The sequence below is a fragment of the Trematomus bernacchii genome, unplaced genomic scaffold (assembly GCF_902827165.1).
Source record: "Trematomus bernacchii unplaced genomic scaffold, fTreBer1.1, whole genome shotgun sequence".
In the NCBI taxonomy this organism is placed as follows: domain Eukaryota; kingdom Metazoa; phylum Chordata; class Actinopteri; order Perciformes; family Nototheniidae; genus Trematomus; species Trematomus bernacchii.
The window spans coordinates 12,790,244-13,073,334 of NW_022987689.1; the positions used below are offsets into that span (position 1 = coordinate 12,790,244).

At 41.4% G+C, this 283,091-nt stretch overlaps 23 protein-coding genes across 38 annotated transcripts; 11 read left to right on the plus strand and 12 right to left on the minus strand.

The window, feature by feature from the left end:
- The first annotated feature begins 3,195 nt into the window (after window positions 1–3,195).
- Window positions 3,196–9,024, plus strand: si:rp71-1g18.1 (uncharacterized protein LOC559922 homolog). The gene is made up of 4 exons (XM_034138181.1): window positions 3,196–3,562; window positions 3,843–3,982; window positions 4,213–4,306; window positions 6,788–9,024. The coding sequence occupies exons 1-4, from the start codon at window positions 3,319–3,321 to the stop codon at window positions 7,747–7,749; spliced, it is 1,440 nt and encodes a 479-aa protein (XP_033994072.1). The 5' UTR covers window positions 3,196–3,318; the 3' UTR covers window positions 7,750–9,024.
- A 516-nt stretch (window positions 9,025–9,540) lies between these two features.
- On the plus strand, window positions 9,541–13,789 carry LOC117488762 (E3 ubiquitin/ISG15 ligase TRIM25-like). 8 transcript variants are annotated; one of them, XM_034137842.1, is made up of 7 exons: window positions 9,541–9,772; window positions 10,540–10,806; window positions 10,890–11,210; window positions 11,939–12,022; window positions 12,105–12,189; window positions 12,274–12,363; window positions 12,923–13,789. In XM_034137842.1, the coding sequence occupies exons 2-7, from the start codon at window positions 10,549–10,551 to the stop codon at window positions 13,021–13,023; spliced, it is 939 nt and encodes a 312-aa protein (XP_033993733.1). In that variant the 5' UTR covers window positions 9,541–9,772; window positions 10,540–10,548; the 3' UTR covers window positions 13,024–13,789. The 8 variants fall into 8 exon arrangements, with proteins under 8 accessions (XP_033993733.1, XP_033993735.1, XP_033993731.1 ...); XM_034137844.1 differs by having other exon boundaries at window positions 10,893–11,210; XM_034137840.1 differs by having other exon boundaries at window positions 9,551–9,763.
- Window positions 13,436–20,589, minus strand: tox4a (TOX high mobility group box family member 4 a). Of its 2 annotated transcripts, XM_034137837.1 has the most exons (9): window positions 20,082–20,589; window positions 19,914–19,979; window positions 19,487–19,786; window positions 19,147–19,392; window positions 18,705–19,025; window positions 18,343–18,423; window positions 17,320–18,030; window positions 16,438–16,580; window positions 13,436–14,115 (listed from the first exon to the last, which is right to left on the minus strand). In XM_034137837.1, the coding sequence occupies exons 1-9, from the start codon at window positions 20,178–20,180 to the stop codon at window positions 14,064–14,066; spliced, it is 2,019 nt and encodes a 672-aa protein (XP_033993728.1). In that variant the 5' UTR covers window positions 20,181–20,589; the 3' UTR covers window positions 13,436–14,063. The 2 variants fall into 2 exon arrangements, with proteins under 2 accessions (XP_033993728.1, XP_033993730.1); XM_034137839.1 differs by lacking the exon at window positions 20,082–20,589 and having other exon boundaries at window positions 19,910–19,964.
- Window positions 20,590–21,625: 1,036 nt separating this feature from the next.
- On the minus strand, window positions 21,626–49,188 carry chd8 (chromodomain helicase DNA binding protein 8). Its single transcript, XM_034137388.1, has 38 exons — window positions 48,995–49,188; window positions 46,970–47,931; window positions 46,598–46,867; window positions 45,176–45,289; window positions 44,207–44,706; window positions 43,961–44,072; window positions 42,730–42,933; window positions 42,406–42,474; window positions 42,260–42,315; window positions 42,058–42,175; window positions 41,880–41,963; window positions 41,621–41,758; window positions 41,315–41,436; window positions 39,873–40,116; window positions 39,326–39,502; window positions 38,865–39,008; window positions 38,669–38,767; window positions 38,424–38,583; window positions 37,727–37,937; window positions 37,425–37,620; window positions 36,680–36,850; window positions 36,250–36,543; window positions 33,312–33,529; window positions 33,019–33,221; window positions 32,683–32,839; window positions 32,507–32,596; window positions 32,298–32,401; window positions 31,508–31,631; window positions 31,175–31,250; window positions 30,784–31,055; window positions 30,281–30,534; window positions 28,468–29,115; window positions 28,279–28,385; window positions 27,869–28,090; window positions 27,160–27,255; window positions 25,808–25,909; window positions 25,613–25,717; window positions 21,626–22,752 (listed from the first exon to the last, which is right to left on the minus strand). The coding sequence occupies exons 2-38, from the start codon at window positions 47,828–47,830 to the stop codon at window positions 22,387–22,389; spliced, it is 7,488 nt and encodes a 2,495-aa protein (XP_033993279.1). The 5' UTR covers window positions 47,831–47,931; window positions 48,995–49,188; the 3' UTR covers window positions 21,626–22,386.
- A 2,191-nt stretch (window positions 49,189–51,379) lies between these two features.
- cbln12 (cerebellin 12) lies at window positions 51,380–55,059 on the minus strand. The gene is made up of 4 exons (XM_034137160.1): window positions 54,914–55,059; window positions 53,478–54,213; window positions 52,164–52,283; window positions 51,380–52,078 (listed from the first exon to the last, which is right to left on the minus strand). Exons 2-4 carry the CDS (start codon window positions 53,757–53,759, stop codon window positions 51,881–51,883), a joined length of 600 nt encoding a protein of 199 aa, XP_033993051.1. The 5' UTR covers window positions 53,760–54,213; window positions 54,914–55,059; the 3' UTR covers window positions 51,380–51,880.
- Window positions 55,060–55,973: 914 nt separating this feature from the next.
- On the minus strand, window positions 55,974–60,397 carry trim110 (tripartite motif containing 110). Its single transcript, XM_034137159.1, has 7 exons — window positions 59,906–60,397; window positions 59,727–59,822; window positions 59,407–59,640; window positions 58,116–58,138; window positions 57,791–57,936; window positions 56,941–57,212; window positions 55,974–56,271 (listed from the first exon to the last, which is right to left on the minus strand). The coding sequence occupies exons 1-7, from the start codon at window positions 60,395–60,397 to the stop codon at window positions 56,002–56,004; spliced, it is 1,533 nt and encodes a 510-aa protein (XP_033993050.1). The 3' UTR covers window positions 55,974–56,001.
- A 4,472-nt stretch (window positions 60,398–64,869) lies between these two features.
- sall2 (spalt-like transcription factor 2) lies at window positions 64,870–74,133 on the plus strand. Of its 2 annotated transcripts, XM_034137467.1 has the most exons (4): window positions 64,870–65,271; window positions 66,925–67,071; window positions 69,112–72,956; window positions 73,109–74,133. In XM_034137467.1, the coding sequence occupies exons 2-4, from the start codon at window positions 66,996–66,998 to the stop codon at window positions 73,418–73,420; spliced, it is 4,233 nt and encodes a 1,410-aa protein (XP_033993358.1). In that variant the 5' UTR covers window positions 64,870–65,271; window positions 66,925–66,995; the 3' UTR covers window positions 73,421–74,133. The 2 variants fall into 2 exon arrangements, with proteins under 2 accessions (XP_033993358.1, XP_033993359.1); XM_034137468.1 differs by lacking the exon at window positions 66,925–67,071.
- Window positions 74,134–76,520: 2,387 nt separating this feature from the next.
- Window positions 76,521–88,921, plus strand: mmp14b (matrix metallopeptidase 14b (membrane-inserted)). Its single transcript, XM_034137469.1, is given in 11 exon segments — window positions 76,521–77,181; window positions 83,864–84,012; window positions 84,118–84,240; window positions 84,405–84,712; window positions 85,210–85,371; window positions 85,647–85,668; window positions 85,670–85,808; window positions 85,890–86,028; window positions 86,142–86,292; window positions 87,319–87,434; window positions 87,545–88,921. Coding segments are annotated over 11 exon segments (1,884 nt in total). The 5' UTR covers window positions 76,521–77,082; the 3' UTR covers window positions 88,021–88,921.
- Window positions 88,922–97,476: 8,555 nt separating this feature from the next.
- On the minus strand, window positions 97,477–114,033 carry acin1a (apoptotic chromatin condensation inducer 1a). Of its 2 annotated transcripts, XM_034137471.1 has the most exons (19): window positions 113,834–114,033; window positions 112,492–112,557; window positions 112,208–112,319; window positions 112,042–112,097; window positions 110,097–111,676; window positions 108,794–110,024; window positions 107,614–107,739; window positions 107,309–107,394; window positions 105,147–105,204; window positions 103,117–103,156; window positions 101,635–101,777; window positions 100,974–101,117; window positions 100,705–100,888; window positions 100,416–100,561; window positions 99,805–99,912; window positions 99,609–99,716; window positions 99,236–99,521; window positions 98,872–98,972; window positions 97,477–98,761 (listed from the first exon to the last, which is right to left on the minus strand). In XM_034137471.1, exons 1-19 carry the CDS (start codon window positions 113,969–113,971, stop codon window positions 98,435–98,437), a joined length of 5,040 nt encoding a protein of 1,679 aa, XP_033993362.1. In that variant the 5' UTR covers window positions 113,972–114,033; the 3' UTR covers window positions 97,477–98,434. The 2 variants fall into 2 exon arrangements, with proteins under 2 accessions (XP_033993362.1, XP_033993361.1); XM_034137470.1 differs by having other exon boundaries at window positions 108,794–111,676.
- A 179-nt stretch (window positions 114,034–114,212) lies between these two features.
- cunh14orf119 (chromosome unknown C14orf119 homolog) lies at window positions 114,213–116,653 on the plus strand. The gene is made up of 2 exons (XM_034137472.1): window positions 114,213–114,961; window positions 115,690–116,653. Exons 1-2 carry the CDS (start codon window positions 114,542–114,544, stop codon window positions 115,861–115,863), a joined length of 594 nt encoding a protein of 197 aa, XP_033993363.1. The 5' UTR covers window positions 114,213–114,541; the 3' UTR covers window positions 115,864–116,653.
- A 124-nt stretch (window positions 116,654–116,777) lies between these two features.
- Window positions 116,778–141,714, minus strand: si:ch211-14a17.10 (intracellular protein transport protein USO1). The gene is given in 31 exon segments (XM_034137626.1): window positions 116,778–116,859; window positions 116,861–117,332; window positions 117,484–117,531; window positions 117,621–117,662; window positions 117,776–117,922; window positions 118,013–118,078; window positions 122,884–122,946; window positions 123,124–123,198; window positions 123,284–123,362; window positions 123,448–123,548; window positions 123,624–123,713; window positions 130,669–130,758; window positions 130,869–130,891; window positions 130,893–130,932; window positions 131,059–131,142; window positions 131,209–131,286; window positions 132,228–132,303; window positions 133,019–133,095; window positions 133,717–133,773; window positions 133,965–134,054; window positions 134,148–134,237; window positions 134,504–134,508; window positions 136,627–136,666; window positions 136,756–136,815; window positions 137,401–137,481; window positions 138,991–139,053; window positions 139,154–139,210; window positions 139,661–139,750; window positions 140,838–140,862; window positions 140,953–140,997; window positions 141,688–141,714. Coding segments are annotated over 31 exon segments (2,454 nt in total). The 3' UTR covers window positions 116,778–116,786.
- Window positions 141,715–141,950: 236 nt separating this feature from the next.
- LOC117488343 (dehydrogenase/reductase SDR family member 1-like) lies at window positions 141,951–145,847 on the plus strand. Its single transcript, XM_034137172.1, has 9 exons — window positions 141,951–142,129; window positions 142,761–142,909; window positions 143,435–143,578; window positions 144,068–144,147; window positions 144,359–144,491; window positions 144,595–144,738; window positions 144,829–144,898; window positions 145,058–145,138; window positions 145,232–145,847. Exons 2-9 carry the CDS (start codon window positions 142,766–142,768, stop codon window positions 145,366–145,368), a joined length of 933 nt encoding a protein of 310 aa, XP_033993063.1. The 5' UTR covers window positions 141,951–142,129; window positions 142,761–142,765; the 3' UTR covers window positions 145,369–145,847.
- Window positions 145,848–148,414: 2,567 nt separating this feature from the next.
- dhrs1 (dehydrogenase/reductase (SDR family) member 1) lies at window positions 148,415–153,493 on the plus strand. The gene is made up of 9 exons (XM_034138297.1): window positions 148,415–148,614; window positions 149,258–149,406; window positions 150,131–150,274; window positions 150,764–150,843; window positions 151,995–152,127; window positions 152,231–152,374; window positions 152,464–152,533; window positions 152,693–152,773; window positions 152,867–153,493. The coding sequence occupies exons 2-9, from the start codon at window positions 149,263–149,265 to the stop codon at window positions 153,001–153,003; spliced, it is 933 nt and encodes a 310-aa protein (XP_033994188.1). The 5' UTR covers window positions 148,415–148,614; window positions 149,258–149,262; the 3' UTR covers window positions 153,004–153,493.
- Window positions 153,494–154,798: 1,305 nt separating this feature from the next.
- Window positions 154,799–159,776, plus strand: homeza (homeobox and leucine zipper encoding a). Of its 3 annotated transcripts, none has more exons than XM_034137857.1 (3): window positions 154,800–155,258; window positions 156,007–156,109; window positions 156,496–159,776. In XM_034137857.1, exon 3 carries the CDS (start codon window positions 156,523–156,525, stop codon window positions 158,500–158,502), a length of 1,980 nt encoding a protein of 659 aa, XP_033993748.1. In that variant the 5' UTR covers window positions 154,800–155,258; window positions 156,007–156,109; window positions 156,496–156,522; the 3' UTR covers window positions 158,503–159,776. The 3 variants fall into 3 exon arrangements, with proteins under 3 accessions (XP_033993750.1, XP_033993748.1, XP_033993749.1); XM_034137858.1 differs by having other exon boundaries at window positions 156,017–156,109; XM_034137859.1 differs by lacking the exon at window positions 156,007–156,109 and having other exon boundaries at window positions 154,799–155,258.
- A 292-nt stretch (window positions 159,777–160,068) lies between these two features.
- LOC117488773 (RING finger protein 212B-like) lies at window positions 160,069–164,292 on the minus strand. The gene is made up of 12 exons (XM_034137861.1): window positions 164,193–164,292; window positions 163,712–163,764; window positions 163,535–163,609; window positions 163,184–163,290; window positions 163,000–163,102; window positions 162,870–162,898; window positions 162,733–162,773; window positions 162,639–162,663; window positions 162,470–162,536; window positions 160,384–160,435; window positions 160,267–160,303; window positions 160,069–160,159 (listed from the first exon to the last, which is right to left on the minus strand). The coding sequence occupies exons 1-12, from the start codon at window positions 164,290–164,292 to the stop codon at window positions 160,084–160,086; spliced, it is 765 nt and encodes a 254-aa protein (XP_033993752.1). The 3' UTR covers window positions 160,069–160,083.
- A 1,702-nt stretch (window positions 164,293–165,994) lies between these two features.
- LOC117488870 (zona pellucida sperm-binding protein 3-like) lies at window positions 165,995–168,566 on the minus strand. Its single transcript, XM_034138021.1, has 10 exons — window positions 168,433–168,566; window positions 168,185–168,351; window positions 167,991–168,094; window positions 167,267–167,361; window positions 166,997–167,177; window positions 166,821–166,926; window positions 166,628–166,713; window positions 166,338–166,429; window positions 166,203–166,269; window positions 165,995–166,135 (listed from the first exon to the last, which is right to left on the minus strand). Exons 1-9 carry the CDS (start codon window positions 168,527–168,529, stop codon window positions 166,205–166,207), a joined length of 993 nt encoding a protein of 330 aa, XP_033993912.1. The 5' UTR covers window positions 168,530–168,566; the 3' UTR covers window positions 165,995–166,135; window positions 166,203–166,204.
- Window positions 168,567–169,562: 996 nt separating this feature from the next.
- LOC117488519 (zona pellucida sperm-binding protein 3-like) lies at window positions 169,563–171,865 on the minus strand. 2 transcript variants are annotated; one of them, XM_034137484.1, is made up of 10 exons: window positions 171,799–171,865; window positions 171,534–171,718; window positions 171,351–171,454; window positions 171,186–171,277; window positions 170,931–171,111; window positions 170,752–170,857; window positions 170,590–170,678; window positions 169,965–170,056; window positions 169,768–169,876; window positions 169,563–169,679 (listed from the first exon to the last, which is right to left on the minus strand). In XM_034137484.1, coding segments are annotated over exons 1-10 (1,026 nt in total). In that variant the 3' UTR covers window positions 169,563–169,678. The 2 variants fall into 2 exon arrangements, with proteins under 2 accessions (XP_033993375.1, XP_033993374.1); XM_034137483.1 differs by having other exon boundaries at window positions 169,764–169,876.
- Window positions 171,866–172,464: 599 nt separating this feature from the next.
- nedd8l (NEDD8 ubiquitin like modifier, like) lies at window positions 172,465–174,142 on the plus strand. The gene is made up of 4 exons (XM_034137485.1): window positions 172,465–172,641; window positions 173,430–173,477; window positions 173,568–173,650; window positions 173,738–174,142. The coding sequence occupies exons 1-4, from the start codon at window positions 172,624–172,626 to the stop codon at window positions 173,859–173,861; spliced, it is 273 nt and encodes a 90-aa protein (XP_033993376.1). The 5' UTR covers window positions 172,465–172,623; the 3' UTR covers window positions 173,862–174,142.
- A 45-nt stretch (window positions 174,143–174,187) lies between these two features.
- ap1g2 (adaptor related protein complex 1 subunit gamma 2) lies at window positions 174,188–199,671 on the minus strand. The gene is made up of 22 exons (XM_034137481.1): window positions 199,548–199,671; window positions 198,669–198,871; window positions 198,002–198,126; window positions 197,160–197,301; window positions 196,848–196,944; window positions 196,682–196,758; window positions 195,880–195,975; window positions 190,780–190,860; window positions 190,280–190,378; window positions 190,130–190,185; window positions 188,749–188,862; window positions 188,244–188,384; window positions 187,506–187,560; window positions 184,749–184,871; window positions 183,526–183,615; window positions 182,633–182,760; window positions 181,931–182,035; window positions 181,642–181,783; window positions 180,617–180,770; window positions 177,359–177,510; window positions 176,627–176,725; window positions 174,188–175,472 (listed from the first exon to the last, which is right to left on the minus strand). Exons 2-22 carry the CDS (start codon window positions 198,867–198,869, stop codon window positions 175,380–175,382), a joined length of 2,370 nt encoding a protein of 789 aa, XP_033993372.1. The 5' UTR covers window positions 198,870–198,871; window positions 199,548–199,671; the 3' UTR covers window positions 174,188–175,379.
- Window positions 199,672–201,454: 1,783 nt separating this feature from the next.
- Window positions 201,455–218,581, minus strand: slc7a8b (solute carrier family 7 member 8b). 3 transcript variants are annotated; one of them, XM_034137149.1, is made up of 12 exons: window positions 218,480–218,581; window positions 217,830–218,024; window positions 210,401–210,605; window positions 209,818–209,969; window positions 208,491–208,616; window positions 206,796–206,949; window positions 206,264–206,387; window positions 204,525–204,628; window positions 203,390–203,486; window positions 203,153–203,302; window positions 202,185–202,362; window positions 201,455–202,008 (listed from the first exon to the last, which is right to left on the minus strand). In XM_034137149.1, exons 2-12 carry the CDS (start codon window positions 217,981–217,983, stop codon window positions 201,872–201,874), a joined length of 1,581 nt encoding a protein of 526 aa, XP_033993040.1. In that variant the 5' UTR covers window positions 217,984–218,024; window positions 218,480–218,581; the 3' UTR covers window positions 201,455–201,871. The 3 variants fall into 3 exon arrangements, with proteins under 3 accessions (XP_033993040.1, XP_033993039.1, XP_033993041.1); XM_034137148.1 differs by having other exon boundaries at window positions 217,830–218,010; window positions 218,480–218,568; XM_034137150.1 differs by lacking the exon at window positions 218,480–218,581 and adding an exon at window positions 218,129–218,205 and having other exon boundaries at window positions 217,830–218,010.
- Window positions 218,582–222,446: 3,865 nt separating this feature from the next.
- prmt5 (protein arginine methyltransferase 5) lies at window positions 222,447–231,330 on the minus strand. The gene is made up of 16 exons (XM_034138108.1): window positions 231,152–231,330; window positions 230,706–230,824; window positions 229,807–229,892; window positions 229,097–229,231; window positions 228,896–229,008; window positions 228,735–228,784; window positions 228,456–228,619; window positions 228,210–228,371; window positions 228,047–228,124; window positions 227,623–227,681; window positions 224,417–224,539; window positions 224,161–224,336; window positions 223,842–224,045; window positions 223,634–223,744; window positions 223,493–223,557; window positions 222,447–223,079 (listed from the first exon to the last, which is right to left on the minus strand). The coding sequence occupies exons 1-16, from the start codon at window positions 231,247–231,249 to the stop codon at window positions 222,927–222,929; spliced, it is 1,896 nt and encodes a 631-aa protein (XP_033993999.1). The 5' UTR covers window positions 231,250–231,330; the 3' UTR covers window positions 222,447–222,926.
- A 999-nt stretch (window positions 231,331–232,329) lies between these two features.
- psmb11a (proteasome 20S subunit beta 11a) lies at window positions 232,330–233,358 on the plus strand. Its single transcript, XM_034137627.1, has one exon. The coding sequence runs from the start codon at window positions 232,330–232,332 to the stop codon at window positions 233,356–233,358; it is 1,029 nt and encodes a 342-aa protein (XP_033993518.1).
- A 450-nt stretch (window positions 233,359–233,808) lies between these two features.
- psmb5 (proteasome 20S subunit beta 5) lies at window positions 233,809–241,540 on the plus strand. The gene is made up of 4 exons (XM_034137628.1): window positions 233,809–233,826; window positions 234,143–234,478; window positions 236,560–236,866; window positions 240,882–241,540. The coding sequence occupies exons 1-4, from the start codon at window positions 233,809–233,811 to the stop codon at window positions 241,163–241,165; spliced, it is 945 nt and encodes a 314-aa protein (XP_033993519.1). The 3' UTR covers window positions 241,166–241,540.
- The last annotated feature ends 41,551 nt before the right edge of the window (window positions 241,541–283,091 follow it).

Here is a 283,091-nt window from a genome sequence, read left to right on the forward strand (position 1 = left end):
TAACAATATCCAAAGTGGTCTCCGGTGTCTTTTTGGCTTTTGAAAATAGCATTACCTTAGTTTTATCAACATTTAAAAGAAGCTTAAGCTCAGCGAGCTGAGTCTGAATAATATTAAAAACAGCCTGTAATTTAACACCAGCCTCCTTAATGGAGGGACCTGCACAATACATCACGGTATCGTCCGCATAAAAATGTAAAGTTGCTTCATCCACATTTTGACCTAAGCTGTTGATGTAGATGGAGAATAAAGGTGGACCTAAAACAGAACCTTGTGGTACACCATTTGTAATGTTTAACCACTCAGAAGACAGCCCATCAAACTGAACACATTGGGACCTTTCAGAGAGGTAGTTCACAAACCACCCCACTGTATGGCTGGATATGCCAATACTGGCCAGCCTCTGCTTCAAGACATGATGATCGACGGTATCGAAAGCTTTGGAAAGATCAATAAACAGAGCTGCACAACTCTGCTTTTTGTCTAAGATATTAGCAATATCATTCACCACTTTCATTGTCGCAGTGATGGTGCTATGTTGCTTTCTGAAGCCTGACTGATGTTTAGACTGGATGTCATTTTTACATAAAAACTCCTTTACCTGTTCACTCACTAGGCGTTCGAGCACCTTGGCCAGAACTGATCATTTAGAGATGGGCCTATAATTATTTAATGAAGTGGCCTCCCCTCCTTTTAGTAAAGGCAGGACATAAGCTGACTTCCATATTTTTGGAATTGTGTTTGTGCTGAGGGAGAGGTTAAAAAGAGAAGTAAGAGGTGGTGCAATAAAATCGGCAGCTATCTTTAAAAAGAAAGATTCTACGCTGTCTGGACCAGCCGGTTTCTTAGGATCTAACTTGGTTAAGGCTTCATGAACGGCTTCAATAGAAAAAGGAGAAAAACTGAAAGGGTTTTCCATAACACGTTTTTCAGAGTCACAGACTGTGGTGTTCACAACAAGAGTTAGAAACAGAATCAAACAGAGAGCACACAGGACACAAAATGCTCATTAAAACAATTTAACATAGTGGCCCTGTCCGATATAGTGCCAGATGCTGTAATAATGCACGGAGGTAGCTCATTACGGATTTCACCGGTGGATAACGATTTTATGGCTTTCCAACATGTTCTACTGTAGGATTATTCAGGTTCTTTGTGGTAACTGACAGATAATACTTAGACTTAGCACTTTTGATTTGTGATGTGAAGCTATTTCTTAGCTGCCTAAAACGCAGCCATTCTACCTCTGAGCCTGATTTCCTAGCCTTTGCCCAGGCCTTGTTTATCTCATGTAGGAGACTAGACAATTCAGCAGAAAACCAAGGATTGTCTCGTCCCTTCACTCTAAATTTACGCAGGGGTGCATGTCTATCCATAATTTCCATAAAACCAAGACAAAAATAAGACCATGCAGTTTCAACATCATCACACAGGTGCGAGGTTTAACCTTTTGGACCTTTGTGTCCCTAATTGTGGCTACAACACAGTGATCACTCAGATCATTTGCAAATACTCCCACAGATGAGTATTTATGGGGAACATTAGTTAAGATGAGATCAATTAAGGAGGATTTATTTGGGAACTTAATGTTGGGGCGAGTAGGACTGTCAACAATCTGAGTAACAGTTAAGATCGCCAAGTAGCACTATTTCCTTGAAGTCAAGTTGAGATAAAAGATTTGCCAACGAAGACAAGGAGTCCTTGACAGCTGAGGGGGGTCTGTAACAGCCCACCAGCATGACCTGTTGACCCTTTGCCACTTCAATATTTAAGGCTAAAAATTCGAGTTGCTTACTGATTGATTTGGAAACCAATGTGGTTACACTAAACTTAACCTTTATTAGGTCGGTCGGTACGATATACATTATAACCATTTAAGGATATGTCAGAGGCCAAAATAGATTTATTTAGCCACATTTCTGATAAAACAATGACATCAGCATCAGTCGAGTTCGCCCAAATCTGGATAAAGTCTAGTTTAGGTAAAAGACTGCGCACATTCAAGTGAATGAATCTTGAACAGACCTAGCTTTAAAATCACCAGCAAAGTATGTGAAAGTGTGATTAGAGCTCAAGAAGCAGTCCTGAAGAACCATCATAGCAGGCAAACAAAACAGACAAACATATTTTGCCTGATTGGTTCGGCAAAATATGTTTGTCTGGTGGAGAGGAGGACACTGAACAGGCTGTTGTCCATCATGGATAACCCCACCCCCCTCTCCACCTGCAGCTGGACAGTCAACGGAGCTCCTTCTCCAAAAGACTGCTGCAGCTCCGCTGTCACAAGGACAGATACAGAATTAGAATAGAAGAATTGGGAGGGATGAAACCCTCTTTAATGGTGGGTCACACATGCAGAGCACACAGCACACACAGTGAAATTTGGCAGGAAAACATTCCTGCCCACTGCAATAACTCTGTACAACATATTACCTCTGGCTGGAAGAGAACTCACTTCTCCATAGCTTACATTTATATTCCATTGAATATTCCATTCCTTACACACTTAATGTATAATATCCTGCTCTATATTTTGTTTACTGTAAATTTGTATTTCAACATGTATATTTTCTACTTTTGTAATGCTATTTTATTTCTATTTGAGATATTTACATTTTGAATTGTTTATTTCTAGTCTTTTTTTTCTTCTGCAGCATGAGGTCTAAAACCACCAGACTAAGGGACAGTTTCATCCCACAGGCCATAAGAATGTTAAACATCTGCACTTTTGAAAGAACATACATAACATTCATCTGTTTGCAACTCACATCATATATCAATATTCCAATTACTATAGACTATTCTGCACAGTTTCTATCATATTCTGTTTCTATTATATTCTATTTTATTTTATTTACTTGTACTATTTTATCTGTTTTATTGTGTTGCACTGTTGGAGGAGCCTGTGACCTAAGATTTCCATTGTCTTAACTACAATGTAGCTATGCACACATGACAATAAAAGCCTTGAAACTTGAAACTTGAAACTTTTAATTTCTCTAATGTACTACTATGCCTTGTCTTTTTATGCTGCTGCAAAGCAAACATTTCCCAAATTGGGATCAATAAAGTAGGCTACTTCTTATCTTATCTTTGCTCAGCCCCTCTTATCTCGACCATAGACTGTATGACGATAGACTCCAGTCCCCGCTCCCCTCGGTATTGACTGCGCATGCGCCAGTATGAGACACGCCTCTTCTTCTATCTGGAAGCCATGTGGCTGTGGTTGGTAAATAAATAGCTCTAGTAATTGTAGTCTTTGCTTTTATTCTGAATTTCGGAAACAAACCCTGACATTGCAGCGTCGAGGCAGCAAACATGTCTTCCAGCGTGGTGGACCTCGAGGCGCAGGTGGAGTCGGTGCTCGGCGCGCTGGTCAAAGCTGCGACGGTGGAGTTAACGAAGCTGTTCGAGAGCAGATACCGAGCCTCGGCGATGGATGTGGGCCGCGCTGATGACAATAAGCAAAATAAAACACAGGATACTTTATCGACTGGGGGCACGACACGCAGCATTGGAGTGCAAGTGGACGAGGACATTTGTCCGCTGTTTGAACTTACTGGTGCGTATGTTTGGAGCTTTACATGCTTTCACTTCCTGTTTACGTCCATGGCTAGGCTACAGGATTATATTATACATCCATGGGTTATATGCACGAGGAGAATGCACGCTATATCCTTAACATGCAAAGTACAATTAGTAAGATTATATTCAGTTCAGCTTAAAAAACATGTAATGTTTTTATTTAACTGTTGCCCAAAATCCTGCATGGTGTTCCCCATTGCTAACCCCAAGTGTAAAGGAATGTATGGGTCTTAACCCCTCCCCCTTCTTCTCCACAGACCCCCCTCTGCTCTCAAATGGAGATTGTTTGGAGGAGTGTAGCGAGAAGGAGGTGCAGGGGAGCTCCACTGCCTCACAAACCTTCCTGTTTGAAGATAATGGCCAAGTTCACCCAGAGAGGTCGCCTCTGAAGGAACAGGTCAGTGAGAATTTACAGGGGTGTAAATCAGCTGTGGAATGAAGAGGAACAGGCTGAATGAAACTGTAAACAGCTTTGTGATTGATTGGCTCATTATCACACCCTGGCTTGTTGTTTATCATGGCAGTATTAATTTTTTTTTCATGTTGCCTCAAGGATGTTCTTCATTGTTCCCATTCCATCCAATGTACCGCAGACATGCAAATCGTGTTTGTTTCTTCTTCAAACAGGTTGCGGCAGAGACTGTAGATATGGTGGAGGTGAGCGATATTAAAGAGGAGCCTCCAACTGATGGTGATCCTCACACAGAAGTTGTTTTACAAGGTAAGGAACATGAAACACACGCTGGCAAACACAAGAATATTGCAAATGGGGTTTAGCTTGCAGTGGATTGAAACATTTCTTCCTAAATATACTGTACATTATTTGTAATAAGCACATTTTACCAGTGGGAGTTGCAATTGAGAAAGGAGTAGGAAGTGTTCACATAATCCATGTTTGTTAAGAGCAGACTGGGCTCTGGTTTCAGACAGAGGGTGAAAAGAGGTGCCGCAGGATGAGAAACATAGGTTCACTGATGGAAATCATTTGAATTATGATTGTTTAAAGCAGGGGTGTCAAACTCAATTTCATCGCGGGCCACATTAACATTATGGTTGCATTCAAAAGGCCGGTTGTAACTTTAAGACTATATAAAAATACATATATAAATATTTAATATATATAAAATAACGTATTATATTACATTATTGCCTCTGCATTGGATTATTTTCGGATAGGGTAATAACTTCATAATTGCAAGTCTTTTCAGTGAGCATGTCACAAAATGATTTAAAAAGAAAAGCCAAATTCTGGAAAAAAAGGAAGTGACATTTTGAGAAAAAGGCATATTTTGAAGGAAAAAAAGTCAAATTCTGAGAAAAATGTCAAATTTGAGATGCATTGTGGGACATGTAGTTTATGGGCAACGTGCTTCTGTAAATCGGCCTGTAACCGTATAATAAACATATTATATTCTTTGCAAGCTCTTGTGGGGCCACAGAAAAGGAAGCCACGTACCGGATTTGGCCCCCGGGCCTTGAGTTTGACACCCCTGGTTTAAAGCTTTTTACACAATTGTGCTGTTGAAGAATAACTTTAATACCATAAAGTATGGATGATTTAACATGAGATTACACCATCCATATAACAAAATATAGTCTTTGAACTATCAGGCTCTACCAAGGAAATGTATCTGTGACTACAGAGCAGTAACTTGACACCACTCTTATACAGCTGAAAGTGAAACTATAAAATACGGCACATGTCTGAAAGGAAAAACTGCAAAGAAACCCCAAACATCACAAAACAAATATTGTGAACTGAACACACTTTAAAACAAGTATTTATGGTCTCCTGCACAGATTTGTGATGCTTCAATGATAGAATATGAGGCGGCACGTCATATCAGTGCGTCTACCTGACTTTTTGTTAGACATTTCACAAAACAAATATACACAACTCGGCCACAGAGGAATTCAGGAAAGGCCGCTACACCACCCAAGCTTACAGTCAATTGTGTACTTATGTGTTAAACAAATGACAGAGAAGAGAGAAGTGTAACCTTTAGAGATTTACTATTTCTAAAAAACAAGATGGAAAACAGATGGCAAGACAAGTCAAAATTAGATTTTAATTTTAATTTGACCTTTATTTAACCAGGATAGGTCTCATTGAGATTAAAAATCTATTTTTCAAGAGAGTCCTGGCACAAGAATGGTAACAGCACAGTTGTACAACAGTTAGCCAAAGCATTTACAGACACAGCGACCTGCTTCAAGGTCATTTAGAGTTGCTTTGAGTTTGTTTAGAGACACCAGCTCTCTGAGTTTCAGCTCAATTTGCACCTGGTTCCAAGCCACAGGAGCAGCGTAATTGAACACCCTCTTCCCCAGTTCAGTGCAGACTTTTGGTACAGTTAGATGAAACAAGTCCTCGGAGCGAAGCCGATAAGATCCTGTGGATTTCTGGTTTATGTAGATCCTTAGATAGGGAGCACCAAGAATAGCCTTATATATAAGGATGTGCCTGTGTTTCAGTCTACGCGTGGTCAGGGAAGACCATCCAACACGAGCGTATAGGTTGCAGTGGTGCGTCAATGTTTTGAAATTTGTGATGAATCTCAGTGCACCGTGGTAGATGGTATCCAGCGAGTGAAGGCACTGAGAAGATGCATTCATATAAACCACATCTCCATAATCCAGCACAGACAGAAAGGTTGCAGACACTAGTCTCTTTTTGGCCTCGAATGAAAAACAGGACTAAAGAAATTATTATTTTTACATTTTTTCAAAAGTTCCAGAATGTGTGGCTTAAAAGAAAGAGAATTGTCAATTATAATTCCAAGATACTTATACTGCGACACAGATTCAATCTCCGACCCCTGAATATTGCTAAAGTACACTTGCCACACCTAATAATCTTAACCATATACAGCAGATTTTGTTTTGTTCAAACTGAATTTTTATTTTAAATGTCCTAAATCTAAAGAGAGGACATCATGGCAGCGATGCCTTTGGGCAATACCTTTACTTTCCCCTCACCACTAGACAACTGATTTAAGACTTCAGCCCTGTTTGTTATCATTTACCCATGAACCCCTTTACACTAATCTAATGGCAATTAAATATGTTGGTCCCATGTTTGATTAAGCACTCTGGTCACTTTACATTAACAAAAAATGTATGCCGGTGCAGTTGAAGCTCGATGAAATAAATACGGTGGGAATGAAACACATAATTATAGGTGCATCTTAATCTGTTTCAGTCTCTGCAGCGACATGGAAAGAGGAACCAAGACACGAGTCTCCGCACAGCTCCCCAGAAAAAAAGATGCCTCTCATTATCCATCCAGATATCATTTCTGGGAAGAAGGTTACGTTTGTGTGCCCGTTGATTCTCAAGTCTGGGTCTCCAGCCCCCACACCGGACATTCCACAGAAGCCAATCAAAACGGAGCCTCTGCAAGTCTGCGTCAGCACCGCTAACGGCACCGCCTACAGCCCGTCCCCGTCTGATGGAGCTGCCACTCCTGCTCAGGTTGGGGCTTTGGAAAACATCCACACGCCAGAGGAGACGAAGAACAGCCTCCAAATTACACTGAAATTGTCTCCTCCAGACAAAAAGCTGAAGCATGGCTGTGTGGTGCAACTGGTGGACGTGATGAGGGGGCCAGCATCAGAGGCGAAGCTTCAGGATGCTGTGGCCAAAGGTAATGATGATAACCGTAAAAACAATTATCCTCTGCCCAAAGACCTCCGCCGCCACCAAGGTCTTCACACCGGCCGCCGCCTCTGTTGCTTCACCCCCTGTGAAAACGGTATCTGGCGGCTTCAGGAGGTGGTCGCCCGCTCCCGCGATGGATACCCTTGTAGCAACTGTGGGAAGACGTTCAAGCGAAGGAAGATTCTACGGCGGCACGAGCGCTTTCACTCCGGAGAGAAACCCTATGCATGCCTGAAGTGCTCGAAGTCGTTTGCACTGAGGAAGAGCCTCCGGCGCCACTTGAGGTTCCACACTGGGCAAAGGCCACATAATTGTCCGAAGTGCGGCAAAAGCTTCCGTTTGCGAGAAAATCTGAAAGCACATCTGAGGTTTCACACTGGAGAGAAACCGTTTGACTGCGCCATTTGTGGCAAGACGTTCAGGATCGTCAGGAATCTGGAGAAACACAAACGGGGCTGTTGTGAAATCTTTGTACCTTCATTCAGGACAATTGCTGGCCTGTAGCCGTGGAAACAGATGTCAGTGGCTGGTTTTGGTTGTTGTATCACTTTCTACCTCAGACAAAAAACACTATCACTTTTCTAGATGTAATGTTTAGACAAAGAAGTTAAAGCTATGAGAAGAATTGAAACAATAATCCAGTTTCATTCCAGAAAGAATTTAACAACCAACATGAAGAGGTGCATTATGATCTGGCTGTTTTTACATTTGTACCTATACTACTGATTAGTTTTCTTACACAATTTTTCTTTGTTTATTATGCCTTGCCATATTTTGCCTATTGTGATTTTGGACCAATAGTGAGACTTTTCGTTAGATTTCAAATCCCTACCCATCTGGTGCCCCCCCATTGGACCTTATAACCGGAAAATTATATACAGTAGTCAACGGCAAGAGACAAAACATGTTTTGATCCTGTTTACATTTTGTCGTGAAAAACACATTTGATGTTTTTCATGTGAGAACCTACTGGGACAAAACATGGGATCTTTGCTTCATCAGGAGAAAGAAAACTGCGACTTGACTTGCAAAATAACCTTTGCATTGACAAACGTCATGTGTAATTCATGGCCCAATTTTAAATTGATCCAAAACCTTATTTATCTGTCGCCTTTGACTACTGTTGATTTCCCCCAAAAATAAGGTGCCATGCTGTTGCAGTGGAAGGTATTCACTAGACCTTCTGAGAAACACATGGTCATTCCTTTAAAGAATCCCTCCACTTAGCAATTAAAGCAACATTTGTGCCGAAGTGCTCTGCAGCTTTTGGAGGTTGTTGTGTCTTGTTAAATGTTTTGCTTTGACAAGGACGGAAGGAAGGTAGTTGCTTATTGTTTGGTTGGCAAAAAAGATTATCTTTCTGTGCCATGATTATATATGGTTTTTCCACTGATGTTTGTTTTTTTTGTTGTGTATACTGTTTTTGTTTTCATGTGTTTATACTATACTTTTTTTCACTTTATACTCATGTCTCTTACCAAAAAGGTTTAGTTTTATATTTCTGTTATGATGACTGAATGTATGTAGATGTCCTTACCTTCATGACCAAGATGTCAAAGTCTATCCATGCTGACTATAAGAAATCTAGTTCTTATGTTAAAACCGTTTTGAATGACAAAAGTACTAAAGTGTACTTATGGCCAAACAAATTTGATCACATGTTGTCTTTTTTTGTAAAAGAATCTAAAAAGTTGTTATAGTCCTCATTCATGTCAGATTTCTTTTAAACTTCTGATACTAAATAACATTGTGTTTTAATAAAAAAAATGGTGACATGTATTTTGTTGTCTGCACCCTCGAACAGCTCTCTCATAATCACCCAATATAAAAGATTTATATTTTAACTAATGTATTCATTGATCGGTTGATAGACGAATTACTCTAGCATTATAGTTCTCCTATAAAGCCCTTTTAAACGTATGGTTAATTAACTGCATGTCTTAAAATCTAGACTGTGTAATTCTTTGAATAAGACTCATATGCAGTGGTGGGAAATGTAAGTAATGTAATGTAACGTTGTCAGAAGGAAAAAAGGAGTAGGCCTACATGGTGAAGTCATGGTTTAAAGAGGAATATATAGTAAAATATCATGATTTGTGATCTTATTTATGCTTTTTTAACAATCGTAATCTGTTAAGAAACAAGAAATTAAGGCTTCAACATAAATATACTGGAGCAAAATAACAAAACTGTCTTCCAAAATGTAGAAGAGTATCGGTGTAAAGTAGGGTCAAATATATGTTTGAGTTAACACCAGAGTTCCCATCATGCTTTGGGTGATGTAAACAGGAAGTAGTCAGTTAGCTCCGCGCTACGGGAAGCGTAGCTATTTCATGTGCCGCATTTTTCAACCTAATATATACATTTGTGTTAATTAACACCATGAAAAGTAATGCAAAATTAGCATATTTTGTTTAGCTTTCACTGTAAAAATTGTTTTAGTTGCAGACAACAAATAATGTGATTGATATGATTGATCCTGAACGTCATATCTCTGGACATGGGAGAAACGGAGAGGGTACGTTAAGTGAGTAAATACATGTTGTATTTTCAGTGAAGCTCTGACTCGAGAAGATAATATGTTTCAGTTTATTTGGATAGTTGGACTAACCCACAGGAACCAATAACATCACAGCTCTGTGTCATGTAACGTTAGTCGAGCCAAGACGGTCTGGACTTTGAGCACTTTTATTGATTACGTTTATTGCGCTGTTATTCGTGTTAATAGTTGGTCAGAATCATAGACTGTATATATAAAGGTCAGAATACACTTAGTGGTAGAAGGACTGTTCAGTGACTGGACTTCAACAAAACATTTTCAAACTAGCAACAACTCAATTCAGCCCAGAAGAGTTCAGATATTTACTGTGAATTTGTTTTACACTCTGTAATAATGTCAATAAGTAAGCAATTTTATTTCTTATTTTTGTTCACTCTAATAATGACATTTGGGCGATTTTTGTCTGTATTCAACTTTAAAACTGAGTTATTTAGAGACTCTCTTTGCTTAGGCCACGCCCACCAGGAAGTACATTTATAAACATGCAGCAGTGCTTTCGCTTTGAGAAATGTGTGTACGGAAGATTTAACTGACAAGTGTTACTGAGGTTGTGTTACTCAACTTTAACTTTTAAGGTAGGAACCCTTTTGCTGTTTAACTGCCAAGATCATGCGCTAAGGCTCACTGGTTTTTCAAAAACAAACAAGTTTTACAAGGCAGCAGCTGAGTGCTGGACAAACTCTGCAGTTAACTCCTTACTGTCCCCTCTTTTCATGCTCTCTTTGAACAAATAGGGATCAAGTATGGAAGATACAGAGAAATCAAAGCTTGAGGAGATGCTGATGTGCCCGGTGTGTCAGGACACATTCAAGGACCCCCGACAGCTGTCCTGTGGTCACACCATTTGTATGGTCTGTCTGGAAAACATGATGGATCACTCCTCAGACGGCCCTTTCCGCTGCCCAGACTGTAGGGAATCTTTTGGACCCATCGTAGAGGTGCAGAAGAGCTACGCCCTGGCCAATATTGTAGAGCATTTTAGGGTGATCAAGAGGAGGAGGGTATGTGCTATAATGACATGACCGTGACACTGTTGAGAATACACATGGACAAATGTCTCACAAACCTTTCCCTTTTTTCAAAGCAGGAGGAGCAGACAAAAAGTGTGTACTGTGACTGCTGCCCGGAGGAAAAAACCCTGGCCTTCAAAACGTGTCTGAAGTGTGAGGTGTCGCTGTGCAAAGAACATGTCAAGGACCACCTGGAGCTCCCTGTGTTCACCGGACACCCTTTGGTTAGCCCTCTGGGGGACCTCCTGGAGAGGAAATGCCCACATCACGAGGACAAGGTGCTGAGGTACTACTGCAACGCGTCCATGCGCTACATCTGCAACGTGTGCACACTGGAGAGCAAGCAGCACAACCTGGCAACCGAGGCCTCCTCTGTCCTGCGAAGACAGCTGACTGTGAGCTTCAGAAACACACTTTTACACTGTATTACATGAGAAACATCTTGGCATCATTATGTTATTAGGAAAAAAGTTGGATTTACAAAGGAAGTTTGTTGTGTCTACACTCGTTTGTTGAACATTTCTTCTGGGAGTAGCACACGGGTAGGGGATTCCTGTTGATGCATGTTGTGCAGAGAAACAGGATTTTCTGGTTCCTCAGAATCTCAAAGTCTGACTGAAAATCTTTATGCGATCTATGGGACTCATTTAGTTTTTTGTGGGGATCCCATAGAATCCAAAGATGCAAATATGTAGGCTGTACATGTTTTACTCATTGAAACATATTGCTTACATGAAAATATAGAAAAAGCAGATACATAATATGCTGTATATATAACTGTCAGATAGTTTAGAATAAGATGATTTATTTTTCAACTACTTATTCTAAGACACTTCAGGCAAAAACATAATTTTCATGAAAAGATAATTTTTTTTAAATTATTTTCATATAACCTTTACCAAACAAATATGTTTTTTTAAGTCTGGAGAATAACATTTGTGGGCTGGAATATCTCTGCAGCTCCAATGTACTTTATTCAAAATGTTTTTTTCTTAAACACATATTTATCCTTTAATAATTCAGTAGTCCATATTGCGATGTCAATTAATTGTGCGGGCCTAATTTAGACAATTGGATTTTCAGGGGTTTTAAGTAGAACTGTGTTTGTGTATGTATTTAACAGGAGTACATGGACCAACGCTTCGAAATGCTTAAGGCGCAAATTGTAGAATCCAGAGACAATTTGCAAAAAGAAATCCTACGTCAAGTAAGCTTTGTTTTCTTAATATCTGTTATTCTTAAGTTTGTTTTCAACACTTCAGATGTAATATGTATTTCCCTCCTGACAGAAACAGAGAGTGATCCCCGCCGCCTCGCCACTCAACAGTGTCACAGTGGTGCTGCTCTTCCTGTGGTTCATCGTTCTGTATTACGGTAAGAGATGATAAACCCTAGAACTTTTTGTCTTGTGTGTGTGTGTACGTGCACCCACTGATGTCTGTCCTTGTTTCCCACCAGCCTACAACTACTCTGTGGAAAACCAGTTGCTAACAGAGGCGCTGGAAAAACAGCAGAACCGTGTGCATCACGTTTATTCCACCATTGCAGGTAACAAGAGAGGCATGCAGAAAGAAGTTGTAGGTTAACATTACATTATGTTTCAGTTAGCTGACGCTTTTATCCAAAGTGACCTATAATAAGTGTATTCAACCATAAAGAAACAAACTCAAAAAGCAAGAAATGGCTACTGCATTAGCTTTAAAAAAAAAAAAAGAAACCTTACTTTTTGTATTGGCAGTCAACACAGGTTGTTTATCAGTGCACTTACTGCTGTCCTTATATCAATAGGGAGCTTGTTCCACCATTTCCTTATTAACAAAAGCTCATTGTGGATTCAACAACTTTAAAAACAATAACTTGTGGGTTAGACTTAGAGTATATTTCCCTAAATCTCTAAATATTCCTTTATTGGCCTAATAATAGTACATAAAGTGACAACTCCCTATATTAATCTTAGTGCAAAACCTAAATTTGTAAGATACAATTAATTCTGTGACATTTTCTCAGAGTTTGAGCAACTTTCTGTCCGATCTGATGCTCCACCTAAATGGAGACCTCCTTAAGAAGTTAGTTCATTTGTATAATCATTTATTTTTCCTCTTCGTAGAACTCTTGGTAGGACATCCAATGAAAAGACACAAACCTCTGGAGACAGGAGAAGCCACAGGAGACGATCTGATAGAACATTGGAATGGAAATGTCAGTTGAAGAGAACAATTTGTTTGTGTTGGAATACATTTACTATCCTGATGGAGGTGCTATAATCTGTCTATGAAGAAAACCATTGTCTGCCTTAAAGAGAGATAATCAGACAATGATTGTGTTGCATTTTAACATCCTGGTTTTGGCCATATACGTATGGGATATGATGTTAACATGACTATTCTCGTGACTTGTCATGATTCTAAAATGATCCGATTTGAGGCTGGTCTGGATCGTTTCTGTAATGGCTAAGTTGCTTCAATATTTGAAGATTCACTTTTAGATTTCTGGCTGCCTTAATTGTGCCTCGTTTACTACTCTGGCTTTGGCTTGATCAAATCAAATATCCTTTGAGTAAAGTCCTGTTTTAAGTACTAAAGTAACACAGCTTTAAGAAACGAAGTCAAGAGAGAGAACACTGATTTGAGCACACCTGCTGTTTTATTAAGAAAACATTTAAGTCGAGTATTTTTTAACAACAATGAAGAGAATGTTTTACAAAAAAAAGGAAAGGCAGTATCAAACCAAAAAGGCCACTGTTTCAGTCCTAACCAAGGTATACACAGTGGAACATGTTTTTCCTTAGCATGTAGTAAAGACAGAATTGGAATTGTTAGTTCAGAGACATAAAACAACATTTCAGGCATTTCAAATCAGTGAGAACTGTACAATCGCGTCTTAAACTGCTGGAAAAAGGTTGAAATGGTGGTCCAATGTCCAAAGTATAAAATGACTGGTATGGCCTTCATTTGAAATAAAAAAACTAAGAGAATACCAGACTAACTTTGATAATTTATTGTGATGATCTTTTCTTTAGCTGCCTTGACGTCTCTCAACTAAAAGCTGTACACATAACACTACATTATTTCCCTGGCAAAATATTAATATTGAATCCTTGTTTAGTAGCATCTACTTGTAACTGTCAAACTTGTAGTAGAAATCAGAGAAATGCATGTTTCTGTGCTGCATTGGTACTGCAATCGTCTTTCAACTGTTAACACGTCTCCTATTTAAAAGGTGTTTTGATGATGTGCAACAGCTGCTCTCTATTTCACCATGGCCTGATTCCGGAATGAGCACCACGCCCTGAATATGTTTCTGAAAAAGAGAAAATGTACATTTTAGAAAAGGTTTTTCTTTTATACACTTCTGAACAAAATCTTGAGACCGCGGGAAAAATTACAAGAATTCTCTTTTCGCACTGATGGATCGTAACTAGGTTGTAAGTAGAGCTTCAAAATGCAAAAAGAATAGAGACCAAAAATAGAGAGCAGGCAATTTAAACTCAAAAGTTTAAGAACATAAAAAAACAGAACTTAAAGTGTCGAAAATTAACTGAGTAGTGAGGAGCCCCACTGTTGTTGTTGATAACTTCACAAATGTGTTTCGGCATGCATGATGTGAGTGTTTCCTGGAGGCTGGTGGGAACGTTGCTCCATGTGGAGAGGATGGCTTCACAAAGGGCATCCACGGTCTGGAACTGCCTCCGTTTTTATAAACTTCCCTTCCATCCATCCCCAAACGTTCTCAATGGGATTTAGATTAGGGGAACACCAAGGATGGTCCAAAAGAGCAGCGTTATTCTCCTGGAAGAAGTCCATCATCAGGCAGGCGTTGTGAACTGCAGCGCTGTCCTGTTGAAAGACCCAGTCATCACAAACTAGGCCCTCAGTCAAGAGGGACGCCCGCTGCAACCTCTCCACATAGCCAGCTGCCGTTTGACGCCCCTTCACAACCTGAAGCTCCATTGTGCCATTGAAGGAAAAAGCACCCCAGATCATGATGGAGCCTCCACTGTGCCGCGTAGACAACATCTCCAGTGGGATCTCCTTGTCATGCCAGTAACGTTGGAAGCCATCCGGACCATCCAGTTCAGAGAATAAAACGTTCTTCCACCTTTCAATGTCCCATGTTTGGTGCACCCTTGCAAAGTCCAGACGGGCAAGTTTGTGGCGTGGGAAGAGACGTGGCCTTCGAAGACGTTTTTTGTTCTTTAAGCCCTTCTCTCGCAGACGCCATCTCATGCTTATTGGGCTGCAGTCAGCATCCATAATGGCCTTCATTTGGGTCGAGGATTGGCCTGTGTCTTTACAAACAGCCCATAGGATCCTCCGGCTCAGCGCAGGTTAATTTGTTTTGGGTCTATCGCTTGACTTTTTTGTGCCGTAACCCTCTTCTTTTAAGAAATGTAAAATGACCGTCTTACTGCGTCCAGCCTCGGCAGCGACAGCGCATAGGGATGGGTACCGAGCCCCGGTATGAAAGGGGCCCCGGGGATGAATTATTAAAGACAGTGGTACCGTTAAGCTCCAACGTTATCGGTCTTTTTATCGGTACTGGAGACATTTAAAAAATACATGTCATATGTATTATTGCGACACAAACATTATATTGCAGTTTTAGTTTCGCCAACTCCGTTACTAATATGCAAAAAGATTGCAAAATGCGTCTATGATTATTTTTAGTATTTTCGATCTTTCCAATCCAGACGAGAGATCTCTCCCCGCCTGTGTGCGAGGAGGCGGGGCAGTTTACACACACGCAGCTGATACATGCAGCAACACACACACATGGCGGAGATGGCGGATAGAACTAAGCGCTCCAAGGTGTGGTTCAACTTTACCCGTCTCGATGTGGACAATGCTCGTTGCCAAAAGTGCAATGAGAGTTTAGCATGGAAGGGCGGTAACACGAGCAATTTGTCTAAACATTTAGCAAAAGTGCTCCACATTCAGATGGAGAAATGCAACGTTTTCGACTGTCTTTCTAGTAGCTCTGTAGCCCCATCCACGAGTAACGTTTCCACGTCAGGTATGTTATGTATACCCCATCTGTGTTGCTCTGTACCACTGTGTTACTGCAGAAAATACTTGTTTTTTACAGTTCTATAAGTTCACATTATTTACAATTTGTTTAATTAATTTACCTTTTTTAAAAGAACCGATAAGAGTACCGTTAAAGGACCGGATTGATAAGCGGTATCGATAGTAGTACCGTTAAAACCTTAACGATACCCATCCCTAGTTGCGATAGGCCTTGCTTGTGCAGCTCAACAATCCTGCCACGTTCAAAGATAGAAAGTCTTTTTGCCTTTGCCATCAGGAGGTCATGACAGTGTAAAAACCTGATTGAAAATTACATGAGATTTTTCCGCAGATTTTGACTTTTTAAATAAGGCTATGGTCTTAAACTTTTGACGTTTGAGTTTAATTGCAGTTTTCGTTAAATTGCCTAGTCTCTATTTTTGGTCTCTTGTTCCTGTTTCTTCTTTTTGCATTTTGAAGCTCTACTGATAACCTGGTCACGATCCACCAGTGCGAAATGCAAATTCTTGTAATGTCCCCCCCGGTCTTAAGATTTTGTTCAGGAGTGTATGTGCTGAAAGCAAAATGAAAAGCATGTTTATAGACGTGTACAAACCTGCAGTGAGTGGCCACACATTCGTTGCTGCAGTATTCCTTGTCCCAGTCGTCGCTCTCCACCGCGGGGTTGCTGCAGCCCGTCCTCACACACACACCCCCCACAGCCGCCACATCGCTGGACCCATTCACCTCCATGTCCTCCTGGAAAACAGTTGGGAGAGCAGCATCAGTATGGCTACAGTACTGTGTTTCTGTACACTGATTTGGGATCATCACAGTGGGTGATATTTTTCCTGGTGCACTATGGGGAACATTTTAAGAGGTTACATTTCTAACAATTTATTGAGAAAAATGCTGTGCTTTATAAATAATTGAATCTTACATATTGGTTATATATAATGGATATATTCTATGTACTTAGTGGGAAACACTGCTCTGTAAGTATTAACCCTTTTTAGATACTTTTGGAATGTATTTCAATTAAAGAAGGACAATTCACCACATTTATTTTTCATTTGATGTTAAAACAGGTTGTTTTGAAAAAACAAACAAAAGTTATTAATATCCACTCTGATTTAAAACTAACATTATAGTTGCAGCAGAATTGAGAAGGGATCAAATTTAAGGCAGAACATGGCCAACATTTCAACAACTTTGACCCGGTGGAACCTGAATAATATCCAGCACTTCTTAAAAATAAAGATTATGCTGCCACAACAGTGTGGTGCTAAAAAATGTATTATGTGTATTATTGTATTGTATTCCATCATTTGATTATTTCAGTTTTATAAATCTATTTTATTTGTTATTTTATGAATAAAAAATGTTCATGCGGTTTTACTACCATAACTGTTTATTATAGCTTTTTTCTTTTTGGTTTCAAATGATATTATTTTCTTCTTATTTTGTGGCTTTTCAGTCATCTTTGAACTGCACTTACCTCATCTGAGTGCAGCACCTCTGTGACCTCGTCGTCGTCCGCACTGCCCGACGTGTCAGCAGAGATCACCTGCAGCGAGACCACCGCAGCCTGGGCGGAGGTAGTGGGGGTGGAGGACACGGCCATCGTGTTGGGGACCATAATGGGCAGGGTCTCTTTGCCCTGCAAGGACGAGGGAACTATTTTAATCTGGAGTGGAGGGGGAGACATAGCCGCCACGCTCACAGGGAAGCCGGCCGAGGAGTTCCCCCCCTGCGGCTTGGCCTGTAACGGTGGAGGAGCGGGGGCCATTTGCTGTAGCCGGGGCGGGGGCGGCGCGTTCTGCATCTGCTGCAGCGGGGGCGGCTGACGAGAAGCCCCCACCACCACCAGGGAGGGGTGCAGAGAGCGGACCACCCCGGGCAACATGGTCACCACCTGCCCCCCCGCCTGCAGCAGGTGCTTGGGGATGATGATCTTGGTGACAGTCTGGGTGTGGGGGGGTGCAGCCGCTGGAGCCGGGGACTTGTTGGCCCCCGTGCGGGAACGCGTGGCCCTCTCCGGGACGTCCAGGATGATGTTGGAGGCGCAGATGTTGGTGATGGTGTTCTCCTCCAGGCTGGTGGCATTCTGGCGGTTGGCATGGTGACCGGCGTAAGGAAGGGCTGCAGGGGGCGGGTGGGACACGGGGGGAGGAGGAAGAGGGGCGGTGTCCATCTCCTCAGTGGCGGGCTGTGGTGAAGAAAGATACGTGTTGCTATTGTTGTTATTGCTTTAAAGAAGGACATTTTATTTTAGGCATCCGTTTGCACAAACGTCTTTAATGCCGTAGTTGGGGTTAAACTATGGAGCTCATTACCAACTGATTCAAAGAGCTGTACCAACATCTTTAGTTTTAAGAACTGGGAGAGGGATTTCTCTGTTGCTCTTTAAAACATTTCCCCCCCATTAATTGTGGGGTTTCTGTACACACTGTATCACCTCTGAGACAAATGTGTTATATTTGTTATTGGGCTATACAAGTCAAATTTCACATGATCTTACCTGTGTGAGCTGGTTGGCTTTATACGCTGCCAAGGCTTTCAAATACTCCTTCTTGGCTGCATCAGTCTTTCTCTTATACACCTAGTGGAGACAAGTACCACCATTATAAATCATATTTCTCTCCAATTAAACTTATGACATGTTACATGTTAGACGCTTTTATCCAAAGCGACTTACATACTCAATACTGTGGACAATCCCCACAGGAGCAATTTGGGGTGAAGTGTCTTGCCCAGGGATACAACGACATGCTGACTGCAGTGGGGTTTGAACCTGTGACGCCCTGATCCCAACACCAAGGCTCTATCCACTGCGCCACACGCCTCCACTTATGTTGTGTATATAAATATGTGTTCCTATACCTGTTTCTGTTCCTCAGCCAGGCTGTCCCACATGGAGGCCACAATCTTTGACACCTCCCCAAAGGAGGCGTTGGGGTTCTGGCCTTTAATGGCTGCCTGTGTGTCTCTGAAGAACAGGGCGTACGCTGACACAGGCTTCTGTGGTTCATTCGGGTCTTTCTTCTTCCGTCCTTTCTTAGCACCCAGCGCTGCAGACATTGAGGCCGGCTTCCCCCCGCCCCTCCTGCCCGCTGCTGGAGCCACTGAAGACGTGAGAGCAGGGTGGGAGGACATGTGGGCGAGGGAGGAGAGATACAGGGGGGAGTCTACAAGCACACTCCTCTGAGGAAGGATAGGGAAAATGGAAGAGAGGGGAAAGTAGGTATTAGCTGTAGGCTCTTAAACATAAAATCCAAAATGTAAACAAGAAGTAAACATTAACATAGGCAGGTAAAGCCCTCACCTTGAAGTCATCCATGTCCTCATCCTGCAGCGAGCCGGCTGGGGATGGTGTTGCACAGAGCGTCTGGTCCAGTGTGTCTGAATGATGCCCGATGCCATCCCCCCCGAGACCCAGTGCCAGCTCCGCCGGGTTAATGGTGCTCAACTGGCTGCTTACCAAAAGACCATGGCTGATGTCCCCGAGTTGGACATCAATGGTCATGGGGGATGAACTGCTGAAATGTGAACCGCTGGAACTCCCAAGTTCCTGCAGGGGGATGAGAACACAAAAAGATGAAAACATTTGCAAATATAAACCACTTATGGATATCTGTTTGAGGGTCCACGGGTAGAGCGCTCACCAGAGCAGAGGAGCTTAGCAGGGCCCCCCCTCCGCCCTGGCCCATTGCCGCAAGGTTCAGCTGCTCCAGGCCTTGAGACCCGGAGTTCACATAAGTGGAAGCGAAGGAAGGGTCATTGGCTGCCACCACCAGGTTGCTGACAAGGCTCCGGGATCCTGGAGGCCCAACGGTGCCGTCTGACCCATCTGTCATCTCATAGTGGGAAACTCCATCATTGATCCTCAGACGGGGGTCCGGATCCAGGGAGATGGGGGGAATCTCAAACACTTCATCACCGAGACTGGGAGTATGGAATGTTTGCTGTATGTGGGGAAAGACACAGAGCACATATTGAGTTTTCATTAAACTAAAAACAGATGTAAAGATAAACACAGTGAAGATGGTTACACTGCACTAACATGATACTTGAATAAACTCACTCACTCACCTCGGCAGACAAGAAAGGGTGGCCCGCTCCACTGATGGTGAGATAAGTGTCGCCGCCTTCTGGAAACTGAAACAAACCGTTAGCATGAAACTAAGTCATGTACATCTTCGACATGAATACAAGTTATAGCTGTCAATTTGAGATGAATACTTGTTTACATTGGGTTACCTTGTTTTCCTCAGAGTATCCGCCATATGCTTGTGTGTCCAAAAACTCCGAATCATTTTGAGCACAACCATCCGAAAGAGAATAAAAATTCAGGTCCATTTTGAGAGGATTTACTTACATGTAAATAAACTATCGCACACGTTGTATACTTGTTTGACAAACTGTACTTCTTAACTCCCTACTCATTCAAGTCTAATGTTCCAACATGAACTAAAACCGCTAGCTGGAGTTAGCGGCTAGCTAGCTAATCCCTCCCGGTTTGCATAACGTTACGGTGGATGAGATGATGCTAAACTAGCTTAGCTTCGAAGCCCTTGGCAGAACTGGGACACTTCAGTATTTCGAGGCTGTTGGAAGCCAAATAATCCATATAGTAGCAAAATTATACGTTTTAGCCCCCCGGGGAGCAAAGTTTACAGGAGACCCAGCCTGTTTTATACAGTATGGGGGCCCAACACATGCCCATTCATATGCTGGTGTGATGCTACTACCATATCCTAGTAGCTAGTGTCGGGTTCACGGTCTGTGGGAAATATTGCGATTGCCTCATGAAACACTAGTGTTAACCGTAAATTACCTTAATTATTTGCTTTGTGTCGCCTATGTGACTTGTTAAGCCATAGACAACTAGTATTATTAAGCAAAAAGCTTAAACTGTTTTCACAACCGTTTTTCTTATTTTAACGTTTTGTTAACCAGTAGAATACGAAATAATTTCAATTTACATTTGAAGTACACAATGAAACTACGGAGAACCCCAAGGGTCAAATGGCAGGAAAATAAATAGTGATTATTTTCATAAAGTAGTTTTGTTTGCATACAGTAGCCAAGTACAGTACGTGTAAGTATGCATATAAAGACAAGTGACATTTTGTTACTTAAAAGGCCATAACAAAGCTGTAAGGGTCTGTAAAATAGGTATGTAAATATACAATTACAAAACTTTCCTTGAATAATATTAGTTTATTTTATTATTTATATGTTTTTATTTACTTTCCTTACCTTCTGCAGCCATCTAATGGTATGTTTGAATGGGTGAAAGATGCATTGGTTTTTATTGTCAACATGTAATATTGTGATCTACCTGTGAAATATTTCACTTAATCCCTTAACTTCACTCCAATGCTACAATCACATTTGGGTTGGTTTTTGTACATTTGTTGACCTTTAAATAACCTTTATCACATGTATTTAATATATTTACTGTTGGAAAGCAAGTTTAGTAAGGGATTAGTTATATTTTGAATATAGTGGAAGAACTCAATAACATCTCAGCCACCATGTTCCAGGAAAATCAATAGATGTAGAACATGTACTGTATATATTAGTCAACTTTAAGCAGTTCATATCTACTACTATCAGATACTTAATTGGTCTCAAAACATGTTGGTTTTGTGGACATAACTGGCATTCATAAATTGTAGTTCACAATGAATGGAAATCAGTTTAGCTCCTATGCAGTATCCTCTGCTGTGAAAAAGACACAACATATATATTATATTGCTTCGGCTTGATGAAAGTTACAATAAAACACACAAACCTGCTTTCACTGTAGATTGCTGTTATTCATTTCACAGATACACTCAGATCATAAAACAAGAATAGTAACTCATTGCCGTCATCTTTGTACCACAGTACACAACTGATCAGCTCTACATTGTACAATACACCCATCCTCCTAGCACTGCTTCAGTAACTAATACGCCACTTTCCCCCCTCCCCCCCCCCCTCCCACAGAGTGAAAACAATAACAGTACACCCACGCACTGGATCCCCTTTTAGTTCACAGTCTGGTCAGGACAGTAGATATGACCAAACAAGATTGGTGGTGGTTGGGGGGGGGTTGTGGGATCTGGATCCGCGCTTCTGCTCAGTACACGTCCAGTTTCATGTAGCGCTTAGAGGACCAGCATTGAGGTTATTTGATAAGAAAAGGGCATCTGTACAGCAGGGGTCCCCTTTTGGTCATGGCTGGGAATGTCATGGGACAGGAAGAGGAGGAGAATGACGAGTCCTGAAATAAGAAAGCTCAGCTTTTTGCCATTATGTCAGAGGTCAGAGAGGAGGAGCAAGGAGAGAAAGATGGAACACAACTGTGATGACGAAAAAAGAAAACGGATGGGTGCAAACCTGCTCCTTTCATGGAAAAAAAATCTCTATATAAAATAATGAATAAAAGTAGCAACGAAAAAAAACATTCATCTGTAATTTGATACATAATATGGTAAAAATAAACGACGAGGAATAACATGATTCACTGTTGAGAAGGGGACTACGTCCGATGTGTGCGGGAAGGGGGGTTCAGTCAATCCTCTGAGCTCGATGAGGAGTCGGAGTCCTTCTGTGCTATGATGACATCGTCCAATAGCGCCTCTTGATCGGAGCTGTCGTAGTCGCCTTGGGAAAGGCTGTCGCCGCCCTCCATTTTAACGTCAAAGTCTGGACTGGTGAGGAAGTGGTGGGAGGTCTCCAGGTCCTCCTCGTCCATCATGTAGGCTCCGTCTGACACCAGGGTCTCCTCTTCAACCCCGTCCAGGTTGGGGTCTTCGGTGGTGGGCTCTGGAGTGTGGTGAAGGTGGTGGTGATGGTGATGGTGGCGGCGTCGGCTTTTCTTCGGGAGCTCCGAGTGCTCGCTCAGCAGTCGGTGGAAGAAGGTCTCGGGCAGGAAGCCCTGTGGGAAGAATAGATATTGTCAGAAACACCGCAAAGCCTATAATGAAGAAACAGTTAGGAGGGTGGGATTTCATCAGATACCTCGATATGATAAATGATTATTGATAATGTGGATACACTGGCCAAGTGGTTAAAGATGAAAATGTAATCTAAAAAGCCGTAACGTAGCCTTTTGATGCTCATTTTCAGGTTCATATTTTGTGCCTCTACTGTGACATGTTTTCATGCTGTAATGTTCAAAAAGCTCTTTATTTTTCTCATATGCTTTTCACCCTCTGTCTGAAACCAGAGCCTAGTCTTCTCTGATTGGTCAGCCGACCGGCTTTGTTGTGATAAGTCAACCACTTAGAAATGTCCCACCCCTAAGCCTATCACGTACAATGTTTTGGAGTGGTAGCCAATAGAAGCGCGAGTGTTACATATTGATGTCACTTTGTTACAGAAGTAAACAAAGGACTTTACTCAAAGTATTTTGAAGTGAGACCAGGGGCCTCATTTATAAAGGGATATACGCTCAAAAAATGGCGTAAGCCAGTTTCTACGCAATGTTTGCGATTTATAAAATTCTAACTTGACGGGAAAATGTGCGGTCCTCCACGCAAACTCTAACCCATGCGTACGCACTAAGCACACAAACGGGAGAGACGAGAAACTGCGACACCGTTGGCAGAAGGAAGAATGGAGAGAAATATGTGGAAATAAATAAAATGTTACCTCTCATTTATCATATGAAGAATTCATTTTCAAACATCGATTAAAGCCAATCTTAAAATGATTAAACAAACGCCTGTTTGAGACTCCTCGATCAGTGCACACAAAAACTTGGAGAAATAAATAAATACGGATATGTTATTTAAAACCACCTCGAATATGTTGTGTTAATGTTATGAAATGTTTTCTCATAAATGATGCGGTAAGCAGGAGGACAGAATAACGTCTAAACTGACGCCGTTTTACATTTCTATAGGTTGTTGATACGAGCATGGTTTTATATAGGCCTACTATCACGTTTAATCGTGTTTTATGCCGTTTGCCAAGACTTGATAAGTCGCTCGTAAAACACAGGAGGTATGGAAACTAAGAACACCATATGTGGTAAATTGTACAGCTGATATAACACAACCCATTAGTTGTATTTCCTTTAACTGGTGGATTATGGATATATAGTTGCTGATCGACAGCTGGAACACAAACCACCAAATTCAACAAAATAATTCAGATCCAGTCGTCATGACTCCACTCCGGAGGGATTCCCCAATCATTTCTTAGAGTTTCTCATCAAGGGGGTGTCTCCTGTCCCCGGGACAAACACACTGCCTGAGGAAGGCTATGTGTATTTTTTTTGTCATTAACTTTTTTCGGACCACTTACTTATTTATTTTGGTGACGATCCGACCTCCATGCTGCTACTCTGGTTCAAACTGCATCCACCAAACAATATGATTTATCTCGACCTTCCCACAAGAACCTAAATCTGACACGGTGTGAGATGTCTTTTTTAGCTGTTCGGTCGTCATTTCCTGCGATCTTCTTCATGCAGTCAGTCAAAATGAATGAATGAATGGGCGTTTCTTTGACTATTTATAGGCTAATATGGGCGTTACGAGTCGATTGTGATTTATCAAGGGAAACAGGCGTAGGGAGTGCCGTACGCACTTCCCTCGCCGGTACGCAATGTTTTGTGAATCGGAAAATGGCGGAAAATGTATGTACCTATTTTTGTGCTTTGTACTACGTAAGCAACCTTCCTACGTCAATCCTACGCAAGGCGTTATAAATGAGGCCCCTGAACACGTGTCATGAGTGACAGCTGCTTTAGTTTGTCTGCATGGAAACATATTGGGTGTGCAACATTATTTTTAACCACATTTTCATCTAGAGCAGGGGAGATTCCCAGTCGATCACGAGGTGTGTCTGAAAATAGAACAACAATATTCTGTTTTATCGTTAATGTCCTATAACATAGTCTTCCTGTGCCAGAATAATACACTTGAGCGCATCAAAGCTTTGTGATTGGCGTGACCCCATGTGTCGGGGTGTGGCTGGTGGGTAGAGGGCACTAGTTAGCTGACGTTGTCCGTGTCAACAGGAGTGACAGTCCGCAGAAGCAAAAAAGCCCAAAATATATCATTTTCACTCTGAGTGGGAGGATGATTATTTTTTAGTTTATTCCAATTCAAAGTCCATCTGTCTCATCTGCAATGCGAGCGTGGCTTTACCGAAGAAGGGTTATTTTAGAGCGGCATTTCAAAACGGTGCACAAACGCTACGAGACGGAATCCCCTCCTAATTCTGCCCTACGCTCTTCTGTTCGTTGCGTGCATATGTAACGGAGTTAAACATGTGAATACATAATTATAAGTTTGTGAATGTTTAATTCATAATAAGTTGTGAATTTTAAGAGATCAGATTGTTTCATTTAATATTTTAAGTTTTGTTTCCCGTGGGAACACCGTCCCATTGCACGTCTTTTTTTACTTCCGGTATGTATTTTCCACCCTCCGCGGACTGGCCATCTGGAGAATCTGGATAATCACAGAACAGCCGGTCGTCAAGGGCCGGCTCGATTCGCTGACGGCCGTCACCGCCCTTCATTTTTTATGTTTTAAAAAAGGCATCATTGAAGTTGCACCGACAGAGGTCCGCCGTTTCCCCGCAGCGAGGCTCCCCCCTAGTTGACAGTTCACTAGCACCCCAGCCCACCCCACCCCTTCTCTATTTGGACTGGTAGATCTCGGCAGGCTGGCAACTTTAAAAGCAGCTCTTGGTTCAAAAAAGGTTGGGCACCCCTGATCTAGAGGTTCAGTGATTGTAAACACTGCGGAGAAAAGCCTCGTAATAACATCTTTAGTACGTACAGAGCTCCGAACAGTCTCAGACCAGTCGGCTGCTACAGCGTTGTCAGGGTTCTCCTGCAGGTATTCCTTCAGGTCTTGCAGCATCGGACAGAAAGCAGCTCCAACCTACAGAGGAAAAAACATGTTCGTCTGTTAGCAAGAGATAACAAACAGCTAACAAATCAGGGGTATCATACCAATCACTGTATGCCTCACCTTCTTTCCTGTCCGCATGTTAATGACTTTGACCTTCTCACTGCCTGTCAGGGCTTTGTCTGCCCTCCTCCTCCTCTTCCTCTTGCTCCGGTTCTCAAGAAGCTGAGGAAACAAGACACATTATGAAATAGCTGAACAATATTTTAGACATTTGTATCCCAATCCGCCTGAGACCAGGGGCCTAATATTTATTTAACACTTGAACAACTAAGTGAAAATACGGAGGCCTGTTGTAATCGTTACATAATCCCCTGAACGACATGAATTGAGCTCACTGCCATCATTTTGCAAAGTTGTTACAAACAAAAGAAACAAAAGCCTAAGACACAAAGTGGCAACAAATAGAAAGTGCAGGAGAAAAGCATGGAAAGAAAAGCTTGGCTGTCTAAATCTCGCCTCTGTTGGACAGGTTCCTTTCTTTCAGCTCATTATTTCTCTGTATATCTTACTAACGAAGCAAGATGGACACAGAGAAATGTTTGCTAAAAAACTACAGTACAGTTATCAAGTATTATTGTACAGAATCCAAAGTGAGTACCAACTTCATCTCTTGATGCAAAACCAAGGCTCCCCTCTGTCTCCTTACCACAGTTTGGAAGCTGAATGAGGAACCGTCAACAAGGCTTGGGTTTTTTCGTTGCATTTATAAAACACGTTTTCATTTCATACGCTCGGCCCACTCGCCAAGTCTGATCTAATCTAGTTGCAGCTGTGCAATTGGTCGAAACATTGATCCTGCAAATGATATGAAGATGAATTGACACTCCTGTACTGATGATGGCGGCTGTGGCTCAGTGGATAGAGTGCTGGACTTTGAATCAGGGGATAGCAAGTTCGAGTCCCACTGCAGTCAGCATGTCGTTGTGTCCCTGGGCAAGACACTTCACCCCAAATTGCTCCTGTGGGGATTGCCCACAGTACTGAATGTATGCAAGTCACTTTGGATAAAAGCGTCTAACAAATGACATGTAATGTAATGAGTAGCCATAGAAACTAACATGGCTTTAGGCAAAAGCCAAAATGGCTTGTGGCATAAACTGAACAGAGATGGACTATAAAATCGTTGATCGCAACTATATGTATGACAGCTCATCATCAGCTAAAATTCATGCCCTAATTATACCTCCAACATGTCTCCCTCCACCTCATAATCTGGGTTCTCCTTCAACCAGGTGGGGGGGTCCCTGCGCCGAGGAATTTTCTCCAGTGGATCATTGAGTCCATCTGGGTCTGATAACTAAAAGAGAGACAGCCAAAACAAAGTGATCAAACTAAAATCCAGAGCAGTTTTTGTTTTCCCATCCGACTCTTCCTGGACTACAGAGGAGCTCATGCTGATCTGACACACTTACGTCTTGGTCCTTGCGCTTCTTGCGGGCACTGCCCTCTCCCCCTGATCCGTTGGGCATCATGGCGTGCTTAGAGAAAGTCAGCTTCAGCCCCTCCTCCTGACAGGGGACACACAGAGACCTCTAAATTAGCCATAGAGCCCATATCACCCTTCACCCTGTAGCAGGGCTGCATGATTACAGCTAACATTTTAAAGTGCCCCATTATCTCATTTTCAGTTTCATAAATGTATGTGTCTCTTCTGTGACATGTTTACATGCTTTAATGTTGAAAAAGGTAGTTTTCTTTTTCTCGTACTGCAGCACCTCTTTTCACCCTCTGGGTTCTGGAACCAGAACCCAGTGTGCTCTGATTGGCTAGCTGGTCAGCACTGTTGTGATTGATCAACCAATAAGAAATGTCCTGCCCCATAGCTCATATCTCGTCTATCAATGTGTTGGAGCAGAAGCAAATGAAAGCAATGTTATGTAGCCATGTCAGTTTGTTAAGGAAGTAAACAAAGTAGTCTAATCGAGACGTTTCAGGCAGGGGAGTGGGTGAGAGAGAAAGCCCCTCTTGAGGGAACCGTGGGATTTTATGTTTTGCCTACCATTTACATGCACTAAAACCCTACATAACACTACAGAAAAGGAAACCCCCATAACCATAATAGGGCCTCTTTAAGACCTGTCAGATTCACACTGGTGACAGATTGTGGTTGTGTTTTCTCACCTTAAGGAGCTTGACGGTGAACTCCCCATCTTCACCCTCCTCCCCGGGGGCCCCTGGTGTGCCGCCGGGTTTACGGTTCAACCTCGTGAACGCCATCTCGTCTCCCCCCAGCTCTGAGCTCGGGGCGAGCTGAGCCTCAGGCAGGTAGCGCCGCCCCGTGGGCCACTGACCGCTCAGCGTCAGCGTACACAAACTGTCCAGGCGGTTGATCAACACGCGGTCCTGAGGCAAAGAAAGAGCAACGTGTATCAGTCCTTCACAACAATAAAATCATACATTAGATTAGATGTGCTTTACTAATCCTGAATTAGGAAAATAGTTTAAATACATGCAATGGTTTATCCTTCAAGAGAAATGCTTTGAGATTTGAATGAAGTTAAACATACAATAATAAATTGTACATTAACTACCTTGGGCCAATCCACTCTGAGAGGATCGGGGGGAAGAAGGCCGTCCTGAGATGTGCTCATAGAGAGTAAACTGTTTTCTCCATCCACGTCACACATCTTCATGCGTGCTAAGAAGGGAAAAAAGGGGAAATTGTTACATTTGGTTTATTCTTGAAGCATTTATAATTTTTCTGTGAAATGCCAACTTACCTCTTTCTTCATCACTCTCTCCACTCTCATCGCTGCTGCCTGATCGCCCAGAAGACGACGAGCCTGAATCCGAGTCAGAATCTGAATCCGAGCCTCCCTCCCCCTTCCTCTCTCCTGATTTCCCGACCCTCCCCTTGCTCCTCTTGATGTTCCAGCCCTGCCCTCGCTCCTTGCCATCATGATGACTTCTGGGCGTGCTCTGCAGGACGGCACTGATTTCTCCTCCAAGCAGCAGGGAGTCCTCATCAGCCGGCTCCTCTTTCAGAACAGGCATGTCCTCCTCCACCTTTGGCAGGATGATGGGCATGATGGGCATGATGGGCTGAGGCGGAGGTGGAGCAGACTGCTGGGTCAGGACAAACTCATCCCGAGCCTGGTTGAAGGAGAACTGAGGGTCTGGGAAGATGGAGAGCTCAGTGCGGCTGACGCCGTGCAGGGAGGACCCGAGCATCAGCTGATGGTCGTGTTCGGGAATATTCCACCAGGCGGGCAGCTCGGAGGTGTTCGGAGCCAGAGAAAGACGCTCCGCCAGCAGCGGATGCGGCAGGACTCGCTCACGGAGGCGACGCAGCAGGCTGATGCGGTAAAGGGTACGGGAAGCACGCTCCTCAGTGATGGGGGCCACATTCTGGGGATGCTCGACTACATCTGAGGGGGAGAGAAGACATTCTTAATATAATGGGACTCTGCTTTTAACCAGTTAAGCCCTGAGCCCGTTTTTCAGGTCTCAGGCTCGAAAATGACATTCCCAGAACAAATGACTATATCTTCCCTTCTAAAAGGGTTAAATTAATAATCCTTTTTCTCAAAGCAATGATAAACCTGTGAGTTGGATGGAGAAAAGTCAGAATCAATATAGATTTTTTTTATTTTAAAGTAAATTCAGATTGAACATAGTAAAAAAAATGTAAACTAGTTTCCGTCCAATAAAAAACATTACTTATAGTGAAAACCACCCTTGAATGATGGGATAGTAGACTAAAAGCTTTAGGAATCCAAACTCTGACATATAATAAGTACCCTGTATCAAGATTGATGCAAAACAAGTGACATTTGACCTTTTTAAGAGAGATTTAGAAAACAAACAAAAAAAACACTTCTGGGGTCATTTGGGTGGATTTGACCTATCTCTGGCCCCCCTCGGTCGATGTTGGTGATTGACACCTTTTTTGAACCGTTAGAGCCAATAGAATCAAGGGGAAGTTCCTAAATCCACCTACCATTGAGGAGTGAGAGTTATGCGCACGCAGCTTGCCCAAACCGAAAGCTTCCTTTATTTTTTGTTTGCCCTTTGAACTGAAAACGTATTGCCATAAATATGATGATGGATTATCAGTAATAATTTCAAAGTGACACAGAGACATTGGATTAACCCTCGGCAGCGTTTTTATCGTTCTTTAATGTAAGACGAATTTGCCGTTTTGGCTCCGTAAAGCTACGTTGTGTGTTGTCTGGGTTTGCCTTCGCTGCCCTGAGTTCTGGTCGCACAGTGATGATACTTATACCTCTAGAATCTGTGGAATCTCAGCTTTAATCTGATATCTTGTGCAGATCCGATAAGTAATAAAGTATTTCTACCGTGAGTAGAGGGCTAATTCAGAGGCTTGATATTACCCTTGTGTTTCGTTTAGCTAAAAATGGTTCGTATCGTCAGTTAGCTGAGTTTCCTCCCGTTAAGTGGGTATGACACATTCATAGGTTGTTAAATGTTAAGTAGCCCTGAGACACAGTTTCGTGGAAAAAAAAGCCCGCAGCCCCCGAGGTTAACAATCATTTAAAGTTTTGTTTAAAAAGCATTTTTAGTGGTAGTTACCTTCGCGGCCTGTGCGCAGGTGGCAAACTCTCCGGCACATAGCGACAAAAGAGCGGAAATATCGACTGAGGCTCTCGTCTGTTTTCTTGTCCAGACGAGCAAAGGTACGGAAGCGGTTCCAGTCAAACTCAGGCTCTCCTGCCTCAGGAAGTCCTGGCTCCTTTTTAAACTTTTGCACTGCGAAAGTGGAAACCACGCGGTAGAAGTCGCATTCTTCCCTACGCGTCCACCTGGGGGAAACACAGACAGTGGAGCTAAGTGAAGGATGAGAAAGAAAATAATGTATTTTTGAATTGGCAGGTCCCTACAGATTGTATATCTAATGAGACTATCGTAGCATAAAGAATTAATTTTATTCTAGCAATTGTCCATTTAAAACAAAACCGCTTACAGGCACATTTCTTACATCTGTTACCCTCAAGGATAAAAACACTGCAACACTGAAGACATAACTTCTGTTACCATGAGTGCCACATAAAAACCATAATGCAGCCCCAGCGTACCTCTGCTGGCGCTCCTGCCGTGCGATCTCCTTCAGCTTGCTGGCCTGTTCGCAGCGCCTGCGCCTGCGGTCGCCCTTCGCCTCCGCTTCGATCTTCAGCTGCACCTGCCTGTAGCTGCGTTGGTACGCCGTGATCAGCCGCCGCATGCGCGCCGTCAGCGAAGAGCTGGAGGGCCAGTCGCACGCACCGCTCTGGCTGGAAAAGCTCTCCGTGATCACCGGACCCACCTTGTCTTCCACAGTAATCTCATCGTCCACGTTCATGGAGTCAGTCTGCAGCACGAGATGAGAAGAGACTCAATCAATTGTTTATCACTGTTGCTTAGTTACAAAATATTCTTTGGGAATCGACCAGTGCAGACAAGTTTTAATACGAAGGATCAGATTCATACCTCGTCAAACAGATCTTTAGCGTGTCTTGACGCAGGCTTGAACTCCGGGTCCTCTGAGTATTTATCAAAGTCAGCACTGCACAACACAAACAATCAGAAATGGTTATTATTAATACTTTTTTTTTTTAAAAGATAAGAAGTGTCTAGTAAAGGGACACCAAATGTAAAGGTATCGTGTAGTTAACAAGAATTTGACATTTTTAAATGTGGTTATAATAGGGTCTCTAGAACGGACATAAATGAGAAAATGTCTACAATTAAACAATATCCACTTCTACTGGTAATACTGCTATAAATGTATAAACAAATACATTTGTATTCAGCATTACTCACTCATCTCCCAGCTCGGCGTCACCAGTGTGCTGCTCAGCATCGATGGCCTTGTCGTCGGGCCGACCGGCTCTCTCCAGGAAGCTGAGGCAGGGATCAGCACGCATAGTGGTGTACATCTCGTAACCTGGCAACAGAGACAAGTGTGTTAAATGAGAAAATGCTCGACACCTTGTGAAATGACAAGTCTCAGAGGGGTGGCAAACGCAGCAGCTTGACAAATGTTACATAACAACGGTGAACATGATCACCGCGGAGAGAAACTGTTTTGTATTATATCCACAACCTATTCTCATAAATATATTAAGCTTCAATAAGCCCCTTTCACACCTACGACAAGTGATTTATGTCCATATCAGCACTTATTCCAGCTCCCATTGGCCGTGATGAAAAAGGTGAATTGTTTCCATTTGACGCGTGTTGAAGTAAATTCAAAACCAGTCGTTATTAACAACGCAACACGTCAAAATAAATATGTTTTTCTCAAGACCCCAGACTCCACTTAATAATTTGGTAATGTTAGCTTGCTAAACATTATAAAACACACTTAATTCAAACTCCACAGAAAGTAAAAGAAGTCTTTCCACTGTTTCAACATCCATAACTCTGTTTTGAGAGCTTAAAAGAAATACTGAATAATAATTATTATAAAACATAAATTAGTAAGTACTAGGGCATACTTCCACTGGCAATGGGAAAGGAGTTTATCACCTATTTTTTGCAGGTTTTCCCGTGTTTTAATTAACCCACGTGCTTATTTCAGTTATAACATGGTTATAGAGAAAAATCCTACCATGTTTGAATACGCCAACAAGCAGTGAGCGGTCTGCCTCAGTGTCCCACCATCCTGCAGGGAACTCCTGCTGCTCCATCTCAGGCATCCAGATGTCAACATCCCTGGACGAAATTGAATAAAATTAACAACTGCATGGCATACTGTGTTCCGTAATGGAGCCCGTGTGTTCTGCATTTAGCTTAATGTACAAAGGGCAGATTCAGTACCTGATGTCAGCCCCTTTCAGGACGGCGTCTGAATGTTCTCCAATCACCTCCTGTTTCAGGTAGTAGAGCATCCGCACCCTCAGCAGCACCCTGAGATAGGAGAGGAGAGGTTTCAGTGTTTGGACATGGAGGCTAAACAACACACAGTGAGTTACAGCTGATTGGGCTTCACTCACTTGTTGCACTGGTGCTTGAGGTGCTTGCGGTAGCTGTCGTCCAGTAGCAGGGTGTCAGGGTTGAACTTGCGGATCCACTCCACCTTCTGAATATCAAACGTGCTTTGGGCCTTTACCCTCTTACCCTTCCTGCCTCTTGGAACAGGGATAGACAGGCCTAGAAGAAAACAAAACAAAACGTTTATTTTAAAACATTCAACAGATAAGGTACAAGCTTTGGCTACACGAAAATAGGTTGTGGTTTTAGTAGGAGTTTGTACTTTTTCCTTCTCCAAAAAAAGTAATTCATCCCCTTTTTGAGAAAGTTGACAGATATTTTAAACATTGTGTGTGTACCAGAGTGGTTGAGAAGTGTTTGGGGTTCGCGCCCGTTCTCCGGTGGTGTGATGAGCTCCCAGATGAAACTCTTGATGTTCTCATCTCCCCGATAGTGGAGCAGACAGAACACCAGGATGACACGGCAGATCGTCTCCACGTCGCGTTCACTCAGACGCCGCTTACATCTGGCGTGGGACAAGATGTCCTTCCAGCGACCCCAACTGGAGAGGAAGAAAACAGGAAGCAGAGTAAGGAAAAGGGACGAGACCGAAGAGAATACATTCGGAAATTGAGCAGCAAAGTGTACGTACCCATAGACGAGCAAGTGCTTCTCCACCCGGAAACAGTCGGTGCGTCCGTAGCCAGTTCCACTGTGGCGGTCGGAGCGCCGGGAGGCCCGCGACTGTCTGGAGTTGGCAGGCGGATACTCATCGTCGCTGTCATCGGACAGGTCTCCACCTTCACCTCGTAAACTGGAGAACTGGCGGGTCTGCTTGCGGACTCTTGGAGTGTCGATCACGAGGGTGTTCTATTGGGAGTGAAGTAACATTGGTTACTTCGCAATGAATAAGCATTTAATATAAAAGCTAGTGTTCCAGTAGCCTGTAATTACAAGTACAATATCTGAGTACTTCTACTTTTACTCAAGTACAATATCTGAGTACTTCTACTTTTACTCAAGTACAAGACCTGAGTACTTCTACTTTTACTCAAGTACAATATCTGAGTACTTCTACTTTTACTAAAGTACAAGACCTGAGTACTTCTACTTTTACTCAAGTACAAGACCTGAGTACTTCTACTTTTAATCTAGTACAAGATCTATACTTATGCCACCTCTGTTTATAGCCTATGAAAACAACTATTAGAAAACGAAGGCTAAAGCTAACGTTAGCAGATAGTGACAATGTATGCTAGTTAATAATAATAATAATAATAATAATAATAATATTAAATGGAATTTATAAAGCGCCTTTCACAGGACCCAAGGTCGCTGTACATGGTGGACAGACAAAACAAAACAGACAATGAGGAGCGAACAAAACAAAACAAAAATAAATAAATAAAGGAAGCCGGGGGACCAGAGGCCTGTACTACGAAGCCGGATTTTCTCTTAGCCGGCTGACTTCAGGGAAAACTCGGGCTTTCCGGTCCTACGACGCTGGTTCTCTTTTTAGCGGGCTAGATCTCCATGGTAACTTATGCTGAGCGGCTTTGCAGGCTAAGAGATCAACTCAGTGAAAGCACCGCCTGCTGACCAATCAGAGCTCCGTGTGCGGAGTTTAAAGATCAAGTCATATTACAGGATAGAGGAAATACAGAAAAACTGCCGTTGCAGGAAAGACGGCCGGCAAAAATCAACTGACTGTGAACGTGAAAATTAATAGAATATCCCCTCCCATCTTCAGAGCAATCTGACTATTATAATATTAGCGTTAAGAAAGCTTACTTAAATATCTGCCACAACATAAGTAACCGGATCAGAGTAACATTAAGTACAGTCCGCGGCACTGTGAGTGCAGACGTAGATGTGTCCCATTATCATTCATATCATATCACATCATAATGTATCATATATTTCCTTATCTGAGTCAGCTTCTTGAGCCGTATCTGGCCGTGCAACACTCACAGTGTCACATACTGTATGCAGAAGTATTATTTTAAGCAACACATTAAGTTGACGAAACACTCGAGTCAAATGTAATTAAAGTCAGATCCACTCGTGTCTTGGACGGGGCAGTGATTTCATAAACCTGTTAATGTACGCATTCAAACACTTTTTCTTTTACCAGCTGTATTCACCTTGCAGGTGCAGCTATGTGGCTTTTATCCTGGATAAAGTGTTTAACTCATGGATGTTTAAAGTTTAACTTCTTCATATTTGACTAATATTAAAGTTCACTTTTCATTCAGGAAGTATGACGCTGCGCTGTCAGTACGCTTGTCCGTGTTTGAGATTGGTCGAATGCTCCAAATACCACCCCTTTCATGTGAACGCGCACCTAACTAGATAGGACACGGCTGGCTTGAGCGATCCACTTGATAACCAGCGTCGTAGTACAGTTTAGCGAGAGCGCGTATGTTTTGGATTGGGCCAACCGGCTAACTCAAACATATCCAGGTTAGGTTGAACCAGCTTCGTAGTACAGGCCTCTGGAAAGGACTAGGGTCCGTAGTTAGCTAGCTCAACGATTCCTTAAATAATATTGCGACAGAAAAACTTTTCAGTGCACATGCCGCTAACAGCTGTTCACCAGCGGTCCAGTCTGTGCCACAGTGACTCCGGACCGCACACTTACTATTAACGAACGCACCGTAGGTTTGTAGCCTTTATTTAACCAGGTTAAAAAATCCCATTGAGATCAACGATCTCTTTTTCAAGGGAGACCTGCGATACATTAGTTACACATAAAAACAACAGAAAACAAAAGGACATCACAACATAATTACAGGGGTATACATTAGCAACCTATTTACAGTGACAGGTATCCAATAACATTTCATCCAGCCAGGTAATGTAGCTGCTGGAGTTAGACCCTCATCGCGGAGCAGCAGAGTTCAGCCGACAGACAGGAAGACACGAGCACACAGCTCGCGCTTCATTATAATATATATATATAATGCGCGTCATGATGGCACATAACAGCTCGCGGCCGCAGATTACTCCGGGTCCCAGACCCCCCCCCCACCCTTACCCCAAAAATATTTTTAATTCAGATCTACATGAATCACACAAACGACCTATTTTGGATTGAAAACAAGTTTGCATCCCTGAGGAGGATTCTTTCTGCAGAACAGATTTAAAACGGCACTTCATCTTAAGTCGGCAGCAGCACGGCTTAATTAAAACAGCCAGACAGGCCTACATTTGTTTACAAAAAGTATTTATTTTGTTATTGTTGTGAAAGTATGTAGACTTAAAACTGAGGGAAATCCTTTGTTAAGAGTTATGACGTAGGCTTATGTAAAATGCACAAGTCCATGGACTTTATCTTGAGATATTCTCAATGACATCATTCTTTACATAGCCATCCTTTTCAATTGTTTTAAGCTCAATAATAAACACAGATAATATTTTATCAGAATTTCTCCCATTTATCTGGGACATTAGAGGACATATGATGCTCTTTTTCAGGTTTCATATTAGGGACACAAAACATAATAGGGCCCCTTTAAAACCTTCCCAGACACTAGTTAAATCTACAGTATTTCACATGTTGTGGCGATCGTAAGACACCATGCTCGTACCTTTCTGGTCATGGTGTCCATGTCTATGTCGGCTCTCTTGGCCCACTTCTGCCAGAACTCAGGGTCGTCAAGGGCGATGTCGTTCCGGTTCTCAGAGGCCACGAAGCTGGCCTTGGAGAACGTGGAGCCCTTGCCCTCGTTCTCGATGGTGATGGTGGTGGCTCTTCGCTGCAGGATCTGGTCGATGTCCTCCTCGCAGAAGCGATTGCCTTCATCGTTCTCGTCCATGATGGCGGCGTAGGCTCCTTTCCTCAGCAGGTCCTCAATCTCCTTCTTAGAGAACTGCTGCACCGGCTAAAGGCGACGCAGAGAGATATTTACACAAGTGGATTTAGAAAACTATTTTCGAAATAAACTAAGCGTACTGCAACAGCGACTGACCCAAAAATGACTTTGCATCTAGAAATATGACAGATTTTCTTTTTCTCACCCCGTTGTTGTTGCCTTCTTTGTTCCCACTCATGCTCTGCAGGACGGCACGGTCCAGCCCGAGCTTCAGACTAGCTTTATCCAGCATTTCCCTCTCATAGGAGTTCCTAGTGATCAGACGGTACACCTTCACCGCCTTAGACTGGCCAATACGATGACACCGAGCTTGAGCCTGAAATAAGAAATTAAAAGAGGGGTCAAAAGAGCATCATGTGCAGCTGCTGTTCAACGTTTTTAAGCATTAAAGGTGGGGTAGGTAATTTTGGAGAAACCAGCTCGAGTGCGCTAGAATTTGAAAATACACAGCCGGAACAAATCTGCCACTTCTTACAGAGCCCCTCCTCCAACACACACGAACGCGCACATGACCAATGAGGGCACGAGATAAGTTTGTGCACAGATGGAAAGCTGACAGGCAGGTAGGCCATCCAGTTATTTTAGCCGGGCCGGCTAAAATGATTGGTCGTGCTTTTTACAGTATTACGGCTTCCACAGATGACATTTTTTTATGGATTTTTGGTCAAAGCACTTAAGATATTCATTGCTATCGGGATGTTAAGAGCATTCCATGGAATATAACACAAAGTGTATCTCGAGCCGGTTTCTCAAACTTACCTACCCCACCTTTAAATGGGAAAATATACACTTAAAGAACCGAGGGAATAAACGGAAAGACTGTTTGTTGTTGTAGCCCTATTGAACTATCTTTAGGACAGACAGAGCAGATATATATATATATATCGTACCTGCAGGTCATTTTGAGGGTTCCAGTCAGAGTCGAATATCACACAGGTGTCAGCAGCAGTGAGGTTGATACCCAGGCCGCCAGCCCGGGTACACAGCAGGAAGACGAATCGGTCCGAGTCGGGCTTGCTGAAGCGGTCGATGGCAGCTTGTCGTAAATTCCCACGCACTCTGCCATCGATTCGCTCGTAAAGGTATCTGTTAAAGAAATAACATTCCTTACATTAGCACATCTCATAACTCCTCACAATACTTTCATGTTATGACAATCTTTACGCTTTTAGAGCCACCTTGGCCCTCTTACCTCTTGTTGATGAGGTAGTCCTCCAGAATGTCCAAGCAGCGCACCATCTGGGAGAAGATGAGCACCTTGTGGCCGCCGGCCTTGAGGCGAGGCAGCAGCTTGTCCAGTAGCACCAGCTTGCCGGCCGAGCGAATCAGAGCCTGCAAATGAAAGTCGGAGGCCATGGGGTCGTACACCTGCCGCAACTCCGTGACGATCTTCTCCTCCGCGCCTGGACAAGAGAAAAAGACAGAGGCACAGTTATATTATGTTATCGAATTATGCAAATGCAGTTCAGACTGCTTAGTGTGTGAGAAAATGGTTTTATTTAATATAAGACCATTGTCTAAAGTCCCACCGAATAAATAATACAACAATTATTCTAAAATGTTTTTATGAAAAAGTGCAACATTTAGATAGTAGTAAGCACAATATTTGGTAAAGTCAAGATATGTTCATATTTCTGATGCAAAATCAGTCAAAAATAGCACTTAATTACACATTTTTCCCCAAATAATTCAGCCCTTATAAATGCAAACTTAAATTACGTGCTTTTCAAATAAAATATTACTACCCCAAAATGCCCTTCAAATGATTTGGAAAGCAAGCCAATTATTATATGAAACAGTTAATTTTGAGACTGAATAAAACAAACATACATGCAGACAACGAGATGCGTAATATGAAGAGTTAATAAGTTCATATTGTGATGACATACCATTGATGAGGTAGGGGTGGTTGCAGCACTTGCGTAGCTCCATCATAGTGTTGAGCAGGTTGGGGACGTTGCTGTTACTGGTCACACCTAAACTGAGGAAAGTGAAGTTCCTCTCCAGGATGGCCCGGTAATACTTCTTCTGGACATCCGTCAACTCAACCTGAGATCAAATACAGTGAAATAATTAAATTGTTGCCTTATTTGTGTCCTTCAGCTTACATTGCATGTTCATTATTTGCACCTACCTCAATGATGGTTTCCTGTTTGGGCGCCAAATTCTTCTCGACATCCTCTTTGAGTCTTCTTAACATCATGGGTTTCAAGATGGCCTGCAGCTTCTGAACCTATGGGTTAAAGTAAATCATTTTCTTAGTGACAATGTCATGGACGAGTGTGTTAAAATTGAGTGTTTCATTGCCAAAGTGAGTGTATATTCCACACCTGTTCTTCTGTTTTGAGGTCCCCAAAGTCTCTGAGGAATTCAGTCTCAGAGGAAAACTGAGCCGGCTCCAGGAAGTGAAGCAGGCTGAAGAGTTCCTCCACCGTGTTCTGGAGAGGAGTGCCGGTCAACAACACCTTGTGTTCCTGGGAGAAACAACAGATAGCACATTTAGGAGATAGAGAGGGAAAGGGTAGGGCAAACATATGAATCAGGCAGACAGAAGGAGATAAAACACATTTTAAGAAGGGGACAATAGAGAAATTAACAGGAGAAAGAGCCAGGAAAAAGTACATAATCAATAAGTAAAAGCTCAAATTAATTCTTAAAATCATTGAAAACCCATTCAAAGTGAATACCAAATACAAAGGAAGTATTTCAGGGAACAAAGAACTTTCTTAATGTAATTAACTAAACTTTTCTCTGCAAATTTGACCATAAGTTTTGTTTCAAAATGACTCACCAGATCCAACATCTTCAAGCTGTCCAACAGCTTGCAGTTGCGGTTCTTGAGTCGGTGAGCCTCATCGATGATCACGCAGCGCCAGGAGATCTCCCTCAGCTCCGGGCAGTCGGACAGGATCATCTCAAACGTTGTGATGAGGGCGTCAAACTTGTACGCACCAGGGATCAAGTGATCCTGCAGAGAGAAGGGCCATCTTTTATTCAACATGTGTAAGAGACTAAATGCAAACAAGGGTGGAAATAGAAATCTCTCTTTGCAGAGCTTTTACATTTATAAATGTTTGTAATATATTATTTTTGGATCTTTTTTGTTGTTGTCTGAAAGCGTATTTTAGGTTATTTCAGACAAGAACATTTCTTTGATAATTACACAAAATGTGTTGTTTTGTTTGTTTATGTGGATATATTGTGTAAATGTAGATTTGACTGATTGTGAACCGCAGGAAGAATAGCCAGTGCCCATATTTGTGCTAATGGGGAATTTTTAACAAGTTAATTGACAATCTAATAATAGTTAGATAAATAAAATAAAGTAATAACTCCACCTTGTCATCCTTGAAGTACATCTCGTACTGCTGGATCATCTGTCGGCTGGCCAGGCTGCCGTGGTACACGATGGCGTTCATGTCGGTCCATGTGACGAACTCCCTCTCCCAGTTGGTGATGGTGGAGAGTGGAGCGATGATCAGGAAAGGGCCAGTGACGCCGGCATCGTACTCCTCCGACAGCAGCGCGATGGACTGGATGGTCTTCCCCAAACCCATCTCGTCTGCCAGGATACAGTTCTGCCTGAGAGACAAGACACAGGGAGTCATTAGTCATTAGTGAAGTGTTGGGAGAAGCAATTGACAAGCATTATCGCAAACCTGGTTATAGATGACAATGCATTTTTGTTGTGTTATGTTATTGATTATGTGCAGCAAGCCAGTCATTATAGCAAAAGAAAATATAACTTTTTTTTTTTATATATCTGGTTGAACAAAGTTTTCTGGCTCTTAACTGTCAAAGTCTGTTCACACATTCTTTTCCCTTTAACCAGTCTGCCAGAGCCCATACTATGCCCCATTTAGGGTTTAATTCCTGTCTGTCTGTCTTCTTCTCTGACTCTAATGTCTTTCATTCTCTAGCACTGTTTTCTTCATTTTTCTTTGCTTTACTGGGGACAATTTAGCCATCACGAATCCAACATTTGCTGCTCTAAATAACTTAAAATATGAATATTCAAAAAGTATTGAATGGCGGAAAAGCTCATTTTTGTTTTGGCCACAGCTTAAAGTGACGGGACTTCTTTCTGCGTATTGATATGACTGCACATAGTCCCTTGATCAGCGCGTCCTAAGCAACGGTCTGCTATCCTTAGCAGCGGTCTTCTATCGGAAAAAGAGGAGACCACTGAATCTCCAAATTGACCAGTTATAATCAAGTATTCAACTAAGCTGTGTTATAACCTCTTATAAAACGGTCAAGTCAAATCAAGCAATCTGATTGGTTCTTAGCCGTATATCACGGGTAGATTTGTAGTTACTTTTCACAGCAAGTCCGTATCCCTCCGCGTCTGAGAAAAGCTACAACCGTTACATTACGTCCGTTACGAAACTAACTAACTAACTAACAAAGCTTAAGATGGAAACATGAAAGGGATAATGTGCAGCAAGGACTTATTGACCGTTGTTAAGGACGCTCACATCTGCAGAAAGAAGTCCGGTCGATTTAACTGTATACAGTTTGGCTGAAAAGCAAAACAGTTAAGGGGGTTGTCGACCCTCCGCTTCGCGTCGGGCCGAACCACGCCCCTTAACTGTGATATAATGGCCATATACCACGGCCTGTCGTGAGCTATTGCTTAATTATACAATACTTTTCTATAGTTGCTACTACTGTAATTACAGCACCTTTTCTGGTAATCCAATCCGAGTGTGGCATCAAAATGCAACATCCTACAGGTGACTATTGAGTGTAGTGCTTATCTCCTCTGTGTGATAATTACCTGTTGTACCAGTTGAAGAGCAGCCAGTTGACTCCTTCTAGCTGGTACTCTCTGAGTATGTTGGAATTTTTGTACTCTCTGGTTTCCTCCAACTTTTTCCATGCACTGGCAGAGGGCCGTGGCTGAGGAGAGGAATGAAAACAATGAATCAAAGAGTCTATGGGAATGATACTCAACACCAATTGCTCTTGTAGGCATGTTTACAGAATTGAAGTGTATGCAAGTCACTTTGGATAGAAGCGTCAGCCAAATGACATGTAATGTGAAGTACCAAACACTTTCGCTATCTTCCCCCTGAATGCTCACCGTTCTTTTCAGGCGGGGTTGTCGGTTTAGAATTTTGCTGAATTCTTCGACCTTGCCCTCATCCACGTCCTCCTTCAGCTCCCAAGTGGCGTCTTCATAAGGCAGAGAGCACCACTTCACCAAGTAGTAGATAACAGGCTAGAGGGAAAAGCAAGAATTTATCAACCATGATAAAATATCATACTTTATAAAAGAAGGGTCATGCTTCTTAAGGGTTCAGTTCAGTAGCGCGATATCTCAGGGCGAAGCTTGATCTCACCTCGCCATTGTCTTTGTCCACACTGTGGGAGACGTCCAGGATCCTGTCCACCTCCGTATAGTCTGGGTTGAAAGCCTCCTCCTCCTGAACAGAACCACAGGGTCAGTACAAAGTTATAGTTCAAGCTGTAGAACTACATGCTAAAAATAAGAGCTTCCAGGATCTGCTCCCGTCTCACCTCCTGGAAGAGGTGCCTCATCTGTGCCTGCTTGGCCTTGAACCTCTTGATCTTCTGATGGATCCTCTTATCTTTCTCCAGCTGACCCAAACTGGCCCACTCACAGTGCATGTATGAACTGAGAACAAGAGTCAGGATTTACTCATTTAGCTGTCTGCTCATGAAATAAACCAAAGTTACGGATTGAGATATTGAAACTTACTAGTTCTTGTATTTTACAAAGAATTCCTCAACGTTGGTGTACTGGCCCACACAAACCTGGAAAACAAGGAACGATGATGGGTTTTTATGATTCTTAAAAATGAGATTCAATAATGGTATTGGAATGAAATGACACAATGCACATACTTCCTTCTTGGTTAGCCTCAAAGACAGAACTTTGTCTACAATAGCAGCATCTTCTTCACTTGGGTTTTCCTGTAAAAAAACAAACAATTGATACCATTAAAAAAAGGGGCCTTTTTGAGTGACTGGGGGACAAACTACCAGGAGGGAATTTGGGGATTTAAGCCTTTGCAGACCATTTACATGCACACAAAACTATATAACAAACTACAGGGGAAAAGCATAATATGGCCCCTTTAAAAAGGCGTCAATTTTCTTAATATTGTAACATATCATGAATAAAGCAAAAACCCCACCCTATGACAATCCTTTCACTTTGACGCTCACCACAAAGAACTGCATGCTGGGCTGTCCGTCGGCGTCCAGCTCCAGCTCCTGTTTGAGCTGCGCGGCTGACCCGCCGCTGATGGAGGCCACAGCTGCTGCGGTCGTAGTAACGTCTACATCCTCCTGCTCGTCCTCATCGTCCGTTATCTTGATGTCCAGGTCCTCTGTGTACTTCTTCCTTTTCACCACGCGATTGGAGCGCCTCTGCTGGCCGGAAGACAAACGTGTAGTGAGCGCGATTGTAAAAGGTCAAGCAGATGAAGAGATGGGCACACCCCACTTTTCACATCAGAACATATGGGATGAAACGTTCAGCGTCTGTGCCTAACTGTACATTTTACAGCAAATTCCTTCTCTGCAACAAACGCCTACAGCTGATCTGGAGTGTGCATCCATCCGTCGTCTCTCAATCTGTCACTGTTCCACACACACACTACACTACTATTTTAACAACCATCTCAAGTTTTCAAAAAAAGGACACCTGACACAGGAAGAAGACCAATTTAGCAATAAGGAGAATTGATAAAATGAGGCTACATCTGATAAACATTTGATCTAATAGTATTTTTCCAGCGCATAGAACCCTTTTGTGAACCTGGAAATGTTGAGTGGCACCAAAGTTCTGTTAGAAATGTATACTATGGGTCCCCAGCATTTAGAAACTGTGGCATGCTAATGTATTTTGGGCAATTTGCACAATTGGCATAAATTGCTCCAATTAGCATTATAACCTAAAAATGGCTTTGCTGACTTGGACAATATTGGACTGATTTAAGGGGTTATTGAGGATGCTGAAACCAATTCTGAAATTTTAACGATCAAAAATGGCAGTTGGAACCAGAAAGTGGCCATATTTGGCCTCCCAGAGGAACGATTTTGATGAATTTGGAAGTTTTAGATGACGCTGGATCGTTTGTATGTGATCTCTATGCCCATGGGTCGCCGCACGACTCATGCCATGGTCAATCAGTCCATGTGGAATATATCAGGTGTCCTGTTGACTAATTCATGCTAATTAAGGCAAGTTGTGCTAATTGACAGAAGATTATGCAAATTAGCATCCAGCCGAATATAAATGCTTGGGACCAGTATTAAACATTTCATAATTATAATAATAAGATCTAGACTAAAACTAAAATTGTTGCGAAATGAACACTGGTTCCAGCTAGAACAGTTGACAATATCATCCCTAATCTCCCTTTTTGCCATGTGGCCGTGTATGAGTTTGTACCGTAATGAGGTCATCATCCAGCGTAGCAGGTGAGGCAGGACTCAACTCCCCTTCAGAGTGGTCTGAGGACCCAGTCCTCTTCCTTTTCTTTGCTCCCACTAGAGTAATAGTGCTGCGGGAAGGGAAAGGTGGCAGGGAGGAGCAAAGACAAAATGAAGTAGCAAAAAGTAACTAACAGTGTCTTCTTTTCCAAACACATATAACTTGCATCCATGTTATTCTCTCCCTCACAAACATATCACTTACTTTGTCTTAATCTTGCTTTTGCTCTTGTTCCCAGACCCAGGTATCACTGTGCCTCCAGACGCTCCTGTTGCTCCTCCTGGCGTCTTCGCTTTGCCCTTTTTGTCCCCTCCTGAGCTTTTGGGCGTTGCTCCTCCAGCTACAGGACTTTTCTTCTTGCTACCTCCTCCGCCACTCTTTTTCTTTGCAGTAGACACCACGGTGACGGTGCCCCCCAACTCTGGGGAGGTCTGCGTGGCCGGGAGCTCGTCCTGGTTCAGGACTCTGGGAAGGTTCTTCTCGCCGCGCGCCTTCGCCCGGGCTATAGCTTCAGCCACGATGCGGTTTGCTTTCTCCTGCTTGCACAGGATCTCCACTCGCCGCACAGAGGTCGGCTCTCCAGGAGCCTTTGTGATGCGGATGGCCTGGGACGGCGTGATGGTCGTGTTGGAGGGGCCCGCTGCCGACGTGTTGATGACCTTCACCACGGAGACGGTGCCGCCGAGCGAGGTTGTCGCGCTTGTCTGTGTGAAAGAGAATATTTTAGAGGGCAGAACTTTTTTCATTACTTTTTGGGCTTAGGTTAAAATGGCAGCACGATCTGGAAAGAACAGTTAATGCCATTATTTTTGACTGTTATTGGGACTGCGTTAAGATTTGCAATATTTAGGGGACGGATCACATTTGAAATGAATTATTCACCTCATCATTAAAAAATATAAATGATCATGGTGTGATTTCCTAAGAGGTTTTAAAATGTAGATTAATTGTGCAGCCCTATTTGTAAACATGTTAAATTCCTTGTTATCATATGGTTTCTGTTCAGACGTCAGGTATCTCTCGCAAAAGAGTCTGAATCTGAATGAGACTTCTTGATGAAATTAAATAAACTGAACCACTATACGCCACAAATAAATCCTTAAGCCCCCCCTCTTTATAATAGTGTATACGTTTGTGAAATACAGAGAGGTCTATGCACATGTTAAGGTCTACCTGTGGCTGCAGAAGCATTTTCAGCGGCACTGCAACTCTCTGTCCTCCTTGGCCCTGCGTGATCTGCAGCACCTGTGGGCCGCCGGGAGTTCCCGTTCCTGAGACCAGCTGGTACTGTGGGAGAGAAAGAAGAGAGGTGTCAAGACACAGACCCCTTTAAAAAAAAAAGCCTATGTCAAGTTAGATGTCACAAGTAGATAGATACATCTATCATAAGATACAAATATCCAGAACATTTGGCAAGATTGTAAAAAACATATTTGGGAAATCTGCCTGTATGTCTGCTTATAAATAGTGGTTTCAATGTCATCTTTCTAGAAGCAGTATTAGTTGAGGGTGTGTTGAGGCTGGACAGGTATTAAGTAGTGCCTATTCTAACAGGTTTTCTTGACTTCTATACGTTGTGCTAAGATGGGCTACACATAGCATCAATTTGACACTACGGTTAGAAAGAGCCACATTCCAGATGTTTTACCTGAACATGTCACACTTAGAAATCTGTTAAACTTCCAAACGTTTTTTCTTTATCTCCAATTTTGTCTAGAACTTGCAAACAGGTGTAACGAAGTGAAGCATGTAAAACAATATTATTATTATACAGCTTATATATGCGTTACATTTACTGCCAAAGGATTTAAGTAAGCAGAGTCAATGTGGAAAAGTTCAAAATGTGGACTTATGGAACAACACAAAAGTAGCCATTGTTCCTTACGTAACAGCACATGCAACTGTAAGTTTGACCGTGTGAAACAAGCAGAAATGACTACCTTGTGCACACTTTGTTGTTGTGGAAGATGTGGGCATTATGTTGGGCAGCATCATGTCACATTGGGTCAAGTTACATAGTAAACCACTTGAATTCATTTTACTACAGCGCTCAAATCCATCCCGTGGTCCATTTACGGGTGTGTTCCCCTCTTTCTCCACGTCTCTCCAAAAAAGGCACTAGTGGCCAAAAACATATCTTCAATTATATATATATTTTCTCTGGCTGGATAGAAGACTTTCAACACCCCCTTTAAATTGCATCAATGGAAAATAACTAGCAGCTTGCATGAAGACAGCTCTTCACACGATTGTAAAAGACAGCATCAGAGCTCTGAGTATTATGATATCACCGCATTCAAAACCCACCTGTTCAACACTGCGTTCAACACTGCATTCAACCACTGACCCCCCCCCCCCCCCCCCCCCCTATTTTCTGTTTTTGTTTATCTCTTTTTGTATTTTTTCTCTTTGTTTTGTATTCTCCGTCAAAGCGTCTTTGAGTTTCTAGAAAAGCACTATACAAGTCTCATGTATTATTATTATTATTATTATTATCAACAAGAGAACAAAAAACAACAACAAAAATATTGTATGAAAACACTAATTTGATTACACAAGCAGGTACTTCCAAATTCTCTCACACTTGTTCCTCACCTTAATTCCTCCTTGCTGGTTGGGCTGCTGCTGCACCTGCAGCTGAATGGTGAGGACTTTGGGCTGGCCTCCAGCCTGGCCTGCAGCCCGGGCCTGGGTCAGGGCTGCTAGCTGGCTTCCCTGAAGCACCAGTTTGCCCCCGGGGAGCTGCCCCAGCACCAGTCTAGTCCCCCCCTGCTGGACCTGTGTGATCTGCTGCTGGCCTTGACCCGCTGCCATTCCCTGGGATGGCTGCTGGAGAACCAGGGTGATCCTCTTCTGTTCGCCACCCTAGAAACAGATACACGGCATGAGAATCAGGGGGAAAAACTGGCCTACAAAATCCAAGAGTCGCCTGCTGTGGTCAGCATGAGAAGGAGAGGTGGTGCTTACCTGCATTTGGGCCTGCATGGCTGGCTGCAGCTGCACCTGGCCTTGGGAGTTTACTTGGACTGTCTGGCCCTGTGTCTGCTGGGGCATGGTGGTCAGCACCATCTGTTTCACTGGCCCGTTAGGAGACTGCAGCAGCCTCTGCACCCCCGCAGTGCCCACCTTGACTTGAGCCTGTCCCGCCTGATTCAAAACTGTCCCGCCCTGCAGTATGTTCATGCCAGGTTTAAATTGAGTGCCGGACAACACACGGATGACCTTTCCAGTGGTCTGCCCTGTGGCTCCTGAAACAGTCTGCAGCACCTGGGCTTGACCCTGTGGCCCTTTGAGAATGACAATTTTACCGCCGGCCTGCTGTGTGATGGCAGCTAACTGCTGCGGAGTGAGCTGGTGAGTTATCTGCGTGAGCTGCTGCGTGTTGGCAGTGGTGGTGATGACCGGGGAGCTGGAAACAGTCAGAGGTGAGCGCAGCAGGACCGTGCTACTGGTGGCCAGGCTGGTGCTGCTGACAATGGGTATGGTGGTCTGCGTCTGGATCTGAGGTACAGTTTCTACCACGGCAGGAGCAGGGACTACAGTGGGAGCTGCAGATATGGAAATAGTCTGAGCAGTCGCCACCGGCACCGGCTGCTGTGTGAGGACTTGAACGGGGGCGGGGTCCAGGTTGGAAGGAGCTGCTATAGAAACACTGAGGCCCGTGTTGTCCATGAGATCAGCCTCGGTTGGTGGGTCCACTTGGCCCAAAGCCAGCTTAAGAGCCTCCTCTACGGGGTCCGAGGAGCCCTGAGTGAATGAACCGTCCGGCAGGGCATCAAGGTTAAACAGAGGGGTGTCCTCAAAGAGGTCCATGATGGGGTCTGCCATGTTGCCCTCTCCACACAGGGAGACGGGTAGAGCGGGAAAAGACTCCGAAGAAGGAAGATCAATAGTCGCAGTCCAGTTCTTCTCAACTTTTAGGTAAAAAGCTGGGAAAAGAGGAGAAACGCTTGTTAATGCAGCACGAATAAATAACGTTGACATTTGTTAAAGGAATTATGATCATACAACTCAAACCTGCATAGAACAATATATGTTTGGTGGGACTCATTCAATGGATACTTAGTACATACGTGTAGTAAACAAAGATAACAAGCAGACGACGGAGACATTGAAAATTAGGCCTTAGTTGACAAAATACTATCCTTTAACTTCTGATTCTTGTGTCATTTTCAGCTACAACGTGGTTCTTTTTTTGTTGATAATCAACAGCAATCATTTAAGTTTTGAATGCACAGAACGAATGTACAATAAATAAGACAACTTGTATATGAACAGACTTGCAAGTTTACTGTATATGAAATGCCTCAAACATACCACTTTTGTATCCAACAATTCGTAAGTAAAACTTATTTTGGATGACATAACTCCTAAAAAACAAAAGCCTGACTCAAATGTTTTTGAAAATAACACCAAACTCATGATCAACTTGTTCAGAAAACGCTATCAATGGGATATAAGAGGCTTACTAAAACATGTTCAGGCAGTTTTAATGTTAATATAGAAGGCTACACAATGTAGGGGATATTCTGTGAATGAAAATAGTTGGAAGTGAGGTGAGAAGAGGAGGGTACTGATGCTAGAGCGGCAGGATGCTTTCCTCTGGTCGGATTGCAGCCTTTCTCACAAACCCGTCGGTTAGCATTAGCTTGAACCACGACCAAGATGTGGCTATTACAAAAGCGTGTGTGGCACCGAAACGTTTCCAGGGTTATAAACATGATATATTGTATGTTTGGTTCCATCTCCTTGCTTCTCTGTCATTTACTACCAACCATTCAGTCTACCGGACTCCTTCAATCTCATCAACAAACCGGACCAAACCAAAGCAACGTGCCACAATAACCATTGCCCGTCAACGTTCAGACACGGGTTAGGCCGCAATACTGTTTCGGTTGGTCTGCGTCTATTTTTCGGCACAAATACATGACAATAACCATTATATCCACTGCCCCAACTCTCACAGTAATAATTTCGGGGTGCTAAATTTACCTTTGCATCGACACACATGGCTTTCTCCGTCTCACAACACTGTACGATTACAGGAAACGGCCAGGGAAGAGCAGGAACTAACATTCTTGCCAGAGAAAGCGTAGAATGCGTGCCCCTCGTACGCTTCCAGGCGCTGATTGGTCTGTTTTCTCCGGAGCCGGCAGCATACGGCTATTTCATTGGAGGCAGGGGCCATCCGTCATCAGCGCGGCCACTTTTGGGCGGGATGAGAGCCATAGTTAGGTTGAGACAACAATAAATGCGGCCTAGCTGGGATCATTGGCTAAGTGATCTTCAATGTTGGTGTTTTATTGCTGTGGGTGCTCACGTTAGAAAGCGTTAACCATTTAGAGCTGACTGAAGAGAAATACACGGTGTTTTAATCACATTAAATGGTTACTGAAATGTACAACACAGCAGGCCTGTTTCTGAATGACACTGTTGTTTTTTTTCTGATGGTTTTATGACATTTGCTTCAGCTCAGGAATTATCCTCATGGCGGGATATAACCTTAGTACTTTATGAACAAATATACTTCCAGACCTTGCGAGCACCTTGGTGGATTTTTTTCTTTATAATAAAATGTTGAGGTATCAATAATAGCTTTCTGCTAGGTACCAATGGGATGATTGGTGAGCCTCCATCATTGATTCAGGTCTGTATGATCAAGGTTTTGGCGCCCTCAAGTGTTACAGGCTGAAACATGATTTCAGGCTCTTTTAAAGAATGGTCAGATTATCCTAGGAGGCACATGGGAAGACTATTAACCACCCAGCCCGCTCCTTTCTTCCTTTTGTGGGTTATGCATTGGCACAGGCACATCATGTTATTTAATCTGAAGCATGCGCCCCATGTAGGCTAAGTAGGCTACAAAATCATAAGTAGCCTAATAATGAAAGTCTCAAAATTATAAATTGACACCTTGCTTAATGACAGGCCTTCAAAATCAGGCCCACACGTGACGGATCTCATGAGGATATTGATTTGTACACCAGGCTCTTCATTACTTACACCCCTTTTGCCTTCAGAATTTAATTGGAACTGGAAGTAGCCATTAGAAGATAGGTACAGTGTGGTTATAAAGGGAGCTGCATGGTCCTAAACAATGCTGAGGTGGCATTTAAATGAAGCTGAAGCTGTTGTCGTCTAACATCAACAAGGCCATTCCAGAGAACTGCCTCTCACTGGATATTTTCTCTTTTTCTAAACATTCTTCTGAAAACTTCAGCCAGCTATGTGTATAAATTCCAGTACATCAGCAGTTTCTGAAATACTCAAACAAGTCTTTGTGGCACCAATCGCTAGGCATAATTTAAAGTCTTTTAAATCAACTTTTTTTACCAATTCCGATGCTTTGTTTGAACTAGCAAATGGCCTTGACCATGTCTACACGCCTTAATTCATTGAGTGGCTGCCATTTGTTGTGTTAACTAGCAGTTAAAATAGTATACCTAATTAAAGGTGGGGTAGGTAAGTTTGAGAAACCGGCTCGAGATACACTTTTTGTTATATTCCATGGAATGCTCTTAACATCCCGATAGCAATAAATATCTTAAGTGCTTTGACAAAAAATCCATAAAAAAATATCATCTGTGGAAGCCGTAGTACTGTAAAAAGTACGACCAATCATTTTAGCCGGCCCGGCTAAAATAACTGGATGGCCTACCTGCCTGTCAGCCTTCCATCTGTGCACAAACTTATCTCGTGCCCTCATTGGTCATGTGCACGTTTGTGTGTGTTGGAGGAGGGGCTCTGTAAGGAAGTGGCAGATTCTTCTAGGTCTGGGGCTTCCGAGCAAGTCATCAGTTTTGCGCCGTTGAAAATCTGGCATTTAGTTTATTTTTAAATGATACTTAACATTGCTATCCTTCTCAGCTTAAAATGAAATATATGATCTATGACACCAAAAAAAAATGTAAACGATAGCAAGAGGCCTAATCTTTCAGCATTCTAAGGTCAATATTGATTCTGCAATAGGGCCAACAGGCAGAGAAATGGTCATGAACCAGGGAAGCGTAAGTGACTTAATGTGACAGCCCACCACACTTTATCCATGGCAGCCCTGTAGAGAAGAGCCTGCCGGATCGCCAAGGCCTCCATCTGTCTGCGGCACTGCGAGGAGTATCCGCTATCCTCCACACTCACACTCTGCCCCATGCGGGTCTGCTCCATCCACGCCAACGCTGACTCTGCTGGTGGGAGCTATATTTACAAACAGCTGCCGTGGCACACAGTGGGTAGAGTACCATGAGAGGAAGGAGGAATACTGACACACAATTAGTAAATCAGTTATTTCTTTGTGTTCGTCTACAAATGTTTTCGTTGACTCTCGCTAAAAATGTGTGGATAGCAATTTCTGACAATGCACCACATAAAAGCGAAATATTGAGCCAATATTATAGGATTTTATTTCAATATTTTCTCTTTAAAAGAAATATAAATGAACATTTTGCAGGAGACTAACAGGCATATAGAGGAGCATCAGTCATAAAACACAACAGAGCAAAGGGCACATTTGTAAACTAGACAGGATGCCATGTGGAGCACAGCAATGTTGCAAACACTTATACAATAAAATATAATTTTAGCAGAGAAGCACACTTTGCGCATTGGCTATTTTATAATTGAATCTCTTATAACCGAACAAATATGTATACACAGAAACAGTGCAAAATGAATCATGTTTTAACCTCTGATCCTTCTTTTATTTTGGTCTCAAGTGAGAATTATCTTAATTTGCACAATCTTCATCTTGTTTTTGCATAAAACACATCTTTCCGAGAGTTTCAGATTGAAGCCTTCCATTTCTTCAATCAATTTTTTTTTTTTCTGCTTCTTTCTCACAACTGCGACCTCCGATTCCCTTTCCATCACCTTTCTAACACATCACAGGGGGAACACCAGAAACCCGGAGAAAGTGGAGTACTTCCAGCCTCCCATCAGGTTTCCTCTCTCCAATCTGAGGTAAACCTTGTCCCCCTTCTCCATTATCACCAGGCCGGCGTTAGTGGCGGCTTCTCTGGTCACATCCTGGTCTCCGGCGAAAGCTGAAATCATAGGCCAGCCGTTCAACATCAAGCTGACCTAAGAGAGAGAAAACGAAGGGATTATGGAGTGCATGTTGGTTCAATGCAATAAAACAAAAATCATCATGGTTGAGGTTTCCTACCTGAATAGTTTGTCTATTGTAGGCCTTTACAACATGGAAGTTGAAGCTGTACACGCCCCTTCTTGGCGCCAGGAACACACTGCTCTCCTGGTCAAAATGATTGCCCACGTTCACCAAAATCTGATGCAACAGCAAGGGAGGGTGGAAAAAGGGGCACGGCACTTGTGTCATTATTTTCTTCCACGCAGTTAGATGTCAGGCCACACCCAGATACTGAGTCATTTTGTTTTCTACAATTCCATCGCAACAGGAAAGCTCAACATTTACATGAAAATGCTGGCAGGTCTGCACTGTGAGTCTGAACGTTTGTTGTTTACCTCTAACTTATTTTTAACATGGCATTGTAATTATCTTATTTTTTTCCTCCAAAACTACACATGAAAACATTTTCCAAGTACTTAGCAGATGACCAAGTAATTGTTTTGCAAGTCACAAGTAGGTCTTTCCACTCAGTCAAACATCCCTTTTGTGTTTTGAGTGCATGTTTGGAAAACTCTAATTTGTTTTTTGGCTACCACATATTTTTGGAAAGCACATGAAATTGTCTTTGGTTTATTTTTTTCCAACTGTCACTCAGTAATGTTACATTACTTCTTTGTGAACTACTGCAACTTGTTTGGATGCTGTCGGATTGGTTTGAAGAAGAGGATTTAGAGAATTTAGTGTTGACTTACTGAGAATAAATAGCTTTAACATTGGAGCAAAAATGCTTATTTAGCTTGTGTTTATTATTTAATTTATCATTATTTATTTACACCATGTTTATTTGTAATTGGTTATCACTTCCGGCATTTGTCTCATGGTTGATTGTATTTAATGCACCTGTTGTATGTCGGGATTTGTTGAAAGACAGAGGGAAAACTAGGTTCAGACAATTACTCTCCACTGTATGGTCCCACTTTAGTTGTTGTTTGTTGATTTTCTTTACTTTAACTTAGTACAAACATCTATTTGAAAAGGGTCACAGTGAAGAGCCCAGTCTAAGCCTTTGAGTAACTTAATTCATTGGGAATGTTGTCCCTAAACAAGGGCAATTGATTTGTTGGTTAGGGTTAAGGTTAGGGATTTTTTAAATCTTTGGACTTGGGGAAAGTATAAATTCCAAGTTTAAACACAAGTCATTCATACATTTCTTATTCAAAGTTGAGTTGCAGGTCTGTTTTGATTTTGTCGATTTGTGGCTTGAATCTGACTTGAATCTACGTCATGTGACTTGATTCCACACCTCTGGGTAATTTGTCCTCTCATCGTCAATGGGCTTTATTTGACCTGGAAAATAACAAGCATCCTGTTATCTAAATACAAAATACTCACATTATCAAAGTAGATGATCATGGTGCGGTTGCTCATGTCTGTGGGCTCGTGGTTGGTCTGGCGGCTGGCGGAGAAGGCCACCCTCCCGGAGCCGGAGCGCACCGACATGCCCAGGGCGTTCCCGGAGGGCTCGGATGAAGGAGTGGAGTCGCACACCACCAGGCACTTCCCCTCCAGGATGATGGGCTCTGTGTCATTCTGACCCTTGGACTCCATCGGCCCCCACAACAGCAACACCCCCAACAGCATGGAGAGGTCAAAGGTGACCGACCTGCTGTGCATGACTGAACCTGGCGTGTTTACTCCAATATCTCTGATTGATTCTACTGTAGGGATGTGTCACTTTGGACAACTTGGAATGAAAACAAACATGCTACAGTGAAAGAAAAAGTGTGTGGTAAAATGTTCCAAAGTTTAAACTCTTATGTAATTTTGTCTGAAGTACATTAATATGCACCTACGCAGCAGTAGAAGCAGCGGATGTGTCTCACAAAAAAATTATATTCAGGAAAAATATTTAGAATTCCTCCCTGGCCATAGCTGTCAATCACTCCCTTTCTGTCTTGTCTTCTGAGTTTACTTGTTTGCCCAGCCGAAATCCCAATTGTGTTCAGTGTCCTACGTGCTGTGTCAGCAGGGGCCAGAATGACAATCACAACAAAATTCTTGAATCGGTATTTTCAAGTTGATTTCTTTGGCAAAAAGAAAACCTGACAAGAAGGCAGAAGATATGTAGCTGAGAAAAAGGAAAAAAGGTTTGCAAAGTGAGAAAAGATCCAAGTTCAAACTTTAACTGATGGAGATGGAGAGGGAGTGAAGGATGATGGGGGATTGAAAGATGCTGATGATGAGAGGTGAGGCGAGAAAAAAAAACAGATGAGGTAAGATTTTGGAGAGGTGACAAGCAAAGGATGTAGGACCCAGAAGGGAGTGCGAAATAGAGAGGGGTGTGGGGGAACAACTCCACTGAGTGACCATCTGTCTTTTACACGTACCCCCCCCCCCCCTCCTCCATCCGACGCTGCTCAACACAAATTCCCTCACACAACATACATACTCTTGTTCTCGCTTGTGCTTTTGTTTCACACTTACAGACACAAATATAGTAGCTATTCATATACAAAAAAATGGCACTGTTAAGAAATTTTAGCAGCCTTTCTGTTGTTTAACTCGTAGAAATGTGACATTTAATACAGGATAAGTTTAAAACAGTACATTTTTAAATCATTTATCGTTGACTAAGACGTGTGAAAACATCTCCTTCGTAGCTTTAATTAAATTGTTGTCATCGCACACAAATACATACAGTTTCCTGGACTGATAAGATTCACATTATTGCAATATTATAAACTATTCAACTTAAAACAAGTGTTCTAAAATGACCCGGATATTTCTTTATAGTACTATCCCTAAGTGAATAGAAAATAGATGATCACCTGTTTCCTTCCGAATAGTCTTGTATTCCATACCAGGTGAAAAACAGTTGTTATATGGTCAAGAAATCCACGTTCTCTGGCTCCTCTAACATATTATCTCTCAGCACGGCAGTCAGTGTGATCGTAACCAAGCCACAGTATGCTCTGTTCCCTCTCTCTATCTCTCTATCCTTGTCTTTCTCTCAGCCAACCCCCCCCCTTTCCTTCTGCTTCTTTCTCACCCTCCTCTATGTTACATCCACCCACTCACCTTTACAGTGAAATAAAGAAAAATTACAAAATAATTGGGGATGTGAGCTGCTTCAAACAGCCAACTTAGCGAGTCAGTGGCAGTTGTTTTTCTTTTTCAAATAATTGATTCCTTCCTGTTTTTCAATTGGAGTTGGAAGGGTTTAAATGCTCTTTCTTTCACCTGTGCGCCTTCATGGAAAATCTTTACACCTCCTATGCTTCATGTAGCTAGGGAGCATGTATTATGAGACTGGGTTAATGGAACATAGCATACATTTCTCTGTGAGGATATTCCTTTCTTTTACATACAGACATGTAATAGCTGAAAATATTTGTGTCATTTGTTATTTAAAAAAAGGAGCTTTCAGTCAGAACTGAGGAAGATGCTTAAGAATGGATGCAATGCATTTCAAAACATCTTACAACCTTCTTCATACAGTTGTTATAAACCAATCCAACCAGACCAGTCATCTGCAGTTTTGATCGCTGTAGAATGAAAAGCACACAACAATCTTGCAATTTGGTTTCCAAAACCTATTTTAGTCTTTTCAAAGGAGCCTCTTCAGTTGCTTTCCAGTTACGATGCACTTATATCCACTCATTAAATGTTCCATTCTCAAATATCTCTGATATTTCCATATCAATATCACCTGATCTAGGAAATATGGTCTTGTTCTTCATAAAGACGAGCTCAGGCTGAGATGTAAGGGGAGAGAAATATTGGAGAGGCTCAAAGTTCCACTTGGCTTCCAGAAATAAATCAGCAGCGCTTTGTCTTGGCATGGCTTTGTCTAAGTTAAACCAGCATGGTGCCAGTCAGCGTGTTTTCTCCGTCCCCCTTTGCCTTTATTTCCGCCTCAGACTTTGAGGATGGTGATGTGACTGTTGAGCTCAGCTTTGTAGAGTCCAAAGCCCAAGCACACGGGCTCAGTGAACGTGGTGGAGAACGTGTGGAGGTGGGTCAGGTGGTTGGATGGTTCCACCTCGGAGAAGGTGATGGTGCCCGCTCCGTAGTCCACGGTGACGGAAACACGGTTGCCGGTCATTTGGTACGTAAGGCGGGTCTTCCTGCGGTTGTGCCAAGCAGCCAACTTCCTGTCGTGCTGCTGCGTCAAACTCCATGACACCTAGACGTTTAACAACCACATTTTAAATCCAGGAATATGTCCTTTTGGTTCAAACTACAGCTGAAACAATGGATTGTTTTCAGAAAATCAAGTACCAACAATGTTTAGGGTTTGATTCAACAGAAAGTCACCTTTAGAATTTAAGATGCATAATTGTGATGATGTGTGTTAATTGTATGATGTGCTGTATGTTGTCTTATGTGCCGGAGCTAAAGACACATTTCCATTTTATCCAAATGTAATGGATACTAAAGTAATCTGAATCTATTGCTAGAGACTAAAGGTCTTTCTCTGTTGTCTGTGAACGTACCTTTATGTGTAAGACTGTTTGTCAGAGAACACAAGCAATTTGAATTGTACACTGGGAGATTTTTATTGGAATGTTTGTATTATAAATGGTGAATGGACTGCATTTATATAGCGATTTCCACTCTTTGCAACCCTAAAAGAACTTTACATAAGTCAAGGATACATTAACACAATGGTTGTGGGGGCTGGGAATGGAAGCACTGACCTACCAAATGGTAGACAACTACCCTACCATCAGCCAGAGCCATTTCTGATGATATTTTATAGACCAAACCTTCAACACTGAAAATATTATGTGACATGTATCAAATTTGAATGGCTAAATGCTCTAAATTGAGCAAACACCCTTAGCATATGTACCTTATTGTTCCCAAAGGCGTTACCCTCTTTGCCTTTCCGCCGAATACTTCTATAGCTGACGCCAATGTCCCAGAATCCCTCAGCTTCCAGCTCCCAGTAGTGAGTCCCAGAGGCGATGGTCTGGGCGGTGAGGACCTGCGGCCAGTGGTCGAAACGTTCGGGGTGAGCAGGGTGGGGTTGGCGGTTTCGTACCCGTGTCACGGAGCGAAGGTCATCAGAGATGCTCAACAGAGGATGGGCTGTGTAAGTGTCCAGAGTCAAACGACTGGTTACTGTATGAGAGAAGAATAACATACGAAGCAAAGCAAGGAGAGAGTTAGAGGCAGCCGTCATGCTCGGCTACTCTAAAGCCTGTACATTTTTTTAATAAATAAATATGAGGACAAATCTTCAAATCTAGCTCTTGGTAAAAAAGTAATAAAAACAATTTTCCAAAGATATTCAAGAGGCCCTTTTAAACTTTTTGGGGTTTTCCCTTTCCTGTAGTGTGTCATATATGTTGTTTAGCTTGAAAATGGTCTGCAAAAGGCTAAGATTCCAAGTCCCCTTTCTCTTCCACGCACTCCACCCCATCCTGAAACACCTCCATTGGACTCCTTTTTTTACTTCTGTAACTTAATGACATCACTATGGTACACTTGTGCTTCTATCGGCCACACATAGGTGATGGTCCACACTACTACATTTTAAAACCAGCACAGCAATGTCTCTTCCCAAAAAGGACCTGTTCACTTAATATAATCCAGGGAACTTGTTGTAAGAATTTTAATATAGAAACTAGTTCTTTTTACTGTATCACCGTATTATTTCAGATTTAAATTAATTGGGTATGTCACCCATCTGCACTCACAGAGCTCCCTCTTGAGTTCACTGAGGCAGCGGAGGGTGCCGGTTATGAAATCTCGATACTTGCTCTCTATGTCCTCCAAGATGTGTTTCCTGTCCAGACTGACGGCATCAGGGACATAAACTGGGCTGTCCAGGTCTGCTAGTAACCTAGGATATAAGAGAACAACACATGCTGCAGGAGAGGGACTATCTTGTTGATGAGCAACAACATATATATTTTTATATTTAAAAAGATAAAAGGCATGTATAGTGTAATCGTTACAGTGATTCCAACAGACAAAGACTGCATCAACACAACTAATGACACGGTTTTGTTCTGGACTTACTTTGTGTCGTCCGATTGAAAGGCCTAGGAAAGAGTCAAGGACAGCCGAGAAAAACATGACAGAAAAGAATTCATTTAAAAAGAAATTGCAAACATCCCTTACAGTCCAGCAGGATGAGAAAGCAAACAAACAAACACAAAGAGGAAGCTTCGCACAAACATATAACTAACCACATCTGTGGGAATGTATATGTGCCATTTCTTCCTAAGATGTATAAGCTTATGCAACATAAATCATGATGTTTGAACGGCTCTGCTGCATAGCTCAGATTCTTGATAAGCTAAAACGTTTTGATGACAGCATCTTCTGTGTGTTCTTGTCTCTTTTTTTAAAGATGAATTGGCTTTGTGTTAAAACAAATAACAGCTTAAAGGCCCTGAACATCTTTTTGCCTTAATTAGGCAGGACGACTGCCAAAAATCTAGGGGGTAGGGGGGTGACTTAGGCAACGTTTTAAACATAGGCTAAAGTCAGGGGCCCCAGCCTTGAAGATAAAATGTCTCCATAACTGTCAAATTTAGAACCATTTTGGTTATTTCTTGTATTAGTTTAGTGCAGTCTGTTCTCTTTCCACTGGTTTGGGCCAAATTTAAACATTGTGTCATTAAATAAAGCTGTAATCAGGATTTAGCAACATGTGGAGAGCAGCTGTGGTTCAATCCCCTGAGCCTAATATCTGCGTCTGTATAAATGTGTTTAAATGCTGACATGTGTTGTTGTAAATCCCTTTGAATAGTCGCAAAAGCAAGAAAGGCGCTACGCTTCTAAATGCTGTCCATTTACCATTAACACATTTGAAACCAGGCACATTCAGTCAGTTATTCAGCTATGTTAATACCTTATCAAAAGTTACCTCCATTCAGTTTTCACAGCTGAGTTAAGATATGCTAGGTAAACATAGGATACACCAACAAGTTGTGACTATTTAGACAAAACCAGCTCAAACTTAATTGCCGTAAATGTGAAAACTTTGGTTACCAAAATCTTGTCCTGTTCCCTACAGATTCTCCATCCTTGAGCATAAATGTGTTTTGAGAGATAAGAACCAAAGACATGTTTTGAAAGAGCCCTTGAGCCATGCCACTTGCATTGCTAACGGTTAGCTAAAGGACAACTGATTGAGCTCGGTTGAGCACATCAGAAGCTAAATAGTTTTAGGTCTTTTTGCATGACTGACAACACTGTATCATCATTATTCACAGTGGCTACCCTACTTATAATATAATACATCAGAATACATGCATTTGTATGTCAACAGATCAAGTGTGTACATCAGTGTGTCAGTCCTCACCCAGATGAGCAGGAAGGGGTCGGTCTCTGACAGCAGCGAGGCCAAGTAGTACTGGATGCTCAGCGCCTGGCTCATGCCGTCTCTCACCTTGGAGCAGTCTTCATGCATTCGCTCTATCACCTGCTGCCTCTCCCTCTTGGTGATCTCCCTCAGAGCGCCCACCAGCTTCGTCACCTGGATCTGCAGGTCTGAGCCCAGCCGCTCCACCTGGGAGATGTCATCCATCAGGGAGTCCTGAAATCAGTCGGGAGAGATTGGCGCAAGATCAGCGATTAAATATAATTAAAATATCTAATGCATTTGAAAAAATTCCAACTCACAGCCATGGTTGAATCAATACACTCATGCTCTTTGAGGATTCGCTCTCCATCTTTCATCTTCTCCTCTGCTTTGCCTAGTAGGGTTTGGAGAATGACCTGGGGAAGCACACTTATATGAGCCAATGCAGGAACTGTGCACTGAAAAATGTTACAAAACAAACAGATTTTTTCCAGCTGACCTTCAGATCCTCTTCCACCTGTCTCAGCGCCTTCACTTTGTGCTGAGCGTGGCTTCCATCCAGCAGACAGTCTCCACACACGTACTCCCTGTCATCGGCGCAGTAGTATCTCAGTATCTCTTGGTGGGTCTGGCACTTTCGCTGGGAGAGGTCCCCCAGCGGATCCACCAGCAGGTGGGTGCTGAACGCCGGTCTCTCCAGATGGGATTGGAGGTGTAGGGCACACAGCGACACTTCACACCTCAGGCAGGTCTTGACGGCCAATTGTGGCTTTCCTTCATCCGCTTCCTCTGGAGGGCAGCAGTCACACAGCACCTCCCCGTGCTCCTCCTGACACTGGGGGCAGTTGAAGCGACCTTTGACCTCGCCCTGCCCGCTCCAGGCCTCGCGGATGCAGGTGGGGCAGAAGCTGTGACCGCAGGGCAGAGGGTGGGATTTGCTGAAGCAGTCTCGGCACACGGAGCAGGTCAGCTCTTCCTCCATGGACGCCATGGTGGGCGGATCACTGTGTATGTGTCACACAAGGCTACTCACTATACAGTTTGTACACAAGACAGAAACCAGATACACACTGATTTGGATTCCTGTGAGTAATTGTACGTGCTCGGAAAATGTAACCAAGTTGTGGATTTATTCACACAAATTGAAAGACATTATTTACAAATGTACCTGCTATACGTAAGAATGTGAATTATAATGCACAGTTCTTGTTGAGCTGGTGGGAAGTTTACTCCAACTGTGCACGCTGAACAGTAATCCTGTCTCCTGGGCTTTTGCCTATGAATAGAATACTTAACCACCATTACTGGGAAAATGTTCTGAGGTTGGACAAAAATAACACTTCATATCCTAATGGGTTTAAGTGAGCGTTAATGGCGTTTAAAATGTAGACTTGCTGGTTATCACATTAAGGATGAAGGGGTTGCAACAATGAACATGAGCGTTAACTCCACTAAGCACAGTTACAGGGGATCAGGAGATCATCCTTGAGAGATTGTTGGCCGGATTTACTCTCAGCATGTGCTCGGCTTTTACATCTTTAACTACGAACACACATATGCTTGTCTGAACTGAATATAATGTGATTTTTTACAAACAAAATGGTGTTTCTTACCTGGTGGTGCCCTGGTGTTTGCCGACTGTGGCCATCGGTGAGGGTGAGTGTCGCGTGTGGTCAGTGTTATTGACCGAGGAGGCTAATCCCAAAAGATCCACCCACCCTCGGTGTCTGCTTTAGTGGCTTGCACCGGACTCAGAGAGGTCACATGACCCTGGAGGTGGCGAAGGGAAAATTATTAGGTAACTTTGAAGTTAACTTTACATCATCTTTTGGAACTGAAACAGTGACTTAACACGTCATATGACACTGTGAGTGGAAAAAACTCTTAAAGGGACTCTATTATGCTAATTTTCAGCTTCATATTTGTATTTTGTGCCTCTACTGTGACATGTTTTCATGCTTTAATATTCAGAGAACTTTGGGATTTTAGCCTTAGCAGACCATTTACATTTATATTCCATACACATCTGTATTTCTTTCTTAATAGGTAACGTGCATAGCCACTTTAACAAAAATTCTCCCACTTCCTGTTGATCAGAAAAATACTGATCATTATATATCACTGTCAATGGCTTAAACTTCACTTTTTTGCCATCAGTTAAGTCAGTGTTTCTCAAAGTGGGGGGCATGACAGGGGGGGGGGGGCAGAGACCAGGAGGAAAAATTGTTATGACAAACAAAAAAAAAGACGTCGGCATGACCGGCGGAAGTAACACTTAGAAACCTTAGAAACCTATGAGGGCGCTGTAGGACACAGATGTGTAATGTACATTTTGAGGATGGAAGGTCAATAGGCGGCGTCAGGGGGGCGTTAAGGGGTGCTGCAGGTCCCCCTAGGATAGCCATAGCACCCCCTAAGCACCCCCAAGAAATGTATGTCTTTTTTATTTGTATGTGTGAAATTCATAATTTGAAAAATTAATGATTCGAAAATAATATGCTACAGTACAGTGCAAGTATGTCTGGGTCTCTGTGTTTCATTCAAGCTCGGCTCTGTGTGTGTGTGGAACGAGCCATTTTGTGTGCGTGCGCGAGCGAGAGAGAGAGAGAGAGCGCGCACCGGTACTGGCCGGAGATTGTTGTTGTTAGCATCTGGTGCTAGCTAGCTACGCTACCGGATATAAGGAGCTTTTTCAACAACAAGGTGGAGGGAGAACTCTCGCCTGTCAGAATGAGAGGCTCAGATAACTCTCTCAGTGTTTAGATTACCCACAGTACCCCCAAAAGAAATTCTCTGGCGCCGCCACTGAGCCTGCAACCCCCGTGTTGAAGAAATGAGCACACAGACTTATTGAGCATTGTTTTATTATCACTGTTCAAGCAAAGTGATTTTTTTATTTTTTTGAAAGGAATGCTCACGTTCATATTGATGTATTTTAATAAATGTTAACTTGGCCCATTACGTGACTATTTGTGTTGGGGGGGCCCAACTTTTTTTTTTTCTCCAAAGGGGGGCCTGACGGAAAAAGTTTGAGAACCACTGAGTTAAGTTAACCATGACTGCACCTGCACACACAAGAACACTAGTTTCACTTCCCTGAAAATGTAACTGTATTTACATGACCAAGTCATTCAGCTTTCAATATTAAAATAAGCTTGTTTCCCATACATGATGAGGCCAGTATGTTTCCCGTAGCCAAAACAACTGATCCCTAAAGCATAAATGATCAAAGGTAGTAAGCAACAAGGAAGCTTACAGCATCCTCTGCACGTATAAAGAGAGATGGGAAAAAAAAAGAAATTGCACATGTTTCCTTTGCACTTACACACAGGTGATGTATTCTAAAGACTTTGGAGATTAAGCACCCAATTAGTTAGAAATGAAGCTTTGAAATGTAGCCAAAACCCAGGTGGGATTGTCATTAAATTGTGTACACAAATTCATGTTCCCCCCAGGATGTACTGTTACAACTTTGGTGATGATCTGAAATAAGACTATGTCTGTCATTTAAATATGAAGCAGACACTTTACCTTAGTTTAGCATAAAGATCAGGGAGAAACAGCAAAGCTTGGTTCAAAATTCACCTTGCTAGAATAAATCCTGCATAAGTCTACTGGTAAAACCTCAACCTATACAATTTGGAATTTTGCATGGGTAAAAAAAAAGAAGTATGTAACATATTAGTGAGTTTTAAAGGTGCTGGTAGACCTTGTTTAATATATGACACTCTGCTTCTGTCTTTCTATGTCCGGTATGATCAGTATCTAAGCCGATGTTAGCTTTCAGATATAGCTGTGTTACTGACATTACTGGGTCAGTTTACTGACTTTGCTGACTCGTCTCTACACAAGCAACGAAAAGCATCTGGTGTAACATATTGCCTTAATGCACTGAGCTTTATTTGTGTGTACATGGGTACAATACGTGTTGGTGTCTATACTGTATGTGTGTGAATCCATAACTACTGGGGCAAAAATAAGTTGCATGCACCCTTTGGTGCCTTCATGTTCCAAAAAAGCACAGCAAACATGCCCTCTTGATTCCCCCTTTGGTAGATAAAACCTTATAACATGCCCTTTACTCTTCTAGGAGAACACTTGATGTTTGAAGTGTATGAATCATCTGTTTCTCATAGCACATGCTTAACTGCTTGAATATCTGAATTACTTCACAAACCAGAGATGCCCATTTTTAAACCAGGGCCTATTTCACAAAGTAGGAAAAATAAGTAAACTGGAAAACTCAAACCATTCGGATAATGCTGCAAAGGTTTCGAAATAATGTGTATGTACTCCTGGGGTTTATGTTATTATTAAAAATGATCAGGTCGATCATAGCACATTTAAATATGAGCTACTCAAGTTGATTGTAAAACATGTTGTCTTTGAGAGACACCTAGTGGCTTTACTGATGTAAGACCACAGCAAGGTAGTTAAGGCAACACGTTGTATTATAAATATAATAGTAATCAAAATAAATGTGCTATTCTATTTTAAATGTCATCATCAGGGAGGTTGTTAGGATGATTATCCTAAGACTATGGTTTGTATTGCATTTAATGAGATGTAACCGTCTGAAGCACTATGTGTTTTACCTGATCCTGACAGAAGTCTTAGATACTTTGTTCCTTATTTAAGACTATATATTGTCATGCAAGCGGAAAGACTAGAATATAATGTTTGCATCTTGATTCGTCAGAGATTACAAGTGTCAAGGTCATTCTTGAGGCCCTGAATAGATGATTTATCAAGCTAAACTCAACCCCATAAGGTCAAATGTATTTGAATGAAGTAAATCAGCCCTGCACAGTCAGTCCCACTCCATCCTAATCCAATCCAATCCAATCTCAGAACAAGTCAGACTACATTTTAAATCTACACTAAATCTAAAACAATCTTGCTGATCCATATAGAAAGACTTAACAAACCGACATATCTATAGCCACATAGAATGCTACGGCTAGGACTATAAACAACATTCAGACTTATTATGGGCTTTAATAAAACCTATATATTTCCAGTGGACAGGTATTGTCTCCAAATGACTTTGGCTGTAAACAAAGTATGCTTTCAAAGTTCCAAAACAGCTCACTAAAGACTGTACTGAGAACTCAATGCAAACATGGGGATAACACCTGTAGTGCCAATAATCCAACATTTAAAAACTCACTGAGACGAAATGTGATTTTTTTTATTAAAATATGAAAAATATGAAATATGATTTGTTATGATAACCTGGGGGGGCGGGGGTACAATCATGCACACCTGTACCAATCTCTCAGTCAGCCTGATTGAGCCCAGCTGTGTGGCCGGGCCTGTGTGACATGCACACTGAGAGCCAATGTGGAGGTAACCGTGGTCACTGTTTCCCAGAGGACCGTCTGGCGGCGAGGGCCATTAATTATAAGAGACAGGCAGACAGACAGCTAGCCTGCTAAGCAGACAGACAGACAGACAGCCAGACAGTACCGCAGAGAGCGCAGACAGGCCTGACAGCAGCAGGCCCCGACAAATACAAAGAAAAGAGGAAGAGCATGCACGCACGGCCAACAAAATAATCCTCCCCGTGCAGCGAGTAGCCCGCAGCACCGCCCCTGCTTCTCCTCCCGACACAGGACTATCAGTAAATACATTCAGGCATAATAACCCTTTGTTAAAAGAGAAAGAAACGCGATTTGCGACGGAGATAAATAATTGAAAAAAAATGCGGCTGTCCGACTGCGCATCCCTGAGTGTGAATAGGGAATTGCTGCGCCAGTGTCCCGGCTGAGAGACGAGAGCCGATCTTACCCAACCTAAGCTCCTGAGCTTTTCCCCCCGTGTCATTACACAATATCGCTGCCAAAAATCATCGTTTCAAACATGGTAAGTTGTTTTTGTGTTATATTTAAAGCGGTTGTGTCGGCGACGAGCGGCCTGTGGGGGAAATGCACATCCGGGACTGTATTTTTTCGAGAAGTCATAATATTTTATGAATCATAACTTGTTATGATGTGGGAGCGCGCCTGGCGTGCAACAGGTCGCCGTACAGTAGCGGGGACGCGCATCTCTCCACCGTATTTTGCGCTTGTTCCAAACATTGGTGTAAAAAACACGTCCGACCGTCGTATTGGCAAGATGGCACGAAAAATACGAATGCGTTGTTGGCACAATAGAGTTCTGGTTTTAAAAAAGCAACGATATTCTGTCTTTTGACTGTTTCATAACAACTATTGGAGTTCTCACTTCTTTCTCTTTGACACATTAGTATCGATTACACAATGACGAGCATGTTTATAGGTTTATAGGCTAATTATTTTCGTTTTAATCATTTTATACTGCACGGAAATCACTGCTCGATTTACATAGAAAAAGTGTCCATATGCCCACTACTGATTAAAACACAATTCCGGAGGTCAAATTTATCATTACAAATAAATCGCTTTTACAGTAAACTGTCCAACAATGGAACTTGAAGACCTTTTCAAAAAATTATAATTTTGACACATTATTAGTCGATTTGACTGTAATCGGTTGAGGACCTATAACATTTAGACTATATGTCAAACCTTGGATGCATTTTATTATTCTGCCCAAGTCTCAGAGAGACAGGGGAGAGGTTGGGGGTGTTGGTGTTGGTGGTGGTGGGGGGGGGGGGGTGTCACCGGGCCCGGGTGAAAAATGATTTTCCTCCTCACTCTGTGCCTGTGTCTTTCTTTCACTACCTCTCTCCACGTGGTAAGCGGTCGGGATGAGGGTGAAAAGGGAGCATTGTGCCTCCAGTCAGTGGCCTTATGTGTTGGAGAGGCTCTAAGAGGGTGATGTTCACTCAGCTGTGCTCCCTCTACGCCATTGTTGCAAATTCCACCTCATTTCAGCCACTCTGTTTACTGAGCTCACACAGTAGCCTGTTCTAGAGGCGACCGGAGCACAGACACCTCACATATCACACAGCCTGAATAGACTAGGATATGGGCATGTGAGGCCTCTGACTTAATACATTTGGTGTAATGTAACAAAAAGTAAAACGCAGAATTAATTTAACCAAGCTGTCTTAATCCTAACCGTTTCCTTCTGTTACACACTGGTAAACACACACTGTGTCTTCCAGATGTTAGAGGATCATATCAATAATCAGAAGCGTAGGAAAGGGCCTTTATGTGACGAACTTGAGCGTCAATGTGTGAGGGTTTACTAAAGCAAGGCAGTGGACTCTTGGCTCCTCAAAAGAAGGGGTGTTCACTCGCCATTTGAATGCAAAGTAGTGGATGAACAAGTGGGCTGTGTGTGTGTGTGTGCGTGTAGGAGGGCCAACGGTGAGTTTTGAGAAAAGGAAGACTTGTTGAGAGAAACTGTCACACATGCGTCTTTGGCACTTTAGTTCTATTTTTCTTTCTCTGCACCACAATGCCATCAACGTGGACAAGCTTTATTGAGACTAATCAATCCGGAGGGTCCATTGTCACATTTTTTGAGATGATACTTTAGGTTTTCTTCTATTTTTTCCCTCTTAGTAATTTAGATACCTACTTTTTTCAGTGCACAGGGAGAAAGAATAAAAGTTGTGTGTTGGCCAATGCGCCCCTGCGTCGGTCCCATCCTGCAGAAGCATGTCCCGTCGGAAACAGAAACGACCTCAGCAGCTTATGAACCAGACCCTCGGTGCCTGTCGGATACTTGAGCATGGTGAGAAATAGACTATATATCAATAGATTACTCATTATTCAGTGGGATTGGTTTCACCTCAAATAATTAACTTTACCTCAACATGCAGAGATTGTTCCAGTTGATTTGTCATTGGAATAGTGTATCTAATGTAATGCATACATTAAACTCACAAATTAACTTTTTGTAAAACTTGTTACCTATAGGATGTCTTGCCTAACCTCTTATAGGAAATACCGGTTTTAGAATTGAAATGTAATCGGTCGAAAGAATATTGTTGATTAGGAGGTAGTTATTTTATCTCCATTTCTAAATGTTTGTTACCAGAAATATTAAACATTTACATCCATTCAATTTACATTTTGTCATACATGAACGCTAAGAAGAAAGAGAAGCCTTGTTGGAAGAATTGGCCTACAGACAGTCTTTAATTCATTCTCTGTGGTTGCTGCCATTAGCTGCTTTCTTTTCCCTACTAAATACAAATGTCTTCACTCCTCATCACTGCCACTGGTTCAAAGACGCAGACCACCCAGAATAGGGGGATATACAGTAAATCCCCAGAGAAACACTTATTTAAAAACAATGTATAGTGAATTTGAAAATGTGTTACGAGTAGCAAGATACTGTGGTTGAAGCAAAAAGATGAGAAGGTCAAGTAAAAGGAAACTTTGTGAGGCACTATAAGGTGCTCGAACTGCAATAGCGTTAGACCCTATTGTCCCCTTTCAGCTTTGTTGCTGGGCACTGAAGCATGAACATACCCATGAAGGAGTTTGTGTGTATGCAAGTGTGTGTATTTGTGTCTGTTAACTCCAGTTACAGGAGGAGGGCTCACAGTGTCATAAAATTGTAGCTTCAAGCAAACAGCAGTATCTCTGTGTGTGTGTGTTAGCGTGTGCATGGGCAACCCTCTGCATACAAAGTGTTGGTTCTATTGTGTCTGTTGTGCATTGGCAGGTATTTTGTGTGTACGTGCTTTAACATTAGTCTCTTGTGCTTTTTTTCGGCTAAGTTAGCTTGTTGATGGTCTGTGAGTCATCATGTCTGTTTTTGGGGTTTTTGTTTGTTTTCTTTTGAGCCACCTCTCTTCCTCTGCCTGGCCCTAAACCGAATCAGGAATGTGACCTCAGAGTGTTAAAGGTCAACTCTGCCAGCCAATCAGGCTACCAGTACAGTGTCCAGTACCCACGCAGGACCTAACCCTTAGCACCCCTCTGGACTACTGGGGGCAGGGCTCTTAAGGAGATGAAAGAAAGACAGCTTGAATGGAGGAGGGAAGAAAAGAGGGGCAGGGATGGGAGACTGTATGGATGTGGCTTCTTTTTATTTGGGAGGGGGTAAGGTAAAGTCCATTGTCTTGTGTTGCCCTGGAAACAAGGTAGGCTCCTCTACGGGTGAGCAGAGGTGTGTGTGTGTGTGTGTGTGTGTGTGTGTGTGTGTGTGTGTGTGTGTGTGTGTGTGTGTGTGTGTGTGTGTGTGTGTGTGTGTGTGTGTGTGTGTGTGTGTGTGTGTGTGTGTGTGTGTGTGTGTGTGTGTGTGTGTGTGTGTGTGTGTGTGTGTGTGTGTGTGTGTGTGTGTGTGTGTGTGTGTGTGTGTGTGTGTGTGTGTGTGTGTGTGTGTGTGTGTGTGTGTGTGTGTGTGTGTGTGTGTGTGTGTGTGTGTGTGTGTGTGTGTGTGTGTGTGTGTGTGTGTGTGTGTGTGTGTGTGTGTGTGTGTGTGTGTGTGTGTGTGTGTGTGTGTGTGTGTGTGTGTGTGTGTGTGTGTGTGTGTGTGTGTGTGTGTGTGTGTGGTCAGGTGATGAGGAGGATAGACAAAGAGGAAAAGAAAACAGTAGTGGATCATAAACTAGTGTAAATTAATCCCAGAGGTTAAAAAGCCAATACATCCATTTCCAACACATTAGTCACCTAATAAGATAATGTACTTTTCACTGCTGGTATTTTATGTTGTGTCCTATATCATGGAAAAGATTGTAGACCATAATGTAAACTTTTATTATTTTGTTTTCATTGATGGTGGTATGATTACATTTAGTGTTTCTTCTTTCAATTTTCTTAGATGACAACTTGGCAATGAAGTCAAACTCCTTCCCATTTATCCTGGATTCTCCCTTGTGCTCTCCATCGACCTCTCTTCAAAGCTCCCAGCTGCCCCTAGCTGTCCGTTCATTTTTCAAGGGCTGTCAGACCCCCTCTTTACCTACTGAGGGTCCACTGATATCCTGCTCACCCAGCCAGCCCTCCCACCAGCCCCTCAAAGACCCAGGACCCCCCCTCTCTCCTGACTTCCCGTTCTCCTCTCTCTCTTCCCAAACTCAATATCCACCCTTTCAACAGCCTGGTTGCAACCCTACGTCTTCTGCAAGTGCCCTCAGCCCCCCCTCCCGAAGCGCACACATGGCCTCTCCCAAGTTGGGGCTGTCAGCCACCACCACTACTTCTTCTTCCTCCTCATCATCCTCTGCCTCCCTATGTCCACCACCACACCCTGGAAGCCCTAGCCGTGTGCCTGAGGGACCCCCAAGTCCTGTTACTCCAATACCCAGCCCAGGAGTGACATCAGCCTCAGCTGCACCCTCTAGGGCCCAACTGAGCATCGCCCTGATACTGGAGGAGCTCCGGGTCCTTCAGCAAAGGCAGATCCATCAAATGCAGATAACAGAGGAGATCTGTAGACAGGTGCTACGCCTCGGTGGAGCCTCCTATACCATAGACACACCCTCCCAGCAACTCCTCCCCCCCCTGCCTCAGCTCTGCCTAGAAGGCAGCAAAAGGGCAGCCAGCCCAAATACCCAGCCAACCACACCTCAGCCGTCCACCTCTGTTGCTCCTCTCCTGGCATGTTTCTCCTCCCTGCTCCCTTCTCAGGCAGCCAACAAACCCACAAAGCCAAGCAGTTCCCTGTCTCAAATCCTGCAGCCCCACAAATCCCAGATGGAAGGGATGGGAGGGGCTGGAGGGGCTCATGGTTATCTGAGGGGGATTTCCCGATCCTCAGCACCCCCCACCTCTTCCTCTTCCGCCATGTCCATGGCTTCTTCCAGCTATCCGCTAGCCTTGTCATTAGCTCTCCCCACCCGCTATCTTCATGAGAAATCTCCAAATACCACTTCAGTGACTGGGCACAGTGGGCTGTCCTTCCTAAACTCATCCCTCCCCACATCAGTATCTATGGTCCAAAACTCCCAAAATGCCCTGCAATCTTTCTCTGCAGGGGTAGAACCTTCCTCTTCAGGCTCCGCCTCCACAGGCCGCCTGCAACATGCCTGCCGCTTTTGTGGAAAAGCATTCAGTAGTGACTCTTCCCTTCAGATACATCTGCGCTCGCACACAGGGGAACGACCCTACCAATGCCCAGTGTGCCTCAGCCGCTTCACCACAAGGGGCAATCTCAAGGTGCACTTCCTACGCCATCGTGAGCAAAACCCAGAGCTCTCACTTTCACTCCTGCCACCATCCTTGTTTGGAGTAGCATTAGGACCCACTGGGGGGGCAGAAATGGGACAGATCATGAGCAGTAGTAGCAGTACTAGTGGCATGAATATGATGCAGATGAGGCCAAAAGGCTGGCCTGAGGATGAAACGTGTGGAGATAATGTGGAGGGCAGTGGTACCAGCACAGGCTTTTCTCTGGGAGCCTCTGGAGGATCTACTCCTTCTTCCCTACCCTTGCCCCCTAGTGTAGACCTGGCTTTGATTTCCCACTCTCTTCTGCAGCTTAATAGGGCTGCGGCTGTAGCAGCTGCAGCTTCTATCGCCTCTGGCTCATCCCACTCCTCTTCTTCAACTTCCTCCTCTTCTCTGGCTACCTCCCTTCTCTCCAACCCTTCCATGTCATCGTCTTCCAGCCTCACAGGCTTATTCAAGGGTGCCAAGCAGCAGCACTTTGATGAAAACACTCCCCCTCATGCCCCAATGCTTACTCCTGCTGCATACTCCCAGCTAGCCCACCTGCCTAAGCTCCTTTTCCCATCTGTCTCCACGTCTTCCTCTACCCCTACTGCACACTCATCCCTCTACAACCATGCAGCCTTGGGCCTGATGCGCAACCAACTCCCCTCTGGCCCAGGCTCCCACCAACTTGCTTCATCTAGCCATTCTCAGCTTTCTTTTCCTTTCTCTTCATTTCCTAAAGTCCAAGGTCAAACCACCAACACTCAATCCTCCCTGCCATTAGCCACTCCTACATCTGAAACTTCAAAGCTGCAGAGGCTGGTGGAAAAGCTAGAGAAGGCCCCCCATTCCTCATCTGAATGGCTGTCTTCCTCTACTTCCTCCTCTATTCTTGAGATGTTATCTGGAAGTGCCACTACCTCTTCAAGTTCAGCCAACAGTCGTTTCACAAATGCAAACACTTCGACCACATACGTCATGGCGTCCCCACCATCTTCGACTCGTGCTTCCACTTCTGTTGCAAACTTCACCCATGAGATGGTTGCTGCCCTAGGCATGAGTGCCAATGGAGCGAGTGCCATGGCAGGGGGCTTGCTACCATCACTAAGCATCACAGGTCCAGCTGGTAACCTGACAAGCAATCAGTGCGGGGTGTGTCTACGGGTCCTGAGCTGTCCAAGAGCACTGCGTCTGCACCAGGCTACACACCTTGGAGAACGCCCTTTTCCATGTAAGATATGTGGCAGATCCTTCTCTACCAAAGGCAGCCTGCGGTCACATCTAGCCACTCATCATGCCCGACCTCCAAATGCACGTGTCCAGAACTCTTGCCCACTGTGCCAGCGTAAGTTTACTAACGCTCTAGTGCTCCAGCACCACATCCGTATGCACCTTGGTGGACAGTTGCCAACAGATGGCACAGAGGATCCTGCACATGAGATGCCAACTGAATCTATGGCAAAACCTGTGTCACAATCTCAATCCCAATCGACTGACCCAAATACTGTCTCTACTAAAACACCTCCTTTAGCAGGCCACTCTAGGAGCCCAGCCCCAAGCTCACAATTTCAATCTCCAGCAGTTGGCTCGGTTCCTGTGTCCGGCAGTACGAAATCAGTTGAGTTTGGGAAGTCTGGGACCTCCAGTCCTGACCTTATTCCCCCCTCTGACCTTAGCCCTGACCCCTTCATGAATCCCACCACACAAACTCCACCCCCAGGCAGTGTGGAACCCCCTGTCCTTTGTGTCAGTGCCCCCTTGCCAGTCTCTCAACAGACAGAACAAGCTTCCCAAGTTAGCAAAGATAACCAGTTTGAGCAAGCTACTAACAATGTCCAACATCCTAAATCCAGCCCCTCACCAATTTCCTCCACTGTTACCAAAACACCAGTTTCATCGAACGCTATGGAAGTAGACTGTGGAGAAGATGACGCAGCCACCTCCTTCGAAGCCCTTTGTGGCTCCAGATCAAATCTGGAGGACTTTAAAAGCACACCTGCCCTTGCTGACCCCTCTGCTTACACCTGTCCCAGTACCTCCTCTGACCCCAACCTGAGTCAAGATATAACTAATGTTATCGCAACACCAACCTTAGTATCAGAGTCTGTCTCCCCAAGGCCCCAATCACCAGAACCCATGGAAGAAGACAATGACGAGTCTTCTCCACCAGCATCACCAAAGCAAGACAAAGCAACTGTGCCTGACGAGAACCCCAACATGACGTCCACTGTGGAGACTGCTGACACTATTGGTGCTGATGGAAAAGGTGCATCTCAGAGAGATAGCACGTTTGTGAGGGAAACACGTCAGAGCTTTCAATTTGGTTCATACGGGAGGGAAGACCAGACAGAAGATGTTAAGATTAGTGGATTGGCTCCAATTGAAGCAATGGATGGTTCTGACCCCATTAACCTTGCCCCAACCCTCCCATCCCCGATGTCCCGTCCTGAAAAGAAGACGTATAGCTGTGCTGAGTGTGGAAAAGAGTATGCCAGTCGCAGTGGACTGAAGGTGAAATACCAAAATGTTGATATTAAAACGACATGTTGGCAGAGATGTTTTAGTACAGTGCTTTTTCAAGAGATTGACACAATATTTGACAGATTAATTACAGAACTTAAGTACTAAACTACTTTGTTTAAATAATGACTTTATGTTCGCAGGGGCACATGAAGCATCATGGTGTTGCATCCAAAACAACACGTCCACCAGCCCGGAGTAGTCGTTCTTCAGCTGACCAACTTTCTTCTTCTACATCGATGAATTCCTTGAACATTCCAGCCACCAGGAGCTCAGCGGGCTTCTGGAACCAGTACCAAGCTTTCCTCAACACCAGTAACGAGCCAACTGATGATCCAACAGCTGGCAGCCAAGGAGAAAATCAGTCGGGACGGTCTTCAAAATCACCCATTCATTCTCAGATGGATTTGAAATCCAATGAGGAAGCTGAGGAAGAGTCTAGTGAAGAGCCATAACTCAGCGTGATTGCTGAATAACGTTTGGCTGTTTCCAAACAATGGTTACCTTTTTGGTGAAACTGTATGAACATTTGCATAGTAATGCTCCATAACACATTTCAAGTAACCCGTCAGGTTCATAGTCGGAGTAATATGTTTGTATGTGAAAGTTGTGATTTGACCAGCTTGGTCTTGTGTAAAAAAAAAAGAAAAGAAAAAAGACAGCTTATGTATAAATAAAGATAAAAATATTAAGTAGTAACAAAGTTCAGATTTTGCTGGATTTGATAAAAAGTGACACTTTCATTTTCCGGTTGAAGTTGATAATAGTGTGTTGCACATTCTAACATTAAAAAAAAAAGAAGAAAAAAAGAGCATCACTGTTGTATCAATGTTTAATATCAGACCTGGGTCAAAAAATATTAGGGTGCTCTTTGTTTTAACTTCCCAGGCACTTATAGATAGGGTTAAACAAATAGCCTACACTAAAATAATAGTTTAAAAATAATTTTGGGTCAGTATGTAAACATTTCGGTACTTGTCTTATTGTGCCATGTACCAAATCGGATCCAACTGGCACCAAAGGAGGCTCAAGCTAACCAAAATGTGATTTCTTGCAAGTGCTTATCGACCTAGGTCTGTTTTTATATTATGCATTATCATAGCATTCTTTCCCTCAAGCACAGAAGGAACTCATATAAATGAGGAAATTAAGAAAGCAACATTTTTTGCAAGAGCACAAAAGGCCAACACACTGAATGTGTTTCTGTGGCTAATATTACGTCTTTTGTCCCATCTTGTGGTTCAGATAAGCTCCTCACTCATGTCATTGTGATTTACAAGAAGCACAGCAGCAGTGTTTGTGAACCCAGTATGGACATGGTCTTGTGTGTGACCTTTGACCTTTAGTTTGTGAATATTTTGATTGTTGTTTGGTCCAAAAAGTAATATCTGTAACACTTTTTCAGTTACTAAAACTTTAAGTTACTATATTAAAAGGCTATGTCTGTTTGTTGTAAGCTGTTTCAGTATCTCCATATTAAAAAATATTTGGAAAAAAAGTATCCTGCTGTAATTGGTGCACTGACTTAATTTCCACGTAATTATGCTTGCCTTGGGTGTCTACTCATGACGTGTCCATCATCCCTCAGTCACACGTCACTGATCTTTTTTCTCTGCCAAGACAATCAAAGCTCCTTCTCTTGTGTCACATCAACCAAAGGGAGTGGAGGAGGCCAGCTGTCTTTCCTTAGCTGTGGCCAACACAGCAGCTGAGCTACAGTATGTGCGCACATAAGGTGGGTAAAAGGACGCTTGCATCTAATGTCTTCAACATTTTAATCCAAAATGTGTCTTTGAATGCAAGTGCACACACATAGGCAACATGCCCACATCAGCCTATGCCATGTCCAACCCTTAGCTGCCATTAAAACGAACAAATGAGTGCTACCACATGCATGCCAATGAACACAGCCTGGATCTGTTATCTGGTACCAAACCAACATGTCTTTACAAAGATACATTTCTAGTATTTGTTTTCCTCTTAAATAAAGCAGAAATTATCATGAGGTCATTGTTATTCGTAGATATACATGTATAATAAGAGGATACATTATATTTCATGTAAGTATTTAAATGTATGTGCAATGTGTGCATTAGAGGGCGCAATTCCCCTTTCAAAACACAATTGGTTGCTGTTTGGGCCTTTTTGAGGAGAACTCATTAGAATCAGTGAGAGAAAGTATTCATCTGTAAAGTATAAAATACATTCCGATAAAAGCAGCTTTTAATAAACTAAATGTACATTTCCCAAGCTTAAAACCTGAACAGTTTAAGACAATAAAGACAACATCTTAATAATATAGTATGGCTGTAAAGTGCAAGGGCAAAAAAAGGTTTGAAGATGGTACACAAACAAATTGATTAATTGTACGTTTCTTTGTTCCGTTTAATGAGGGAAAATATATTGATATATTGGTAAATCACCCCAAAAAATAACACCATTTTTGTCTATGGCTTGCAAGAAAACAGCTTCATGCATTTCTATGGAGCATTTTAGGCATTTAATCACAGCCTGAAGGTAAAATCAAACCCTGCCAAGTCTAATGTGAAGGTCACTAAGTTGATTCCAGCCCTCTATGTGAGACTGCGGTCAAGCCAGCCTCCACTTCGAAAAACACAGTCAAGCCAGCATCCGCGTTGTTTTGCGGTGCGCGAATATCCTATGCATTACGGTAGCGGTCTGGAAAAACTGCCTTCAAAATAAAAGTGCTTACTCGGTCAATAACAATTATACCAAACATATTAAAATATGTAATATATAGGCCTAATGTGATCAATAATAATGTAAGACAAACTACGTATAACTACCACATTATAACTGACTGAATGTAAAACTTAAAGAGTTTCAAAATAAAAGACCTTTGAAGTCTCATATATATGAGCTATCATCCCTCTGTTTTTAGATGAGAATAAAACAAAAACTGTCCAGTATCAAATACTAATATCACTTCAGGGTGATAGCAGGACACCCCATCTAGTCACTCAAGGAGAATCAGGACAATCTGATGTAGAGTTTCAAAATAAAATACCTTTGAAGTCTCATATATGAGCTATCATCCCTCTGTTTTTAGATAAGAATAAAACAAAAACTGTCCAGTATCAAATACTTATTTCACTTCAGGGTGATAGCAGGACACCCCATCTAGTCACTCAGAGAAAATCAGGACAATCTGATGTAGCCGACAGTTTCAAAATAAAAGATCTTTGAAGTCTCATATATATGAGTGACTATACAGTATGGGGTGTCCTGCTATCACCCTGAAGTGATATTAGTCTTTGATACTGGACAGTTTTTGTTTTATTCTTATCTAAAAACAGAGGGATGATAGCTCATATATGAGACTTCAAAGGTCTTTTATTTTGAAACTCTTTAAGTTTTACATTCAGTCAGTTATAATGTGGTAGTTATACGTAGTTTGTCTTACATTATTATTGATCACATTAGGCCTATATATTACATATTTTAATATGTTTGGTATAATTGTTATTGACCGCGGATTCTGGCTTGACTATGTTTTCCGAAGTGGAGGCTGGCTTGACCGCAGTTCTATGAGGGGCGGGCAGTTTTAGGAGGGGGAGTGAGGTTTACAACCCTCTGCTTTCCAGCTAAAGTCTCCGGGGAGTACCGAACTTCTGCAGCGGTGAGAGAGGGGAAGAGGAGAGGGGATCAAAAATAAGCCGACTAGAGGGTAGAGAAGACAGGACAGCGAGGAGTTAAGACTGCCTCACGAAAACAAAGTCGGTTGCAACATCTGGAGCAAAGCGCAAGCTCAATTTGGACATAAAATACGCACAGGCAGCAGCTCCCGAGCCCCTCCGTCAGACTTCCTGCTCCCGAGAACGTCTGATAATTTGGTTAAACTTCCCCAAAACGCAAGAAAAATGCACAGACTGGACAAATACCTCTCGTGGTTTAGGTAACTTAAGTGATACGTTGTGAATACACACATCTTCTGGAAACGCGTTTTGAGCTTTGCGCAAAGTCTATCGTGGTCACGCCGTTTTCGTTTATGGGACACGTTTTTCACAATGTTTTGACAAATAGCAAAGTGAATATTGCGCAAACTGTTACAGGAAGATCTGTGCGTTTTTGATTCGTTTTTTTGGAGAGACGAGTGATGGCACCAGAGCTCAAATCGCTTATCCGACTGCTGCTGCTTGCGGTGGCGTGGGAGCTGAGCGCACAGGGAGCGACGGAGCGACAAGTCAATCCACAGGTGAGGAGTACAGGCAACGGTGGACAAAACGTCCTTAATATAGAGGGGTAAAGCTATACAGAATTATAGTTAGATAAATGAATCCAGAATCCAATTAAGTTAGATAAATTAATCCAGAATCAAGGAATGAAGCCAGACAAAGAAATCCAGAGTTTGGGAATAACGTCAGCTCAATAGTCCAAAATCAAGGTAGGCCTATAGATTTAGATAAATAAATACTGAGTTTAGGGATGAAGTCAGATACAATAATACTGGGTTTGGGAACAAAGTCAGATAAATAAATCCAGTTTCAAGGAATAAAGTATGATAAATAAATTGATTTAGTAAGGAATCTAGAAAAAGCAAATAAATATACATTATACTTCTGTTACTTTTTTCTGACTTTTTTTTCTCTCTTTTATAGATCATTTAAATGTATCTGGAATATTTTATATTGTGTATTATTTGTGGTCTCTCTACTACAGATGTGTTTATATTTAAACATTGTCTATCTAGCTAGCTATCTAGCTATATATATACAGTACGTGTTCAGTTAGAACAAGAAATTAAATGATGAGTGACTGGGAAATCTAAATCTAAATCCCATATTTTCTGAATGGAAAAAAACTAATTTGATTTGACAAGCCTGCACATAATATGTACACTGGTTTTGTTTATGACTGGCGTTAAGCCTTTGTTTAAACTCAGAATGTTATAGTCATTTCAACAGTTGCCTGCTGGCGCAGGGATATGGGAAGGGCTGTGACCCTGGGTTAGAGGAAGCAGCCCATAATGATGATAGCGCTCGTGAAAACACTGAGAAATGCTGAGAGGGCAAAAAACAGGAGGGCTAGAGGAAAAAAAGCAAATGAGGAGAAATGCATGAGTTTGTATTGTGGTTGGGGCAGAGACATTTTCTGTGGGGATGGAGGGGGGATTGATAGCTGTAGTTATATCAGAGGGCTGGGGAGATGTAATTGTTGACATCTGTCCTGAGTTATGGCTCAGCGGACTGGGGGGAGGTGGGTTTCACAATCTGAGAGGTTCTGCAGCATCTCGGCCATGGTCAGCTGAGGAAAAACAACTCCTTGAACTCTGGTTCTGAACATTAAAGACGTCCAGTAACCCACTGAGCTGAGGCACCAGCTAAGTGCTAGATCAGGGACTTTTAGAGACTTTTCCCCTTCTTTTCTGTTCTGCCCTTTTAACTCGAATTTGTTCTGTCTGCGGTATCAACCATCCTCACATCCCAAAGCCAGTGAAGCATTAGGAAGTTCTGTTTATGTTGCAGGAATAGACATTGTTATGTTACCCCTACACACCTACTTGCTTCCTTATGTATCACCAGTATGTGTGTGCAGTGTGTTTGAAAAGGGTACACAGGGAGCAAAGAGGCCTAAACGTCTATCTTTTTTTAAAGTTATGTTTAAACACTAGACAACAATCAACTCCAAGTTACTAATATGTTCTGATGGTGTTAAAAGGGTTGGTTCCATCAGTAATAGTTCTAAACCGTGGACAATGTAGGCCTTCATTTCCCAATGAGAATTAATTAAGTATTACACAGAAATGTACTTTTCTGAGTAATACTAATGAGTTGTTTCTAAAGTAGCATTAATTAAGCTAGTGGCTATACCAGGGATGCAAATAGAATATTAGATGTGCTAACAATCAAAAGTCGGTTAGTTGTTTTAGAAAATGACGCTTCACAAACCCTTTCTTTACAATAACTGCATCTAAACAATGCTTTCACTTAAATTGGCTGGCCTCCCTTTGATGCTTTTCAACAAGTGACCAGACAAGTTCCGAATATATTTTCTGGCAAGTCATGCTTAACAAATTCTAGGCTTCAATGGCAGACTCAAATGAGATGAGGCTAGGCAGATGTAGCACTTCAAACAAATGATTTCAGCAAAAATAGCAGCCGGAAAAGTGAGAATGGAAGAAAGTCATACATTTTCTAATTGCTTTGATCAAATTTGTATAGAAAATTGCACTAAAGTGCATGGGCAGGAAGTGCCCTGGAAAATGTGTTGGTTCAATACGTTTATGTTGATATAGTGATACACCTCATATGACATTTACTGTGTGAAACCACTGCTTCCTGTGTTTATATTTAAACAGGGGATGTTTGTGAAATGTTGCTCCCACAAACCCACAAGCTACTAGTACCAGTTCCCAGTTCTGCCCTTCAGTAGGTTGTGTTTTAATGAACAGTAAGTCTAATTAGGTGAACGGCTACGTGTTGGTGGGATGAACAGTCGGGGATTGGAGGATGCAGAGGCTACTTCCTGTGGTCTGTGGTAGAGACAGGAAGTGGGCAGTGGGCTTTTGTTTCACTGCTAAAAACACTTCGGTGTGTCAGCAACCACCTGCCAGTGACACAAATTCCCCCCCCCACACACACACACACACACACACACACACACACACACACACACACACACACACACACACACACACACACACACACACACACACACACACACACACACACACACACACACACACACACACACACACACACACACACACACACACACACACACACACACACACACACACTACTACTTGAATATGTGCACATATTTTTCTCAAGCACACAGGATGGCTAGAAGCTGAGGTCATTGGCTCCAGAGAAGCATAAATGGACATGAAATGAGATGATAAAGGCAAAGCAGGGAAGACAGTGAGGAGGCTGTTGGTGACTAGAAAGGAAGGCATTGTGGCAATGGGAGTGATGCAATCTGGGAAAAGGACATTCGTAAAATGAATCAATTATCCAGTACAGGATGTAAATCATAGCTGATGTGCACACATCCTGTATGAATATTGGTCTCTTATTCCTTGTGCTGCAAAATAAAATTGGCATCGATTTAAAAAAGATTGGTCAAACAAGTAACTTTATGTATGTACTATTAGTAGAAAAAAGGAAGGAAGGAAGGAAGGATGGGTTTGTAGTTTTCAGACAAAGTAACATCCCATAAATCACCAGTGGGTGGCCTGACGGCAGCCTCCCTGAGGAATAATGTGAGGTGTTACAGGAAATAAGGTAATACCCTTAGTAATTTCCTGTTCATAAAGGAAGCAAGCAATGAGCCAAAATTCAGGGAGGCTTAATCCTGCCATTGAGATTTGCTTGGGATTGCCCTATCGCTCAAATGACATTGGCAGAGATGATTAGTGCTCCACTCTTGTGTCACCGGGTCTTATTGTAGTTGGCTGGAGAAAAGGTTGTTTTAATAGACAGCAGCTGGTGTCATTAACACACAAATGTGCCTGCCGACACACACACACACACACACACACACACACACACACACACACACACACACACACACACACACACACACACACACACACACACACACACACACACACACACACACACACACACACACACACACACACACACACACACACACACACACACTTAAAGACCGTTTTACATGTGTGTTGGGGAGCTCCTTGCCAGATAGGTCAGCATCATCATAACTATCTTCCTACAAGAACAGCAATAGCCTCCGGCAAATGTTCATAAGACATAAAGAATTTTAAAAGATTGATTTTAGTGTTAGTGTTACCCTGAATAAACCTACGCAGTAACTCACACAATAACAAGACAATAACTAGCTGTTGCAAGTGTAGTGGGAGTACACATCTGATGAAATACTTTGAATGTGTAATGAAGAGCTGTGTGTGTGCTGTATATGCCTTAGTTGGACTCCCTTCACTGTCAACCAACGTTTTTTTCCATTGGCGCTCACCAAACGGAACAACTGACGTTCTCTCAAATGCAATCTCTTTTTTCTCCCTCTGTCACCCTGTACAAAATGAGGACTCTGCCACCCGACATACATAGCAACCGTTGTTTGATTCTTGTGGATCTTCCATTAAACAATGAACTCACTTCGATGCATACGAGCGGTCAGCGCCCTTTACCTCAAAGTCCTGGATTCCTTCCTAAAAGTACCTTTGCTCTGTGCTTCTCCCTGTCTATGAATATACATCTGTGGACTAACACACACTTTTGCTTATGCAGCAGTTTTAAATGTTTTACATCAGGTATTCTCAGCCTGGGTTACTTTAGCAGTTGCCAGGCGGTAAGCCTATGTGGAAAGATGTGGCATAGAAGTGATGGATAAACTGCAAAAAAAGTCAGATTAAACTATACTAAAATATGAAATAGTTAGGTAAAAGTAAGCATACAGCTATGAATTTATGGTAGAAACTGTTAGCTTAAAGAAATGGATAAACATAGTTAAGAGTAATGGGATAACTGTTGAAAAATTGGCTACTGTAAAAGTAATGGAGAAACAGTATAAATGGTAAACCTAAATTAATGGATTAACATTTCGCTAGCTTAAAGTATTGGATAAATTGTTAAAATCGAAAAGTAATGGAATAACAATTAAAGTAGTTAGCTAAACGTAATAGATCAAGGGTTGAGATAAATAGCTAAACGCAATGGAAAGACGGTTGGAGTATTAATGCATACATCATTATAGGTAGTCAATAAAAGGGGTATATGAGTATATCGGACAAGGCTGTGAAGGTACAACTTACAAAGGAGCTTGGGAACCACTGCTCTACATTAAAGGACTGTATTAGCTTAGGCTCTCATCCCCTATGCCACAGTAAACAGTGACCATTTCCCCTTCCTGCCACTGCTTTAGTTAGTCAGGCCATTAGTGTGGTCAAAAATAGTAGAGTACGACGTGAATAAGACTTTGTCAAGTCACCTCAGGGACCCATGAAAGAGGCGTGGGAGCATTACAGTTAAAACAAGTGTTCAGTGTCACTCAACAGCAGGCTTTTGACTGGGCTGAGGGCAATGTTAGGATTATGTAGAAAAAGAAAACAGTGGATGTGAAAAAGAGGAGAATAAGGTTTCAAGAGCAATCAAATCAACCCTTTTTCTTATATTCATATGTAACACATTCTGAGATGCTAAAGTTGGCGTTTGACTCTCCCGCTGCAGTGTATGTGCTGGAACAGTGGGAAACACTGAGTCTTTATGTGTCCAGTGGAGCTCCACGGGTGAGTCAGAACCAGAAAAGGGCTCATTCAGGGGTGAAGTCTAAATACTGAGACCTCCATGTCTCCAAGGGAGAGAGAGATTAGACCTTCAAGGGCCTCCAAAATGCCATTCAGCCATTCACTCCTGCCCAACTTCATGTATAGTCATGCGTGAATATAAACTTACAGACCTGAGCACCTATTCAGATAACATGTGTCAGCACTACTCGCACACATTTGCTCTGTACTCTACATTGTATGTGGAAAAAGGCTGAAACTAAGCAATGAAACAAGTTGTGACTTCATTGTATTTAGCAACGTTTAGCAGATGGGCTATACAGCAATAATTAAGTTGCTCTGGGTTTGGTTGTTCATAAGTATTTACCCTCAAGTCTCCGGGTTTTCCATAAGAGAGGGATGAGGATGAAGAGAAGAGAAGGGGTGGAGCGACGATTACAGAGACAGAGACATGGACGTGGGGGGAAGAGTTTGACTTTGAGGTTTGGATGCACCGAGGAAGAAATTCCCAGTTAAATGACTGCCTGACGCTGCTGCTCCACTGGAGACATCGGCTGAGGTTGCCCAAGGCCTGAGTCTCACCCTGGGACACTCCCTAGCTTTCTCGTTTCAATGCCCTCCACAGCACAAACATCCACTTTGCACAAATGTTTTTTAATCAGGACTATGCAAAACAGATGACAATAAGTTACGTCCCATCAAGCCCTAGCGTGCAAGAAAGGAATCAAACACATCCTACAAGTGCATAACAAGCTCACAACGTGACTGTACAGCAGAATATCAAAGCAGTCTCAGTTTTCACTGCGCTCACAATAGCTTCAGTGTTGTTTTTCAGCTCTGGCTTGAGAGGGAAAGAGTTAAGGAGAAGCTGAGTGGGAGGGGTGCGGAGCGAAGCCGCTGGCCCAGGTCCAGACGTCAGACCAGCACCGCAGTGAAATGGGTTTCTAGGGGAAAGTAAGGTCAAGCTAACCTGAGATCGAAAGATATTGAGGCTTGAAGAACTCAGGCTCGTATGTTCTTGAAGGGATTCAAACTAATGTTTTTTTCAAGTACAAACTCAACAACTGGGATGAGTTCAGGTATAGGTGTTGCAGTGAAACACAAACAAGTAGCTAAAGAATGGTTTCAATGTAGAAACTGTAGTTAATCTTTAACTCTCTGAGGGGGATTTCCTGGTTCAGTTTCTGTCTCACAGGGTTTTTTTTGTTGAAACCTCTGGGCCTAAGCTTGCCTTTTTTTCTTTCGTGTTTACCTTAGTTTCATATATGGTCTTCAGTGGAGAGCACACTGTTGAAGGCTGGACAGCTTCTGTGTTTAGTCATTAAATGGAGACATGCCAGGTGCTTGAAATCATGTTGTCCAATATCCACAATTCAAAACACACGACAAAGTAATTCCAGAGCTGATTTTTGCCGTCAGTGTGGAATGTGTTGTTGCTGCAGTTGTGTAAAAACACCCTGAATTTGTAGTCCCTGTAACATATCATCAACATCATACCAAGTAGTCCCTTATCTAGAACTCTGGTGAGGTAAGACTTGTTTATGACGGTTTCTAATTTAACTTTTTTTCTTCTCCTTACTGAAACTGGAGTGTTGTCGGGTTTATTTTGCAATATTTCTTATGACTCACACTGTTGTCTCCTTTTTTTTTTAAATGTGTTTTAAAGACATGGCTGCAGCAGTATGGTTACCTGCCCCCGGGGGACATGCGAGCCCACTCCCTCCGCTCCCCTCAGTCCGTCACTTCGGCTATCAGCGCAATGCAGAAGTTCTACGGCCTCACCGTCACTGGCGCCTTTGACCCCAACACCATCGAGTGAGCACACAGCTTTATTCTAACAGGGTCACCTACAGGTCAAAGATAAAAAATAAAACGAGTCATTCTTACCCTGTTTTGAGTGGACTGTCTTGTCTTTGGCAGGGCTATGAAGCGGCCGCGCTGTGGAGTGCCAGATAAGTTTGGTGCTGAGTTGAAAAGCAACCTGAGGAAGAAGCGATACGCCATCCAGGGCCTGAAGTGGGGCAAGAATGAAATCACTTTCTCGTAAGTCAGCCATGTGTGCTGCAGAAGCATGATGGATCAGTACTAAACGCTATTGTTTACACTAAAGTTTTGCTTGATTTTATCTTTGTCTAAATATGTTTCTATATGCTTTACCTTTCTCACACCCTCCCCCTCACACACCCACACAATTACATACTTTTCAGTATTCAGAACTACACCCCTAAGGTGGGTGAGTACGAGACCAATGAAGCCATCAGGAAGGCCTTCAAGGTGTGGGAGAGCGTCAGCCCGCTACGTTTCCGGGAGATCCCCTACAGTTACATACGGGACAAGGTGGAAGAATTTGCCGACATCATGCTCTTCTTCGCCGAGGGTTTCCACGGTGACAGCAGCCCGTTCGATGGGGAGGGGGGCTTCCTGGCACATGCCTATTTCCCCTCTAGTGGTATCGGTGGGGACACCCACTTTGACGCATCTGAGCCATGGACAATCGCAAACAGGGATCTGTATGGTGAGGCTTTGTTAAATATATGTCGAAACTGACGTTTTGATATATTAGGGGATTTTTGTTTTGAGTGATTATCCTAAAACTGATGACACAAATGTTGGGAGTAACCGTTTATTTTAGGAGTGAGGACTTTGCTGTCGTGGGCAAAACACAAGCATCAACAAGTCCTGCATCAGAACATTTGAAGGAGTTTATGCCCTGGGCTATGTTGATTCTGCAGGAATGGAGAAGTGTTTATTTCTGGAAAACAGCTTTGTGCTGTCAGCTGTTTGACTGTGACACACATATTCTCATGACCAGCAGATGATTTATCTATTTTTACTGATGTTACAAGTATTTGTGTGCAATTGAGTCACTTAAAATAGAGGAAACAGCAACATTTAGTCCTTTTAGTTCAGTTCTCATTGTCTCAAACTCCTCCAGTTTCACAACTCCATTACTTCAATTATTTTAAAAGTAAGTTCATATTAAATGGTAATCTGGTGTTTACAATGTTTCAGGTAATGATCTGTTCCTGGTTTCGGTCCATGAACTGGGCCATGCTCTTGGTCTGGAGCACTCCAATGACCCTTCAGCCATCATGGCTCCATTCTACCAGTGGATGGAAACCGAGCACTTCATTCTTCCTGACGACGATCGCAGAGGCATACAGCAACTTTATGGTAGGTTATTGAACGTTAGCTATCCAGATCACTATCAAAAAACATTCCAACTTGGTTTCCCTAACTTAAGAAATCCATCAGCAGAAACCTGTTGAAAGGTAGAAGTAAATGTATCTTTCCAATGATGCATGTGATCTTTGGTTTTCTCTCTGCTACAATCATCTATCAGCTCATTGGTGGATCATGACATTTCCTTTGGTCTAACAGGACCAACATTAGATGAGGTGTAAAGGAGGAAATTAGGTCAACGCAAGTCTTCGTTTTTGTTCATATAGGGTCTGGATCAGGCCCTCAGCCCCCCCCCTGTAACACCTCATACGCCGAACCATGACCCTGACGTCGAATATTCACCAGACAAGCCTCACTTTGGCCCCAACATCTGTGATGGACACTTCGACACGATCGCCATCCTCAGAGGAGAAATGTTTGTGTTCAAGGTAAACACATACAACCTTTTTGGACTTGTGATAATGACAGTTAGTCTCGCAGGGGGTTAACATTTCTGTTTGCTCTTTCAGGAGAAATGGTTCTGGAGAGTACGGAACAACCAAGTTCTGGAAGGATATCCAATGCCGATTGGTCACTTTTGGAGGGGACTGTCCACTCATGTGACTGCTGCTTTTGAAAGGGAAGATGGGAAATTTGTTTTCTTTAAAGGTACATCTGGGTTCAGTATAATAATAAAAACATTTACAAGATTTGTCTTTTAAAAGCAATCCCAATCAAAAGGCATATCTTACAGTTATATTATATGTATGTGTTCTCTCCAGGGGACAAGTATTGGGTGTTTACTGAAGCAATTCTAGATCCTGGTTTCCCGAAGAATATAAAGGAAATGGGCACTGGACTTCCCGAGGACCGAATAGATGCTGGTCTCTTCTACACCCCCACTGGACAGACGTTTTACTTCAGAGCAAACAAGTTAGTCATCCGTGTGTGTATGTGTGTGTGTGTGTGTGTGTGTGTGTGTGTCACATTCTGAAATTAAACTCTACTGGAATTTATAAACTTCTGATTGTAAGGAAAATCCATTCACGTCACCACCACCAAAAGACATGTTTGAATGTTGACCCTATACATTTAAAACGCTTGACTTATCCTAAATTACAAACCTCCATATCATTTCAACATTGAAAAAAAACCTTGGGGAACTTTAAAGCTTGCCCATGTTTACATCATAGTCATTGTTATAAAACAGCTTGGTAAAGTGTGGTAGTCAGTGTTTACAGTGCAAACAGCCTCCCACATAATCACTGAGATTGCACGTGCTCTAAGACCAGGCAGCGCTTTTATTCCTTGCCTTGGTGTTACCAGGTTTAGTATGACTGTTGGAAGGGTTTGCAACAATTCATCTCCCATATTTCTGCAGAAACACATTTTTGCAGCTCATTTTGTGTTCCAGCTGGTGGTTTAGTTCAGCAGAAACACATACACATAACCACGTTTTCAAGCTTTAGGGTACAAGTGCAAGTCAAGTCTCAAATCATTCAAGGAAAGTCAATTCTATTTTTTGTAAAACTTGATGTCTTTGAGGGTAAGTCCAGGCCAGGTCTTTAGTCACTCAGGCCAACTCCAAGCCAAGTCCCTAGTCATGTGAACCAGGTCCAAATCAAGTCTCCAGTACTGCTAGAAAAGTCCAAGTCAGGGCTTTACATGCAATTGTGAATATAGTTATGAATGTGTCGAACCAAGTCTAACACCCGTTTTGGACAGGTCCAGGTCAGGTCTCGAAATAACTCGGGTTATGTAGAGTCAAATCTGTTAGAGCATATGGAAGTCAAGTCTAAAGTCTGTCAGAACAAGTCTCAGTCCTTCACGGCTAATCAGAATCAAGTCTTGAGGTATTCAAGTCCAATTCTCTAGTGAAGTCCTTTGGGGCTCTGCATGAGACCATTAACCCCTCTAGCTGATCCTCTCTTAACCTTTCCTCTGTTATTCCTTGTTTAGATATTACCGTTTCAACGAAGACATGCAAAGCGTTGATGAGGGCTATCCAAAAGCTGTCAGTGTGTGGCAAGGAGTGCCTGACAATATCAAGGCAGCTTTCATGAGCAAAGATCTAGGTAAGGGGGGCCCGTATGATGTTACCGTGTTTTCTTTTCCACATCTGTACAAGTTGCTTTTCCTTTCAGTTCAGGTTTGTTTCTCACATTTCTTTCTTCCAACTCCTTAGAGCACACCTACTTCTACAAAGCCAACAAGTATTGGAAGTTTAACAACCAGATGATGCGTGTGGAGCCCGGATATCCCAAATCAGCCCTTCGTGATTGGATGGGCTGTCCCAACGAAGACCCCAAGACTGATGGAGGCAAAGGCGGTGGCGGACACGACAAGGACAAGGAGAGGGAGAAGGACAAGGAGTGGGAGGATAAGGACAGAACTAGAGATAGAGAGAGGGAAAGGGAAAGGGAGAGGGAGAGGGAAAGGGAAAGAGAGAGGGATAGGGGGACAGAGGTGGAGGAGGAGACGGAGGTGATCATTATTGAGAAGGAAGGGGTAGGTGGAGGCAGTGGAGCAGCGGCGGTAGTGTTACCGTTGTTCTTGTTGGTGTGTGTGATTGCGACGCTGGCTGCCTTGGTGTTTTTCCGTCGGTACGGTACCCCACGCAGACTCCTCTACTGCCAACGATCTTTACTGGACAAGGTGTAGACGGAGGAGAAGGGGAAGGAGAGAGGAGGGAAAGAGAGGAAAGGAAGGAGAAAAAAAGTGGAAGGAAATGTTGAACACAGATAATGAGAGCAGAACAGAAAGAGTTAACACTGGAGAAAGAGCAGAAGGATAAGCACAAGACTCGCATTTTTAGATATTCGTACCACTGCCAGTTTCCTTTTGCTCAATCTCTCAACCACTCCATCCTTCCAGTTTCCCCCCTCCCTTCGGTCTCGGCCTCTCTCCTCGTGGTTACTGACGCCAGCTCTTTGCTGTTTGTTTAGCTTTTTTCAATGTCTTATTTTTAGTTTATGTCAGTGGTCAGTGTTTGTGTCCTTGTGAATTCCCGCTTCAAACCTGCATCTCCATGACGCCCATCCTAGCATGTTCCTTTAAGTATCAAAGAGCGTGTTTTATCGCTCTTTCCTCCCCCTTGTTAACTTGCACAAACTCACATTAAAACCACAATGGCATCGTCATTGTTTTTCCTAATCTTCCAGTAAAGTAACATGTCAGAGCCAGTACGGGCCATACAAGGGAAACAAAGCCAAAGCTTAAGTCCTTAAGAAGCATGAGATTCACTCATCAGAGTAAAGCAATAAATACGACTGTCTTTTCCTTTTTTATAGCAATGTCTTTAGTGCTGATTATTATAAATGATGTTGTCATTATTATTTTGACTAATACTATTATTGTTGTTGTCCTACGTGTAAAGAATGTGTTTTTGTACATTGTCATTAAAAAGTCCTGCTGGACAGTGACATACAGTTTTGAAAATGGCCTTAATTTTATATGTGTGGGAACAGTGAACGGGGAAGGGGATCATGTATTCTTGAAACTTGAATGTCTTTTTGACCTTGAATCCATTTCAAATGAAAATAAATTGAAGATCTGAAAATGACTCCTTTTTGTCATTGTACTTGTTTACTGTTTCAAATCATGGTGCTACATTACTAATCAGGGGTTATAAGTAAATTAACAACAATGATAATGATACTAGTGATACTGATAATGATTTCGTTTTCTTAATAACATTGTTTGTGTGTTCTTAACCACTTATATTCTTAAGCTTTTCTTACAAAATAAAGTAATTTCAAATGACTTTCTGTGCTTTGATTTTGACTTAGTAGTTCACTAACTGTTTGCTCTTTGCCCCATCTTTCTGTCAACTGCTTTGAGCTAAACTAGAGCACTCCCTTTAATGCAGTAATATTCTCACTTTCTGTCATATATCTAGTTTATCTCACTTATTGCTCGCTCATCCATTCAGTCTTACCCAGTCTTCCTGGACCTCCAGGTTTCTTGCTCCCCGACTGCACCACTCTGCGTTACTGGAGCTCGGAAACTGGCAGTCCAGAAACTGGATCGGAAAACACGGACTGGATCCAAAGCTTAAGTAGAAACAGGGATGAAGAAGATTGTGCAAAGCTGTTGCTGCACAGCAGGAAAACAGGTCTCAGCTATACAATTGAAGAGAGTGTGTGTGTTCATGGGTTTCCATACTTATGAGGACCAACCATCCTTCACAAGAGTAGGAGATGAGAAAACGGACACACAAATTATTTTCTTAAACGCAGAGGTTTTGGATTTAGGGATTGATAAGCAGTGAAGTGGTTAAACCTTTTGTTGTCAGTGAACTGTGGTCGATGCAGGTCCTCACAAGTATAGCAATACAAAAATGCTCACATGCATGTTTTGCAAGGCTATAAATGCATTTATTTGTGCATTATCCACTGCTTATATGTACACACCCATCCAACATGAGCCAATAAAAGCTCAAACAGCAAACTTTAGGCGTCTCTCTGCTCCTTAATGATCTCACTAATGAACAACTACCACACAGCCATTAAATTCACTGTAAAGATGACTTACTGCAAGTGACGGAATGGATGGGGGGGGGGGGGGGGGGGGTCAGGGTCTCTATGATATGTTATGATTACGGCAATGGGAGTTATGCAATGAAAATGATGAGGTATTTTCCTATTGTGCCATAAAGATTTAGGGCGCCCATTTGTCTCTACTTTGCAGCAGTGTTTTGAAGAGCCTGGGCTGGGGAGAGAAGTCACAAGGCTTTTCTGTGGGGGGAGGACGGAGTGAGGAGGGTTAAGTCACATTTGGATGCCAAAGATGGAGCAGAATTCCATGAACAACATCTGGAATTCCAACTGCATCATGTTGGCCAGTAACACGGCGGGACAGGGCGATGGGGGGATGGGAGTTGGTTTGGATCTGTTTGATTAGCTTCATTCACTACATCAAAGTCACAATAAAAGGACATGTGAACAAATATCGTGCCTTTTTGGAGTTGTCTTTCTCCTCACAAGGTTTGAGTATGTGTCATTGGGCATTTTTTGCTTAAATTATCTCTGTGGCTCAGCCCTGGGTCACTGTTTGGTGTTTTCTGTCTTCCCCCGCTGATTCTGCAGAGTGAAGAAAAGATTCGCCTCAGCATAATTCTTCCCAAAGTCCTCTCCTTTCTCTGCGCTCTGTGTAACTGGAGACTTTTCTTCACTGTCTGCGAAATGACTCACTTCTTTTTTCACAAAAGCCTGACAAAAGACCACACCACATTGCCTCTTCCAGCCACCTCCACTCCTCTGGCCCTCACATTTCACCTAGGAATAAAAAGAAAAAATGAAACTGTAATTTCTATTCATGGTTCTGATGCAACTGTCCACTTCCAATAAAAGCTGATTCACAAACAAAAACTCTTCCGTGCCAAGGCCTTACAACACATCCACTGACTAATCTCATCTCTCTGTCGTCATTGAACTCCAGTCAGCGGACGCCATTAACAAACTCCTTTTATGTTTCAATCTCTGCCCTGGACACTTCCTGTGCTTGTGTTTCAGTTGGCATGTGTAGCGCTCAGGCTGATGAATGGAAACTTCCAAATAGGGGAAGTCCTGCTTTTGGCTATTGTGTCTCATAATAGCTGAGCTGAACATCATACTGTAATGGCAGGACAAACCGCAGAGATGAGAATGAGTAGTTTTCCCATTAAATAAGACTGAATGATTAACTGAGAAAGGCTAGTGTTGCACTCTGCCTGGCAACTAGGATGTGGGAAGGTGGAAGGGGGCATTTCTAGGGATCTGGTTAGCGTCTATATAGGTTACACATGGTTTTCATTTGCATCAGTTAAAGCTTTGCCACATCCTGCACCAAGCAATAAGACAACACACAGGAACAGGGGATTTCTCTCCTGAGTCCATGTCTCTTACCCTGACACACAACTAATGCTGAGGTGATGGGTTGCCTTTCGTTTGCACACATTGTAAGGAACGATATATTGCTTGTTCTTGTTTTTCTGTGAAAAAAAAACATACTCTCTGTGCCTGTTAAATGTCAGTTATATTCAGACTGACAACCTGTAAGTTGTAACAAAAGCTTGAGGTAAAAACATGTTCTCCAAGCCCTTATCTGAGATTACCCTGATTACATTGTCTGTTGACCACATTTGCGCATACGTAATATCCCAAACACTCTAAGATGGATTGCCATGATATTTCCTACAGACATAAACGGCTCCAAGGCGATGTTACCTACTGACCTTAATGACCCCCTAACTCTCAACCATGACAATGACCTTTGTGGTTTTAAAACAACTTTCTCAAAGAATATTGGATGCATTGTCTTCTCATGAAGTCATGTTCATTCAGGATGAATAGGAAAAAATCCCTACTTTTAATCTTACATCAGCATTTAAAGCGAAACTAGTCACATTCCCACCAGCCTCAGCATGTGGTTAGTATTCTCACACACTAAATTAAAGAAGGGGAACATGAAAAACATAATTTTAGCGAAACATTTCTTTAAGTATTATAAAGAGCTTGTTTGCTAAAGAGCTTATATTTTACAAAATCCCAATAGCTTTTTGTCAAGGGAACCATTGCAAATTCGACCTATTACACATCATTATACATATATATTACAAATATATTATACACAGTGCTGGGTGGTATACCGTTTCATACAGAATACTGTGAACTTTATACCGTATGATAAGACTTTTTCATATACCACAATACCCTTGAAAAAGTGGCAAAGGGCACTCAAGCGGTTGGCAGCATGCTGCGGTTCAGCGCCTAGCTTAGTAGCACTAGCATAACATGTGAGTCAAGATGGACGCTGAAGAAAATGAGACTGGAGATGGAGATACATGACACACAAGAATAACTTGTCCGGAGGTTTTGTGTATTCCAAAACTCTGACGTGGACTAAACAAACATTTATTGCATATGTTGTCGAACTAAAATGGTTGCCCGAGAAGGTAACGCAAGTAATTTACAAGAATGTATGAAAATACGATCTGCTTCAACAAGTAACGCTGGTGAAATGTCTAAAGTACGGTTTTCGAGGGACTGCCTATGATAGGAAAAACGTATAAATGCAAATACATTTTGAATCATTGAAAAATAAATAGATACCGTGATAAACCGTGATACCGTTATAATTTGGAAAAATACCGTGATATGAGTTTTTTATCATACCGCCCAGCTAGTTATACATTCCTTTTTTTTCTTTTATCACCACCAAAGCTGATTTGATATGAACATTTGTGTTTTTAATAGCAGTCATAAACACTGCTGTGATATGCAGTCCCAGTCGAGTAATGAATATGAAAGATTTACTTTTTCACAGCAGATATTCTGATGGTCCTGAGCACAGGTGTGACCAATAACTCTAACGATCCCTCCATTTCATCAAAGGGCCTGTGAACCATAAATAGCCGTCGTTAAGGTTATTGATTGCACCTTTGAAGGCAGAGGTTTGCTCTCTTTTCATGTGCTTTGTTGTTCAATCATTGTTTTAAAACAGAGAAATGTTGACCTTAAAATGGTCCCACACACTCTGCAAGGTCTTAGAGCTGCTGCGCTCACACACACGGTTTATCTGTGGCTCGTTAAAGAGGGGGATCAATACCTAATGCTTTTTCCGTTATGTCTGCATCTTATTTTTCCATCTAGTTCCACACAGAGCTTTGGATGGAAAATAACTTCTCATTAGTTACACTTTTATTTTGTGAGCCCCAGACGTCCCAATCTCAGTTTTCTCAGTTTCATCGTCTATTTAACCAACTGTTTGCTTAGTGATTTTTGTTTTCTTAGCCATGCAGTTTTGCCTGCGTTTGCCCCCCTTAGTTTGAGCCTACATGCCTGCCTTTGTTAGACTTAACACAATGTCTGCACTTTGACTTGGGTGTGGTACAGTGGGAGAAGACTCTTTTTCAATGTTGGAGGAGAGGGGTATTGTGTGGGAGAAAATAACACAGGTGCAAGGAAGTTCAGCACTCGACATTTCAACTTCTTTAGGTTAGTTTTTTTTCTCTCCTTTTTTCCAAACCCTTCTCATATGGCATGGTTTCCCAAGGAGATGCTGATTCAGGCTCTCCAAGCCCTGCTACCCTCGCACTGACCCAGCCGTATCCGCAAGGAAACCCCCCTGCTTCGCTCAAGGCCTCAGGATATGGATATATACCACAAGAGAGGAGCATCAAGAACCCCCCCCCCCCACACACACACATTCATCTCCTGTAGTCTGTTAATGAAGTATCACACAACCTAATGCTTGTTTTTTCTGTGTCTCTTCCATCGCATCAAGTCACATCTGGTTTCCATAAGCACATACATGTCATCGCAAAGAAGAGGGGGGGGGGGAAGAGGGGAGGACTAAGCGAGGAGGGGGGAAGGGTGTGTATGTATCAAGAGAGTTTTGAACTTCAAGGAGTGGTAACACTGACAGTCAAGATATCGCAGTCTTTCATCATCTTTCCGAACACGACGCAGGCCAGTTTTCAGTCAGTCAGAGAATCAAAGAAAAGATAAGTATCCATGTGTGAGAGCAAGTGGGGGGGAACTCTTGGGTAAATAGGATTGAGACAGAAAAAAAACCTTCAAGTCAGTAAGAGCAACGTCAGTGAGCCATGCGGAGATCAGAAAGGCCACATCAGAGGTTGCCTTTGAAAGTGGAGCACTGTGGGCCTCTGTGCTCAGTTCCTCGCAAGGCTGGACACAAAGACCTATGTGGTTACACCAAGGAGGGGAGGAGAGGAGGAGGCGGACTGCTTACAGAGCGAAAACATATTGTTTTTACTGCCCACCCGTCAGCACGAGAGTGGCCATGCTCAGCTGTTCACGGAGGCATTAACAAACGACCTGAACTCTGCACCTGGTCCACTGAGGTATTCCAGCTGGTACTGGCGGTACTATAAAACACCCTCACATGCGGAAACATTGGTTTTAGTCATCTCTTCATCTGCGCTATCTTTCTTGTCATGAGCTGACCAGAGAGAATCCTGGGTAAAGCTGCAGTAGGAGTTTTTCAGCTTTGGTGGAATTAGCTAAATAAAAGTATTTTAAAAGCTACTCTCCCACTCTATCAGAAAACCTGCTTTTATCCTCAGTAGAAAAGGTTCAAATTGACATTCATGCCCGGAACAAACGTCTCCACATTAGTCACAGGTTTTTATTAGCGAACATAACACCCGGATGGACACGCACATTTTCGCCCCTTTTGTCATGCGATGCTATGACTTGCATTAGCTTTGAAGTGAATATATAATGAAAATGCCAACAGGGATTTGGACAATTATTATAACTTATAACGTATAAATTATTGAAGGCATAACTTAAGCATGCTCTTTTAAAGCCTCCAGGATCCATTGACGGAAACAGTAACTTTATCTTGCTGATTCTTCTTACTTATTCACTAATTCTAACAAACTCTTAAAACAGAGCCTGTGATTTGTGGAACAGCAAAAATACTAACAAAGTCATTTTTGATAACTTTTACTTTGTTTTTCTTTAAATCAAGTTTCTTTTGCTATGGTTTCTGACCACTGGTTCAGTGTACTCAGTCTATTCTTTTAAAAACACAAAGAATCTGTTAAAGTTGGTGGAAATAACCTTAACATGTTGTCCTCTAAGATTCGGTCCAGGCAGCGGTTTTGGGTGGAAAAATATATGATAAACCAACTTTGCTCTACCTGGCCAGTGCTAAAGGGCAGACAAAGTTATCTAGCTAGGTAAAAGCGCAGAGGGAATATTGTACTGGAATTTGTCAGGTCACCAGTTTTATGAGAAATAGTTAACGGTCTGCTGAATTTGGAAAAATGGGCAACCGTTTGCTAAAACAACTTTGTATATTGCGGCTTTCACACCAGCGCTTTTCCCTTTCTAGCTCCTAGCGAGAGCTTTTCTGGTTCAGCTCCGGCTTCCCTTTTCAGCTCCCGCTCTGTTCACACTGCCCAGAGCTGCCGCTGCTGCGTCATGACGTCACAGTTTACGTCGCTGATTTTCTCCCACAACAACAACGGGCCGGGGACTGCGTCGGGTCGATGATCGTGTTGCTTTTAATCATACGAAGTCAGATTAAATTAAATAACGACTTCTCCAACCTTATACTTTTCTCCAGAGTGCCGTGGTTCATTGTTTATTAATGTGTTTCAGCGGCATTTACCGACCGCTGCAGTGCTGGCTGCTCTTCCACGGGAGTTTATTCTCCCGTTAGCTCCAGGTTAGCTCACACGGCTCTAAAGTATTCACTGTCTGACTGTCACACAAGCAGCTGATACATATCCCCAGTTCCCCTTAAGTGAATGTGTGTCAGTCTGAATTGACGCCGTTTGGCATCACAACGCTGTTATGAAAGTTTCTCTGGTATAACATGGGTGATGTTAGCATAGCAACCGAAGCTAAACTGACTACTTGCTAAGCCGTTTTCTACAGGCACATTTTACCGGCGTATTTTTCATTATGATTCTACTTGTGATAGTCGGACATGACAACCTGTACAGCCCATGTATCTCCACAATGATCAATAACAGCGAACGGATGGTCAAAGTAAGGTTTCCTGCACGCCTCGACGTAAGCGACGCCGCGTCATAGCTCCGAAGCTCTTGCCTCTGGACCTTTATATATTCTGGGTGTTTCTCAATCGCGAGTAAAGCTGCTTCCGAGCCACTATTTCAAGCATACTACGTCATCGAGTGCCGCCGAAGTACTATTCCAATCTCCAGTATACTTGGAAATCTACCGAGCCCGGCGTACTCCGTTTGGAGAAATATCGAGTGTGCACATGAGTAGACTTCGCGGCCTTAAAATCCCCACAATGCTTTGCGCACGGACCAATTTCCTCAAATCTGTGGCGGAAGATGTAAGGCGGGGCCTCTCATATGACGCACACCTGCACACTTGCTAGCCTGTTCCACACTTCGTTTTCCGAATGGCAGGAAGTATTCTTGACTCGCTTCTGAAGCAAGATGCTCGGCAGACATGTGCTACCAAGCAAGCGTACTCGCGATTGAGAAACACCTACAGTCTATGCTCTGGACCGACAATTTTTTGGAGCTGGAAGTGAACCGCATTCCGGAGCTATGACGCGCCGCCGCTGCGGTGTGAACAGGAAAAACCGGCGCTTTTCCAGCTCCAGCTCCGAGCAGGAGCTGGAAAAGCGCCGGTGTGAAAGGGGCAATGTGAATGTTTCAACTTGTTTCACTGGGAAGAACAAATCAGCAACAATTAAGGTGTGGCTGGGTTGCAGCAGAACTTTGAACCTACATTTTCCAATATTGCACTTTCAGTCAACTTGCTCCCTCTTCTACTGCAGTCCTGCTTTATAACCCTAACACACTGTCCTCAGTCTCACCACAAACAATCTCTTCTGACTTTCAATTTGGCCAACACATCATCACTTTGCCCTAAACTTCAACCTCTAACTCCCCAGCACACGCACACTCGTGTATGCTTTTCTCCGCATGATTGCTTGATAAAACATTCATTAGCAGATGAAAGACAGAATCTTTCTCCGTGTTCTCATTCCACCTCCTCAGTTAGAAAATGTTCTTGTTGCCAGAGAGATGGCAGGGTGAAGGATTCACTTGTCCTCCCAGAGTCCAGACACACTGCGTTGCATCAGGGCAGAAAAATGTTCTGCTCAGCGACCATAGGGCTGTAATTACAGAGGAGCACTGCTGAGCTCTGCAGGATTAACATCAAGCCCGGAGAGACGGAACAAGGGAACAGAAGAGGGCGAATACAAGATACTTCTCCTCCTCTATGGTATTTACAGCAGAGTGAAGGAAGGGAAGGTATCACTCCTGACTTGGAGGAAACCACAACAGCTAATGCACAAGGCTAATCACCTAGACATGACATTTAAGGAAAAGTTCTCCAATATAGAGATAGTGGAATGTTCTGCTGTATCCTGAATAAAGCATTATTTCCCTTAAAGTCCTAGTTTGTACTTGACTGGATAAAGTCATTCCACTCTGGCCCCGGTCATGTGGTGTGACTGACATCTTGTGGATTATAAGTGTTACCGCAGATCTAAATGTGCTTGAACTTAAAACCCAGTAATTAGTTAGAAATTCTAATTTTTGCAACCAGACCAAATTAATAATTTCACTACAAATCCAATTAGCAGGGAGAATGGGGGAAAAAAACGTCACAGTAATTTCAAATTTCAATTTTTATTATTTGTACATTCACCACTGATAGGCGTACTCAAAGAAGAAATAAAAAACAAAACAAAAACATTTTTACTAACATGATAAAATAAAGATTAAAAAAACAATATTAAAACCATTGTTGAGAAAACTCATAATGCAACCTCCCCCCCTTGACGCTACAGGGAGGAGGAAGAGGAAGAGGAGGAAGAAGAGAAGCGATGATACGTACATAATCATAACTTGTGACAGGCGTGACAGACAGAGAATCGTCTCATCTCTTAACTAAACAGAGGGAGAGAGGAACCCTGCATTGCCTTAGAAGTCATTCCACACCTGTCCAAAAATACCCCAGAGCTGCCTCATTTAAAAGACTTGATTTTGAATTAAACTTATATGTCTGTACAAAATGCCAAACACACCTATTCCAATATTTTCAGATTTATGCAAGCCTCTGCACGGAGGACAGTTTTCTCTTTAGGCAGGGCTGGCAAGAAGAGCCTGGACTACATGCAGCAACAAAAGGATTCCTCATCCAGATTTCAGAGCTGTTCAAAACACAGAGGCAACGACAAGTGATTGCAAATCATAATTGGCATCTACACTTTGGGGGCGAATGGGGAACATATGGCGGGAAATTATTAAAATAACCCAGCGTGTCATACTGCGAAACCGTCAAGACAAAAAACTTAAGAAGAAGAGAGGCAAACGTATAAAGAAAATATATCGAATCTTGACAGAAGCGCCACGCACGGCACTCTGGGAAACAACACTGCAACAAAACCATGGTCCCCTTTTAAGCCCGACTGCGTGTAGGTGCGGATGTGCTTGTTTAAAAAAGGTGACAATTTGAGAGATGGTGGCGACATCAGTTGGTCCTCTATTGGATCTTAGTTGTAACAAAGTACATGTAGTGAAAGGCAAATGGAAGAGGGTGTGGTCTCAGTCCCGTCAGTTGATTGGCCGTTAACGCCGCCTGTCTCGAGGGTCGCTGCGGCTGCGGGAGCGTCGGCCCCCGCCGGCCCCGCGGCCTTCTGGCCTACGGTAACCATCCCTCCGTTTGTCGTTCTCCCTACCTCTGTCTCTCTCTCTGTCCCTGCTCTTCTCCTTCTCCTTCTCTTTCTCCTTCTCCTTCTCACCCTCGCTCCGCTCTGCAGTTTGGCCGCCTGCAGGTTTCACCCTCTCCTTGCGCTCCTCTTCCCTTTTTTTCAACTCCTCCTCCTCATCTCGCTCCTTCCTCCGTTTCTCGCGCACCTTCATCCGTTCTGCTCTGGCCGCTTCCCGTTGAGCGATCTGCAACGAAGAAGAATGCACAGATGAATAATTGAAGTCTTTAAGTGCAGTCTTGATTAGATATCTAGGCTGTGTAACAATAGTTGAGCATTAACTTCTGTGTGTCTCACATTGTCGTCTGTAAGTGGAAGCCAGTATATGCAAGGAGCTGCTTTAGTTTTGCGGAAAAGATCATCAAGCAGCTTTGCCGGAGGATCCTCAGCTGTTTTATCTGCAAAGAAACATAAACGTTAGAGCTCCAAGTGCTTATTTATCAGCCATTATATCTGAATCAAACGTTTGTTTTATAAACTAGTGACACTATCAAAAAGCTCAAGGTGGAAACAATTAACAGTTTAGCTTGGAATTTTAATGAATTGAATTAAGCATTATCAAAAATAATTAAAGATTCATTTTCTGTTATTGAACGAGTAACTTAACTGCTTCCGTTCTACCCAGTGTTTTTACATAATGTAGCAAATAGTCTTGTCTCACCTTTCTTCTTTTCCTTGCCCTCCGCCCTCTCTTTGCGGCGTTTCTCTTTGGAGAGTGACCTCTGGGGGTCTCCCTCCTTCTCCTCGCCGGGTTTCCCGAAGTCTCGGACCTTGTCGCGGTCCCACTCCCGCTCCGCCCTGGCCTTCTCTCGGCGCTCCATCTCTCGCTCGCGCTCGGCCCACTGTTCTCGCTCGGGGAAGAGAGAGGGCAGGCCGGACGCTCGGCCGCGGCCGGCGCCGGGCTCCTCTGCTCCGGGTCGGTCGGCCAAGCCTTTTTGGAAGTCCAACTACAAAGCAGAGATACGCTCAGGCTACAGATGGCTTAGCATTGTGGGAGTAAGAACAAATAAAGACAAATAACAATAAGGTCCTACCTCATCCTGCTGGCAGAAGTCTACACTAAGGACTTTTGGGTTGCTCTGAGGCCATTTCACTCCGTGGAGAGCTGCACGAGTAGCGACGGCCTCCTCTGAGCTGCAGTACTAAACACAGAAAAAGATGTTAAGACAGAGAAAAACATCGGGGGGGCAAAAGCAGTCCGACGCAGATCTACCAGTAGCAACAACTCACGGTGACGAAGCAGTGAGACTTGATTTTGTCGATCCAGAAGCCCTCTTCCACCAGGGTGCCGGTTCTGCTGAGCAGCTCCTTCAGTTGCCCCAGAGTGAACGGCCTCACCTAAACAAATGATAACAGAGCACTTATCACAACATGCATGTTGTAAACAGCATAAAGATGAACATGAATAAAAACTGTACATTGAGGAAATTGTGAGGTTATAAGAACAGGTGCTTGATAGGTGATCCGGGTCAAATCTGTCCTGAACGTCACTGTTCTTGAGGTGCATTTTAGGGACAATCATGGCATCATTTGAATTATTCTTAGATAAAAAGGACAAATCCTTATAACCTGCCAAAGCCTCACATACATATCATGCTTCAATGCCACAGAAGTCTTTTATGCATTTCATTGTGGCTTTACAGAAAAATATAACATTTCTGTGTTTGATTAGGTCTTCCGACATTATTGGTTGATACTAAAAGTATATAATAGAAATCTAGACCTTTAGAAACAAATAAGCCTGCACCTATATAAAAAGGAGGTCAATAAGCGTCTTCAGTAAAAAACAATAGAGGGCCTGGCTGTTGATTTCTGGACTATTTAGGCCAGTTTTCTCTTACCAGGTTGCTGATGTGAACGATGCTGGAGACTTTGCCGCGGGGTGGAGAGGGCTGCCGGGCCGTGCGAACAGGGTCATCGATTGTGATGGAAACACCCGTTTTCTGCTGGCTGATGGAGCGACGGATGAGGGTGTCGCCTGGGGTCACTGGAACCAAGAACATACAATAATCAACAAAATGTCAGAAAGATACAACTGGATGTCAACGCAGCGTGTAAGGTACTGGGCTGACTTTGAAATTTTTCTGAGTTTAATGCTGGATGAAGAAGATCTTTTAAAGTTTCCATTACCAGTGTTCATTTCTACATCACGGCTAGTGTGTGATGGAGACTGGGTTTCCATCACGTTCCTGTCCTTCTCCTCGTGCGCTCTTGTCCTCTCTTTGTCTCCCTGCACATCCTCCTCCTCCGAGTCCTCGTGTTTGCTCCTCTTCACCTCCTTCTGTCCATTCTCCTGGCTCTCCGGGTGCACCACCTGCAAAATGTTTATAAACAAAAAAAGCTCTTGAGGAAATTCATGTTCAAATAGTGCTTTGCATTTTAAACCGTGGTATACCGACCTGTGTGACGGTTCGTCGGATCTGTAGGTCCTGGTCAGAGCGCTCCCTCTCTTCTTCCTCAGCACCGGAGAGGGCGGCTTCCTCTGGGTGCAGGTCCACTATGGCCTCCTGACCGAGGCACGGACGAATGTCTGGGATCAGAGACTGAAGGGGAAAGAACGGAGATAAATCACAAGATGAATGTGTGCCTATATTCAACAAATAAGACAGAGACCTGGCAAGTGCCTCATAGTGCATTTATCTGTCTAAAAAGCATTACTAGCAACCACAACTCAATATCAGCGCTAAGTGCTGTCTACACCAAGAATTAAACATTTCAAGTAGGGCTGCTTTGGAAAGATTTGGAAAAAATGATAATAAAACGACCACAGCTGTGCGTCTTTTAGCACCATGGGGGCAAGGCAAAAGAGTTATTATTGATAGAATAAATGTTTAAAGACCAAATCCGACTTCCTGCGTGGAACAAGAACACCTATTATACTACAGAAGTATTTTTTTGTGTATATCGTTCATCATATTGCTCTTAAAGTGAGTCATACGATATCGTTTGCTACTTTTGTTTAAGATTTAGCAGGGGCTCTGACATTTCACTTGAGTTCGAATAACCAACTTTATAGTTCTTGTTCTTGGTGCGAACAGCCCTCTACTAATATGCAAATACCTTCAGTGACTCCGTGGTGATGCTGAAGGAAGGTTTCTTGGCGGTGACGGCTGTGCTGGATCCCCACCTCCTCTTGCGCCCGGCTGCAGCCCCAGAGTCCTGCTCGCCCTCTGCACCGCCGGTGCCCGGGGACGATTTACTGCCTGGTAAGACAAGAAAAAAAAAAAACCTAATTTAATCCTTTGGCACATGTTGTATACAGCCTTAGCTTGCAAATCAGCGTTGTAGCAACGTTTTCTTTAAACTATGGATGTTCATGCGATCAACGTTCAAGATTTTTTAGATTTTCCTTTACAAATATTGCCCTTTAACACTTACAATATACATTATTAAAAAAAGGTGCACAAAACCAAACCTAATGATCAGTTATAAAGAGGCATGTCATGAAAACTAATACTAAGGGACCAAGTTGGTGTAATTATTCTGAAAATGTGGCAGTCGTTTTTCGCGCATACACTGCGAAATAGTTTACATTTAGACTGCTTTTATTGGCTCCTTAAGCAAAGTCTGGCTATGTGTCCTGGACCACAGATTTTCTCTAGCCCCTTTTTTTTCTCTCCAGCTCTTCTCACAATACCTTGTCCAGGAGACTATACATGTTTCCCATGTTAATGTTGTGTTGGGTTCAAATCAGCAGGAATACAGCTAGTGAATGTTAGTGGTTATAATTGGAACTAGCGGTTAGGGCTGTGCGATTATGGCAAAAATCATAATCACGATTATTTGGGTCAATAATTGATATCACGATTATTAAATACGATTATTCATTGACTTTAAAACAAATACAAATAATCATTTGAACAGTATCTTTTTAACTGTTGATTACCCTGAACGTATAATTCAACTGAAAAACCAATACAAAAATAAATTAAATGAGACATTTAAATAAATAATATCAAAATAAATACAACAAATATTTTGGAGCGCACTTCCACAAGCTACTAAACATATATAAATATGATAAATACAAATAAATGAGACCAAAATTAAATTAGATCAAATATGTTGCAGTGCACCGTCACAACCTAGCAAAGCAAAATAATTGTTTTTTTCGATTATGTTGTTTTCGTAATTGTGGCAGGCCAAAATCGTAATTGCGATTAAAATACGATTAATTGCACAGCCCTACTAGCGGTGCTACTGACTTGTATTAAGGTGCATTGAAGCACTATTTAGTAAAATTGTGTAATGGACCAAGGTCAATTATAATGTTACTATGTGTTCAAATGTAATGTTGTCTTTGGCAAAAATCCATTCCAGTTTACTGTTTGAAGAGAATTTTCTTAATAGCAAAAGTACTCAAACAATAAAAATGGAGTGCATTTTGAAGCACGTGGGATGATTTTGGGTATTGACTAGTCATCGAGAATTGTGGTATTTCACTGGTGCTGGTTTAGACCACTAAATGTCAAGATATAAATACACTACACATCCCTAATTATAATCGTTGGTAAAGAGAGCAAGTAGGGAGGGTGTACTTACTGCTGATAGAGATCTTACGAGTTGAGAAGGCCTTTGGTGTCTGTAACACAAGAAGATAAAAACAACCCCAAACATGGGTGAGGTGAGAAGCTGCCACCAAGTGGTCAAGGACAGGTTGGAGGAAAGGTGGAACAATAACAGGAAGCTGGGGCTGAGAGTGGAGACAGAAACTGCTGTGAAATGTATTTTTTTTTTAAATTCAAGCCTACTGAATGGCAGCACGCGGTTTTTCTACTGTACTGGTAGTTAAGTGCATGCCATTCATAATCATTTCAAAATCTAAATGTAAAGATTATCGATTATAACTTGCTTGAGGATAAAACTGTTGCAGTCTCCATCATAGAGAAAAAGTAACTGGTTGAAATATTGCAGTTTAGATTCTTGTTACTTCTATAAAACTCCAACTAGTTTCACAGGAATTGACTATGGTTAAAGATGACAACAATTTTGATTAAACTGCAGTGTCTATAAATAGGATAAGACTTTTCAACGCTGCTACTCGCAGCAAAGACTATATAGTATGACTGGAAACTATGCATTTAATTTCTAAATAACTATGAAATATAACATTGAGTAAACGTCTACTTATTCCCTGGTACCACTGACACCTGATCCTTACTGGTTTGGAAATGGCCCAATCACGACTGCATGTACTGTATCTAGGCAACAAGGGTCCAATCAAAGGTGGCTGAGATGTTTGGATGGAAATCTGAAAGCGTGCTTGCTGGCAGGATGGGATCAAGAGTTCATTTGAGTAGGGGCTTTGAAATGCTTTTGGCCGAAGCAGTCATCCTCAGGTGTTTTGGCATTAGTCTTGCAAAGTGTGGCAGGCTCTTGTAACAACAATGAGTCCAATGAGTTGAAGGCCAGGTGTTGGAGGCGGTTAAAAGTCATTGTGCACACAATTCCCAAAACTTGATGTTAGTGTTCAGTTCTTTAAGGCACTGTTCATGGCGTAGAGCACGAAAAGTCGTACGTTTGCGAAAAATCTGCAGAAGGTTGTTGTAGAAACGAAACCAAAACGTTAAGTCCTTCTTCAGTTCAAATCAATCTTATCAAGTCCAGGCAAAAGCTTTGGTTTCTTTAAAAATGCTTTTAGTATCAAAGAGATGTCTTGATTTCTGAATCCCATTCCAAGAGAGTAAACCGAATCCAAAATGTCCTCTGTCAAGCATGTGACAGTTCACCAAGCTTCACAAATGACATGTCCATGATGCCCCATGTTTCTCTGCAAAGGGGTTCAGATTGTACCAAAGTGAAATAGTACAAAAACTACTGACTGTTTCACAGCAACCTTGACTTGATGTGAGAACAAGTCCTTGTTCATCTCGTCTCAATGCTGATTTTAAGGGCACAAGGCCCAATAAATTGGTAAGGGCAAAGAGAGGTGGGCAACGTTGACTAGCCGACCCCTTCTTTGCATGTTCTAGTCCATTCAATAGCTCTTGCCAGCCATATCCATGAAAATGAGGCAGCCTTTGTTGCCAGGGGTGTCCCTCTGAGCCTTGGGGGCTTATCTGTGGCCAACTCTGGATTCTTGGGGACAGTGGAACAGGTGCAGCAGTAGCAGTAGTAGTAGAAGTAGTAGTGGCAGAGGTAGTATGCAGGTACCAATAGGGGCAATGGAAGAGGCATGAGCACCTTTATAACAAAGCAATCATTTGGGGTTTAAATATCAGCCACAGTGAGAACATACCCTTGCTGTTTCAGTAAAAGTTTTTTTTTTAATTTTTTTTTTTTTTTACATATAGCCATATCCATATTATTAAATTAAATTTCCTAAGCACATTTTACAACTTGTGATTAGGGCTCAAAGTCATCTAGTGGATATGTATTTTAATTGTAAAGAAAATATTTCTAACAAAAAAATATAGTAAAATGTTCTATACTGTATAATATATCCTGGTTAATAAAAACTTAACTATAAAAGATTCAACTATAAAACAAATTAAATGGGTCCTTCCACTCAAGTCCTGAGCTACAGACAGCTTTGAGGCCCAGGATGATTCATGGTTCTTCAGGTGCCTTACCTCCTCGCTGGTCTCTGGAAGCTTCTCTGGCTCTGCCATGGCAGTCTCCTTCACCTGCCTGAAAAGTGTGAAAGACACATAAAAGAAAGTACATATTTATTTTAAAAACAAGAGACATTTTTTTACCAAGGTAGAACAAGTGAAATTACATGTATTAACAGTTTCATAGAAGCAGAGTTCAGATTTATGAAAAATTGTGAGGTACCTTGTTACAAAATTTAAATATTCAATATTTAAAAGCACAACTTTTATCTCCCTCTAAATCTCATTAAACTACATTTAAGTTACAGTCATGAAACCCTCAACATACATATTGATTTCCCTTATAAGAAACAAAAAACAGCAATTAAAAAAAAAAGGCATACAAATTCTCAGCATATGAATCCACTCTACTGAGATACACACACAAACAAGGTTAAGCTTAACAGTCACTATGTTGTTTCACTGATATGTTAATTGTTGAATGGGGTCAAAGGACTGAGGCGATGAATGCAGAGCACAGCAGACTCCTCGCAGACCGACCGACAGACACGCAATACCTGACAAAAGAGCGCGCGCCTCACGTTCTCATGTCATCCTCATGCGCGTTCATGCGAACATGTCCAGTCATTTCGAGTTAAATGTACTTCGGAGGTAACTACACATTTAAGACAAACTGCGCCGGGTTAAAACGAAGCGTACTAATGCTACTGTAGCTAATGTGACTGCGTCGCACCGAGCCGCCTCTCCCCCCCTCTCCCTCCTACCTCCCTTCCACCGGAGAATACTCCTCTATGAACGCATTCATGTCTGAAACCAAACCCTGCGGCACACAAACCCCCTAGTTTTCTGTTCAGCTAAGCCGCTGTATGGAGAACCATAGGCCAGCATCTGTAGCTAAAGCCAGCGTCGGAACACAGCCATGTTGCAACGGATGAAAAAAAGATCGTCTATCAAAAAAAAGGACCCGTATCTCCTCAACCACACCGGCTTCAAGGCAGTCTAATCACTCGCCTGATGGGAAAGTCATTACGTTTTTTTATACAACACCGTTTTATCATCGACGTAGTGTGTTCATAAAGCATACCGATTTTAAAGCTGAAGTGGGATTATGTGATATGCTGTAATACACGTGTATGAAGCAGCACGTGTAAACCTACGAAAAATGTGCCACATCATTTCTAGAACAGATTAAAAAAATAAGAATAATTAGGTCAGGAAACGTCAGGGGTCGATTCCAATTGTTTGCCAACTGTCCAATCCGTTGGCCGGGACTTATTTGCAGCACCTTAATATTTATTTACAAATGATATTTTCTCATATTTTGCCTTTACCAAAATATGGCACTTGCTGCGATTTTGATATATCACTAGACCATATTGCAGTTTCGATACATTTCGATTAATTGTACAGGACTAATAAGACATGTTTTCACTCTCCTGTTGAGAAATGAATGGTCACAAAACCACCAAGTCTGCCTGATAGAGTAGAATATGGTCTATATGGAGATCCTGTGTATACAAATATCCATACAACCTTATATTCATTACTCTTTTCCCCTGTTAGCTTCATATGAGGCTTTTAACTTCTACTTATACACATGTAATTATGCTTTCATGACAGTCAGCATGTGTTTCCATCAACTAAACTAAACTAATTTTCATTTGTGTTTGCGTGGTAAGTATGTTACAGGAGTTGGCTCAAATACTCATACGCTGCATCTTGTAAAGCAGAGGCAGGCCCAACAATGCCAGTAACATATATTTATATTTTTCCTCCAAAGTATAGTCTTTCTCGTCTTCTAGAGTGAGTTTGTGGTGGGAAATGAAATAATGATGAACATCTAACAATCCTGTTTTCCCTTTGCATTGTTATAGGTAGCAACCTGGCAGAGAAGCCTTTTGTTGAAGCACACTGCTCTTTTGAACAACTAATAACAGACTGATACATATTCTCAAAGTTGGGGGGTGTTTGATTCATAAACCTTGCTTGTACCCAACTCTGAGAGCTCAGACCAAGAGTTAAATTATCTTTGACCAAACCACCTTTCTTATAACTTTTCACAAACAGAAAGTGATTTAAGCAATTACTAAAAACAACAGATTCATTCACCTGTGTGTGTTAATCTGACACACAGACAATGTATAGGATGAGTTTCACAAGATTAAGACTTAAAAGCAAACCTTTGTTTGTCTGTTTCCTTCTCTCCGTCGTTGTCCTTTTTCTTACTTTGGGGCTCCTCTCTGGTCGGTGCTTCAATGAAAGGTTTCTGGGGATTTAAAAAGGGAAGGAAACTGAATAAGAGGTGAAATAATATGATCATTGTCAAGGTCGGTGGGTAACATCACCAAAGAAAAAAAAACAGAAATAGAAAGCTAGATATTTGTTTGTAGCATTACCTGATTTCAAATAAGTATTACCTAGCGAAGATGTCGAGAATTGAGACAGATGTAATAATAAGGGGTGTTTTAGTTTATGAGAAACTGACCTTGTTGTGGCCTTCATCAGCAGTTACGTTTCTCTTCTCTACAGACGACCCTCCTTTGCTCGGGGAGACTTTTGGCATTTCCTTTATGCCCTTAGCCTGAGCCAGATCTTTTTTAGGTTTCTCTTCCTGAAAGACACAAGCAACAGAGATATTTTTAAAACCAAAAAACACTTGCAACATTTGCTAGAACAACAAAACCTTGGTATGGACAAAAGCATACTCAAAATACTAGTTTTTTTAACTAACCAACCAACCAACCACCAACCTTTTATTTATCAACACAGGAGGCCACCTGTTGATAATGCCCTCTGGGTGACTCAAAACACTACACTATTGATAAATAAGGCAGAACATCACACAAAACTGACTATAGAGAGGCAAAGTCCCTCCCTTTCCGGTGGACCTCCATTGGACCTTATTTCAGAAAAAGTATGTATTGAAGTCAATGGCGAGAGAAAGATTAACTTTCGATCCCGTTTGAATTGTGCCACAAATTACACATATGATGTTTGTCAATTTAAAAGATAATTTTCCAAGTAAAAAAAAAAAAAAAAGTGTCGTAAAACTGTGAAGTAACACTTTTTTTGTGTGAAACCGCTCAATGAACTACATCTCCCGTCTCGCACCACACACCAAGACGGCCGTCACGTTGGCACATTTCACTTCTTTCTTTCAGAATGAGGCGAAAAGTATTAAAAGAGGTGAAAATCACTACAAGTCTGGGCATGTTGAGAGCTGTACATACACACAAGGGGAGTTAGTCGGTTCCGTAAGAGCCAGCATGCGGGACCGGCATTCTGGGATTTGTAGTCTTTCTAGTTGCATATTTTTCATAGTCTTATATTTCAACAGTTTTACGACAAACTGTGACTTTTTTTTTACATGGAAATTATTTTTTAAGGATTGACAAACACCATATGTGTAATTCGTGGCACAATTCAAACGGGATCGAAAGATAATCTTTCTCTCCCCATTGACTTCAATACATAATTTTTCCGAAATAAGGTCCCATGGGTCGGAAGTAGATGGGCGGAACTTCGCCACTCTATAGTGCCAAAAACTTCAGAGACGGGGCTGCGTATCGGTGAAAAAAAACAAATTTAACACAATTAAAAATGTCCAGCATGATAGGCCCTGTATGCCAGGGACCAATTAGAGGGATTCTTTTCAAACCACTTACCCTTTTACCCCTTGTAGTGTCACGGGTTTTCTCTCTAGAGGATGTTGATGAGCTGGAGGAGCCGGACGATGAAGACCCAGAGTCGGATTCTGAGGAGGAGGAGTCATTAGACGATGATCGTTTTCTTGCATGTTTCTCGTCCTTCTTTGTCTCTCTTCCCCTCCGCTGTGCAGTATCCTCTCTTGGACCCTTGCTTTTGTCCACTTCCTTAGCTGCAGATTCTGTCTCCATCTTTGCTGAATCCACTTTTTCTTTGTCCGCCAATACAAGACTTTTTGCCTCTTCTTTTTTGGGACTCGTGGTGCTAATAGGGGTCTCCTTCTCGGGCGCCTTGGAAGACTGTGGGTCTTCCTGTTCGGTGGAGGACTTGGGTCCTTCCTGCTGTGTAACTTCTGTTAGCGCAGAGACGGTTAAGGCCCGGGGCTGGGGGGTGTCTGAGAAGTTACGGGGCCGCTTGATGACCATGGAAGGCGAGGACGATTGAATTGGGGGCTCCCGTTGGAAGCGGAACTTCTTGAATGTGGACTGAGGCGACAGAGGTGTTGGTGAGATGCTGGATTTAGCATGGGCATCTACCTTCTCGCCTTCCTCTGCCGATGACTTTGCGGCCGGTCCTGTGGAGAGGAGGGTAGGAGTGGGCAGGGGGGTGAAACCAAGCTCGCGGCCGCGTTTGAACGGAGGGAGGTGACTTTCCCTCTCCTTTTCGGCCATTCTAGCCCTCTCTTTCTCCTGTTCCAAGGCTGTCTCCTGCGCCTCCTTTTCTTTCTGCAAGGATTTCTCCTTTTCTAGCTTCTCGTGTTCCAGAGCCCTCTCCTTCTCCTTCCTCTCGAGTTTCTCCTGCTCAAGAGCTTTCTCCCTCTCAAGCCTCTCCTTCTCGAATCTCTCCTGCTCTAGAGCCTTCTCCCTGTCCAGCCTTTCTTTTTCGGCTCTTTCCTTCTCCTTCCTCTCCCGTTCCAGAGCTTCAAATCTCTCCTTCTCCTTCCTCTCCCGTTCCAGAGCTTCAAATCTCTCCTTCTCCTTCTTCTCCCGTTCCAGAGCTTCAAATCTCTCCTTCTCCTTCCTCTCCCGTTCCAGAGCTTCAAATCTCTCCTTCTCCTTCCTCTCCCGTTCCAGAGCTTCAAATCTCTCCTTCTCCCGTTCCAGAGCTTCAAATCTCTCCTTCTCCTTTCTCTCCCGTTCCAGAGCATCAAATCTCTCCTTCTCCTTCCTCTCCCGTTCCAGAGCTTCAAATCTCTCCTTCCTCTCCCGTTCCAGAGCATCAAATCTCTCCTTCTCCTTCCTCTCCCGTTCCAGAGCTTCAAATCTCTCCTTCTCCTCCTGTTCCAATGCCCTTTCCCTCTCTTTCCTTTCTTGCTCCAACACTTTCTCTCTCTCGATTCTCTCCTTTTCCTTTCTCTCGAGCGCTAACCTCTGTTGCTCTTGGGCTCTCTCCCGCTCCAACCTTTCCTGCTCTATAGCTCTTTCTCTTCTCTCCTTCTCTATGGCTTTCTCCCTCTCGAGTCTCTCCTGCTCCAGAGCTCTCTCCATTTCTAGTCTTTTTTGCTCGATGGCTTTCTCCCTCTCAAACCTTTCCCTTTCCAGCCTCTCCTGCTCCAAAGCCATTTCTCTCTCGATCCTCTCAGCCTCCAGAGCTCGTTCCCTCTGTAGCCTCTCTTGCTCCAGAGCCCTTTCTCTCTCTTTCCTTTCCTGCTCCAAAGCCCTGGCTCTTTCCTGCTCTATGGCCCTCTCCATTTCTTCCCTCTCTCGCTTCTCCCTCTCTTTCCTTTCTCTCTGCAGACGCTCCTGCTCCAGGGACCTCTGTCTCTCCAGCTCTTGTGCGAAGGCTCGCTCTCGTTCTTCCCTCTCTTTAGCCAAAGCGAGTTCCCTCACCTGTCTCTCTCGCTCTAGAGCAAGCTCTCTCTCGCGCTGCAAAGCCTTTTCTCGTTCCTCTCTTTCTAAAGCCAGTGCAAAGGCCCTTTCCCGCTCTTCCTCCATGGCCCACTCTTTTCTCTGTTTCTCTTGCCTTTCCAGCTCAAGGGCCTTTTCTCTTTCCAACTGAGAGTCCCTCTCTCTGTCCCTCTCTTCTGTTGCGGTGGCCTTGAGCACACTCACGGGTGCTTGAATATGGGCCGGATATGCTCCTGGGATGCCTGGAATCGTGGAAAAGGACATGTGCCCTGCCGCATTGGCTGTGTGGGTTATGGCAGAAACCAGACCCTCTAAAGGCCCTCTGCCGTCGCCTTCAACACCGGCGGCGCGGTGCCAACCCGCTCCAGAGAAAGCACCTTCTGACTCCATTTTGCGGGCCAGAAGGGTCAGCGGGCCGGGCTTGCGCTCGGCACTCCTCTGCGGCTCCGGGCTGCTGCTGCGGCTGTCGCTGCTGGAGGAGCCGGAGCTGGAAGTACTGGACGAACGCCCAGCTGCAGCTACATCTGGACTTGGGGGGCTCTGTTTAGGGGTGTCCGGCAAGGGGAATGATAACTCTGGAGGTGGGGAGGGAGGAGGTGTTGGCTGGCGGAGTTGAGGGGATAGAAGGGAAGGCATGTGTTGCGGAGGGGGTTGACAGGGGGCTCCGGACCTCTCTCTGGACGCAGGAGCTCTGGCCGGCTCTCTGTTGCTTCTCCTGCGAGCGCCTCCTTCCCAATCGTCGTTGTCGCCATCCTCGTCTCCGTCATCACTGTCGTCATCGTTGCTGTCAGCTGCGACTTGGTTGGAGGCGGACCCCCTTTCTGGTCGGTGCTCTGCGACAGGAACGCGCATGGCCACAGAGCCAGACGCAGGAGGACCGGACATGTGGGCTTCCTGGTTTCTGTTACCCTCTGCCTCGTTCGCTGCCCCAAACAATCCCTCTCCACCGGAGGGGCCGGGTGGCTTGTGCTGCTCAGCCAATGGTGGCGGGGCTTCCTGGTGAGGAGAGAAAGGGGTTAAATGGATAGTATATGGACTGCATTAATATATAACTTTTCCAGTCTTTCTGAACGCTCAAACCGCTTTACATAAACATCTCAACATTAAGCCATTCATCTGGGCAATTTGGGGGTTAAGTATCTTGCCCAAGGACACATCAACATGTGGATTGCAGGGGCTGGGGATTTAACCATCAACCTTCCAATTGGTAGACAACCATTACGCTTCCTGACACCTATTTTGGCATTGCAATTCATACCAGCAAGTACCTTTCAAATGTGCCAAATATTTGAAACTTCAAACAAAAAGATTAAGAGAATGTGACCTGAATCCACAGGTAAGAAAAGAAAGTGATGACTGACCTGGGCTGGAGGAGGGCATGGTGTACTGTTATTAACTTCTGTGTGGTCCTCTTGATCTGTTGACAAAAGACAAAAACCTATAATTACGCAAAAACCGTATGCACCCTAGATGTAAACAGTTTCAGTACCAAACTGGGTTGCAATGGTGGATTCGTACAACACTTACCATTAGTGTCATATGCTTCACGGGCCTCTCTCTCGAGCCGCTGCCTCAGGAGCTCCTGTTGTTTAGCCAGATACTGCTTGATGAAGCTGTTCTGGCTCATTTCTTCTCCAATCTACAGAGAACATTAAAAATGATGATGGGTAGAAGACTTCAAGGCCACTATCAAGTTAAGACATTTACAAGTATTGTATTGGCGGAATTTGTCATATACATTTAAGTGGCGATTGTATGTGAACTGGCTTAAGTTGTTGACACAAAGATTAAAGCATCTTTAAGACACTTACCTGTGAGTTTGGCTGCAGTCCGATGTGATTGGTTGAGGTCCTCTGCAGATTCTCCAGCATGAGGGCCTGTTAATGAGATGCAAGACATTTTATTAGGTGTAAATAAATATCAGTTATTTCCCAGGGTTATTACAGTTGACACTAGTGCCTTTGAACATTAAATATACATAAATTATACAGGTGTGGAATATTTTTGACCACATAGCTATTGTCTACTTTATGAATTACTCGTTTTCCTTATAAATGCCAATATTTGCAAACTTTTATGTGTCATTCTTTTCAGAATGCTATCATCATAGATGGGACCAACTTTTTTTTAAGCCACTCTCTAAATTATTTAAAATGTGGTGAATGAAACTCTTGATACATGGCATAGAGAGAAGAGATTAACATTTAAGTGAGTTTCCTGGTCTGAAGCCAACAAGAAACATAAAAGACATAAGGTTAAATGAAACAAGGCATTGGAGACTCAGTCTATGAGGGAAAGCAAAAAGCATGCTCTTGTGAAGTGTAATGTTATAATCTCCAACATCTTGAGCAGTGATAAGCAGTAACACATACAACACACGTGACACCTAATACAAATAATAATAATAACGTACATCAATTTGAGGTCAGTGGATGCTTCTAGTGCTGGTAGGTCTTATGTATACACAATTGCTGCTTCCATGGCGCAATTCAGCGCATATATGGTAATTACCCGGATCCCCCGCTTAAAAGGGAATGAATTCCCTACTTTAATGGCGCAATGTAAATGTAAACAAACGCGCTCATCCAGGGCCTTTGCAGCTCATGGATCTGAGATTCATTTGAGAGCAAAACTAATGCACATTTTGGCGGAAAACAGCTACACTTGTCGAATTTAAAACATTGCAAATAACGCCAATTTACATTAATAGTTAGCCCATTGTTCACTAATAAAACACTTGTGTAACTTCAACCTCCCGGTTAAACTAATGTACAGCAACATTGCATGGGACCGATTCTGTAAACGGTAATATAGCTAACCAGGCCACCGCTCAATCACAGCGTTAGCCAAAGGAGCCAACGAGCTAACAGGACAACATTAACCCGACAAACACTTTGAAATTAGCCCCCAAGTTGCTTAAACTCCAGGTCTTGCTACGGTTGGTGTAATTATATGCATCGAAACAACTTCTCAGCCACAGCAAAGTGCATATAGAAGCGTTTCTCAGTTTGCTGGTCGTTAACCGCGGTAACTCTCCTGCGCTGCTCGGCAGTAGCGATACTCAGCCGTCGGCCCTCGAGAGAACATCAGCCCGTCTCATCGTTAACGTTAGCTCGTAGCAGCCGTGCTCTCGTTTTTCACCGCAGAACTTACCCCTTTGAGTCTTTTAATGAGTGCATTCTTCTGCCCGCTTTTAGAGAGTCCCCTCTCCTCAAGAGCAGCTTTTAAATCCGCAACTCGAAGGGACTGGAGCGGTCTACCGTCCAGCGTAACGTCTTCGAGGTCCGCCATTTTCCGTTCCTCTAGTCAGCGAGAGCAACGACGAGCAACGCCTTCCTCCACCCAGCGTCACCAGCGACAACTTCCCCCTAATCAAATATCAAATAAATAAATAAAAGATTTCTTGATAGTTAAAGCACAAAACATGCATAGTTAATGTCCACTCATGTTGAATGTATTTTATAAATCAAACACAAATCTATAGGTTTAATTTGTATTTCGTTAACAACAAACTTTGCGCAAAACCTGCGCAAGCTTGATTTCCTGCACACCGATGCTAATGAGCTAACTGCACTCTTCCTGTGTGCATTCGTCAGAAAGATAAGTGCGACTCGTTTATCGTCGCCAAACCTCAAATATGACGACAGTAAGTTGAGTTTGGAAACAGATGGATACTCGCAACCATTTATGTCAAGGGCAATTGCTGGGAAAGGTCTAAATTCAGACTCGAACGGCTTAAAAATATAAGCTAAGCTACATGTTAACGTTGCCAAGACCAGGGTAGTCTCTCTAGGGGTATAGCTGGTCAACTCAAAACAGAGGGGTTTTTTTCTCAGACGGAAATAAACTCTCTTTCCAGAGATGTCGTGGTTCAATCACGTCAGTCAATGCTCAAATCAGCAACAGCAGCCCACTGACAGACTCTCAGCCACAGACATGTTGTGCAGCACCCTTCACTCAAGGCAGAAAGAGGGGTCACCGACCATGGCAGCACAACACTGGACCGGCTTTTCCACTCCCAGCCCGGAGGACTTTCCATCAGCTCCACGGGGAGTAGTCAGCCCTCTCAGCCTTGAGAACCTGCTCTGCGCCTCTCACAGCGCAGGTAGGATGAGAGAGCTGGAGCCCATCTCCTATGTGAGCCTCCAGGAGCAGCGGTGTGTCCTGAGCTGGTTCCAGGGCTGGACCCCTCCTCAGAGGGAGCGCTTCATGCAGGACCTCCTGGGGAAAGCTGTACCCGGGAAAGTGTGCACCCTCCTAGATTCACTCAGCACTCTTCAGGTCTGCACTGTCACCTCTTAACAGTGTGTGATGTTATGTGAATACTATGTTCTTAAACTACTCAATTACACTCCTGAATAGATAGGTGCTGTAAGTAGAAGTACAAGTGTCGTATTAGCAAAATGAACTCCAACTATCACAAGTTAAAGTACTCAGTATGCAGAACTGCTCTTTTTACAGTTTTATAGAATATTATTATTCTGTTTTATCACTAACAAATACATGTCATATAGTTTTAACTCTATCATAAGCATATGTTCTTTACGAGGTAGCTAGTAGCTTTAGAGTTACATTTCTTGGAGTGAAATGTAAAAAAAAATGAGTTGAAGTATGTGTAGAATACATTTAAATATTAAAGAAAAGTACAAATATGTCAAAATAGTACTTAAATAAAATACCTGAGTACATGTTCTTTGTTATGTTCCACCGCTGTTTCGAACATATCCATCTTGGGAGCCATCTCTCATACTGCTACCTCTTTTAAACTGTTCAGCTATTTTGTCGCATTATAATTTTTTTGTACTCTTGCAATTCTTGTAAGCATTTTTTTTTTTTTAAATAGTGTATTATTTGATCATTTTTTCCCAACTGAATTCCTCTAACTTTGTGTTTGGTATGCATGATCATAGACCAAAGCAAATTCCTTGTATATGTAATCTTACTTAACAATAACCCTGATTCTGATTCACATATAACAGCAGATTATTTTTCTTTTATTCACCTACAAGGTTATGGACAGACTACCAAACATCTTTGAGTGCCAGCTGCGCCTGTGGTCCCAGTGGTTCGAGTCTTGGGGAGAAGAGGAAAGGAATCATTTCCTGCACATTCTGGAAGAGCGGGACCCAGTTTTTGTTGCCCACTTTTACAGGAGTGTAGCCGGTACAGCAGGAAGAGATTGACCAATGTGATGGGAAAGCTAACAAAATGTTTGGGGAACGTGTGTTAGGTTAGGATAGTTTTCTTACAAGAAATGTTTTTGTTACTGTGAACGGATATAACGTTGAAGGCAAACCATTTCATTGTAAACACAGAAGCTTTCTTTCAATTTAAGCTGTTATTATTTAGTTTCCTTCATCAGTTTGGGCTACATCCAACGTTACACCACTTTTTTCTTTTTATAAATCAAGTTCAAAACTTTTTTTGCTTCAAGCCTGTATAATGAGTAGAGCTCTGCCATTTAGGGACCCAATAGAGTGGTGCAGTGACGATGTATTTTTATAGGCTGACCCGGAAGTTAGCATTGCAAGGGCTCACTCTAAAATAAGCAATGGGATTTTTCCACTGGATTTTGAATATTGCTAAACAAATGTAATCTTTGGCCAACACGTTTATGATACTTACACATGTTCAGCAGGATGATCTCCACATATTAACACCACTTTTATGATTTTTGAAGCGTAATTGCAATCGCCAGAAGCAAAAAGTTATCGTTAGGGCTATAAACAAACCACATCACTGTCAGAGGACTTCACGTAACCATCGCTAAGCTTCGTTGTTCGGCATGATAACGTTTATTGCTAATGAGACTCTTTCCTGCACTACTCTATGGTGTTCACTTGGTTGAAACATAGTTACGCTTACAAGCTTACTATCTTTGTACAGGGCCTGCTGATTGAAAGACCTTGAATTTCATGGACAAGGGCACACATGCTTTTTGAATATAGAAACAATAAACAAAATGCATTACTGTGTATTCAGTGTTTTATTGTCTGAAACATTCTGCAGCAGTAAGAATGTCTGAAGGTGCAGGGATATTTTTACAACATACTGAAATACATAGCTGAGATTCGAAACAATGGACAAACAAACCTTGCCCTGTTCTCTATTTGATCCAGTCTACTGATCCAGGAGAGCTTATCACTATAGGTGTCTGACCTTCAACATCCTCAACACAAAAATGGATAGATTTTGTCTGTAAAGCTTTGCTGCACAAAGGAGTACAAGTGAGATCTGGCGCCAGCGTCGTAAAACGAGATCTGGCCCTTTTTATAGTCCAGCAGAATCCCCAATCTAAGAGGTTGCGTCTCAACTGGAATAATAGCATGTCTTCTTTCAACAGCTTTAAACTGACCCTGTTTGTCGAGGATTACAGTCCAGAAACCTTTTGTCGGACTGAAAATTATCGTTCCTCTTCTTTGGGCAGATTCACTGGCCATACCGAGGTGGTAACAAAGCTTTCCGGCTACAGACACCTCCCAGTAATGTCTGCCAGAAGAGAAGCCGACCATGCCCAGGACAGCGAGAGCGATATTAAATCTGCCCGGGTGGTCAGGGACATTTTGTATTTGCTCAGTAGTGGACATCTCTGCGTTATCTGCCGACAGCAATATTCGCGGGTTGGCTGTGTTTGGATCCAAGGTCGACTTCGCTGTAAAACGGAAGAAAAAAATGTAGTCTATCATATGTAACTTAACATGAATTGAAAGTACACCAGTGATATTGTTTTAGATAAAAATGTCCAAATAATCCTCAGGCTGACAGCTTCAAAGAAATTAAATAAAGTCTTGTGTGTGACTCACTGGCATAGATCGTCTTATCATCCACATCACTCAGTTTGTTTTGAAGATCTGAGGAGAAGAACAGCACGTTTTTTTTCCAAGAAGGGGTATTGATTGACAGTGTATTCTCTGCACTGTGGAAAATAACTAATAGTTACCTTGTACAATATCTTCAAGATTGTTCTTCTCATTTTGCAGATCTAGCATTGAGACAAAAAAAGACAGCAACATGATATCAATAATCAAAAGAGCAATATGTAATTATCTCTATTTCACTGAATGAATCCACTTAATTCCAGACGGTTGAACACACTGTGGTAGGCGCCCTGCAGCTTGTTTTTCTCCCTCCTCATTTCTTCTAACTCCTGCTGCAGCGTTTTATGGTTGGCGTCCTTTTCATGCAACTGCCGCTGCAGACGATCTGCGTCCTCCTGGCTCTGTTGCAGTTGCCTTTGTAAATCTGTTTGATTAAATATTCGGTTACAAAAGCTACTTCAAAACACTTGAACACTAGCATAATAAAAAAATGAAGTCATACTGAGGATCTCACCGTCACACTGGAGGTTGACATCATTACTGCAGCTCGTTTTCAGTTCTTGGACGTCTTGCTTTAAGTCTGATAGAGGAAGGAGTTTGAAACACTCAATCTTTTAAACACCAAGTGTCAAGGTTACATTTTAAAGGTCCCCTATTACACTGTTTTTCATAAATATATTATAGGTCTCAGCAGGGGCAGATCTAGACAAATATTCATGGGGTGGCAAGAGGGTGGCAGGAGATTTTGAGGGGTGGCATCCCCTGGCAGAAGTATATGCTGATTTAATTGCAGTCATATCAATCAATGTTAACTTGGAAAGCCACAATATTAATATTTTAACTCAATAACATTAGGTGAAATTATTGTGGCACATCAGTAAAGCCTTAAATAGAAATATATAAGGTGGCAGACATAATTTAATGAATTTTAACTGAATGAGTTTGTTTCACTCTTAGACCAGCAGGGGTACCATCTATGCAGACTGCTGCAATAAGTACATGAATTAACTGTCTCATCGATGTTTGTCTGTATGAATATGATAATATTAACAATCATATTATTCCTATCAGCTGTCAATCACTGTTATGATTCACATATTAATTTATTGTTGAATAAACTATATTTTTTGGAGCAGTTAATGATGAATGTTCCTCAAGATGCTTGCTCACCCTCCTTCAAATTTGAAGTAATTACTATCATATATCAAAATTCAAAAGATTCAAAGGAACAGTTCAGCGCCCCACGACTTTATTGCAAACAGTTACAACCTTGACTTTACATCAGAAAGAACAAACATTAAAGAAGTGACTAACTGCATCAGTTAGGGTTAAAAAAACGTGTATTCAGCTAAAACATATACATCGCTGCAGTTATTATCCAGTGGAATGCCCGCCCCTTACCTACTGGCCTAGTTAAATAAAAGTGGATACTTTTTTTTGGCTGGGCAGTGTAGTTTTACACACCGTCTTATTTGACTTTCTCAGGACTTAAAACTGTTTTTTGGGGGCAGACCCCCACAAAGAAACATACAAGGTCATCATCTTAACAGTTGTTTATGCTCATCCGTGAGCAGAGCATCAAGTTGGCATGCCTATAACAGCTGAATGCGGCGATTACCATTCTGTTCAGCAAAACGCCTCACAAACGTATTAAGATCTAAAGCTTTAGTGCGTTTGTATTCAATGCTGAGTACAGCCAAACTTGGCAGTCTCTTCTCTGTCATTGTAGACTGCAAATACCTCATTCCTTCCTTCTACTTGGGTCCGAATGCTTCTCGTTTTGCGCCGTCCCGTTCAAATGAAATCGCCGCAAATCATATATCCACGCTCGTGCCAGGAGGGTACAAGACTCGCGTCTTGTGCTGCATTCACTTGCACTCGGACATTAGAGATTTTCTCTCATAAATGTCCGATGAGCCACAACTTTTCTTTCAAAACAAAGGGGGGGAGTTAATTCTAAACTGTTGAGTAAAACGTTTTACACGAACTATGGAGAAATGTCACCAACATTTATAATCAAAATTTAATAAAATATTATTAATAAATTAATTGCCAACATGTAGGGTGGCAACTAGGGTGGCAAGGCATTTTTCTGAGGTGGCAGCTGCCACCCCGTGCCACCCCGTAGAACCGCCACTGGGTCTCAGATATATACAAAACATGTCTCTGAAGTGTTTGGCTCCAAACACCAAACAGATCATTGCAGCATCCCATAATCCCCTCTGTTTCAGCCCTGTTTCAAAAGTGCTGATTCTCTGTCTTTTACTTTAGATGAAAATAAGGAGCCACTCCCCAAGCCCCTCTGAGAGATATTTGGTTAAAAATAACACAATGGTGCTCTATGAGGAGATTCAGGTGATAAGGTGGGGGGGGTGTTACCTTGGTTGGTTATTGGCTAATGGTTACACAAGCCAAAAAATCGTTATGACATCATAAAGTGGCCAAAATCTGATCAGCTCATTTTCGGACAGGTTTCTATATAAATGGATCAGGACAAAAAAGTGAGCAAATCTTTTTTCTTGAAACTTTCAGAATCTCTTTACACAGAGGGGACACATGTTTATGTATAAAAGACATGAAAAAGTGGATTTTGCATAACAGGTGACCTTTAAAGCACTACAGTGTAGGATTTTTGGGAGATCAATTAGCAGTTCAGTCAGACAACTCACGTGTTTCTTAAAGGTGGGGTATGTAATTTTGGAGAAACCAGCTCGAGTGCGCTAGAATTTGAAAATACACAGCCGGAAAAAATCTGCCACTTCCTTACAGAGCCCCTCCTCCAACACCCACGAACGCGCACATGACCAATGATAAGTTTGTGCACAGATGGAAGGCTGACAGGCAGGTTGGCCATCCAGTTATTTTAGCCGGGCCGGCTAAAATGATTGGTCGTGCTTTTTACAGCGCTACGGCTTCCACAGATGAATTTTTTAATGTATTTATTGTCAAAGTATTTAATATATTCATTGCTATCGGGATGTTAAGAGCATTCCATGGAATATAACAAAAAGTGTTTCTGAAATAAATTACATACCCCACCTTTAATATGTTTATTAGAAGCAGCATATAGTTTGAGTTTGGCGTCTAGGCTCGGGCCTCATCACTCCACAGATTTAAAAAGAACATTGAGTGATGATTAGATAACTATCCCCCGAGCCTACAGGCAGGTAGAAGCTGGGGTGGAAGCTGGGGTGGTGGTGGTGCAGGCCATAGATATATATAAACACTAGATGGCTCAAGGGGGAGTCGCCAGCGTAGCTCACCGGCGGCCATCTTGCCACAGTCAACAACTACTGCTACAGCTGTTATAAGGTGAGTGATCTGCACAAAAATACTCTTAACTCGCTGAAATCTTGACTGATTTACAAACGGTTTGGTTTATTATAAACGTTATTAGCATGGCTATGATACAGGAGACAAAAAGACATGTTGAAAAAAAAAAGTTCATGATTATAATTATAAGTATGCAGTATCATAACTACATCTTTGATGTTTATAACAAACTAAACCGTTGGAAAATTGGTTGAAAATTGAGCAATCTACGGTTATTTCAATAGTGCACCATATACATAATGTTATGAATGAGCGAGCTGCCTGTGGCAAGATGGCCGCCATGTGGCAACGTCGGTCTCCATTGGCCAGCAGCGCGGGTGAGTCATCTAGTGTTTATATATATCTATGGGGCAGGCGAGCAGTAGCAACATGAAACACAGCAGCAGGAACATGAACGCAGCAATAGCAAGTGAACACAGCAGTGGCAGCAGCAGCAGCATAGCGAGGCAGAGGCAGGAAGACCTGGCAGCTTAAATAGAGCGGCATGTTTAGGAGAATGTGTTTGGTTGGTTGTAAGACGGACGAGGTGCGTCACGTGTTAATGTATCATTGGTGCTTGAGTTGACTGCCTGAACTAGCTCGCAGGCTTCGCCCCATTAATGTAACATATATATATATCTATGTTTTCTTTACTTTATAATCACCTGAAAGCGTGAATCTTTTTGTGTTTGTTGGCTAAGAATGAGCACTTCATATCTTCACGTTGTGGGCAATTTTGCAACGCCATGATTTTTCAGTAGCCCCGAAAGCTCTGGAGAAGGCCGCTAGCTTATTTTACGTTACTTGAAGGCCACAAAAGCTATCTGATGCGCTTGTAAAGGGAAGGTTGAGGGGAGGGGTGTTTACTTGGTTGCAATCTGCTACCTCACCTCTAGATGCCACTAGATTCCTAGATTAAAGGAATGTTTTCTCACTTTCACGCCTAAAGACAGATCATTAATTTAATCCACTATAATTTCTGCATGGTAAATATGCAGCTAAATTAAGAAGTTGATTGCCTTAGCATAGTAAAGACAAAAAGCAGTTGTCAGGAATTGGAAAATGAGCTTTAAACATTTTTATTTTTTGTGTCAAGTCTGGCATTTTAAAATGGTGCTCTTTGGAGGATTAACTCACTTTAGGAATTGCCATTTAAGGAATTGCAGTTTTTGGCAGTTCCACGCTGGCTTAATTTATCGGCCTCGGAGGTTGCTGCCTGCACCCCACCAAGAAATGGGGCGAAGCCTGCGAGCTAGTTCAGGCAGTCAACTCAAGCACTTATGCTGCTGTTGACGACCCCTGCCTTGCTATCTCCTGTTGTGTGTGGGTGTCCCTTTAATGTTCTTCCTCTGCTTGTGCCCACACTGATTGAGGACACCTGACGGCTGGCACCGGAGGATTAAGAGGCCTGAGCCAGAGTCTCGATCTCTCTCCCCGCAGAGGACCTGATTTCGGAGAGCAGCCACGTCGCTTAGTCTTTTTGCTTTGCGTTTGTGTTAGTTTTGGTTTACGTTAAGTTTTTGTTAATAAATATATTTTCCTATATATTCTTGTCCTTCCCACGCTTTTTGTTATGGCCAAGAGCCAGGCCATGATACTGCATTCATACATAACGCCCCTTGCCACTCTACAACCAACCAAACAGAGTCTCCTTAATATGCCGCTCTATTTAACCTGCCAGAAATCTCTCCATGCATTGCTTGCTGCTGCTATTGCTGCAGCTACTTCCACGTCGCTGCTGCTTGCCTGCCCCACCACCACCCCAGCTTCCACCCCAGCTTCCACCTGTAGGCTCGGGGGGTTAATTATTTAATCATCACTCATCGTGCTATGTATATCTGTGGAGTGATGAGGCCCGAGCCTAGACGCCAAACTCAACTATATGCTGCTTCTAATAAACATGTTAAAGAAACACGTGAGTTGTCTGACTGAAATAGTCTTGCACATAACCTTGTATTCATTCTTTATGCTAAGCTAACTGACGAAGCTCACACACATTAGAGGGAAAACATTCTTCTCATTTAACTCTCTGAAAAAAACAAATACAAAGACATTGCAATTTAAAAAACATACCTTTATTTGCGTTTTCAAGTTTTCTGTTCTCTCTTTGTTGTGTTTGTAGTTTTTGTTCCAATTCTAAGAAAGAAGACCAAAACAACCACAACTGCATGAAAAACCAAACTGATTTGGTTCAAATCAGAGTATGATTGCTGATGGCGACGACCATTATATGGTAGTTTGAATATTACTTATAGCATGCACAGTAAGAAATAATGTGTGACACAATAGCAGCAGAATAACAGATGGACCAACCCATTGCATTGCTTTCAGCAACTGCCTTCTTCTGAGCTTTCTTCAGTTGTGTCCTCAGATCAGCGATCTCCATTACTAGCAGAGACACAGCTACAGTGTTATTTTGTACATAAAGGGGAAAAAAACAACAAGAAAATGAGCAAATAAGAAATATTCACACCCATTTCTAAGTTCTTCGTATCTGCCTCCTGGAGTCGAAGTTCACTGTCTTGCAGTTGCCTCCTTGTCAGATCCAGTCTCTTGTGCAGCTCTGAAAAAGTATTTAGAGGACGATCAAATACAACATCTTTGTATGTACTACTTTGTGGCACATTACCATGTAACTGATTATTTATCTCTGGTGTTTTCAGAGCTTGTAACTTTAAGCTCTGATATCTCGTCTTCCAGTGGTTTGATATTCTTGTGAAGTTCTAAAATATGAGCCGCTAAAAACAAAAATACTTGTAGAACTCTGATGCTGTTTGATAATTCTGTAACTCTGACCGAAACTGGACACATACTTAAATTAGCTATCCTCTTATCACTTGAGTCCAGCACCAGTTTCATCTCTGCAATCAGGTTTCTGATGCCCTCCAGTTGATTCTCCAGATCTTCCAAGGAAAAACCAAATGGATGCTTTATTATTTTTTTACATTTCATTTGGCAGACGCTTTTATCCAAAGTGACTTACAATAAGTGCATTCAACCAGGAGGGTACAGAGTATCAAGAATCATGTAGGTACATTAGTTTGAACTATGCCAAACCATTCGAAGTGCTAGTACATTAGCTTCAACTAAGCCAAACAATTCGAAGTGCTAGTACATTATTACAATATGTATAGAGATTTCATTGGCCGAGGTGCAGTCGAAAAAGGTGTGTTTTCAGTCTGTGACGGAAGATGTATAGACTTTCTGCTGACCGGATGTCGATGGGGAGGTCATTCCACCATTTAGGAGTCAGAACAGCAAAGAGTCGTGTTTTTGTTGAGGTGTAGCCGGGTCTTCCACGCAGTGATGGAGTAGCGAGCCGGTTGGTCGATGCAGAGCGAAGTGAGCGGGTTGGGGTGTATGGTTTGACCAGGTCCTGTATGTAGGACGGGCCTGATCCATTCACGGCACAGTAGGCCAGTACCAGTGTTTTGAAGCGGATTCGGGCAGCCACTGGTAACCAGTGAAGAGAGCGGAGGAGCGGTGGAGTGTGGGAAAATGTTGGCAGGTTGAAGACCAGTCGAGCTGCTGCGTTCTGGATGAGCTGTAGAGTTCGGATGGCACATGAAGGTAGTTCAGCCAGGAAGGAGTTGCAGTAGTCCAGGCGTGAGATGACAAGAGCCTGGACCAGAATCTGCGTTGCCTTCTGGGTCAGTAGGGGGCGTATCCTCCGGATGTTGTAAAGTGTGTATCTGCAGGAACAGGTTGTCGCAGCGATGTTGGCAGCAGAGGACAATTGGTCGTCCAGTATCACACCCAGGTTCCTTGCAGTCCGGGTCGGGGTAACAACTGAGTTGTCAATGTTGATAGTAAGATCATGGACTTGAGAGCCCTTTCCAGGAAGGAAGAGCATTTCTGTTTTGTCGAGGTTGAGTTTCAAGTGATGTGCAGACATCCACTGAGAGATGTCGGCCAGACAAGCTGAGATTTGTGCGTCCACCCCGGTTTCAGACGGGGGAAAGGACAGGATCAGTTGAGTGTCGTCTGCATAGCTGTGGTAGGAGAAGCGAAAGTGAGTGACAGAACCAAGTGAATTGGTGTACAGAGAAAAAAGGAGGGGACCCAGGACGGACCCCTGAGGGACCCCCATGGTGATTCTACAGGGTTCTGACACAGATCCTCTCCACGTTACCCTGTAGGTGCAATCAGTAAGGTAGGAAGTGAGGAGGGAGAGTGCAGAGCCTGAGACGCCCAATTCTTCGAGGGTGGAAAGGAGGATCCTGTGGTTCACTGTGTCGAACGCAGCAGAGAGGTCCAGAAGAACAACGACCGAGTAGAGGGAGGCTGCCTTAGCCGCGTGAAGTTCCTCATTGACAGCGAGGAGGGCAGTCTCAGTTTTGTGTGTCCTGCCTTAAAACCAGACTGGCGCGGGTCAAGAAGGTTGTGCTGATGAAGTTAGGAAGAAAGTTGGTTAAAGACAGCACGCTCAAGTGTTTTGGAAAGAATTGGCAGAAGAGAGACAGGTCTATAGTTGTTCACTTCAGACGGGTCGAGTGTTGCTTTCTTTATAAGCGGGTTCACCCTTGCCTCTTTTAGAGTGTCTGGGAAGCAACCGGTTGTTAGGGAAGAGTCGATAAAATGGGTGAGAAAAGGAAGAAGGCCAGGAGCAATAGATTGGAGAAGGTGAGACGGGATGGGGTCCAGAGGACAAGTGGTTGGACGGGCCGAGGTAACAAGGGCGAGAACTTCATTAGGAGAGAGGGGGGAGAAAGAAGTTAGAGTATGGGGAAAAGACGTGGACGATGAACTGGTGGTATCCGATGACAAGTTGGGAAATGTGGCACGTATGTCATCTCTCTTTTAACAAAACAGGAAACAAAGTGACTTGGTGACGTGATTCAAGATGGTGCCTGTGTCGGCTTGTCAGAATGTCTCTGCTCTGCTCGTTTATGATCGCCAAGCTCTCCTCCACCTCAGACCCTCACTGGAGTTGATATTGCTGCCCAAACCTACATCTGGCAACCATAAATCGCCCCCCCCCCCCTCTACTGTCGAATATTCCCACCTACCTGCGGCGGTTGCCCTGCATCCTGCCTCGCCGAAAGCGCTTTCGACGACGGGGAAAGCGTGGTGGTGCACTGGTCCATCTTAAGGCATACCTGACGGCTTCTTCTGGGACTTATCCACGCCTCGGATGTCATGGCCCTCCCGCTGCACGCCATGTGAGGGATCGGTGGATTCGCCCTGTTTTTCCGGAGCTGCGGACTCTGCTGTGCCCGCTGGCAGCTCCTCCTGCCCGACTGACTGCTCCCGGCCCGCGCGGCGTTCAACACGCACATCTTCGTCAGCTGAGACGCACTACACCTTCGGCAAGCCCGGAGCGAAAACTTTGCATGGCTTTGCTAAATGCTAGGTCGATAGCAAACAAAACGTTCCTGCTAAACGACTTCTTCACCTCTCGTGAACTGGATTTTATGTTCCTGACGGAGACCTGGGTCCACGCTGGCGAGTATACACCGTTCTCTGAACTTCTTCCTCCTGACTGTACATTCTTCAGCTCCCCCTGTGCCACCGGCCATGGTGGGGGCATAGCATCAGTGTTTAGAGCTAGCCTCCAATGCCGATTGCTTCACCCTGTAACTAGCTATGCTAGCTTTGAGTTGCAGCTTTTTGAACTGAACCAGGCCTCGCCTATACTCTGCGCAGTCGTGTATCGTCCGCCAAAGTGCAATAAGGATTTCATAAATGACTTTTCTGACTTTCTGTCCGGGATCATGGTGAAATATGATCGTGTTTTGATCTCCGGAGACTTCAATGTCCATGTGTGTTGCGAGTCCAAACCTCTGGTTAGGGACTTTTTAAATCTCCTTGATTCTTTTGGTCTCGTTCAGTCCGTGGCTGGCCCAACACACGAAAAAGGACACACTTTGGACTTAGTATTATCGTTTGGACTGTCTGTATCTGTGGATGAAATATGTGCAGCAACGCGTATCTCAGACCATTTACCGGTTCTGTTTACAACCTCCATCCCTTCCGCAGGAGTCGAATCACGCGCCCCGGCGTGTCGTCTGCGTTCGATTAACCCCTTGACTGCCTCACAGTTCTCTGATGTTTTTAATGCTTCTCCGATCTGTAAATTAGATGTGAACTGTGCTTTTAATGCTGATGAGCTTATCTCCATGTTTGACTCGACATGCACACTAATACTGGATTATGTTGCTCCTTTTACGCTTAGACGCACCAAAGTTCTATCAGAGTCGTGGCTCAATGACTGTACTCGTGCTCTCAGACGCGCTTGCAGGCGTGCAGAGAGAAAATGGAAAAAGGATAAACTCCATGTCTCCCTAGAAATCCTTCGTGCTTGCCTTTCTGACTACCAGACGGCAGTCAAAGCAGCCAAAACAAAGCACATTTCTCTGTTAATCTCCAAAAACAGCCATAAACCTCAGGTTCTTTTTAATGTCCTCAACTCTATCATTAATCCCTGTGATGTTTCTTCTATTGTCCCATCGACTACTCTCTGTGATAAGTTTCTTACATTTTTTATTGAAAAAGTATCTGCTCTTAGGCTAGCCCACACTAGTGCTACCCCAGATCCTGCTCCTTTTCTGTGCCCTGCTGTCCTCGACCACTTTGAGCCTGTATCCCTCTCTTCTCTCTCGGATGTAGTCAAGCACCTGCGGCCGACAAACTGCACCTCAGACAGCATTCCCTCTCGCCTTCTCAGTGATGTTTTTGATTCAGTTGGAGCAAGTATTTTATTACTTTTAAACACCTCTCTTAGCTCAGGATGTGTCCCAGCTGCCTTCAAACATGCCGTGGTTAAGCCACTACTTAAAAAGAAAAATCTCGATCCCTCCATTCTCGCATATTTTAGGCCCATCTCCCAGCTACCTTTTTTATCAAAAGCCCTGGAGCGAGTAGTCTACGCCCAGCTGCAGTCTTTTTTAACCATCCATGGAATCCATGAAAAGTTTCAGTCTGGCTTCAAACCCATGCACAGCACTGAAACAGCCCTTTTAAGAGTTTTTAATGATCTGTTCCTAGCCGCCGACTCAGGTAGCCCAGCTGTCTTGGTGCTGTTAGACCTGACAGCTGCCTTTGACACTGTGGACCATAGCATCCTGCTGTCACGGCTTGAACAGTCCGCTGGCATCACAGGCTCTGCCCTTGCATGGTTCAGGTCCTACCTGACAGACCGTAGCTTCTCGGTACAGCTAGGTGCCTTCTCCTCTGCCAAAGCCCCTCTTACCTGTGGGGTTCCCCAAGGCTCGATTCTGGGCCCCATCCTTTTTCTACTGTACATACTGCCGCTAGGTTCAATTCTCACAAAACATAATATTCCCTTCCACTGCTACGCCGACGATGTACAGATCTATCTGCCTCTCAAAGCAAATGTCAAACACTCACTACAGCAGTTGATGGACTGCTTAACAGAGATAAAATCCTGGCTGAGCAAAAACTTTCTCAACCTCAACGAGAGCAAGACTGAGGTCATCTTTTTTGGACCCCAACCTCCAGCCTCTCCGGTTGATATTCTGGGCTCTCTAAAAAAAAACATCCTCCCCTCGGTCATGAACCTTGGAGTGACCTTCACTAGCACTTTTAAATTCGACAAGCAGGTCAGCACCGTAGTCAAATCCTGCTTTTTTAAAATAAGACTATTGGCCAAAACCAAGTCGTATTTATCTTTTAATGACTTAGAAAGGGTTATTCACGCCTTTGTAACCTCGAGACTGGACTATTGCAACACTCTGTATGTGGGTATGGACCAGGCCTCAATTAAACGCCTGCAGCTAGTCCAAAACGCAGCTGCACGTTTGCTGACTGGCCACAAAAAGCGTGACCACATCACCCCTATTCTGGCCTCACTACACTGGCTTCCAGTTCGGTTCAGAATTGATTTTAAAATCCTTTTATTTGTTTTTAAAGCACTAAATGGGCTGGCTCCGGCCTATATAGCTGAACTCCTCCAGCGCTACACCCCAGCCAGAGCTTTAAGGTCTGCTGACCAGCTGCTGCTGGTAGTGCCCAAGACCAGGCTTAAAACCCGAGGGCACCGAGCCTTCGCAGCAGCTGGCCCTAGGCTCTGGAACACTCTGCCCCTCCATGTGAGGTCGGCCCAGACCCTAGGGGTTTTTAAATCTACACTAAAAACACACTTCTTCTCTCTGGCTTTCTAGTTAGAGCGGAGTACGACTCCTGACTTTTCCTTGTGTTTTTTATTTTATTTTTTATATATATCTGTTGTAATTTATTGTCTTTTATTGTGATTGTAGTAATGTGTTTTTATTACATGTACAGCACTTTGGCTCAACCAAAAATCGCTTTTAAATGTGCTATATAAATAAAACCTGATTTGATTTGATTTGATTTGGTGGAAGGGAGGACGGAGGTGGGGGACTGGGGGGATCGAGGAGGGTAGAGAAGACAGAGAAGAGTTTTTTGGGGTTAAAGATAGAGGATTGAATTTTAGTTTGATAGAAAGTTCTTTTAGCAGCAGAAATAGAGGAAGAGAAAGAGGATAGAAGAGATTGATAGGTAAGAAGGTCGTCAGGGAGTTTTGATTTCAACCATTTCCTTTCAGCTGCCCTTAGGATGGATCTGTCAGCTGCACTGAGTCAGACAACCAAGGAGCTAGACGGGAGTGGCGAACCGGCCTTAAAGTAAGAGGACAGAGAGAGGAGAGAGAGGAGGAGAGAGTAGAGAGCAGAGTGTCTGCGGCACAGTTGGGAGGCATGCATGAGAAAGAGTCAGATGATGGGAGGGCTGATAGGACAGATGAGGCAAGAGAGGAGAGAGGGAGCGAAGGTTTCGGCGGACAGGTTTAGCATTCGAGGAGACCGATCAGTCAGTTTGTGAGAGGGGGAGAGAGTAGGATATGAAGTAGTGATCAGAGATATGCAGCGGGGTTACCTCGAGGTTAAAGGTAGAGCAATTTCTGGTGAATATGAGATCGAGACGGTTGCCCGCTTTGTGAGTCGATGGGGATGAAGACACAGAGAGAGCAAAGGAAGATGGCAGAGATATTAGGTCAGATGATTTCTCCGTCTGGATATTGAAGTCACCGAGAAGTACAAGTGGAGGGCCATTTTCAGGGATGTTGGATAGAATGCGATAATGGGTATATAGAAAAATGCCATTTGGGCGAGATGAGAAGACCAGTCCCGCCTCCTCTGCCGGTGGGTCTGGGTGTGTGGATGAATGTGTAGGCTGCAGAGAGAGCAACAGGGGTGGAGGTGTTTTCTGGTGTGATCCAAGTTTCAGTGAGATCCAGGAAGTCGAGGGATTGCAGGGAGGCATATCCAGAGATGAACTCAGTCTTGCGAGTTGCTGACTGGCAATTCCACAGACCTCCTGTGACAAGGTGTTGGGTATGTGTGGAACGGGTGGGATAGATAAGAGTACTGAGATTACGGCGATGTTGCGAAGATGGCCTATAATATCTACGCGAAGACACATGAACAGGAATGGAAAGTATACACATGTTTTAAATGAGGAGAGGTAGGAGTAAGCAGAGCATATAGATACTTAGCTCAGTGGTTATTGGATAGATCCCCCGCTCGTCCTCCCACGAAGACTCCAGCGGAAGACTCCATTGTCTTTGTCTTCCTGATTCTTCGTCTGATGAGGCTGACGCTGAGCTGACACTTTTTAAACACACCAGAGTTGATTGCCTAGGTGGCTACAGCTGTGTTGGCCACACCCCTTGCAATGGACTTCACTAGAAACTAACCCTGACAGCAATTCTGGTTAGGTTTTGTTAAAACCCTAAAGCTGTGCACACAACAGTCAAAAAGCAAGTTTAATTCAAATAATATATCCAACCTAGTTTCAAGTAGTCTGTAGATCTTCCAGAAGTCAAATTAGCACTCTTTATGTCTCAAAATGTATCAGGAAGTTATCCCAGTAACTTACAGCCGATTCTCTCCGATGCTGCTTCTCTCTGACTCTTTTCTTGCTTCTCCAGTCTTGCTATTTCATTTTGTTGAGTCAAGATTTTAAACACTGACAAGAGAAAGGTCAGATTAAAATAGAAATCAGGGAAACGACATCAAAACTGACTACAATAGAACAATAGTTATAGGAATTGTACTGTTATTTTGAGGATGACTCACTCAGTTTAGTATATTCGTTGTCGTTGTATTCCATCAACCAAATAATTCAAACGATCTTGAAGTTCTGCAGGTAGGAGAAGTACAAACATATTATTTTATGTGAGAAGATGTTTGGTTTTAATTGTTTATTCAAAGCATTTGGAGGTTAGGAAATGTGATGGCTCAAGAGTACTCAGTTTTTGTCACTCACCTCTGATCCTCTTGTAATCTGTGTCATTCGCGGCCACATACAACAATTTCCCAATCTCGGTTTGTATTGCAATAATCTGTAAAACTGTAAAAGGGTTAATAATTATTTTATATAATAATCTCCCATCTTTCAGTATCCTGTCCTACTCACGTCGTTGAGCACTCGTTTTCAACTCTTCGGTTTTTTTCGTCAGCTCTGTATTTTTCTCATCAATAATTTTTTGAAGTTCTGAACAACAAAAAAAAAAAATGTTTAAACCTTAATATATCCTTTTCATGCATTAATAGGACTGAAGCCTCACGGCAATGTTTATATATTTCTCTGTCACCCAGTTGCCATAATTTGTGCCACTATTTGGGTGCGTTATTTATACAAAAACGGAAGCATTATATTTAAAAAAATCATGAGAGCGGAAAGTCTACACTTTTTCTGTTAGCAGACTGAAAACCAACTTGTTTTAACTCCACCTTGGCCAATCAAAAAAATAGATATAATCAAAAATCCATACATATCACTTAGGAAGGTTTGGCTTATTTAATGCAGAGAAGTACTCAGATCTTGTACTTGAGTAAAAGTAGAAGTACCAGAATGTAGGAATACTCCGTTACGAGTAAAAGTCCTGCATTCAAAATGTTACTGAAGTAAAAGAATTAGGATCAAAATATATTTAAAGTACCAAAAGTAAAAGTACTCATGCAGATTGATCCATTTCAGAATAATATATTTTATATGTTTTGATTATAATGATTGATGTATTTATGTGTTTGTCAAGCTGGTAAAGGTTTGAATGACTTTGTATACTGCAGGGTAGCTTGTGAATTTACTCATGGTGTAACTAAAGTCTGATTCAAGAGTTGATTATATTTCACATAATTATTCAGAAACTGTAAAGTAACTAACCATATTAAATAAATGTAGTGGAGCATAAAATGGAAATACTCAAGTACAAGTATCCCAAAATTGTACTACAGTACTTGATTAAATGTACTTAGTTACTTCCCACCTCTGTGGGAATTTGAAATACCCAGGCAAAGTACAAGTTCTACAACATTGTACTTAAGTAGTGTACTTGAGTAAATGTACTTTATTGTATTCCACAACTGATTTCATGTAGCGTAAGGATGTAGGACAGGCAATATCAAACTAGTGACAATGAAACCCACACTGACTTTTTATCTTGCTTTCAGATTCAGTGGTTTGTAGTTGTCTCTTTAGCTCGTCCAGTTGCACTGTTAATGTAGAAACCTGCAGAGCTGAAGGCACCACGTAAACAAACAGTTAAGACTTTTAAAACAAAAAAGGTATTTAAAGAGTCTTTCCTTATCTATAAAGATGAACATGGAGATTACAACACCACTATATTGTGGGAGGTTTCTTGAAGAATTGCTTCATTGTTCAGCTCACCGAGTGAAGTAAAGGCCCTGACACACCAAGCAGTCACCAGAGAACTCGCCGACGCCGCCGCCGATTGTTGCGTCACCGTGTTCTCCTGCGTCTTGGCCATGTGTCGCACTGGAACACACCGCAAAGACTTCAGCCGAGCACGTACGAACTGCGCATGCGTGAGTGGCAATAACTCTCCTTACCAGCAGGCGGCGGTAGTGTGTAGAGAAGAAGAACAGACTGCGTGATCTAAACAACAAATAGCGTGTGCGTTCCATTTTCACTCTCGTCCATCGAAAACATGTTTCGTGCGGTACTGGAGCTATCAGCCATTGGAGTGTTGCTTGTGGAAGACATTCTCAAGCAACCGTTTCGCTTCTCATGCACTGATTCGCTAGCTGATCAGCCAATCAGAGTGATTTCTTGGTCCGACTGCCTGTGTCCGACGCACGGCCATGCGTCGGCCGTGAAAGGCCAAATAAGGCGTGTCACGGCCGACGGTTCGGGACACACCAAATTGAGTTTGGGCGACAGGGCACGCTTCGTCGTCCGACTAACGAAGACGGCCGATTTCGGCCTGGTGTGTCAGGGCCTTTACAGACTCAGCTTTGGTACTCAGTTCCTTCATTTTGCCATCAAGGTTGTTATGCAAATCTACACAAACATGAAGACGTTTTTAACAACTGTTGATCCTACAGACAGAGCAATACACAACATTTGATTGACTATATATAACCCTTTACAACACCTCACACTCACAGCTTCCTATTATTTTGTGTTTCTCTTTTCTAAACTCTTTATGTTTTTTATTGTTGATATGTATATTTTGATTGATAAAAGACATATTTTGAGGCATCTGGCATTTGTGAAATGTATCAGCTTTGCATTTGACATTCAGAATAGAAAAATAATCCGGTCACATGACTTTTATATTGTGAGATTTAGATTAGGGTAATTGATTAGATTAGACCCCAATACTAGGCTGCTAACTTCTTGCACTACTTTACACTGTAACAACAATGTGCATGCAATGTACACTTTTACTGTTTACTACTGTGATCTGACTGCTATTCATCACTGTTTATTTACCATCATTTTATAGTACTCCTACTTTTTCTACCTTGAATATGTACTATTTGTGTTTCTGTTCTGTCCCCTTTGCTGTAATAATGTACATTTCCCCTCCCTGTACCAATAAAGGATTATTTCCCCCATGAAGGGAACATGTTGGCTGGTAGAGAAGGTGGGCATCCGATCAACAGCGACTACCCTCACCTTTAAGTTGGAGCACATAAGTAGAACAGTCCGTCCGGTTCAATTCGTTCTGCAGAGCTAGCAACAAAAACACACATTCATCTTCAGCTGAATGTTCTGTTTTTCAGAAACCTACTAGTGCTAGTACCAAACTTACCCCTTATCTTCTCCTCTTTCGCCTTCAGCTCGTCTTTCAGCTCTAAGGAAAATAAAGTTTGCTTCATCTACTTCTCATACTCAATAAGGTCACAGAGAAATAAGATACTCACCAGTAACTACAGCAGAAGTGTTTTGTCTCTCATTGTGCCTTTCTTTTTCTAGATTTCTGAGTTGGTTGTGTAGATCAGTGATTTTCAGAACTGGGGATAACAGAAAGACCGTATGATGTAGTGATATATTTCAGCACATCTCCTAAGTAATGAATGTAGACACCCTGTTCCTTATTTACTTACTCAATTTGGCGTTCGTCTCATCCTTCTCTGTAAGCTCGTTGATGTATTTCTGCAGCTCGTCTTGCTTGGATGCAAGATCTTTTGTGAGCTCTGAGACAGATTTAAAGAAGTTAAAACATGTTTATTAGTTACATCCGGCATATACATTAGTTAGTCCGGCAGTGTCTCAATCAGTAGGGACTTTGACTGGGAGCCGTAGGGTCGCCGGTTCAAGTCCCCGAACAGACCTAAAATATGGAGTTTGGACTGCTACTTGGAGAGGTCCCAGTTCACCTCCTGGGCCCTGCCGTGGTGCCCTTGAGATAGACACCAGACACCCCCCACTGCTCCCCGTACGCTGTACAATAGTTGCCCACTGATCCTAGTATGAGGATGGGTTAAATACAGAGATCACATTTCACTGTGTGTGCATGTATGTGTGACGATTATATATATATACATATACTCTCATGAAGGATAGGTCATGGCCGAAAGAGAGCGAATACAGGGTGCCGAAATGGGTTTCCTCCGAGGGGTGGCTGGCATCTCCTTTAGGGATTAGGTGAGATGATCTATCATCCGGGAGGGACTCGGGACTACCTTTGCCTAGTAAGGCCCCGCTCACACGGGACCGTTTGCGTTTATGCACAGTATGCGTATTCAAAAAAGTCTTCCGTTCACATGCATTCGTTTCATTTAACGTGTCTGTTCAAACGAGACCGCTGGAAACGCTGTAGTACATATGCCGGGACTGTAAGTGGCGCTGTAACTTCCGCCAAAATACACCAAAAGCCGCGAAGAAGAGCAGCCCGAGCAGCCCCGCTGCAATGTTGCCATGGCTACCCTTCTGTTTAAGCCCCGCGGTGTATTTAGCAACATGTAGTTCATGTAATTCTCCATGTCCACTTGTTGCTGATGGTTGTGGTAGAGGAGCTGTAGATTTTTGCACTAATATCTGTAGCATGGTCAGTAGCAGTAGCACTAGCAGTAGCTACTGACAGGAGGAAGTGTGTGTGGCGATTGCTGGTATTCAGCGGGATATAGTCATTTCCTCAGCATATGGATAAATGCAACGGGGAAGTTAACTGAAAGAAACCGAATCTGTGGATATTGCATCGACCGACCAAGAAGCACGTCTCCGTGGAGAGGACCCGCTCAGAAAGAGAGATATTCTCTACAAACACCGGGTGAGATCGCACCTTTGTCAATATAATGGATCAATGCATGAAATCTGACTCTGTTTATTTTGTTTAAGGAGTATATTGGGCGTTAACAATTCTGGTTTGCCTTTTATAATATTATTTCATTCAAGAACCCCTTGTGCGTTTAATTAACACAGCTATTTTTGATAGTTGCTTCAGCAGTGAGCAGGAGAGGTGGGGCTATCGCTATTTTTTCAGGAAATATTCGTATAGAGGTGATTTCACGGACTCGGTTGACCCCCCAGAGAGTTTCGTTTGCAAATCTATCCACCTTGGGACCCGTTATCGTTTGTGAGGTCAGTTTCTATCGGCCTCGTGTAAATAATAGGGCTATACGCACGCGAAACTATGCAGATACAAGCAGTTTTCTCCTCGTGTAAACGGCGCCTAAGTCATCAGTAGTGGGTGGTACGGGCGCCTGCTAAAGATGCCACCTAGCTGCTTGGAATCCCCAAGTCATAGCTGGTTGATGTGGCAAGGGAAGTTCGGGGCCCTCTGCTGGAACTGCCTCCCCCGCAACCCGACTCAGGATAAGCGGTTGACAGGTTGAAAATGGATGGATGAAGGAAAATTAATAACAATATCAAAGACAACCTTAGTTTAGATTAAATTAGTATTAATTATGTATTAGTATGTTTTCTTTTACATATGTTCACATGATCATTTTTATCATTTGGATTTAAACATTTGGACATCTCTTTCCCAATGTAAGTCAATGGGAAAAAGTCTATTTGGGCCCAACGACGTCACGGACTGACACAGAAGTTGTAGTAACGACGTTTGGCCACCACGAAAATTTGCTCCAACATCCGCTGCTGTTCCTGGGGACTCCAGTTCGACAAGGGGACAGCTGAGGGGAGAAAGCTCCTCCTAAGCCTGCTGGTTCTGGTAAATAAGTTCCTATGACACCTCCCAGATGGCAGAAGAGCAAACCTCAAGACACCCTCGGTACGCAGCGGATCTAAGGTTTATGCTTGTGATTTGTCAAGAATCCCCAGAGATATGGGCGGTGGTAGCGAAGTCCATAGGGACTTGGCTTGGCAACTGGAAGGTCACCAGTTCTAGTCCCGGCAAGACCAAGTGCTACCGAGGTGTCCCTGAGCAAGGCACCGTTCCCTACACTGTTCCCCGGGCCCCGTACATAATGGCAGCCCACTGCTCCTAACACTAGGATGGGTCAAATGCAGAGAAACCGTTTCGTTACTAATACCTGTACTATGTAATGACAATAAAAGTTCCAAAAAAAGATACTTACGGGTTTTCTGAGAGGTTTGTGACCTCTGGACAGTTATCTTTGCAGCTGCTCCACCCAACTCTGCAGCCTCATGATGGTCAGCACTGAAGCACACCACAACAGAGAGGGCAGTTTACTACAAAATATGCTTTAGAAAACGATATGAAATTTCTCAAAATCATTTAGAACTCACTCAGTTTTGTGTTGTCGTCGCCTTTGTCGTCTATTCCACTCAAAAGGCCATCAACTGCAACTCTAGGAGAAAGTAATCAGCCTTTAAAAGTTGTATTTCATTACTGACCTGTCTGTCAGATAATCAAAGCTGGAATAAGTATTCAGATCCTTTACTTTAGTAAAAGTATTACTACCACAATGTAAAAATACTCTGTTACAAGTAAAATTCCTGCTTTAGAAATGTTACTTAAAAAAAAGTAAGTTTTAATAATCAGCTAAATGTAGTTAACACACTAAAAGTAAAAGCAGCCAATGCAGAAAAAATCTAAAATAAAATCATCTTAAAGGTAGGGTAGGTAAGTTTGAGAAACCGGCTCGAGATACACTTTTTGTTATATTCCATGGAATGCTCTTAACATCCCGATAGCAATGAATATCTTAAGTGCTTTGACAACAAATCCATAAAAAAATGTCTTCTGTGGAAGCAGTAATACTGTAAAAAGTACGACCAATCATTTTAGCCGGCCCGGCGTAGAAAATACTCAAGTAAAGACCACCTTACCATTGTCCCTGAGTACTGTATTTGGGTACACTTACTTACTCTCCACCACTGTCATAAAGCTTCCCCATGAATTGTTGAAAGGGCATTTTAAATGAGACTTACCGTCGACACGGCCAGCAGTGGTCTCATTGGGAACTTTCTGAAGGTCCCAAATCTCACTCTACAGCTCGATGATCGTTTAGACTGAAACAGACAAACATGCAGTGAGTTTTAATTTGGCTGTGAACAGCAACTACCAACTGGCCTCTATTTCTGTTCACGCTCGTAGGGCCAGTATTGGATCAAACAGTTAATGACCTTACTTGCACTGTAGATAAATGCATGCATTGAAGGTCACCTATTATGCAAAATGCACTTTTTGATGTCTTTTATACATAAATATGTGTCCCCGGTATGTAAGGAGAATCACAAAGTGGCAGAAAATACAAGTTATACTTTCCTCCTTTTCCACATCTCTAAAAACGGGGGTACAACAGAGCTGATCCAGATTTGCTGCGGTCATCTAAAATGTGGGCTGGCTTTACATTGAACTCCTGGCAACGTTCCACCCAGGGCCCAATCTATCGTCCCCTATCAGAAACGTTGCTGTATCAGAAACAATGCGCAACGTATTTTGGAAGTAATATGGTCTGCGTTTACGTTAGTAAGCATCGCTAACACTCAGAGCTAACGCTGTACTGGAGAGAATATGTGTAAAGAAGCCGGAAATAAAAAGTACTTTCCTTGCGGCAAACCCGCGCGAGAGAAAGCGTTTTGAGCTCCATACTGTTTCAGAAATAATCCTTGATGTGGTTTGGAACATAATATGGCGTTTAATCACGGCAGCGTTTAGCTGATTTTCTGCCGGTAGACACTCTTCTCTTCACAAAGCTCACTGCTTGCATGAGGGCGCTCCAAAGGGGGGTGACCAGCAGCAGCTCGGTTACATTTAAAGGGCCAGACCCAGAATCAGCACTTCTGTAACAGGGCTCAAATAGAGGGGTATGAGGCATGGCGGTGATCTGTTTGGTATTTTGAGCAAAACACTTCAGAGACATGTTTTGTATAGATATGGCCCTATAATATATTGTTCAAATATAGCATAATAGGTGAGCTTTAAAGTAATGCATGTTTTAAAAAATAATGACAACAACTATAAACCTCTACTTGAAAAATAGTGCTGTGCAATATTAAAAAAATAACAATATGACATTTTTCTCAGAATTCTGACTTTTTTCTCAGATATCCGAAGAAAATAAAATTCACTTTCGGTCAGATCTAATACATATCCTCTTCCGTAAAAATGTACTTCACTATTTTCACACACCATTATTGAGTTAGTGTGAGATTACTTTAAGGGTATTTGGTAAGGGTTTGGATTTAAGTATGACCTTGTTATGTTTCTGTTTACTACATGAACTCTCTACAATTATAGATGTGTTGACAATATATATATACTGTAAATACTTTATGGTGAAGCTTTGGATAGCTTATCAGGGTGTCCCATTTCACATGACTCCATTATGTCTTATGATTGCACTATATATTGAAACCTTTTTGTGAATAAATTATTTGAATTAAATGGGAGTTGACACTGAAATCTGAAGACAGGCTAAGCTGCAGCTGAATGTGACCTATTGGCGCTCACTTATTTTGAGAGGCTATTGAGAGGCTCCAAGTAAATGCTTTCAGAGCAGGTATAAATGAACTCACCCTTTATTTCAGCCTGAGCTTTGGCAAACTCCCTTTCTTTGGCTTGAAGCAGAGTCTGAAGAGCTGATGTAAAACAGTGGAATGTTAAAGATTTGAGTGTTAGATACCACATATTTATGCTTTCCTTAGGCTGCTTTTCAGCTTGACTCACTGGTGGCTTGACTCGTCGATGTTGTCTCCAGTTCTCTCACTTCTTTCAACATGCTGATGATTTTCAAGACTGGTCAAAGTAAAAGAAAATACTTTAACGTTTATGCTCTGACTTTTGGAGTGATCCATTTATGCTGGTTTTATACAGCCTAATGCAAGTTAGAATAAAAACTTTTCAATGCTCCGAAACCAAATGTTTTAATGTTTCTCCGCCTTCCGGATCTGCTTGACAATAATGGGAGAGCAATTTGGTAAAATATATTATAACAATTCTACCAATTACATTTTATATTTCAAATTGCAATGTCAGGAAAAAAAGTGATTCATAAAATCTGTCTTAGCTTAGGTCTTTTGTAAGATTGATTTTAATACCAAATGAGGCCTTATTTTTTTGTATTTTACAAAGTATTTTTAAAGATCCACGGTTGAGATAACGCAACTTTTAAAATATAGAAATGTTGGAAAATGCACTTTGAAGGTTAAACCATCAGCCTGCCTCTTTTCCCTTTTTCATTCTTACTCAGTTGTGCCTGGGCATTCTCGGCTTCCTCCAGGTGTTTCTGGAGGTTTTCCTGCCGTTTCTTCTCCCCCTCCAAGTTAACTCTTACCACTAGGATGAAAAAACACAACCATTGATCTCTACCTGACTGACACATGAGACGAGTAAAGGAGTCACCACTTCATACATTGAAGTTAATCTACTTTCAAGTTGGGAATTGGTTCTGGTGGAGTGGGCATCTCCTTTGCCTCGCAAATAAGGTGACATGATGTTAAAGTGAGATTATTATAATACAATTATGTGGAACCTGTTGACATAATACATTTAATTAAAGTCACTGTTCAATTTCTTCAGTGTATGTCCCCAGGATGCTTTTTCCACAACTCAAAATCCTCTAAGTAGAACACATTATGGACAACAAATGTTATATTACTTAATGTGATTATTATTTTCAATTTATTTTATACTAATTAGTATAGTTATTATTTATTATATCATTAATTATTATAAAAAATATGTTTTTTTTATTTATACTGAATGACAAAATTGTATTTACTACATGGTCAAAAGTAGTTCCGGCTCTTTTTGGTGTGAACGCGACATTTCGGAACTATATCGGAACTAAAGTGGGAAAAGTACTGCGGTGTGAACGCGCCTAATGATTATTTCTACTTGGCTACTGTTAAACAAATAGGCCCTGAACTACACATACACTGCACGCCTCGAGGACCCTGAGGGAAGATAGTGGCCGAACCCTCCCTGGACACAAACTGTTTACCCCCCTCCCCTCTGGCAGGACGCGCTCCATCAGGAACACATTTACACAAAATGTACTCCAGAGACACAAAATGTACTCCAGAGACACAAAATGGGACAAAAACAACAACAAAACAACTACAAAATGAGCACAAAGACATGCTAAACAGCTGCAAAGTGTTACAAAAAGACTTTGACAAGGTCCAAACTACCACAAAGACACGGAAAATATGACAACATAGAGGGAAAATAATTTTAGAAAATAAAGTGCCACAAGAAAATGACTACAAAGAGACACCAAGACACTACAAAGAAAATCAAAACAACAACAAAAAGAAGCTTAACAAATGTTATGTCCACCCCTTGTGCAGTATAGTCTTATAGTATGTCCTCGCCAGCCTTAACATTTGGGAGACTTGGCTTCGTATAAAAAAACACTCACCAGTGCAAGTCTTGATAGTAATTGACTGCGGAAACAAAAAATATTGGATTGGTTAGAAGTATTCAAGAAAGACATAATTGATTAGCTTTATTGGATAAACATTTTCGATACACACCATTACATTTATGTTCTTGGGATCAATTCCATCAGGTAGGTTTATCTAAAGTCAACACAGTAGCAGATTTAGCATTTTAAGGATTGCTCCCCAAATGTGTTTTTTCTAGTCAGCTTCAAAGTCACACTTTTGGGTACTCACTTGAAACTTTGAAAGGATGTTGTCCAAATCTGTATTTGCCCAATGACATGATCCACTGAGAAAACAGACACAATTCTACATTAATTGATTGAAAATGTAAAAGTTTATTATTTTGTAATTTTATTCCATGCTGACTGTGTTTCGCTTCCCGTAAAGTGTATAATGATTGACTAAATGCATTTCTATATTTTTACTTACTTGGATTTGCTGTAGATATGCTTATCCAAACCATATCTTTTTGGCACTACTGTCCAGAGGTCCTATAAGAATGGGATTGGCAGGAGGGGGGCAGAGCTGTCTTTCTAGGGCACTCCTAACCAATCACCATATTTAACTGGCACTACAAAACAACAGGGAACAGAATTCTGTTACACCTGAGAGACTTGAAAAAACCTTTTCCAACTATTGACCTCACTTTTATGCAAAATATTTATGCCAGACAAGCTAATATTACACATACTAATGTGCCAACAGATAGATTTGGAACAACAAAATGGAATCATAATTAGTTACACATTATAGCAGAGAAATACGCGCTCCATCAGGAACAAAATCTCTCGCCACCTGAACAGTTTCTTCCCCTCTGCTACTGGCCTGATTAACGAGGAACAGGACCCCCATGGACACTGACTTTTGATCTACCCCAGAAAAACATTATACATTACATTAATGCACATCACATCATGCGAACAACAGTTTATTTTAACGAAATATTTGCCACACAGGTTTAATTGCCTAAAATTCAGGCAAAGCGAAGCCGGAAGTAAGTGCAAGTGAATCCTCAGATAACCTCTCCACTCTCTGCTCATTCTGGCGTATTCTCGCGATACTATGCTAGACATTGATCCCGTCTTCGTAGCTGTAACTGTCCCATAACATCGCTCATAGTTGCAGCCTGAGGCACTATCAGTAGGAAATAAAAACTGCAACACACAACAGCCGTGATATTTGTAGCGAAACGTTTCCTGGTAACTTTGCTCCGAGTAAATATCATTGGTTCTTGAGAAACTATTCCCCACGTTTTCTGTGGAATAAGGTAGGCTTTCTGATTTATTTTATGCCATTTCTTTTTTATTCTAGAGATTTTAAAGTTCACAATATACAATATATGGTGTGTGTTATAACAGCAGTCTCGCCACTGTTTTGTAATAATATCGACGACACGTCAGTTTCTCCTGAAATAATTGCTCTTCGACTTACGTTATCACATTATTTTTGTTATAATAAGGACAAGAACGTCCTCGTGAATAGCAAAATCGTTATTAAAAATGTATTGTTTCCTAATATTGTTCTGGTTATGAAACGTGTACTTACCTTCTTTAACAGTTTCGTTATTTACTATTGTGCACGCACTTTTAAAATGATGTGAGTTATAATTGTTGAACCTGTTGCCGATAAATCATGATCACTTTTTGTCATATCTGTGTCATTGCACTTTGCACACCTAATGCTGAGTAACAGTGACTGGGTCAAATTCACTTGTGAAATAGCTCCTTTAGATTTCAAGTGAACTCTGGACAACTCCCACTAACCATGTTGCAATTCTTCTAAGCTCCAGTTGACCTCTGGTTATATTTAAATGAGGTCTATTAACCTTAAGTAGTCTTAGATTACATGGTGTATTTGATCTTAGTGCTTATTGTATGTCATGGTCCTTTCTCCCACAGGGAAAATGTCCTTGTCTGGCTGGGTGTGTTTAGTAACTGGTGCCTCCAGAGGCATTGGCCAGGGCATCGCCCTCCAGCTGTCTGAGGCAGGAGCCACAGTCTACATCACAGGGCGGCAGGAGGACACTCTGAAACAAACCGCTGCACAGGTGACAACTTGAGCATGAATTTCCAAAAAGGGCTGTATTAGAAAGCTAGGCAGCGAGGCAAAAGTAATGGGCATTATCCCAACTCTTGCTGACATATGGTGCCATCAATTTGTGACCCATAGGCCAAGCCTTCCCTAAATGATGGTCCCTATACTATTGTGCACTCTGATATTCCCTAAACATCTAATATGCAGGCTACTGCTACGATATATTATGGTCAGCAACTCCAAATATCAGCCTGTAGATAAGGCAACAGTTTAAACAAACCACTAACTATGTTTTGAATTCTGGAGCAGCCATTTGTGTGTCGAGCACTAACTGAACGTTACTAAAACAAACCGTGCTTGTTCAGAAACAACAACTGATAAGTTGCATCTTTATTGTCAGTTAGTGCCGCAAGTTCAACGTTTGTTTCCGTCATTGGCTGTCTAGAAATATTTATGACTTAGAAAACATTGCACCTGAAATATTGCAGTCAGGATAAGTATCCAATGTTCACAACGGATGTGTTTGTTTTCGACACAGGTTAAGGAGAGGGGCGGAAACTGTGTGCCAGTTATCTGCGATTCCACGAATGACAAAGAAATTGAAGACCTGTTTGAGAGGATCAAGCGTGAGCAGAATGGCAGGCTGGATATCCTGGTCAACAATGCCTATGCTGGAGTGCATGTAGGTGTACAAAACTGACATGAAACACCACTTCATGTATCGTATACTTGAACAAGAGACAATCTTGAATGGGATCGCACCAAATTGGATCACGGTTGTAAAATAGTGGGAGCCTATGGCCTTTTTCTACTATGTATTTCTGGCATTCTTGCTGGAACGAAATCCATTTCAAACAAATCTTTCATTTTGATCCCAACATCACACCTGTAGATTTCCGTGACTGTGTCATGCATGGTTATAACGACATTAGGGTGACAAACAAAGACTGAAAAACATCTGGCAAAGAACTCGAAACCAATTAAGTGGTTGTTCCGGCTACACTAGTTGTCACTATGACCACATTTTACCCATGACACACACACAATACCAGCGTTGCTGTAGCAGATGCCAAAAACTTGTGGAACACTTGACAACTTTAAACAGCACCAACCATAAAATGCCCACTATGTGACCTTTTTATCGGAACTTTAAAATGATGTGTTATTCCAGGCGATCTTCGGGAACATGGGGAAGAAGTTTTGGGAAACCGATCCAACCATTTGGGATTCCATAAACAATACAGGCCTCAGGTAAGCTTTGTATGTCTAATGTGTCAAATGAGTCATACCCTCCAGTCTAGTGACAATTTCCCAGACATCAGCTGTTACTCAATGTGTTTGTGTCTCTTATTCGTTTTGAGTTCAGCATTAATGCATTGCCAGTAGAAGCTCAGAAAATATACAAAGTGTGATTCAAAAATGTTTTGATTGATTCTTATTCATTTCATCATTTATCTGGCAGAGGACACTATTTCTTCTCAGTTCATGCATCCCGGATGATGGTGGCTCAAGGTCAGGGTTTGATCGTCACCATTTCTTCCATGGGAGGGCTGCGGTATCTCTTCAATGTGCCATACGGTGTTGGTAAAGCAGCTGTAAGTTCTCATTTAGACCTAGATTATGTTAACATAAATACATCTGCTGTGTAAATTGGTCAGTGTCATAAAAAACGATTTTGGTTTTGTGGTTTGTTTCCAGTGTGACAGGTTGGCAGCAGACATGGCTGTTGAGCTGAAAAGTAGGGGAGTTGCTTCTGTCAGTCTGTGGCCCGGAGCGATACAAACAGAGTTGGTTTCTCAGCTCATATTGGAGAAAGAAACCTCAGAGGGTGCAGATTCCAAGGTAGACTCTTTAAAGCAAATCGTTGGTATGCCAATCCATATTGGCTTCTTTGAGATTTTTTTAAATATCTGTATTCTATTTTGCTCAAAGATCAAAGATGTATTTACCAATGGAGAAACAACAGAATTCAGTGGGATGTGCATTGTCAACCTGGCAAAAGGTAGGACAATATCGGATGGTACATATGAGATAAGGAACGCTGTGCATATATCATATTTGCACATGCTGTAACATGCATTCTTGAAAACATTTACTGGTTCGACTGATTTGGTTTGAGTTTTGTTCATTTGCATACTTTTGATTTCTTTCCTGCCTGAAGATAAAAGCCTGATGTCTCTGAGTGGGAAAGTACTCCTCACATGTGACCTGGCAAGACGCTATGGGTTTCAAGATGTTGATGGTAAGTTTGTATCAGCTGTGTTGTTTTTGATTTGAACTTACTTTGACATACAGCCCCCTGATTATAATATATTGTTCCTCTGTTTATTTCCAGGAAGGAGTGTAACTGATTACACTTCCCTAAAATTCCTCCTGACCAAGGTCCCATATCTCTCCTGGCTGTCAGTCGTTACGCCTTCATTCCTACACCTGCCACGCTTTGTGCTCACCCTGGCTAGTAACCGGTTCTAAACATTTCCTATATCTGTACTGAAGTCGCAGTATAATGTTTCCATTACATACAACTGCAAGCTCCCAGCTAACAGGAGTTATTTTTGTCACTATGTAGAAATATAAATGTACTCTTACTTGATTAATGCAATGAAGGTATTTCTATGAAGTTTGAGGTAGATATGAAGAACACTCAAGCATATTTCCTGAATTGACACTATTGTCAGTTTTGGGTGAAGGCAAAAAAAGAAAGAAAAGTGAAATCATTATCATTTCTAAGTATGTATTTTTTAAAGAGGTATACAAAACCCTAACTATATAACGATTATATTTACTATAAAGACATGTACATGTATAAATGTTTTTTTTTGTGGTTATTATACTGACAACAATATTTTTTAGCATTTGATTGTTATATTTCAATTAAATGTGTAAACGTTTAACACTACTTTTACTACAACTACGTATTTGACCACCTTATAACAACTGATTTAATAAAGATATTTCATTTTCTGTTGTTTTCTTTTCCCATTCCTTATTGTGAAATATCAAACCAATAGCATGTTCAAACTGATGTGACCAATTTAAAAAAAGACATCTTTCATAAAAATGGTTAAACCCCTTCAGATTTTGAAACAGTTTGTAATTTTCTATAATTAAGCAGAAATAATTAGCTAAATGTACTGACTGATATATTTATAATACAGTTGCCTTCTTTTCACTGACAGAATATCATGTCTGAAGCTGATATGAATTCAGCATCTTGCTCAAGGACACATTATCACTGGAAGAGGTTTGATTGTTTGATTATATCTTGTGCATAAAACAACAAAAATCCAACTTCCTAATCGTTGTTTTGGTGATACATTAGGAATTGATACAGAGCAATACCCATGGTTGGAAAGATACATATTACAAGTCCCCCAGTACAATTTTAAATGGTTCTACTGATTTAAATGTTAACATTATGTTTATTCTTTTACTAAACTGTTCCATTTCATTTTCTAAAAGGTATATTTCTCAATAATTTAAATGCTTTAGTGAATTGTTGGCTCAAAAGTAGCTTGTTGTTATGTAGTTGTTTCTTTTTTAATTTAAATTGTAATGTTTTCTATGTTGCAGCACACACACACACACACACACACACACACACACACACACACACACACACACACACACACACACACACCACACACACACACACACACACACACACACACACACACACACACACACACACACACACACACACACACACACACACATTCTTAATTGCTGTTACAATAAAATACTTTCAATACAAATCCTTATGACTCATTTGGCTTGATTCTAAGTGAACGGGTCAATTTGACCCTGAACAGAAGAGGTGTCTGGTCTCTATTTATCAACATCAACCAAATGGAAAAAAAGTTGGAAAATTTTAAAAGTAATTTAAAAAATGTTATGTTATGGAAAACTAATGTATTTTATATCAAGGTTTTTCCAATGTAAAAAAGAAAATAGAAAAATGTGTTTGAATGTATATGTTTTGTGAAAAACGAGTGACTTATTCTAAAGGAACCATGATCTGTGAGAGGTGAATAACACAATTGCACTAAATATTGATTTCATTGATAGTAATAAAAGGTACAAACTATGAACAAAAGAAAATCTGGATTTTGGGGCTTCTGACTATTTTTGGATAATTAAACATGCACTGGGTCAAATTGACCCACGAATATTATTGCTGTTCCAAAAAACGAATATAACAGGAGGGTTAACCAATCACCAACTGGCTTTACAAAACAACAGGGAACAGAATTCTGTTACACCTGAGAGACTTGAAAAAACCTTTTCCAACTATTGACCTCACTTTTATGCAAAATATTTATGCCAGACAAGCTAATATTACACATACTAATGTGCCAACAGATAGATTTGGAACAACAAAATGGAACCATAATTAGTTACACATTATAGCAGAGAAATACATCCCTCTGGATCAGTTCCTTAATTAATATTTATCAGATTCATATCGGCTATGTAAATGACTGCATGTGCAGCATAGTGTTAGAAAAGTGAAGTATTACCAGTGCAGTGTTCTTTTATGGTAATACAACAGCAACCCCAACATGCGGGGAAGACCCCAAAAATGCAGCTTTTCCTCCGTATCAAAGGCACCCTTATTGATTCTTTCTACTTGGCTACTGTTAAACAAATAGGCCCTGAACTACACATACACTGCACGCCTCGAGGACCCTGAGGGAAGATAGTGGCCGACCCCTCCCTGGACACAAACTGTTTACCCCCCTCCCCTCTGGCAGGACGCGCTCCATCAGGAACAAAATCTCTCGCCACCTGAACAGTTTCTTCCCCTCTGCTACTGGCCTGATTAACAAGGAACAGGACCCCCATGGACACTGACTTTTGATCTACCCCAGAAAAACATTATGCATTACATTAATGCACATCACATCATGCGAACAACAGTTTGTTTTTTCTTTTTGTAAATCCTGTACATGTTGTACATTTCTTCTCCACACTACCTAGTTTAAATCAGCACAGCTCTCCACTCTAAATACAGTATAGTATTTGTCATGTGTAAATACTGTTAATTTGTTAAACAATTCTTTTTAAATAGCTGTCATAACAGTCCTATTTTGTTTTGCTACGTATTGTTCTTTCTGTGTCTCTGTATGCACCACATACACTAAAGCAAATTCCTCTTATTGTTAAACCTAATTGATAATAAAACCGATTCTGAATCTTCACAAAGACTCTATCGCCATCGTGTGTTGAATGTTTAAAATATACCAAAGACAACATCAAACATGATATAGTTCACATTCAAAACTACACCACAACAGCCTATAACAATCTACGACATAAAATCGGAGTTTTACTTATCAGGACAGTAGATTTTGTGTAAAACACGACAACAACGATTGTTTATTTTAACGAAATATTTGCCATACAGGTTTAATTGTCTAAAATTCAGGCAAAGCGAAGCCGGAAGTAAGTGCAAGTGAATCATCAGATAACCTCTCAACTCTCTGCTCATTCTGGCGTATTCTCGCGATACTATGCTAGACATTGATCCCGTCTTCGTAGCTGTAACTGTCCCATAACATCGCTCATAGTTGCAGCCTGAGGCACTATCAGTAGGAAATAAAAACTGCAACACACAACAGCCGTGATATTTGTAGCGAAACGTTTCCTGGTAACTTTGCTCCGAGTAAATATCATTGGTTCTTGAGAAACTATTCCCCACGTTTTCTGTGGAATAAGGTAGGCTTTCTGATTTATTTTATGCCATTTCTTTTTTATTCTAGAGATTTTAAAGTTCACAATATACAATATATGGTGTGTGTTATAACAGCAGTCTCGCCACTGTTTTGTAATAATATCGACGACACGTCAGTTTCTCCTGAAATAATTGCTCTTCGACTTACGTTATCACATTATTTTTGTTATAATAAGGACAAGAACGTCCTCGTGAATAGCAAAATCGTTATTAAAAATGTATTGTTTCCTAATATTGTTCTGGTTATGAAACGTGTACTTACCTTCTTTAACAGTTTCGTTATTTACTATTGTGCACGCACTTTTAAAATGATGTGAGTTATAATTGTTGAACCTGTTGCCGATAAATCATGATCACTTTTTGTCATATCTGTGTCATTGCACTTTGCACACCTAATGCTGAGTAACAGTGACTGGGTCAAATTCACTTGTGAAATAGCTCCTTTAGATTTCAAGTGAACTCTGGACACTGGGTGCAATAACTCCCACTAACCATGTTGCAATTCTTCTAAGCTCCAGTTGACCTCTGGTTATATTTAAATGAGGTCTATTAACCTTAAGTAGTCTTAGATTACATGGTGTATTTGATCTTAGTGCTTATTGTATGTCATGGTCCTTTCTCCCACAGGGAAAATGTCCTTGTCTGGCTGGGTGTGTTTAGTAACTGGTGCCTCCAGAGGCATTGGCCGGGGCATCGCCCTCCAGCTGTCTGAGGCAGGAGCCACAGTCTACATCACAGGGCGGCAGGAGGACACTCTGAAACAAACCGCTGCACAGGTGACAACTTGAGCATGAATTTCCAAAAAGGGCTGTATTAGAAAGCTAGGCAGCGAGGCAAAAGTAATGGGCATTATCCCAACTCTTGCTGACATATGGTGCCATCAATTTGTGACCCATAGGCCAAACCTTCCCTAAATGATGGTCCCTATACTATTGTGCACTCTGATATTCCCTAAACATCTAATATGCAGGCTACTGCTACGATATATTATGGTCAGCAACTCCAAATATCAGCCTGTAGATAAGGCAACAGTTTAAACAAACCACTAACTATGTTTTGAATTCTGGAGCAGCCATTTGTGTGTCGAGCACTAACTGAACGTTACTAAAACAAACCGTGCTTGTTCAGAAACAACAACTGATAAGTTGCATCTTTATTGTCAGTTAGTGCCGCAAGTTCAACGTTTGTTTCCGTCATTGGCTGTCTAGAAATATTTATGTTTGTACATTACCATAGGTGGCTCTGCATTACCATTGTTAATCTTCAGGGCAACAATATTTAGTAAGTTTACACTGTCTAAGGTGACTATGTGCCCGGTATGCTCTTATTGGTTAGCTGGCCAGCTTTGTTGTGATTGGTCAACCGCTTAGAGATGTCTCGCCCCTTAGCCTATCACTCGCTACCTAGGCTGGCGGATGACTTAGAAAACATTGCACCTGAAATATTGCAGTCAGGATAAGTATCCAATGTTCACAACGGATGTGTTTGTTTTCGACACAGGTTAAGGAGAGGGGCGGAAACTGTGTGCCAGTTATCTGCGATTCCACGAATGACAAAGAAATTGAAGACCTGTTTGAGAGGATCAAGCGTGAGCAGAATGGCAGGCTGGATATCCTGGTCAACAATGCCTATGCTGGAGTGCATGTAGGTGTACAAAACTGACATGAAACACCACTTCATGTATCGTATACTTGAACAAGAGACAATCTTGAATGGGATCGCACCAAATTGGATCACGGTTGTAAAATAGTGGGAGCCTATGGCCTTTTTCTACTATGTATTTCTGGCATTCTTGCTGGAACGAAATCCATTTCAAACAAATCTTTCATTTTGATCCCAACATCACACCTGTAGATTTCCGTGACTGTGTCATGCATGGTTATAACGACATTAGGGTGACAAACAAAGACTGAAAAACATCTGGCAAAGAACTCGAAACCAATTAAGTGGTTGTTCCGGCTACACTAGTTGTCACTATGACCACATTTTACCCATGACACACACACAATACCAGCGTTGCTGTAGCAGATGCCAAAAACTTGTGGAACACTTGACAACTTTAAACAGCACCAACCATAAAATGCCCACTATGTGACCTTTTTATCGGAACTTTAAAATGATGTGTTATTCCAGGCGATCTTCGGGAACATGGGGAAGAAGTTTTGGGAAACCGATCCAACCATTTGGGATTCCATAAACAATACAGGCCTCAGGTAAGCTTTGTATGTCTAATGCAGCGTTTCTCAAAGTGTGGGGTCCGCCCCACTGGTGGGGCGCAGAATGGACGCGATGAACGGGAGATTATTTTATTTATTTTGGACCTCAGGCCGGAATCTAACCTGGGTCCTCGCGGGCGGTAGTGGACTGTTACAGCCGGAGACTCGCAACGGCGGTGGACTTTCACAGTGCCGCTGCGCCGGAGCCTCGCAACGGCAGGTGTTTGCGGTGGCGGTACCGGCGCAGCGGCACTGTGAAAGTCCACGGCCCACCTATGCCAGAGCCAGCAGCCCACCAACGGCAGCGGCCCACTGGGAAAAGTCCCGAATCTCCCGATGGCCAATCCGAGCCTGCTCACACACACAACTGAAACCAAAATCATTTACAAACATATGTAAAAATCTCTCATATACACATATGAAATGCACTCACACACACATATGAAATCCAAAGTTATTCACATATACATGTGAAACGCTCTCATATAGGCTACACATGTGAAACACACTCACACACACACATGAAATACACTCATATACACGTATGAAATGCTCTCACACACACACACGAAACACTGCTTTTATTTATATGATTTTATTTGTTATTATTGACTGATGTTATTTGTTATAAGATGTAGAACTTGACGTTATTTAAATAAATTTGACAATTTTAAGCTTGGCCTATCACAATTGCATAGTAGGCCCTTTTTCTATATTTTTGGAACTCAGCCCATTTGAGGCAAGGATTGACAGCATTGCACTTTTATTTTCTCTATTTCTGAACTGTTATTTGTTATTGATTTTCTGTTTTTGAACTGATGTTATTTGTTATAGATATATTGTTATATTGTTATAGAATGATACATTTGATCATTTTAAGCTTGGCCTACCATTTTATTGGAGCGACGAGGGAGAGGTGGGGAATGACAGAAAAGGTTTGAGAACCACTGGTCTAATGTGTCAAATGAGTCATACCCTCCAGTCTAGTGACAATTTCCCAGACATCAGCTGTTACTCAATGTGTTTGTGTCTCTTATTCGTTTTGAGTTCAGCATTAATGCATTGCCAGTAGAAGCTCAGAAAATATACAAAGTGTGATTCAAAAATGTTTTGATTGATTCTTATTCATTTCATCATTTATCTGGCAGAGGACACTATTTCTTCTCAGTTCATGCATCCCGGATGATGGTGGCTCAAGGTCAGGGTTTGATCGTCACCATTTCTTCCATGGGAGGGCTGCGGTATCTCTTCAATGTGCCATACGGTGTTGGTAAAGCAGCTGTAAGTTCTCATTTAGACCTAGATTATGTTAACATAAATACATCTGCTGTGTAAATTGGTCAGTGTCATAAAAAACGATTTTGGTATTGTGGTTTGTTTCCAGTGTGACAGGTTGGCAGCAGACATGGCTGTTGAGCTGAAAAGTAGGGGAGTTGCTTCTGTCAGTCTGTGGCCCGGAGCGGTACAAACAGAGTTGGTTTCTCAGCTCATATTGGAGAAAGAAACCCCAGAGGGTGCAGATTCCAAGGTAGACTCTTTAAAGCAAATCGTTGGTATGCCAATCCATATTGGCTTCTTTGAGATTTTTAAAATATCTGTATTCTATTTTGCTCAAAGATCAAAGATGTGTTTATCAATGGAGAAACTACAGAATTGAGTGGGATGTGCATTGTCAACCTGGCAAAAGGTAGGACAATATCGGATGGTACATATGAGATAAGGAACGCTGTGCATATATCATATTTGCACATGCTGTAACATGCATTCTTGAAAACATTTACTGGTTCGACTGATTTGGTTTGAGTTTTGTTCATTTGCATACTTTTGATTTCTTTCCTGCCTGAAGATAAAAGCCTGATGTCTCTGAGTGGGAAAGTACTCCTCACATGTGACCTGGCAAGACGCTATGGGTTTCAAGATGTTGATGGTAAGTTTGTATCAGCTGTGTTGTTTTTGATTTGAACTTACTTTGACATACAGCCCCCTGATTATAATATATTGTTCCTCTGTTTATTTCCAGGAAGGAGTGTAACTGATTACACTTCCCTAAAATTCCTCCTGACCCAGGTCCCATATCTCTCCTGGCTGTCAGTCGTTACGCCTTCATTCCTACACCTGCCACGCTTTGTGCTCACCCTGGCTAGTAACCGGTTCTAAACATTTCCTATATCTGTACTGAAGTCGCAGTATAATGTTTCCATTACATACAACTGCAAGCTCCCAGCTAACAGGAGTTATTTTTGTCACTATGTAGAAATATAAATGTACTCTTACTTGATTAATGCAATGAAGGTATTTCTATGAAGTTTGAGGTAGATATGAAGAACACTCAAGCATATTTCCTGAATTGACACTATTGTCAGTTTTGGGTGAAGGCAAAAAATAAATAAATGTGAAATCATTATCATTTCTAAGTATGTATTTTTAAAGAGGTATACAAAACCCTAACTATATAACGATTATATTTACTACAAAGACATGTACATGTATAAATGTTTTTTTTTGTGGTTATTATACTGACAACAATATTTTTTAGCATTTGATTGTTATATTTCAATTAAATGTTTAAACGTTTAACACTACTTTTACTACAACTACGTATTTGACCACCTTATAACAACTGATTTAATAAAGATATTTCATTTTCTGTTTTCTTTTCCCATTCCTTATTGTGAAATATCAAACCAATAGCATGTTCAAACTGATGTGACCAATTAAAAAAAAATACATCTTTCACAAAAATGGTTAAACCCCTTCAGATTTTGAAACAGTTTGTAATTTTCTATAATTAAGCAGAAATAATTAGCTAAATGTACTGACTGATATATTTATAATACAGTTGCCTTCTTTTCACTGACAGAATATCATGTCTGAAGCTGATATGAATTCAGCATCTTGCTCAAGGACACATTATCACTGGAAGAGGTTTGATTGTTTGATTATATCTTGTGCATAAAACAACAAAAATCCAACTTCCTAATCGTTGTTTTGGTGATACATTAGGAATTGATACAGAGCAATACCCATGGTTGTAAAGATACATATTACAAGTCCCCCAGTACAATTTTAAATGGTTCTACTGATTTAAATGTTAACATTATGTTTATTCTTTTACTAAACTGTTCCATTTCATTTTCTAAAAGGTATATTTCTCAATAATTTAAATGCTTTAGTGAATTGTTGGCTCAAAAGTAGCTTGTTGTTATGTAGTTGTTTCTTTTTTAATTTAAATTGTAATGTTTTCTATGTTGCAGCACACACACACACACACACACACACACACACACACACACACACACACACACACACACACACACACGTTCTTAATTGCTGTTACAATAAAATACTTTCAATACAAATCCTTATGACTCATTTGGCTTGATTCTAAGTGAACGGGTCAATTTGACCCTGAACAGAAGAGGTGTCTGGTCTCTATTTATCAACATCAACCAAATGGAAAAAAAGTTGGAACATTTTAAAAGTAATTTAAAAAATGTTATGTTATGCAAAGCTAATGTATTTTATATCAAGGTTTTTCCAATGTAAAAAAGAAAATAGAAAAATGTGTTTCACACACATGAAAATAATGTTTTCTATGTTGCAAAAAAAATGCCCACATTTCCAGAATATGGTGTTTTCAGTTGTGTCAATGGCCCTGGACTAATATTTTATAAGCACTATAAGTTTGGTCTAAGGGCCCTTAGAAATCTTGGGAAAGGCTACAATGGATACATTTAAAACATTTCACTATTGTTATCAATGCTCTAAGTTAGGACAGTAGTAGATGAATTAATGTAATATTTGAAATTAAAAACTATGATGAGACTCGGTTGAAAATCATTTTTGTGGAGGGGGGGGGGGTTGACGTGAAACTCTTTAGCCTACTGCCACGGATTTATTATACAGGCGCCTCCTCCCTCCAATCCACGGTCTGCTCTCCCAGACTGGCACACCCACCCCGCCGTCACTGTGGGAGAGTCAGTTGGGCCTTTCTGGGCTTCCTGGTCCTCAGCTCCGCCTCGCCTCGATCTGACCGGACAGCGAAAACACTTCTCAGTTAAAGAACAAAAGCAACAACGGATGGACCGAGGAGGACGAAGTAACGACGACTCAAACTGAGACCTAAATCTCCCGGATTGAGAGATTTGTGCGCCATACGACCGACGACTGAACTCCTGCGAAAAGGCGACAAACTTGGTCGCCTCGCATCTTTGTATCCCGACAGTAATCCATCGAGGTGCTTGATAAATAAGACAAGGGTCAAACCGACAGACGGACGGCATTGTTTCCCTGGTCTTCCCCTAAACTTCGGCCATAAAGGAACGGAGTGGCAGAGGGGAAACTCCGGGTTTCTTCTCGTGTCTTTACGCTGAAACGGACCAAGGAGATAACGGGTTATTTTGGCATTTTCGGTAAGTTTATTTGTATGTTTCACTGAAGCGTGTCTGACGCCGAAGTGCGCCTGTGCAGTGTGAAGCGTTTTAGTTAGTACGCCATAAAGGGGGAGACACTGGGCTGCTTTTGTGATGGACACCGAAAGCAACTTTTATAGCTTTTTTCTTAACGCTAAAACAAAGATAATACGTTTAAACTCGTACAGTGCTGTGAGGAAACACATGAAACACGGAGGAGGCCACTCCATGATCTCACCCCCGTGGGTTTCAATGTGTCACGAATGACTAATACAGTGGTTTCACAATTGTTTGCTAATGTTTTTTTGTACATTTCGAACATTTCTTACGTGACTCAAGCGACCTTAATCGTCAGCCATGTCGTGACCTAACTGAATGGGCATTTTCCTCTGATGTTTCAAATAAAGAATATCACAAATAAAGGCAATGCTACATAGTTACTTGTAAGAAACGGTACCATAAGTAGTTACAAACCCCTATTCATATAATAAAGTAATGACTGAAATGGGACAAAAAGGTTATTTATAAAAAGTTTCCGAATCACAATTCCTTTTATTGATCCTTCTATGAAAGTGACATTTCACTGCATAATGTGTTTTTGTGATAGCTTAACACCTGTTGCTAAATAAATGAATACATGTATATTCAATTAGTATTTCAAACCATTTTTCAGAATGAAAACAAACAAATTAACTTGGTGTTTGATACTGTTTAAGTACTGTGAGTGTGACTAATCCAACTCATTTAGTCTTCCACAGGTTTCTCTTGTGGTATCTTGCCATTGTGAAGAGGCTACACTCGTATTTCGGGACTGAGAACTTGGGAGTGGAACAAAGGCCGACTGGGAAGGGGTGAGAAAGTAGACTGTGATGGATTTCTCACAGATCCCCACGCACACCACCCTTTGCGACCAATCCCCCCACTCACACAAAACAAAAGTCAGGCACTACACTTTGGGGGAGGGGAACCCAGTCTCAACAGTGTATACGACAAGTTTCGCTGGGAGTTCAGAATAAGAAGTGCAAAGTAGGGGGGAGGGGGTAACCAGCTGTCAGATAATTGACTTTGAGAATGAATGAGACCCAAAAGTCCTGAAAACATCATAGTCTATACTTTCTGCTACATTTCTTAGCATACATGTTTAATCCCCCCACAGTGATCCCATCTATGAAGTAAAAACTGTTTGTCAACTAAAAAAAACATCAAAGACTAAATCATTGTTTTGTTTTTTTTTTAGGTGAAAGAGCCTATTTTGACATCCCAGATGGCGAACTACAGTGAACATAATGGCAAAAATGGACTATTTATGGGCATGAAGGGGCCTTTTGAAGGAAAAGCAACAAAGACAGAATGTGAAGTAAAACTTGTACCCAAACGCCCCTCCAAGGATTTGCGCCACTCTGCCAGCTCAGCTGAAAACGAGAGTGGCGTGGCTAGTTTCACCACAAACCACAACTCTGTTGTGTGCCTGCCTCTAGTGTCAGAGGGACTGAAACTGGTGTGGACACAGTCGGATCAAACCCGTGAACTTGACACAATCCCAGAGCTGGTCCAAGCCTTTAACTTATTTCCATACCCATCATCCTGTGAGGTAACCACTCTGGCCCGGGTATGTGCCTTGCCACTGGACAAAGTAAAGGTGTGGTTCATGGTGCAGAGAATTAAATATGGTATCAGCTGGTCTTCAGAAGAAATCGAGGAGACACGTCAAAAGCTGGCAGTGCCTGATCTTTGTGATGACTATACTGAAACAAACGAGGAAGCCAAAATGAAAAGCAAGAGCAGCAGTTCTGAGGAATTGGTAATTGAGGATAAGGATATCAATGAAGTAAAGGGGGCCATCTGTAGCCCCCAGAAGAAGAAACCAAAGTGTGAGTCACCAGATTCCTATAAACCAGCCAAGCCCAATGTCCCGTTTTTCAGCTCCTCCCTCCCCCCTCCTCAGGATTCATACTTCTACCGCCCACCAGCAGACACGCCAGCAGGTATAGCAGCTGATGTCTCCCTTGACCTTTCAGAGTCATCTTCACGACAGCACCGCCATGGGCGCTACAAAAAGTCTAAAGTTCAGCTCGCTGCCCTTCGGAAAAGCTTTTTGAGAGAGAATTGGCCTGCGGAGGTAGAGCTTAGACGTTTGCAGGAAGAAACGGGGCTGAGCCGTAACGACATTCGGAAATGGTTCAGTGACAGCCGGTACCAGCTACGGGTTGGTAGAGGAAGCCTAGCTGCAGCACAGAATCACTCTCAAAACACTGGAGGTAAACAAGATCAAGAAATTCAACCTATCCCACTTATCACACAAACGACTAGTCAACTGGACGGTGTGAAGGGTCAGGACGGAGCCCGTGGAAATGGGATAAGAAATTCACATTTCTTTCAGACCTTCTTAACAAACAGCCTTGAAGCATTTGGGGAGAGGGTCCTTGAGGCAGAAGGGTATGAAGTTATGGAGGAGCTTTCTGGTGATGGGGACAGTTTGAAAGACGAGGAACAAAATGAAGAGCAACCATTGCAGCTGACAAAGACCTGCAAGATTGAGCCAGATGTTCCACAGGAACCATCAGGTATATTAAAATGCTCTCCCTACTCTTCCCCCTCTGGAAGCCCACCACTGACTGCCTCGCCTCATAAACCGCTTTCAAACAACAACAGCACATCAAAGAAGTCAGCCCACTCAGCCAAAGCCAGTCCCGCACAAACACCTTCAAAGGCTCCCTTATCCACATCCCCTGCCCTCACTCCAGCTGGGCGACCAAGAAAGACCAAGGAGCAGTTGGATATGTTAAAGCAGCACTTCTTACGCTGCCAGTGGCCCAAGAGTGAAGATTATACAGAACTTGTGAAGCTTACAGGTTTACCCCGGGCAGATGTCATTCAGTGGTTTGGGGACACGCGGTATGCCGTTAAAAACGGCCAGCTACGCTGGGTGAAGGGCGTCCGCGATCAGTTCTTGGCAGAGCTTGCAGCCCAGCAAAGTAGCAGTGGTTTAACTAACGGAAATGGCTCTGGGACATCTGCTCGGGCTGGGGGTGGCCGCAAACGAAAATCACAAGCAAATGCAACAAGTGCAGATTCCCCTGATATCCAGCCATTGCTGACATATTACCTTTCAACAGGCAAACTACATGAAAAAGACCTTGACACTCTATGCAAGAAATCAAAAATGAGCTACCAGCAAGTGCGAGATTGGTTTGCGGGTCAGGATACGGGAGGGACTGAACAAGAACCCATTGCTGCTGATTAAGACCATGGAACCAAACATTTCTAAAAGGTGTTGGTGTGCTCCTTGCATCCTTTGCACCAACAAGCATATATACTACTTTGGTTTAAATTGCTTTAATTTGGCAGGTTTGTACCATCCCGTCTTCCCAGCACAATCCCAAAGTGAGCTTTGAGTTTTTATATATGCTGAATTTCCTGCTTTTCCTAATATATTTGGACATGAGTTATAATTGTGCTGCCTCTGTTGCTGTAAATAGGACAGTAACTTGTACACTGGTTTGCTATATTTTTTTGAGCTAATTATTTTTTGTCTGGATATCACTACTACAGAGTTTTTAGTATGCTATTGTAGCAGTTTAATTTAAACTGCTTGTACCTTTGGTATCTGACTAAAGCAGTAACTGCTCCAGAAAAATGTCTATGTTGATACATTTGTTAAAAGGTCACTGTGTTTAATCATTCCTTTACAGCCAATAATTCCTTGTCGAGAAAAGCACACTGGACATGATCACTTTAAATTGACATCTTGCACTTTGGTTTTAGAGGCTGCTGCCATATTCATAACATCCAATTTGTTCACAGAATGTTATTTGAACCCTTAACACTGAAAGTAATAAACATGCCTTTTACAAAACAGTATGATACATCTAATTGTACTTATGTCTGACAAACATTCCCCGATTCTCTTTTACACTGCTATAAAACCTGATTTACTGTTTGTAAACTCTGTAATTTGCATTCAACTGCACCTTTCAACAGTAATTAGAAAAGCAACAATCACATCAACATTATACAGATGTCAGAATTGCCAACTTCAATTCTCTTTTTTCTCAGTAATTTATCAGTCAGTATTTTTATGTCTATTTTGTCTTAATAGCTGTAGGGTGTTTATACGTTTATACTTGATGGACAGATACAATAATAGATGGGCGTCCACGTACTGTATAAGTAGCAATAGAATTGAATCCAAAGAAAAACACCAACAAATACTATACATTTTGGTAATCAGTTCAGAGAAACTCCACACTCTGTTAGTAGCCCTCCAGTGGTTGAAGTGGGTTTTTAATGGTGTCAGTTAGCTCAATAGAAATATCTGGTTAAAGTTTAGATTACAATAAAGTTGATCAAGCAGTGTCACTTTGTCATTGTATTAGTAATGAAGCATTAATGCATGTGTCATGCTGGTGGAAAATGTCCACAACGCTTAGTGTCTTCCATGTATTTCATCCAGTTTAAAATGTCTCATTTGCACAATTGTGTCACTGGAAACCAGTAAAGGATTTGCCTTTCTATTCATGTGTGTGAGCAATGTTGTTTTGTGTGCTGTAATGACACCAACTGATCCTGACGGATAAAATTTATTTTTTCATCAATGTAAACTACAAGCAAAAGCAATTTGTAGAAACACATAAAATTGTACTGCCAGTAAACAAACGGTCAATCAATAACAATATGATAATCTGGAACCACAGGGTAACGTCAATGGAACAATGATAAATTGTGACATTAAATCAACATCCAACTGTTACTTGGCAAAAACATGTTTTTCTTTAACTAAGAAAACAAAGCTGATGTAGACACATCTGGCTAAAGACTCCTTAAATCAGTGCCTGGGTGACTGTAATGATAATCCACTCATAAACGGGAACTGGAAGGCATTAGGAGTCTGACGCTGAGTTCTGGGGAAGACAGAATTGGACTGACTCACGACTACACGAGAAAACCCTCCCTTCTTGAAAATGTGATACAAAGTTTCACAACAGGTTATTCGTAAAGCATTTCTCACCTTGTAGGAGTAGGAGTGTTGTAGGATATTGGAGTTCCTTTTCAAAGACAGAGGTGAAAGGATTAATGATTAAAGATGGACTGCATGTTACAGCCAAAGCGTCTTCACAACACTTACTGTGTCCATGAAGTGAACTGTGGCTGTGAATAGGGGTAGCTGATCCAGGAGTCTGAAAAAAACAAAGAGCATACAACATTTTAATTGATAGCTGAATATGAATTACTAATGACCAGGGTCGGGAGGATTACTTGTAAAAATGTATTCCGTTAAAATGATTATTTAGCTGTAAAAAAAAATCAGTAACCTAATCTGAGTATCAAAATATAGAAGTAATGTAACATGATTACTTTCTGTTATTTAGGATTACCTCAATATCAAATGCAATGAAAATAAATACAAGAGAAAATATTATCAATAAGATGTTTTTTACTTAAGTGTATTACGTAAGACAACAGTAACCTTATGTTAACTTAAAAAATAAGAAACAAAGATATATAGTATCGAAAATGTGTCCTCTGCTCAGAGATTTTATTTATAGGAAAACCTGCCTTTCATCGAGCATATTCAGGCAGTAGCATATACACCAACGATGAAACACATGAGCACGTACTACAGTTTAGAAAATCAAATCTGAGCTGACAGGAAATGCTCCGTTTTAATTGAATACATACAGTTCATACACACTATTTTATAAACATATAGGTTCACCCTCTGATTAAAAAAAATAACAAATGAACCAAAGAAAGTGAAAAACATAAACCTAATAGTAGGCGTATTGATTCACACCTAAAGTATTAGCCTACAGAACAGGAGTTTACAAAGAAGACATTCAATCTGTTCCTTTTACAACAAACACTATATGATATTTTTGGGATTTTTTTAGTAACATTGTAATCCTGCTAGTAATCCCCGATAAAAAAAAATGCTGAATCTGAATAAGTCTTTTTTTTATGTACATAAATCTAAGGGAATTCTTTGTATCCTGATTACGTAATCCCATGATGTGTAATCTGTTACTCCTAAAACTACTAATGACCACCTGGTCTATGAATTTGTAATTATTTAGAGCAAGTACAATCGTTCTTGACCCTTAGAGATGTTTGTCTCACAAAAACATCTCGACTAAAGATCCACTGACTAGCTTCTAGAGGTTTCAACCACAGTTCAGTCTTCATCAGTGGATGGAGATCTGAGATGAGACCTCCCTGAACGCTTTGATAAAAGCTATTGATGACCTTGATTTAAGATTATTGTATTGTCAAATGGTTTTAAATCTCCTAAAAGTTGCACAATTCTTTTACTCTGGCACAACAATTTCCTTCAGGATAAATAAAGTCTTATCTTATCTCTTACGGCACGTCCACACAGCGGCGTGCGTTGAAGCTTCAACGCTTCTGCCCATTCACTTTGAATGGGGTGACGTCACGCTTCGCCGAACTGCATTGTGGGAGCGTCGCTACGCTTTGCTCGCGGTGCTCGCTTCAAAAGTTGAGCAATGTTCAACTTTTGAAGCTTCGACGGAAGCGTCAGCCAATCAAATCATATGCCAGTACAAGCTCTAGCCAATCAAACCGCGTGCTTGTGTGTCCGGGGCGGGAGATTCATGTGATTGGTTGTTGGTCGAGTTTCAGACACGCCCGCCGGCAAGCTTCAACGCACGCCGCTGTGTGGACGGACCGTTACAATCCCTTTAGGAAATAGTTATATTTTTTCAGTTTTTTTAAATTAAGAAATACTTTTGTTTATAGAAGTTCCGTCAGGAGGCTGAACTCTCTCCCCTCTCTCCCCTCTCTCCCCCTGACCCCACTGGTCCTGGACTTTAACACCACACACACTCAAATCCAGCACAAGACACTTTTTTTTTTACGCTGCTATGGACAGTCTTGCACTAATGTACATTCTCAAAGATATTGAAGTGGCTGTTATTTTGTATATATTGATTGTTGTGCTTTTATTTAGGTGTTACTGTGTGCATATGTATAAATGTGTCTTTTGATTGTGTATATATAGGTATATACATATTTGTATATATATTTGTTTTTGTATTCGGGATTGTGGGAAACGGTATTTCGATCTCTCTGCCTGTACACACAAACTGAAAGATTGACAATAAAGTTGACTTTGACTTCTACAAAACATTAGAAGACTAGAAAGTGTTATATAAATACAGTTCATTTAAAAATACTATAATAAGGAGACTTACTGTGAGAGAGGATAGACTATGACCCCTGTTTCTGGCCCACACCTGAGACTCCGCTGAGCCCATGTAACTGTGGACAACATGTTTGAGCATTCAATATTTTGACTCCTTTTATGAAGTGTAGATATGTTATGCAGAGGGAAATCCACCAGGACAATGATGTAATACATACCTCATGGTTCTTGGACGAGGGGTAACTAGCAAAAGGAAACACATACAGATAGATATAAAACAACAAAAGCATGAACTGTTACGATTCAACTTACCTGGGGAGGTGACAGCCACAGGGAGTGACATTCTTTGATTTCTATATATGAGATAAAACGTGATTACTCAACTGTTTTAAAACATTTGAACACTAGAAAGTTCATGAGGATAGTCCTGATATGAGCATTAGTTTTACCCATCTATTTGAAACTGTCCTGGTGAAACCTTTGGAAAAGAGAAAGTATGCAAGCTATATTAGATATTTTACTATTCCTGAACATTTTGGCAACATGAACATTTTATTTTCTAGACTTTGGAACACTTACCCGCCGCTGAGAAAGGGGCTTTTTCAAATCAGCAGTCTCTCTTTTCAGTTCTGAAAGCTGCTTTTTAAAGTTAGCGTTCTCTCTTTTCAGCTCGGAGAGTTGCCTTGGGATGGGAAGAAAAGCGTTGCAACCAGGGTTTTTATATTCACAGCCACAGAGGAACAATAATAGGTTCTAGAATCACCTGTAAGCCTGCTCACTGACTTCCTTCAGATGCCTTTCCAGCTCCACAGACTTATGCTTGAAGTGTGCCGTGACTCTTTCCATCTGTGTCCGCTGAAAAAGTGCAATCTGAGGAGCATAAAGACTGATATTAGGTAGTCTTTCAGTAAAAATAGAACGTAATGAATATAAACTTTTGGATTATAGTTCAGGGATGCTTTTAATTGTGTCTCCTATCACTCTAAATGAAGCAATGTCTTGTTGAATGACTCACTGACTGACTATTCATTGAATGACATTTAACATGCCTCTTTAGCAATTAAATAGGAAATCAGCAAGGGCTCTTGGGGGATGCTGCACAGAGGAGACAGACCTGTGAGATGTGCTCCAGCCGGGACTGGATGAGCTTCACAGGATCTTTGAAAAACACCCTTTCTTGAGGCTTCATCTGAAATACATAAGATAAAATAAGTTGGATGGATAAAATAAGGTCATTCTCTGTTGGTGGTTTCAGACAGTAAGCTGCAGTGGAGATGTTAAACTCACCAACCTGGTCTGTGATGGGCAGAAAACTGCAGGTGGCTCCACAGACACTGCACTGCTCTGTGGGAAAATACATCATTAGAAGGGGCCAGAAAATGTCTAATTGAAGTCACGATGTTAAAGAATTTTACTTAAAAAGTGAAAGCAAATCGATTTAGCGTATTAGCTGTCTTATTAGTAGCAAAGTGAAAAAAATCAATATACACCATCAACTTTTAACATTTATTGTAAAAAAATTGATCAAGTCATTTTATGAAAAAACACTAATTGTCAAGTAATATTTTGATAGCTTTTTGTGAGTTGTTATTGATGTAACCTTTTTCTTGCATGGTACTGTGATATATTGTCATATCGATGGCGTGCCACTGAATTTAATCAAGTGAAAGTTGTGGTAGACTTTGTGATATCAGCAAATTGTCGTATTGTTTTCCAAAGAATCGATACAAGATCTTACCGTGTTGTATCTTGGAATTCACACCCCTACTTACCAGATGTAATGCATGCTTCACAGCAGATGTGGCCGCAGCTGCTCACGGCAAACTTCGACCCACTCCTTGTAAAGCACTGATTACAGTGGAACCAGTCCATTTTAGATTACTCCTCTGCAAACACAAGATGACAATTCACAAATGATAACTTTTCAGACTTTCATTATATTAATTCATTAGTTTTTACCCCTTCTTGAGGCTGAATGGGAGCATATCACTGCAGGCCAGTTACAAAATCTTGTGGAAAGTCTTCCAAGAGAATTAGACACTTCTGAGAGCATATTAATGCCCATGATTTTGAAATTACATGTTCAAAACAAGGTGACGAATGCCCTATAACTCTGACAATATAGTGAACCAGTATGTACATAATTTGATTTTACCTATTTATTGTTTTTTTCATTTACTTTATGGTTTGTGAGCTGAGCTGTGTGATTTTTTTAATTTAATCTATTAATTTATTTTCTGAGGTTTTACAGTCCTTTACAAATAAAGCTGTATTATATTGTATGATTTATTTATTTTTTACTCAATATTTTTACATTTGGGTTTACAATGATGTTTTTTTTGCCCACAATGTATTAGTTGTACATTCATTACACCCACACCTTTGCACATAGTTATACATCTAGCTGAATTCTGCAATGACAAGACACACACACAGTTAGGTATGGCAACTTAAAGTGTATATAAAGTTAGCTTCTCATTAACCATGCTAATAGGTGTATTTATACCGTTAGCCCCAGTCTATGTGTTAGCAACCAAAATGTTTGTAAGCTACAGTAGCTTAAACAAGTTTGATTTGGCTGTCTACTGGCAAATATTAGGGTAAGAAACCGACTCAAAACTTACATTAAACTTTACCAAGAATATATCTACTTTCATTTTGCTTACATTACCTTTCGCTTTGTTTAGAAGTCGTTGAAGTTTTATGCTAATAGAGGGGTTATTTTTAGCCGGCTTCAAAGTCCCGCCCTCTGCGCAAATAGCGGTTCTCTTTCCTGATTGGCAGAGACGTTTGATGACTCGTGATCTGCAGCGTGTTCAAATATGAATGCGTGTCTGCTACTGGGCTGCAAAGTGTGTATCGTAGTGTCAACTTTTATCATAGTATGTTTTTTCAATTAAGCAAATTTGGCTATGGAAATATTCAAGTTATAACGTTCAAGATATTAAATGTGCCTTGAAAAAGTAGGCCTATGGTATTAAGGGGGATCCCAGAGGTTTTTTTTTTTTTTAAATTACCTTTATCGGTTCGGTTGCTTGAAATACTTTTGTATGCAAAAAAGACAATTCTTTCTCTCCTAGTTCAATAAATATTGGGCTAAATCATTGTCTCTTTAGTCATGAACAAAACATATTTCTAAGGTGAATAGGAGTGAAAAAGTGTATTATGTACCAAGTCATTCTACAATTTAGAGAGTGTGTTAACATTACACGTTGAACTAAAATGACTGAGTTTAGCCTTGACCTGCTTGAAGAATACAGGATAAAATACTTGCATGTTAAGCATTAACTGTTAAGAGTTATTGATGTGAACTAAACTTTTAATGTAATCCAATTGCTTTCTAGATTCATTTAATGTGATCAATATTTTTGGGAAATTGACACATCACAGGGAAAACACTTTAAAACAGACCTGGAAATGTTCTCAAAACAAACTATCATTTATTGCATATTGCAACCAGATGTGTGCATCTTTGTTTTAGCCAGAAATTAGGTCATCATGATTCAGTAATACAGCTTAGTTTAAACCGTTTCACACAAAAGGCAAGTCAAACTCAATAATTTGAGAACTTCAATTAAGTGGTTCAGATACATTATTTTATTGGCAACATACAATCTGAAATGCAAAGAGACAGGCTCGCACTAAGCTTACGAACCAAGAATAAAAACCGAATTCAGATTGAAGAAACCAGTCAGCGAAATGGATCCATTCATTCCTGTTGGGAGAACAAAGTTTAATGTAGCCGTTCAGAATAAATGAATATGGAAATACGAAACCCTTACCTTCAGGAATTCACATCTGTGATGGTAAATGGCCCAATGACTGCTTTTTGTACCATTCCATGTTTCTCTGCAAACATATATATTTTAGTACAAGTCAACAAATCAAGTGTAATACAGCGGAAGTTGTGTACATACCTGACACAACACTCCTCTGCCTCCTTGACTTGCATTTCGATTCACAGCAGTCACAAAGATTGCTCTGGGCCAAGTTGTCCAGCAACTCCCAACTGAGTTCATGAAGATTGGATGAAAAGATAATTAAAATGCATCTCAACTCTTCCAAATAAAGTCTCCACAAAGTTTGAACCGTTATGAACGGGATCCATCTGTATCTTCAGTAGACTGGGCTAAAGCTGAATAAGTCATCTCATGTAAAACTAATTAACTACAATTCAAATTCTGATATATTGAAGTCATATTTTTACCCATGCCCTTTGACAAAGTGGCAGGCTTTCTTAGTGCTGTCAAGACCATTGGGATCCCAAGCCAAAAGTTTGCAGTGGATAAAGACCTGTTGAGTAGAGGGAAAATATAGGAGTCATGGCATAAATTAATCTCAGTTTCCACAATAAAACCTTGCATCTGAACAAAAATGTACAATTTAGAAGGCCAATTTACCTCTTCTCCCATAGCAAACTTAAAGGTCTGAAGTGATAGGCGTATCTCCGATGACTTTTGCCTAGGTTCGAATTTGGATCGTGACGACACACTTTCCAAAAGACATCTGTTGGGTCAAAGACAATTAATTAACATACTACCAAAATAAAAAAAATGTAAGTCAATGCTTGACTTACCCTTTATTGGAGATTATAGGGTACATGGTGCTTTCAGGGTGCAGCTCTGGTGTGGTAGCTGCTACACATTCCTCAAGAAGCAGCAGCAAGGGCTGATGGGTCTTCTGCACCACACTAGCCATGATGGGGATGATGGAGCCCAGAGGAAAGCTTGTAGATTCAGCGGGGCCTGAGAAGTCGTCTAGGGCAGTAAACAGGAAAAGAGTCATTAAGTTACAAAAGTCAGGGAGAGCTGCCGTTTGTAGAGAGTTTCTCATGTTGTTTACCCACCATTCATAAGGCCAATGTTAAACTGCAGATCTCCTAGACCGTAGGTTTTAAACACCGGGTCATAGATCTGCTGGCTGGAATACCAGTCTTTGGGCCTGCACAAAATAAAGCAGAATGTGTAGAAAATGCTGCCATGTGAAACTGAAAACGTATTAGAGCGAGACTGTGTACTCACATTTACTTAAAGCTCATTATTAAATGTTACTCCTATGGTAAAATCAATGTTTATTTATATAGCCCAATGTCACAAATGTTACATTTGTCTCAGTGGACTTCACAGTTTGTACAGAATATCAGTATGACAATACGAAGTCATAAAAGACAGTCGAAAATAAGTAGACATTAACTACTTCCTCCAAAATGCTAAAAACAAGAGTGCTGATACTTAAATGTGTGATGTCCATTTAAAACTATGGGAGCAACTCAATGGACAATGAATTGGTAAAAATGACAACACAGAGTGCACATTGGGGAATGTTCTCAGTAAATCCGTACATTTTTTGTTGAGAATACTCAACCCATTCATTGTCTATGTAGCAGCTTCAGACTTTTTACCTGATGACAACAAGTTTGAGACGGACTTCCATGGTGGATGGCTTTGAGAGGGAGAAGCTTATTATCAAAATTGAACTTTCCCAGGCCATGGAAATGCCACATTGGAATTGTTAGTGAAGGGTGGTGTCACCCTTTAGCACCTTATGTTGTAGTTGGTATGAACACTAACCTCTCATATGCACAGACAACTGGGTGAGTGAAGGCCAAATTGTAAGAATCCGCAGAAGCAACGTAGGTCAGATCATTGCTGTACACCAGTGCATCCCCGGTGACCTGTTAGAGAGACAAAGATCCTCCTGAGAGAGCTGTAGGAAATATAGCAGACTCACAGCTTGCAGGTTTAAAATATATATACATACATACCAGTATCCTAAAGTTACAGTCAGTGAGATCCACATAGAAGTAGGCCTCACTTGCCGAGAAGCTGGTTGGGAAACAGCTACCCAGACGGAGAAGCGACGTGTCGGCCTGGGGTCGGCTTTCTGTCCACATCAGCGTCACAAAATCTGGCCCACAGTCCACTTTCATGTCTGCAACACAAAGAAATTAGGTTTAGACTCAACTATTTGAGTCAAGGATAATAACATGACTTTAATTGTTTCAAGTCTTACCTGCATATACCGCCATGGCAGCTGCCAGGCTCAGAAGCAGTGCACCTTGACAAAATGAAACCATCATGACTGAATGCTTGCTACTGACACAGTGCATGTTCTTATACCTTGTTCCTGAGAGGCATTAATCAAGATAACGTCTTTCAGCTGGTGCCTGTCAACAGGCCCAGCTGCAGCAGCCCGCACACTGATTACAGCATGGGGAGCATCCAATCACATTAGTCCTTACACCCAATTCATTTTCATTCAGCTTCATCAGCAGCACAAAATTACCATTTGTTAATCAATTTATTATCCTGTCCGACTACCTTAAATTCTTATTTAAAATACTTTAAGGATGATAGTGCATGGGTTGTCTTCCTGAGGTTTTGATTTAGTTTTGCTGTTATATATATTAACATTAATACATGTATACGTTGGGATTCTTTGTTCAACTTCAAGTCATGCAAGAAAAAGTTTTCTTTGAGAATTAAAAGGCGAGTCATTTCTAAACAAATGATCATTTGGGGGAAAGTAGTATTCCTTTATCAGATGTCCTGTATTCAAATGTGTTATTTCTGAAATGTTTCAGTTCATTTAAGTTGTATTCAGTGTGAGAAAATATCCACACATCTGAATATTAGATTTGTTGCTATGTCATCTTTAAACACGTGCCATGCAGGCCATCCCTATTGATTTTATATTCATGGCCTGAAAGTAAACTATGCTACATTCAACTGCAGGCATTAGTGCCCAGAAAATAAATTCAGATCAGAATTGTCTTTTCAAATGAGGCTCAACATAAATTGCCATAGTTGTAATACCAGACAGATCACTAATAGCTTTTGAATCTGGTGGTGCATGTAATGTCAGAATATATATATATATATATATATATATATATATATATATATATATATATATATATATATATATATATATATATATATATATATATATATATATATATATATTTATATTGATTGTGCAGAGCTCAATGGAAAATGAAAGAAAAATTCAGGGGCTATACTCCAACTCACATGGCCATTACAATTTGTCTGAGGACTTAAAAGGTTCCATTATAATTGACAGTATCTTTCAGTGACAAAAGTCACACATAATTAGTACAATTCTACTGATGATGGACACAGTTGAGGAGTTGACAACAGTTTTATTTATACAGAGATTATAGACAATTTTAATCTGCATATGGATGTCGTCCACCACTGGGCCCTCTGTTCAGTCTCCTCAATCTTAGACTGGACTTCCTGTTGAGAAAATGTTTAGCAACGTTAGTCTTATGGCAAGTTTTGAACAAAACTTCAAGACAAATACCATAAAAAAATAAATACTCATTAATCTTGGTCAGCAATGGAAACATCTGATGCATTGTGGGCATTTTGTTGCGATGGATCCACTATGATCAGGGGTCCCAACACAGAAGTGTGCCTGAAGCCTTTGGATTCTGAGGTGGAAAAAAAAAAATATATAACTTCAAATTGAAAAAGACTATACTAGATCAAAAAGCATACAAGTTGGCATAAGAGCGATACCCCATTCGTCTCCTCTCTTTGAGCGGGTGTTGCAGGTCCTCGAACAGCAGTCACAAATGGAGCTCTGCATGGGGTCATCCAGGAGTTCCCATCTGAGGAAGCAACAATCGTAAAGGCTCAAATACATCAGCATGGCTTTAAAAAAAGAAATGTGTATACACAGAAAAAAGCCATTATATGTTGTATGTTTCTATTAAAAAAATGTTTTTAATTATAAATATCAAGTTAATAACATTTGCTAAAAAGGACCAAAAGATACATTTCACAAAAGCTCAGGGCTTTTTTAATTTAGGCCCATCTCATTAGGTTGACTAATCATTTGAGTGCCCCTCCTTTTAAAACGAATATAGTTATTCTTAAATATTTTACAATTATCATTTGTCACAATTGTTGTCCAGACTTTGTTAGTTAGCAGGAGATCGTTTTTTGTAGATATATAAAAGCACAATACTGATCAAAGTACATGCATTAATCTACTTCAAATTGGATATGTTATGCTAAAATAAGCTAACCGCCTTGGCTAATGGTGCATACTTGTTGCACATGGCATCAGTTGCATTCATCCTATTAAACTGCTGGCAAGAACATGTTCACATACTTCCAACATATCAAACTCTTCCCTTACCGGTCATTTTCCTTTACATAGTGGCAAGCTTTCTTGCTTTCACTTAGAACTTCAGGATCCCATGCGAGCAGTTTGCAGTGAATGTACACCTGAGGAGCACATGAAACACATTTTTGCTAGGAACCAAATATTCTTTAGAGCACTTTCCATTTACCCCCTCACCTCCTCGCCGAGACCAAACTTGAAGGACTGCAGGTAGAGGGTGATTGCAGACGAGTGGTACCGAGGGAGAAACCTGGAGTTTCCCTTCACACTGTCCAAGAGACACCTGAAGAAATTCAGATAAGCGATAAGGACTAAACTCCAGAAAACAATTAAATAAATCAGAGACTGGATCTCACCCCTTATTGCTAATGATGGGGTACACATTGCTGTCAGCCTGCAGCTCAGGTGTAGTGGCTGCCGCACATTCCTCCATGAGCAGCAGCAATGGCTGATGGGACTTCTGCGCCACTGTTGCCCATATTGGCATGAAGGAGCCCAGGGGGATGACATTTGTCTCCGCTACCGCCGTTATTCTTTCTGTAACGGGAAAAGTAAAAACTGCTTAGTGTGCGTTTTTAGTGTGTTTTGCCTTTGGGAGCATGAGCCCTCACCATTTAGGAGCAGCATGTGGAACTCCAGACCTCCTCGGCCTTCGACAACACTTGACCCCAAGTTCATGAAAGGAGGAACCCACCCCTTAGGTCTGAAATATATTAACAACATTTATCCCATACATCAGCTTTAAACTTGAATTTAAATAAGAAAGAAACTCCTACCTTGGATAAACACACTCGATGGGATACACTTTAAGTGCAGGACTCGTCCTTGGTCGGGGCCTAAAAGTCAACTCATTTTTGTAGAAGAGTTTTTTCCCTTTCATCTGAAGAAAAAAAAAAAAAGCTCATTATGACATTAATAAGGCTGAGAGATATTTTGGTGAAACATGGAAGTTACATTACCAGTCTTTTAAAATTGCAGTCAACTAGATTGTAGTTAAACTCAGCTTTCCCCTCTCCGCTGGGCATAACATTAAACTGATTTGCCATGCAGTTTCCGAGGAAGTGACGAGCTGCATATGGCACCAGCTTCGGAGGGATCGTCCATGTGATGCTTATGGAGTCTTTTTCACAGTTTACTTTGATTTCTGCAAACAAATCATTATTATATATTTCCCTATACATTCCCCAACAAAAGCAGATGTTTACATGCATGTGCTAAGAATACCTGCATTAGCAACAGTTGTTGCAAAAAGAGCCACGACTATCACACCTAGGTAGAGTTGAGTCCCCATGACTGAATGATCTAGATCACACAGGAAGTGACACCATTTGTAGACTTCCTGCCAAATTAGCTGAACGAGCAACACCTGTGTGAGAGCAGGGCAGCACTTGGTCCTCTGTTTACTTATACTGGGGTGTAATTTCACATACTTGCAATTTCATTGTAGAGTTTTCATTTGGATAATATCTAGTACACTTATTCAAGTACATTTTTTTTTTTTAACTCTACTTAATTGATTTGTCAACAATTACCTGATTATTTTACATACAACACTATTTTTAAAACAATACAATAATTCAGATGAAACTACTTAAAGGCAATTTTCTAAAATCAGCCCAACCATAACAAGCTTCCAAGTCAATATACTTACATGTTATAATAGTTATCAAACAATTTAATATGTGTACTTTTATTTAACCGATAACATTATTTTATATGTGTACTTTTATTTAACCGATAACATTATTTTACTTAATTACAATTTGTATTGTAATGCATTATTTATTTGGAGGTTGTATTGCAACATATGTGTAATATCTAAATACATCTTTCTATATGTAACTTACAAATCTATTTTTGTTTTGTTTACCAAAGCGGAACCACTTTTCCTTGGGCTCTGGCTCCATCACGTCCGGAGCGTTTAGCTTGGTGCACAGGAAGTAAATTCAATTTAGCCAGACAAGTAGGTTGTAATTCGCTGGTATATCAAGTGTTTTGGTCGGTAAACAATTCTTAACATTAAAATCTGTAGTCTTTTGAGTATTCAAGATGCTGATTAAAGTAAAGGTAAGACCGTGTTATTTTTAAATATACGCGTACTCTTGTTCGCTAGCTCCTAGCTGCTGTTGTTAGCCCGCTAACATCAAGACCGGTCCGCTAGTTTATTTTTGGGGCAGTCATGTAATATAATCACGTTTCTCGTTCTGTGTTATTTTATTTTTTAATGTTTGCCTTGTGTTGGCCCAATATTGTCTAGAGCTATGGACTAGCTAATCTAGCAACATGCTGCTCTTTCGGTTAATACCATTCAGTAGCTGTTATTTGATAGCTTGCTAACTTAAATACACTAGCATGAGCAGGTTAGCAAATTATTTCGTACATTTGTGACCCCTCATTTTCTGAGGACAACAGGATGAGTTTGGGACGTACAGATAAAAACACGATTATGCTATTACTAGGGCTGGAATTATTTTTAATCTAACCTAGGCCTAATAGTTAATAGAAAGATAATGGTTCAAACATGTTTGGTAACTATTAGGCAATATGCAACCCACTCCCTGCATCATTGGTCAGTCCAAAATAAGACGTTTGGAGACGTCACAAAACTGGTGGATTGATTTATCAATAAATAGAATATTCATCGATTGCATCCTTGCTATTACAGTTCTCTCCATCTAAATATGCCTTATTGTTTCTCTTTGGTGTAACGTGTGAAAACTATTATTGAAAACTGATCATTTTCTTTTGTAGCCACCTGTGAAATTCCCATGTGTGGAATTACAAATTATCTTTCAGATTATTGTGTGCATCTTAAGGAACCAAAGCTTGTATTAATGTGATGTATTACCTTTCAGACACTCACCGGAAAGGAAATAGAGATTGATATCGAGCCCACAGACAAGGTGAAATATAAATCTCTCTTTAAGATACATGGCCTGTATTTGCTTCACTCTAAGGCACCGTATCATTTGTTGTTTTTGTGTAATCAAAAGGTGGAGCGAATTAAAGAAAGGGTGGAAGAGAAGGAAGGGATCCCCCCGCAGCAACAGAGACTCATCTACAGTGGTAAACAGATGTAAGTGCCTCTATTGGATCTATCTCCACTCTTCACTGCGAGATGCTCTTATTTCATTTCTCTAAATCATCTCTCTCTTGTTCCCAGGAATGATGAGAAGACGGCCGCAGACTACAAGATCCAGGGAGGCTCCGTGCTCCATCTTGTGTTGGCGCTAAGAGGCGGCTCGACGCTCCAAATGCCCTGCACACACTTGCCCTCCTTGTCATGAGTCGCTGTTGTCATCAGTGCCAACGCTTAAGGTGTCCGTCAACGTCTAACCATGTTTCAGCAAAGAGATCTGAAATCCCACGCTCTCGGGCCGACACAAACAAAAGAAAAATCAACCAACAACAGCAGCAAGAAGAAAAAAAAAGGACGTTCTAATTCCTTTGTAGATGTGTTTTTTGTTGTAAACCCACATCTGACCCGTTGATGCAGGCACCCATGCAGTACAAAAGACAGTTGGAAAACACTGTGTTCTTTTTGCTTGTGAATAAATGCTGAAATTGATTCAATCGTTGTCCTGAATACACTTACACCAACACAAGCCGCTGCTGACGGTACTGAAAACAGATTTTTATTAGAAAATGCCAAGACACAGATTTCAACAACCAGCGAAAACAAGAATACTCATCCTGGTCTTTCTTTACATTTCTACGTTAAGGTAGTGATCTGAAACAGGTACACTGAAATCCATTTAAAGCACCGTTGTTGACGTCCAGAGTGTTTTTCTTTTAATTAGAGATCCATGATTATGAGATGAGTAATCAAATTACTGAGGTGATTCAAAATTTTCCAAAAACTCTTCTTATTGTGCTAATATACTTAAAATCTGAAATATACATCTTGTAGACAGTATCATGCCCATTCTTCTATCACTGTACACAGTCTTCAGAAAATAAAATAACTCAGGAGCCTCTGTAAACAATAGACGAGGAGATACTGGTCAGGAAAAGCATGCTCGAGTTGGAATGATAAAAACATGTTAAAGAGGACTACAACCCTCGCATTTAAAACCATTTCTTTGCCACTAAAAACCAAATATAATTGCATTATCTTTGTACATGAAAACAAAAAACCCCGTTTGTTGAGGGGATGAAAGGCACAGGGGAATTAATGAGGTGGATTTTCCGAGCTGAATGAGGCATGGTAAATCTGCAACACCTAAGGTTGTGTTTACGATCCTAAACCCTTCAATCTCTAATTTATATCCCTGCGTTTCCCAGTAAAATAAAGTGTACTGGATCAGAGCGTTTCATCGTGATAGTGGTGTGTCATTAGTACAACAAAGTTAAAATGGTAAAGGCAAATACTTCATAGGAAAAATCACTTCAAACGTGAGGACAGAAGATCTAGTGTTGCATACTGACAGGAACCGGACATATTTATGGAGTGAAATAATAAAAAATAAAAACATGACAAATCTTTTCCGGACAGTTTTGTTTGCAAAGATCCAAGAAAATCGACTTCTATTTTTGTATTAGAGGGGCAAATTCTAAAGCTTGTGCCATATTAAATAATGCCATCGGTCACATTTGCACGTGGATTCTAGGAGATATGGTGAGTTCAGGCTTATTAGGGTTTCTTCAGCTGTAAAAACACTAACAAAATCAGGAATTCTTAGAAACAGCAGCTTTAGTGTGGAGGGTGTGACGGCAACATTTTCTAAAAACTCCTGCCGTCTGTAAGGTTCCTGCTGACTCATCCGGAGAGTGTTGTCGTAGTCCTGTTTCCTGATTGGCTGCTGTCAGAGTCCGGGGAAGGTGTCGATCTGCACCGTGTCCTGAAAGGTCGACCCTCGGCTGCTGTAAGAGATGCGGATCTTCATCTTCAGGTTCACCTGCGGCACGAGGAAGGAGTTATCAGTTTGATTAGTACCGTGGCCGACAGGCGCAAACACGCTTCCACACTTCTATTAGGAGAATTTACAAAAACATTGGAAATATAAATATATAATCCCCATGGGTGCATGACCTTTCTCCCCCTGTTTCCATTGTGTTTTGATCTTCTTGCAGCATTTTGTAATTGCAGCTTTTTGTCTATGCAGCGCTTTAGGTAAACCCTGTGCATGTTTCGTCAAGTTGGTGAAGATGTTTTTTCATTTGCATGTGTTCTGGCACATTTGTGTTTTTTTATTTTAAACTGCCGACGATTTCTCCTGATGGAAATGTTTTTGGCTGTTGTGATGCTTTTGCACCCTCTGTAGTTTAGTGTAGCTAAAACTACAAAAGTACCGTAACAATATTAATGACTGCTAAATGGCACATTCACTTGGCTAAGATGTGTTGTTCTTGCCAAATATAACAACAGGTTTGTGGGACTTATGTGAACATTTGGAAATAAGGTGTAAAGATGTGATCTAATGTTCAGATTATTTTCTCCCTTGTTGACAAATAGATATGTTCCGTTACAATTGTATCCGTCCCCATAACTAAAGGGATAAGTCATGATTTTTTTATTTACTGAAAGTTATTAAATTATAAAAAAGAGTAGTTAATGCGACAATCGTCTAAGCTAAAATAGCTTAATGTACCAGGTTAGCTGTAAAATTAGCTATTCATTACTATGCTACATTCCAAATCAAATACTTTTTTTGTTAACCGGACACTTTGAACTTTGACCCTCTTGCTCATAAATGCTGGCTTGCATACTTTAAAATATGACCAATGCAGTAGGTGATCCTGGTATTTGAGGGCTTACTGCGCTGATATATTATGCATTAGGACAACTTTAATTTATTTCTGGCATACTGAACAGTATAGTTCTATGGGCATTAACACATGGGCTGTTTTCACATGTAAATCGGCTAGCTACCAGCGAGTGACTTGTTGTTGGTAACGTGATATTGGATTTGTGCGTAGACTAACACACCTCGATACATCTCCGATCCTGAACATCTGTATCGATACAGCTTAATCACACTTCTGAATGAGCTAACTCTTATTGACAAACATGAGTCACCATTTTGTGTGTGTATGTGTGTGTCCTACCCACCTTGTTTTGGTAGTTGAGGACGACCATCTGGGTCACCTTAGCTGCACCTCGTGCAGGAAGAGAGTCCCCGCTGGGAGCATTCATGTTTAACTTGACACTCTGGAAGGCGGGGAGAGGGGGGGGATCAGATTGCTTTGAAGTTTAAAGCACCAAAACACAGGCATGTTGGGGGGGAACATAACAGGAACTAAAAACCTACAACATGCAAGCAACAACGTATATGTTTATATGACACAGCATTTTAAAATAGAGTGGTGCAGGTATGAGTCGTAAAACCAGGGAATGAGTCAGCATTTTATCACTTCCGGATCCAAAGATGGCGGTTGCTAACAAGTGAGTAAATGATATTACTAAATGTCATCAAGCCCAACATTAGCCACCTTTAGCTTAGCGGTGATGACTTTAAGTCATGCGACCTTTATGTAGTTCGTGTTTAGCGATTCTAACTTTAGCTATTTACTCCTGGTGGTAGCATAACGCTTCAAAAAATATATAAAAGTGGTGTTAATAAGTGGAGATTATCCTGCTTAACTGAAGTAAGTATCATAAAAGTGTTTTCCAAAGATCAAACTTTCTGCAATATCTTGAAACCCAATGGAGAGATGCCATTGCCATTTGTCAAGGAAGCCCTTGTGTTGCTACTTTCCAGGTATTCCTACAAAAAGACGTCATCACTGCACCACTCTGTAATAATGAGAACAGATCATTTTTTATCTGGGATGTGAAACAGACCTTGGGCACTGCAGCCTGCAGGGTGAAGCTGCTGATGTCTGAGTCGGTGGAGTTGGAAGCTGTTAGCGTGACCGTCATGGCGGTGTCTGACTGCTTCTCACAACTCAGTGTCAGCGCCACACCGTCTTTATCGTACACCGGCACTAAGGGAGCTATGGAAACACATATCAGGAAATGGTTTTTAGTTTAAAACAAAAACTGAGCAAAACTTGACAAACTAGAATGACTGCCTTGTGGTTGTATGCCTCCACCAAACAGTCAAGTCGCAGTTTACATCCATGTCTGTCCAAAATGTCATCGCAACATGTTTTGTGAGGTCAAAGTGACCCCTGACCGACACAGGGTGATCTTATCATACTTGACTCATCTGGAATATTTTGGAAGAAAGTCAAGAGAAACCTTTTTTAACAAATAAGTCTAAATTCCAAGCAGAAGTTTTAATATTACAAGAAAAAGTTACAACACGTGATACGAAACAAACAAGGTGGCCACACAAAACTGGAAAAGATTTAGAGAGATACTTTGGTCCTGATTCAGAGCAGTGAACACTGGTTTATGTCTTTATGTCTAACAATATTTATTTTTTACAACTAAACTCGAGTAAGTGTCGGAATTTTCACAGAGGTTGGAATTTCCACCATGTCAAGGGCTGTTTTAGGAGACACTGCCCAATTGTTAACCAGTTTTTCGTGTTTCAGCAACGCCAGCTCGCCCGAAAACTGGTTTAACTCTCGCACCAACTAATTGCTCGGCCAGCAGCAATAACCTGAGAGCTGCATACATCGGAGGCTGGGGGGGGGGACGAGAGCAACAACAGCGCGTGGAGAGTGCGACTGAGAGTAGAAAGCTGTTGCGGAAGCAGTAGCAACCAGATTGCTAAGTGGCTTAAACGCTACTGAAGTATTTATAAACTAAATCCATCATTGATGAGGCATATGTGTGACATAGTATTTAATGTATTAATTAATTGATATTGGTAGAAAAAAGCATATGCCACAATGATAGCAACAAGAACCCTTCCCATTCAAACATTATGGTAAATAATTATTATGCCTTATATTTACTCTGTGATGTTCTGCGATGCGGAGTTTAATATAATGTATGAAAGCGTTCTCAATAACTATTTTTCCGTTTGTATGCTCTAAATCTTGTTATTGATTTGTCCGACTGGCTTTGGTGGCTATGCTTACTTCATCTATTTAAAGGGGACCTATCATGCAAAATGCACTTTTGTACGTCTTTTATACATGAAGATGTGTCCCCGGTGTTCCAGGGAACTCACCAAGTGTCAGAAAACACAACCCTCTCTATTTTCCTCCATACCCAAATCTCTAAAAAAGGGGCTGCAACCGATCTGATAAAAACTCATCCAGATTTGAACACTTTACTGACGTCAGTAAAGTGGCGCTACGGCTATTGGGCCAACTCTCCACCTATCAGGGGAATGTGGGGTTGGGCCACGGCCGGCCATTGCCGCTCGAAAGCGCTGGACAGAGTTCCCGTTAGCCGGTAATTACCGGACTATGACCGGTAAAATATGCTGAAGACCGGCAAATCTAAATCTCTCCGGTCAAAATGTCCGGTCAAAATAATTTCCCTTTAGCACAATACCGCATCAGTTGCGCCACTTATGTGACAGACAAGAATAGTCAATTCTAATGTCTAACATTTAATGTGGAGAAAGAGTGTCCTGTATGGGTTGATTGTGCGTTGATCTGTTGGTAATGCCTCGGGGTTCCGGTGGGCATGTAAACAAATGCATAATGCTGCGCTATACTTTGCGGCCTCACCCGGTTGCATAGCGACGCTTATTGTTTAGGTGTCTTTTAATAAGTAGGTAGTCATATCATTAGCTAGAACTAGCGAGATCTGATCGATATGGACATAAACGCGAGTGAAGTCTAATCTGACCGGAGCAAGAGATCAGCTGCTGCTGACGAGTCGACACGCAGCTCTGCATGATCATCTGCAGCAGTGAGCGGAACAAAACACACACTTCAGGTTAGAATATCACGTAGCTATTTTAATTACCTCTCAAACTACCTAAACTAGTTATAGATATGTTTAGTTTTACTGGATCCGCGAGCTGCATGATACTGACGGGCTGTCAGGAGAGTTTATTATTCCCGTGTTATAAATTACTGTACACTTTTGAATAATGTAGTTAATCTACTAGAATTAGTTTGTTTAATATCGAATCATATCAATTTGTTTAAAAGCTCAATAAATAACAAAGAAGACCTTTGACCGGCACTTTTCTCATTTTGTCCGGAAGATTTAAACTTTAACGGACATGTTGACCGGCAAAAAAATATTCTAACGGGAACTCTGGCGCTGGAGACGCTGTAGTACATATGCCAGGCCTGTAAGTGGCGCTGTAGTCTGCCACAAAAGCAGCGAAGAAGACTTCCCGCGCATAGTTACCATGGTTACCCTTCTGTTTATTCTCCGCTGCGGCTTTTTTTCTCCCTCCCCGAGGCAAGCGTTTGCTCCTGCTGCTTTAATTCAATGCAATCCCTCCCCGTCGAGGCAAGCTCTGTAATTCTCTCCGGTTAGTCCACCAGCAGATGACAAACACCAACCTCTCCGCCTCTTCCAAGGAACGAGGGGACCGTGCGGCAGAGTTTCAGGTTCAGCTTCTTTCGCCGGTCAAGATGTCCGTTAAAGTTTAAATCTTCCGGACAAAATTAGAAAAGTGCCGGTCAAAGGTCTTCTTTGTTATTTATTGAGCTTTAAAACAAATGAATAACGACTCTATAGGCCTATAATAATATAATAAAACACGGAGGATGGAGATCTATTTTTCTCCCCCTCTTCTGACTTCATCAGAGCACGGCTCCCCTCTCCTGCAGGGGGGCGTGGTCAGCTGCAGCTCACAGAATCAGCCCCGTAGACAGCAAACAGCACATAGAGCGAAATGAGGCATGGCTAAAATGCATGATCTGTTTGGTATTTTGAAAACAGAAACGTATAAATATACCTTATATAGGTATGGCCCTACAATATATCATTTAAATATAGCATGATAGGTTTCCTTTAATATGAGAAAAACTTTACATTATACGATCCTTTATTTACAGCGATATGTTGCCAAACAGGTTAAATTAGAACTGAAATAAATATGACTTTATATTGAAATATGCATCAGGAGATGTACTTGTGAGACACTGAATGACTGCTTTGTTGAACTGCTAACGAGCCCGAGCCTGTAATTCGAATGGATGTCATTTCAGTGGGAAAAAGAGAGGGGGGTCCCACCTGGTGTGAGGGGTTCAGGCTCTAGGTCCCCCAGCAGATCCAGCAGGTTCCCCCCTGCAGTGCTGGGGGTGTTGGTGAGCAGGCCGAGGGCCGTGGAGGGGCTGGGCTGCAGGGTCTCCTCAGAGCCCCCCAGCAGGCCCAGCAGGTCACACACCTAAGGGGAACAGCCCGTTAGTCACCTGAACACATCACTCTGCATATTCAAAGCAGACACTCCCAAAGGACAGTAAGGCTGTGTGGAGGTATTTGAATGCATCAGTATCTGACCGGTAACCATAAAACAAATATGGATTGAAGAAGAAGATAGATGAAAAGCATGTTGAGAATTTTTTAATACATTTAGATTTTTGGACTTAAACAGGCCCTGTTATGCTTTTGTGCTTTACCCTATCCTGTAGTGTGTTGAATCAGTTGTTGTGAATGTCTGCAAAGGCTTAAATCCCTGTGTTCCCTCCAGAGTGAGTTTCTCTCCCACACACAGATATGTTTGCAAACTTAAAATGGTCTGGATTTTTCTGAAATCTTTCGATCTGAAAACATCCCTAGAGTCTAAATCTACAAATACTATAATATATAAATGATCATCCTAACTTGTATCTGCCACTGTGCACTAATACAGCGGTAAACTCAATTAATAGACAATAAAATAAAGACAAATACTGTCATCGTTTGAATGATGTTCTAGATTCAAATGTCAAGGTTATAAATGAGTCTTCAAACTATTCCTTTATAGCCAATCAAATAATACAGGAGTAAGATTATGTAACACTAACATATTTAGAACAAGCCCATCACATACAGATATACAGTATATCAGGTTATTTAAATGGTCAAGAACCAGTTCCCTAAGTTTAAAGTCTCCACTAAAGCCTTCACACCGTTCATATTGTTCCCCAATATTAAAGTCTGGAAAGTTATCAATGAAATCTTAAAAATGAATAGGTCTTCCAACGAAAAGGGGTCAGATAAAGAGTGTTGACTGAGTGTTTTTCATATATAGATGCCTCTGTGTGGGCGTGTTTCACCTGGTTAGCAGGTTGTGGGAGCAGCTTGGGCTCCGTTGGCTTTTTGGACGCCTGGTTCTCCTTGACCTCCCCCATGGACTCTCCGTTGGTATGACCCGGGGAGTTCTTCTCAATCACAGGCATCCTCTCCAGCACCGCCGCCCTGCAGAGAGAGAGGACGACTCAGCACTTCATGACTAGGAAAAAACTGTTTGCTTCTGATACAAGTTGTAAATATCCACAATATAGCAGAAATGTAGTATATTGAATCATTTTAGTTCAGGAAACTCTTCATCGTGTAGTTGCATACCTCATGTGGTCATATTTTTTGAACAGAGCGTTGTATTCAACCGCCCTCTGCTGGAGCTCCACGTCTATACAGCTGCCGTAGATGCTGACCACGCTTCGGATGCGACTGGCAGGGGGGGGGGGGGGGGATGAAGAGAAGTTAGTAAGACTAGATTTGTAGGGATTCCTAAACAATCCCTACAAATTGTCTGTTAGACCCTTGCGATCATCTGTATTATTATGTTTTCATAAATATTATTTCTATTTTTTATTTTTTTACATAAACTTTAACATTTTTTTTATAAACTGGTATTAAAAACAACCAGAAGCCCTGTGTCAACATTTCTAATACTCTTTTTTATGTGTAACAATTCAATCTTAAATTACGATTTCCTGTGTGAAAATGTTTATTTTTAAATATTTCTACTGGGATTTTCTACGTATTAGTCTCTCTTTTAACTCCAGAATGCAGCATTAAGCCTTCTCTGTTGCAATGTTGTAGCACTCAAACACAGGTTTACAGTTTTCGGGAATGTCAGTGTGTAAAGGGGATTTGTTACTTGACAAAGTAACCATTGAGCGACATACTTTCCTGACCATGCAAATACTAATCTGCATAGTTTATATGTGATTATATGAATATGATTCAGCCTTTAGCCACAGTGTCCTGTTGCTGTGCTCTAAAAATATCTAGGCTCTGTTTGCTGTGAGAAGAGTTTCTTACTCCACGTTATCAGTGATGCGTGTGCTCAGTTTCATGGTGGCGGTGAGAGCAAATCCTCTGGTTGCCGGGGACGACATGTGGGACTGCAGAACCGTTTCCAAGGCGTCCAGGACGTCATCCTCAGTGACCTGATGGAGAGAGGAGGCAGTACAGGGTCTGATGACTGACATTTAGATATGACACATTCTGACCTCTAGCATTTATTGAGCTGATAATCCAATACATTAACTGAATAATTACAATACATAGTTTTGAGCAGTAAGAGGACCTGAGAATTCATTAAAAATGCTTTCTTTGGACTTAAGCATTGGGTTCTGTAACCTTATTTTATGTATTAGTTCCTGCAGACTGCTTTAGTGCGTTCCTCACACAAATACATTCTTAATGTAAACAGTGCTTTTTGACGTTCAGGGAGTATGAAGTTGGCCAACTGTCACCGTTGGCAGTTAGTATGTTTCATAGTTGCAAGTGTTTTGTAAGTATATTTAAAATGTATTGGTTTGCTAGGTTAACTAGCTAGCTGACAGCAGATTTGGAGTAATATTCAAAGGAATCATGCAATCACATTGTTAAAAGAAGCCTATAAAACGTATATTTGAAGTTTCCAGTGACAGTGATGACTCTTCACCGAACATCAACAAAGACACCGGTCCCAGCTATGTCCGTCACTTTTTGTTGTGTTTTGAGCCTTACAGTAATCGCTGCACATGGTGAAGATGTTTCTTCATTTGCATGTGTTTTGGCACATTTGTGTTTTTATATTAGCATCGTTTTTAAAACTGCACCTGTCGGCCACCGTAGTGACAGGAACTGAAAATATAAAACCTTTAAAGATCTAGAAATAGGTTGAATCCCTACTGATAATATTCTTTGAGTGTTGGTGCTGCATGTACCTGCACAGGCTCAGTCTCCTGACACTCTCCTCTCAGCAGCAGGTCTCCGTACTCTCCTATACACCAGCACGCCACCTGCACCAGGGATTGCTACACACACACACACACACACACACACACACACACACACACACACACACACACACACACACACACACACACACACACACACACACACACACACACACACACACACACACCACACACACACACACACACACACACACACACACACACACACACACACACACACACACACACACACACACACACACACACACACACACACACACACACACACACACACACACACACACACACACACACACACCACACACACACACACACACACACACACACACACACACACACACACACACACACACATTATACTCACACAACTGCGTACCCACATTACACCCACACTCAGGTCTAATCTTAGAGATACATTAGCCACTTCTCCCTGAATACGCTGGAAGTTAATGTGACGGATGATGGGAGACTGCGCCACACTGCAGATGAGAACAGGGCTGCTTATCATCTGACTTCCAAAAATAAACCTGGTAGCGTCAACCAATTTTTAAAATGAAAGCAAAGCTGTTCTCACTGCCACAGAAACACACCAGTCACAGCCTTTTCTTTTCTCTTTAACATTTTCTTTCACTTTTTAAGTTATCTGAAAAGCTATAAAACTTGATTTGATTCCAACATTACATTTTGTCTGTCTCTTTTGTTTTATTTTTGCTTTCTTCTACTTGAAATGTAATAGTTTTCCTAAGATCAATGTCATTTTACGAGCGCTGTATTCGTCTGCCTGTATTGTCTGTATTTTATCTGTAGTAACATTGTTCATACTGCCCTTCTTGGCCAGGTCGCTCTTGAAAAAGAGATTTTAATCTCAATGAGACTTTTTACCTGGTTAAATAAAGGATATATAAATATATATATACATACAGCTGTGATAAGTCACATACAATTAGGACTCTTCATGAACCCACATCGTTTCTATCATTGGGTTAGGGCAGAGAATCAAAGCTCTATTTTAATCATATTTTATCTTATTGTTTGATAAAGAATCAACATGGAGCAACCCAGGGACAGATGTTATAGATGTTGACGACTAGGATCACTTTGAGTAAGCTGACAAACAAGACAATCGGTCTGAAATGTTGACATGCTCCTTTAAGAGCAGGAAGTGCACACACACACACACACACACACACCGTGGAGATGTCGAGGAGCAGAGCCCGGTAGAGCTTGTGGACGGTGTAGCAGTGCAGCTCCGATGCGTTGGTGATGAGCTGGATTAAGTTGGGCACAGTTTCATCTCTCACGTCCCCCCCTGCCTGGCAGAGTGGAAATCAGAGTAAAAACACACTCACACACAAACTCCATTAGACAGACAGCTGGCACAAGTATTTGGGTCACCCTACATCTCCTCCCAGACACAATGACCTCACATGGGAGAGGCTTCCATCACAGTTCATGGACATTTACCGATATACAATTAAGCATTTTTTAAATGTTACCCTTTCTGCACGCTCCATCGTTTGGAGAATAAAGGCTAAGGTAAGCGTTAGCTAATCATGTGACTTGCATTTATTCCCTTTCCCAGCACAAAATAAAAAGTAGGAATGGAACAAATAGAGAGGCTAGTCAGGGATATTCAGGAACTGGGGCCGAATGTGTGAAAATGTGCACAAAGACGTCAAACTTTTAGTTTGGAAAAATGTAAATGAAGTATCTTAATGCATACAAAGCTTTCACACATGTGGCCTCTACGGTGGCCGACAGGTGCAAACACGCTGGACTGTCAAAATTGATCCAAATGTAAAAACACAAATGTGCCAAAACGCTTGCAAATGAAAAAACATCTTCAACAAATTCACAACACATTAGCAGTATTTAGAAAATATTCACCAATTTAACAAAACATGCGCAGCGTTTACTAAGATCGCTGCAAATAAAAAACGCTGCAAGAAGCTCAAAACACAATGGAAACCAGGAGACACTAATAAGGAGAGGTTGTTGACGTTTGGTGATTATAACATTGGCAAAAGTTTCATAATTGTAAGTGTTTTTTCAGTATACTGGAAATGACGAGGTTAGCTACGTTAGCTAGCTAGCTTACAGTGGATCTGCAATAATATGGGAAGGAATCATGCGATCACTTTGTTAAAATAAGCCAATTAAACCTTTTATGTAAGTTCCCAGTGACAGTTGGCCAACTTTATAATCGAACGCCAACAAGCACTCCAGTCCCAGCTGTCTGCATCACTTCTTATGGCGCGTTTCCACTACAGCGCGGAGCACGGTTTAAGAGGGCTGTGACGTCAGCGGCCCGTCTTTGGTTGCGTTTCCACTTGGCCTAGTACCGGCCGGCGGGTCCTAATTCACAGTTTTTCTGGCCTCATAAAATCGTGGTTCTAGGGCCAGAGACAACGAGGCTGAGTCGGGCTGAGTATGCTAAACTAGAGAGAGAATCGCTGGCAAGGGGGCTACAACTACAACAAGATGGACATATTTGACCGTGATTTAATTGTAATACACGTTTCAAAATGATGCCGAAGTAACAACATACTGATACCGGTTAGTAAAAACCATGAATTAATGCTTTGTCAAGTCTGCAGACAGACGGCAGGCGAAAAACCTTTTAAAATGCGTGTTTTCTGAATGGAGATCGGCTAAGCTAACGCAGTATATGCTCCGACCGTCCACACTCACAACAACGGCCTATACAGACATAAATAAAGCAGCGACTGTATTCACCATGACACAGGCAGTCTGTGGTTTGTACTTGTTTAACTTTTGTCTAGTTTCTGAACATATATGAGGAGCTGTGAGCTCTGAGTGCTAACAGCTAACGGCTGTGTTGTTTTTCTGGGGTTCTCATTGAAGATGACGTCACGGCTCCGCCTACACTGCGTTACTATAGATACTACCCCAGTTCCTAAACTGTAATGGAAATGCGCCATAAAGTGAGCCAGTCCTAACGAGGCCTAGCCATACCGAGCGAGGCCGTGTAGTGGAAATGCGCCATTAGTGTCCCCGTTTCTATTGTGCTTTGAGCTTCCTGCAGAGTTTTCTCATTTTGTTTTTATGCAGCGCTCTTAGTAAACTATGCTTATGATTCGCCAAGTTGGTGAATGTTCTCTAAATGCTGCCCATGTGTTGTCTATAGGCGCGTTCACACCGGAGTACTTTTCCCCTTACTTTTCCCGTTTAGTTCCGTTAGTACCTCTTATTTTGCGTTCACACCAACAAGAGAACTTAGTGCCGGGAACTTTTACCCCCATTTTTAGTGCCTGCTAGAGAGGTGGTACTATCCTGGGGAGAAAAAAGTACCAATTTCTATTGGCTGGAATTAGCATTATTAGCATTAGCATTAGCCCCGCGCACCAACGGAGAGAGAATAACTTATGGCAACACAAAACATGGGAGCGGTGGAGTGATGAGCAGGTGTCGGCGTTCTGGCGATTTACTCGGAAGGCTTCAGTAGAAGCTGCTGGGAGTCCCAGCAGCTTCTACTGAAGCCAGTCCCCAACTCCGGGGACTTCCGGCCGGGAACTTCGGGTGGCAGTATACGCCGTGAAGTTGTTTGCGGCCTGTCAGTAAACCCAAAGCAGAAGAAGAAGAAGTGACGTCAGCGGCTTCAGTTGCGTAATCTTCCCTCAGGGAAGTTATTCCGGTGTGAACGCGATCTGTACTTAGTGCCCTGGGGGTACTAAGTGCCAGGCACTAAGTGCCGGCACTACGTACAGCAAAGTACTTGGTGTGAAAGCGGCTAAGTTGCTTGTGTTTTGGCACATTTGTGTTTTTTAGTTTGCATTGTTTTTAAAATTACAATTTTAACGCATATGCATGTGTCGGCCCCCGTAGGCCCCTGGTATCTGAGCACATTAATAATGACAACTTAAAAACAGGTGTAAAGTGAGGACCCCATGTGACAGGCAGCAGGTGGAGGCTCAGTGTGTAGTTACCGTGGTGAGGACATGCAGGATGGTGTCAATGTGCCAGCGCTGGGAGGGGGCATACCTGACAGAGACAGAGACACACACATTCAGTGGTGCAGTGGAGTCACACACACACATATCCATCTGCAAGTCCATACACAAGTGCGTGTACAATAAAAATATAGAAGACGATTGATTGCCACTTAAAGAGACTGGGGTGTCATTTAGAGTGGAGACAGACACAGAGTGATACATGAAGCCACACACATATAAAGGACTTTTTGTAACAGCCTTCACACTTTAAAAACGTCACAATAAATGTATTGACATGCACATGAATGTGTGCTTACATGCATAGATACAGTCAGCAATACGGTGTAAATCAGTTCAAATGAATGACAAGATTATATTAAAGAAGGGATACAATTCATATATTGAGCACCATCTCCTCAGATTAATGAAATGTTTTTTCACCAATGATTTGCCTCCTTTAAAATACAATATACCAGGATGGCAAATTATTTTTTGTCGTTAGTTTATAAGAAGTTGATGTTGCAAAACAATGTAAAAAAATAAGGAAGCACCTACACTTCAAAAATGGAAACGCTAGTAAAATATTACTTAAACATAATAATAATAATCATTTTACATCAAGACATTAAACGTATTTAACATGTTGAAATATTAAACGTAGGGTATTCACAGCCTTACTCATTAGTACAATTAAAATGAAATGTCTATATTTAAAAAAACAGTCTGTAATACCTCTCTGCAGCGTTGAATATGCCACTGGCAGCATGAGACTTGAGCTCTTGGGGGCAGGAGGAGAGGAAGATGAGCAGCTCCTTCATCATGGAGCGGACATTGGTTGCCGACACCAGCGCCAGGGAGAGCTCCAACGCACGGCTGGAGAATTGTCCAGGAAAGTGTTAATGTCAGTAAATATGTATTGGCCCTTTAATACGGATCATTGTGTTGATGCGGCTGAGTTCAGTGTTCTAAACTGACCAGACAGAAGGTGCATGTTCACATATGAAATCAAATATCCCCAAACATAAAATAGGGATAACACAGTAGAGGTTTGCTACATTTGGAAAGATTGATTTCTACTTAAAAATTAACTGATCTCTGATATTTGAAAACAAGAGATAATGAAATCATGATTGATGACTCTTAAAATAAACATTAAAAGGTGACATTGGAAAAGCTTGGCTGTCAAGTTTGCTGATCATTTGAAGAACAGCTGTGCCTGAGGAGAGGGCAAAGTTACCGCTTGACTGAAGCATCCTGGTCCTTCAGGCAGTCCACGATGGTTCCCCGGTGGCGCTGCACTGCATTGTGGTCCGTCCCAACAATCTTTTGAAGAGAGGTCATGGCAATGTACCTGAATACAAAAAAAGAAACAGACAAAAATGAAGTTGTCTTTATTTTTCTCATACTGGCTGTTCTGCGGCACCTCTTTTCACCCTCTGTCTGAAACCACTCTGCTCTGATTGGTTAGCTGGCCGGCTCTGTTGTGATTGCCGCTTAGAGATGTCCCGCCCATTGGCCTATTACCTACAATGTGTTGGAGCGATAGCCAATAGAAGCGCGAGTGTTACACAGTTATTATGTTACAGGTAAATAAAGAAGTCCAATGGAGGTGTTTCAGGCAGTGTGAGTGTGTGGGAGAGAAGCTCCCTCTGCAGGGAACTCTTTGTCTTTGCAGACCATTTACATGCACAAAAACCTATATAACACACTACATGAAAGGGGAAACCCCGAAAAGCAGAATAAGGCCCCTTTAAGATAATTTGAGTAGTTGATTATGCTTTTATTTTGAAGGCAGCATTGGGCACTAGGTGATTTATTTATTCAATGGTAGACAGGTTGAGGTGGGATTGGGCACAGGACAGGCATGTGTTTTCTTTATCAGGGCAAGTCACAGGAAAAGAGAAGAGGTAAGAGCCATTGTTCTTGTAGATTTGAAACGTGGAAAAGAGAAGAAACTGCACAAACTATATTCTATAAGTCTGAGTTTGTTTTCTGTATTTGTTTGATATTGGTTTAGTTGCTACAGAATAAAAAACAAAAAGATCTAACCATCAGCTCACAATAAGATTAATTCACAGCTCTGTAAAAACATGACTCTCTCAACCTGTTACGATAAATAATTCATCATTCCAATTAAAATGTCTTATGGACTGCTTAAGTATTAATGTATGCACTGACTGGCGAGATGTTATCTCTCCAGGGAAGAAGGAAAAGCAGCCCTATTACTGTCAAACAGCCAGAGAGAGATTCAAGAGCGCTGCAGGTAAAAAGCAGACCACACAACCCCTATGGAAACAAATGTTAAAAAAAATAGCAGCGAAAAACAAGCCCGGAGGAACCAGTTAACAGGTCTCCACACTGCCTGATGACAAATGACACGGTCCCTTAATTGAGAGATCAGCATTAACAGCCAGACAGTGACCTTCTGGTATTGCTCTAGAGGAACGGCTCCCGGGAAAGTGATTAGTGAGCTCGGACTGATAACAGCCTGTCGGGGGAGTTCCTCTCTCTGGATGCCAGGAGTTGGCCGTTGGCCTTGTGGAATGAAAAAGCTCAAAATGATGATGAGGAAAAAGAGAAAGAACTGTGGGAGGAACGGAAAACAAACAAACACTAACCGAATGTTTCTGTCGTTGTTCAGGAGAAATCTTCCCAGAATGTTCACAGCCAGAACCTGGGGAATAAGTCACAATTTTTTAATTAATAAGGTGACAACATGTATTATGTATTAAGGTGTCACACAGTGAGAGGTGCTGCCAGAGTCTCACCCGGAGGCCACTTTCTGACTTGATGTCCAGCACGGTGAGAACAGTTTCATACAGCACAGCGTTGCCCACAGTCTTAGTGCTGTCAGTGTTGGTCGCCACCTGCACGGAAAGTCAAACATTACTCATACAACACATTTTAATTGGTGTGTTTTCTTTAATCGTTTTTGGGAAAAAAAGCTTTATTTCTGCCACCAGTTGCCATAGAAATATTTACATTTTCTGTTTTATCACCCAGTTTGGGAAAAGAGCAACATACTCTGGCACACAGGAAGTGGTGTGCTGTACATGTTCCAGTTTGCCTGGAATAAAACAAACTGGGTGACTCAGCGTGAGCAGTGACACCCATGATGGCTGAAAATGGAGAGGAGGGACACCTACAGAAACTTGATAACCAGAGAATGGGAAGAACATAATGTTCAACGAGAAAACTTTTTTATTTTGAGCTAGAAAGAAAGAACTCAGAGAATGATTATTATTATTTGTGAAGGAGAAAATTGGACCTGAGCCAGTAGGTCGTTCATGGCGTCACTGGCTCCTTCGTTGTTGTGACCGAGGATCCTCAGCAGCCTCAAGATGCGGACCTGAGGACGGAGAGAGGGAACAGATGGAATAAAAGTTATTTTGGAGCACAGAATAAGCAAAAATAGGAGGACGGATGAAAGGGTGATACATCTGTAAGTGTGAGTGAGAAAAAAAGATACTGAAAGAAGGAACAACCTGAACATTCAATAATACAAAATCTGTTGATTGTCTGGAAAATTAAGAACAGTAATGATCTATCACAGCAGATGTAATGTCTCAGTATTAGTTAAAGATTCATTAAGATGAAAGAAATATTGAAATGGTCTCTAGTCTACTCATGTAGGTGTTCTAGAGGCATCAGTATAACATTCAAACTGTTTCATAACCAGTTTAAAGTTCTTGGTAGTATCCAGACAGACATAAGGTGGAGTCACGCCACAACTGTGCTGGTCCAGTAAGTTCATTCTAATTCCCCACATCTTTTGAACCACTTCAGGGTCTTTAACCTCCTGATCAAAGTGTATTGAATGGTTCTGACCTACCTACCTACCTACCTACCTACACCCACACCTACCTACACCCACACCTACCTACACCCACACCCCCACACACACACCCCCACACACACACACACACACACACACACACACCCCAACCCACACACACACACACACACACACACACACACACACACACACACACACACACACACACACACACACACACACACACACACACACACACACACACACACACACACACACACACACACACACACACACACACACACACACACACACACACACACACACACACACACACACACACACACACACACACACACACCCCCTTTGCTGTTTTATTTTTATTATTATTATGGTAACCCATTATTTGCATTGATCACATTTTGTTATTTTTAATTTTTTTGTTATTATGTTGGCTATGTAGATACAGCTAAATGAAAATGGAAAAACTGTTGAATGTGAATAGTTCAATTAAAAGCAGCGGCAAAAAGAAAAGTCTTCAGTCTGGATTTAAAAGTAGTCAGAGTTGCAGCGGACCTGCAGGTTTCTGGGAGTTTGTTCCAGATATTTGGAGCATAATAACTGAATGCTGCTTCTCCATGTTTAGTTCTGACTCTGGGGACAGAAAGCTGACCAGTCCCTGAAGACCTGAGAGATCTGGATGGTTCATCATTTAGCAGTAGGTCAGACATGTATTTTGGGCCTAAACCATTCAAAGCTTTATAAACCAGCAGCAGTATTTTGAAATCAATTATTTGACACACAGGAAGCCAGTGTAAAGACTTCAGAACAGGAGTGATGTGATCCACTTTCTTAGTGTCAGTGAGGACTCGAGCAGCAGCCTTCTGAATCAGCTGCAGCTTTCGAATAGATTTTTTAGTGAGACCTGTGAAGACACCATTACAGTAGTCGAGTCTACTGAAGATAAAAGCATGGACAAGTTTTTCCAAATCCTGCTGTGACATTAGTCTTTTAATCCTAGATATGTTCTTTAGGTGATAGTAGGCTGATTTAGTAACTGTTTTAATGTGACTGTTGAAACTCAGGTCAGAGTCCATGACTACACCTAGATTTCTGGCTCTATCTGTTGTTTTGAACATTGCAGACTGAAGCTCAGCGCTAACTTTTATAAGTTCTGCCTTGGCTCCAAAAACCATTACCTCAGTTTTATCTTTGTTTAATTGGAGAAAGTTCTGACACATCCAGTCATTGATTTGTTCAATGCACTTACTCAGTGTTTGAATTGGAGCATAGTCTCCTGGTGAAATTGTTACGTAAATGTGTGTGTCATCCGCATAGCTATGGTAACTTATTTTGTTGTTTTTCATTATCTGAGCCAGTGGTAGCATGTAGATGTTAAAGAGAAGAGGCCCCAATATGGAGCCTTGAGGTACCCCACATGTCATATTTGTCAACTCAGATGTGTATTTACCTATAGAAACAAAGTTGTTTCTGTCCTTTAAGTAGGATTCAAACCAATTTAGAACTGTTGCCGAAAGTCCCACCCAGTTTTCCAGTCGGTCTAGTAATATGTTGTGGTCAACAGTGTCAAACGCAGCACTGAGATCTAATAATACTAACACTGAAGTTCTGCCACTGTCTGTGTTTAAGTGGATGTCATTGAAGACCTTAACAAGAGCAGTCTCAGTGCTGTGGTTTGGACGAAAGCCTGACTGGAACACATCGAAACAGTTATTTAAATGCAAGAAATTACTCAACTGTTGAAAAACTACTTTTTCAATGATTTTACCTAGAAATGGCAGGTTTGATATGGGCCTGTAATTGTTCATTACTGAAGCATCTAGATTATTCTTTTTTAAGAGCGGTTTAATGACTGCAGTTTTCAGGGCCTGTGGAAAAACACCTGAGTAAAGAGACTTGTTTACTATATGAAGTAGATCTGAGGCCATGCAATGAAAAACATCTTTGAAAAATCCTGTTGGAATAATATCAAGGCAGCAGGAGGAGGATTTCAGAAGTTGAATAATGTCCTCTAGGTTTTTATCATTAATCTGATGGAATTGTGTCATGATGTCTGAATTGATTTTAAGTGGACACAGGGACAACACATTTGCTGTACCTGATGCAGAGGCACTGACTGCTTGTCTGGTTTTCTGAATTTTGTCAGTGAAGAACAGGGTGGCTGTGGCTCAGTGGAAGTGTGCTGGACTTCGAATCAGGGGATAGCAAGTTCGAGTCCCACTGCAGTCAGCATGTCGTTGTGTCCCTGGGCAAGACACTTCACCCCAAATTGCTCCTGTGGGGATTGTCCACAGTACTGAATGTATGTAAGTCGCTTTGGATAAAAGCGTCTAACAAATGACATGTAATGTAATGTAATGAAGAAGGAGGCAAAGTCATTGCACGCCCTGGTGGATAGAAATTCAGAGGCTACTGACACTGGGGGGTTTGTTAGTCTGTCGACGGTAGCAAACAAGGCACGTGCGTTGTTTTTGGTAATGATGTCAGAGAAGAAAGACTGTTGTGCGTTTTTTCAATTCCAAATTATAAAGGCCAAGTCTCTCTTTATAGATTTCAAAATGAACCTGGAGATTTGTTTTTCACCACCTACGTTCAGCTTTTCGACACTCTCTTTTTTCTGTTTTCACGGTCATGGCCTTTCTCCATTGAGATATTTTCTTGCTAGTCACTTCCTTTACCTTAGTTGGAGCGATGGCATCTATAACATTTTTTATTTTTTTATTAAAATGATCTACTAGCTCATTTACTGAGATGTTTGCAGGGGCAAGTGTGGAAGAAAAATTCTGAGTAAACATTTCCCTAGTATTTTCAGTTAAATATCGCTTTGTGGTTACCTCTTTTTGAACATTTTTGTGAACAGAAATAGAGCTCTCAAAGAAAACACAGGAATGATCAGATAGTGCAACATCAGTCACCTCAACCTCAGAGATATTCAGACCCTTTGAGATAATTAAGTCCAGAGTGTGCCCCTTATTGTGCGTGGGCTCAGTCACATGCTGAGTCAGTCCATAGTTATCAAGAACACAAAACAGTTCTTTAGCCCCTCTGTCCTGGGGGTTGTCAACATGGATGTTAAAATCACCAACAATGACTAGACGGTCAAAGTCAATACACACTATAGACAGCAGTTCAGTAAAATCATCAAAAAAGCTTGCACAGTATTTGGGTGGTCTATAGATATTTAGGAACAGAGCTCGAGAGGAGCATTTCAGCTGAAGGGCCACATATTCAAAAGAAGCAAAGTCCCCATAAGATGTCTTCCTGCATTGAAGGGAATCATTAAACAAAATAGCAACTCCACCCCCTTTCTTATGCATTCTTTCCTGACTCATAAAACTAAAGTTGGGAGGGGTTGATTCGATAAGAACAGCTGCACTGTTATTTTGTTCAATCCAAGTTTCCGTTAAAAACATAAAATCGAGATTGTGCTCAGTGATAAAATCATTGATTAAAAATGTTTTTCCTGCCAAAGACCTGACATTTAATAAAGCTAGTTTAAGTTTGTTAAATACACTATCAGTACGATTTTTTGTGGCAAGCTGTGGCTGACATGGAATCACTTCTAAATTTGATAAACTCACACAAACGTTTGAGCACTTCCTGTTTCTAAGCTGATTCACCGCTCTTAATCTATTACCTATCAACACAGATATCGGCAAAGCTACTGGCATGTCCTGGAAAGAGTTGAGAGTGCCATACGCCCTTGAGCCTGGACCCAACACATATCAGTTAGAGTTTGTTGCGTTTTGTACACACACATCCTTATCAGGCTTCGGAGACCGCAGATGCTTTCTTGAAGGGGGGGGAGGTGGTTGACGTAGGCACAGTGATGAAGACGGGGGAGATGGTGCGCGTTTCTGCTTCTGTGATTTTGGTGGGCGTCGTTGAAGGGCGGGGGTAAAGGACATGCTGCCAGGGGGGGAGGTGGTTGACGTAGGCACGGTGATGAAGACGGGGGAGATGGTGCGCGTCTCTGCTTCGGTGATTTTGATGGGCGTCGTTGAGGAGCGGGGGTAAAGGACATGCTGCCAACCCTGCGTATTGCCTTAGTTTGGTCATTGAACTCCAGGAAGGAATTGGTGCCAACACACACACACACACACACACACACACACACACACACACACACACACACACACACACACACACACACACACACACACACACACACACACACACACACACACACACACACACACACACACACACACACACACACACACACACACACACACACACACACACACACACACACACACACACACACACACACACACACACACACACACACACACACACACACACACACACACACACACACACACACACACACACACACACACCCTTTCCTGTTTTATTTTATTATTATTATGGTAACCCATTATTTGCATTGATCTCATTTTGTTATTTTTAATTTTTGTGTTATTATGTTGGCTATGTAGATACAGCTAAATGAAAATGGAAAAACTGTTGACCAAAATGTCCTGCCAGTAAAGCATCTATTGACCTTAATTAAAAAGGATAAATAGAGTGATATGATACTGTAATATGATCCACTGAGTCCACACTGACCTGTAGAAAGGGATCGCTGATTCCTGCCACATCATGTTCTGGAGAATAACCCGAAAGCACCAGACCTTTCATGATCTGAACCAGATCTGGCACCGTCTGAAAACACACCACAAACATTACAGCAGTTAGACGTGTACGCACGCATGTATGTATGTAAGTAAGTATGTAAGTAATGAGTAAGTAGGTAAGATAGTAAGTAAGTTAGTAAGTAAATAAGTAAGTATGGAAGTAAGTTAGTAAGTCAATAAGTAAGTAAGTAAGTAGGTAAGTAGGTTAGACAGTAAATAAGTAAATATGTAATTAAGTTAGTAAGTAAATTAGTAAGTATATAAGTAAGTTAGTAAGTCAATAAGTAAGTAAGTAAGTAAGAAAGTAAGTAAGTTAATAGGTAAATAAGTAAGTAGGAAGCTAAGTAAGTTCATAAGTAAGTAAGTATGCATGTATGTATGAAAGTAGGTAGGTAAGTAAGTTAATAAGTAAGTAAGTAAGTAAGTATGGAGCAGGGGAAAGGTATTAAGTACATTTTCTCATGTTTTGTATGCAAGTAAGAATTTAAGTTACCTATACTTTATTTAAGTATTTCTAATTATTGCTACTTCTAATCCACTACAATTTGGGAAGTATGTATGTATGTATGTATGTATGTATGTATGTATGTATGTATGTATGTATGTGTGTGTGTGTGTGTGTGTGTGTGTGTGTGTGTGTGGATGGATGGATGGATGGATGGATGGATGGATGGATGGATGGATGGATGGATGGATGGATGGATGGATGGATGGATGGATGGATGGATGCACACCTTTCTGAAGCGCTCCAGTGTTTCTGGGTTCCGTTCACACAGCTCAATGATGAGCACCACAGCCCCATGCAGCACACCTGGGGATAAAGGGGGTAAGCATTGAAAATAGTTTGAAACAGCACCTGTGAGAAACCCTTACAGTTATGAGTTATTGAGGTCTACTAACCGTGGTTCTTCTCAGTGAGGAGGGAGCGAGCGGCGGGCGCAAAAAGCTCTCCGAGTTCATGGACCTTCCTCACAATGTGAACAGCACACAGAGCAGCCTGGAAGAAGAGAAAAGCGAGTCATCAGGACAGTTATATCACCACTACACTGAGCAGATGGATGGTGGTTGATAGTTTAAGTGCTGAAGAAGGATAGACATCTATGTAACTGTTTTAAAAAGCCAGAATTAGGCTTATAAATTGTAATTCATTACACGTATATGGTAAGATTTAACTGTGCAAAAATGTATCAGTAAAAAGGGGGGAGAACGTACCTTCTTCTTGATGTAGGAGTTGGAGGCTCGTAGCAGTCTGTCGATCTCTGGAGCCAGATCTCTGCACATCTCGGCTGAACCCATACAGGCCAGCGTGCACAGAGCCAGGGACTGCACGTACTGGTTACTGTGAGAGAGGTCACTGGAGAACACACATAAGGGGAAGTTAACATAAAACACATAAAACTTAGTACCATGTCATTTTATCCCCACCATTTAGCACTTAAAATCTGGATATGCAAAAAGCTACTGAACACTATAACATATGCATTATAAACAGTTTTTTATGCATTGTAAGATATTTATTAACGAGTTCTCCAACTAATTATTAAGCATTTCGTATTCCTATATCAATGTTGTACTTAAGATGGATTGTTAAAACATTTATAAAAAAATGTATGGCGCACAACAATAGATAGCGTATTTTTCAATTCCACGCCTTCTATTCCATAGCCAAAACGTGGCGCCTACATTACCCTCAATGCAACTGGAACTGCCAATAGTTTGGTTGGAGATTAAGGTGTGTTAGGATTGTAGCGGCTAATGTATCTTCAAGTTTAAAGCCTTTAGCAGAGATGAGGAGGGGACAACAAAGGTCGTGTAAATATACTTCTTTCCAACTCCACTCCCCAAGATTTTCTTTATTTTAAAAGTTGTGGTCTTCAGACCCAACAGATAATCAATTGACATCACTTGAGGCAACTTAGCATATACAGTGGTACTCCCAAACTCCTGTAAACATTGGTGTAAATTTGCCCTTTGGCTGTTTATGTTAAATACAGTGGTTTTACTAATATTTTTTATTACGATTTCAGATTTCAAGTTCAAGTAGGTGTTCTTACTTTTTGATGGAGTTGGTGATGAGCAAACTGGCATCCTGCTTCTCATCCAGCAGCATCATGGCTCCAAGATATCCCACACGCTTCTCGCTGTATCGAGGGCTGGCTATCATCCGAACACACTCCATCTAGACGGGAGAACCACAACTCCTTTTAATGTGAGGTGACATGGGAAAATGAACAGCTCTTTGCCCTCTCTGAGTGGAGGTCAGATTGAGAGCTGCAGCCTTACTGGAGCTGAAAAGGTTTCAGTGGTTTAAGATGCTGCAGAGTAGACTTTGCTTGAGGGAACTAACCACGATTCAAAGCATTGTAATGACACGGAATGTCAAACAAGAGCCAGAAGAACTAGTTTCCCCAGCAGAGACTTACTAATATTATCTTAACTTTATGCATTTAGCTTGTTATTCCACAAGTTGCTGTCATTTGTTTATGTTTTTAGAGCTTTGTCATGCAATCACAAATGTTTGCTAAGCACACAGATCATGTCTTTGTGGAATCAGTTTAAACACATAGTGGTTGGACATTGGGACCAGGCCCCTATCTTATACGAGAACAAATCAGCGATGAATTGAGCCCGGATCATCCAGCAGCATGATGTTTTCTCACCCCTGCTAACCCCCTTAACCCAAGCAAACCCATGAAAGGAATTAGCACAATCCCCCCTCACCTGACCAAAGTGAGCAGGGTAGCCTAGCATGTGCACGTAGAGCAGCTTGGCCAGGTTGTGCGATCGCCCCCCATTGTCTGCCTGTCTGAACTGTGCCCGGATGGCTGCACACTCCCTCTGGATGACACCTCGTTCCTCACACTGCGTCCTGGCTGACCTGATGGCCCGGATCATCTCCTGTAGGGGTACTGAAGGAGACATGGCTGTGTGTGTGTGTGTGTGTGTGTGTGTGTGTGTGTGTGTGTGTGTGTGTGTGTGTGTGTGTGTGTGTGTGTGTGTGTGTGTGTGTGTGTGTGTGTGTGTGTGTGTTTGTAAATGGGGTGTCATGGATATGTTAAATGACAGAAAAGTGCAAACAGAGCAGAGTTATACTACGATTTGTATAATTTCACTTCCTGTTACTGAAAAATCCCAACTGTGTGTGTAACGTTAGGTTAATGACGTAAAGCTGTTACTACACCATAATAACTGAATCATTAAAAGAGCTATGGTGTCACTAAAACACAAAACCAAAGTGTAAATATTGCAAAAACAGTTCAAACTACTTCAACTACGTAAGTAAGTAAGCTGAATGCTCTTCCTGGTGACATATTGGCATAGCGTTATTTACTCATAGACATGGCTAAACTTGTCAATAACCTACCTCTATCTTCATAATTTACGTTGTAAAAAAACATTTAGGTATCAAATAGATTCAAGTTAGCATGACACTCCCCCAGTCGATGATGCAGGTCAGTGAAACGAGGCAGTGGCTAGCCAAGTGACCGAGCAGAGCTAACCTTCAGATTCTGTCAAGCTTGCTCAGTGAGAGAGCTATAGCGCTAGCTAGCATGGAGGTGTGTTTATGTGAATGGTTTAAGCTACAGAATAAATACCTACCTCTACTCTGTGCAGAGAGTCCCCAGTATTTGAAAAGTAAAGCGGTTCAACCGAACCCCCTCCAATAGACGAATGCAGTCAGATGGCTGGAAACCCAAATACTGTGGATCCATGTAGTGTCAATGGATGAGAGTATAATCACAAGACTTCCTGTCACACCTTTCAAAATAAAATACACCTTTTAAATTCACAGGAAGGTATTTTTTTATTAGGCCTTATTCATATAACATTTGTACATAACAGGAATAGCCCCGGTGAAACGAATAACATTAATTATGGTATACACAGTGTACACGCAAGTTACAGGGCATTCATTTGCATAGCTGCCTCACCAGTTTAATGGACATTTATTAAAGAGATAGGACTTTCTAGAAATATTGAGGTCATGATCCTCCATTTTGCCCCCTGAGAAATGTCTGTCTGAGAAATGTCTGGCTTGATATCAAAAGCAAACAAACTATGTATTGTTTTGTAATTTCCCTGTAAAATATCCAAACACTGCTTTAATATAATTTCTGGGAAAATAGGCCTTTTTCCCAGCACTGCAGACATTTTGAATTGTGATGCGTGAGTACAAAAAGCACAGGTGTTACATTAACGAGGGATATGCAGAGCCCTCGTTAGTGTTATTAATTGCTGTGTTTTGCCTGTTGTGACAGGTCTGCAGGGAACAGTGATAATAACAGTAATTTAGAGGTTCAGATTAAAAATAATAATTTTAACCCAAATTTGAGCCACTATAGCCATTTTCATGTATTTCAACCACATGTTATGGTCTTCATCCGCAGATGGACAGAAGGATTAGAAGTGTGGGAAATAGTTCCAGTACAAGTATAACCAATTGAAGACTACTGTACCTTGGTAGATGACAAGTAGCATCCTGTAAATATGTCACACTATATAACATAACACGTAGGCCTACCCTAATTATTCACTTTTAATTCCATGTAAAATGGTTGTGGTGGTGGCCAGTACTTATTTCAAAAAAGTAAAAATAGTCAAATAAAATAGTTATCCAAACGAACTAATTAGGGAATCCATTTCCCTTAACGATAATTGTGTCAACACAGGGGGAAAATGGATTCTAAATCACTAGGTAGAGAAAATACTGGATTACTAAACTATCAGAGTGTGCAGCTGCCCGGGATTTCCAGACTCAAGCTCCTAAAAGCTCTAGGTTTACGTTATTTCGCTATGTTATAGGCTACCCTGGATTAGAAAAGTTTGTTTACAATTGTTGTGTACAAGATGTAACATATTTGACAGTACTTAGTGTTGTATAAATACATATGATTTAGAATACACCAATTAGATGTTCTGGTTTGATTTGATTCATTTCATCCACAACTTTGAATTGATCCAGCATTATTTGGATACCGATTCAGGCTTTTATTTTGAAAGCAAATGCATCTTCTTTCCTGTCCATTTCAGGGCATCGTAAAATTGTAACCAAGCCCGGCTCGTCATAGCCCATGACTTCCGCAATTTGATCGCTCACGGTGCGTGGGCTCCGCCCCTTCTACGTCAGGTGTTCCAACAGGTAAATAAAACATAGATGAGGAGGTTCAGCAGTGTGCACCACAATGTAGTAGTGTGAGAAAAGAGTGCATCCGAGTATCTTTTAACAGGCATTCAACTTGTCAAAAACTCTTGTCTAAAATAGTTTTAGGATTTGAAAAAACGTGGTATACGGGAACCACGTGCTAAATATGCATTGGGCAACTAATAGTAATATTTAATTTTCAAACAAAATCTTTCTGTTAATTTATAAATAAAGACAATTTGAAATGTAGCCGTTTTTGCTCTTTCCACGCTATGCCTAATTGGAGACTTTTTTTTCCTTTTAAGAAAAGTCGCACTTCACAGACAATAATCAATCCAAATAAACTCTTCATAAATCGAGAAAATAACTTTTGAATGAATCATTTATACACTTTTATATATACGCATGTTATGTACACCAATGTGAATAAAACACATTATTCCATCTGGAAAATGTCATTTTAGTGTTAGAATAGTGAGGTGAGAATACAATCACAGATTTTACAATACAAACAACTTGCATATAAAAACATTTTCCGATAGCCTCCCACACTTGAATACAAAACAATAATATATTACAAAAATAATAATTTCATGTTCTGTGTTACACAAGTTAAACATCAGTGACTTTTCAACAAAGCATCTGTGCCCGTGCCAATGTCATAGAACAAGTGCATATGTGTGATAATCTCTCGAAGAGTCTTTCCTAAGTGCCTTTTTGCGCCTCCTCCTTGCAAAAAAAAAAAGAGCGTGGCATTGTTGGAGATTGTTTATGCACATCATCAAGATTCAGCTGTCAGAGGGCTTCCTCCATCTTCCTTATCTCCATCTTCTTTTGGAGACCCTTGGGGCTCCACCTTGTCCCCCATGTCCGGATAGACCACCGAACAAAGCTTTTGGCACAGATGAGTACATTTACCTGGGTACAGTTGGGGAAAGAGACCAAGGAAGTTATTTAATATTAAAAGTGCTTAATTAAAGACATTTATCCTGATGAACACAACCTTAACAATTCAATTCCTATATGATATTTTTCAAATAACATTTTCAAACTCTAAACATCTTCTATTTTGAGACACTAGAATGTTGCCTTACCCATCAAACTATCAACACACTGTGGCTTCTTTTCCCAGTAGACTGCCAGGAAATAGACAGGGACGCCAGTCATCATTATGACCAGGCCAACGCCGCAGACAACCGGCTCAGAGTAGAGGGAGAAGACTATCAGGAAGGCCCAGAACAGCAGGTAGATCACCGGCCATATCAGGCTCACCTGGAGGACCAGGGAGAGACAAAAGTAAAATCACACGGTCTTATCATCATTAAAGAAATGTTTTATGTTATCTGGAACACACTCCCAGAAAACGGCTGGTCCGCTAAAACTCTAAATAATTTTAAAATCAAGACTGATGTCTATTTTCCACTGCCTTTTATTAAATAAAATAACTATTATATTACATTATTTTGTATTCTCTTGGCTAAGGGGGCTTTCAAAATGTAATTTATGATTTTCTTTGTCTTAATGCTTTTAATGTTTTTGCAAAGCACTTTGAATTGTCTTGTTTAATTGTGCTTGCCCTACGACACCTCTTTGGGCCACATAGAAACCTTTATGATCAAGCATTGTTTCAAAGAATTGTGAAATGTGATTGTTGGTTAAACATCAACCAGAATTATATATAATAAACAAGGAAAAAAAGAAATGTATTCCACTCTACACAGTTTCAGTTTACATTCACTTTTCTTAATTTTATATTTTTCCATCTATCATCTACTCATTTCTTCATTTACTTGCACATTCTCTTGCTGTATATTATTTATATTTCTTCAACTATTTCTATTGTTTTTTATCTTATGTATGTTTATGTTGCATTGTTGGAGGAGCCAAAACTCCACTGTAGCCATTGTGCATTTGACAATAAGCCTTTGAATCATTCTGAATCTATCAACCTACCTGTACTGACTATAACTGTGATATCTAAACACATTTAATATACACATAATAATATTGTGGTTTTTATCTTTTATTTGGTTTTCTTTTCAATACCTATTAGTGTATTTACCTTAATGGGTCGATACATATCGGGCTCTTTAAAGCGCAGGACGATCTGCCCGGCGACGGTGACGCCATAGAAGAGGTAGTTGATGAAGCCCACGTAGTTTATGAGGGTGTAAATGTCACTGGTGCACAACATCAGCAGGGTGGAGATCAACTGAAAATGGCGACAGGGAGGAGTTATCATTTCTTCAAAAGACTAAAAATGACAAAAAGTGGATGTAGTGTTTTGATAAGGACTCACAGTGAAGAGTAAGGCAGGGATGGGGGTGCAGCGTTTGACGTGAATCATGGCCAGCAGACGTGGGAGATGGCCTTCCCTCGCTCCGGCGAAAAACAGCCTGAGAGACAGAAGAGGAGACGGTGAAGTCCTGAGAGCAGAGGCAGCTGCTGCTTATTTACAGTGTGCACTCAGCAGCTGAGAGCTCAGGGAACACAGCTCAGGTCATTATTGTAGAGACAGAGTGCACGAGTCAGAATGTCAGGGTGGAACATTTAGCAAAACAGGAGTACTGTGGAATGTGGGGTTACCAGGAGTGGTGAAAGAAGCACTCGGATGTTTTATTTAAGTAAAAGTAGCAATACTAACTTAAAAACTATAGTACATTTACCAAACAAGGGCGTCACCTTGTGTTGAAAAGTCGTGGGGACAAATGGTGTCCGAATATTTTTTAATTGTCTTCAAGAAATAAAATGTTGAGTGATCAGGGTTAGAGCAGATGATTACTGAGATTCGGGGGAACAAGAAACCATGTCAAACATTTAGTTATTGATCAGTCCATGCATGCTTTTTGAGCTAACGGCATTGCACATTGATTTATTCTACATGTCATTTTTTTGGTTCAAGCTGTTTTTCAGAACATTAAAAAAAAAGAAATGATGCTTCTAAATGTAATGGGACAAATATCGGCCATTTAAAAAAAGGGGTGGGGACAGCATCAGTGCGAATGACACCTTACCCTGAAACTATGAATATATGTCAATGTTTTGTATTGGTTTATTAATCATTTGTATGGGTTCAGTCGGAATCTATTAAGTAACTAAAGCTGTCAGTCAAATGTATTGGAAAAATATAGAGTAGCATAAAATACTTCAAAGTACCTCAAATTACAGAACAGGGAATATAATGTTCCGTTCAGACTTTTCCCATATAATCCAAAAAAACTAATTTGTAGCCCTAATGATGAGAGATTGTTACCTATCATACATTTTACAATTTCTGTGTAGCTTCCTTATTTTTACACTGCTTACCCAGTTTCTCCATATACATCTACAGATATGGGCTCAAATGTCAGTAAAGGAACAAGAGTCAATTTAAAAAAAAAAGAAGCACAGCAGCCACAGAAGCTGCGATGACAAAAGATGGAGGATAAACTGACCGTGACGATGTGAAGAGGGAGCCGTTGACGCCCCCGAAGGTGGAGAGAGCCACAGAGATGGGCATGATCCATGACATTACACCGAGCAACTTCTCTCCAAAAGTCTGGGAGAAACATTAGAAGTAGAGAAAGAGAGGAGGAGAGAACACTTTAATAACAGTGACTTATCAAGACATTTTAAAATGGAGTGAGATGAATAAACGTGTCACAGCTAAGTGGTTTCTGTAAATGGCTGCCGATTAGCCTCTAGATCAGGGGTGTCAAACTCAAGGCCCGGGGGCCAAATCTGGCCCGCGACTTCATTTTATGTGGCCCGCAAGAGCTTGCAAAGATTATAATACGTTTATTATACGGTTACATGCCACTTTACAGAAGCACGTTGCCCATAAACTACATGTCCCACAATGCATCTCGTTTTGTGATATGCACACTGAAGAGACTTGCAATTATTTGCCCTGGACTTCTGCTTTCAGACGTAGTTAATTACCAAGTTATTATCCTATTCAATAATAATCCAATTCAGAGGCAATAATGTAATATAATACATTATTTTATATATATTATATATTTATATATGTATATTTATATAGGTTACAACCGGCCCTTTGAGGCGCCGTTTACACGAGGAGAAAACTGCTTGTATCTGCATAGTTTCGCGTGCGTATAGCCCTATTATTTACACGAGGCCGATAGAAACTGACCCCACAAACAATAACGGGTCCCAAGGTGGATAGATTTGCAAACGAAACGCTCTGGGGGGTCAACCGAGTCCGTGTAATCACCTCTATACGAATATTTCCTGAAAAAATAACGATAGCCCCGCCTCTCCTGCAGCAACTATCAAAAATAGCTGTGTTAATTAAACGCACAAGGGGTTCTTGAATGAAATAATATTATAAAAGGCAAACCAGAATTGTTAACGCCCAATATACTCCTTAAACAAAATAAACAGAGTCAGATTTCATGCATTGATCCATTATATTGACAAAGGAGGATCTCACCCGGTGTTTGTAGAGAATATCTCTCTTTCTGAGCCGTCCTCTCCACGGAGACCTTCTTGGTCGGGATGCAATATCCACAGATTTGGTTTCTTTCAGTTTCAGTTTCAGTGTCGGGGCTTAAACAGAAGGGTAGCCATGGCAACATTGTGGCGGGGCTGCTGGGCTGCTCTTCTTCGCGGCTTTTGGTGTATTTTGGCGGAAGTTACAGCGCCACTTACAGTCCCGGCATATGTACTACAGCGTTTCCCGCGGCCTCGTTTGAACAGACACGTTAAATGAAACGAATGCATGTGAACGGAAGACTTTTTTGAATACGCATACTGTGCATAAACGCAAACGGTCCCGTGTGAGCGGGGCCTGAGTGCAACCATAATGCTAATGTGGCCTGCGATGAAATTGAGTTTGACACCCCTGCTCTAGATCCATGCATTAGCTACGTTTGATTGAGACTTAATGGTTGTTATACTGCTTTTTACTCAGTTAATCTATAAATCGTATTAAATATGAATTGGACTGATCACGAATATGTCAAGAATTATTTGTCATAAAATATTGTAAGGAATATTGAACTAACAGATTACACAAAATCACATTAATGGCCAATTCTTATGTTTATTAGTTCAGTTAACAAATAATATTTTCTAGTATATAAAAACAGACTTTCTTTTGATATGATCTTTAAAAAAAGATTATATAATATGGAATAAAACATTTTTTATTTTGGGTGTGTTTTCTCACCACTGCCACAGCGTTTGAGGCCAGCAGCTCCTGCGGGCTCATGGCGGTGATGTAGGCTATGTTGGCGAACACGTAAACGAAGGTGACGATGGGGATAGAGATGAAGATCGCAAGAGGGAGATTCCTGAGAGGACAAAAGACAAGATTAATGTTCATGGTTTATGAAGATATCTGTGGTGTGTGCGTCTTTCCCAAATAATAAAATCTTTAGTTTTCATTGTTTACATTATTTTAGGTTAATATGTCTTTATAACAGTTTAAATCTTGCTAGTTAAATCCTTTTTAAGGCACCATCAGTAAATAGGCTAAACGTATAGAATTATGGTGGAGGTTTTTACCTCAGATTATGTGAGAAAATAACAAATTTAAAAGAAAACTCCCTTTACATTTTTATTTTTTTAATATTTACTTTTTAATGCTAGATTTAGGTAGGAATAGATAAAGTTAATGAATGAATGAAGCATAATTGTCTGTTCTTAATCCTTTAATGCATTTTGTTCTTTTTGCAGGTTTTGATGCTTGTGCATGTTACCTGTACGGGTCAACCAACTCCTCTGTGACGTAGTTGAGGAAGTTCCAGCCTCCATAAGCGAAGGATCCTTGTAGGAAGGAAAGAGCTATCTGACCCACACCGTAGTCTCTGAACGTCTCGAAGGCGTGTTCTGGCTCCAACCAGTAATAGTGACCTGAGAATGAGGAAACGTCAGAATTCATTGAAATTACGTGAAATTTGGTGTCAACTGCTTTTCACTACCAAAGGCTGAGCAGCAGAGGTCACCAAACAACATCCAAGAGACATATTAATTAGCCTGCATCTCTAGTTTATACACCACGCAAAGTAAGATATTATGAGGGGGCGAGTCACATGAACGAGTGTAAGTGTGTGTGAGGATTATGAGTGGGATGAAGGGTTATGACTAGGGATGCTCCGATCGATCGGTCACCGATCGAGATCTGCCGATACTCACTCTCTACCGATCGATCGGTGCTCTCTAAACATGCCGATCGCGAGGGCCGATCGCATGACGTAAAATACATGACACTTTTCTCTGTACGCGGCAAAACAAGCTCACCAAAATGGCTTCACTAGTCTGGCATTATTTTAAGGTGTCCGAAAAAGACAGTAAAATAGCGGTATGCAACGTGTGTGTGAAGCAGAAATCCTGCAGCTCCGCCCGCTGTGATGGACTGGTGAGCGGAGCGAAACACACAAGAGTTAGACCTAACACACTTAGCTATTTTATCTACCTCTGGAACAAGCTAAACTAGTTATAAATATGTTTATTCTTCACTGTCGGCCTCACACATTACTGGATCAGCGAGCTGCATGAGACGATACTGACGGGCTGTCAGGAGAGGGAGAGAGGGGGAGAGAGAGGGAGAGAGAGGAAAAGAGAGCGCTTGCTAATTTCTCCCGTGGTATTATCCAAAGTGAATGTAAACTTGAATAATGTACATCATTTGAATGTAATAATTAAGTTGATTGTTGTTTGTGGAAGCTCCAGTGAATGAGCCCCATTAACTGAGTTTTAAACATCACTTTAAATGGAAGATTTAAAGTGATGTTTAAATCTTCCATTTAGGCCCCGCCCACTCGATCGGATCGGCGATCAGTATCGGCAGATACTGATTCCGGCGATCGGCGATCGGCCCCAAAATTGGCGATCGGAGCATCCCTAGTTATGACTGACTGTAATCCCTCTTTCACGCTGGAATCACAAATCTCGTGAGAGGCACAAGGTAACTTATATTGTGTGTGATGGTGGCTAAAGTGCTGATGCCTACGTGCCCCGCCCCCCCCCTTTGACATCATGTCTTCGGTCAAAGATTTCCAATTTGAGGACAGGAGAGTGGAGAAATAAGAGTTAACTAAAAATGTATTGTGAAAAACTGGTTAGTTACACCTCTTCAGACCCATTTACTATTCAAATGAAATTCTGAGAAGGGAACGTAAAAATTATGCCCAGGTTTTGTTCATATATTTGTATGTTTATACATTTTGTTTTAGTAGTAAATTGGTATATTACATTGTTTATTCTGTATGTTTTATATTGTGTATTAATGAACACTCAATTTCTACCCTTCTCTTTATATTTACATTTTTTTTAAAATGTATTTGTGAGAAGAGGTTACAACAAAGAACACTGGTAACCACCTCCCTACCAAAAGAGAGACAGACATGTACAGTAAAGAAACTAAAAGAGTTTAAAGAGACTGAAAATCCTACCTTTGCATATTTGGACGATTCCCATGATTATGATGAGACCCAGGGCCAAAAGCTTGCCAGCAGTGAAGATGTCTTGGACACATGTGGCCCAGCGCACACTGTGGCAGTTCACCCATGTCAACAACACTACAGCATGGCAAGGATGACAAAAAAAGTTTAAATGATATCCATGTTGTGTGAGGAATACTTTGGTTACATTCCATTGACATATGATGTTTGTCAATTTAAAAAAATAATTTCCAAGTGACTTGCAAAATTATCTTTTAAATTGACAAACATCATTATGTGTAATTCATGGCACAATTCAAACAGGATTGAAAAATAATTTCTCTCTCGCCATTGACTACCATACATATTTTTTCCAAAATAAGGTTCCATGGGTCGGAAGTAGAAGGGCGGGACTTATGTTCTCTATATAGATGAACAATCCCAGTAAACAAATAAAATACTATAAATGAGAGACCTGGCCGCCATGTTGAAAACAGTCGAGCCAAAAACAAGCATCCGCCCAACGCAACTCTCATTTTAAAGTTACAGTACAATACACATTTCAGTAAACATTTAAAAGCTAGATATACAGTAAAATAATAGTTTTTCAAATTTGAGCAACACTGTCATATTAACAGTTTGATAGGAGTTCACAAGCAGTGATTGAAACTGGGTTAGCCATAGCCATCCATGATAGCAGCTCTGTAAGGATGTACCTATGCAAAGATGTACTTTGAGCTAAATGCTAACATATCATGAGCATGTTTGCATGCTAATTCTTGCCAAATGTGATCAACCTACTGGTTTCCATAGTTTTTGAGGTCATTATCATATTTTTTCCACAGACAAGACAAAGCTAATCAGATACAGAAGACATTAAAAGGGGTGCGGTCACACACAAAATACCATTAGTGAACCACTGACTTCCGTTCTATATCAAAAACTAAATATTTGCTTCCTTCGCCTCAGGTAATGTCTAACTTTAGGGAATTTTCATGCAATAGTCACTGACCTATATTCCCTCATATGTGACCATGCCCTGAATCTGTTTTCCAGACCGTGTTGTAATCTTGCGAGTGCTGAACTTGGTGATGCATTCACTGCCAGGCAAAATAAATGCTGTACAGCCTCACCCACCCTTATTAACAATTAAATCTGCCACCTACTAAGGTGTCTTTCTATAATATGAAGTGTTTTAAAAACAACTGAAGAAGAAAGAAGAGAAGAATTAAACACCAAGGCAGGAATGTATTCTTTAAAGTGGGCTTTGAATGCTGAGTCATGATCTGTGCCTAGCCTAACTGACACATTTAGTTTCCAGGTAAATTCTATGACTCACTCAGGCAAACCGCAGCCAGCAGGCGGAGGCCGCTGTCTGGGGGGAGGCAGGAGGGGAAGAGAGGCTGCAGGACGTAGTTGGAGAAGGTGAGAGCGATCACAGCCTGGTTGGTGGGGTAGATCACCAGCAGAGCAATCCACAGTCGCAGGAACCTGGACATAAAGACATTTGTGTCACATGAGTGCACACACACTACTGGCAAATCATGCTACTCTTTGTTAACGCAAAACGTAACAGGGAAACAAAAGAAAAATTAAGCACATAAGCGGAGTGTATTATACATGTACACTAGGGCATTGTTGTTTAAAACAAGAGACATGAGTGGAACTGGGTCAGTGACATTCTGGGATGCTGGGAACATAAGTAGGGGCTTACACTTTTAGAGGAGGGGTGAGGGCGGGGATTTACTTCAAATTCCCATTAATGCGAGGTGTCTGAAGTTTTGTTTGTAGAAAAATGGGACAATATAAATTTTTTCAGGCCTTTTTGTCAGTAAGTTCATCTCAGATATATGTAAATGCTACTGTATTTGAAACTCACCTTTTATATGCATTTCAAAATGAATCCTAACATTTGTTCTCACCCAGCCAGTCCTCCAAAGATGTCCTTGACATAGGAGTAGTCTCCCCCCGACTTGGGGATGGTCACGCCTAACTCAGCGTAGCAGAGGGCCCCGATGGCGGTGATAACTCCGGTGGTAACCCATACAATGATGGCCACGCCCACAGAGCTAGCGTTCTCCAGAACCCCCTTAGGACTCACAAAGATCCCTGATCCAATGATGTTGCCTGAGAACAGACACAAAGGACAGAATTAGAAACAAGACCAGACACAGGGCAGGATGCTATGATGATAATAATAATAATAATAATAATAATAATAATGATAATAAAAACAACAACATTGCAGGAATTATGGTTATTTACAGTGAGACAGGTTAATGTTAATGATACAATTTCCTGTCCCATGACGCCCCATTTCATGCTGGCCAATGGGACCCTAGTCCATATGGAATCTCTTTGCATGAACAAAAATTATTGTTTTACATTGGGCTCTATTCTTTTTTAAGAAGCCCGATACTTGGATTAGACTGCCCAAACTGGTATCCAAAGTGTCCCATTGCACATGCCAACTGCTGGTTAGCTCATGTGAAGAAACTGGTATTGTTTGGCATCATTTCTGCTTTCACTTGGAATATTTCATCATGCAGTAGAGTCGTACTTTACTTTTGGAAGTAGTGCAAGGCTGTTACATTGGTAGCAACAACACAACATAGACAATGTGTATCTTTAATATTCGTTCTTGATTATGTTCGCATTGCCATTTTGATTTAGAAAGAGAAGATGCATGTCTTAATGTTTGAAGAAATGTCAGAATGAGTTTGTATCGTCTGTGTGACTCTAAGGACCATCAAACAAATACAAGTCTGAATGAAAATTGCCACTTTGTACAGTTTGATTGAAATGTACCACCTGTTGTAAAAAACAACATAAGTAACTGGTTTTTGGGACATAATGTCTGACTCTGCAAGGTAAGGGACATTAATATGGGTAAGAGAACATTTTCCGAGTTGTCGAGAGCACAAAAACGCGAAGAAACATATGTTTTAATATGAAGAAAAAAACACATGGAAATCTAAGAATATAGTTTAGATAATACCTTTGAGAGATTTGTATTGACTGGATTATTATATTAGTGGGCTTAATAAATACTATTGGTCCATTGATCACAAATAAGACTATCAAAACCCTTGATTTGAGCCTTATATTGATTACATTCAGCTCCTGAATGGCTTACATACGGCCCTTAGATGCCTTTTGATTCTCCTGAAAAGTCACTACTGACAATCTTAAGATTTACATTTACTTTGTTTGAGTTTAAATAAGAGTACCTCAATTTCTCGACTGCTGAAGTTACTTTTTTGGCTGCCAACTCTCCAACTCTTGGGCCTTTGCAAGAGTTACAACATTATTTGAGGACATTTATTATGCTAATAATGAACAAACGGCCACTCTCTAATTAAGGATTACGTGGGATTCATAACTCAGCACACTTGGGTAAGAGCTTATTTGAAAGAACATTTGGTGCTTCTGAAGTTGAAAAACTATCAGATGAATTTAAGAGAATGTTACTGCATGAAGCCCATTGTTCTTCAGTTGGTCACCACTGGTTAATCCCAGTAAATGCCCACCCTGTCAGGCGAATAAGGGCTACACAAAGGGGTTCAGTTTAAACAGACATTGAGAAAAGTTTCAGATGACTTACGAGTTTTTACACTAATTTATCCATACATCATTATGGAGGCAGGCACACAAATGAAAGTACAGCTGCTCCTTGTCTGGTTTAACAACCACACTCAAACCATGCTTAAGGCTGCAAAAATGCAGCACATAACATCATAATGACATTAGTAGGATTGCTTTTTATCAATGTTTCTCTTTTTTCTTCATGTGCGGTAGCCAAGAGTACATTTGAAACATTAAAGTGATGATAAAAAGGCATGTCCAAGATGTATGATGTTGGGAGTGCACTGAGGGTGCGCAAAACATAGATCAGTAAGGCTCAACCACTTAAAGTGCAAATGGTTGCATTTCTTCAATGGTTGCAGCTTGATTCAGCTATTTTCTTTACACATGTAAAGGAAGATGGCTTAATATATGAAATTCCTTCAACATGTGATTATAATGAGAAAATACTAATTTAGTAGCTGGGATATACAATAGAACTGAATGCTTGTTGATACATACAAGCTGTCAAAAACCTGTAACTCAATTCCAAGCGAGACTAAATTATGATTTTTGTTGTTTTGATTTTTTGACACAATTCAAACAATATGTAAGTCAGAATCTGTCCTCTTTATTTTTCCAGGGAAATTGGGCTTTGTGAGAGTTGCTCTATTTTAGAACAATGAATAAAACATAAATAAAACATAGGGAAAAACGGTTTTATAAACATAATAATCGTATCATATAATAAGATAACATGATACCGCCCACCTAAAGCTTCCACTACCTTCTTGTCTGAGCTGTCTGAGTTGCTCACCTCTCTCTGCTCAATGTCTCCATCAACTCTCCTGCTCGGTGATTTTAACATTCACGTGGACTCCAGTAACTGCACATTTCCTGCTGAATTCCTTTCACTTCTGGACTGTTTCAGCATCAAGCAACATGTCCAGGGCCCCACCCACACCAAAGGCCACACGCTGGACCTGGTGTGCTCTACCGGCTCTCCGCCCCCCGACCTACAGCGCCTTGACCTGGCTGTATCTGACCATCACGCCATCCTCTTCACTGTTCCGATCTCCCTGCCCAGGCAGCATCCTAAAGGCACCATTATGTTTAGGAACATCAAGACTGTGAGTGCACCGGCCCTATCCGACCTGATAGCTACCCACATGGCCTCGGCTCCCTCCGACTCCACCGTGGACGGCTTGGTAGCCCACTACAACACTGCCCTATCCCTCAGTCTCAACTCTCTCGCCCCCATCAAAACCCTGACTGTTTCCTTCACCCGCCCCCTGGTTCACCACCGAACTCCGCCGCATGAAGGCCTCTGGTCGCCAGCTGGAGAGGCTCTCAAAAAAAACTGGCCTTGCGGTCCACCTCCTGGATTTTCGTGACCATGTCAAAGCTTATAAGGAAGCTCTCTCCCACGCAAAGACTCATTACTACTGCCGTCTCATCGGTGCTCAGCAAAGCAACCCCAGAACACTGTTCTCCACCATCAACCGCCTACTCCGCCCCCCTGACGCCCCCAAGCCCTCAGGGGCTCCCGACCTGTGCTCCAAATTCCTTGACTTCTTCCAGGCGAAAGTCGAGGCCATCCATCAGCAGCTCCTGGCCCTCCCCCCTACCTGCACCTCAGCCACCTGGCAACGCACCCCCAGCGCCGCGCCTCATTGCAACCTCTCCTCCTTCTCCCCTGTGGATGCTCTCCAAGTGGACAAACTGGTCAGCTCGGCCAAGACCTCCACCTGCTCCCTGGACCCCATGCCCACAGCCCTGGTCAAGCACTGCCTACCCACCCTCTGTCCTTACATGGTGGTCATCATCAACGCTTCTCTGGCTACTGGTATAGTCCCCACCAGCTTCAAAATGGCCTCAGTCACCCCCATCCTCAAAAAACCTGGCCTGAACCCCGACGACCTCCACAACCACCGGCCGATCTCCAACCTTCCCTTCCCAAGTAAAACTCTGGAAAGAGTGGTCGCCGGCCAACTCCATCTGTACATGTCCAACCATGAGCTCTATGAGCCCTTCCAATCCGGCTTCAGACTTCAACACAGCACTGAGACCGCCCTCATCAAGATCACCAACGATCTCCTCATTGCTGCTGACTCTGGCCGCCTCAGCATCCTCATCCTCCTGGACCTCTCTGCAGCATTTGACACCATCTCCCACACCATCCTCCTCACCCGCACAGCCCTGTCCTGGTTCACATCCTACCTCCATAACAGGGAACAGTTTGTAACCATCAATGGCTCAAATTCACCCCCGGCCCCAGTCAATCATGGTGTACCCCAGGGCTCTGTGCTTGGCCCCCTCCTGTTCACCATTTACATGCTCCCTCTCGGCTAGATCATCCACCATCACGGACTCAATTTCCACTGCTACGCTGATGATACCCAATTATATCTCAGTACTACTCCATCCTCCCAGCTCCCCCCTCAGTCTCTCGTCAACTGCCTGCACGACATAAAAACCTGGATGTCGTCCAACTATCTCAAACTCAACAGCAGGAAAACGGAGCTCATGGTTGTGGCACCCAAGGCGCTGCTCCGGAAGGTTTGTGACTTCATCCTTGAGGTTAACGGCTGCTCCATCTCCCCATCTCCTGAAGCCCGCAACCTGGGTGTCATCCTTGACTCCACCCTTTCCTTCCACTCCCACATCAAGTCTGTTACCAAATCTGACTTTTTCCATCCAAGGAACATTGCCACACTCCGACCGTCACTCTCGGAGTCGGTTGCAGAAACCCTAGTCCATGCTTTTGTCACCTCCCGCTTGGACTACTGCAATGGTGTCCCGTTTGGGGTCCCCAACAAAACCCTGGTCAGGCTCCAGTATGTTCAAAACTGTGCTGCCAGGGTACTCGCACATACAAAGCCGTGGCAGCACATCACTCCCACCCTCATCCACCTCCACTGGCTGCCGGTCAAGTCCTGCATATCCTACAAGTCCCTCCATGCCCCCCAGTACTTATCGGACCTCCTCCGCCCACATGCCCCACCCCGGAACCTGCGGTCTTCAGACTCTGGCCTGCTTACCACCCCCCGCACCAACCTGCGAACCTTCGGGGACAGAGCTTTCAGTGTGGAAGCCCCCACCCTCTGGAAAACTCTCCCTGCGGGGATCCGCAACATCCCTACGCTTGACGCCTTCAAAAGGGCCCTCAAGTCCCATCTGTTTGCTAAGGCCTTTGGCCCCTAATCTATTTGTGGTTTTGTCTGCCTGACTGTTTGTCTGACTGCCTTTTGTTTTGTTATGTTTGTTCCTACTCCTGTTCTTCTTTGTAAAGCGACCTTGGGTCTCATGAAAGGCGCTATATAAATCCAAGCTATTATTATGATAGTGTGGAGTAAAAAGTTGAATAAAACATGTTCAAACATAATAAATATATGTATATAAAATTAAGAAGTTATGTAGTAAAAATGTATATGTGTGAAAATAACCTGCTATTTATTATCCAAAATAAATAAATCAAACAAACATACAGGATATAAAATACAAAAAGCAATGAAATTAATTTAGAGAACATACTCTTAGAATTTGATTTTTAATTTATAAAGTGGTCTTCTCTTAAAAACAGGAGAACCCTATTTCACATAGGCTAAGTTTACCTATTTCACTTCGCTAAGTGAAATAAGACACCTTTTCTCTACTTAAAATATGCTAGGAGACAAACATGTATAGGCTCCTTACCAGGCACGTGCACACAGACATCAAAGTGGGCTTGAGCCCCTGCCCTTTTTCTTCCTCCAGAGAAAGTGCCTTTTTTAAAATGGGGTGCTTTTTTTTCCATTTTTTTTTCTCCAATAAATGAATATATATCTACTGCTGTTTGCGCACAGTTTCCCTTTGCAAAAATATATTGATTGAATACAAAATAAAAATATCAGGTCGGGAGATTAGATTGTGAAGTTCCGATGCTCTCTCTACCCTCCCTCCACGTCTCGCGCACAGCGGTGCGGACAGTCATCGGCAGTCACTTCAGACAGACAGGTAGCAGCACCTCCCACCTTAAAGTCCCATGTTATGCCGGCTTTTCTTGGCTTGGTTGAAGTTGAGTGGAGATGAACAAATGACTAAACTGCCAGTGCCTCAAGTTTACAGCTAATTAGCCAAAAGACAAAAACAAATATAGTTAAAGTAGGGTACAGCTAATGGATAAGTTGGCTCAAGGTTTAGCTAAGGCAATTTATCATGGGCATACAGGCTAATGTACTGTACTTAAGGGGAGACACTACAGGTGAATACAGTACAATGTGTATCTAATAACGTCATCACAATCGCCACATTGATATCCAAAGTAGGCATTAACTAGGCCTAATTAAAATGCGCAAATTTGCATGCAGTTACCAAGGCATTGCAGGTGAAAAGGATAAAAAAAAAAGCATAGCACCTCACAACTTCCCCAGATAGTTACTTACGTCAAGTCAGTATTTTCCCCGGAAATGTTATGTTTAAATGCAGATTAGCTTTATATCTATAGATGAATTCAGACATAACGATCTTTTTGCCTGTAATGTCCTGCCTTAACCCTCCTATTGTCTTCGTTTCCCCCCCCTTACTTTGGTGTTCGTGGTCAAATTTGACCGGTCCTGTTTTAACTGCTATTACATTAACACAAAAACCATTAATCATCACCAAATGTCATTTAACACCCTTTCAAACTGTAAATATTGTATCAGACTACTGGTGTACATAAAAAACTGCAGTAAATATAAAAAGAATAGACACTGAACATGTATTGCGTGTGCCAGGTGTGATGGGCACATAAGGGGGGGGGGAACACATCTAGAGTGTGTGTGTGTGTGTGTGTGTGTGTGTGTGTGTATGTGTGTGTGTGTGAGACCAGGAACACCATGAGTGTTACAAAGTTGACTAAATCATCCAAAATTCAATGAAAGTGGTGGTCAACAATTTTATATGTTCAAATGTCTGTGAAGGATATCATAAAGCCTTAATGCAGGGGTGGGGAACAAATCACTCCCCTTTCCTACAGTTTGAAAGGGGAGTGATTTGTAAAATATTCATAAAGAAAAATAAATCTGCTTACAGTTCTGTTTCATATGGGTGTTGAGAGATGTATCCATAGATCTCCTAATGTTGCTCTCAAAGTGCACCAGATTGATGCTTTTAACTTCAACATTTGTGTCCATATCTTTCTGTTTTGGTGGTCATGCCACAACCGTGCACGTGAATGCATGTGCGAGTCATGGTAAGATATCTGGATTAAGAGGTTGCTTTTTCTTTGCTCAGCATGAAAGAAAGGCAAAATGAATGGGCTGTGATTTTAGTATTTTTAAGCAGAGGTCAATAATTTGTACGGCCCTCGGAGGATGTTGAAAAAATTGAAATGGCCCTTGAGAGGAAAAAGGTTCCCCACCCCTGCCTTAATGCAATCGAATGTAAAACAAAAAAGTTATGATTGATGAAAGTACTAAATCGGTCTGATTTGACCCGAAGACAACAGGAGGGTTAAACAGTAACTTCATAATTTTGATTGTTTGCTGCTCATTTAATAACTATTAATTGTACTAGTTTGTCGTCTGCTCTTGTGCTTAGTGAATACTAAAGAAGACCATTGTCTCTGTGTAACTGACTATTTTTGTAGAATTCTGTTGAGTATTAAACAATTGCGTGAGTGTGAGGGTATTAAAATAAATTGGTCAGTAAGTCAGAGATGTGCAACTATTTTTAACTTTTTGTTTTAAAACACTTTTTTTATAAATTATTATGGGAAGTGCCCTTTTTCTCCCCAAAAAGTCTGTGCACGTCCCTGCTCCTTACCGATTATGATGGCACAGGCGCTGACCAGGCCGATCTCTTTCTTCAGAGCCACCCCGGAGCCCTCTACATCTTTCGCGGCTCCCGGCTGTGTGTCTGCGGGAGAGTGACTGTCGTCGCCGCCGCTGCTGCCCCGCTTCCTCGGACCCTCGGTCATCCTGTCTCCCTCTTCTGTGGGCAGCACCTACAAGTATAGGTCTATTTTTGAACACATGTTTTAAATAAGGTGAACAACGCTGCAATGCTTTTCCCGGACACATTTGCTGAGTAATTGCTCAAGCACTTTCTCACGGGTAGCCTACCTTATGCCATAAATGCTGATTGGCTGCAGTTTTATAAAATTGAAAACCACTTAACAATTCACAATTCAAAGTGCGGCTCTGTCTGAAAGGTGAGTGACCACAAACACATTGAAATAACTCCAGTTTGTTAAGCAAAACGAGACACAGCGTCTACTTTAAACACAAATGTTATTGTTAAGTTTTAGGATCAAATTCACCAATTTAAAATGTCTCACGAGAGGACCAACACGACTTTTCCCCTGTAAACCAACAAGGCTGTCGGAATTAGCAATTAACACAGCAGCCCTGACCGCGTGCTCTCTGTTTTGCTATAAAAACCTGGAGAAAACAGCTAACAAAGTGAGGACTCACCTGTTAGGCAGCCGCGGTGACTTGTAAACCCCCTGAAGGCAGCTCCCTGTTAAGTGACGGACTTCATGTCAGTGGCGTAGCCACCATAGAACCAGGGCGGGCCCAGGCCCGCCCAGTTTACTCATTGGCCCGCCCTGAGAAAGCTTCGGTGTAATCATTTTTGTATTCACCCATTGAGAATATCCAAGCATTCAAAGTGAAATTCAAGTGAACAAATATCGAGTTGAATTAATGTTGTATGTGTTTTATCCTCTGAACGGAACTCATTTCCGGTAAAAACTGGTTGAGGTGGTATGAAGATTTTCCCTGGGTGGAATACAGCGCAAGGCACGCGCTTTTCATAAATCTATCGATTAGATTTATGATTCGAAAATTATAAAAGTAGGGTAGACATGTGGATATTATCCGGCTGAACAAAACATGATCTGTCTCTTCAATTTGTGTCAACCACAGACCTTATTTCAAGCTATTTTCCAAAATCCTACAGAGAAATTGCATTGGTTTTTGTCGAAGGAACCGGAAGTGGTCAAATGCTAACTTATGGCGTGTTTCCACTAGTGATGGGAATTATGGCTCTTTGAAGGGAGCCGGATCTTATGGCTCCGTTCCTTTCAAAGAGCCGTTCAAAAGAGCCGTTCAAAAGAGCCGTTGTTTTAAAGGGGGCAGGGTTACTAGGTTTATCTGCGAAATAATCACCAGGATAATGATTGACTGTATTGCCAGACCTAATGTAAATAATCTGCATTGTAAACATGACACAAGGTGGCGCCATATCCATGTCATTCATGTCAGTGAATATACTACTTTGAATTTACCCTCTGTATGTGATAAGTAAATAAAGTTGCCTTGCCTTGAATGAAATTCACGCAACTCTTAATATTAGATAGACTACTGTGTTTTTAAGTGGCGATGGAGATTATTTGTTGACCCTGCTTTAAAGGATATTTTGCCTTTACAAATGGTGCGCTTTATCACTGCCTGGGTTTTGGTTGAAGTGCATCCAAATGCTGCTGCGCTTTCAAGTTTGGCTCATTTTCCATCCGAAAAACACGTCGTCTACCTGTCCTGTACCACTTGTTATGACTTCTCTCTCTCGCGTATTCCGTTAAGACCCACCCCATCTCACTCCTCGTGCTGAAACCTACCAAACAGAGTAGGGGCGGGTCTTCACAGAATACGTTTGGGGAACAAAATCAAGCTTTTTAAAAGGCGAGTGGATTTTGGCAGGCAGTGAGTGCGGACCAACGATTGAACGATAAAAAGAACGGCTCTCACCAAGTAGGACTCGGTTCCCCTCGTTCGTACCAAAGAGCCGTTCAAAAGAATCGGCTCGTTCGCGACCGACACATCACTAGACGCGCACTACAGCGCGGAGCCCCGTTTAAGAGAGCTGTGACGTCAGCGGCCCGTCTTTGGTTGCGTTTCCACTTGGCCTAGTACCGGCTAGCGGGTCCTAATTCACAGTTTTTCTGGCCCCATAAAATCGTGGTTCTAGGGCCAGGAACAACGAGGCTGAGTCGGGCTGAGTATGCTAAACTAGAGAGAGAATCGCTGGCAAGGGGGCTACAACTACAACAAGATGGACATATTTCACCGTGATTTAATTGTAATACACGTTTCAAAATGATGCAGAAGTAACAACATACTGATACCGGTTAGTAAAAACCATGAATTAATGCTTTGACAAGTCTACAGACAGACGGCAGGCGAAAAACCTTTTAAAATGCGTGTTTTCTAAATGGAGATTGGCTAAACTAACGCAGTATATGCTCCGACCGTCCACACTCACAACGGCCTATACAGACATAAATAAACCAGCGACTGTATTTGCCATGACACAGGCAGTCTGTGGTTTGTACTTGTTTAACTTTTGTCTAGTTTCTGAACATATATGAGGAGCTGTGAGCTCTGAGTGCTAACAGCTAACGGCTGTGTTGTTTTTCTGGGGTTCTCATTGAAGATGACGTCACGGCTCCGCCTACACTGCGTTACTATAGATACTACCCCAGTTCCTAAACTCTAATGGAAATGCGCCATAAAGTGAGCCAGTCCTAACGAGGCCTAGCCATACCGAGCGAGGCCGAGCGAGGCCGTGTAGTGGAAATGCGCCATTACTTCCGGGTTTTAGGACACGTCACTGTGGCACTCTATAGAGAGGCGAAGTCCCTCCCTTTCCGGGGGAGCTCCATGGGACCTTATTTCGGAAAAAGTATGTATTGAAGTCAATGGAGAGAGAAAGATTATCTTTCGATCCCGTTTGAATTGTGCCACAAATTACACATATGATGTTTGTCTATTTAAAAGATAATTTTGCAAGTAAAAAAATAAAAATGTGTCGTAAAACTGTGAAGTAACACTTTTTTTGTGTGAAACCGCTCAATGAACTACATCTCCCGTCTCGCACCACACACCAAGACGGCAGTCACGTTGGCACATTTCACTTCTTTCTTTCAGAATGAGGCGAAAAGTATTAAAAGAGGTGAAAATCACTACAAGTCTGGGCATGTTGAGAGCTGTACATACACACAAGGGGAGTTAGTCGGTTCCGTAAGAGCCAGCATGCGGGACCGGGATTCTGGGATTTGTAGTCTTTCTAGTTGCATGTTTTTCATAGTCTTATATTTCAACAGTTTTAAGACAAACTGTGACTAGTGTTTACATGGAAATGATTTTTTAAGATTGACAAACATATGTGTAATTCATGGCACAATTCAAACGGGATCGAAAGATAAGTTTTCTCTCTCCATTGACTTCAATACATAATTTTTCCGCAATAAGGTCCCATGGACCGGAAGTAGATGGGCGTGATTTCGCCTATCTATCGACAAGTTGTAATACCTACTGACTGGCTTAAGAGCAATGATTATATATTTATATATATACAAAAATCTAAATATACCTTTTTTTAAATAATTGTCTTTAAAAATATAATATTGATAAAACTAAATATGGATGTAGGCCTTTTTGCCATACCAACAAAGGCCTATATCAAAAATAGGGAATATTTCAAATGATGGCCACAAACACAATTATTGGAATTGCCCTTAAAGTTGCTCAAAAATAACAAAGATGTCAAACCCCCTGTTTTAAAAATGTATAACTTCAAGGAGACTTGTGACCTTACAAATATTCTCATAATTATATCTGTCTGCATAAAAAAACGTATTTTTTACTGTTTACGGTTTTCATGGATGAGTCTACATGTCTGGCTTTTTCAACTTAAGAATTGCTCCAACAGGCAAAACACTTTAACCATCATGTCGCCAGTTGTGTGTGTCTATGTTGTGTGTCAACTGGAAGATATGTACAAACGAGTGTATGCAACATAAGAACAGACAGGATGTGTATGAGGGGCCACAGTCTGACTCCCAGTTATTGTTATGCTCAAGTACATAATGTATGGATATCAGGAGATGGAGTTTGTCAAGTTCAAGATATCCTCATACTGGCATTGCCTCATATTGAACTGGATTGCCTTCAGCTGTGATTGACAAGTATATTTAGGTTATTTTGTAGCATTTATATTGACAGGTGCACTTGTGCAAAAATGCCTAGTATACACCAAATAATTGTCAACTTAAGAATTGAAGATGTGTTACATCTGACAGGTCTGTAAATGCTCAACTGTGCTCAAGAGGATCAGGGCTCAGAAATAATGTCGTTCCACTCATGGGAAAGTAAATTACAAAAGTATATCTGCCATTTGTACCTCTATTGGTTTACACCAATTAAGTTATGGCTAGCTAAGAATGCTACCAATATCAACGAGTTGCGCTCTGGTAGTTTTCCTCTAGGGGTGACATCTACTGGACAACTCACATCGTTACGTGCTAGCTTACCTCCTAAGCTAAATAAATTCAAAACTGTGCTTTCGCCTTCATTCTACATTTAAAACAAACTTTAACAATGGTTTGAATTGCAATCTTGAGAACTAGCTGGTACCAAACAAAGAGCGGAGCATATGGAGAACATTGCAGTGTTGTTTTTATTGACACGGTTCGACATACAGAAAGAAAATAACAAAGATTTATGAATTGACAGCCCCCCCGAAACAATATGGTATATGTGACCTGAATAGCATAACCTTCTGTTTTTAGAAGTGTGTTTCATCAGTATGTAGGTATCGGTGTGGAATGCGTGTTTGATAAGGCAAAGGTTCGGTTGGATTGAGTTTTTATGTCTGAAGGAGGGGAAAAAGGCTTTAAAAAAAAAAAAAACTGGTGTCGAGGTGGCGACAACACACTTGTGTTCAGGTGATAGTCCATGCCCGCTGAAACAAACCGGCTCAAAAAGTGCTTATCACGGGTAATTCTAAAACCCAGAACACACTTAAGGGGTTTTTTAAGTCCAGGTTTTAAACTGTGCGTGTAAAAAAAATGAGCCGTGACACCTCAACATTAACTGCCACCAAGTTTTACAGAGATGTGTGTGTGCGAATTTGTTCTCTTCACAGGCCAATGGTGTAAGAGCGCCCTGCTGGATTGTGGATGGCGGAGCAGGAGGGCTCGGTCACGGCCCATTCGTACCACACTTTCTTCCCGTTGTTGCAGCGCCAGAATCGCACCGCGATATCTTCATCTCGGGATACGGAGATGGGTTGCTATTGGAAGAAAGAAAAAGAGAATTAAATGTGCCCTATTATGGTCTTCTTTCTTGGTTTTCCCATTGATGTAGTGTGTTATTTAGGTTTTTGTGCATGTCAAGGCTAAAATACTAAAATCCTTCGTTTACTTCTGTAAAATAGTGACTATGACACATCACGCTTCTATTGGTTAGCACTCCAACACATTGCACGTGATAGGCTAAGGGGCGGGAAATCTCTAAGCAGTTGAGCAATGACAACAGAGCCGGCCAGCTAACCAATCAGAGCAGACTGGGCTCTGGTTGCAGACAGAGGGTGAAAATATAGGCACAAAATATGAACCTGAAAATGTGCATAATATGTCCTCTTTAATGTGTACAAATGCAAATGTAGAAGAGCAAACCATTTTCCTAACTGATGGTATAACTTACTTTGAGGGGGAAGAAGATGGGGAACCAGGAGAACATTCCAGCTGAGTGCGTCTGTGGATTTATACCTGCCACAAGAAATATAAACATCAATATTTTTTGATACCATCATGACATCACTTATTCTTTATAAAGATGACTTACTGAGTGTGACATCTTTGTACAGTGTGGTCTCAAAGTAGCCCGCAAAGCCATGGAGCACCGTGTTACATCCCGCAGAGAATCTGAGGCACTGATACCGGTTATTGTTCATATCTGAAAAAGAAGAAAAAAAGAGGGAGGTCAGCACATTTCAAAACAAATGTAAAAAAAAAAACTTTAACAAAAGTAGCTTGTTTCTTGACAAGTTTACCTTTTGTGGGGTGTCTGAAGGTGAAGCACGGTTTGGGCTCAGCCAGCTGGTGGAAGTTGTGGAGGCGCACGACGTAGGGCGTCTCAAAGTGGCACTCTGGGTCCTTGTCGCGCTCCCGGCACCCCCGTACTTCGTTGTAAAGCTTTGAGGAGGACAGGGGAGCCAGGAAGGACGTGTAGGAGCAGGGGATGCTCACTCCGCCATCTGAGAGAGAAATCATCACCCCATCATTACATTATATGTCATTTAGCTGAAGCTTTAATCCAAAGCAACTTCAAAGTATCGAGCCTTATTCACTTTAACCAAAACATTGAAGTACCTTTGAGGAAGTGCTGCGCTCCGTCCAAGCACTCGGGGGAAAGTTCGTTGTCCCCAAATGATCCCAGCAGCTCGCTGACGATGATGTCGGCTTTCTCAGGTGCTGACCACTCCCGCATGTCACATGACACCACCGTCACCTGATCACCCCACTCCTCAAAGCGCCAATTCTCCAGCCTTAACAGGTATGAGCAGTTTAAATGTTTGTGCATGGAATCGATACCTGCTTCATGTGCTTCGACATATGTTCCACTCACGTGATTACAGCATTGGGATTTTTCTCCACGGCGTAAATCTTCAGCTTCCTGTCTGCCTGTCTGGCAGCACGCAGGGACGCGTTGACCAGGGGACCCCTACCTGCTCCCAGCACCATCAACACCCTGTGACAAAGAGACATCATTTTGAGGTTGCTGCAATTCCTGATTCATGACTTATCTCACTATGAGTATGTAACCCTGTTCAAATACAGTAGGAATAAGAAAGTAGAATTGGGTCTAATTCAATTTCTGGTGCAGTTCACTGTGCAAGCATTAAATGGTTTTGGAGTCTATTAAAGGTCCCATGACATGGCCATTTCCACTGATCATAATTCCATTGTTGAGGTCTACTAGAATAGATTTACATTGTTCAATGTTCCAAAATCACATTGGTTTTCTCATACAGCATCTCTGTATAGTATGTGTATTCACTCTCTGTCCTACACGCCTGGTTGGAGCTCCTGTGAGCCCACTGTGCTCTGATGTGTGTTTATGTGTTACAATGGCGTTTGTTAGCAACCAGAAAATGACACCAGTAATGACAAACAGATGAGAATGCTGCGTGGGGTCTGGGTGCCGTGTTGGCAGGACGTTGCCGGGCTCGCAGCTCCACTCGAGGAGCGGACAGTGTGAGCTGGATTACTGGTGTCGTTTCCTGGTTGCTGCGTGGGGTCTGCGAGACAGCGAGACATTGCGGAACTCAGCCTGAGCACACACACACGCGAGTGTGTGGCAAACTGTGAGTGGAGATCCACGGAGCCGAGGCTGATAAAAGATAAGGTGTGTGTCGGCGAAACTCCGCGGAGTAGCACGGCTGAGAAAATATAAGGGTGTGTGTGTGTGTGTGTGTGAGGAGCTCCACAGATTGGTCCATTTGGACCTGGGTATGGTCACGTCACTATACTCCAGAGGTGGGGACTCGAGTCACATGACTTGACTCGAGTCAGACTCGAGTCACATATTTTTTGACTTGAGACTTGCTTGACTAACATTGATAAAAGACTTGACTTGACTTTGACTTGGTATTCATGACTTGAGACTTGACTTAAGCTTGAGACGGATGACTTGAAAGGACTTGACTGTTTAAAATTAAATATTTGCGTTTGTTTTTGTAGTGAGATATTACGTTTAGTTTTTTCGAAAAACGTGATTGGGTGATTATAGCGCCGTGCGCGCAAACCTGGCAACCCAACCCACTAGACGGTAGGAGCGTCAGTTAACATGGCAGCGGCTAGCGTTACTCCAAAAATAGTGAAGTTTGGATTCAAGGATTATGTTGTCGATGACGCTAATAAGAAGAGAACAGCGGTATGCAGGGTCTGCAGCATAAAGATCAGTGACACGACCACCACAACATCCAACTTCATTCGTCACTACAAAAAAACCCACAGAGAAAGGTGCGTGGATGTGTTGTGTTAGCTAGAAAGCTAACGTTAAATTTAAGCTACGTTAGACTTGGTTTCAAATCGATTAAGCATTGCAAAGAGAAGACAAAACGGTAAATGAACACTAGAACCGCCAAGGGATTAATTTGTACTAACCCTGATACTGACGGGCTGTCAGGAGAGGGAGAGGGAGAGAGGGAGAGAGGGAGAGAGAGAGAGAGAGAGAGGAAAAGAGATGCCTCGTTTATTTCCCCTGTATTATCAGAAGTTACTGTAAACTGTTGAATAATGTAGTTCATCTACTTTTAGTAGTTTGTTTAAATGTTTTAATTATGTTGTTTTTGTTTGTAGAAGTGCATCATTCCTTGATTTATTGTAAAATGAATCTGAACTTTTTGATCTGTGATGATGATAAACTGAAGCCATTTCTAAATTAACCCAATTAACTGAGTTTTAAATCGTCCTACTTAGTTTATAAGGAAATTATGAAGAGGAACAAATTAAATGATTTGAAAATGATATCTATGTAGGTGCTGATGCTGTTGGCGGTTCTAGTGTTAACAGACATTTAAATTAAATATGTGTAATGGCAAATGCCATATATGATTTTCTTACCTGGAATTCTGCCTTTTTGAACAGACTTTTTGACTGAGTCCTAGCTATATTGTCTGCAGTTCTAGGGTTAATATTAATCTAATATGATTGTCATCGGTCTAAATTAGATTTCAAATGATTAACTGTGTATGTAATGAAGATCATAGTGTGGGTTAAATCCATTTTCATAACCACTGTCTTTTAACTGATTTAAATGCGGAAACTGGGCTTATTCATCAGAATTTCGTATGACTTGACTTGACTTGACTTGACTTGACTTGACTTGAGCAATGACTCTCACCACAGTGACTTGGGACTTGCTTGATACTTGTAGGTCAAGAGTTGAGACTTGCTCATGACTTGCACATGTAGGACTTACTCCCACCTCTGCTATACTCAGGAAGAAAAAAATGGAAAAAGAAAAATCTCCATCGAGGCGTTCTGGGGCAGCATAGACACGTCTTTTCTGTGTTAGAGTTTTACTCGCTACAGGGTGTACTTTGAGGGTTTGTGACTTTGCAGACCGTTTACATGCAGAAAAAGCTACATAACACACAAGGGGACGGGTAATAACCGGAAAAGCATGACATGGGACCTTTAACACATGCTCTGGCAAATAAAAAAGAATTAGCTACTTGAAACCTGTGTCAGCAGCGTCACCGCCCTAACAACGCAAACCGCCCTAACAACGCAATATGATATGATAAAAATAATATTGAGTTTGTCGGTAAATGGATAACCGGAACTGCTAGCGTCAGGCTGCAATTTACAGCCGAGCTGAAGTGGTCGTCAACATGAAAGAGATGACATTTCAGTAGAGTTGAGAAGATGCGTAGATTGTGTTTGTTTTTCAGAAAGTTCATATTTTTCTTTGAATGACACGACCAGAAATGGCTGACTTAGTCTCACAGAACTTAAACTAAAAAGCGCTGACAGCTGTGTCCGTGCTTGCCACCATCATGGAACATTCCAAGAAAACAGACAAGGCAACAGGGGGAAAAATTCATGCTGACTGCTAAACCAAGCGTGACACTTAGTGGTCAAATTCTGTATGTCAATTCTGTCCAGTGTTTGGCTTTCTTTCAAACCAATTTGAACATTTTTAGACTCATTTAAAGCCCAATTATTTTTCAGTGGGAGAGCCTATTGGTTGCAAATGTAACAATAGCAGCAATTTGACAATCAAATCACTATATTGTAATTGTTTGTTTTGGTACAGATACTCACTGAACGTTTGTGTCTTTCTGCTCCTCTGGAACTCTGTCAAGCAGACACTTATATACAGCCTGTAGACACAAGGAAAAAAACACATGTTGTGAGTCTCGTCTGAGCATAATGTCACACAAACAAAGAAATGTCAGTGGTGTGAGAATTCTACACAAGAGAAATATTGTCATACAAGCTCTTCCTTCACTTACAAATGCAAACATTGACTGGATAGGACATTCAATTAGTTTAAGAATGGTTAAATTAACTATTATAACTGTGCTACCATCTAGACTGTTTCTTAAGTATGTTATCAATCCAATGCTACACAATAAGCCTGCTACCTAAAATGAGTTTTTACAAACCAAGAGTGTAGATTATGTTGCCAAATTACATATACAAAGTAGAGTGTGTGTGATTTGAATGGCTGACTTTAAGGTCCTACCTGTTGGTACTGAGAGTATTTAATAGGATCCTTCTCAAACACCTCATATGTCTGAGACTCCAGGTTGTCCATGAGTGGCTACAGAGAGAAACAAATACTGTTAGTGTATATCATCAAGGGTTAAAAAAATAACCCTTTTTCAATGAGATGAGCACTTCCTTACCTGGAGGGGGGACTGCAGGTAGTCTTCATAGCCTTTGGCAAAGAGCTCATATGAATTAGGGGCAGGACGGTTCTGGTTGAGGTATTCCAGGTACTGCAGGTAGGAGCGGAAGTCCTTCTCAGTGTGGCGGCTGGTGCCGGTGAACACGAACTGGGCCTCCAACTAAGAAAAAAATAGATTTTGTTTTATTATAACACTTCCCAATTTGTCTTGTGATTAATTCCACTTGAATCGGTGGTGTTATACCTTGAAAAGACTGAAGATTATCTGCTGATGGGCTTTCGACAGAACAGGGAAGCCCTTCTTATTGGTTAGGAAGATGCTGGTGGGGAGAATGGCCGCTTTGATTGGTTCCCCGAGCCACTTATCGATCACAGCTTCTGACGGCATGTCTGCTCCGACTTCAATAGCTTCAGGAATACCAAAAAAAAGAGGGGAGTAGATTTCAGTAGCAGACACGATCATAATTATTTCTTAATGCACTGACTTTGCCCCAAGCTGGTGCTTCACATTGTGCGCTCTTACCGAGACAGATCCTCTTGTTATAATCACAAAGGGTTCTAAATGAGTGCCACCTAAAGGGAGCAGAGGCGAGTAAACAAAATGAGTCACGATTTCAAAAAGGAAATCAATAGCGGCTATTTGAGCATGCAGACAGATGCTGAGAGAGTGAGTGTGAAACTCACCAGCCCCAGGTCTTCTCGTCGACACGCGTGTCATCGACGCAAGGGCCCGGTTCGTTCTCAATCACGTCCTCCCGCGTGTCCTCTGGCGCCATCAGCGGGACACGTATCCAGAACTACATCAGAGGAGTACAACAGTTAGAAGATGAATTTAGCTTTTAAGAAATCTAAATGTGGGTGTTGAGATGTTTAATGCTGCCTTACATTTGAGGTGTGGTGTCCAGTGTGGATGTGGTTTAGCAGCAGGCGGGCTAGATTGGCACAGTGAGGGCCCTTCAGGTGGAGCATGAAGACAGGCAGACCCAGGTAGGCGGAGAAGTTTAACTCCTGTGTCAGAGCCTGAGAGAAACACAGGGGGGAAATGGGATGAGAGCATGACGGGGCATTTGTGGCTCAGGGGGGAAATGGACATTGACTGTCAATATGCAAAATACTTTGAATTGTATGCAAGTTGCTTTGGATAAAACAAAGCTAAAAGACATTTCATGACAAGAGCAAAACGGGGTTGAGAGGAGAGACTGGACAAGATAAGTTCACTAATAGAAAATCTTGTTGTAACTTTGTTCATACTGCCCTTCTTGGCCAGGTCACTCTTGGAAAAGTGATTTTAATCTCAATGAGTCTTTTACCTGGTTAAATAAAGGATATATATCAAGCTTGAGGTTAATCCTTTTTAACTATCAACCTTATGGCTGCCATTCGAAATGTTATCGCAGTCTCAATATTTCTACGGGCAATATTTTGCCAGAATATGTGCAAATATGATTCTGTATAAAGTGTTGTGGTGCTGTAGTATTTACTGCAATTGCAATAATAGTCAGAACATTCCCAATCAGTTATTTCTTTCAAAATCATGCAGCCCTAATAAAAATCCACGTATACATTACAGAAATGGACCAAGATAAGGAACTTACCGCTTCTGAGTTTCTGCGCTCGGCCTCGACTTCTGCATCTGGATCGATCCATTGAGAGAGCTTTCCAACAATAAGAGTATTCCAATCTAGATAAAGCAAAATGGAAAGTTTAACATAGCATCAACTGAAAACTGATTAGTTTCTTATGAATCACTTGACTCAAACAATATCTCAATAATAACATTATTAAATAAAATATATATAAGCAAAGTAACAGATGAAAAATGTACTAATGTTACTTTTTAATACATAATTATTGCATCTTGGCTTATTTTATTTCATACAACTGTGATCTACCGTGATTGTCTTCAATACTAAATACTTGGTCTGCTTTATGAACAATTATATTAAGATAATTAGGGTAAAAATAATTATAATGTCTAGCTCTGACATTGCATGGAGAAAAACCAAGATCTCCCAGGTCATGTCATGGATTTAATAGACGAAATACATTTGTTGACTTTTTAAAATATTATACATCTATTCCAAATACATTTTCAAGTTATGATTTTTTGAGTGGGAAAGTTTTTCTTCTTTTCATTCAAGAAACCTTAAGGGTCTGCAACATGTATTTAGACAAAGAAAGCTCAAAAACCTCCATTGGTTTTCACTTCCCATACAATGTGAAAGTATTTGCAGTAGCACTATAGGCTTTTGTCTCTTTGTTGTAATATACGTTTTCACACTATTGTTTTAAAGACTATCTATGACTTTAGGAGGCGTGTTTGTTTGAAACACCCAGCTTTGTGTTCTTATTTTCCAAAAAAATCGCAATCCATCATGGGCCTCGCACAGCATACAGTGGTGTACAGTATTTATGTTATTTGTAAAGCGTGTAGAATAGGTACATGACTAATCACGCATGGCGTTATAGAAAATGAGAAGTTAGAAGCACTAACCTCTGCCACACAGCAGCAGGTCAGACCGGGTATGGGCACCGGATCGGGTTTTAGCGGGCTCCAACTCAAACTCTCTCTTGAACCTCGAGTGGAACAGGGGCATGCACAGGAAGTCAAACCTGCGCAGCAAAGAAAGAACAGCGTTTTAACATCGGTATGCTTTATAACTACAAGTAGAGGTGACATGCTAAACAGTTTAGTCACATATCCTCCAGCCAGCTCACAAAATACTATCAGGCAGGCCTATATGAATATTAGAAACACTTCCCAACAATAGGAAGCATCATTGTGATTGGGCACGTGTTGGTAATTCACCGGCTAGCTTAGCAAGCATCACGCACAGGCATGATGCTAGCAAACCCGTGCACGGCAAAGTGCCAGCAGACCACAGGTCACTCCACTAAAGCTAACTTGCACTTAAAAATGATTTGCAGCATTGTCCTTACCCTAGTTTGGCAACCGCAGCTAAGGTGTCAGCTACCTCCGGCACACAATTCAAATCTCTCCCGCAGGACACCCTGCTCCCGGTACTGCCACACGCCATGGTTTTCGCAGAGTGAAAGGATTCTGCTGGGGCCCCCTAGTTGCTCTATCTTACGAGGAAACTGACGCCATCTTGGATCTGCACAGACGTAAATACTCATTGGGTAGCAAGATGGATGTAGACCCAAAATGGCTGTGCACGTAGGACAGTTACATTTCTCGTAAAAGATCGCGATAACTGCTCTATAGTTTATGAACCTTGAACTTAACTGTTGCTGTTTTCATGTCAAAGCCTGTGTCCATTTATTAATTGTCTTTCTAAAGAAATATCCTGCTCGTATTTCGTTTTCTAATACAGTTAAATATAGTAACTGTCACATTTAGTAATAATACAACATTTTGTCAGATTGATATTATAAGCTGAATTAGGCATAGGCCTATCCTCTAAATAACAAACGTTGTATTTGTAGCGAGAGGATATTCAATTTCATAAATTGCTTCAGTAGGCCTATAGGAAATATATTTTCAAAAAGCATCAAAATAGACTAAATGTTTGTTTATTAATCGGCCCCTGGAAAAGTGGCCCTCAGGCAAAGCAGCTCGAGTATAGGGCAATATTTTAGACTCCACAGGTCGCAGTATAAAAAGCAGGCTTTTTCAGAAGATTTTGCTGATGCTGGTGGTTGGTGCCTTTTTTTAACGGCAAACTGAAAATGATGAAAGAGATATGTTCGAACTTGCACACACAACTAACAAGATGACTGTTATTCTGCAAAACATAGGTGTGCAGAAAAAGGCTTCCCTGGATATTACTTTCACAGCATGGTGGGATAAAATATCACTTATGTCAACTCCAATGGTTTTGAAGATAGGCCTAACGTGTTTTTGAGCAAGGTGTCATATTTGGGAGGTCTATAAAAAGGGGAAAACCAAGGTCTTTCAGACTTTGCGTTAGATGAGAGTGAGTCTAGGTGGGATACATTACAACAAAAAAAGGTTTCTGATCTTGTTTGACCAGTTTTTTATAGATGGACTCTGCTTTAATCTTGTTGTAAATAATCATTTTGGCCGCCTGTCTCTGGGAAAGACAATTTGATTAACTTATCAAGAAATCTATCTGTATTTTCCTAATTTTTAAGTTATGGCATTGGAAGATATCTGTGACACTCCTTTGCATCGCAAGTGCTTTCCTGCCTCTCATTTTGAGGACACAGCCACCTCTTTCGACTGTTACAGCGCAGAATTGAGGGGACTGAAGAAATCTGGGAGAGACAGTGGGATCCCGCTGCAATTCTTTTTACCATCTTTGCCAAACTCTGCCCCTTTCAACCACAGATCTACATCCCCTTTTTCACCATCCAAACATTCAGTGACGGTCCGCAGGCCTTTCCCTCTGTCTCATGGAACAACAACCTTGGGTTTCATCTTCCAAGGTGGGGTCATCGCAGCTGCAGACACACGTGCCAGTGCCGGGGGATTGGTTGCCTGTCCAGCTGTTCACAAAATTACCCCTATTCACTCCCATTTAGTGGTCACCTCCTCTGGGAGCGGTGCAGACTGCATGCTGTGGGAGCGAATACTGGCCAGAGAGATCAGACTCTACGAACTCCGGCACAGGCGTTGCCTTTCAATATGTGGCACTGCCAAGCTCCTCTCATTCATGCTTCACCCCTTTAAAGGGACTGATGTGTGTGTGGCTCTTACACTGTGTGGCTGGGATAAAGAAGCAGGCAACACTGACTCATCCTTTATTACTGACAATAGCTCCTCTGCTGGTTTTAGTAGCCAAGATGTTTCTGCAATGGCGTATCCTTCATCCCCTAACAGGGGCCCAAAGCTGATTTATGTGTGCAGCGATGGTGCCCGACTGCAGGGGGACGTTTTTTCTGTGGGCTCAGGCTCTCCCTACGCTTATGGAGTCCTGGATGGAAGGCTGAGGTGGAACCTGAGCAAAGAAGAGGCTGTCTCCTTGGCAAGAGAAGCAGTGTTCAGAGCCACTCACAGGGACGCCTACTCAGGAAACAACGTGGACCTGTTCCACATCACAGCCCAGGGATGGAGCCGAAGAAAGAGAGAGGAGCTGAAAGAGGAATATTATAGAGACATGGAGAGGAGAACGAAGACAGTGGGGGAAAGAAAAAGAGAGACTGTATTGGATGCTTTGGGATGAAGAAAAAAATGGGGGGGTGGGGGGGTGTCATGGGAGGCTAATGTAGGGCTGGGTTATATGAGAAAATCTAATTTCACAACATTTCAGGACAATATCACAACATTACCCAACAATATCACAATATTTTTGATCAAATAGCTTACCTTGACATCCCTATTGTGATAGTGTATGGGATGAAGCAAAAACAATGGGGTGTTCAGGAGGGCTAAAGCAGGGCTGGGTTGTATACGTACATCCAATATCACAACATTTCAGAACAATATCATAATACCATTTTTGACCGAACAGCTTACCTCGATATTGGTATTGTGACGATATTGTAGACATGACCATTGACGCTTTCACACAATATTTGCACATTGATATTGACATTTAGATAAAATATCATCGGTTATAGGCCTATGTGTTTTTTTGACTAAATGGTAAAATCATGGGTTAAAGTCAAATAATATGAAAGCTACATGTCTGGTAATTTTTGAAAATTACCTCACTTTACTTTGAAGCAGCCTTCAAAATTACAATCTATGCTTATGCAACAACATATTCAGTCTCATATCAGGATATTGATATAATATCGATATTTTGCACAGCCCAAGGCTAAAGTGTATAGAAATGGTGTTTTCAGCCACCTTTTCTGGAATTAATCTACTTTTCTGACCTATATATTTAGTTCCTAACTCATATAATCAAGCATAGTTGCTATTATAAAATTGCTTAACCTTGAAATGTTACTTTTTGTTAATGTGTGTGTTGTTTGAGTTAATTATCTTTATGTCACCTGTAGGCTACATCGGTACAGCCCGCCACACATACAGGGGGCGCTGTGTTATTTCCTCAGCATGACTTAATAAATGTTACCCGGCGGAAGTTGCTGGTTCATCACACAGTTTCAAAGATGGCTCTCGCAAGTGTGTTGAGCAGTGATTGTGCGAAATTTTCTTTTGATAATTGTGAACCTGATAGTTTCGGTTGTGCACCCGGACAGAGCGGTCTTGGATTTGACGCTACGCCGGGAGACGGTCTGAGTTTCTCCGTCAGAAACCCGCTGTGTGCCGTGGAAGAGGATGGCGTCGAGAGGAAAATAGAGTTCCTGCATGGAACCACCACCTTAGCATTTAAAGTAAGTTAATTAGTTGCTAATTGTAGTTGGCTGGTATCGTACAACGCTAACATATAGTAGTCAAAATAAGCATTTGTTACATCATTCAAAGTGTAAACATCATGATTGAGCGTTAACGTAACACTAATCTCACACACATCTCCGACGGTTAGCATGCTAGCACGGCTACAAACCGCTATCTCATTGCAGATGTTCACATGACGTTAGCTTTGTGATGATTTCTGTGACTTTTCTTGCTCCAAAAGCAAGTAGCTATACATAGATTTATCATTTGTGTGTGTAGCCATGGCAGTTATTTATTTTATAGGTTTCACAAGACTAGCTATTTAGCTGTATTTGCATCTGCATGAATGGGAAACAAGATGACAGTAGTGTTTACAGTAGCCCTTGTGCAGCATCCACACATGGCTTCTGTCTGATTCAACTAGATAAATACAGTAAGATTTCTTAACATAAATATGACCTTAAATTGGTCATCAACGTTTTTTCACCATGTCTGCTTCTAAAAGTACAAGTGCTTTCTTTGTGTATTGCGAAATAACATGAAATAAAAAAACAACAACCTGTCAATCATTTGTTTTCAACCTTAATATTCCATGATATGTAACTGTACACGATTTTATATACGTAATTAACGTATTTATTAGTAATATGTATTTTACATCTTTTTACAGTAACATATTCATTTATCGCATTAAAGAGAAAAGCATACTACATGTTTTATCACAATTATTTTCTCACTTTTATTATTTGTAAATTGAATGTACTATTCTGTAAATGCAGTTTTTCAACCAGTATCCCAACTTTGAGTTTCCATCATTCATACCAGATGATATCCATATGATTTCAGAACCAGGCATACATTCAAGTGGAGGAGTAATGCATGTTATTGAAATAGTCCAACTTCAAGATGCAAGTGTAAACAATATTTGGTTTATGAAAAATGTTGAGAAAATAATCACTATTGCAATGAATATTATTATAAGATAATTAAAGTGATACCAGATGTGTTTACTTTCCACTGTAAGAATAGCTGGAAACTATTATTTTGTAACATCATCACAAAGTCCTGTGAAAAAGGCAGAACCAATAATTAATTCATGCTACTAACAAGATAAAGGTTAATATATGAGCTGCAGCTTTTATGCCCACAAATAACCATTGTCGCCAAAAGGTATAAAGACCACAACACAAAGAGCCATACTACTGCATTTGTGTGATTATATGCTTTTATTACACGGAAAGCAGCCAGCTTTTCCCACTCCGTCAGGCTCACAAGCAGAGCACTGTAAATACTGAACCAACTCCCTGCAGTAGGTTTTGGTCTCTTCAGGGGATTTGTTGATAAAAAGGAAAGATAAAATATCGCCAACTTTATCCCTTAATCCCTGAGTGCCAGTAGATGAAAACCTCCCCGGGAGACATTTCCCAAATCTGTTGTCTTCACTTCAGTGCTATACAGCGACTGTCACTTCAGTCCTAGAGGATTTTAGAGGGGAGAGCAAAGGTCTTCCATCTTATTCAGTGACTTTCTGGCAGAGCCTTATATTGTATCTCTGACAACAGCATCACATCTCTGCTTTGTCTGGAATAAGCTAATAGAGTGGTGCACATTCATGATACTTACACGTTTTGTTCAGCAGGATAATCCTCACCTCCAATGAAATAGCCTGAAAGCTAACGTTAGGCTTTAAATGTACTCTATCATAGTTGCAGGATTTCATGTCTCCACCGCTCAGTTAAAGGTGGACTAGTGTTTGGTGTGATGATGTTAAGTAGTCTCATTTAGTCACTAGATAGCAACCACCATTTTCATGACACATGGAAGCTTCAGGAGTGGGGCATTTATTGACGTATTTTATGTTGTGTAACAATTTTAAACCTTTATTTCAGGCATCCAACCAAAAAAACATCCCACATTTTTTCTAAACGTAACCACAAGGGAATCAGAATCAAACGCTAACTTATTTCTGGGTTTTAGGACTCATTCCTGCAATGATCCATCAGTGATTGCTCTGTGTGTGTTCCCCTCCTGCTGTGCTGTGCTTCATTAATGTGTTCCCCCTGCTGTTTGCTCTCAGTTCCAGCATGGCGTCATCGTGGCGGTGGACTCCAGGGCCACAGCGGGCGCCTACATCGCCTCGCAGACGGTGAAGAAGGTGATCGAGATCAACCCCTACCTGCTGGGCACCATGGCTGGAGGAGCCGCAGACTGTAGCTTCTGGGAGCGCCTGCTGGCCCGCCAGTGCCGAATCTACGAGCTCCGCAACAAGGAGCGCATCTCTGTGGCAGCCGCCTCCAAGCTGCTCGCCAACATGGTGTACCAGTACAAGGGCATGGGCCTCAGCATGGGAACCATGGTGTGCGGCTGGGACAAGAGAGGACCAGGTAAATATAAGAGCTATATATGTGCATATATCCCACTTAAGGATATTAACCAAAATTACATTTCTACTAAAAACAAAGTATAGTAGGTTAAAAATATCATGAATTTAAAAATAGGAAAAAGTCATAGCATAGTATGTCCACGAAGTTAACATTACGGATTTGGTGTTTATTATTATGCTATTGAGGAAGGGAGCCATTTAAATACTTAACCTGTCTACAAACTTTCTATGAAGATACATAAAAAAAATGACGTTTGCTAATATATTTTGAGATAGCATCAGTATTCCAAACAAAATAAATAGTATCTTTTTGTTGTTTTATATTTAATTAGTTTTTGAATTTCACTTAGACTACAGGTAGGGTTCACAATGTAATTTAGGATTTATAACTAAATATAACTTTTACAATAAAATTATACTTTTTTTATTGTATTAATTCCAACTAATAACTTGAGTTTCCTAATATCGAAGAGTCCAACGTGACGTCTTTAATGTCTTGTTGTGTCTAACCAACAATCCAAAATCAAAACATTATCATTTCAATTGACAAAAAACAGAATCCTCACAACAAATGTTCGCCATTTTTCAATAAAAAATAATTCCGTAAACAATAATCAGGTATTGAAAAAGTTGCAGATTACTTTTATGTCTGAATAATCAGTCAATTGACTCAATCAACCTAATCATTCTAATTGGTTTTAATTAACAAATGATTCACTCTCTTAAGGATCTGCTGTAACTCCAACCTAATGAAATGTGCAATTACATGTAGTCAGTTTTTTATATTCTTTTTTCATTTTATTCAGTTGATTTTGAAATAATCTATATATAATAAATAATTCAGATTTACAGCTCCCGCAGTGAGCACAATAATCAACTCTTTTAAAAGCCCAGTGTGGTTGATTTTAGTGATGAAACACCTGCACTATTCCTTAGTCAGGAGGAATTGAATGCGGGTGATTGGCTGTTTAATATAACGTTTTATGTATGTCCTTTTGTTGCAGTGCAAGTTGATCAGTTAATCTCGATATGAAACTATTTTCTACCCCAAATTCACGAGTAAATTATTTTCTATTAAAATGCAATGATCCCTTGTGTACAGAACTATCAAGTCATGTGTTTTTTCCAGTTACATGTGCTGTTAGATTTGTATAAGTACAGCCTGTAGTTCCCAGATTATCCCACTAGATGGCACTGCAGCCTTTTTAACTCTCTGCTCCTCTTTGCACCTTTGAGCCATGTATTTGGGATGCCACGCAGTGTGAGGCCGTACATCACAGAAGGTGTGTTTAAAGAGGCTGCCAGAGTGACACAGTAATGGGAAATCGATGATGCTGGGACTGCGTGTCCTGGCGAGAGCGTGGCGCTATGATGGACGTTGGGTCTCAGCCTCGGACAATTGGGTCGCATGCATAATAGCAGCACTGACATCGATACCAGATTTGTGTGGAAAGCAGACAGGGCCTGTGTGATCAACAGCCTGACCGTATGCCAACAAACGTAGATGATACAAGTTAAATCCCAGGCAATCAATTGGGGAAATAATGATCCCTGTGTAAGTTCAATAAGGTGTGGGAGCGCCGCCATGGCCCCCCAACAATGCCTTATGATTGAACTGAGAGGTAAATGTCATGTAAATGAAATCAATCGCGATTAGACGAGGAAGCTCATTAGCCTGCTACAATCCTGTCAAGAGCGCTTATTCCCATGATGGAGCGTCTTAAGCCGCATGTACATACAAATCGAATAAAAGCCGTGTTGAGGAGCTTGTCAAATACGAGTCTGTGTAATAACATTAAATGTTGTGACACTCGTAATCAGTGCAGAGTTGATGCTTGAAAGAGACCGTTGCAAATCTTCTATAACCCCTTCATCGCTACAAGGCCATGAAGGGTTTGCAATATGGTGATATGCAATTCAAGTGGATGCAGCCACCATGACAACAAAGCCGTGTGAGATCAGACCTCGTCAGAGTAGACCCATGTGGCCGTCAGTTTTACAGCCACTCCAAAGAGCGTCATGTAATACCCCCAGTGGTGAAGCGTAGGAAAGGAGAAGGACGCATTTGATGCTAGTTACCACCCATCCATCGCACTTTGCTCCTCGCCTACCTCTAAAGGCTGTCAGGCCAGCCAGTTGCACCGGCCTCTGTTAAAGAAAGTCCCCTTAAGCACCTGTCAGTGGACTGACGGAGTGGAAGGAGTCTCTCTTGGCTGCCGCTGCTGCAATGCTAAACCATCCAGGCAGCACCTCCCCTCCCGCTTCCGTTCGAAGTGGGCCTCATACATTTCACTGCCCCTTTTTTCCTTTTGTTTTTTTGAGCACTCATCGTCTTCATGCGTCAGTGTTGCAATGCAGGAACCGCTAAACGATTTGGCGTTGGGCTACACAAAGAACCAGGTGTGTTTCGGAAAGGAATGGATGCGGGAAGTGTTTTTCGGTGGCGCTCTGCTTCTAAACTTGGACCTCCTAAAGAGTCCTCGCGCACCTCCATCAACCGCGCCACTCGACACAAGAGGCCGCCTTTATAAACCCTCTCATCCCTGCCTATTATGTTTTCAAACGGGTCCCTTTACAGTTTTCAAGAGGAACAGACAGACAGGTCTCAGAATGGCAAATTACCTCCGTGCATAGACAGGCACTGGATGATTATCATGGCAAGCTAACGACAGGCTGAGGAAGCTGCAATTTTCCAGTTGAAAGCAATGTTGAGTTTTTTCTTTCCCTCTCTTCAGAAAAGCAAGTGGCTCTCTACCCTTAACAGACAAGTCTATCTGAGGAACTCTGCAAGCGGGGATGTGCCATCTGAGGGCATTTTGAAGTGTTTTTTAATGTGCGAGATGAGCGACAGCGGCGAATATTGAGCAATTTCGTATGCATGTGTTCCTGCGTTTCTCTGTGCGAGTATCATTTTCACAGGTTTCCCTTTTGTGAAGCGATATGAAGAAAAAAAGCCTTTTTTTTTTCACAGGCTGTCTTTTTACCATCTGTGGGCTGGCTGTGGGCGAGCTCACAGGCTGGTGCTAGTCACCCGTTCCACGTCACTCTGGGATCAGGCCTAGCGAGTGTGTCATGTCGCAGAACAAAATGTCTCGCAAGCGTCCACAAAGCGCAGCGTGGAGCAAACTGTCCCTCACAGGTCCATCAGAGCATTGTGTGTCTGCGGTGCACGTTGAATTACACGTCTGGTTTGGTGTGGGGTGAGTGCCAGTGTCACAGGTGAAGGAAATGAATGTGCTGTACCCATCTCATGTCCGCAGGATGCGAGCACACTGTATTATTATCTTTTCTGTCCCTCCTGAGGTGCGAGGTGCAGTTACCTGTGCAGCTCAGGTTGCCGGTCGATAGTTAATTTTTAGCGTGTTTGCACGGATCAATAAAGCCCGGAGCAAGGCTCCAGGGCTCACAGCGATGCGGCCCGCGCCTTGTCAGCATGTTCCGTGGCCGGCTTCGTTTTACTTGAAGAGGATGCAGCTGTTCATACTGTATCTGCCAGCCTTACTTCACTTGGAGAGGTTGCAGCTGTTCATATTCTTTCTCTTGAGAACATAGTGAGTGAGTGTGTGTGTGTGTGTGCGAGCTTACAAGTTTGTTTGGCCATATTAGATGTACACCATCTCAGTTTTCCAGACAAAGCTCAACACCTGAGTCAGGAGAACGGAGGATACTTTTGTATCGAACACATCGCCCTTAGGGTAGTTTTCCATCACATCCCTCACCTTCTGTATTGACTTCAGGAGACAAAGTGACTGGGAAGCTGATGTCGGGCCTGGCTGCCTTTTTTTCAGATGTGCTATAAAAATGATATGCTGAGATCCAAAAAAAGCTTTGAACAAGATCTTAATTAATACAAATTATCAACTTAATATAACGTGCACAAACAGATAATCAGAATAATCCAGCTATGACAAAGTTGCGGTCAACAAAAAATACAGCGACCCCCTCACACTCATTCATGGCTCCTACAGCAGTTTTCCATCACCTCCCTCACCTACCTTTTTGTTCTTCGTCCCCAGGGCTGTACTACGTCGACTCCGAGGGGAACCGGGTGTGCGGCGACCTCTTTGCAGTCGGCTCTGGCTCCATGTACGCTTACGGCGTGATCGACAGTGGCCTGCGACAGGACCTGACCGTGGAGGAGGCATGCGAGCTCGGCCGCCGTGCCATCTACCAGGCCACGTACCGTGACGCCTACAGCGGGGGGCAGGTCAACCTGTACCACGTCCACAGCGAAGGATGGACCAGGGTCTCCCAGGAAGACGTCCTCATGCTGCACCAGCAGTACAAAAGTCAGGCATAGTGGGGACCAGAAAGTGCAGAGAAAATAGGTCGGGTTCGGAGTTTATTCTAGTATCTGTTTAAATTGTTCCAAAATGTCCATATGGTTGACACATGAATAAAAAAGGACTCAATTGATTTCCACTTCTGTGACCTGTCTTCACTTGTTGCTAGCTTCGAGCTTTATATTGTACATTTTTAACAATGGCAGCAAGCGCCACTCACCCCGCACTCGGTATGATTTGAGGTGCTGAAGCAAAGAAGAATGATGACTCAAACGTGCTTTAATACAGTGTGGGAGTAGTGTGGTGCTTGCCCTACATATGTACATTTAATTTGGATCCTACCCTGGGAATCTACTTTCTCAATAAAACCTGTGATGTTCTTTTTTCCAAGAGCCTTGTCTTTGTTTGGTTTTTTACCTTGCAGGTTTAAAGATGGTAAATAGTTATCCCCAGAATGTACTTCTAACATAAACGTATAGTCATCTTCCTTTGATGTAGTCATTTTCCCGCCGTTTCTGTTTACATTTCAGTCATCTGTTCCCCCAGATGTTGAGATTGGGAGGTACATCCTTGTTTTCTCTCATCTATATGTTCTGCAGTTATTAGCGGGGAGTAGCACTGTCTCAATAGCACTATTTAATTGCATACCACCAGCCTCAATAATTGTGCCTCCTGAGTTGTAACAGTTTGTTTTCTTCCCTTCATTGATAATGTTCCTTTGCTCCGCTCACGTTGCACAAAATACGTCTTTTAATTGGAAGGGGAAATGCATTCTTTAATTCCTCTCCGACACACGTCTCAACGCGCAGTGTAGTGTGCCACCCTGCCATGGTGTTTCACTATGTAACGACCTGCGCTTGGAAGTGTGTGCCCCTCCAACGGTTTTTATGGTTGGGAATAAACACTAATAAAGGGGATGGGGTAGACATTTGGAGCCAGTGCACTTTTCGAATCGTGGTTAAAAACTAGTTTCACAGGTGACTAGTTTGCAGATGGAATAGAAATGGGATGCCGATAAATGGAAATGAGCAGGTCCCGTCTGCGATGCTGCTCTTAGTAAATTAAGTGATGGGAATTGGACCATTAATAGAGGCAGAAACTGACAGCGCCTATGTGTGTGCCCATGGAGAAATGCTGAAATGGAGCAAATGTGGATTAAAGCATTCAGAATTTTTTACAAGAGTTAACCCATTAACCATCCTCCTGGGTTAAAGGGATTGATTGATGTGGGATTGTATAAAGTACTCATTAAAAGTCTGTATAGATGACGCACCCTTTTTGGAAAAGTGGAAGTATTGGCACTTCACAAATCAATGTAATGTAGCAGCAAAACATATTTTAAGCATCATAAAAGCCTAACTTAAACAAAATCAGTTAGTGTACCCAATATGTAAAATAGTTTCACTGTTAACATTAATGCCAGGAGGACCCTTCCAACAGGCAATAAAAGCCGTTACATACATCTAGGCGAGGAGCATAGAAATAATAGATTCAGTTGCCTAGGTCAAATGTACCCACCCATACTATCTTACCTGTACCTCATTACTGAATTCAATTCAACTAAGAGGTGAACGGGCTAAAATACATTTGGCTGTGGCCCCTTTCACAGCACTATATTGCTTTGTTTCTCCTGTCTACCTCTTGAAATTAATGGTGGGTTGACCGCCATCCACTGTAAGTAACACTGACTATGGATAAGTACCTCATAGCCATCCACTGTAAGTAACACTGACTATGGATAAGTACCTCGTAGCCATCCACTGTAAGTAATCCCGTTAAGGGGTTAACAGAGTCGTTTTCACAAACTGACTGAATAGGACCCTTCATTATATGCTCTGAAAAGTGGATAAAAGCTAGGTTCTGCAGCGCCATTCAATATCCAACGTTTTGCATTGTCATTTAAGTGCAGTGTAGGAAGCATTGCCTTGAAAAGAAAATCCAGGCTTTAAAAGGTTACAATTTTACTCGAATTGCTTGATTGGATACTATCTGAGAAAAAGCACTGCGCAGCGTGTGTACATGGAGCCGACTTCCAAATCTTTTTTCATTCCAAAGAGCCATCTGTAGCTTAGACAAGAAACCAACACATTACTCATGAACATGCTAACTAAACAGCTACCAGTGGTAGGAAGTAACAAAGTACATTTACTCAAGGACAATGTCGAAGTACTTGTTCTTTACTTGAGTATTACCATTCAATTCTACTTAATACTTTTACTCCACAAAATGTAAAAGGGATATAATGTAATTTTACTCCAGCTTTAGTTACTTTTCAGATTTTGCATTGAAAATAAATTGATAAACTTTTAACATAATTGCATCTCTCAAAATTAAACTAGTGGACTAACTGTTTAAGGTACAAAAAGTAAAATGATACAATATATTGCAAAATGTTGTTTGTCTACATCAGTAAAATGCAGTTTGATGCAACAATTTTAACAATCTAATAATGTTTTACATACATAATAATATATCACATCATGGAGGACATTTTTCTGCAGAATTAGTACTTTTGCTTTTTAAACTTCAAGTATATTTTCTCTTGCTAATACCTATACCTTTACTTACGAATGTAGGACTTTTACTTGTAAAGAAGTATTTTGACATGAATGTATAATTTTTTTTTAAGTAAAGGATCTGAGTACTTCTTTCACCTCTGATCATAATCCAGTCATTTCCTATGATTCTGAAATGGGCCTCTAGGCGTAATAACTTCTATTACTTTTGGTACTTTAAGTATATTTTGATGCCAATACTTTTCTACTTTTACTTTGAGTAACATTTTGAAAGCAGGACTTTTACTTGTATAATAGTATTCCTACACATTGGTACTTCTACTTTTACTTAAGTACAAGATCAGAGTGATGATTTATTATAATTATTAATATGAACATTTTTGTTGAACATATAAATATTATTATGAATATAGATAAATACTGTATTCTAACAATACGGTATTCTGTTTTTCACATTTGTTTTTTTTAAAATTAGTTTTTTTAATCTGTTGGAAATAAAGATGGAAATGAAATGAGAGTACTTCTCCCACCTCTGACAGCTACTGACAAGCTGGATGGAGGATTGATCCGTCACTTCAGGGTGGCTGTCGTTGGGAAAATATGGTGGCATCTATTTTATACTGTCTATGTAATGTAAGTGAGAATGTTTTCAAGCTTTTCTCTGTCTCTTTTTTTTCATTCCTAACTTCTGCAGTCCCGTTTTAGCTATGCGATCTGCCAATGGATGGATGGCAGTTTCCTGTTGTCATTCAGACCACACTTTCCAATCTGAACATCTCATTTTGTACAGACATAAATGGTTTCTAAAGAAAAATATGTTATAGACTTTCTATATCACTTATATATCAAGTGTTACTACTACCAGCCCTGCAACACATATTAAACTGGCGTAAAATGCACTTAAAAAATGATTGTGTATTGAGGAAAGTATCGTATTCCAGTCATAAACACGAATGGTACTAAAGCATGTATTCAAACGACTTCTGGAAAGGCCTGCAAATGTATTCATCTTTTTTTTCTTTCTTTAAAGCAAATGTTGTGTGGAAAGGGATGTGTCCATCAGTCTACCAAATTATCTTATAGCATAGTATATGTAAATTACATTACACATAAGAATGACTGGAAGCCTGTTGATTCACTATAGCCGTGATTGTGATTCATGTTCAGCAATAGCAAAGCCCACACAAAGTATGATTATTTGGAAAGTACTCACATGAAAAAAGATGTGTAAACATAAACATAGAATCCACATTTTGCCATCGGGACATACATTTAAATGAGACAGCAAAGACATAAAGGTTAGATATAGTCTTTTTTAACAATATATTATAGGTCTCAGATATATACAAAACATGTCTCTGACATTTTTGCTAACAGTAACAAACATATCATGCTATTAACCCCTCTGGTTCAGCAGTGTTTCAAAAGTGCTGATTCTGGGTCTGTAGCTTTAAATGCTAATGAGCTGCTGCTGGCCACGCCCCTACGAGAAGATTGGTTTAAAAAAACACAATGGTGCTATAGAAAGAGATTCAGGTGATAATGTGGGTTGGTGTTACCTTGGTTGGTTATTGGCTAATGGTTGCACAACCCCAAAAAAAGTGGCCAAAATCTGATTTTGATATAAATGGATCGGGACAAAAAGAGAGTAACTTTTTTCCGGAAACGTACGAATCTCTTAACACTGACGTGACACATATTTTTGTATAAAAGACATGAAAAAGTGGATTTTGCATAATAGGTGACCTTTAAACTAACCACAAATTGTACAATTGCAAAATGGTCATTGTACATCTCGAAACACTGACTGTAATCAACAGCTTTGCCTCTAGATGTGCTCAGAAAACAGTTGGTACGAATACAGCATGATGAAGCTTTTAAGAAGTTTATTTTGGTGATATTGTTCACAGATTTAGATTTGTAAACCTGGAGTTACTGGTGTGGATTTTTTCTTCTGCTTTGTTGGCATATCAGAGGAAACACTTCTCACCCGTGGTTTTTCACCTTGTTAGGACCCTGACAGAGAGTGTGACCTTGGCACTGGATCAGCAGACAGTGGGCAGTGTGCTGCCAGTGTCGGCGGTCGTCTATGTCTGGCACGGAGATTGCAGGTTGTCAACAGGTATAGCCGCTAGTAAGTACCAGCTTTCAGAATTTCTCACAAAGCTTTACACTCAGGGCAAGATGGTGACACTCTGGAGAGGCATGACAAAATGAAGAAAATAGCTTTTCTTCCCCGCCTAAATTAGACGGAATGCTTTGAAAAAGACCAGCTGGCGATATCGAAATGTGCCAGCATGATGATTTTCACACTGTTAGAAAATAACCCCTGTGCCCACATTATACCATCTGTCAGGTGGTCATATGTGATTTCAGTCCGAGACACCAGATCATTTCTGAACCTTGTCCTAAGGGTTCCCTGACAACCTTTTTTTGGATTCACAAACACCTCACATGTCAGGCGTTATTTCTCGTGATTTGATGCCCGGACTTTGTAATTGGATCTTCACCGAAAAAAACAAACACCCCCTGCAAGGGTGCATGGATTTGGTGATTGAGTATCTATCAGCCATTGTTTATTCCTGTTGATGCTTTGCCCCGACGGAAAAATAAATGAGAAGTCTATTTGGTTTGGTAATGACTCCCGGCTGGCTGCCTCTTGTCCACCCCAAAGGCTCTCCGGGTGTCATATAATCAGTACACCCAAGTCTTTTAATGCGTGCCAGTTCTGACAAACAACAAAGCTGGCGTGAAGATAATTGCGTTCGTGGTCCCTGCGCATCCCCTTCCTCGCTGGCGCAAGAGGCAGCCGCTGCCTCGCCTCGTCAGTGAGGTGCTGTTTTTCATCCCTCGCGATGACAGCAACGCTCTTGTCATTCCCGCCGCATGCTTGCCACTGCCGCCTCTCCCTCTCTGTGAATGTTCTTTTTTTCCTGCACGCCCCCCTCTTCCCAAGCAATGTTTTTGGCAATTGGCTTTTTTTTTACTCGATTAATTCAGTGACACGAATGAATGCAGCCCGGAAAAGTAAACAGTGCAGCCCTTGAGTTTTGTCCAATCAGAGTCAGTACTCGTCCGCTTCCCAGCAGGCATCCAGGAACTCTTGCCAACACCGCTATTGCTGCTCTTGATGATGATGATCACGAGGGTGATCTTGAGGATGAGGATGATGATAGCCCCCGCTATTAGTGTAGACTGTTTCTCAAGAGGCCCCAAGCAGGCCGGCTGTTTATCCCTTGTCATGACACCTGACTGTATAAATGGAACCTGTCTGTTTGTTTTATCGTCAACAGCGCCGGGCTTTGCCTCGCAGGCAAACACAGACAGGGTCACAGAGACTACAGCTAAAGACGTGGCAGTAAGAGCGATGGTGGCTGCCATGGTCACTCCACTCACTCCCGTGGGGCTCGTGGCTTTTTCAGATTTTCTTATATTGCACTGCGTCCTTTAACACGTGGTGACCAAGTCCCTCAGGGTGGACGAAAGTGAATTGCGGATTATGTTGTTTCACAGTGTCAATTGGCTTTTCCCCCGACTTCTTGCTAGTGCAGTTCTGGTTATGTGAGCACTTACATTTGTTAAGGTGACGCACCATTACAGGGGGTTGTGTTTTTTCATTTGAATTACCTACCACAGCGCATGATATGCTACTTTGCTTCTACAACCTTTCTGTGATCTTATTGCGGAAATGTTGAATAATGGGTTGTGGGGGTTGTCAGCAACAAGTAGGAAATCTATTAAATCTACAAAAGGCAGCTTTTGGGTTTTTTATTTAGCCTTTATTTATACAGGTGTAAAATCTCATTGAGACACAAGGTCTCATTTCCAAGAGAGACCTGTCAGGGTTGTTCTCCCTCTAGAAGTATCTGCTTTACAATTCTGATAGAAGAGCCCAACAGAATGTCACTCTGAGCTGAAGGGTTTTTGACAGAGGAGCTGGCCCCAGCGGAAGACCTATCTGTAGAGGAACAACTCTGCCAGGATTAGAACCACCTTCCCCCCCTTCTCTACTTTTTCTCTCTAGCGTTCACCTCTCAATCCGTCCATCCCTTTTTCTGTTCCACATTCTGACTTAATCCCCCCTGCGGTGCCCTCGGCCTGTTGCCCACTTCCCTCCGGCCTGATCCCACTCTGATCAATGCCACATCCCCCCCTGACAATACCAACGGGGAAATGGAGGCATTAATTACCCACCCCAGAGCTTGTTACCCAGGCTCAGCCCTTTCAGCTTCCTGGCTCTTCACTGACTCTGCAATTGTGATTCAGCTGTGGGCCAAAGACATGAGGGTAATAACAGAGGGTACCCATCCAAACGGACGATCGCCCACTGATAGATGATCCACTGGGCCGGACGTGACGGAACTGACGTGAGAGGGCCGGGAGTGTCTCCAAATTGATTGACACACGGCTCTGGCACTGGGATTACGTGTGAGGGAAATAATTTATGACTTTCTGTTCCGGAGCCGAGACGAATGCCAGAAATGAGTAACGACCTCTTGGAAGTTCAGCTTCTCTGATCGCAAACAATAGCCCAGGTTGTCACTGCGGTGGAAAATGACAGAGTCGGGAATGTTATGAGAATGAGAAGCTAATGGACTAAATCACGGAAATGGCAGTTTAATTAAATATCAGGACCCTGCTATGAACAACATTTCTAAATTAGAGACACCCTTGCTGGTCCATAGTTTCCCCTGTTCTGGTACAATGATAAATAAGGTAAATTGTTCTTTCTTTCGTTAACTGTCTTTCTTCGTGTTCCCTAATAGTCAATCTTTCGTCTTCCTTCCCTATTGTTATATGATTATAGTTTGAGAGCCAGAGTCTTGAGTGCCCAGCAGTTGGCCCCCTTTCACTTGACTCTGTGTATTTCAGCATCTGATGTTTTCATGTAAGCACTGTGATGGAAAAATAAATGTTATGTTTTTGCCAAGCTGAGTCAAGCATATCCCAATAGTCCCCATTTTTTCCTTTTTCTTCTCCTCCCATGCTTTATTCTATATCCATTTTTTTTCTTTCTCTCTGTCCCATCGCTTTCCCTCCCCCTCCCCTTCCCCCTCCCACTATTACTCCATGTAACCAACTCCCTCTTCCCCCTCCTTGCCTTTTCTTTGCTCAGGACCGATCTGCCCTCATTACATTGATGGCCATGATGATTCAGTTGAATGGTGCACTCTCTCCCCAGTGCCTCTCCAAGGCCTTTCTCTGCAGCCTGCTCAGGCAGCAGCACTCAGCAGCACTCGGCTCTTTCTCTGCTGGCACAATGACTGCGTGGCACCTGCTACTCACTGAACTCTTTTTATAGGTCACGGCAAAATGTGTGTGCTTTATTTAAGAGTTTAAAATGTTGTCCAAGTAAGAAGATAAATCAAACACTGAGATGATGAAGTGAGGAATTGTCAGGTACTTGTTGTGAATGTATGTGTGTGTACAGGCAGCCCGGTTTGGGAGTATTAAACAAGGTTGGTGGACATTTCAATGAATGTTTCTCACACTAAACCAGTCTATTTCAGATAAGACTTCCCCTTTGTTTTTGGTTATAGACAGTGAGAGCCAGCTCTGCAAGCTACCTGAACCCCAACCACCTTCTATTATTCATCCTTAAAGGCACATGTTTCACACATTCAGAATGACCCGCACTGCAGCTGTGGTTTGCCTCCACTCCAAGTGACTCTCACTACTAACCCTGAATTTATTGCTGAAATGCAAATGGTGCAGACTCATCTTACGCTGTGTCCCATTTCTTCCCTCCGCCCCTCACCCTCGATGTTTCCTCATCGTACGTACATTCATGGGAAATTAAATGTTATTCCAACACAGGACTTAATGAAGTCAGGTTTTTAAACTGCACTTACATCAAAGCATATCAATGTACCCCTTAAATCACAATGTTCCCTTTCAATGATTCAGCATGGCATTTTCATAACATCTTTAGATTCATGATAAACAGAAAAAAGCTCCAAAATGGATGCAGAACCCATAGACTATAAGAAGAAATGTCCTTTCGTCTTTGCCATCTTGTTGTTTGGCCATTGCCATCTTATTAAAAAAAGAGTTAAAGATGAAAACACAAACAAACAATTTGGACAACTCTGCAGTGGCAAAAACCTAATTAACAAGGTAACCACATCGTGAAGGATACCCATCTTTATCGTCTTTTTTACTGTAAATAGGACCATAATGGACCATGACAACTTCATGCTGTATTGAAGAAGACTTGAAACTAACAACTGAAACAATAAACTCGTAAGAACAATGTCTACTGGAGTAATAATTGAAGAAAGTAGACGTTTTCATAGACTTTTATAATAAACTGACTTATTTTTGCAACCAGTGCAGTCGCCCCCTGCTTGATAACAAATCTTCTGCAATGGCTTCACTTTCCAAACTATGAGGTGTTTCGTTACTTAACTTAATCTTAACACCTATATTACCAAGAATGCAACTTTCTAAACGTTCTAAATTGATAACCCAAAATTGTTTTCATTTTCAAATCTGAAGTCTTATATCTCGATTTAAAGGGGACCTATCATGCAAAATGCACTTTTTGATGTCTTTTATACATAAATATGTGTACCCGGTGTGTCGGGGAACTCACGCAGCGTCAGAAAATAAAACCCTTTCTTTTTTCCTCCGTACCTAAATCTTTTAAAAACGCGGGTACAACGAGCGGATACAGATTTGCTGCCGATATGACGTAATTTCGGATGGTGGACCCACAGAAAGTTGCTATCAGAAACGATGCCTGACGTGTTTTGGACGTAATATGGTATTAGCAAGCCTCGCTAACACTAACCTGTACTGGAGAGCACATGTGTTTAAAAACCTTGTGATAAACCCGCAAGAGAAAAAGCATTTGAGCTCCATACTGTTTCAGAAATAATCCTTGATGTGGTTTAGAACATGATGGCGTTTTATCACAGCAGAATTTAACTTTATCTCCGGTAGAATTCTGATCAGGCATTAGCTCCGCCTCCTCCTCTTTTTTTTTTTTTTTTAAAGCTAAGGACCCAGAATCTGCGTTTCTCTAAACAGGGCTGGAATAGAGGGATATGAGGGATGTCTCAAATGCATGATCTGTTTGTATTTTGAGCAAAACACATCATAGACATGTTTTTATATAATTGTATATATCTGAGACCCATAATATATGCCTTAAAATAGCATGATACTGTAGGTGCACTTTAAGTAATCTGGAACCAATTGTTCAGGATTCGAACAACTCCCCCTATAGAGTTAAAGGGCTTTAAACAACCTTTTTCTCATACTCCCCAAGCAAACGTTGATGTTTATACTCAGTGGAGTTCCCCTTTAAGGCTGTAATAACTATTCTTTTTCAAACTGTCTCACGTTAACATATATTCTTAATTTGCATGTTCCAACTCTTGAAAGAAACGACTGTACTATTATATTTACAGAGTTACTTATTTAAACCCCAAGACTGAATGTTGTCGTTGCTGCACTTGTTGATCAAATGGAAATATTCACAATATCTAGTGCATTATTTTATATGCTCTTCCCCTCATTTTATCCGGGATCCAAGATAGAAGGCAAATGAACCAGTGTACGTTTGAAAAATGCTTGTATGCAGTGCATGAACCTATGACTCTCCCACTGGTGAGACCAGGAGGAAAAAAAGTAGATGAGGGAGTGAAACTGGATGTGATTGGTTGATCTAAATCACAATATAATCTGTGCTGATGTTTTGAGAAAAACCCTTTTAAATCTTACAATGTCACCCTATTGTTACAGAGTTGTTAAACATTAAGGTTGTGCTACTAAAACCAATAAAAATAGTCTGTCTCTGTTTCCATTGAAACTTCTTTCTACTGACGAAACACAGTCCCAGTGAAACTACAATAAGTACAAGAAGTGGTCCAAATCAGTTCAGTGAGAGAACTGCCCGGAGAGTCAGCTATTTTCCAAAGAGAAGTTCGCTCCACTGCACTTAATATCCAACTGAGTTAAGTCCCAGAATGCACTGTAAAAAGCAGGAAGCATTGATTAGAAGTGACGTCACTCAATTTCCTCTTAACTACACTTCAAGAGAGCACAGTGTGACATCAAGGATACATCAATGCATTGCTGCCACAGAGAAAAAAGTAATATTTGTCAAAGTATCATGTTATAACTTCAAGCCTCTCAGAGGGGTTTCTCATAAAAGAAAGATTATTAATGCAAGATTTCATCCACAGTTAACAAGAGAATAGAAGCCACACTGCAGGCTGTTAGGGAGAAGATGAGAGAATAAGCAGTCCTGTAAGAAATAATGCAAAACCTGGAATTACTGCAACAAAACTGCAGATAAGACAACATTTCATGTACTGTTTCACGCATCTATTGTTTGACAAGAGGAACATGTGTGTGTTTTAAGCCCTAAAATAGAATAATTCCACTCTTACTAGTTGATTTCTGCAGTAAAACTGAAGCAACACTTTGTATTATAACTTTTCTTCTAACTTCAATTTTATAATAATAATAATAATAATAATAATAATAATAATAATAATAAATTCAATTTATAAAGCACCTTTCATTGCTAACAGCAATCCCAAGGTGCTACAGGAGGCATAATAAAAACAAACAAAATAAACAAAAGTTTAATCAAAAGCTTTTTTAAAAAGAAAGGGTTTTAAGCCTTTCTTGAAGGCGTCAGTGGTCTGTGGAGTCCTCAGGTGGTCTGGGAGGGAATTCCACAGGTGAGGAGCAGCTGCACAGAAAGCCCGATCCCCCATTGTGCGGAGTTTGGTCCTGGGGGGGCGAAGCAGATGGTTGGTTGTGGAGCGGAGGTTGCGTGTGGAGGTTTGAGATGTGAGAAGTTCCTTCAGGTATGGAGGAGCGTTCCCGTGGATGCATTGATGGGTCAGTAGTGCGATCTTGTATTCGATCCTGAATGAGACAGGAAGCCAGTGGAGGGAATGAAGGACGGGTGTGATGTGGTTGTATTTTCTCACCCTCATCAGGATCCTAGCGGCACTGTTCTGTACGTATTGGAGCTTCTGAAGGCTCCCGCTAGGAGTCCCGATGAGGAGAGCGTTGCAGTAATCGAGCCTTGAGGAGACGAAGGCATGGACCAGTTGTTCAGCATCTGACAGGGAGAGTGTGGGACGGAGTTTTGCAATGTTCCTGAGGTGGTAGAAGGAGGTTTTGCACAGGTGTTTGATGTGGGTGTCAAAGGTCAGATGTCTGTCAAATCTTACACCCAGGTTGGTAACTGCTGTGGAGAGGGGTATGTTTTGGCCAGTAAAGGTAATGTGGGTTATGTGGGATGACTGGACCTGGTTTGGTGTGCCAACCAAAATAGCTTCTGTTTTGGAGCTATTAAGTTGCAAGAAGTTTTGTTGCATCCAATCTAGTATCTAATGATATTACTATGCTGTTGATTAAAGATGGCACAGCTGCGTGTTTAAAATGAACAACAGGTAAGTGTAAGGTGAGCCAGTGAGTAGGCCCCGAGGCCATACTGATTAACGCAATCAAACATACCTGTAATTAATTTTTATTAGCTGCAGCTGTGTTTTCCACTAAATGACAGCTCTGTGAAAAATGGTCCCCTTATTAGCAAATGTAAGCTCTGTCACACATTCATATATCACACAGTTTAGACTTTATTATTTAGTCCAGAAGACTCTGAGGAGATACTTTCTGTCTACTGTGTCTGTTGTGTAAGTGCGCAGGCTCCAACTGTGCATGCAGTCTGTTGCAGTTGCTCCTGTTATATTTGTAATATTTTCAACTTTTAGATTTCTTATTTGATCTTACTTGTTAATATTCTGTTAATAAATTCTGTCAGTAACTTATAAAGCTTTGCCTACTGTAAACTCTCTTAGAGAGAGATATTTTTATTTTTTTCCCCGCTGTTGATTTGCTGCTGTTGTTGCTAATTGTGCGAAAGCCGGCTAGAATGGTGGACGGAACAACCACTATCCCCACTGAGATCGGAAAAAGGACACACAATTCAGGGGTAAACCAATGAGACAAAGGAGGGATGGTGGGTCCAGATGTATGGGGAAAGTAGATATTTAGGCCATGTCTCCCCTCTCATCATGGGCAACGTAAGATCACTGGCTAATGGATCGGAAGAGCTATATCAGCCAGAAGTCAGAGGGAATATCTGGAGGGAAGTTAAAGGTGGGGTAGGTAATTTTGAGATCGCTAGAATTTGAAAATACACAGCCGGAAAAAATCTGCCACTTCCTTACAGAGCCCCTCCTCCAACACACACGAACGCGCACATGACCAATGAGGGCACGAGATAAGTTTGTGCACAGATGGAAGGCTGACAGGCAGGTAGGCCATCCAGTTATTTTAGCCGGGCCGGCTAAAATGATTGGTCGTGCTTTTTACAGTACTACGGCTTCCACAGATGACATTTTTTTAATGGATTTTTTGTCAAAGCACTTGAGATATTCATTGCTATCGGGATGTTAAGAGCATTCCATGGATTATAACAAAAAGTGTATCTCGAGCCGGTTTCTCAAACTTACCTACCCCACCTTTAAAGTGCTTTATCAAAACATGCAGCAGGATATATCTGTCAACTTTTCAATCTATGGCTTCCCAACTGTTTGAAAAACATCATCAAGAACTTTTACAACATTTTCTTTGATGGCTTCTGGACTATTTGGTCTGACAAGGATGCTTTGAGAGCTTCGACATGTCTTTACAATGAGTCTTCAGCTGTGTCCTGCCTCGTTCCTGTGCCTAAAACTGTACAAGGACTTATATTGCACATTTTTACTTCAACCATGTTTATATAAATACATTTGTATTGTCAGATGGTGTAACCGGCACAAAACCTAATATTCCCCTGGAATTAAAAAGTATTTTTGATCGATGGCTTGATTAATTGATTGCTACATGACTCTTCACAGGGTGACACTCCAAACCAAGGTGACTTTAAAATGGGGGTGAGTACTGGGACAAATCTCATTATAGACTAATGTCATACAGTGATATGTACTTTCACAGGGGCGGCCAACCATATGCCATAGAGAGACACAAGTCTGCAGGTATTTATTGTAACAGATCTCCTCAGCAGGTGACTCTGGTGATGAGTTACTCCCCTCTAGTGCGGACCGTAATTAGTGTCTCTTTGGTTGCATAAATAAAAGCCTTCAACATGGGTTAGCTACATTTGTAATTACATGTATCAGCTAAATGTTACATTTATTTTCCCCATCGTGAGCAGCTCCTCCATTTCCTTTGATGTGCATTTTATTGATAGTGTCCATCAAAATCAAGCAAATGTAATATGCATCCTCATACATTTCAGTATACACAATTTAGTATTTTTTTATATTTAATATGGCAACCTTTGTTTATAGTCGTGTCTCTGGCCACCTAATGAATGTTTGTCCATCATGTCCATCAGACCTTGAAAGAGCTGCCAGCTTGAAATATTGCAATAAGTGTTGAGAGTGAATCAAAACGGTAAAGTTGAGCTAAAACAAGCTAAAAAAAAGCTCTATAGAGCTGTGTGGAACTGCACACTGCGATTTAGCAACCCTACAGTTTCCGAGTGATTACACTATAAACTGCTATATATTATAACTGCACTTGTTATTAATTCATTGGTTTAAAATGATCAAAAGCACAAGACAGCAAATATGACTTTTTAGTCCGTTTCCAGTTACCTTGCTACCACTGCTGGCAGCACGGCTGACTGAGCTAACAGCTAACTGAGCTAACAGTTCACTAGCTGACGGCAACTGCTGTTAGCAGCGGTTAGCGTTTAGCATTACTTTAGCAACAAAAAACTTTCTGTCCTTTTAGAAACTTTGTAAATCGCAGTAAGTGAAGGCCTGTGGACTTCAAAGGGATAGAGCTTGCCACAAAGCCTTACACACTGCCTGGAGATTAGCCTATAGTATGACCAACTACACAAAGTTACAAACTGTCAACCCAGTCTCACGGCATTTTGTGTTATAGTCACGACATTTAATCTATTGATTCGTGTTCACCAACACGATTTTCCCCTTTTTTGTGTGTGGTTCATAAAAACATTTTCTTACTCAATATCAAGCCACGATTATTGTTTTTATTTTAAATCGTATAATGTCGGATTTTTTTTGCCGTCCGTGAGGAAAATAAATGGGGCTCAGAGCCTCAGAATACTGAAATATGTATTTTTAAAATATTTTTTTCTTTCTAATTTGTTATTATTTTCTAAATAACACACTGTTATTTACTCAACAATAACACACAATTATCCTTGTTTTTATTTATTTGTTGAATTCTATAATCTCGGGCTTTTTTGCCGTCCGTCAGGAACTGAATTTCAAAATAAAGTCACCGGAAATAGACGTAGGCGATACACACCCATTGAACTGATTATCCAAGATCCTCAGCTATGGTTGAAGCTCGGTGATTGGATGTTTTAGCCGCAATGCACGTTGGGATATGGTGTTTATGCGATATGAAATCCGAAAACATTTAAAAAAAGAAAATAATACTTTATTCCGAGTGTGCTTGCTTTTCTCTTTGAAAGTCATCACATAAATGCATTGTAATACACGATTTGGCTGCATTAAATATTTCACATCTGCCGTAGTTATTTATTTATAGAGCCCTGATTAGAAGACTTATAGACAAACTGGAAGAACTGCCGCCGAAACTGAATACGTGACGTGGATCATAAATATATCAGCAATTAAACAACATCTTCAATTTCTCTTCACACAATACGTCTCCTTGCAGTATCAATAGTAATTCGGCTGACTTTTATATTTGATCCAATTGGTAGATAGGCTATATTTACACCATAACGGTGCACAGCTGATAGACAGGGACTTGTAGTTTTTAAAGATATTACTGATTTTCTTTGAATATAAGAATGTAAATACTGAGTTGAGAGAATAGTCAGGGGTTTTGGGTGATGGGATCTGGATCTGGATCTTGATTAATACTGAGCAGAACCCAGAGGTATCACGCTCAGTGGGGGATGGATGATCCCCGCTAAAAGTATGCCGGAAGCACTCCACGGACTCTGCAATGACAGCTTCTTCTGGTAGCAAGTTCCACTCTCTGATTGTTCTCGGAAAGAACGAGTATTTAAGAGTGTCACTAGTAGCGAAAATTCGCTCGAAGTTCAAAGAGTTGGCTTTGCGGGTTGCACTTCTAACTGGCTCTAGGTACATTGATGCATCAATGGCTGAGATGTTATGGACAATCTTGAAGAAGAGAACCAAACGAGCCAATCGCCGCCTTTCACTCAATTCCACCCAGTTCAACCGCTTGAGCATTTCTGTGACACTGCTGTCCCATTCATAATCTCCATGACATAGACACATCTATGGATTCAGAATTTCAATAGCTTACCATTAAATGACGGATATACCTTTCTGTCTGTGATGTTTTACAAATCAGATATTAATGTGTAGAAGTAAAACATGTCAAATAATATAGCGATATCCTGTAAAATTATGTGAAAACATGAATAAAACTACACATCTTCAGAAGTTATACATACATCATAATAATAAAAAGTATAATTTATTGTGTCAACATTTTAAACTTGACAGTTTTTTTTAACCCGCACCGCCGATTTAATTTCTTTGTTGAATATGTTATATTTGATGAAAAAAATATTAAGAGTATATAGGTCAATGATAGAAATATAGAATATAAAATATCAAGAAGATACTGTAAGTGATCTCTACAATAAAACAGTTTAGTGCCGGATGTACAAAGATATTAATAGGAGGATGTGCAAAACAGAAAAACTAATTAACCTTTATTTAAACATTAAAGAATACTTTAGGTTAAGGTCTTCTTTTAAATAAGAAAAAAGTTTTGGGGGTATCTACAGATAAATATTATTTATTTATTTAATCGTTTCTTTGGCAGGGACAATGCACAGTAATGAACACTTAAAACATTAGAATGTGTCAAGCGTAACAGTGCCAGATTTAGCTTTGAGCTAATTTCCATCCGCAGTCCCTCACATAAAACATTTAAGAAGATTACATTTTACAAACATAGCAAAAACAAAATACATGATATGCAAAAAGTGCAAAAGAGCAAGAGCAGCATACACAAGTATTTATGCCATGGCAGTACAATATAGCAGCAACGACATATAAAGTGCAAGAGAAGATACAAGAGCTACATAAAGTGCAAGAGGAGATACGCCTGTGTTAAAGTGCATTTAGCGGTGATTGCACAGATTTTGTTTCTCATCCATTCTTTGAGTTGACCTTTGAAGCTATTGAGAGTGGGACAATCCCGTATCTCAGTTGGGAGGCTATTCCACAATGAGCTGCCTTTAATGGAAAGGACATAGCGTCCAGTGTTTTTTTGTGGATGAATTCCCCTAAGGGAGGGGGGGCCAGTCCATGTAAACATTTATAAATAAAGCACATACTTTTAAAAGACTTAAAATTGTCAAAACTCAGGAAATTGTGTTTTTCAAGGATGGTACAATGGTGATATGAATATGGCTTTCTGTTAAACACCTTGATAGCTCTCTTGTACAAACAGTATTCAATATGGGATAGAATCATACAGTGGAGGTATGACTTTGCAGCATTGACAGTTAAGAAGGGTCTAATTTGTTTAAAATGTTGCAAGTTGAATTTAATATTATTGGATACTTTCTTGATAGGGATGGGTATCGAGAACCGGTACTAAGTCAGTACCGGTACCTGATTGGACGGTATTGGTACCGTTAAGCCGCTGGACAAACGGTGCTGCTATCGGTATATGAATTACGCTACTTCCTTAGTTTAAACAATTCTGGTTAGTTGGGATCCCTCATCCCTCGTGACGTATCCGGTTTGACTACCACTCTGATTGGCCACTGTGAATGCCACTCGTCATCTCTCCTAACAGCGCTCTTATTATTGTGAGACTCCCGGGGGCAGACCATAGGGGCAGACGCAACATCTTGCTAGAAACAGCGTCTCAAGGCTTCTTAACATTTAACAACCTATTAATGATGCATACCCACTTAACGGGAAGAAACTCAGCTAACAGACGATATTAACCATTTGACCTACACGGAACAGAAGTCCAACACCAAGAGTCTAAATCAACACTTAGCAAAACGGGCTAACGGGGCTAACGGCCACTTTAGCACATAACTGGCAAAAGCGATATTTTCTACGTCATTTTTTAACAACATATCACATTAAAGCTGAGATTCCACAGATTCCATTGGTATAAGTCTCATCACTGGACGACCAAAACTCACTGAACTAGCAGGCAGGAAAGAGCAATAAAACAACTTCACTTTACGTAGCCATGATGATAATTATGTCTTACTTTTGCTGTTTTGTGATCAAAAGTTGTGTTCAAGGGCATAAAAACGGTTAATCCAATGTCTCTGTGTAACTTTAAAATGATTACTGATAATCCATCATTACAATTATAAATAATAAACGCAATAAACGGATTATAATGGTTAGCCGACCGGAGGTGCGCACGCAGCGTCTCGTTTTAACTGAATAATGGTCATGTTTACATGGATTTATGAACTGCCCCTAATTACCGCCCCCCTTCCAGAGACACACTGTCAAACACACTCATACCTGCTTGGTATGACATTGAAAAAGTTACATTAAATAATAAATACAAATAAATTACAATAAAATGACTGTTGTCAATCTTCACATCTTGTAATCATGTCTATAATTTTGAGCACCAAATTATTGAAAAGTACACTGTAAGAAACGTACCTTGTCAATTGCTGCCAGTTAAATACTGTAAAATTAATTACAGTAAGTAACTTGTCAATTGCTGCCAGTTAAATACTGTAAAATTAATTACAGTAAGTAACTTGTCAATTGCTGCCAGTTAAATACTGTAAAGTTAATTACAGTAAGTAACTTGTCAATTGCTGCCAGTTAAATACTGTAAAGTTAATTACAGTAAGTAACTTGTCAATTGCTGCCAGTTAAATACTGTACAATTAATTACAGTAAGTAACTTGTCAATTGCTGCCAGTTAAATACTGTAAAGGTAATCACAGTATTTACAAGTTTTTATTTACAGTAACAGTGTAAAATGAAACACAGTAACTTCCAAGTACTGTATTTGTGTTTACGGTAATAGTGTTTTAACTGTAAAATGAAACACAGTAATTAACATTTACTTTATTTTGTATTACAGTAGTAGTATTATAGCTGTAAAATGAAACAGTAATTAGCATTGACTTTATTCTGTATTACAGTAGTAGTATTATAGCTGTAAAATGAAACACAGTAACTTCCAAGTACTGTATTTGTGTTTACGGTAAGTGTTTTAACTGTAAAATGAAACACAGTAACTTCCAAGTACGGTATTTGTGTTTACGGTAATAGTGTTTCAACTGTAAAATAGAAACTTTAATGCTATAATTTTAAAGGGGACCTATCATGCAAAATGCACTTTTGTACGTCTTTTATACGTCTGACACCAAGTGTCAGAAAACACAACCCTCTCTATTTTCCTCCATACCCAAATCTCTAAAAAAGGGGCTGCAACGGATCTGATAAAAACTGATCCAGATTTGAACACTGTCCTGACGTCAGGACAGTGGCGCTACGGCTATTGGGCCAACTCCACCAATCAGGAGGAGACAGCCACGGCCATTGCCGTTCGAAAGCGCTGGAGACGCTGTAGTACATATGCCAGGCCTGTAGATGGTGCTGTTCTCACAGAATCTGCCCTTGCAAAAACAGAGCAAAAAAATGTCAAATTGAGCAAAATGAGGCATGGCTAAAATGCATGATCTGTTTGGTATTTTGAAAAAAAAAAAGTATAAATATGCCTTATATAGGTATGGTCCTACACTATATTATTCAAATATAGCATGATAGGTCCACTTTAAGTTACAGTATCAGTATTGTAACTGTAAAATAATTTCTTTATTATATTATACTTCATGTCATGATGGTAATTTACAGATTACCAGAAATTCTTGACACAATTTCAAAGCTCACCAATAACTGCAGGGAGACAGCAAACAATACATTTTAACAATGTATTCTTGTATCATGTATTTTCTTGTGCTAAATGGGTGAGCATACCCCATATACAATTATCTTCCATGTCTTCTAAACTGTGCTTAACTGACCAGCTGCAATTCCTACACTTATTAAATATTTTCATCCATAAAACAATGGATATTAATATCCAAAAACATGGAGATTGCATTTTTTTTAAAACAGTGGTGATAACGAATCAGCCCAAAACATATGAAGCCATTTCTTCTGCCAAGCCATTTTAGAGATGTACTGTAGCAGGTCAGTTTGTTGAGTTAACACCTGTTAAGTTGATGCCATGTTTCTTTGAGGTATTTTCTGTTGACCTCTTTTATAGGCCTAGTTATTAGAAAGTATTGATTTATGATGTTTTCTGTGGACTTTTGTGTAAATAAAAAAACCCTCACTGTTTATTCATCATTCAATTCATTCTATATTTTATTCTGTAGATTGTGTACGTTACTTTTCACTTTACTGCTTTTTGCACTCCTGGTTAGAAGCTAAACTGCATTTCGTTATCTCAGTACCTGTAATATGTGCAATAACAATAAAGTTGAATCTAATCTTGAGCAGGAACAAATGTATTTACTTAGTACATATCTGACATTAACGATTTAACACATTTGTGCATTCTTTATAAATGCAAACTGGTCAAGACCATACGGAAGTAGTTTTGAAAAGTAGTGGTTCTGTCTTTTACATGTATTCAACCCCCCTTGTATTGATTTGTTTAAAAATGAACAGACTCTTGAGTCATTCATTTGTAGTGATATCATTGTGGGATTTCTATTGCATCCACTTCATCTGCAACGAAGAACGCCAACGCAATTTCCGCCATTGCAAACCGAGTCAAGCCGACTCCAAGCTGTCCGACTTCAGGCGAGCTTTTTGAGACCTCCCCCAGCTGCAATCGGCTATTCTCGTCTACTTTCGAGGCGAGCCGCAGCTCATCTCAAACAAGCCTATTTTTTCTGTTGACCGTTTTTGTCCCTATAGTTTGTCGTTCGTTTTTGTTTATTAAATATTGTCAGACTATATTACTTCGGTGTGGACTTTCTCTTTGAAAACGCGTCACAGCCTATAGCCAAGCTTAGCCTCTTGGCGACTCAAACTGGACTGGGAATTGAGCCGCCACAATAATAATAAAAATTATGATTATTACCTTACTTTTGTTTATTTTTATTCCTCAGTGCTGCGTTTTTAAGGTGCAATGCCAAGACACATTCTTTGTATGAATCAGCATCACATCTGTAGTTCTTCCGGTTTGCAAAGACATAGGGTCTTAAAAATATATATCTGCTAAGTATATAAAATATCTAGTATAGCCAAACTAGTAATTACACTGCATCAAGATTATGTATATTAAGAAAAAGATGTTGGTTTATTTAAGATTCAAGTTCTTTCTTTTTTGGTTACTGTGATCTTCTACAGTACATTGTTGGTTACTGTGATCTTCTACAGTACATTGTTGGTTACTGTGATCTTCTACAGACAGAAACAACTTTGTTTCTATAGGTAAATACAAATCTGAGTTGACAAATATGACATGTGGGGTTCCTCAAGGCTCCATCGTGGGGCCTCTTCTCTTTAACATCTACATGCTACCACTGGCTCAGATAATGAAAAACAACAAAATAAGTTACCATAGCTATGCGGATGACACCCAAATTTACATAACCACTTCACCAGGAGACTATGCTCCAATTCAAACACTGAGTAAGTGCATTGAACAAATCAATGACTGGATGTGTCAGAACTTACTCCAATTAAACAAAGATAAAACTGAGGTAATGGTTTTTGGAGCCAAGGCAGAACGTATAAAAGTTAGCGCTGAGCTCCAGTCTGCAATGTTCAAAACAACAGATAAAGCCAGAAATCTAGGTGTAGTCATGGACTCTGACCTGAGTTTCAACAGTCACATTAAAACAGTTACTAAATCAGCCTACTATCACCTAAAGAACATATCTAGGATTAAAAGACCAGTGGCGAGCCGTGAGCTTTATACCTAGGCCCTCTGACCCCCACCAATTCCCTCGAAAAAAAGAAAAAAAAAGAGTTATTACGTCACAGCGTATACTTCAGTGGAATATCAAAACAACGGCCCAGGGTGCAAAACGCATCAATGACAGCGACCCTCTACCACACAAAACAAAACCTGTGAACCCAATTTGTGTTCTTTGACATTGAAAATGATATTGCATTGTGTTTGTTACTTTCGTTGCAGTTGTATGTCTTAAGTGTAATTTGGCATGCTTTTATTTTGAAGGCGAGTTCACGCTGTTGACAGGAAGTTGTTGTTGCTATGGAAACAAGAAAAGTTTCACAGCGGGCGGAACTTGTCATAAAGTCCGCGATAATAAAACCCACCCATTTAGAGGGAAGATAGGATTGGTCAATTGTACTGTCATTTGACATTACTCTCGTTCAGTTACTATAGCGGGCCCTCTGTGAATCGCAGAGAGGGCCAGACGAGCTTCTTTCATGTAACCCTTCACATTCAAACAGAGACTGAACAGGCAGATTCGAAGGATTTATTTCTTTGGAAATGTTATTTTAAATACAATTAAATCAAGTGTTTTTTCAGTAAAACTAATGAAAAATATAACAAAAATAATATTAAAAAAATATATATTTAAAAAATATATATATTTTTTAAATGTTTTTAAATATTATTTTTTAGAATATCTTAGGCCCTCACAGAGGGCCTAGAGGGCCCTGACGGCTCGCCACTGTAAAAGACTAATGTCACAGCAGGATTTGGAAAGACTTGTCCATGCTTTTATCTTCAGTAGACTCGACTACTGTAATGGTGTCTTCACAGGTCTCACTAAAAAATCTATTAGAAAGCCGCAGCTGATTCAGAACGCTGCTGCTCGAGTCCTCACTGACACTAAGAAAGTGGATCACATCACTCCTGTTCTGAAGTCTTTACACTGGCTTCCTGTGTGTCAAAGAATATATTTCAAAAATACTGCTGCTGGTTTATAAAGCTTTGAATGGTTTAGGCCCAAAATACATTTCTGATCTACTACTAAATTATGAACCATCCAGATCTCTCAGGTCTTCAGGGACTGGTCAGCTTTCTGTCCCCAGAGTCAGAACTAAACATGGAGAAGCAGCGTTCAGTTATTATGCTCCAAATATCTGGAACAAACTCCCAGAAACCTGCAGGTCCGCTGCAACTCTTACTTACTGTGATTATCTGTGTCGAAATCATATGCATCCCTAGCCTTAGAACCTCTTAACCCTGAGATTATATTTTTTACCTCAACCTCTGTGATATCCTCCAGGTCAAAAACGGGGTGTGTATCCACAATCGGGCTAGGTGAGACCTCAGATGGCGGGAAGAGCTTTGTAATGTCCAATGCACTATTTATGAAATAGCTACTAATTGAGAGAGCTGGGTCTTTAATCAGGGAAACATTGATTTTTTATTCTAGAACATTATTTTCCTGTTTGGTTTGTTTACCTAATAGTTTATTTAAGATTTGCCAAACGTTTTTACCGTTACCTTTCGCACCTTCAATTATATTGATGAAAAAGTTAGCTTTGGCCAGTCTTTTTGTTTATGTTACTTTGTTACGAGCATGAGTGAATTTCTGTCTATCAGTGGATAGTCCGGATTTCAAGTTCTGCTTTAATAGTTGGTCTCTAGATTTCATTAAATTCCTGCATTGTAGATTCAGCCAGGGAAGATGATGTTCCAGACACCCTCTTCTTGAGAAGGAAGACATTGCATCATTAGTTTTAGATATAAACAGATTACTGTTTTCACCAATATCTTCAGAGGAGAGAGTGTCCCCCCAATCAATCATTTTCACTGCATCCATAAAACGTTGTTGCAGATTTTTGGGGATGAAGCGAGAACCGAAGGCAGGGGTTTTAGGTGTGGCCATGAACCTTTTTTTTGTGAGTTTCCTGCTAAAAATAACAAGATTATGGTCAGAAAGACCAGTCAGTAAGTTGTAGGTTTTAACTATTCTTTCAGACATGGACATAGCTCGATTACTGCTATATTTAACCATATATCGAGCCCGATCGTCGATTTCAAATGATTTAATGTAATTGTTTGCCTGACTGGCCATCGTAATCGGGCTCTTTGAAGATCCAAAAACGGTTTTCTTAAATTTCTGATCGGATTTGCAAAAACTTCAGAATTTGTATTGACCGCCATTCAAATGACAGCGTTGTTTTCCCCCAAAAGTGGGCGGGGCAGTCATTTCGGCCGGAAGTGACGTAGGTGTTACTCTCATCTATGCAAACTTCGAGACCGGAAATACTGTTTTCACCCCAAGCTGTTGCCTAGCAACGCAATTCTGTTGATAGTTATTTCATATCGCATTAACACCACATCCCAACGTGCATTGCGGCTAAAACATCCAATCACCGAACTTCAACCATAGCTGAGGATCTTTGGTGATCAGTTCAGTGGGTGTGTATCGCCTACGTCTGTTTCCGGTGACTTTATTTTGAAATTCAGTTCCTGACGGACGGCAAAAAAGCCCGAGATTATAGAATTAAACAAATAAATAAAAACAAGGATAATTGTGTGTTATTGTTGAGTAAATAACAGTGTGTTATTTAGAAAAGAATAACAAATTAGAAGGAAAAAAAGATTTAAAAAATACATATTTCAGTATTCTTTCTGAGCCCCATTTCTTTTCCTCGCGGATGGCAAAAAAAGTCCGACATTATACGATTTACAATAAAAACAATAATCGTGGCTTGATATGGAGTAAGAAAATGTTTTTATGAACCACACAGCTTCCGGTCTTCCAAGACCCAACCGGACCAAAAGACGTGGTGCAGGCACGAAACATACTACCAATAGAAATACATTGCTTTTAAAATCGTTCTGTGTGACACGAAAAAAAGGGGAAAATTGTGTTGGTGAACACGAATCAATAGATTAAATGTCGTGACTATAACACGAAATGCCGTGAGACTGGGTTGAAACTGTATGATCAGGTGTTCAATCCACACAGTGGGACTGACAGAGACTTTCTCACTATTATAAATCAGTGTAGCATAACAACATCATTTTGAAGCTTCTATTTAAGTTAAAAGATAATGTTGCTTTAAGATAAAATCCACCCTTAAACATTTCCATAGCTATACACACCTTTCTCACTGTGGACAGAAAATACACAGGTGTAACTAATTACACAACTAATGGCTTCGTTATATTGTGTTAGTGTACCATGACAGAGAGCCAGCTTTCACAAAAGCCGGTCTCTGCACTGGAACACATAAACAGCATGCGGCTGTCATTAATGTTATTAGTTATGCCTGTGTGCGAAAATGTCCAATTTGAAAGGGGTCTGTTTTTCAGGGCAGATATTCTGACATGTCACAGAAGGGATAATACTGGTGTTGCTTGACATTGATAATAGCTGCACTCTATTGAGGTGTGCCAGTTCCAGTGTCCTGATATTGCTGCCTCACTGCCAGTAGCTTACTGGGCCACTGCAATAAGACATACATAATGTGATTAGTTCCAACTTCTATTCCCCCTCATCAAATCGTCTACTGTGAAATAAAGGCCTATGATTTCTGGGTTATTTTATTTGTATTACCGGTGCCTTTTTCTGATTTCTGTTGATCAGTGGACAAACCTAGACACAGCATCAAGGAATAACATCAAAGGTACACATTTGTTCATGTTGCTTCTGTCTAGACTTCCCTTAACACTGACATACAGGTAGGACGCACAGATACCAATTACTCCACCATAGTGGCCTCAATAAACTGCAGTGCAGCAAGGACTGTAGTGTGTATTGTAGTTGAAGGATTGGGGTCACAAACGTTCACCCTGGCAACATTCTTTTTCACAGTATAATATTGCTTGTCAATAGTATTAAATTGTATCTGAGAGTATGGTATTGTGAATGTTTGCTTTAGTGTGGTCTTAACCAGATGTTAAAATTCTCACTGTGTATGTGCACTGTTTCTTCTATGTCCCATCTGTTTCCTTCAAGCCTGCTCGGCTCTTTTCTTCCCTTTTTTCTCTTGTTAAAACATATCAGAATAAGCCTAGTCTTTGCTTCGTCTTTGCCTGTAATCCCTGTAGTGCTTGTTACTACAATCCCCTTCATCTAACTATTCAGTGGTGGGGTTTCTTATTGCTTTGGGAGGGTCTTCCAGCATCAATGCTTGTTGTGGATATTTACTACAGCGACTTCCGAGCACTGTTGTACTTCAACACAACCTTGTAAAACTGTTCAGGTGTAATTATATAGTGTCTCCTTTGTCGTAAGCGCTGGAGCCGCTGTCCCAGAGCATAAAACATTGAAGTGTTTTTCTCACCTCTCAGTGTGTTTGTAGTTTTTCTTTTCATAAATATATTTTTCTAAGACCCTAGCCATTATCCATCGTCAACACAGATACAAACCATTTAATTATTTTATTCTCTCACTCTTTATCTCAACCTTTTGATTGTTATTGTACCTGGTTTCATTCTCGTAAATAAGTGTAAGTATGTATGGTGAACCAAGAAGAAGAAAAATCCCTTAAAGAGGCCCTTTTATGCTTTTTGGGGTTTTCCCTTTCCTGTAATGTTTTATATTTGTTTTTGTGCATGTAAAGGGTCTGCAGAGGGAGTTTCTCTCCCACACACTCCCCCCCTGCCTATAATGCCTCCATTGGACTCCTTTGTTTACTTCGCAACATAGTGACATCACTACGTAACACTTTAGTTCTATTAGCTAGCGCTCCAACACATTGTACGATATATAGGTTAAGAGGCGGGAGATCTCTAAGGGGTTGACCAATCACAACAGAGCTGGACAGCTAACCAATCAGAGCAGACTCAGCTCTGGTTTCAGACAGAGGGTGAAAATAGGGGCTGCAGCACAGGCAGTATGAGAAAAATAAAGACCTTTTTGGTCAATAAAGCATGTAAACATGTCACAGTAGAAACACCGAATACAAAATTCCCCTGAAAATGAGCATAATAATTGCTCGTTAGAGAAACTGCAGGCTTCTCATTGTCCGTCCCTCCTCTCAATCTGCAAATGATATCACAATGATTTGCAGCCCAGAATCTAATTTGTTTGTTTGCTTGTTTCACTGCTCACCTGAGTCTTGATAATCTCTCCTCTCCGCCTGTGATCTGGCGGCGGCGAAGGCTTTCATCTTGCCTAATTGCTTTTGATGACCTCTGTAGGGAATTTCAGGAGGTAGCTGCTGCGGGGCCCGCCAGGCGCAAACGGCGATGGGGTTAAACCGCTCTGTGTGGGATTAATGAAGGGTTAAAGTAGCAGATGACACAAGAGGGCATAAGGTCTGGCCGGCATGTGAGGCTACATATCCCAACTGCTCCTCTGTTGTTCCTCTTCCCTCTTCCGTCTGCTGCCAAGACTCCAGGCGAGGCAACGGAGAGGAGTTGATGGCAACTGCGGGGTACACTGTAGAGCATTATTATGGTTGTCAACATGTGGGATGCATTTTGCTCACTTGTCTTTGCCTGTGGGGGTGTCTCCCATTTGTTTGGTGGAAGTTGTGTGCATGTGTAGGGTAGCATCTGTGCATGCTGCGTGCGCACAAGTGGACGTCATCAAGGCGGCCGTTCCCTATTTTCCGTGTGGCTTCATCATGAGCGTTCGGGGACTCGGGTTTCTGATGGTCTTCCACTTGAGCACAGTTGGCCTGGTGCCCGTAATAACCCCTGTGACCTTCTTGTTATTCTCCCTCCCTCCCTACCTTCTCTGCATTGTCTTGCAACACCTGAGATCTCCAGGCGCATCGTCCTTGCCAGGTGTGTCCCTCATACCAGCTGAGACACACATGCTTAAACAAACACATACCGAGCCTTGAGAGTGTGTGCATTCTACATAGATGCAAATATATACAAGCAGTGGAGGATTCCTTTCCCAGGCGTGCGTTTCATGTTGTTTTCTGGCCTTTTATTTAATATTAAATAATAAGCAGAACGTTTGAAGAATCATCCCGTCACTGCACTCACTATTCTCTTTTTTCTTTCTCAGGAGACTGTGATCATATTTGTGTCATCCCTCTTCCATCTCTAAGTCAAATATCACTGTCTCTGCATCGGAAACACACATGCTTAGTGCTGCTGAAGGTTATGTAGGTGTGTGTGCTTTCTGGAAAATGTCAAAATTCAGTTTGTTTTTTCAGTTTTACGCCGTTTTCCTGCTTCTGCTTTGATATTCAAGTCAGGGTAAGGCAGCAGGGGCTTGCATAGCAAAATACCAGTCTGCCTGTCTGTCTATATATATGCGTGATTGTCCAGCATGCCTGTCAGATGCTCTGCTTTGCCATTTTTCCCTCTCTGTTATTCTCCTAGTTGACTCTTGCCACATGTGTCTAAAGCAATCACTGCCCCCCTCAGGCTTATTCTGTTTATCTCCCCCTGCGCCTGATTTCTCTCATGGCATGTGTGTGTTTGTGTGTGTGTACTCACATGTTGTTTGTGCCTTTCCGTACACATGTGTTCTGAGGGTATGTGTGTCTTCATGTTTGCACGTCAATCTCGGTGTTTGTGTTTGGCTGCCGCGTGCCAACCTGTCAGTCAAACGCCTCTCAGCAGAGTACAAGCTATCTGTATAGGCAAGGTCAAGGTGATTCGGGACACACACAAGCATGTTGAGCTACAAAGCCTTTGATGCAACAGGATAGTGCTCTTTTTCACTTTCTCTGAAGGGGAAAGCTTTAAAGGAAATGTAACTTGGATCTTTTTTTTGGTGTTTGTTTAAATCGGCCAGGCAGTGAGCCAGACAGTAAAATTATTACCTACATTTTCTGTTTAAAACATCCATTACAGTTTTATAGACTGACTTCATATTTGAACCTTGATATACTTATTTACCTTTGGGCACTCAGTTTTTTCTGTGCAATGACGCATTACTGCAGATGCTTTGCGAACCCTCATTTTAGTTTTTACCTACAGTTCATGTGGCTAAACTAACATTACATTAACTTACTGACTAGTACTTTGTGGCAAAACATTATTAAACATGTCCTATTTTCCAGAGATGATGAAGTAGAGAGCAACCTCACTTTCTTCTAATCTCTGTTGAGAGTTGCACATGTGCACAACGTTGCCGGATGCAAAACAATTATTGTATTTGTACGATAAATATCGTGAAAACAATTTGAGGGTGCAAGCCACTTTCTTGTTTCTGCCACTTTGGATTTAAAGAGGCCCTATTTTGATTTTTGGGGTTTGCCCTTTCCTGTAGTGTGTTATATAAGTGTCCCAAATCCCAATATTCCCTCCAGAGGGAGTTTCTCTCCCAAACACTGCCCCCTTGCCTGAAATGCATCCATTGGACTCCTTTGTTTTACCTTAAAAGAATGACATCACTATGTAACACTCGTGCTTCTATTGACTAGCGCTCCAACACATTGTACAATAGGCTAAGGGGTGGGACATCTCCAAGCAATCGACCAATCACAACAGAGCCGGCCAGCTAACCAATCAGAGCAGACTGGGCTCTGGTTTTAGACAGAGGGTGAAAAGAGGTGCTGCAGCACAGGTAGTACGAGAAAAATAAAGACATTTTTGAACATTAAAGCATGGAAACACGTCACAATAGAGGAACTAAATACAAATTAACCGGAAAATTAGCATACAATGGTCCACAAAAACATCAAACATACACAGGCCATGGATGTATTATAGACATATAGTTGGGGTCAGCTCTACCTCTTCTTCCTATGAACGGGGAGTCGACTGGCGCTAAAGTGGAAGGACAAGCGCTAGCTGGTTATCTTTATTATTTCAATAGATGTCTTTACAACACCATACATAGACCTATTTGACATCAACATTGTAACCTCACACATTATGTTGATAATGTTGGTTAATTCTTTGCATTTTGTAAACAAAAACTACACATTTGGCCTTTAAGCAATCTGCCAAAGATCGGCGTATACAGCTGAATAGAGATAAAGCAACGCTCACACAAATATCACATGCACACTTTACACTCAAGCAAAACACATTTTAGACTATAATCATATGAACACCCCCCTTAAATGCAGAAATACACCAACAGATGGTGGGTGTGCTGCAAACACACACAGACACATTTGGCTACCTAAGCAGATGTGTGCACAAACCCATCCACATAAGTAAACACAAGTTTCAGGAAGAGCCGTCGTCAGAAATGGCTTCAAAATGAAGGCGACCAAACAGATGCGAGCAAACACCGCAACCAGTGCAAGAGGGGAGCAAGTCACCCCTGTGAGCGCACAACGTCTGAAGGAACTGAGGGTCCTGTGTGAACACAACTTGGATCCCGACCACATGAAGAGCAATGCAGTGAGGGAGGGAGGGAGGGAGAGACGGAGGTGGAGAGTGAGGGAAAGAGGGGGAGCAGATGGGTCAGCCATCTGGTGGATGGAGGAAAAGCGAGGGAGATGAAAAGAAGAGGGAGGGTGCGCTGGAAAGGGAGAGAGAGGGATGTGTGAGGAGGCGAGTTTCATGGGAAATATCAATGTGTGTGTGAGTGGCGTAGGAGTGTGTGCGTTGTGTTTGCGTGGGAGTGTTTATGTGTGCAGCAGAGTTGGTCAGCTGAGACTCAGGTGCCAGCGGACAGAGCAGTTGAGTTACCCTGGCATGCTTTTGAATACACTTATGTCACGCACACACACACACACACACACACACACACACACACACACACACACACACACACACGCACACACACACACACACACACACACACACACACACACACACACACGCACACACACACACACACACACACACACACACACACACACACACACACACACACGAACACACACACACACACACACACACACACACACACACACACAGTAATTAGGACCCTAGCCACACAAAAGATTAGCTTTCAAATATGAATGCACGCACCATGTATCTCACTTGGAAAAACGTAATCAAGGACTCATTATTTCTCATTGAAAAAGAGATTACATTACCTTGCCAATTACTTGCAACAACTCCAAACCATTGATATTACTACAACTGTTGAATGTAAGTTAAAACTCATTATAGCTTATTTAACTGTGTCATAGAGCTCCATTGTTGTCCATAAACTATTAAAAATACATCAGTGAGCCACGCTGTTGCACTGGTTAAAATGTATTTTCACAACCATGAACACGCACACCGTTTATTTAGAGTCAGTCCCACATAGCGTCCTGCTGCCAGAACTAGTCACTAGAGCAGCAAATGTATTATTACATGGCTGAAAATAGGCCCCAACAACACTATAATGTCCTACTTACCAGGGATGGTGATCACAATTCTGTCCTTTACATTTGATTTGGTTACTTTTTATTTCAAAAGTTCAATATGCCTACCGTTGACTGTGGTTTGTTAGCTCTTTAGTAATAGTAGTGTTTAATTATACTTATAATAATATTCATATAATCTCTGCCAAGAAAATCATGTACTTTTTGTACAGCATCAGAGCATCAGAGCACGGTGCAGAGTCTCTAGATGAGTTTACAGTAGTCCCTCGTTCTTATTAAACATCCATGTTGTAGTCCGCTGTATAGAAAACTGTAGTTTCCATAGTTTCCCCACAGCAGCAGACGCACATTTATGACGTCCGCTGGCGCATCATAAACACGTCGGATAGTGAAAGTGCAGTCGGATTCTCTAAAGTACCGCAGTCTCTTCTCCTAAATCCTTTTGAATTCTCCTATCCACTATCCCTTAACCCCGTGACGTTTCACTCAGAGGTCAAGGAATAGACGATAGGGTTAGAATTTAGGAGCTGATTTTTGGACTATTCGACCGCAACCCTAAATTCGTGCTCTGATGCTGTTGTTTTATGCTTTATGAACGGGGACAACAGAGAAACATATTCTTCATGACCAAAGTTGGAATTGAAATAAAAAAGGAAAGTGAAACTTATGCTCGTCACCCTCTCCCTCCGGTCCACATTAATACAAATGATCCCAATACGTATGATTGTATGAAAAGATCTTAAAATCAATACAAATGTATTTATTATAAACGTTAGTCCTGAACATCTATCACTGTGTATATCACCATTCAAACATCTTTTAAAAGTTGAACAAACCCCACACAGCTCAGTAAAGACTGTGAAATGTTGACTTTATTTGATCATTTCAGTAAAAACTAATGTTCATATTTCTCTTTTTGATTATAATACTGATGAACGTTAAAAAAAAAGCACTTTGGCAACTTACCACATACGTTTTAAAATGCTTAATAAGCACCGTAACTTTCATGATATCATTTCTCGTTCATAATCGGTTGTTTCCGTGAACGGCCGACTGTTGTGTGACGGCAAATGCCGCGGCCGCAAGGCATTGTGGGGCAGCATTTTCTCCTCTCCTTTCGGTTAGGGAGGTCCAGTGGTTCCTAAACTAAAGGAGGTTATTAAGGAAGTTTGAAACCTCCTTTCCTTTAATTTAGAGAATTCGAACGGCACTTATCATGGCTGCCACTGAGGGACTTCTGGGTCATTTCACTCCGTTAGGAAGGTTCCTAAGCTAAATGGACTATACCCGTTGCTTGACAAACCCCGTGATTAATCTTCAAGATCTGGGATTGGACGTTGGAGTAGCAGTGCGCCAAGGTTACGCCGAGCGTCAAACAGCACTTTGAAATGGAACGAAACCACGGCAGACTATCCAAAACTGGACTCGAACGGGACCCCCCCCCCCCCCCCCCCCACAAGAACTACACATGCTGGCTATTGTGTTTCGCAAAATGTTCCATGGGACGTCTCTACTGGGAATGTTTTCGTTTTTCCCACAATTAGAAGTTGCCAGTATTAAACACATTGGAGTTATCAAATGTAAAACATATAATTAATAAATGGGTGAAAATTGTGTCCATAATGGGCAGCATTAATATATACCCACATGAAAGCTCATTGTTACTTTGTAATTCTACTCCACTACAATTCAGAGGCTAACCTGGTATTTTTACTCCACTACATTTATTTTAGTTACTTTGCAGATTCTGATTAATGATGTGAAATATAAACAACCCTTAAAGGTAAGTTTGAGAAACCGGCTCGAGATACACTTTTTGTTATATTCCATGGAATGCTCTTAACATCCCGATAGCAATGAATATCTTAAGTGCTTTGACAAAAAATCCATTAAAAAATGTCATCTGTGGAAGCCGTAATACTGTAAAAAGCACGACCAATCATTTTAGCCGGCCCGGCTAAAATAACTGGATGGCCTACCTGCCTGTCAGCCTTCCATCTGTGCACAAACTTATCTCGTGCCCTCATTGGTCATGTGCGCGTTCGTGTGTGTTGGAGGAGGGGCTCTGTAAGGAAGTGGCAGATTTTCTCCGGTTGTGTATTTTCAAATTCTAGCGATCTCGAGCCGGTTTCTCAAACTTACCTACCCTACCTTTAAATCAGACTTTAGTTACACCTGAGTAAAATTCAGGAAAGGTGATTGTCAAGTGCCAACAATCAGGCGACATATTTGATAGTTGGTGCTTGAGAAGACTATTTAACATTTATCTGCAGATCCCTATAAAGTATATTCATTACTCGTTAATTAAAGACTGTATATAATGGCTATTTTGCACATCCCTTTCAAGATTTCAAGATTTTCAAAGGTTTATTGAAATATCATATACACAACTACGGTGTAGTCATGCAATGAATGAAAAAACTTGGGTCGCAGGTTCCTCAACAGTGCATTACAAGACATCTATCAATATGTGTGTACCTCCACCATTACATTGTCATATTCTGCACATTTCTTATACTATCTACATACATCTTATAAGAGTATAATTAATATGCATAATATCAGTTAAAAATAAGTGCTTCAACATAGTTAACATTGCAGGAAAGCAATATATTAGACGTTAAGTACTTTGTCAGGCTTAATATTTATCTGTAGATACCCCCAAAGCGTTTTTCTTATTTAAAAGAAGACCTTAACCTAAAGTATTCTTTAATGTTTGAATAAAGGTTAATTCGTTTTTCTGTTTTGCACATCCTCCTATTAATATCTTTGTACTAAACTGTTTTATTGTAGAGATCACTTACAGTATCTTCTTGATTTTTTTATATTCTATATTTCTATCATTGACCTTCTACTTTCCCCCTATTTTGTATGTACTCGTAATATTTTTTTCATCAAATATAACATATTAAAAAAACAATTCAATAATGTGCTTTAACCACTAGGCGGTGCACACAAGGTACACACAGCATACAATGCCATAATAACTTTGTATTATTAGTGTAGGACACTTATGTATGTATAACATCTGAAGATGTGTAGTTTTATTCATGTTTTCACATCATTTTACAGGATATTGCTATATTATTTCACATGTTTTACTTTTACACATTAATATCTGATTTGTAAAACAGACAGAAAGGTATATCCGTCATTTAATGGTAAGCTATTGAAATTCCATAGATGTGTCTCCCAAAACCAAAAACCCCTGACTATTCTCTCAACTCAGTATTTACATTCTTATATTCAAAGAAAATCAGTAATATCTTTAAAGACTACAAGTCCTTTTAAATCAGCTGTGCACCGTTATGGGGTAAATATAACCTATCTACCAATTGGATCAAATATAAAAGTCAGCCGAATTAATGTTGATACTGCAAGGAGACGTATTGTGTGAAGAAAAATTGAAGATGTTGTTTAATTGCTGATATATTTATGATTCACGTCACGTATTCAGTTTCGGTGGCAGTTCTTCCAGTTTGTCCAAAGGTCTTCTAATCAGGGCTCTATAAATAAAGAACTACGGCAGATGTGTAATATTTAATGCAGCCGAACCGTGTATTACAATGCCGTTATGTGATGACTTTCAAAGAGAAAAGCAAGCACACTCGGATTAAAGTATTATATTCTTTTTTTTTTAAATGTTTTTCGCATTAACACCATATCTCAACGTGCATTGTGGCTAAACAATCCAATCACCGAGCTTAAACCATAGCTGAGGATCTTGGGTAATCAGTTCAGTGGGTGTGTATCTGTTTCCGGTTATTTTATTTTTAAATTCAGTTCCTGACGGACGCCAAAAAAGCCAGAGATTATAGAATTAAACAAATAAATAAAAACAAGGATAATTGTGTGTTATTGTTGAGTAAATAACAGTGTGTTATTTAGAAAAGAATAACAAATTAGAAGGAAAAAAAGATTAAAAAAATACAGATTTCAGTATTCTGAGGCTCTGAGCCCCATTTATTGTCCTCGCGGACGGCAAAGAAAGTCAGACATTATAAAAACAATAATCGTGGCTTGATATTGAGTAAGAACATGTTTTTATGAACCACACAGCTTCCGGTCTTCCAAGACCCGACCGGACAAAAAGACGTGTTGCAGGCACAAAACACACTACCAATGGAAATACATTGCTTTTAAAATCGTTCTGTGTGACACGAAAAAAAGGGGAAAATCGTGTTGGTGAACAAGAATCAATAGAATAAATGTTGTGACTATAACACGAAATGCTGTGAGCCTGGGTTGTACATTTAGGAAACAAATCCAAAACACAGGGTGAATAAACAAATTGTGTTTCAATTGGATTTTTCTTTGAAATCTAGAGCAGATATAGATATATGATTGTGGAATTGCCTCCACAAGGCGCTAAACACGGTGATGGCTGAGCTGGCTGCTTGTGGCTAACATTGCTAACAGCACAATACAAACAACCAAAACAATGCTAGCAGGGCTAACAGTTTCAACTTGAGGGGGAGACGGAGGGTGGATTTTAGGATTCTGTGATAACGCCATCAATTGGGATGACATTAAAAGTGGTTAACCGCTAAATGAGCAAAGTAAAGAATTGTAGCGGCTAATAGCTAGCCAGTGGGTAACACATGCAGGGGTTTACAAGGACTAACATAACGATTAAGCTAACAAATCATAGAGAAACTCAGATTAGCTTAACACACACAGAGGGAGTGTGACTTACAAACACATTCAACCTGTAACTGAATCAGCAAACAACCATGTCTGGAAGTCAAAACTATAATAATAAGTTTTATTAATGTCTGAGAGGAAAGAAAAACATTAATTTTGAGTGAATGTTGAAGGACAGCTAGAGGCCCACACACAGGGTGTAATAACACTCCGGTATGCTCTCTAACAGCAACACTCATACCTTCCATCACCTCCCCAGTAGATTTATTTTTTATGGGTATTGCAGCCTAAATTTACATTTTGACTTGTGTAATATTAAATGGAACTGACCAGCAGAAGTGAAAATAAGTATTACTCCATCTGGCCATCGAGTCTGCCCAGTCCTCAGAGCTATGGCAACTTGCAGATTGAAGACATCAGAGCAGCGGCCCAGACCTTCTGCCCAGGAACATACACATATTGGATATACTGTATTGACTCAGGCCACTGCTGCTCTACCTCATTTTGGCCAAAATTATTCTGTTCCAAATAAATTAGTCATAGCACAGTTATTTTGGTACATCAGTCTTACAAAATGTAAAAGCCATTTAATGACTAATTACATGACATTATCTAACACCAACATAATTGTTGGTTGCATGTATGATGAGTTAATCACTCATCGGGCGCTATTAAAAGCTACAGCTGTGCATAAAGATGGCTCTTCTGGCATTGTTGGAGGGCTTTAGTCATATGGCTCTTTACAATTGTTTTAATTGACAGGTCTAAAGAATTGTGTAGCAGACGGAAGGATTCCTATTCAAGCAGATGATTAAAGGTCTGTTCATTCATGGCTAACTGTGTAAGGGGAAATCAGGATTGTAGACAAATTCACAATTTTACAATAATTGAAAAGCATTCAAAAGCTTAGATACAGCTTTCCTTATTCTGGGTTTTAAAGTATTTACTAGCCCATGTGACTGCATGCAGCGCTCAAACACTGGTGATTTTTCAATGCAGCTAACAAATGGCTAGCGAGACAGCTAACGAGACAAACATCTAAAAAGAAAACTGCCGCTCATTACTACATCATATCATTTTAAGCTCAGCCAAAACTGCTGTTTGTTGCGGTTTCACTATAGTCCAAAACCAGCTAAGAGCCACTGAGAGAGCAGTGAAGCAGCGGCATTTTAGTTGTAATGTTCCTTTAAATTGTGAAACCATATATAAAGCTATACAGTATATAGTTCAAAGACGTGCTGCCTTTGGGACATTAACAGTAGGTTTACCCTAAAACGTAGAACTACGCTCTAAATCATTCAGGGATTATATTATTGGAGCAAGGTGTGCAAGTTTTTCTTCACTTTGATATTTATTATTCGTAACACACTTACCTTACAGACAAATTGTGTGTTATAAAAAATGAAATGAAGAAGTATACTTGAGGCAGTTACATATAGTCTGAGTACATATTTTCTGGCTCTTTACCGCTTCAACAAATCAATGCACATGCTCATTAGAGATGGGTGTATACACATTGGATTATAATTTAGAAGATTTTCACAAGCCAGAACTCAAACACAAACGTGTACATGCCTTTATAAAAATAAATATATATTTGTTTAATATAAAGTTTGTAAAAAAGGGAGGAGAATTAATACACACATATGCAGTGACTAGCAAATCGCACAAAGCTTGTCCTGGTTACTAGGATACAACCAAAGGGATGACATGGTATGTTACAGCTAATGACAGCGACATAGCAAGAGGGAACAGTTAAAGAAGATGAAACAGGAAGATAAGTAAGACAAGCGATAAAGAAAGATATGTGACAGGATTGGAAGGAAAAAAATAAAAGGGGAGGCAGATAGTTTGATGAGAAAGAGAGATAGACAGGAAAGAGAGCGACCGTGGCAGAAAGGGTGATGATGTAAAATGGAATACCAGAAAACGTCGGGTAGGGCTGAAAAGATCAAAGAAATCATACTTCCAAAAGCCTAGATGTCAGAAAATGGAGACCAATTTATCGTGGATGGCAGGAAAGCCTGGCTCCACCTGTGAATTACACTCCATCAGATGGAGCAGTACCGAAACAATACCTGCCCCTGATGAAAGAGAAAGGGAACATGATGGGAAACGACTTTACACGGAGGAATGACAAAGATTCCACTTTTACATTCCACCTTTCGGCGAGACGACTTTGTATGCATCTCACGGAGTACACTTTCATCACTGTATGGAATACACTAATGCAATCATTATTGTTAATATGATCGCAGGTATGGACAATTTATCATTGTTAGCTGCTCAGCCACTGCCAGCTTGATTCTCTTTGTGTGCTTGGTGGAGGAAAAATTAACCAGCATCTAATTTGTACAAACTTTATTTTTTCTCTGTTTGAATGGTCGGTGATTATCATCATTATTGTAATGATCATTCACTGGGCTCTTGTTGTGTTTGTTGTTCACAGGCACATTGTTTCTTACATGCTCGTCCCAAGCGATTTTGCGAATGTATTGCATATTTTTTTCCCTTTTTCGCCCTCATATTATAATTCTTATGTTGTTATGCAGGTGTGTGGACTCTTTGTTGTCTTGGTATTCCGGTGTGGTCGTTTTCCTCCAGGGACAGGCTGATGCAGAGTCTTTACTCGGGGAACGAGGTCTAGAAATGGGGGAAAAGCACAAAAGCCATCTATCAGTTGGCAGCTTGACATTGAGCCTGTATTCTTGAAGATGAAAGATGACACCACACGCTCCCACACACTCATATTCAAATCACACATCTTCCGACGGTGGATACATTTCCAGACAGTTCTAACATTAACAATGCACTGTGAGACAATTCCACCAAAAATTCTGTTTGAAATTCAGCGAACTGTTCATTTATTTATTGTGGATCAAAGAGTCTCTGTAAAGGTTTTCGCTTGACGTGTTTTTCTTAAAGTTTATAATGTATTTATCAGATCCTCATGCAGAAAAGGAAAATACATTTGTATATGTTTCAATGATCCAAATGGAAATGTCAAATAGACAAAGGTTTCAAAGATTCGAAGATAAAGGTGCCCCCTCAACGGTCTTATTTACATGCTAAGATTCTATCAATTCATGGATGCCTAGAGATCATGATTATGTTATATGATCCCATAGAGACCCTCAACAATCTCTAATATTGCTGTTGCTTTAGACTACACCAAATACATAACAACTAACTTTCAACTAACTAACATGAACTGAAAACACACTTAAGGGTTTAAGATCTACAACAAAGAAATGGAACACCCAGACGGGAAAACATCATGGTCATCATTCCGCCCTAAAGCATATGCAGCTTTACTGTCTAAAAATAGCACCCTTATATACAAATGAACATCATGGAGAAGACAAGTTAACAATTGAGCCTATACATTTTACTGAAGTAATAAATCAAGTGAGAAGTAGAGGAATTTTCTCATAGATTTCTATGCAATGAGACTTTTAAACGAGTCACTCCTAGTAGAGAGAATGCAAGTTTTAGGCATTCACAATTTTGCTTTACTTTTCAGACCTAGAAGTTGCCAATTTGTCAAAGGCATTTATTAGTTTTAGACAGGGAAAGTGTGAAAAACAGTAACTGCTCTGCTTCTCTTTCTTTAAATCAGACACATTTAGGCTATACAATGTGATCTTCTTTTGATTACGAATGTAATAAACTAATGTCATATTTTTTCACTACTGTGAACTTCATCGAAACAGTTTGGAGCCCCCTGCCTCAACTTTAAAAATCTTCAGGCTAAAGTTGCATTCCCTCTTGATACGCGGAAAAACGGCTCTGCGTTGACATTGCTGTTGTGTTTCTATGGAGATAGCGGTGTCGCCTGGCAAGGTAGAAGTGCTTCCATCACGTGCTTTAAAGTTCAAATGATTTCAAATGTTGACCTTGTTACCAATGACCTCTTGATGCGCAACTAATCAGATAACAGCTGTATGTAGCGGCGCAAGCTAGCAGAGGAGGTAACTGTAGATATGACACATAACTGGCTGTTTTCACCGCACGGCTCTGTGCCCAACCTTGCGGTGAGCAAATAGCGCATCATGTGAATGCAGCATAATTTATTTATTAGTTTCAGACTCAGAGAAAGTGTGAAAATTAGTAGAATACCACGGAATACTGTGCTTCTCTTTCATTTAATCACACACATTGAGGCTATTCTCTGGGATCTTCTTTTGATGACTAATGTCATTTTTTTTCACTTCCATGAACTGATCCTTCCCTGAGACTGTTTGGAGACCACTGAAAAAGACTGACTCAACTTTGAAATATACTAAACAGCATTACCCTTCACCAAGGCTAAATCGCCTGAGACCAATTTAACTTAGTAATTCCACACTCATAAATAAAATAAGTTGTAATCACAATGCAATAGGTAATAGTTACGATTAGATAGTGAAAAAGCAGTAGGCTTCCAGTCTTTGCAATGAGATTAGTATTACAGAAGACTTACAATGCCTACTGATTTTTGTGTTGCATTCCTAATTGTTTTCTTTTTTATTGGTACATAAAGCAGTGGTAGTAACATATACTATACAAATACTGGAGTAAACAAATAAACTAGTACAATACATTGGAATTGACAAAAGCGGGAATCAAAACAAGACAATTGTTGCATGCTCTGTGGCACAGTCAAATTGAACATGTGGTTTTATTGACACTGAAGCACAGAAGATTGGATTCCTTATGGGCAGCAATTGCCCTCTTCAAAAGATAAAGGTAGTCTCTGAGTGTGGAGTGTCAAAACACAAGTTTGAAACGTCATTATTTTTGTTTTTTTGGAGGGCTCTAGGAGACGAAATTATAATGATGTACCACTTTTGTCCCACCTCCACATGATAGCTGTTAAGGTGTCAGAAAGCCTCAGGCGAAGTGCTTGTGCGATCACACAACAGCATCTACAAAACTCTCCCTGCTCACCTTTCTGACTTCCAAATAAGAAGAGCTGAATCTGACCATTTCTGTGACTTTCCGAAACCGACAAGCACACCCACTTTATGCAGCGCTTGTTGTGAGGAAGTAGGCCAAAAAGCTTTTTTTCCTTCTTTACACAAAAACCTGTCACTTTGTACCAATGAGTGCAACACCATCAATGCCTTAGAGAAAAGACTACGAAAGTGTGCTTGCTTTTACTACAATTTAGAGTTTTTTGTATCCTGTCTTTCTGTGACAGCAGACCTTTAGACCCACTTTTTAGTGTTCCCATTTGAAACAGCTATTCACTCTTTTGCCTTTAGATGTAGTCGTAAGACAGACACACTCTTTAGAATCGACAAATGTAGTCCCAGAAACCAACCAATGAGCAAAGTTGAATTAATTGAGTTTATAATACAAATACAACCCAGCCCTTTAATAAAGATCTGAAACATCATGTAGGGAGAATGGTTTTAGATGGACAGTGAGGATTTATTGGGGATGATTATTATTTAATATTGAACATGTTTTTCTGCATTACATCTTACTTCTGTTGACTGACTTACTGTCAACATGTAGCAGATTCTGCAAGATCTCCAGGAGCTAATATTATTTTGATTTGATTTGATTTATTTCGAACGTGTAATACAATAATACAAAAAATAATAATAATAATGAAATGAAACTCACAGAGAATTATGATACTGTACAAACTTAAGCAGTATCAAATTGATAAACAAAAATATTATAAACTTACAAATGATAGATAAACAAATGATCTACTTAATTACACATCCACATTCTCAGTTTTATACTGTTGGATTTTTTGATATACTTAAAGGTGGGGTATGTCATTTATTTCAGAAACACTTTTTGTTATATTCCATGGAATGCTCTTAACATCCCGATAGCAATGAATATATTAAATGCTTTGACAATAAATCCATAAAAAAATGTCATCTGTGGAAGCCGTAGCGCTGTAAAAAGCACGACCAATCATTTGAGCCGGCCCGGCTAAAATAACTGGATGGCCTACCTGCCTGTCAGCCTTCCATCTGTGCACAAACTTATCTCGTGCCCTCATTGGTCATGCGCGCGTTCGTATTTTCAAATTCTAGCGCACTCGAGCTGGTTTCTCCAAAATTACCTACCCCACCTTTAATAATACTCATTAGGTTTTCAAATCTAGTTTCAATCTGACATCCCTTTCCTCACAAATGTCCTTATTGAGAGGAACAACTATTTATCTTTTATGTGCTACTCAATTAAAAAATACAATAGAAGTAGAAGAAGCTTACCAATTAAACACCTACATAAAAAGTACAAGTACCTCATTTACTTAAATAAATATCGACCAAGTAAAACGTCCTGGCAGTCGTGGCCACTTGTTTATTCCTGCTTAACACATAATACTGTTTATTTATGTCTCTGATGTTTTGTTGCATGTGCTCCTTTCAATAAAGTGAACCAAGTTGACCCTCTTCACTCTCTCAGCTCCACTAGGCTACAAAAGCTGCAGCAGCATCTCCACAGGCTAATGCTCGTCTGACAGGGAACCTCTCCTGTTGTTTGACAGTGGTCTTTGAGGCCAGGCTGTGAAGTATTCCTCTCCATGGGAGCTGGCCAGGACAGAGGCAATAGAGGCTGGCATGACTCTGGCACAGCCACTGGCCTGGAGCTGCTGAAAGACGCAG

Excerpts from the sequence above, each read along its gene's own strand:
- chd8 (XM_034137388.1), bottom strand. The coding sequence starts at position 47,830 with ATGGCAGACCCCATCATGGACCTCTTTGAGGACACCCCTCTGTTTAAC. Across the intron at positions 40,117-41,314 it reads CTCTTCAACTGGTACAACAG|GCAGAACTGTATCCTGGCAG; the intron begins GTAATTATCACA and ends CTTGTCTCTCAG. Across the intron at positions 38,584-38,668 it reads AACAGGAAACCATCATTGAG|GTTGAGTTGACGGATGTCCA; the intron begins GTAGGTGCAAAT and ends ATTTGATCTCAG.
- cunh14orf119 (XM_034137472.1), top strand. The coding sequence starts at position 114,542 with ATGTCGTGGTTCAATCACGTCAGTCAATGCTCAAATCAGCAACAGCAG. Across the intron at positions 114,962-115,689 it reads ATTCACTCAGCACTCTTCAG|GTTATGGACAGACTACCAAA; the intron begins GTCTGCACTGTC and ends TTCACCTACAAG.
- LOC117488762 (XM_034137840.1), top strand. Across the intron at positions 12,190-12,273 it reads GTTCATCGTTCTGTATTACG|CCTACAACTACTCTGTGGAA; the intron begins GTAAGAGATGAT and ends GTTTCCCACCAG. Across the intron at positions 12,364-12,922 it reads CGTTTATTCCACCATTGCAG|AACTCTTGGTAGGACATCCA; the intron begins GTAACAAGAGAG and ends TCCTCTTCGTAG.
- psmb5 (XM_034137628.1), top strand. Across the intron at positions 234,479-236,559 it reads CCACCACCTTAGCATTTAAA|TTCCAGCATGGCGTCATCGT; the intron begins GTAAGTTAATTA and ends GTTTGCTCTCAG. Across the intron at positions 236,867-240,881 it reads CTGGGACAAGAGAGGACCAG|GGCTGTACTACGTCGACTCC; the intron begins GTAAATATAAGA and ends CTTCGTCCCCAG.
- homeza (XM_034137859.1), top strand. The coding sequence starts at position 156,523 with ATGGCGAACTACAGTGAACATAATGGCAAAAATGGACTATTTATGGGC.
- LOC117488519 (XM_034137484.1), bottom strand. The coding sequence starts at position 171,865 with ATGGGGACTCAACTCTACCTAGGTGTGATAGTCGTGGCTCTTTTTGCA. Across the intron at positions 171,278-171,350 it reads ATCGAGTGTGTTTATCCAAG|ACCTAAGGGGTGGGTTCCTC; the intron begins GTAGGAGTTTCT and ends AATATATTTCAG. Across the intron at positions 170,679-170,751 it reads AGTTTGGTCTCGGCGAGGAG|GTGTACATTCACTGCAAACT; the intron begins GTGAGGGGGTAA and ends TGTGCTCCTCAG.
- LOC117488343 (XM_034137172.1), top strand. The coding sequence starts at position 142,766 with ATGTCCTTGTCTGGCTGGGTGTGTTTAGTAACTGGTGCCTCCAGAGGC. Across the intron at positions 143,579-144,067 it reads ATGCCTATGCTGGAGTGCAT|GCGATCTTCGGGAACATGGG; the intron begins GTAGGTGTACAA and ends GTGTTATTCCAG. Across the intron at positions 144,739-144,828 it reads CAGAGGGTGCAGATTCCAAG|ATCAAAGATGTATTTACCAA; the intron begins GTAGACTCTTTA and ends TTTTGCTCAAAG.
- nedd8l (XM_034137485.1), top strand. Across the intron at positions 173,478-173,567 it reads ATATCGAGCCCACAGACAAG|GTGGAGCGAATTAAAGAAAG; the intron begins GTGAAATATAAA and ends TGTAATCAAAAG. Across the intron at positions 173,651-173,737 it reads ATCTACAGTGGTAAACAGAT|GAATGATGAGAAGACGGCCG; the intron begins GTAAGTGCCTCT and ends TCTTGTTCCCAG.
- dhrs1 (XM_034138297.1), top strand. The coding sequence starts at position 149,263 with ATGTCCTTGTCTGGCTGGGTGTGTTTAGTAACTGGTGCCTCCAGAGGC. Across the intron at positions 150,275-150,763 it reads ATGCCTATGCTGGAGTGCAT|GCGATCTTCGGGAACATGGG; the intron begins GTAGGTGTACAA and ends GTGTTATTCCAG. Across the intron at positions 150,844-151,994 it reads ATAAACAATACAGGCCTCAG|AGGACACTATTTCTTCTCAG; the intron begins GTAAGCTTTGTA and ends TTTATCTGGCAG.
- sall2 (XM_034137467.1), top strand. The coding sequence starts at position 66,996 with ATGTCCCGTCGGAAACAGAAACGACCTCAGCAGCTTATGAACCAGACC. Across the intron at positions 67,072-69,111 it reads CTGTCGGATACTTGAGCATG|ATGACAACTTGGCAATGAAG; the intron begins GTGAGAAATAGA and ends CAATTTTCTTAG. Across the intron at positions 72,957-73,108 it reads CCAGTCGCAGTGGACTGAAG|GGGCACATGAAGCATCATGG; the intron begins GTGAAATACCAA and ends TTATGTTCGCAG.
- cbln12 (XM_034137160.1), bottom strand. The coding sequence starts at position 53,759 with ATGCACAGCAGGTCGGTCACCTTTGACCTCTCCATGCTGTTGGGGGTG. Across the intron at positions 52,284-53,477 it reads TGATCATCTACTTTGATAAT|ATTTTGGTGAACGTGGGCAA; the intron begins GTGAGTATTTTG and ends CTGTTGCATCAG. Across the intron at positions 52,079-52,163 it reads ACAATAGACAAACTATTCAG|GTCAGCTTGATGTTGAACGG; the intron begins GTAGGAAACCTC and ends TCTCTCTCTTAG.
- psmb11a (XM_034137627.1), top strand. The coding sequence starts at position 232,330 with ATGGCATTGGAAGATATCTGTGACACTCCTTTGCATCGCAAGTGCTTT.
- slc7a8b (XM_034137149.1), bottom strand. The coding sequence starts at position 217,983 with ATGACCGAGGGTCCGAGGAAGCGGGGCAGCAGCGGCGGCGACGACAGT. Across the intron at positions 206,388-206,795 it reads GAGTTGGTTGACCCGTACAG|GAATCTCCCTCTTGCGATCT; the intron begins GTAACATGCACA and ends TTGTCCTCTCAG. Across the intron at positions 202,363-203,152 it reads ATATGTATCGACCCATTAAG|GTGAGCCTGATATGGCCGGT; the intron begins GTAAATACACTA and ends CTGGTCCTCCAG.
- acin1a (XM_034137470.1), bottom strand. The coding sequence starts at position 113,971 with ATGGCGGACCTCGAAGACGTTACGCTGGACGGTAGACCGCTCCAGTCC. Across the intron at positions 107,395-107,613 it reads CTGATGAAGGCCACAACAAG|AAACCTTTCATTGAAGCACC; the intron begins GTCAGTTTCTCA and ends TTAAATCCCCAG. Across the intron at positions 101,118-101,634 it reads TCACCACGGAGTCACTGAAG|TCTCTGATCCCAGACATTCG; the intron begins GTATTTGCATAT and ends TTTCCCCTTCAG.
- prmt5 (XM_034138108.1), bottom strand. The coding sequence starts at position 231,249 with ATGGCGTGTGGCAGTACCGGGAGCAGGGTGTCCTGCGGGAGAGATTTG. Across the intron at positions 229,009-229,096 it reads CTGGACACCACACCTCAAAT|TTCTGGATACGTGTCCCGCT; the intron begins GTAAGGCAGCAT and ends CCTCTGATGTAG. Across the intron at positions 223,080-223,492 it reads CCATCTTCTTCCCCCTCAAA|CAACCCATCTCCGTATCCCG; the intron begins GTAAGTTATACC and ends TTCTTCCAATAG.
- ap1g2 (XM_034137481.1), bottom strand. The coding sequence starts at position 198,869 with ATGTCTCCTTCAGTACCCCTACAGGAGATGATCCGGGCCATCAGGTCA. Across the intron at positions 188,385-188,748 it reads CAGGATGCTTCAGTCAAGCG|CCGTGCGTTGGAGCTCTCCC; the intron begins GTAACTTTGCCC and ends ACAATTCTCCAG. Across the intron at positions 177,511-180,616 it reads GCCTGAACCCCTCACACCAG|CTCCCTTAGTGCCGGTGTAC; the intron begins GTGGGACCCCCC and ends GTGTTTCCATAG.
- LOC117488773 (XM_034137861.1), bottom strand. The coding sequence starts at position 164,292 with ATGGACTGGTTCCACTGTAATCAGTGCTTTACAAGGAGTGGGTCGAAG. Across the intron at positions 163,610-163,711 it reads TTCTGCCCATCACAGACCAG|ATGAAGCCTCAAGAAAGGGT; the intron begins GTTGGTGAGTTT and ends TATGTATTTCAG. Across the intron at positions 163,103-163,183 it reads GTCAGTGAGCAGGCTTACAG|GCAACTCTCCGAGCTGAAAA; the intron begins GTGATTCTAGAA and ends TCCCATCCCAAG.
- trim110 (XM_034137159.1), bottom strand. The coding sequence starts at position 60,397 with ATGGCGTCCATGGAGGAAGAGCTGACCTGCTCCGTGTGCCGAGACTGC. Across the intron at positions 57,937-58,115 it reads TTTCAATCGGACGACACAAA|GTTACTAGCAGACCTGGACA; the intron begins GTAAGTCCAGAA and ends CTTATATCCTAG. Across the intron at positions 56,272-56,940 it reads ACGCCTTTGGGAACAATAAG|GTGTCATGGAGTTTGACGCA; the intron begins GTACATATGCTA and ends TTAAACGTCTAG.
- tox4a (XM_034137837.1), bottom strand. The coding sequence starts at position 20,180 with ATGGACCTGAATTTTTATTCTCTTTCGGATGGTTGTGCTCAAAATGAT. Across the intron at positions 19,787-19,913 it reads ACCCTTTCTTGTCTGCCGAG|CAAACATTCCATACTCCCAG; the intron begins GTGAGTGAGTGA and ends CCCCACATACAG. Across the intron at positions 14,116-16,437 it reads TGTGTGGCCACTCACTGCAG|AAACATATTCAGGGCGTGGT; the intron begins GTTTGTACACGT and ends TCTCTTTTTCAG.
- LOC117488870 (XM_034138021.1), bottom strand. The coding sequence starts at position 168,529 with ATGCACTGTGTCAGTAGCAAGCATTCAGTCATGATGGTTTCATTTTGT. Across the intron at positions 168,095-168,184 it reads ACTGTAACTTTAGGATACTG|GTCACCGGGGATGCACTGGT; the intron begins GTATGTATGTAT and ends TCTCTCTAACAG. Across the intron at positions 166,270-166,337 it reads GCAGAGGAGTGTTGTGTCAG|AGAAACATGGAATGGTACAA; the intron begins GTATGTACACAA and ends ATATGTTTGCAG.
- si:rp71-1g18.1 (XM_034138181.1), top strand. The coding sequence starts at position 3,319 with ATGTCTTCCAGCGTGGTGGACCTCGAGGCGCAGGTGGAGTCGGTGCTC. Across the intron at positions 3,563-3,842 it reads TCCGCTGTTTGAACTTACTG|ACCCCCCTCTGCTCTCAAAT; the intron begins GTGCGTATGTTT and ends TCTTCTCCACAG. Across the intron at positions 4,307-6,787 it reads CACAGAAGTTGTTTTACAAG|TCTCTGCAGCGACATGGAAA; the intron begins GTAAGGAACATG and ends AATCTGTTTCAG.